The 288,358-nt window shown below is 40.9% G+C and overlaps 2 long non-coding RNA genes and 2 pseudogenes across 2 annotated transcripts; 2 read left to right on the top strand and 2 right to left on the bottom strand.

Moving 5' to 3' along the window:
• Positions 1-11,745: 11,745 nt before the first annotated feature.
• LOC128598290 (nibrin-like) lies at positions 11,746-176,477 on the bottom strand (annotated as a pseudogene).
• LOC128560456 (uncharacterized) lies at positions 101,295-101,404 on the bottom strand (annotated as a pseudogene).
• Positions 176,478-177,964: 1,487 nt separating the features above from the next.
• Positions 177,965-192,913, top strand: LOC128560357 (uncharacterized). The gene is made up of 3 exons (XR_008372939.1): positions 177,965-178,153; positions 187,649-187,848; positions 192,617-192,913. It is a non-coding gene; the product is annotated as an uncharacterized LOC128560357 (long non-coding RNA).
• A 65,582-nt stretch (positions 192,914-258,495) lies between these two features.
• LOC128560356 (uncharacterized) lies at positions 258,496-269,476 on the top strand. Its single transcript, XR_008372938.1, has 3 exons — positions 258,496-258,575; positions 264,988-265,128; positions 268,038-269,476. It is a non-coding gene; the product is annotated as an uncharacterized LOC128560356 (long non-coding RNA).
• The last annotated feature ends 18,882 nt before the right edge of the window (positions 269,477-288,358 follow it).

The following is a 288,358-nucleotide window of genomic DNA, read 5'->3' on the forward strand; positions in this document are numbered from 1 at the left end:
TGCTTACTTTTATCATAACTATTTATATATTTTCTGTGGATTTAACTTGTTACTATTTTCACAAGTTTCTTGAGTTGGAAACATATCATTAATCTTCAACCTTTAAAAATTTTTTAAATATGGCTTGGCTCCTGTAGCTCAGTGGCTAGGGCGCTGGCCACATATACTGGGGCTGGTGGGTTTCAACCTGGCCTAGGCCTGCAAATAATGATGACAACTACAATAGCAACTGCAACCAAAAAATAGCCGGGCCTTGTGGCAGGCACCTATAGTCCCAGCTACTTGGGATGCTGAGGCAAGAGAATCGCTTAAGCCTAAGAGTTTGAGGTTGCTGTAAGCTGTGGTGGCACAACACTCTACTGAGGGTGACATAGTGAGACTCTGTCTCAAAAAAAAAAAATTCAAATATATCCATTTGTTTAATATATTTATTAGTATTTTTAACACAATACATTTACTTCTATGAACATCCCTTTAAGCACTGCTTTAGCTGCAGTCCATAAGTTTTAATATGCTGTATTTTCACTTGGTTCAGAATATTTTCTCATTTCAATTTTGATTTCTTCAAGGACTCAGAAGTTATTAAAATGTGCGTTGCTTAATTTTCAAATGTTTGGTGACTTCCTGTTATCTTTCTTATATTGATTTCTCATGATGCTACTATGATCAAAGAAGATATTCTGATTTTAGTCTTTTGAAATTCATTGAGACTTACTTTATGGGCCATCTTATGGTTTATTTTGGTAACGTTTCATATGCACATGGAAGGAACAAGCATTCTCCAGATGCTGGGTGGAGTGCTCTAAATATGCCAATTAGGTCAAGTTGAGTAATCATGTTGTTCCGGTCATCTTTATTTTTTTACTAATCTTTCATCTGCACATTCTTTCAGTACTGAGAGAAGTCTCTCAAGGTTGGTGCTATCTTGTACAGCTGCAGGCCTGTCTGCCTGTCCAGTCAGAATATGTGAATGACATTTCCCAGAGTTGTAATCAGACTCATTCTGAGAATGAACTTCAACCCTAGGACTTGGGTCTCAGTGGACTGGGTAGTATAAGATGAGCCAGAGGCCTGTGTTGAAAATTGAGTGCCTCATATGGATGACAAATCCACTTCTATCAAGTACACAATTGACTTCTAGTTGGATATTTGATTTATTTGTCAGCTATTTCTCTTTAAGTCAGGCCACAAAAATGCTCACTTTTCCCAGGCCACAGAGCACACACTAAGGTCCTGGCCATGGTCTACGTAGACAGTGGGGTGTAGGAATGTGAATAGATACAACAGAGCTGCTGCACACAGAAGTACTTTCTACCTGTGGAGATTTGTTTCCTAAGCAAATTCTGATTTTGGAAGTGGGACTGACACTGCCTGCAGTACAGGTTCAGTCTCCCAAACCCCTTTCTCTGTGGGAAACACTTTCTATTTGATTGACTTCATGCTGTTGAGGGGCTCATGAGTGAGCACAGATTTCTTTGGATAATCAGGTTGGGGAAGAACAAAGGTTTTTGAATTCAGAAAGACCTAAAATGAAATCCTATTCTTGCACTTTCTAGGTATGTAACCATGGGCAAAGTTGCAACCTCTTTGAGTCTCAGGTTTTTATTTATAAAACCTGATTGATAGGATTTATGGGTGGGATATAAGAGGAAGATACTAGACCTGTGCCTGGCCACGGAGACAATCAGCACATGTTACTTCCTCCCCCTTGTCTTATGTGCCTAGCTCACGGCAACCTCGAACTCTTAGATTCAAGCAATCCTCCTGCATCAAATCGTCCAGTCTCTCAAGTGAAAGAATTGAAGAACACCCCTACCTTTAGTGTTAGAGTCTGACATGGGATTGGCTAAGGACGCTTGCATCAGGATAAGGTTGGGAATAGAAACAGTCTGGCTTTACGGGACCAAGGGCCACTGAACAACATTGAAGTCTTCTTATCAAAGAAATGGCCACCAGTGTCAGCTGTATCAAATCTTGCCCATTACCCCCAGTTTATGTGGAGGGAGTTAAGACTCCCGGAATTGTGATTCTGCCCATCAGGGAAAGACTTGATTGGCACCACACTTCCGTCCAAATATGGGAAAGCCCCTCACACATCACAAGTCAACCTGAATATAATTCTAATGCTTTCCTTTTGCACAAGACTGGAATCTGTTAGCACTCATCACTTTCTGCGGTCTGCAGCAAAGCACATTATAGGAAAATGTTATTGCAGCGCCTGAAGGAGGCCTGGTGGTTTTGGCTCAGCGGGAGCTGAGGCAGGAATGGAAGCAGCTCAGGAGGGTGGAAGGCAAGCTGGGGGCAACAATGGCCTACCAGGGCTTGTGGGGAGGCTCTGGGGGCCCAGGCATCTGGTAGAGCACCCAGCTTATCTTGGAGTATCAGAGGACAGGCATTCTGGGCAGATAGGATCCTGTTTAAACTGTGTGAACAAGTCAAGGCAGAGAGTGTGAGGTGGGCACACGCTCTGGTGGGCCTCATCCTCCTGAAGGGGCTGCTTGTCTCTGACCGGCTGCAGTGCCACGATTCCAGATGCTTTCCTGAGGCTGATGAGTGATGTCTGCCATAGGAGGCATGTCCAGGGAGGGCTGGGAGACCCGCACACCTTTTGTTTTCTCCTTTCCTTCAAAATTTAATTTTTTTTCACATGAATATGTTTACCTAATGGGAAAAGTCAATGGCACTGCAGGGCTTACAAGGAAAACGATGGCCCCCATCTACCTCTCCCTACACTCGAGTCCTCTTTCCCCCTCAATCCTTCCCCAAAGCCAAACTCTTTCCATTTTCTAAAAGCTATGATTCTTAAAGTCCATGTTTTTCTTTTATTAAGGAATGCACACGTTGAGAAGATAGTACGAGCAACCCCAGATCCCATTGCTCAGCTTCAGCCATTACAGCACACGTCCAGTCTTGTTTTATTTATCTCCCTCCACTCTCGGATAATCTCAAAGCAAATCCAGCTCACTGTGTCATTTCATCTGTAACTAATTTAATATGATGCTCTGAAAGATAAGCAGTCTTGTTTTAACATAAGCACATACCATTACCTCCATAGTATCATCAAATATTAGTATCTAGTGTTCTAGATGGTTTTAGAATTCCTTTTTATGTCTTATCTCAATATTTCCAAATAATACCCTTATATATGAGTCCTTATTTTTTTTTAGGCTAATAGCACAGTTGCCCTATTCCAGGGATCCTTGTCTATTTTACAAGTCTGCAAATCACTGAAAGGTGCCTGTGGGTGAGGTGTGATGCTCTCCCAGCTGGGATTGAGCAGGTGAGTCCTGGGATTAACAAACTCAGGGATTTGTATTCACTCTGTGAATTTGAATACAGTGTTGAAAATGCTTGGTCCTACAAGTATGAGGGGAGGAGTCATGTGCTACCACTCAGCTTCGTGTCTGACACTGGGACAGTGATAATGGCAATTGTTTCTGAAGTAGCCAGTGTGATGTAATGGGAAGAACTCACAGTTGTTGGAATTAGAAAGCTCGGGTTTAAATCCAGGCTCTGTCTCTGTTTTCACATATGTGATGCAGGGATAAGAATACTAAGTGTAGAGTATAAGGGTTTGAACACAATAATTAAGAAAATGCCACGAAGGCTATGTTAACCAGTTCAGTGAAAATATTTCAGACTGTATATGGAACCAGCACATTGTACCTCATGATTGCATTATTGTACATAGCTATGATTTAATAAAAAAAAAAAAAAAGAATCCAAGCAAACAAAAATCAGAAAAAAAAAAAAAAAAGAATGTTTACCCTGAAAGGAAGTTGTTGTAAGAACTAAATCAAGCTGGGAGCATTGGTTTATGCCTGTAATCCTAGCTCTCAGGGAGGCTGAGGAAGGAAGACACTCTTGAGTTCATGAGTTTGAGACCAGCCTGAGCAAGAGCAAGACCCCATCTCTGCTAAAAAAAAAAAAAAAAAAAAAATTAGCCAAGTGTCATGGTGGCACCTGTAGTCCCAGCTACTCAGGAATTTGATGCAGGAGGATTGCTTGAATCTGAGAGTTTGAGGTTGCTGTGAGCTAGGCTGACACCGTAGCACTCTAACCTGGCCAACAAAGTGAGATTCTGTCTTTAAAAAAAGGAAGAAGAAAGTAAATCAAATAACACACATAATTCACCGGAATAATCAGTATCTGGTATATGGTAGGGACTCAACAATTTCAAGTGAGTGTTCTCTCTCAGTTTATATACTATAATATATATAGCATTTACATAAGTATCATTACCAGATATAATATTTTAATTTTTTGTACATAGGTAGCAAATCTAATTAACTTTCATTATGTTTATTACTACATTTACTTAAAATTTTTAAATAAAAATGTGAAAATAAAATAAACATAATGAATCGATTCCTTTTGGTAAAATGTCCTTAATTAAAAATAAAAAGTGTAAAACATAAAGAATTAATTGCCTTCAGTAAAGTGTCCTTAATTCAAATTAAAAATTTTAATAGAGTAAAAGAAGTGACAGGTTTTATTAGTTTCATGTGATACTAACTAAATGAAATAAACTCTTCTCCCTTAATTGAACATACTTGAATGGGCATGTGACTCAGTTAAAAGTGTTTCACCGTAAAAAATGTAGAAGAAAATCTAGAAAAAACTTCTCTAAACACTAGTCTAGGCAAAGAATTCATAACTGAGACCTCAAAAGCAGAAGCAACAAAAGCAAAAATAAATAAATGGAACTTAATTCAGCTAAAAAGTTTCTGCACAGTAAAAGAAACAATCAACAGAGTAGATGGATAACCTACAGAATGAGAAAAATATTTGCAAACTACATACCTGAGAAAGGACTAATACCCAGACTCTATCAGGAACACAAATAAATCAGCAAGAAAAAAAATAATCTCCTTAAGAAGTGAGCAAAAGACATGAACAGACATTTTTTCAAAAGAAGATAGACAAATGGCGAACATACATATGGAAAATGCTCAACATTGCTGATCATCAGAGACATGCCAATTAAAACCACAATACGATATCATGCCAGCCTGGTCAGAATGGCCATTTTTAAAAAGTCAATAACAACAGACGTTGGCTTGGATGCAGTGAGAAGAGAACACTGCTATGGAAAACAGTATGAAGAGTCTTCAAAGAACCAAAAGTAGACCTAACATTCGATCCAGCAATCCCAATACTGGTATCCCGAAGTCATTTTACAAGAAAGAAACCTGCACCTGGATGTTTATCATAGCACAATTCACAATCACAAAGATAGGAAATCAGCCTAACTGCCCATCGCCTGACAAGTGGATAGAGAAAATGTGATATATAGAAACCATGGACTACAATTCAGCCAAAAAAAGGAATGAAATAATGTCTTTGGCAGCAATTTGGATGGAACTAAAGTCCATTATTTTAAGTGAAGAAATGCAGAAATGGAAAACCAAAGGCAGCACGTTCTCACAAGCTAAAGGTGAACAGGGGCAAGAGTAGTACAATGAACATTGGCGATGCAGAAGAAGGGAGGACAGGAAGGGGGTGAGGGAAGAAAAACTACCTACTGGGTGCAATGTGCACTATTCAGGTGATAGTTACACTAAAATCCCAGATATCACCTCTATGCAATGCATCTGTGTGACCCCAAACCACCTGTAACCTTAACTTTGGCAAAAAAATTTTTAAGTGCTTTAATCAAGATTTTTCAGGTTATAAGTGACAGGAAGATCATGCAAAGTAGTTTAGGCAAAGAGGAATTTTAGTGACTCACGGATGTGAGAAATCTAGAGGTTGAGTTGTCTGTAGTGATGTCATGATCCAGAGGCTCATAAAACATTACCAGATTTTTCTCTTTCTCTTGCCATTTCTCCATCTCTCAGCTCTGTGCATTGACATCAGTTTATAATTTTTCTCCGTTTTACAAAGGTATTTAAGGTATTCAATCTCAGGGGAAGAGGACCTTTCCATAAAGTCCCATCTCAGGAAAGACTCTGAGTGGCTCATTTTGGTAATGTGCTCACGCCTATGGTGAGTTGAGAGCATGGGGAAGGGGTGGTTGCTAAGATGGGCTGTCTCAACAGGACCATGCTGAGGTATAGGGGTGATTCTCTAAAGGAAAAGCAGAGAGTTGATATCATATGAAAGATGCTGTTCAGGGAAAAAACATCTGCATCATTTACATAACTTATTTGGCAAGTGATTATTGGTTATGCTAGAAAATTGATATAAATTTTTTCAAACATTTATTCCTCTAATTAAGGTAAAATTTTTTCTGTGCAAATATGTTCATACTGTTCATTCCATACCAAATAATTTGTTTATAGGCAATTATAAATGACAATGCTCTCGAGTACTGTTCTAAATACCTACCATGGTTTCACCCACTTAATCTTCACCAAAACTACATGAGATAGTCCTCTTGTTATTCCCTTTTTACAGATGAAGGTGGGAGAGGTAAGAAACTTTCCCCAATTACACAATCAGTAATTAGAAGAGCACCAATTTGAACCTGGGCAGTCTGGCTACAGAGCTGGCATTCTGAGTACCGTAATGATTAAAGAAAATTTCCACTCAGCCTGTGTCGCAGGACCACAGTGGCTAGCTGAACCAAGTCCATGTTACTTGTAATAAATATTAAGTGCTGTCTTCTGAAATAAAATCAATTCATCAAAGATTAAGATGTTACTCTGTGTATAGCATTATGGTTAAGTAGTTTAGGTGTTGGGAGGGTCATATGCAAACAAGGAGATCAGGTCTTATTCCTTAAGGAATTTATAGGAGATAAAATATGCAAATGGAAAACATTAAAAAATGATAAAGTTCAAACCATAGAGGAGTTCTATTCTTGGGTGCTGGGGAACATGCACCAAAGTCATGTGAAGGCTGGCTAGGCTCAGCTGGAGAAGGTTTTGTGAGTTTTAAGCTGGGCCGTAAGGAAAGGATACACGTAAGGTTAGTAAAAACTAAAGGAAAGGCTTTAATAATCATAAACACTTGAACCACAGCCAACATTCATTCATGTCCTCTTCCCTCTGCCAGCTTCCATGTGCACTTTCTGGGTGAATCTGCAGTGAGGCAGGTACTATCATTATTTTCATTTTAAAGTGTGAAGAAACTGAGTCCCATTTCCAGGTTCTACAGCTAGTAAATAGGTCTGGGATTCATTTTGAAGTTGGTGACTCTGGAACTCAAGTTCCTGACTGCTACCCCCTTGGGTTTATCCCATTTTAAAAAATATTAGGTTCACCATGTACCAAGTACACTGGCAGGATTGGTAATACATTCACTGAATTCTAGAGGTGGGAAGATACTGTAGGCTGCCGAGGTACATGAAAGCCCGTGTGTTGGGCTCCACCACCTTCACTCAGGAGGCAGAGAAGTTGGCCTGACAAGGGCATTACAGACATGACTAGCTCAGTGTAAATTACATCAGGCAATGCCCAGTCTTCGTTTTGTCCAAGCCACATTGTTGCAGTAACTACCACAGGGCCTCTTTCCTGGGGCGATACCTAATTAAGGTGCTGCTAGGAAAGTGAAGGTCGAGCTGTAAAGTAGGAGTCTAACCTTAAACCAGTGAAAGCAGCCTAGTGCCATTTTCTGTGCAACTTTCCATCATCTTTTTGGCTACGTGTCCACAGGCACACGCCTAAGTCCCTACGTCCTCAAAACTAACAAAGAAGCAGCAGGATGAGTGTGGGCTCATTTTTGTGTGCACACATGAATGTGTGTGCATATTTACATTCAAGGCCAGCAACTCTGCTGTACACGTTAACTGGCTGAAAAGTTAGGAGAGTGCCAGGCTCTGCTTTAATTGGATTTTTTTTAAGCATAAATAAAAGATAGGGAAGGGAGATGCATTCTTTGAGGGATGTCTTCCCCCAACTGTGCACAGCTGGCCCAGAGTCTCTCTCTTGCCTAGTTAAGGGCTTTTATTCTGCTCGCACTCAGAGCTGCTCCTGCATGCTTGTCTGGAAGCTGAATCAAAGCTACGTGGCCAGAAATGCCTCTAGAGGTGGAGCTGGCACAGAAGACTGGACACCCAAAGTGTTAAGGGAACAAATAAGAACCTAATGGACAGGAGGGAAAAGGGTGCCCAGCTCTGGTTTACATAGAAGATTCCTAGAAGAATGGCTCCCAGGGAGACTTAAAAACACAACAAATATAACCTTTAGGAGGCTTAATGAAGATAAACCTCCAATAGCTTTTGAAGGTCAGCTTTTTTAGTGGTGGGAAGAGGATAGCAATGGGCTTTTGCAGGGTGTGGGTTAAAGGGAGACCATCCTGTAGTCTTGCCCTCTCCTGAAATTTTCCTCACCAAGACCAGGACTAGGGGAGGCATGCTAGGCACCGAGGGTGAAAAATCTAAGGAGACGCTCACTGCTCACTGTTGTCCTAGGAGTTATTTTAAACATGCAAATACGAGCGTGCCAAAGATAGGAGTCCAAACACCTTAATGGGGCTCTGCCTGCCTGGGAATCTCTTGAAGATAAAATGAAGATTCTAGGTCAGTAGGTCCTGAGCTTCTGCATTTCTTTTTAAAAATTTTTTTAAAATTAATTAATTATTATTTTGAGATAGAGCCTCATTCTATTGCCCCAGACCAAAGTGTTGTGGTGTCACAGCGCACAGCAACATCTTGCCTCAGCCTCCTGAGTAGCTGGGACTACAGGTACAGCCACAATGCCCAGCTAAGCTTTCTATTTTTAGTAGAGATGGGGTCTCGCCTTTGCTCAAGCTGGTCTCAAACTCCTGAGCTCAAGCAGTCCACCCACCTCAGCCCCTCAGCCTCCCAGAGTGCTAGCATTACAGGCCTGAGCCACCCCCCTCTTCCCCCACCCCAATCCCTCACTCTGGCTGCATTTCTAACTAGTTTTCAAGGTGATGCTGATGCTTCTGGCCTGGAGGCCACACTTAGAACAGTGAAGGTTCAAGAGCTAGCAAAGTTAGGTTGTGAGCCATATCCAGGCTGCCACCTGCTTTTGCAAATAAAGTTTTATAGGAATACATTCATTTACAGAGTGATTGCTTCCTAGCTATAGCAGCATTGTAGAATAGTTGCGGCAGACTGTTTGACCCTTACATCCTAAATTATTTACTCTCTACCCTTCTCAGAAAAGTTTTTGATCCCTGCTTATGAATTTTCTTTTCTTTATTGCTAGTCATTCACATGTCAGCCAAATGCCGTGTACTTGCACGTGATCGCCTCTGCCTTGATGGTCTTCTGTCTCTTCTCTTTGTAAACTCTTTCCTTGTTGCTCTCACCTCAGCTTGGATGTCATTTCTTCCATGATGCGTTGCTTAGCCTTTGAAGACTGAGCTAGGTGACGCTCATATATACTTTTAGAACGCTGAATTTCCATCATGACACTGACTAATTGCCTTGAATGGTAATTGCCTATTTCATTATTTGACTCTCCAGTTGGACCATGTACTTCTTGAGGACAGGGACAATATTTTTTAACTGTTGAATCCTGAGCACCAGGCACATAGTATTTTAGACACCTTTCTCATTTTTAAGCACCTTGGATGAAGAGAGATCTTTGGATTATGGAGAAATTCAATCTAATCTGCTTCTCAGTACTGGTCTCCTTGAAGAGGATGAAATACTCAACAATGTCCCACATCCACTCAACACTACACACACACACATATACAGAGCTGTTCTCAGCAATCACTTCTGGGTTGGGCAGAGGACCTATATACTTTTTTCAAATTAAAATTCTTAAGTATTGAAAAATGAGCCTTTTTTCTTTCTTTCTGGAATCTTTAGCACTGGGATACTTAAGAGCCATGGTAAAAGTTTCAGAAGGGGAGAGAGAGAAACTCTTACTTTTACTGAGTCTTAGATTGTATTTATTCTGTTTTCCTTTAATAAGGAGAATGGAAACCAGTTCAACGGGCCATTTCAAGAGAGTAATCAGCCATTAGGTCAGGAAGCCAAGTAGTGGTTTACAAAGTTCATTTCCACTCACCATGGGCCAGTGGAATCTTGGGTGAAGAGCCAGAGCCTTTCCAGTGAGCCGCTGTGGGTTGGCCTGGGGTCTGGCTGCTATAGAGAGGCCCCCACGGTTGAATTCTTTCTTGAACAGCACAGCATGTGCTTCCAGGGTGGCCCCTCCGCTATGAAGGAGGCCTCCTGCAGCAAGGCTTAAAGACTTTAAGCCAACCATTGATTGAAGGTTGGTAAGATTATCTGGGTGAGATGATCTGAGCTAACCAGATGCGAATCAAACCACCAACTCTCTAATTCATTCCTGAGATGTTTAAATCACCGCCACAATATTTGCACATCATGAGGCATTTACCTCTTTTCTTCACACTCTTTTATTTCTGCTCATTTCTGGTCAGTTTCGCCAGGCCTGGTTCTCTAAAGTTCACAGTTAACGATCAGAACCTACATGTGTCCAGTGCCACTGCTTTTTCGTTATCACAGATGAGTGCTTATGACTTTTTAATATCATAGGCATTTCCTCTGTGATCTCTCTTACTCTCCTTTTGAAGCAAGAAAAAAGCTCCCGAGGAGAAATTGTGAACTTGAGAAACAACAACCAGCATTTGAGACATCCTGTGACAGTGAAAAGCCAAATTCCAGATGTTGGGTTTCGATTCTCCAAAGATATGTGTGCAAGAAAGGGAGGGATTGGTTGGATCAGGAACTCATTAGAGATCTGCTGACTTCCTTTTTGGCATGGTTAAGAGAGTGAGGCAGGCCGAGGTGGGCAGCACTTCTGGCCCCAACTGCCCTGCTGTGCTGCCCGCCTCCATCTTGCAAATGCCTGGTCCATCAGGAGTTTCCGTCCTGATGCTCTCAGTATGTATTTGCCACAGAACTTCTGAGGTAGGACAAACAGGACAAAAAGGTCCTTGGAGGAGATAGCATATACACTTATTTTCTTGTGTGCCAGTCTGAATGTGTCTGTTGGACAAGTATTTTCTGGATGTTTTGAAGTTTGACCTTTGCCCCCACCTTTTTAGGTGAAATAGCTGCTCATTTCACTGTTTTGGTTTTGTCATAGTTGAGATTTTTCAGGCCACACACAGACATACTTTTTTAGTTTTGGCAAGAAGTAAACAGCCAAAGCCCACAAATTACACTCCTAAATATTTAGTGTACTTCGATGTGTTGAGAGTTTTGAACGGAAAGGAAAGAAAATCAAGGATGGCTAAAAACAAGCGTTAGCCAGACAAAGATAAAATCTTTTATTTTATTGTTTGAAAAGCTGAAAGTAGTCACTGAGAAACAAAAGTGAACTTTTGAAGCATTCAAAGGAATCATATTCTCCTCCCAATGCAACTTCAAGGAAAACATCTCTTGATTTCAACACGAGTTTAGATTAAGTGTTCCACAATGATGGGGTGAAGAAATGCTTGCACTTAAGAGTCAGTGAATCACTGAAGGAAGGAAAAGGTGATCCTGGAACCAATGGATGATCTAATGGGGCTGCTCTGGGTTAGACGGTGGACAGGATCCAGTTAAGCTGGCTTCTCAGCTTCCATTCCTAGGGGGAAGCCCACACTGTCCTCTGTGCCTGGAAGAGAAAATTTGGTGTACTCACTTTAAGAGGTGCTAAAGCACAATTATTTGAATATATCAGAATGGATGCTGGAGTAGGAATGACACATTCTTTATGTTCTTCACTTTCTTTTTCTTTTAGAGTTTCGTGCATTTTTTTTTTTTTTTTTTTGTGGTTTTTGGCCGGGGCTGGGTTTGAACCCGCCACCTCCGGCATATGGGACCGGCACCCTACTCCTTGAGCCATAGGCGCTGCCCGAGTTTTGTGCATTTTATTTAACAAATTTAGGCAATAAAATATTTGTAACTCAAATCTCCTTTATCTGCTATATTCATATATCCCAGGAATCCTTGTTAGGAAAGGTTTTTCCATGGCTTCTTCCTAAAATCCTCAGTTATCTTTTCCTTCTTATATTAGGATTATATCTAAAAAGATCATCAGCAAGAGACTCTTCTTTTGCATGTTGATTTTGCACCTCCATTTCCTGCCTTAAGCACTCTTCTAATTCTGTATTATTTCAAGCATGATGAGCTATAAGATCTGATCCTCCAATGATGTGTGGAAGTCTGCCTGCCCCAGGAAAATTGACTTTCTTGAATTTCTTGAAATTCTTTAGTTGACTATAATCATTAATTATACCAGATAGAACGCTGCAAGGATAGTTTTTAACTACCAATGATCTAAATTCAGTTAATAACACGTTTCTTGGAAGCATCTCACTTCTGTCCTGCAGTACATCATTGTTAGATACTTCTTTTTTCATTGACCATGGTGATTCTTTCTTGAGCTCACATTTCTTCTCACATTTCTTCCTGACTTCATTTTCTTGGGATATTTTGTTATTTTCTGGTATTGCTTTCTCATTAAAAGTGTCATTTGTTTCTATATCATCTTTGGCCTTTTTCTAATACTGACATCTTCCTCTTGTTTTTGAACTTTCATTTCAATTTGTAACTCTGGTTTTGTGTTTTTGAATAACTCTTCCAATACTTCATCTTCTATAGACAAATCATCAATTTCTTTTATTTAATCTTAGCTTTTCTGTAGAACAGGATATATTGGCAGAATTTTTCACACTGAATTTTAAATCTGCTTCTGTAAATAAATTATCATATTTTTTTGTCCACAGATTCATTCTGAGATAAATGCTGCTCCTTATTTTTTCATATTAAGGGTATAGTAGTTGTGTTTGTTCTAAAAGAGAACAAGACATCTCTATTCTTGCTGATTTGCATGAAGATATTTCTTGATTTTCTTCTTTCCTTTCCCTTTTTTTTTGGTAAGTGGCCGAAAGTAGTTTATGATGGAGTTGTTCTGCTGCTGCAAAGTTTGATCTCTTCCATTTGTAGCTGGAAATTTAGTTGGTGAAAGCTAATAGTTCAGGATTTTCACCTTAGCTTGAGTATTTGAAACTACAGTATTATTATTATTATTAGTTGTTTTGGAAGGTTCCTTCATAGTGGGGCATTCTTGGGAAAGCATTCTGAGATACTGTTTCTTTCTGCTGATTTTGATTTCTTTCGACCTTTCGTTCCAATCCATACATGTATCTGCTTGCTCTGATTCTGTATCTCCTATGTATGTTATGGTATTCACCGGGACACTCAGCTGCAGCTGCCCTAGTACATTTAAAATGAAAAAGAATTTCTAAGACTTTGATTTTCTTTTAGAAAAACACCAAGAACAACACAGAGCTTTTTAGGAAATTCTACATTGCATCAAGTGAGATGTTCTTGTGCTAGGTAATTTCCTCACAGTTTTATAAAGCTATCAGTACCAACATTATTTTGTTATTTTCCTGCTTGAAACCCTCCAGATTTCCTAATCTTGGCACTATTGACATTGGGATCTTAGTCTGGATAGCTAATAAACATCAGAAGTCGATTTCTTATAGTTCAGGGGGTTGGGAAGTCCAAGATCAAGATGCCAGTAGATTTGGTGTCTGGGGAAGGCCCACTCCTCATAGATAGCGAACTTTTAACTCTTAACCTCAGAGAGTGAAAGAGGTCTTTCTCAGGCTTTTTTTTAAACAAGGGCACTAATCTCATTCATGAGGTTCCACTCCCATGTCTTCCCAGAGGCCTCACCTCCAAACATCCCCACCTTATATCTGCTTCTTAGGGGTGAAGATATCAACATATGAATTTTTTGGGGGGGAAGAAGCATTTAGACGATAGCACATCCTCACTTCCAATCATGACAATCAAAAATGTCTCCAGACATTGCCAAATGTTTCCTATGGAGCAAAACCCACAAACCACTTGAGGAACACTGGTTATTGAACAAAGAGTATAGGTCTTTCCTTCTCCATTGCCAAAAGTTTTGTCTCCACCTCCCTACTCTGTCCTTGAGGCACATCTGTCTCTCATTCCCCAAGCCACATACTTCATTAATGCCCTTTAGCCCTTTGTCCATGTAGTTTCCCCCACCCCCTGAAATGCTTTTCTTCTTGCTTGTTCCCAGCTAAATCCTATCACATCTTCAGGACACATTTCCAGTTCTATCTCTTTCAGAGTCCCCACCTTCTTTGCTTTTCTCTTCTTAATATAGGTAGTGTTCATTGTTCCCCTTGCTCTATGTGCAACAATAGAAACTCCAGAGGTGTTTTGGGGTATCTGAGAGCAGGGGGACCTCACATTCTGGAGAGAGCCTGGGGAAGAACTATTGCCCAGGACAGCCCCAGAGTTCCCAGTACTCAGAGGGGACCAGATGTTGCTGAGAGAGGAGCAGACCTTGCACTAGGTTAGGCAATGCCTGGTGGTCACTTGAAGGGATGGATGCCAGAAGCCCAGATGGCGACAAGGAGCAAAGCCACTGGGAAAAGATAACACCATTGTGGACCAGCTTCATTGTATGGTGGTCCCTTGCCACTGCATAACCCAAGCCAGGCAGTCAGTGGCAATACCAAGAGGCGTCTTTGAGGTTTAAGTGCTGTACAACTGCATCAGATTCCCCTCTATTTCTGACAATAATAATATTAGTTATTATTTTTCTATCACTGAAAGTGACCAACTGTCCCAATGTGTCTCGGATGTGTTGGGTGGAGACTCAGGGATATGTGACTTTCAGTTTTATAGCAGAGAGAGCCCCTGGCATAGTGGGAAAAGTTGGTCACACTGTAGCACTATTTCTGCTGCAACTGCCACCATCATAGAGCGCCACTACACTACAATACTGTAGTTTCTAGTGTTCTCTTTCAGGTGCAACTTAAGTTTCTCGATTTTATGCAAAGGTTGTTGAAAGCTACTTAAAAAAAAAATTTCTTTTTTTGATCTATAACATAATCCAGAAAAAAACTATTTACCACACATACACCTTCCAAGGGGACACCCATCTCTAATGTAACCCCTTCTATACAGAATTCTGGAGTTGCCACTGCCACGGAGGCCTCACTATAACACTGGGCTGGTAGACTTGCCTGGTACTGGGCCCATCTGATTTGGGTCAGAACACACATGGGTATGAGGTTCTACTGTCTTGATGGAATAGCCAAATATTCAAATGAGTATGTTTTCTTTTCCATTTATGCATCTCAGACCTCTTTGCTGGTTAAGTGAATTGAGTGATCCCACCTCCTAGTCCGGGATTGCTGTAGGCAACTGTTCCATTTAGGAAACACCTCGAGTTCCAGACAATCTAGTCAGCTAATCGGTCTTCCCCCCAAAAAACAAAACAGACCCTCAAAACAAGCCAACAAAACTAGTTTAATTGTGTGTTTATACAAATAGACTTGACAGACATACTTGCCTTGAATTCTAGACTGGTATCCATTACTGACAGGCCATATAACTTTGCATAGATGAGGTAACCCACTGGCTTTCTTGTCTGTAAAAATGGGATAATACTAATTATCCCATATTATACTAATTAGTGATTTTGTGATACTAATTAGTGATTGGTTTATGTCAAATGAGATGAGAGCATGATGAGAAGCATAAAGTGTTTTGGAAATTTATTTTATCCTTGCTTCCTTATAGTAGGACAAAATTCTGACTTGTGTCCGTATCTCTAGAGCTCTTAGCTGATCTTCATGAAGTTTCAAATAAATGGATGGAGGTGCTAGGCATGGACAAGGTTGACTTCTGGGAGAATTAGAACAAATGGCAGGACTTTTCTATGGGTCCTTTGCTGTCCCAGTTTTTTGAGATTTCCAAACTGGAGCCAGAGTTACAGTAGACTGATGACTGATTACTTTAATGACCCCTATTCTACACTCCTCCCTAACGCCTGGTCATATAACCCCATTGTGGGGGCCCAGCCATATGACTTATTTGAGATAATTGGATATTAGCAGGCAAGATGCAAACAGAAGCTTGAACAGGCACTTGGGTATTTCTGCATTTGCTCTTGCTTTCTGCTATTGCCTTGAGAAGAATGTGTTTTTACTAGCCTGCTGGTGAAGAATGTCAAGTCAGTCCAAACATCTCGGTCACGGCCAATCTAGATCAGCCACCAGCCAGCCAACACCCAAATATGTGAGCAAGCAGCCACTATTGCTGGCACGGGCAATTGAGACAACTAAGATCAGAAGAGCTCAGTCCAAATTAGCAGGAACCTAAGGACTTGATGAGTTCAAATAACTTTATTGTTGCATGCACCTGAAATTTTGTGGTTGTTTGTTATGCAGCTTCATTGGAGCAATAGATAATTGATACAAGAGCCTTTGGGTTAAAAGGTAAAAGGATGGTGTATTAGTTTCCTAGGGATGCGGTAACAAAGTACCACGAACTGGTGACTTAGAACAACAGAAATTTGCTGCCTTGCAGTTCTGGAGGCTGGAAGTCTCAAAGTGGCATTCTTTGGCTTTAGGCGCGTCACCCCACTCCTTCATGTGTGTTCTCCCTGTGTCTTCGCATCATCTTTCTTTGTGTGCTGTCCCTGTGTCTAAATTTGTTGTTTTTATAAAGACACCAGTTATATACGAACATGGCCAGTCTTAGTCTTCTTTGTGCTGCTATAACAGAATACATGAGACTGGGTGATTTGTAAAGAACAGAAATTTATTTTCTCACAGTTCTGGAGGCTGGGAGGTCCAAGATCAAGGCACTGGCAGGTTTGGTTGTCAGGTCAGGGCTGTTCTCTGCTTTCAAGATGGAGCCTTGTTACTATGTCCTCCTGTGGGAAGGAATGCCGTGGTCTCACAGGGTGAAAGCGGGGAAGATCAGGGAAGCTGATTTTGAGTGAAGCCTCTTTGAGTAGTGCCTTCATCCTATTCATGATGGAGGAGCCCACATAGCCTAATCACCTGTTAAAGGCCCCACCTCTTAATACCATCACATTGGCATTAAGTTTTAACACTTGAATTTTGGAGAAGACATATGGAAACCATAGCAGGGCCTAAAGCCTCATATCCTAATGACCTCATTTTAACTTTATTACATTTGGAAAGACTCTATTTCCAAATAAGGTTACATTCTGAGTTACTAGAGTTTAGAATTCAATGTATCCATGTATCTTTTGGGGATACAATTCATCTGTAACAAGTGGCCAGGTTACCCTGAGTTACCACTGAGGATGTGAAAGCCCTTCACATGGTCTAACGTAAGGGAGCCTCCTGACACCATCCTCCCCAGATCCCTTTATCCAACATGCTGGAATTATCTTGTGGTCTGTCCCTTCTAGAAATATTCCCTTGGATTGTTGGAGGATCAGGATAAAAATAATTAACACCTAATATCTTTGTTACAAGCTGAAATGAGCAAATAGAAAACTAGGCCAGAAGAAAGGATGGGAAGAGAAGAAAATCTGTATGGAGGGAGGGGTCAAAGGCCACCTTTGGCCACTCCTCAGTCATCCCTAAGCCTGAGCCAGTGGCAGTGCCTGCATCCTGGCAGGTGACTGGCAGGTGCGTGTCACCCAGGACTTAGGCTGAGATTCCCAGGAGATGCTCCTATGTTCCTGATCCTAAAGACCCATCCTCCAGCAAATGATTTTGCTGCTCTGAACTTCTTCACTAATTCTGAGTTAAGTAAACACAAGTAAAAAATGTTTTCAAAACAATACACTGCAAACATACCCAAGTTTTGATACTTTAACACGTGATCATTGCCTCTTGATGGTTCAGTGGCTTAATGCTTTGTATTTTCAGACTTTCTCAGCCAGCAGGTAGCAGGGGAGGCCTTCTTGGCTACAATACTTCTTGCCTCCTTGGCAAGATTTACTGGCCTTCAATATGAGCCTCCAGAATCTCTTATCCAACCATAGCCAGGTGCAAATACACCATTTTCATTCTGGGGTTTCCCAAGTTTGAAAAAGTTAAACTTTCCCTTTAAAGGTAGGGAATTCTGCTTTGAGAGAGCTGAGGGAAGAGAAAAAAGAGAATACACATTGGCTATTCACTGGAAACCATTTGGAACCTGCACAGTCTGTGCAAGGTGTGATTGCTCTATCTGCTTTCCAGCAAAATTACAATGCACCTGTAGTCTGTGCCTACTGTATACCCACAGGAACTGTTTGCTGCTTTTCGTAGAAGAAGCTGTACTGGTGTAAATGAGTACCTATCTATCGCTATCCTGCATAATTTGTTAATGGGTAGGCAGTTTTAGGTTTTGAAGAGGTTCTGGACAGTTGCAAGTAGGCACAATGACAGGCCAGTGGCTCTCCACACTGCTGTACAGTAGAAGCACCTGTGGAGCTTTAACAGTCCCTGTGATGGTTCATTGTGTGTGCCAACTGCACCATGGTACCCAGATATTTGGTTTCATACTGTTATGGATATTTCTGTGAGGGTTTTTTTTGGATGAGATTAACATTTAAATCAATGGACTCTGAGTAAAGCAGTTTGGAGCCCTAATGTGGGTGGGCCTTCTCTGGTCAGTTGAAGGCTTTTGCAGAACAAAAAATTGATCTGCAGATGGGAACTGCAACATTGGCCCTTCCCTGGGTCTCTAGCCTGCAGGCCCGCCCTGCAGACTTTGGACTTGGCAGCCTCCATCATGGCAGGGACCAAGTCCTTAACATAAATCTCTCTGTGTGTATACACATCCTATCAGTTCTGTTTCTCTGGAGATACCCACATCTGAACCCTTCCCCCAGTGATTTTGATGCTATTGGCCTAAGGTGGGCCAGAGTGTAAGTGCAAGGGGAGTGTTAAAACATCTCTTCCCTTCATGTATAAAAGAAGTCCTGGTTCAAATCACATCACTGTCGTGGGAGTCCTGACTTTGCCATTAACTGGCTGAATAACCTTAGGCACGTAACTCTTAACCTTAGTGAGCCCCAGCGTTTTCATCGGTAAAGTAGACATAATGACATCAGGGCCAAAAGATTGTAGTAACAGTGAAATAATGTGAAATAACATGAGGAATAGATAGGCACCACATCCTCATTTTTAGGTGGATGAACATGTATCTTATATGCTTGTTACTTTGTTATCACAAGTACAAAACATGGCTCTCTAAGTCAGATGGGCTTTTCTTTTTTCCATCTTTAGGTGCTAACCCTTGGCCTCTCCTCTTGGACAAGCAGCCCTGTCTCAGCAGTTTGCCAAGTGTGGCCGAGAGCCCTGGATCTGACCTGGTTTCAGCACAGCAGGGGCCAAGCCAGGATGGGTGGGACCCTGGATATTCAAGATTCAGTAATTACAATTGACTTTGGGTTCTTTGTGGGGGGGCTCTGCACAGGGGGACTATTTGGGACTATGATGAAGTCATAGGTCACTTAGAAAATGTTGATGAAACAAATTGAAATATTGTGGTCAAATCGCAGCTGTGTAAGAGACCAAGAGACATATGTAACCGATTTTCACGGTCAGCTGAGAGGCACACCGTCGCCTGGAGTGAGAGGCTTTAGCTCATGCGTGGTTGAAAATAATCTCCCTACATCTCCGGCCTGATGTGCAGCTTGCTGTTGAACATGTATTAATTTCAGGTGGTCATGCCCTGTTCAGGTATCAGAGACCCTGGCTGTGAAGCATACTCCTAGATGTGACATTTGAGAGGGACATTTGAGAGTGTTATGGGAAACCACTTTTCCCATACTTTGTCATCTTGAGTGAAATGTATTCAGGACATGTGAAAAGCATGCCCTTTAATTTATGGCAACGTAAACAAGACCTAAGCAGCCTGGACTGAAATTACAAAGATGAGGGAGAGAAGTGTGGGCGTGTATAATGCAGTTAACATCCGTCTACCCCGCGTGGCCTGAGCCTGGGCAGGATGGCTTCAGAGTTTGGACCATTGGCACATGCTCTGTTCACATCAAAATTGTGAAAATGATTGGATTTGTTTACATCCTGCATGGGAAGAGGGCATTTTCAATAGCTTGAGGAAAGTGCTTTCCTATTGGAGAATAGGAAATCTATTTTCAAACCTATATTCAGAAACTCTTCTATCAGGTGTGTAAAGTTTTACCTCATCCAGGAAAATAATTAGGTGGCAGTTGGTGGAAACTACTTAGCAAGACCTGTTGATTTCAGATGAAACTTATTTCCTCATATACTTTGAGGTCGCCTCTGGGTCAGGCGCTGTGTTAAACTCAGAGACATAAGGATATGTTTATCCAATGTCTCCCTGAAGGGGATTTGTATTAAAACACTGTATCGGGCAATGATTAACACAGTATGCAAGTTCCACTTTTTACTAGTGGTGTAACTATATGTAAATTTCTTTAAGAGTAAGTTTTTTATCTGTCAAATGGATTTAACAATGATGATGATGATGGTAATGATGATGGTGATAGAAACGTGTATTGAGTGCACACAAGTGGCTGGGCTTACGAGCTCAGAGGTGGGGAACTTCCATGGTTTCCTCATACGCTCTTTGCAACAACCCAGCAAGGTAGGTACTATTACCTCCATTTTTACTTCCTTTATAGAATGCAGTGAAGATTAAATGAGTTAAAGTATATGAAGCACTAAGGACAATGCCTGACATTAGGACATGTTAGTAAGTATTAGGAATAATAATAATGATAAATATTACGTTTTAATCAGTTGATAGAAGCCAGCCCCCACCTAATTGTGATACCGATTTTAGGAGAGGCACTTAGAGAGAAGCTTTAGTAGTAGCAAAGACCTCACAGGCAGGGAGAGAGGGGGGTTTTGGAGCTGGGCCTTGTAGGAAGGATTGATCACAACAGGCACTATGTCTGCAAAGGCACATTGGCAGAAGCACCAGGATGAACGTGGCCTGGAAAGGGGACTGAGGAGGGCGTGTCTGGGCAACAGTGAGAGGCCAGTTGGCTATGGGAGGAGGAAACCTGTGAGTTAAGACCAAAAAATGTAGGTCCTGTTGGGGAGCACCTGGAGTGCATCCTAAGAGCATACCCTGAATTTGGTAGGTGGGGAAGCCGCTGAAGGATGGATTACGAGTGGTGAACACCTCAGTCAGATCTGTTTGCTTCCCGAATGCAGCCCTCCAGGAGTTACCCAGGGAACACATAAAATATTGGCAAAGCCATTAGTCCTGGGATTTAAAATGAACTCAGAGCTAGGCCACAGTCCAAAGTGGATGAGAGTTTGGCTTTCAGAATGAGGATTAGATCAGATCTGAAAACTCGCAGGGGTCAGATTTAGCTGGTCTGGTCCCTGCGTCAGCTCATCTGTTTTTAAAGTGGTCCCACCTGTCTTGCTTTCACCTTCTCATCAGGGAGACACTTAAAAGGAATAGCAAGGAGCACCAGCACTTAGCACACACCTGGGACGGAGCATGCTGGGTGAGATTTGTATAAAACTTGCCACCAAATGTTGCGGCATTTTCCCCATCCCTCCCTACCTCCTCTGTTATTTCTAAATGGGACAAAGAGTGATCCAAGCACAATCAATTCATTGTGTATTTCTCATGTGCCTTCTACGTACAAGGCGCAGAGCTATAAAACTACAAGAATGTGGCTAGGAGCTTGGAATCCAGTGGAGAATCTAAGGCACACACAGAAATCACTACAAGATAAAGTGTCAGGGGTAAGAACATTTAGGGGTGAGCAGCCGAGTGCTTGGGTGGGGCAGGACGGCACAGGAGGTAATGGCGGGTCTTCTCTGGAGGACAGCACGCATCAGCCTCTTATTTTAGTCCTTTGTATTTTAGTACACAGCGCATTTGCCGTGCGCTGTGTGGGAGAGTGTCTTGATGCTGGACAGACTTTGGTTTGAATCTTAGATCCACTTTTACTAGCTACAAAATGGGGATGGTATTCTAGTCATGTACCACTTAATGATGGGGATACATTGTGAGAAATGTGTCCTAAGATGATTTCATTGTTGTGCGAACATGGCAAAGTACACTTACCACAACAAGCCTAGATGGCTTGACCTACGGCTTCTGGGCCAGAAGGTAGCTGTGACAGCATGGTAAGCATTTGTGTATCCCAGTGTTTTTCAGACTTTTGTTTTATCTCACAGCACACTTGAACCTATAGTGAAACTCTCATGGCACAAATTATGTTGATCAAAAAAAAAAAAAAAGAGTAAAAAAAAAGAATATACTTACTGTGCTTCAAACTTCTTTAAAAAATAATTAATTAATGATTTTTAAAAATTTTTGCAGCACACCTAAGATCCTCTCATAGCACATGAGCATGCCATGGCTCATCAGGTTAAAATCACTGGTGTATCCAAACATATGTAGACATAGGAAAGGTACAGTAAAAATATGGTACAAAAGACAAAAATTGGTACACCTCTATGGGACACAGCGAGCATGGAGCTTCCAGGACTGGAAGCTGCTCTGCTGGGTGAGTCAGTGAGCGAGTGGTGGTGAATGTGAGGGCCTAGGCCATTTCTGTATGCTGTGGTAGATGTTATAAACACTGTACACTGAGGTCACACTAAATTCATAAAAACAATTTCTTTCTTTAATGATAAATTAACTTCAGCTTACTGTAACATTTTTGCATTATAAACTTTTACATTGTTTTAAACTTTGTGACTCTTTTGTAATAACATTTAGCTTAAAACACAAACACATTGTAGAGCTGTACAAAAAATATTTTTTTATAGCCTTATTCTATAAGCTTTTTTCTATTTATTTATTTTTTTACTTTTTAAACTTTATATATATATTTTTTGTTCAAAACTAAGACACGGGCCCCCACCCTGGCCTAGGCTAAGCTTTCTGCTTTGCCATCCCAGGGGCAGCTCTTTCCAAACCTGCTCCTCTCAGGTTTATCGCATGGACGTTACTCGGGCTACACTCCCTCACCTATGCACACTCTGCTGGGCTGACTTAGGTCATGCGCCTACAATCTTCATATGTTCTTGCGCCAATTGCTGGCAAACTTTGTGACCTTGAGTAAGTTACTTGTCTGTACATAAGTCATTTTTGCACATCAAATTGACTTTGTGATAGCACTAGCCTCACCTTCACCTGCTGGAACCTAATAAGTGATAGTTAGCTTTGACCAGTGTTTTGTTCAGACCAGCTGCAGTAGTCTATCACTATGTCATGAAATAAATTTAGAGGATCATGACTAGCTTGAAAACCAAAAATTAAAGAAACAAGTTAGAAGAGCAGTGAATAGAGAATACCAGGGCACATGCATATGATAAAGGTAAATATTGTTTCATAAAACTCTTGCTTAAGTCTTGTAAGTGTTTGTGTACTTGTTGTGACATAAAAAATTCATATAATGGCTTATGAAAAAAGTTGATAAATATTAGCTTAAGCTAATCAGGGTGAGTGACCAAGGTTGGTGTCATTCCTTTAACCAGGGCATTGGGGGAAAGGAGGACTAAATATTGGGGGGAAACACAAATTGCAGAGCCTCCTATAGGACTTACCAAGTGCCAGCGTTGACTTCAGAGCTATAGATACGCTGAGACATGTAACTTTCACAGCATCATCTTGTCAACCACATTGTGCAGAAGAGAGAATTGTAGGAGAGAAGTCAAGTAATTTAGACAATATCACCTTGCTAGTGGTGGTGGAGCTAGGTGCAAACTCCATCCTGAGGTTGTGTAGACACTTCCGTGGGAGAGAGGGGGCTGGAGAGAACATCAAAGAAGGATATTTTATGATGCAAATTGATCTTTCTAGAATTGTATTCCTAATCATAGCTACTATTTGTTCTAGGTTGTATGTTAATAAAGGGGATATTACGTGCCAGAAGGCTGCTATAACAAAATAACATGGACTGTGTGGCTTATAAACAATAGAAATCTGTTTCTCAGGGTACTAGAGGCAGGAAGCCCAAGATCTGGGCGCCAGCGCCATCAGGTTCTGGTGAGGGCCTGCTTCCGGGTTGCAGACTGCTATCATTTCATTGAGTCCTCACATGGCAGAAAGAGGGTGACAGAGTTCTCTGGGAACTCTTTCCTAAAAGGCACCAATCCCTTTCCTGAGGGCTCCACCATCCTGGCCTAATTAGCTGTCAAAGGCCTACCACCGTAGAGGTTTGAACATCAGGATTTGGGGAGGACGCAGACCTTTAGTCCATTGTACCATGTTATCCTAAAAAGACCTTTCAGGACACAGCCAGGTTTTTAAAAGGCTCTGAGTATGCGTAGGGTGGCACTGAACAAACATGATTCCTCTAAAGCGCATCTCTGTTCCCCTGATGTGGGGGAGGTAGTGGTAAAGGCACACCGGAACACATAATACCAGCCACAGAGAGCATGTGGAACGTGGAGGGTCAGTCCAATTCTGATGTTTAGAAGACATCCTGATCTTCTCCTGGGATATTTGGAAAGGAAAATGGAAGACTAAACAAGAGACCTTCAGGTGTCCTGGTAGAAAATATCCTGAAAGAGCCTGACCTCATTTTATACAGGGTCAACTTAGTGGGACTAATCTAATACAGTAGGGGAAGAATGTTTAAAAGGAGTCCCAAGAGGACTAATAAAGTAGCTTTGAATTTCATTATGTTTGAGAGAGAGGCACTAATTCCATTAGCCACAAAATGAGCATTTTCCTACTCTTCTGTGTGAAGCAATTCTGAAGATAGACTGCACCCGAGGAAATGCCTGATCTGCCTTTTAATATAATCTCCCTTCTAAAGACAGATGATCTTTTAGTCCAGCTTCAGAACCATTACTATCTTCCACCGTGAAATGCAGATAATAGTGGTGCTACGTCAGCAGCTTGTGGGAGGATTGTGCATTGAGCTCAGCTCTGGTCACATAGTAGTCACTCAGCAAACAAGAATCATGGTTCTTATCAGTTCTTATGGTAAGTGATCAGGTAACTCCAGAACAACAAAGGCTTACTTTTCTTGGCTGGATCTTCTGTTTTTTCATGACGTTTTTACTTTTTCCAGGCTTGAGGGATCTTAGTGATTATAGGAAGGCAGATGGGAGGAAATAGAGAGTAAGGAAAAATGATTTTTCACCTGAAATGCATAGCAGATTTTAGAAGGAATGGAGTAGTTGAAAAAGGTAAACTTTGCTTTCCCTGACTTCTCAGAAAATTCTGTAGATGTCAGTAAAATAGATAACTAAGGCCATGACCATGCATTGTTCATTAGCTCCTATTACATTGTGATGTATTGGTTAGTGCAAGCTAAGACATTCTGCAGTAACAGATAATGCCCAAATCTTAGACCATACTTTGCTTGTATGCAATGACAACATCTAGAAACTATCAGTCTAAATTATTAAATATTTATTAAATTTCGATTTATCTTTTGGTGGATAGGGAATCATAGATTTAAAAAATATGGCTGTGGGCTTGGCACCTGTAGCATAGTGGTTACAGCGCCAGCCACATACACTGAGGCTGGCGGGTTTGAAACTGGCCAGGGCCTGCTAAACAACAATGACAACTGCAACAAAAAATAGCCATGCATTGTGGCGGGAGCCTATAGTCCCAGCTACTTGGGAGGCTGAGGCAAGAGAATCGCTTAAGCCCAAGAATTTGAGGTTGCTGTGAGCTGTGACACCACAGCACTCTACCGAGGGTGACATAGTGAAACTCTGTCTGAAAATAAATAAATAAATAAATAAATCATGGCTTGTGGTCTTTGTTAGCTTATGGCAATAGTACAAATTGTAGAGTAGAAGGTCTCCTATCTAATGCAAATGGGATTGGGAGTCTATAGGGTAAACCCAAATAATTGTTTAAGGTTATAACCAGAACAAAAATATATACATGTCTTACAAACCAAGGATCAACATGTCTTTTCATATTGAGCATCTTTCTCAGGCATCCACAGCAAAATTTTATAGAACTTATCATATAATGGTAAAAATTATTTATTCATTTTTTAAACTGGGACAAATAAAAATTGTATATGTTTATGACATACCACACAATGTTTTGAAATATGCATATTTTTAGTCATTATGGAGTGACTAAATCAAGCTAATTAACATATGTATTGCCTCACATACTTAACATTTAATTATGGTCAGAACACTTAAAAATCTACTGTTAGTAATTTTCAAGAGTACAATACATTGTTGTTATCTATATATAGTATGTGGTAGTCTTTAATTTGTGTAAGTTCTCCTTAAAAACCTCCTGGCTTATTTTTTGTGTTCCATGGTACCTAATTTATTCTTAGTACACAGTGTTCAGCAAACATTTGATAAATATATGGATGTATAATTTAATATAATATGAATTACGTTAGTAGAATAATATCCTAAATCTAAACCCAAGAGTCAAACCTCCTTTCTTCATGTTTAGCTGTCTGCCAGACTTAGGCTTTGGGAGACAGGAGAATCTTCCTCAGCTGAATTTCCAAATGATACGCCAGCTTTCTTAAAAATGCATTTCTATTCCATTCCATTACGCACTTTGTTGTGATCCTTGGCTATCTTCCTGCACCTTATGACAAATCCTCCTGGAACACATACCTTTGAAATAGGAACATGTGCCAAGAAAAGAATTTGTTTCCAATTCCAAAAAGCACTGCAGAACTCTTCAACCCCGTGTCTGGGTTTTTCCTAGAATTTTTTTCCTTCAGTGATACATTTAAACTCTTTTGTTTCCAGTGTATTTATTTGTAAAATGGATTTAATTCTGTTCTTGAAAAGCCTTCAGAAGGTCTGTCAGGGGCACACAATGCTTGAGAATAATGTTAAAGTTGAAAAGATGATTTATTTGACCCTGAGGCCACATGGTACGGGCTGCAAATGGGATAAATCTAGCAAATAAATAAACAAATAAATAAATAAACACAAATGCCTTTGAGGAGGCAACAGGCCACTAGGCAGCTCTGCAGCTGGCATTTAGTTTTACAAGAACACTTGTTAATCCCGCATGCTCAGGACTGTTATAAAGGTTTCATTTCCTTCCCAGACTTCGGTTCCTCCTGGGTGTGTGGAACGGAACGCTTTATTTGAGGCTGGACTCATGAACATACTCCCTATAAGGAGATGACTTCATGTACATTGATCTTGCCAGTAGGAGTTTATTTTCTTTCTTCCTAGGCTGTGATCCTTTGAAGTCGGGAGCCATGCCTTACACAGCTCTTTGGACAGAGCTTTATACACAGTACATGTTCTACAAACAGTTATTAAATGAATGAATGGAGAATGTTCCGTTCATCGCTGTATCTCCATCACTGAGCATGGAAGTATTAGCCCATGGAAGTATTCAGTAAATAATTGTCAAATGAATGAATAACAAATTGCACAAATCGGTTTCAGTAGGTATTTCTATCCTCAGAGGCAAGGCAATCTTGTAGAGTGTTTGGTTGTTATAATGGCATATTATCATTGAGAAAGTGCTAAACTGTGGGAGAGGGAGGAGGGATGAATGACTGGGCAAAGGTGAGAGAAAAAAAGGAGCACAGTTAAATCCCAAACGTCTGTCTGTCTCTGTCTATAGTTTATCTATCAAATATGTCTAAATTCTACATGCATATATGTAAAACTAGTTGTTGAAATGTAGGAATTAATGCGGAAAACTTTTAAATCTACATCTGCTTCTATCTACTTTTCTCTGTGTATAGTTTGGACCTTTCTCCTGAGCACAGACCCCAACGTTGAACCTTTGCTGGGCATTTCCATCTGCATGCCCACAGATGGTTGAAACTCTGCCATTTGTCCTTGAGGGCTGAGCAGTGGGTTCCTGATTAAAGTTTGCTGTTTGTTTCCATTTCAGGATCCACCTGAAACCAGGACCCTTTGATTCCAATGACCCTCCCACACCCCATTTTACAGAAAAGTTTTTATGGGGTTCTTCATAGGCATGCTGCAGATTATGCTCTGTCACCTCAGGCTGGATGCAGTGGCCTGATTATATAGCTCGCTATAATCTCAAACTCCTGGGTTCACGTAATCCTCCTACCTTAGCTTCTCAAGCATTTAGGACCATAGGCGTGCACCACTGCACCTGGCTAATTTTCAAAATTATTATTGTTTAAAATTCTTTTTGTAGAGACAGGATTTCACTATGTTGCCTGGGCTGGTCTCAAGTTCTTGGCCCAGGCCTCCCAAAGTGCTGGGATTACAGGTGTGAGCCACGGTGCCTGGTCTTCTCCTCATTATTATAGGTTGAAAGTCAAAATACCCTAAGTGTCTCAGTCTTGTTTTACCTCAGTCTAACCCACCTTTGGAACTGTCTTTCACTATTTTATGCTCATTCTTCCACAAGTGAGAAACTGCTGTTCTTTTCCATTTCCCCTGGCTGACGCTCACTGAGCATCCCGTCACAGGCCTGAGCTCTATATGAGATCTTGTTTGTTTTCTCTCCTGTTTACTGGGCCCAGGAATGCCGCCCACCTCTGACTTCCTTCTCTGAGAAACCTGCCAACGATTCCAGTCCAGAGTTCTTCCTTCCCTCCTTGAGCTAATTATTTGCAATCTTGCACTAACATCTATATTTTTTGTTTCTCTTTGTCTCCTAATTGTACTATCTGCTCCCATGAGGGGAGAATTCCCTCACAGCAAGTGCCAAGTTGAAGATGCTTGGTAACTGTGGGCTAATTGACAGTATAAATACTTTGAACCTGTTATTATTTTCTAAGTTTGTGGCACTTGGACAACCAGAAAAATGTGCCCCTGAGACACAAATTGTTTATCCTGTAAATAATTTACATATACATGTAAATATTATCATGTACATTATCTTCTGGCATTTTAATTATCAGTATTAATGCAGATACCATTTCACACATGGCCATTTAAAGCATGTGTTTGCCTTTTTGAGTTTCTTTACTAAATTTGTTTTTCCTGGAATGCTGATAAAAATTAGACATGTGAACATCATTCTAACTCTTGATTTGAAAAGATAGGAGGAAAGTCTACCTAGGACTCAATCCCTTGTCCCTTGTAGAAGAGTGGAAGGGCTGTAAGGAAGGATTATATTTCTCAGGTGTCTAGTCACTTCTGTACCAATGACTAACTGTGCAACGAGGATTAGTCTTTCCGCTGCTTGTGGTTCAATGTTTTTGTCTGTTAAAAAAGGGATAATGACTCTCGCTGGCCCTGAGATCATGTAATGCTCAGAAAAATGTTTGAAATTTTAAAGTCCTATTTAGATGGTAGGTCTTACTTCTGCCACGATCGAATTGCCCTCCCCATCACTTTACCTCCTTTGTCAACATCTGGCCTCAACTCAGGCATTAAGATGAAAAGTGTCCATGGGAGCTGATGACCTCTTTTATAGGAGCCAACAATATGGCATTTTCCAGGTGTGAGTGGTTCACGTGCCTTACCCCTTCATGAGAAACTGGGAGTGGGGCTGAGCGCATCTCTCTCTTGCTGCACTGTGATTGCTTCTGGTTTTGTGCCTTCTGCTCCCACAACCGCAGCAGGCCTTTTAGATTATAAAAATGCCTCTTTGGGATGGTCAGGGAGTTTTAGTTTAACATTGTGAGCAGGTGGTCCCAAAGTACCATACTTCGTTGAACCTAAAACACCATCAATTGTAAAACACACTATTATTTCATAAATCACCAAGAAAGGAAAAAGTGTTGCCAATTTTAAAGTACGACATATCATTTATTACAAGATCCATCACTATTTCAGAGCAATTAGAATGTAGAAAATGAGTGTCTGGGAATTGGTCAGAACAGCGGGATCCTGGCTGCAGCAGTCTGCTCTCATCCTCTGAGCCAGGCCATGGTGGGTCAGGGGCCTCCCTGCTCCCTGCCCTTGCCCCAGTCTCCGTTGCCATGCTGCATTGCAACTCCCTGGCTTCCTGCTTCTCCTAGGTCCTTCTTGTGAGGACAAGGTAGAGCTGCTGGCAGAGGGTAAGCAGAGGTGAGCACAGCAAAGCCCAGGAGCCTAGGAAGCTTTCTGGTTAGGCCTGGCAATGCCATCTGCATTCTGCTTGTTGCTATGGTAGATCAGCATGGTGAGAGCTTTCCCCCAAGGCAGACCCTTCCAGCTCCATGGAGACGTGTCGCCTGCTTTATATGTCTTTTTGTTTGTTTGTTTTTTTGAGACAAAGTCTCAGTTTGTCACCCTTGGTAGAGGGCCATGGCATCACAGCTCACAGCAACCTCAAACTCTTGGGTATAAGCGATTCTCTAGCCTCAGCCTCCTGAGTAGCTGGGACTACAGGCGCCCACCACAACACCCAGCTACTTTTAGAGGCGAGGTCTCACTCTGGCTCAGGCTGGTCTCAAACCTGTGAGCTCAGGCAATCCACCTTCCTCGGCCTCCCTGAGGGGCTTATATGTCCTCTTATCCAGAGGCTTTAGGAAGTCAGCTGTCCACTTGAAGTTTTTCCTAGCCCTGAGCAGCTCCCCTTTGGTAAGAGTTCATCTTGTAATTGAGGACAGGAGACTGGGCAATCTGTCTCCTTAGTATACCTAGGGGTCATGTTAACTTGGGATTTCCTATGAGCAAAATAAAGTTCATCTTATGTCATTTTCAAAGTGACAAGTAACCTGATGCACTGGCCTTGGGACTAAGAGCCAAGTGGTTTCCTTTTTTCCTCCAAGATAGAAGTCAGGGCTGGAGGCCCTGAACCCAGAAGATTCAAAGCTATTTGCAGCAAAAGCCATGATCCCTGCCCTTGCATGTAGGGAGGTGGGATCACCATGTTCTCAGGTGTCACCACCAACTGCAGATATTTCAGCACCTCTTCGTCTTCAAACATCTTGGGTTTCAGGCAGGGAGGTAACAAGACCCTTCACATTTGCCACAGTATTGCTGTTTCAGGCCCAGTTCTTTGACCTTACAAGTCACCTGTTCCTCTTGAGGTATTATCACCCTGTCAGATGAGATATCTACTATCCAAATTTTGCTAACAATATTGAGACTAATTTCTAGCTCAAACTCTGGTCATCACTGTGCGAGGCTCTTTCTTTGTGTAGCAGGGTGTGTGATTTTATCATGGTTGCTGTGTTGATTTAGCTTTTTGCATCGCAAGATGCATTAGAAGGTCCTGTCAGCATGGTAAGACGTTGCCCCAGAGGCAGACCCTTCCAGCTCAAGGAGGCATGTTGCTGGGCTTATATGTCCTCTTATCCAGAGGCACAAGAGGATCAGGTGCCCACTGGAAGTTGTTCTCAGCCCTGAGTAGCTCCTATTTGGTAAGGTTTCATTTGTGATATGGTAAGTGTTTATCCTGTGATGGAAGATGGGAGGCTAGGCAGCCCAGCTGACCCCTGAAAGGTTAGGTGCTCTCTCTGTAGTCTTTCTGTCTCTATTCTCTAATCACTTGTGAGCGGGGGAGTTTCTGTGGCTCCCTAGCCCTACACCTGTAACTCAAACTCCTTTGCATAACACTCATAGCTGGACTGGTCAGGACTCAATAGCTTGAATTAGTTCTAGCTAAAAGGGAATTTAATGACTCATGTCATTGAGAAGTCCCAGCATGTACCTAGAACTTCAGGCATAGGTGGATCCAGGGCCTCAACAGGGTCTTCAGTACCCTGTCTCTCCTACCATCTCCTGGCTCCTGGCTCTTCATTGTCATTTTACAGACAGCCTTGTTGTAGATAATGGAGAAGATGGCTGCCAACATCCCCAAATTTATATCCCTCCAACCTCAGAGGAAAGAGCCATTTTTTTCCTCCCTTTATCCTTGTGAAGATCCAGAAAGTCCTGATCGACCTTGCTTGGATCTTGTGTCCATCCCTAGACCAGTCATTAATGGCAGCTCTGATTATCTTTCCTGGGCCTCGTGCCACTTGCTTGGTGCCTGACACAGTGATGACAGCCCCACTGAGGCTGCTCCCAGTGGTGAAGGAACAGCTCTCTAAAGGCAGCATGGATGGTGGGCAGACAAAGCACCACATGCCCTCCACAAATGTCTTCAGCATTTTGGTTCCTTCTATTTGTCCAGCTACCAGGGCTTCCCTAGCTAGGGGCTCCTACCCAAAAACACATTGGACTATTTCCTTTGATGAAAACCTTCCTTTATCTTAACACCCTATTCGCTTACTGTCAGTGTTCTTGGAATTTTTCCTTCCTCCTCTACACTTGTCAAAATTCTTCTCCGTCTTGAAAGCTTAATTAAAATGCTGCTTATTTCAAAACTTTTTCTTATACTAAAGTTCTTCCACTTAGTGGTCTGTCAGGATTAGGCTGATAGGACTTTTATAGAATTTAAACAAACCATAAAAGAGTCTTCCTTCTATTTGCGGTTACTTGTTTTCATGTATACAAAGACGAAGGCTCCAGTATTCTGCCAGCGTCACCTAGGAGATATGCAATAAACATTTGTTGGCTGGATACATGTTCTCTCAAGGTTTCTTTTTTATAAGAGAATTCTACGTACTAAAGGCACCCAGTTACGCACACTACCTGTATGCACTCTCGGAGCCTGACTCCATGTGTGTAATACCTGCTTAACAACACACACATAGGACTTCTGCATATTCCTAGCAATACTCTGGCAGTAACTCCATTAGCTTAGTAACAAGCATTGTTTTATCTGATGACTATTTTATCACAAGGTTATGGGGGAATGAGTTAAGAATGGGATTATGGAAGAAAATCTGGCAAGTGAAAAATCTGGGTGAGCTGTAGGACTGAATGTAGGACTGAGATGCCTCCTCCCAGGTGAAAACCAAGAGCAAGGAGACAGCTGAGCACATGGGCAGGACAGCAGCCTCCAGGTTGGAAATTAGATTCTGCTATGTGTTAGCTATTTGGTCTGAGACAAGTTAATGAATGTCTCTGTGCCTCAGTTTCTTCTTTGTAAAATAGAATATTTATGTTATAGGACTGTTGTAAGAACAAACTAGTTAGTGTATGTAGAAGACCTACATGGTAGGATGGCTTCTATTAGGGCACCAGATAGGTGCTCCACTCCCCCCACACATCAAAGCCAGATATAAATAAGGTACCTGATTTCTTCATTCATTTCCACTGCATCTGAAATGTGTAATCAGCCTGAAGACCTTTGTCCATATGATGCCTAGTGTGTGGAGGCTCTCCCACCTCTGGTTAAAGGGTCTATGTGTTGATGGCAGGAAAACAAGACATTTTATGGGTTAACTCTGTGCCTATTCATGACCAAATTGTAGTCGGTACAGAAAAGGAACTGTGGAACATAGTCTACTGCTAGATGAGACAGCTCCAGGAACTTGGTTTTTATTACCCCTCCTATAGTACTCATCATCCCATGTGTTCAAATGCTTTTCATATTTGTATAGAACAATGCTTCGCCCAGACCAGTGCATGTCACATGGGTGAGGAAGACACATGTGCGATTCATTTTCTTCAGGATGAAGTGTAAGGATTTACTTGAGGACCCAGGAATGCTGTGAGGTAGTGTTTCAAAGTGCCCCAGGTGGTGTGGTGATTATTGATTGGCAGGTTCACCTCCTTTTTCGCCAATCGGCTACGGGTTTGCATCTCCAACTGGTGACCAACCGTAGTCATGTTAATAACCAGACTGAATCTTTAAGGAGACAGAGGAAGCTTCACTGCTTTGCTAATAAGCAGATGAACTTGCTTTTTTCCTCGTGTAGCAGTTCCGGATAGCAGGAGAGAGGCCCTAATAAGCTAACATAGGACATGGAAGTGGAGTCAGGCTGGGGACGCCATAAAGGTTATCCAGGCAGACTCTCTCATTATACCAGTACAGACCCAAAGAAGCAACACTGTCCAGAACTCTCAAAGCTTTTAGTTTTTCTCTTCACATTAATATTTATCACCTTGCCTTGTGCTTACTTGTATATCTATCTTTCAGCTACAAGTGACAGAAAAACTCAACTCAAATTACTTTAAGCACAGAAAGGACTTTATTGGCTCGGTAACCAAAATGTTTGGCCAGATCCAGAGGCTCTAATGGAGCTCTCAGGATCTAGTCTGTCTCCATTCCTCAGTCCTGCCTCCTCTGTGCTGGCTCCATTACGCAGGCAGGCTTCCCTGGTGAGGACAAAGAGTTGCCAGCAGCCATGTAGATTACCACTGCTCCAATTCAGAGGGGGGTAAAAAGGGCCTTCTCTCTGCCAGAATGGTTCAGATGGGCTCAGAACCACTCCTGAACCAGTGTGTGGTTCTGATTGGTCAGGCCTGTGGACCTGGGCATGGGGTCAATCCTTCCTAAATGCCAGGGACTGAGACTAGGAGGTAGGTAGATCCTCAAATGACATTTGGGGCACCATTATTAGAAGGCGGAAGAATGGATGTTGGGTATAACCCTCCCCCCCAAAAAAAGCCACTAAACTCCTTGACTGGAATTTCAGCTCTTTAACAGAAAAAACGATGCCCATAAATTTTGCATTTGCTACTTCCTAGTCTTATGAGTACAAGGCAAAGGCTGCTGCACACTTGAACTGGATGAATCTCCAGCTATCACAGGAGCTGAGCCTGATTCCTAGTGCGATGCTCTCTCCCCCATGCTGTGACATGTGACATGGTGGCTTCTAGAAAGGTTTAACATCATCCATGCTTTTAGCTTTTTGTCCCTTCCGTTTAAATCAGTGGTTCTCAACCTTCCTAATGCTGCAGCCCTTTAATATAGTTTCTGTGGGTAGCACCCCACAGGTTGAGAACTGCTGGTTTAAATCAATTCTTTAGAGCAAATATTGTAACTACTGTGTTCAAAGCCAGAAATTTCAATATTTTTTATTTGGGCCCATGTACTGTGGCAAATTGGTTGGTGTTTAGTAACTCTTGGTAACTCCTTGATATGCCAAATCTGTAGCTATGGTAGGGAGCAGAGTTGGCTGACTGCATTTGCATTGCACGCTCTGAGGATCAGGAGGCCCTCAGGTTCTCTCAGCTTTGTCTCTCTGGCTCACTCAACTCACATCCTGCTGTGCTTTTTTACCCTGTGAAGACTCACAGGATTCTGCAGCCTGATGCTATCTGGTCACTGCACCTGAGCTTCTGGATTCTTCCACCTCCTCCCAACTCAGATGAAATGACACTCCACAGGACATGATGGTGCAACATAGAAGCATGGGAACATTAACTCCCTGTAGTATATGCTTGGACCAATGGGAAACAGGAGATAAGAAAGAACTGGGTAAATTTCTTTCCCTTCCTCCCTCTGTGGTCACTTTGAGACCCATTTGAATCAACAGCCAACATACTAATACATCACTTTGCCCTGTAGCTGTCCTTCCCTGTCTTACTTCTCTTTCCTTCACTTTCACTGCCCTGGGATTATACCTCCCAGAGAAATCAGGGCTGAATTCCTGATCCAGCTCTCTTTTCTAGGACATCAGGACTAATATAACATTATTTTGTTTTATGAGACATTTTTTTCTAAAAGCTGCAGAAAGGGTTTTTAAGTTTAATCATCTTGATTTGCTCTGATAAAATGTAATTTCTATTTCTGTCTTTCTTTGTAAGATGGATACACTGACATACACAGGATGCAACTTGTTCAAAGTTACAGGCTTAATCATGGATCCATTTAAATCCAGGTTTTTTGTCTTCCCATTAAGTACTCTCTACCCTATCACATTGCTAAGTCTGGATCTGTACACAAGAAATGCAGAGAATAATTGAGACAATTATCCTAATCATTCTAACCAAGCAGCCAAACCTAAAATAGCTGCATAATTGAGATCACTTTCTCCACTTCACACTGGGCCTCTAAAAATAGTCAACGACAAGTTATCAAATCTCACCAATATGTTGTTACGAGCGCTACTGGTGATAGCAGGAATGTGTTTGTCAGCAGTTGGTTCCATTTCTTGAAATATTTTGCATTATGGGCCACATGCCTTTTCTTTTTAACTAATGGAGGTGAAAGTAAAGTTCTAGTAAAGATAAAAGACTTTTCACATAAATCCCATGATTATAAATAAAATAAACACAAAGGTAAGGTTAATTAGTAAGTTGACATTATTTGTGCTTTGGGGACATACTGATGTCAAAGGGACTCTTGGTCATTGTTTTGAATTGGAGTCAAATGAGTTTATTTTTTATTCTTTTTACTATTTGAAATTATACTCAATTGTTACAGAAAACCAGTAATAAAGAGGACTCTAATACAAAAAACAACTTTCTAGTGCTGGGATGAGCTCCAAACTAAATTTAAAGGAAAAGTTTTGTTGTTTCTGGCTCTTTCAGTCTGTAGTGGTTGATATTTGGGGTGAGACTTGGAGGGGTTACATTGTCCTGTTGTGTTGAGGATCCTGCTCTTGTTCAATTTTCATCAAGGAACTTCTGCCTAGGCTGCAGCTGGTTAATCATGTTACTGTTATCACATGTCACAAAGTACAAGGCAGCAAATCAACCTCATATGAAAGCCACTTCTGCCCATTAGCCACCCAAACTAGAAATGTCAAACCAATGTCAAGAGCACAGTGTATCTTTTGACACCTGTTTAAAAGGATATGGGTGGTGAACCATTCAAGAAAAATAGCCAATTAGATAATCATTTCAAGTACATGAAGTGGAAAAAGCTCAGTTTGATGAAATGCACGTCTAAAAGAACTGAAGAAAAATTTTAGTTTGTGAGGTGTTGGGAGCATGTCACATTGGAGGAACTGGTTTTAGGTCCCTGGTTGGATTTTGATTTTCCTTATGACCTGAATCATGGAAGAAACAGGAAGCAACGAAAACCTTAGTGGAAGATCTTTACCAGGAATCCAAAGAAAGGCCACAGATACATTTTATCATAGCAAGACTGGTGTGAAATGCTATTCACATTATACCTGTATAGGTGGGAACTGGAGCGGGACAGTGACTTGGCTGTGGCATTCCTGAGCAGTAGAAAGGAAGGAGTGGTACCTTTCCGTGTCATGAGTTTGTGCCTTACACCATTCTCACTGGTCAGCATTCTGCTTGAGTTCTGTTTTCACATATTTACCTATAAATGACTAGGAAATAGGTCGGGTGTTGATTCTTAAGCAAAATCGGGCATCTAAAATATTCTCAAGAATATGGAACAACTGCAAATCAGGATGGGCTTTTCCTCTTAATTCTTTGTCTCCAGAGTCTTCGAAGAAACTTGGGGATTTCAAAGGCACCTTTCCCGGGAAAAATGAGGAGTTTCCAAAGAGGATTGGCAGTTTAGCTTTGTGAAATAGAGGTACAAATGGTTGAAGGACAAGAAACCTGAGATTTGGACTTTGGAGCAACATTTTAAAACAAAGATTTGCCAAAGGCTCCTTAACATCTACTTTTTAAAAAATTGTAATTCGAAATACCAAGAAGTCTGGTGAAATACATTCCTTTACAACACAAATAGTGCTAGACTTTCAGTCTCATTAAAGGACTGCTTTCCCAGGGCAGCCAAAGTCATTGTTCCTTGTGAGAATTTGCTTTTTCAAAAAAGGCTAACCAGCATTTTAATATAAACTGCTTCCATTTCTAAAGGCATCAGAAGCAATAAAAGATAAAGTTAGGGGGAAAAAGCTTATGAAACAGACTCTGACAATTAATTCCTTTAGGCTATGGAGTCACCATGGTACCAATTTCATTTATGAAAAAGATAAAAACTTTTTCTCAATGCAATGCTTCGTTTGAGCATTCATCACATGTCAACATCTTGAGAAAAGAAATGCATGGTGCTTCGGAGCTGCTCTGACTTATCTTTTGGAGTCTGTGGCTCTCACAACCACGCTGATGAACAGCCGTGCCAGGGGTGATTGTTACTGACCTTAATGCCAAGCTTACCCACCTTTCTCTCTCACCTCTTTCTTTGTTCTCTCCACTTTTTCCTTCCATTCCTTTTCCTTCGATATTTAGGAACAAAACAAATGTTAAAGGGCACAGAACTTTAAAATCTGATCAGTCATATAGAAGGAACAAAATAAATCCTGAATGTTTGGATTAAATTCATAGTTTCCACTGCTATTAAGAGGGCACTGGGTACTCAATACTCCCAACTAGCCAACCTTTAGCTTGGCTTTTCTTAGCTAAGTTCCTTCTTAAAAAGCCAGTCTTACCCTTTATAGTAATTATTCTAGTAAAATCATACTATTATAATCCACGAGGTCCAGGAAAACAAAGCAAAGATTAATGTCCCTAAATGTCTTTAATCCCTAGTCTAAGATCATTGTTGTGGATCAAAGTCTTAACTTGGGAAAATTTAGCCTCATTACTATTGGGGGGGGGTCTGACAGCTGTCTCTACCCTTTTAATAGATCAATTCCATTCATCTTTCAAGTGAGCTCTTCCACAATTCTTCCTTGAAGTGCCAAGAATTTACTTCTCATATGTAGTTTTGTAATTTAAGAATGATATATTGGATTTTTTTTGGTCAATTATTTTTGGTTATTCTGACATTTCCTGTATACCATTTCCTTCAAAGTTATTTTTGTTTTGTCAGGAGATCTCTGTGTGTGGTTAGTAGAGAACGGTGGATAATTTTAACAATACGAAGTTTTATATAATTGTGGACATGGGCATGTGTGATATTTTAGAAATTCACAGCATTCCAAGGAACATGTTGGACCCATCTGCACAGGATTTGTGTCATGCAGGTGATCATTCAAATCTTTGCTTCCTGTCCCATTCTGGAGGCAGAATAAAAATTGTAACCTACCTGCACCAAGTGACTTGTTACACATTTTTATTTCTGGCTTAGAATTTTCCCGAGTTGGGGAGACAAGGGGAAGAATTTAGGTATTTTTACATTGAGTGTCTCTTGTTGAGTCTCACAGTTTATATGGGAATGAAAATGAAAGGCGGAATAGGGGTGTTGATGATGGATTTTACTGCTTGTTAATGTCGATTAGAACCTGAGAGGAGTAGGCTAATTCACAGTGGGGGAAGTCCACTTGCAGAGATAAGAGTGAATTGTCTGAACTTATGTATAAATACCAAAGCATAGGAACTATTTATTCAGTTAAAATTAAATTGTAACAGGCTTGGTTCCACAAGGTAACCAGTGGGGGAAATACTATAAGGAAAAAAATTCAACTAAGATAGTACACAATGAATATTATACACAAAGAATGAAGCATCCCTGTCTTGAGGGCTGAAAGGACCCTTTTTTTTTTTTTTTTGTAGAGACAGAGTCTCACATACCACCCTCAGGTAGAGTGCCGTGGCATCACACAGCTCACAGCAACCTCTAACTCTTGGGCTTATGCGATTCTCTTGCCTCAGCCTCCCGAGCAGCTGGGACTACAGGCGCCTGCCACAACGCCCGGCTATTTTTTTTTTTGTTGCAATTTGGCCAGGGCTGGGTTTGAACCCGCCACCCTCGGCATATGGGGCCGGCGCCCTACTCACTGAGCCACAGGCGCCGCCCAACACTTGATAGCATAGTGGAAAAACTCCCAGGAAAGCCATCATACTTAATATAATAGACATTGGAACACAAGACCAGAGAGAAATTGCAGAATCAAGGTTGGGCACAAACAGCCAGGAATTGCATGAGAAGGCAATAAACAAAGATGGTTATTTTTCCAGCACAGACAATTCAATATTCGGATCTTATACTTGGCCTTCAATTGAGAGGCTTTTGGAAATCATTGTCGATGGAAAGGCCAGACATGTGAGCTTCACATAACTGGATCTGAAGTCCTGGTGAAAAACACAGAGAGAAGGGATGAGGTTACAGGACACTGGATGCAAATGGAGCCCAAGGACAGAAACCCATGCTACCATTCAGCATCCAGGAGCTCCAAAGCATCTGCTCTATTTGGGCAACTCACAGCAGTGTTCTTGAGGTAATCTATCCTGAACAAAATGCTCCCAACATCCTCTGTTCCAGCAGCTTAAGTCTCTTTTGGGTGATGTCCCAAGAGGGGAGATCTCTTTGTCTGTGTCTTTGACACCTGCCAGTCTCTTAGGTTGGATTCCTCTGCTACAGCAATAACAACCAAAGACCTGCACAGCAATGTGGAAATGTTCACTCATTACTGAGTAATTAGTGGTGCCTGGGACTGCTTCAGTCTCTGTTGGTGCAGATTGCAAAGGTCTGGCTCCTGAGTATGTCCTCCTGAGGCTGTAGAGTAGGAAGACGACAATCAAGTTAGCCTTTCTCTCTCTGTCCATTTGTTCCTTTCTCCATATACTCCCAGTGCCAAAAATCTGGTTAATTCCTAATTTCACCAGGCATAGCCTTCATTGAGATGGTCCATATCCAAGGCCCAGCATCTGGATGCCTGAAACCAGCTTATTGATACGTAAACAGATTTCAACCACCCCAGATGGAGTTTATGTTCAGAGACTATAGGACCCTAGCAGAGATTTCAGAATTAAGGAAGAAAAGAGATAGACTTCACGACCCTGGCAGCATGGATACAGCTTTATGTACATGTTCTTACAGGGTTTGGCTTAACATTTTGTACAGTCCGGGCGGAACATGTGAAGAACTATAATAGAAGCAGAAACATTGCAACACAATGGCCCGGGCGTGGGGTTGGCAGCAGCGCTCTCCAGCTCTCAGTTTGGTACAAAGCGCTATCATTACCATTTGGAAACAGCTCCCTGCAAAGTGAATAGACTTCCAGGGAAACGCCAGGAATAGCAAACAGCTATCATGAAACACAGATAGACAGCCAGGTATCTTTTCAGGTGGCCATCAGTGGCTCTTATTTATGCCCCCCTAACCCCAGTCTCAGGCAGACTCTGGAGTGGGTAGAGGACGTAGAGGGTAGGGAAGGAGCAGGGGGATTTTTCCCAGGCACGACGGAAGGCTCAGGTGAATATCCTCCTCCCTTTGTAGTCTTAGATCTTCAGTGTGATCTGCTGAGGCCGAGGCATCTTTGGGGCAAACCCAAGTCAGCCTGTGTGAGTCTGGCGGTGGAGAAATCAGGACCAAGGCAGAAAAACAGAGGAGTGGGAAGTGGTTGCTTGGTGCTGAGTTTGGCTCAGAGTTTCAAGCTCCATTTGAGCTTTTAGGCTCCAAGCAAAACTCAGGGGGAATGAAACCCACAGCAACCCAAACAAGACTAAGGCTTGGCAGGAAGCCACGGCGAGGCCCACATTGCCCCTCAGCCCCCCAGCCCGTGTGGGCCTTTCAGCCCATAGACCCATCTCTCACTGTGAGTCCTGTTTCTCTGGATTTGTGTGAACCAGAGTCATTGAAAGTCTTCAGTCAGGACTTGATTTTTCCCAGAAGCTGAACACCCTTCTAACACCCAAGACCACGTACTTGACTGGTGAAGGTGTTATTTACCCCATAGCCCAGCCAGGCAAGGCAATCTGGGTTTGTTTTTATGAAGAAATTCACATTGGGATTGAGGAGATGCGGGAGGTTGTAAAAGGAAAATATGAACAGAGATTTGGAGCCAAGACTCTCAGACTGTATTGGGGTGAGCTCCCCCCCTGCCATAATAGTCCTTGAAAAACAGAGGCGATGTCGTCATAGCAGCTGCTGATGGCCTGACAGACAGTTTCCGCAGCGCTACATGAGGCCCTTTGGTGTCCCTGTCAGGAGATTGGCAGCTGAATGACACCAATGGGGCCAGTCCTGTATTCCCTCTGGGAATGCCGCCCTAATTGATAGACAGAAGGCAAAAAGGAGGATTGTTTTTGAACCTGAAAAGAATCCCCTTTTTTCTCCCGAAAGCTCATGCCCCCACTCTCCACAGCTCTATTTTTCCCTCCTCCCCCCACTTTTTTTGAAGGTGTTTTGTTCCAGAGCAGTTACAGAGCTTAATGGAACTGAATGACTTTTACCCCTCACAATCTGTCAGTCAAAGCCTGACTCTAGGACTGTTAAATAAAGTCCTTTCAGAGGCAGACAGGAGAGGAATGTGTCAGTCAGGCAACCGACCCTGTTGTGTTTTAATCTGTCAGAGGGCTGATGGGGAGAGCAGTGGGCCCCAGGCAGGGCACATTCCCAGCAGCCCAAAGAGGCTGACAAATCCAGGTGTGGAGCCAGAAGTCCCCCATTGCCAGCATTCTTGAGGTGTGGACTCAGAGCCCCCAGGCACTCGGGTTTGCAATCAACTATGAGATGTTTGGGCAAACTTTCAGCACAGGTTTCATACTAAGCATTTTTAACATAAAACCAACCACTAAGTGCAGGGTATCCGTACAAGGCATGGCTTTCAAATTAATACACCGCTTAGCTAAAAACACTGCAGACAGTAATGCTCTGGCTGAGGGGCCTTCAGGTAGACTCCAATTCCAAACCAATTTTGTAGAGCCACTTTCATTTTTTTCTAATACCTTCCCTTCACATTATATGACAATCCATTAATCTTGCCCATTAACTTGGAATTGCTGGGCAATTTTTTTTTCCCTGAGAGGTCTGAACAGTTGCTTTTGTTCGCTGTGGATTCAGAGGTTTACATAAAAAATGTCCACTGTTAGACATACTAATGACCAATTCCTTATGTTTCGGTGACATTTCCTTTAAGGCATTTAAAAAAAAAATTGGAGAAGGATGCGGATAGAGTGGAAATAAGGTGGAGAAGTAGATATTTCAACAAATAAGGCCTGTTCTTATCAGCTGCAGGAGAAAAAGCAACAACATTCCAACACCATTATTTTTTACCTGGGGCTATAACCCTGGATGTTCAGGCTGGAAAAGTGTCTGTTGGTAGTGGGTCTGGAAGTGAAGGAGAGTCTGCAGAGCCTCAGCCCTGAGGGTTGTTTGGGCTCTGGATAAACTTGGTTATGTTATTTATTACTTGCTTGTTTTCTTCCCTCTCCTTAGGAGATTTTGTATAAAATAGAGGAATGGGATTCCTCTTCTACAGCCCAGTTTTCTTTCCTTTGACACTTGCCTACCTTCACCTCTGGGAACACCATTCCCAAAGTAGACAGAGTTAGCAAGAATTTTTCTCCCTTGTTTTTCCCTTTTCAGGCCCAGGTATGGGGGAGTCCCTCTTTGGGCAGTCCCTGGGGCCGCTCGCATTACTTAGTCCTAGACCAATGCACATTACAGGCAATGAAAAATTTCCTCTTCTCTCTCCTTCCATCCTTCTCTAGTCAAATTTAGACTTTGTGGGTTTTTTTCCTATCCATGCGTCCAGGCCCTAGGGATAACCCTGTGCTAGACAGACTAAACTGAAATTCTAAAGGCCTCTGTCATAGGCTGATGGACTCTGTCCAGCTGAAGTAGGCCTACAAATTGTTCAAATAAATATGGCATGCTCTATGTTGCAAAAGCTAGACAATTTCCAAACAAATGTATTTCAGCATTTTGCCACATTCTATGAAATCAGAGCATTAATGTGGACTAAACCTGAACTAAACAGAAGGTACAATAACTTTTATTTCTATAGTGAGGTGGAGAAGGAAATATTCATTTCTTTAAATGATGATCGAAGTTCTATGAGCCGTCTCAGAGCCTCCAGCTCTGACTTGTTTAGAAAAGACTGTGGGTTAGATTTTAGGCCCACAGAAAACTTCATGAGAACAATATTCCTCTAGAATATTAATGAAGTCTTCAACTTCAGTCCCAGAAATATGTGCAGTGAGGCTTCCTGAACCATCCTTCACTGGTTATTAATGATCTGCCACACTTAGAAAAAAAAAGCCATTTCTCGGTTCGCTTTCTGCCTGCCTGCCGTTCCTTCTCTCATCCTAAAACAAACATCCTATTCGGGCACTGCTGGGAAACACAGGAGCCTTCTCAAGGAGGGAAACTTTTTTTTAAAAATGGATGCCCTGGCTTCTGTTTTTAACATTAATAGCTACACAAACACTTACAAGCTGGGGCTTACAGCTGGTAGAAATAATTCTTAAAATGGCAACATGCAGGGGAGGAAAAAAAAACCCCTTTAGATAAAGCTCTCACTCCCCCCAATTCTTCGTAGGTGGCACTCAGAAAATTGCTGTGGTCAGAAAGCAAATAAATATACACACAAACCAAAAAATTGAAATGAACCAAAATGCTACGGCTGCTCTGGCAGCACCCAAAATAAGTCAGTAAAAGCACAGTCAGGAGCAAACAGCTTTTCCTCCCCCCTGTGTCGTTTCCTATGGCTCTGGGTGGGAGAAGCAGGCAAAGGGCTGTTGGTGAGTCATGTCCCTGCCACACAGCACTGGTTTGGCTGTGCCCACACATGATCCAAACATCCTTCCTACTCAGTACCAGATACGTTCGGTCCTCTGGCTTGACGGTGGGCAGACATTGGCCTCCATCTGTTTCTCAGCCTTCATACTTAAACGATGCCTGCAAAACATCTGTCTAGCTAGGTTTTCATGGTCATAGCTACTAAATCTTTTGTCTTGGATGGATGCTATAACAAGTACAATTTCCTTTCTAAAATTGCTCATAGAATCACCTGAAAATTACGTTGAAAAGTCTCATTGATAAGGCTTAAATTCATGCTACTTCTAGGACTTATTGGAGTTAGAAATTCCTTTTAAAAAAGTCTCACTATTTCAATATTCAGAAACTTAAGTGTCAATTCTGCAATAACACCCTCCTAGAGTTTCCTCAGAAGAACTCAAAATCAGATTACAGTAAACATGTGAGGAATCATCTCTAGGAGAAGAGCCAGAGGAAAACCCACCCCAAGTTTGTTAGTGAGTCAATCAGGAAGGCAAGGCTGGAAACAGGGTCAGGGCCTTGGCCTGCCAGTCTCGTTCCTCCATCATTAGTTCTTACGTGATATCAGAACATCTGGGCCATTAATTATTTATAATAACAATCTTAGTAGGGATAATTATCAATCATACTATAATATGTTGCTCGCGTATTATATTATCGATATACTAATAATACGTGGTGAGGGCACTCCTCGTGTATGCTATATATGAACATAATAATATATTATCATATTTAAAATAAAAAAAACCTTTTGGGGGCAGTGGCAGTGTTTATGGTGGCTAGGAGTATGGCTTTGGATGACAAATGCTTACTGCTTGCGATGCTCAGCTGTAAGATGGGGATAATAATAGCATACCCTCCTCGAGGAGGTTGTGGATCTGAGGGAGCTAGTGTATGGAAGGCCTTAGAACTGTTCCAGGTGCATCATAAGTGCCTCGTGAGAGCTGTTACTATTGATATTGTTTGCTCCACTGGGTCTATCCTACTTCAGTAATGTGAGGGGTGGCTTCAAACAGGAACAGCATTCTTTATCAACCACAATAAGCTCCCCCTGACACTAACCCTCCTGTTAGTCCAAAGGTAAAAAGGGCCCAAGACTAGCAACAGTGAATTTCTGGTGAGTGGATTGTTTCTAAAAACTTTCCAGGATAAAATGAGTTTGTTTTTTTTTTCCTTCTGGGTAGTTACCTAGAAATGGGATTGTAGGGTCAGCTACAACTTGAACTTTATGTAACAAATGCAAACAATGTAACCTAATCATTTGTACCCTTACATTAATCTGAAATTAAAAAAATAAAAACAAATCCAAAAACCTTCCAGGGAAAGCTCCCTTGTGAGTAGTCAGCCCTGCAAGGAAGGCTTTTACCCCAGCATATCACTGAATTAAACCCAGTGCTATTCAGACTTCCACGGAGATGACCAAAGGCTTCTTAGGGGCCCCAGGGTGCCACCTTGTTCTCTGGACCCCTGTGTGTTCTTCTTGCTGGGCAGCCTCTGAAGGGCCATATTCTTTTAAGATGTTTGACCCTTGTCTTATTTTAAGTTCTTGCGGCTCTCCCTCAGGCTGCTCTTGGCAGGCACCATTAAGAGCTGTGGCAGGATATTAAAGTGGCACTTTCTGTTAAGAAAATAGTTTGGAAACTAGAGAAGACCCTGACAGGGTACACGAGCAGAGCACACTTGCTTAGTGAGGGTATTCTTAAAAGTCGGCCCACCTCTGTGAGTTCTCAGACCCTCCTGTATGGCAGAGGCTTACCCCAGGAGCATTAGCCATAGCCAAATTCTGCCAGAATATCATGCCCATTGCTTCCTAAATGCTACCAGATTTGTCATTTTCTCAGCAGGAGGTAGCTAAGTCTACAAATCATGACATGATTTCCTATCTAACTGAAAGTTCAGACAACTCTGAATTTAATACAGTTTAGTTTAATAAACAATGGGTTAACTATACATGCTTTTAATCATTATTTTATTTCCTATCAATAAATCCATGGGTAGGTATTATAACAATCTGTAGACTATCTTAACTTCATTTTCTGGTAACCTTTGTCCTCCCCAGATTAATTCTGAAATGTCAGTGATGTTGGTCTCACTTTAGAAATGCGCTGTGATAGGGTGGTGCCTGTGGCTCAAAGGAGTAGGGCACCGGCCCCATATACTGGAGGTGGTGGGTTCAAACCAGGCACCAGCCAAAAACTGCAAAAAAAGAAAGAAATAGAGAACCAAGAGATGAATCCAGCTACATACCGTTATCTGATCTTTGACAAGCCAATTAAAAAGGTTCAATGGGGAAAAGATTCCCTATTTAACAAATGGTGCTGGGTGAACTGGCTGGCAACCTGTAGAAGACTGAAACTGGACCCACACCTTTCACCATTAACTAAGATAGACTCTCACTGGATTAAAGATTTAAACTTAAGACATGAAACTATAAAAATACTAGAAGAGAGTGCAGGAAAAACCCTTGAAGAAATTGGTCTGGGCGAGTATTTTATGAGGAGGATCCCCCCGGGCAATTGAAGCAGCTTCAAAAATACATTACTGGGACCTGATCAAACTAAAAAGCTTCTGCTTTTAAACACAGTAAGTAAAACAAGCAGACAGCCCTCAGAATGGGAGACGATATTTGCAGGTTAAGTCTCTGACAAAGGTTTAATAACCAGAATCCACAGAGAACTCAAATGTATAAGCAAGAAAAGAACAAGTGATCCCATCGCAGGCTGGGCAAGGGACTTGAAGAGAGACTTCTCTGAAGAAGACAGGCTCATGGTCTACAGACATATGAAAAAATGCTCATCATCTTTAATCATCAGAGAAATGCAAATCAAAACTACCTTGAGAAACCATCTAACTTCAGTAAGATTAGTCCATATCACAAAATCCCAAGACCAGGGATGTTGGCGCGGATGTGGAGAAAAGGCAACACTTCTACACTGCTGGCGGGAATGTAAATTAATACATTCCTTTTGGAAAAAAGTTTGGAGAGATCTGCCATTCAATCCTATAATCCCTCTACTAGGTATATACCCAGAAGACCAAAAATCACATTATAACAAAGATATTTGTACCAGAATGTTTATTGCAGCCCAATTCATAATTGCTAAGTCATAAAAAGCCCTAGTGCCAATCGATCCACGAATGGATTAATAAATTGTGGTATATGTACAGCATGGAATATTATGCAGCCTTAAAGAAAAATGGAGACTTTACCTTTTTCATGTTTACATGGATGGAGCTGGAACATGTTCTTCTTAGTAATGTATCTCAAGAATGGAAGAAAAAGTATCCAATGTACTCAGCCCTACTATGAAACTAATTTATGGCTTTCACATGAAAGCTATAACCCAGTTATAACCTAAGAATAGGGGGAAGGGGGAGAGGGAGGAGAAGGAGCCGGGAGGATGGGAGGAGGGAGGCTGATTGGTGGGATTACACCTGCGGTGCATCTTACAAGGGTTCATGTGAAACTTAGTAAATGTAGAATGTAAATGTCTTAACACAATAACTAAGAAAATGCCAGGAAGGCTATGTTAACCAGTGTGATGAAAATGTGTCAGACTGTTTATAAAACCAGTGTATGGTGCCCCATGATTGCATTAATGTACACAGCTATGATTTAATATTAATAAAAAAAAGAAAAAAGAAAAAGAAAGAAAGAAATGTGCTGTGACTTGCCCTCTTGCAGGGGTTTGCTTTGGTGCGACGGGTTTGCACTGATGTCCACTGTACCTTTGTCTCGTTTATATGGGGAAACAAGGGTACCAAGTTTTGAAACCCTTGACCAGATCTGACCTGGCTATAGTATAGTTCAGAGACATGATAGAGCTTGGAACCACCTGGTTCACGTGGAGACCAAATAATCATTTGGGTCAGCAAAACTTTGTACCAGCTCCAGTGGTCTCGGGACTCTACCAGAAGCAAGTAACAGCCACGCCCTGTGGCTGGGGGTGGGGAAAGAGGAGTGAGCAGTGAGTTGTCTTTTGGTTTGTGAATAGCAACTTTGTAATGAAACTGTCCATGAGTCAGCAAATAAACTGTTTTAGAGCTCTCGGGATAGCAGCATTCCGGGCTGGGTTGACTGGCCAGGTAATACTGAGTATCTGTGGTTTTGTCAGCTTCTTCTCTCATTCCACCGGGAAGCTGCTCCTTTTCTATCCTAGATGGCTCTGCTGGATTGTCAGTCATAGAACCCGTCCCTGGCCCCACTGGGCACGCTCATGACCTAGGCCTGGCCCCCTCCGACCTTGTTCTCCATTGGGATTGGGCCAAGGCACATGATCCAAGTAGGGTCACTGGCGTCCTTCTGAGAGCTGTGGACACTGGGATGGATTTGAGATACTTTTGGATGGCAAAGCTGTATTACATAGAGAAAGCCTGTGGCAAGAGAGAATGAGCCACTGTACAAAAGAAGAGAGACAAGTAGAACAAGGAGTAGGTGGGCAGAGAGAAGGAGAGAGAGAATTTGTTATTCTCCCCACAGGGCCCCTGTGCCTGAAAAAATTCCACCCTTTAACTTTCAAGTTATGAGCCCCTAAATCTGATTTTCTGCTTATGATTATTTATGTTGGGTTTCTTTTACTTACAATGAAAACATTTGTCACATACAGGGTTGAGGGACTAAGACATAAGATTTTGCTGTTCTTTAGGTAACTGCTTGACTTTGGGAATCTCTTAACTAATCTACAGATCTCTTTCCTCCCTTGCAAAGTGGAGTTAAATCTGGCTGCAGTGGCTGGCATGCACGCCAGGAGGTGTGTGTGAAGTAGCTGAAAGTATGGGGGTGGTTAGTAAGCATGACATTGTCACCATTTGACCATTTTTGACCTTCAAAAGAAGCAGTTTCATATGGTTAAACTAATGTTCTTTTCAGCTACAGCAGAAGTAGAAGGGTACTGTCCGTTCACATTTACTGAGAATCTAATATGCGTGGGCATTGCGCCGGGCATTGTGAAGGACACTGTAGCCAAGGGAGGGGCTTGAAACTTAACTAAAAAAACCATTGATCTAGTGTTGGCCTTGTTCCATCAACTAATGAAAAGATTAGGTTTTCTTAAAGATTTCTTATATATCAATGAAATGTCACTTGCACATTCAGAGAAGGATCTTAATAGTGTCAAACTCAAAGGAAAGTTCTGTTACTACACTTCCTAGAACCCCTTTGTTTGCAACCTCTTTCTTCTTTGAACTCCTTTGGAACGGTGACATTTGCACTCTCAAAAGCCAAGAACCAAGGGAGTCAAGAAAAATGCTAAACTTATTACAGCTTTCCTTTGGTCTCTGTGCCGGTTCACCTGTCAGCATGATAATTTTCTTCTTTCACCTCTTCTGTCCAGCAAAGAACTAATTCAAAATCTTATCTGTGCAGCATCAAACCCTCAATTTACACCAAAAGAGGGTTAAAAAATGCTAATGGCACACAGCAGAAGAAAAATAGAAATTTCACTACGATTTCAGCTTCTGGGTAACTGGATGGTGTCTGAGATGTCCTTCAGTGCTGCTTCTGTCTGTATTTCTTGATTTAGATTCTAGGCACGGTGCAGCAGTCTGCTGTGATGATTTATTTGAGATATCAGATAAATAAATTTCCCACCAATTCTCATCCACATGTTGTGTACTAAAAAACAGAGCCAATTTGCCTACATCAGGCTGGTTCCTGATTTTATATAGAAAAAGCATTACCCATTGGGGGAATAATATAGTTATTAACCCCCCTTAAGTGGTCATTTGCCTGTCCTGTCAACAACTCAGTGGATCTTAGGGACTTCTCCCCAGAAAGGGACACTTCTTAGCTTTAGATGAACGGCATTTTCTTCCCTTCTTATTTATTTTAGGTGAGACCTCTTTTTGCCTTGCTCATTCCTTTCATTTAAAAAAAAAAAATCACTTTCATGTGGAATAACTTGCTACTTTGCCAAATCTGTCCATCAAAATGAGGAACCTTGGGAGTGCTTTAGTGGTCTTACGGAATAAGTGTTCTTATTAATGAATGATGGACTTGCGTAAAAACCCACATGGTAGAGGATATGGGCGCTAATGTGCAACCCTGATGTTTTAATTTGCCTTCTGCAAATAAGAGAGATGTTTGTCTTCTGGGTGAACATGAATACAGCAGTTCAGTGCAATCCCGGCTGTGGTGGATGGCTGCAGAGCTCCTCTGGCGTTGCCAAACCCTTATGCTTGTGCACACACGTTTTACAAGGGGCCACTCCCGTTGCTAAAGGAACTCAAGTCAGTTTTGCATGAATGGCCTGTGATTGGCAGGAATGCTGGCTGTTGTAACTATCATGTTGTTTGGTGGTGAAGAATATTTTTTATTGCTGGTTCAATAGCATTTCACAGTTATTAAACCACAGTTATTGTCCCCGGAGGCTCCAAAGGCTTAGAAACTTTGGGGCACAGGGGAAAAAAGCACACAGGCACAAAACCTGTCAATTCTCCTCGTTGTTCCAAAGTGGCTGTCATACTCTTGGCTTTGAAGGTATCTGGGGAGAAATGTTTGAGGAAGTAGCTTTTCAGACATATTTATGGGCAACTTGCTTTCATCAATATGAACTTAAGGAACAAAATTCAATCATAAAATTTATTTTGAAGTGAAAACATTACAGAATGATACACCTATATTATCACAACTATACATTAAAGCATGCAGATTAAAAAATGTTCATAGTATTGGCAGATATGGCCAAATATCCTATAAACTCCAAGATGAATGTCTGCCTGAAATCACTGCCAGGGCCCAAGTAAAATGCTCCAAGAAGGAGATGAATGGATGTGATTAGGGAGGGAACACATATATTTCTCTGGAAGTAAGAGCTCCCCCAGCTCATTTGGCAGATAATGAAAATATCCTGAAAGTGAGCTGGGTGGATGACCTTGTACAGCTGGCAGGTGTTAGTGACAACTAAGGACTTGCTAAGAGGAAAAGGCAGCCCAGTGGACATTTCCCCCCTTTTGATAAGCGGGGGAAATGTATGAGCGCAGAGCACAGGGTCTGAGGTTGCTCCTGTGGGATTAACAGGGGACCCCAATAGCAGCACAGTGTACTTACAATGGTTGCCCCGAGTAGGAAACATTTAGGGTCGTCTTTTGCAAACCGCACTTTCTCGGAATTTGACTAGTGTTTGGTTATTTCTCCTGACAGCCCCAAGCGAGGTCCTGAAGAGTTCCCTCTCCTCAGCTCTTTGCATTCATTCTGTATTGTTTCCTTTTGCTTCTTCCAGGCAGCATTTGTGAGGCCCCAAGGACACACCAACACTCAAGCCGGTAGATGCACAATTTCTGCTGAAAGAAAAATGCACTTGTATTTCTCTTCAAGTGTCTCTGGCAACAACTGGGTGTGGGCAGGAGCTAGTGTTTACCTAGACAAAGACAGAGGATGTCTGACCTCTCTAAGCACTTCTGGGGCTGGCTCTTCTCTAGTGATGTCACTTCATGCCTGGATTCTGAGATTTTTCTATTTATCTAGAAGTAATTGCAACTCGAGAGGAATCTACCCCACACGGATGTTATGTGCTCAATGAATTTATGGCGGTCATGTTAGTTCTGTTTGGTCTTGGTTCCCTATTTCTCTTTGTGAAAGGGGGAAATCTACCTTAAATTCCTGGAAAGCTCTGGTTATTCTCTCTTCTCTGTGCCTGTCTCCTCCACCCCAATTCTGGCCCTCTTCATTTCCCACCAAGGCAGTCAGGGTTCCTTGACTGGAGCTATGGAAGGCAGACTCCTCCCCGGGATAACCACGAGACGCCCTTCTCACTGACTGAATACTTCTCACGTCCATTACATGCATTTTCTATAATTAATCTATACTTCTCTAGTCTACATTTTACCTTTTGCCCCCAGACTTTCCCTGAATCACTCAAAAGGAGTTTTCCAGACTCTGTCTTCTATTTTAACATTTAAACCGGAGAATAGGAATCTTTAAGGTTAATTCTAGGCTATATCAATAAACTACATTTTTCAAAAAGAAACTTATTGGCTGAGTTGTTCTCATGAGCCGCACAGTCTCAATTTTGTCAGTATATAATTCCCCCCTTCCTGTTAGTCTAGGCTTCAGGGGTCTTTTGTGAATATTTTTGAATAAAAGGAGTTACTATCTTATCTGACCTTAAAACAATAATAACATCTTCTCATCGAAAAAGTCTGGGAAGATATACACTGGTAGCATGGTTGGTTATCTTTGGGGGATTTGGGTAATTTTCTCTCTTTCTGAGTAGTGTGAATTAGTACTTATACTCAGAAAAAAAGAAGAGGTATTTTACTAACATCCCTCTCCGCGAGCTATTCGGTAATGTGGTGATTTCACAAGGAGTTATTTGCAAGGAGACTATGCCTCCAAAGAGGAGCTGCAGGGTATCTGCTACCTGTATCAGTGTGTCACTTTGAGCAACTCACTAGGGTAAGGCCTCAGATTTTCTTGTGTGCAAAATGAGGACAATAACATCCACTTCTGGGAATTACGGGGAGCATTTAATGAAGTAAAGCATGTGAGACAACTTGGAAACGTGCTACATGCTGCCCACGGAGGGGGAATAACAATGGTGATCCTTTGTTGAGGGGGCTCAGGAATCTAAAAAAGGGAAAGCACCTGGTACACATGAGACAGGCATTTTAATGATCTAAACAGCAGCTTCCAGCACTGTGATGTGAAGGGAAAGTGTGTGTGTGTGTGTGTTTGGTGATAACCAACATGAACACCAAACTACAATAAAAGTAATTGTTTTGGCATCCACAGACTCACCACAGAACTGATTCAAGAATTTTTTAAAAACTGGTTTGTGTGGTGCCAGATGTTTGGAAAACTGTTACAGAAAGGTACAATTATTAAAAAGCCAAACAAAGCAACAATCTCTCACAGAGCCCCCAAGTAACTCCCTACACGAAAACAACAATCTCTCACAGAACCCCCCCACGTAACTCCCTACATAAAACACAAACTGCAGTGGAATTTCCCTAGGGAAATCTTTCCCACAGAATGAAGTGGCCTTCTAGAAGCAGGGGCAGGTAGGAAAGAATAGTGGGTGGGGAGGGGGAATTACGGTCACCAGCCACATAACGATGTTTTGGTCGCATGTGTGACAGTGGTCCAAAAAAATTATAATACAGCTGAAAAGTTCCTATTGTCAGTCATAGTTGTAGCTGTCATAAATTCCTAGTGCAACATGATACCTTTTCTGTGTTTAAGCAATTGTAATACTTACTGTGTTACAATTGCTGCAGGATTTAGTCCAGCGACATGCTGTATAGGTATGTAGCCAGGAGCAATAGACTGCCCCACACAGCTCAGGTGTGTAGCAGGCTGCACCATGTAGGTGTGTGTAAGTACGCTCTATGATGTTCACACAAGGATGACATCATCAAACAATGCATTTCTCAGAAGGTATCCCTGTCATTAAGCCACCCATGACTGTGCCTTGAATATCTCCCAATGCACTGGATGCCTCTGGGTTCTGGTGAAGATGCTCAGCCTGAATGAGCTTAGAACTGTTTCCAACTCATCCCAAGTGCCAGGAGGGGCTGCTCTTCTCGTGGGTCTGGATTGTTCAGTGGTGAAGGGGTTACGTGTAAGGGTGATCAAAGATTTAAACTGTCATGTCCAAGGCAAGCTAGGGAACAGGCTGTGCAGAGGCCTTAATAAATCTGCTCTTGACTTACAGCCGAACCTCATTCAGCAGAAAATTATTTCTGCAGCATAGTGAGTGCTCTGCTCTGATGGAGACAGAAATAAAAGAAAGGTGGAAATGGGGAGAAGAGAATGAAAATTCAATCCATATGTGGTGGGGAAGACTTTTTGGTAAATTCTTTCTCAGATGAAATAAGAAACAGAGTGTGTAGGACTCTCAGAACAGTGTGCAATTCTTTGATTTCTAAAATGTCTTAGGGGAGAGGCAAATGGACAAAGAGTGAGTCTCAGGAAAGATCGATAAGGCGGGCAGGGAAGGGGGAAGGAGGGGCCACCCTACCCCTTAGTGATTTAGACATCATTGTTCATTCATGTATTCATTTAGTCCCTCAGACTTTATTGGGTGTTTACCTACTCCAGGTATGGAGATGAGCAAGATGTCTTGAGGAGTTCAGTGCTAACTGGTCAGATCAGCACGTTCGTCACACACCTAACAGTTGTCAGGCACCAGCTCAGCGCAGTACAGCACAGGGGAGGTGAGCTCCTGGAATCTTCTCTGAATAAAATGTGAGAATATGTAGTAGGATTTCTGGTATCAGAGAAGGGTCACCTTTTTTGCAAGACATTTTCCCAATTCGGTGTAAGGAATAGAAATTTAATTAATTTGAAAGGCTGATTTGGAAGGGAAAAATACCCCATCTCTTTCTCAGATGATATGTGCTTTACATCTCTTTATTGCTTTTCCTATGACATTTTAGAAAGAGAAGAAGGGGTTAAGGTTGAAGGAGTCTTTATTTTTCAGTCTAGTTCATAAAAGCATGAAAAATCCTTTCAATCCCAGGCCAGAGATAATTTGAATTTGAGGGGTAATTTAGGAGACAAGTCTCCTTCTCTTTCCACTAGTTTTGAAACTACTGGGGAAAGCTCAAAAAAACAAAATACACAAGAAAATAATGAAAATGTTTCCTCTTCTAAATAGTTTATTTGCTTTTTTTTTTTTTTCTTCTTCTCATACTTTCATTCCCAGAGCTGTAATGAGTTTTAGGAACATAAGGTGTCAGATATTGGCTTTTTGTTGTTGTTGAGTTCTCTAAATTCATGACCCCTCTGGGCATTCTAGGCATAGATAATATATAATTTTCAAAGAGATCTGCAGTTTTCATCTTCTCTCTAGGTTTTGGAGCTTTTTGTTCAAAGGATGATTTGTTCTGCTGCAGTGGAACCAGTTTGGTTTCCAAAAGTTTCAGCAGAGGACATGGCAGCCTGTGGCCCCTCGGTGCTTTAGCAGACTCTTCCTGACTTGGCTATAGCTTCTGTGAGTTAAAAGTGATCTGTATGAGAAACCAGGGAAAGAGAGGGACCAAGACAGAACCAGCTGGTTGTTTTAAGGCAGTGGTTCTCAACCCGTGGGTCACAACCCCTTTGGAGGTTGAACGACCCTTTCACAGGGGTCGCCTAAATACATCCTACATTTTAGATATTTGATTCGTAACAGTAGCAAAATTATAGTTATAAAGTAGCACAGAAAATAATTTTATGGTTGGGGTCACCACAACATGAGGAACTGTATTAAAGGGTCGTGGCATTAGGAAGATTAAGAACCACTGTATTAAGTAAGGCAAAAGATTGACACAAAGTCACATACAAAAATGGAGATCCCATCTGCCAATGACAGTGCTGGCTGGATGAACTGGTGTAAGGAAGTGAGGGGTCAAATGGGAAGACTGTGCTCCTCATTATCTCTCAATACTTTGGGGGGACAAAGACACAATTAGTTTAGGAATTGTTCCATGAAGAAGAAGAAGTGCATTACCAGTTTCTAGAGCAGGGTGAACCATCCAACATGGAGTACCCCGCACATGGAGTACCTCTTTGAGTGTGTCTGAGTGGGAACAGGTTCTCTGAGGTGGACCAATTCAATGGATCTTCTGTTACCTCTCTCTCTCTTTATCTCTATCTCTGTCATTTCTATCTGTCTGTCTTTGTCTCTATCTGAGAAAGTTAAACTCAGTGGCTTGAAGAGGCCCTGAGCTGTGATTATCTCTCCAGGTGAACTTTAAAAGAGCCTTGGAGATTCAGAATTTGAGAGGCTGATGAAACCAGCTGCTGCCAAGAAGACTGGCTGCTATTGATCAGCATCTCTCTGGGTGTTAAATATTTAATGATGTATTATTTGAAAGATGTTATTCATAAGCTAAATTTAATATCCTTTTGCATAAATATATACATATAATTTTTAAATTGTTCACCTTATTACTTATTTAACTATATAAATAAGTTTCATCCTAACAGGGCATTTTGGAGAGGTACATGTTACACCTGGATTTAGAGGAACTTGTGATAACTTATGCCACTTTGGGTAAATTACATCATCACTCTGTTTCTGGCTTTTTCCATTTGTACACACTTCTTTTATGTTCCTCATATGCAGAAAAGCTAAGATGATCTCCCTCCTCCTCACATCTCCACTAAACTTGAAGTTCTTTAAGAAGTTTCTATAGAAGTAAAAATAATGATCATTTTCTTTTATTTTGATGATTATAATTTTGCCATCTTCATTTAGAATGGGAAACAAAGTTGGTTTCATAAACAGTTTAAGTATTATGATCCATTTGTCCATAATTGATAAATACATTCAACTCGCCTTTCTAGGAAGCCACATAGCTCTTGCCATGACGTGTGCCCAAGGACTTTTCTCACTGCTCAAAACAGACCTGTAAGGAAGTATCTTGCAGCATCTCACCAGCATTTGGCGTGGCTGAGCCCCCCTTCTTTTCTTTTTGCCCTTTGCAATCTTCCTATTTCTCACCTAAGCCAAATTCCTTTTCTTTATTCTTGAATTCAGGGAGTTCAGTGTGTTGAACAAAAGGGTTGGAGGACTCAGAGGGAAATTTTGACAAATGTCTTGTGGTGAGGGGGCGAGAAGGAGGAGGGAGAAGCTAAAGGAAAAAGCAAAACCTTAGGCTAAGAAAGAGGAGGAGGAGGTGCCAGTGACCATGGAGGAGGGTTTGCCTATTAATTCCTTTTCACTTTCCTGATTTGGCCTGAAACAAAGGGCACTCAAAGCTTTTCAAAGGCAGGAAAACCATGGAACTGGAACAAAGCAGACCAATTATAAGGGAGAGAGTATGTCAAGTGTCAAGTTAGTCCATCCTGAGAGGTGTAATGAAATCCACTGACAGGCTTGATCAAAACTCCAAAGAAAATCAAAAGAATGGAATGTGTCTGAGTACAATTTCTCAAAATGCAAACTTGTTTTTTAAATTTGTTTATCTAAGATCGAAACTTAGACAACTAATTACTGGGAAAGTATTTGGTTAGGTTTTGAAAGACTGTTTGGTAGAAACTGACTAGCTGTTAAAATGGAATATTTGGAATGATCATCTGGGGGAAAAAATGAAGAAGTGGAAAGGTGTGCTCAGTAGACATAAGGGAACAAAATACGCAAAACAGGAGATGGCATTTTGTATTTGTGAGGATGAGAGTAAAGGTGTCCCAGCAATAGTTAATTTGCCAAGTTTTGAGTTGTGAATTGTTTCCTTCATGTGGTTTTCAGGGTTACAACTTTAGTCTTTTATGCAAAGTAACATCTTATTATAGGACAAAAAGCATCAAGCTTCTAGTTACTGTATCTGAAATCCGGAATTCTGCTTCAGGCATTCATCTCAAGTCTAGTTAACTACAGAAATAAAACTGGAGGGAATTTGGCCTTCAGGTTATAGGGCTGGAAAATGCTTTGAGAAGCCTTCTGGTTGGATTATTTCTAAGCCCTCCCTGACAGATGAAAATTTATCTTATTTTTAAATGTTCCCCAGAGGAACAGTGTCCACAGACTCCCTTAGTAACTCATTCTAGTTTTTAACGACCTCCACATTCAGGAAATTCCTTCTTCTGTCTTTCCTAAACTCACTCTGCTACAGCTTAAGTCCATTTTCTTTGGACCTGCTCCAGTAGAGATGGAAAAAAGAGACTTACCCTCTTGAATAAAATCTTTTCACATCATTAAAGATTAATTTTTAAAATCCAAAAAGTTCTATCTCATCTTCCTAATCATGTTGAATCTCTCCATTTCTGTTAGCCTTCCTTCACAGGTTCCATCTTCCAACCTCTTACCGACCTTTGCTGTTGCTGTAGACACCTCTGTTGTCTGAAGTCTGTGCTATGTCGTGGGGGCAAGAAGAGAGACCTGGCAATGCCTGTTCTCCCTTATTTCCTTCGGCTGTCTGTGCTAAGCTTATGTAACAGGCTAAATAGTATGGATGTTTTATCATTTTAACCTTTTCTTGCCCACATTGTAACTGTTTTCAAAGCCAAATTTTGTTCATACAATATTTCTGTGGACATTTACAGGGGTATATACTGTATCTTTAGGTTTTGTAAGGGCAAAAAGAATTGTGACATTGATATAATATACTAAGAATTACTCAATATCATACAGGGTAAATTCAATGGTGGCTCCCAGATTAGAAAAAATTCTACTTTTGCTCATGAGATCTTTTCACCAGGTATGAGCATTTTAGGAAATCTCTAAGCTCTGACCAATTGTTATTTGATATAGTCTATGAACCAGTTTCTGGTCCCTGGGTTGAACTACTGACCCTGCCCTAGTTAGTTATTGGTGGTGAGACTCTAGAATCCATCTAGATGTTACATTTACCAGCACTTTACCCAAAAACTTTCAGGGCAGGGCACTGGAATCAAAGCTATTAGCTGAACAAAGTAGTAGATCTTTGATAATTTACTTTTCCATTAAATGAGACCCTTCCCTTACCCATTTGCACAGTTTCCAACTTAGTTGGATGTTTGGAGATCAGAGAATCACTGACTGGCTTTATAGTTTTCATTTGCAAAAATTTTTAAAGGATTTTAAAAACAATTTGAAGTACTTGTGGATTTCCCTGTAGTTTTCAAAACAAGCTTGTGAGAGTGTTAAATGGAGATAAGGTACTTCTAAAAAAAAAAAAAACTATTACTATTTTTATGAATCATGTATTTACTTACAGATGTGTCTTAGCATAAATCATAGAAGAAACAGAGGCAAGCAGACAGCAAGTTACTTGTCAATCATTCTCTATAATCAGTTTATCTGTGTTGTGTTAGGAGCGGGAATCGCAGAGGCCACTTGTTCATTCAGTCTTCTTCACTAAATGGCATCTATTATGGGCCAGGTACTAGTCTAAGCAGCAGGGTGACTGCAAAGAATCAAAAGAGACAAAAATCCCTGCCCTCAGAGAACCCAGTTTTTGCTTTTATCTTCTCCAGCATCTATTAGAGTTAAATTTTTTCCTTTAAAATAATAATCAGAAAAAGTTTACCTTTAAAAATGTATCTCTTACTTTGCAACCATGAAAACGATGATTTATGAGAAGTTGATGATGATGTAGAAAACACTTCCCGGGTTACAATTCTAAATGACAGGCAGGATATGAAGGTGCAGATGCATTCTGCCCTAAGTCAAAATTAAAAGCAACATCATCATCCCCTTTTAAATGCACATACAAAGTTTACAAAAACCAGACATCTGGCGGCTCCCGTAACTCCGTCGGCAGGGTGCTGGCCACATACACCTAGGGTGGGTGGGTTCGAACCCGGCCTGGGCCTGCTAAGCAACAATGACAACTGCAACCAAAAAATAGCCAGATGTTGTGGCAGGCACCTGTAGTCCCAGCTACTTGGGAGGCTGAGGCTAGAGAATCGCTTACACCCAAGAGTTTGAGGTTGCTGTGAACTGTGATGCCATAGCATTCTACCCAGGGCGACAGTTTGAGACACTGTCACAAAAAAACAAAAACAAAAAAACAACCAGACTTGTGGAAAAGACAGCAAAATGGTAATGACGCTTGTATTTGGGTGGCAGGATGATGAGCAATTTTTCTGCTTTTTACTTTTCTGCATTTTTTTCATTCTTTTATAATAATGATATATTACTTTTATAATAGAACAACACATGTTCATTAAAAGAAAAATATTTCTTTCCATCTTTAAAGGATTTAAAGTTTTACAGAGTCTCTCATTAAAGTTCTTTGCCTGGGATGGATCAATCCCTAAGCCATCATCGGTGGAGATTTGACACCTGGGGAAGGGAGACGCATCAGGAGGGCCCAGCCGGGAGGGAGGCAGAAGCAAATGCAGTCCCAACACACTTCTCTCTCTCCTGGGTGGCTACCCTTTGACAGTCTCATGTTGTTCTCTCAGTTAGAGGCAGAGTGAAGAAATGAACATTTAATAAATACATTAGGCATGGGCGGCACCTGTGGCTCAAGGAGTAGGGCGCTGGTCCCATATGCCGGAGGTGGCAGGTTCAAACCCAGCCTCGGCCAAAAACCACCAAAAAAAAAAATAAATAAATAAATAAATACATTAGGCATTGTACATCTCATCCCACTTTACAGGTGGGGAAACAGGCTGGTGGCATTATGAAGTTACTTGAGAAGGTAATAAGAGGTGTCGTCAGGGTGCAAATCCACGCTGCATAGATGGAGATGGCGGAGGACCTGCGTTCTTTGGGTGTTCAAAGAAGCCTCTTGAACCTTCCCGACAGAGCTTCCCAGGGATCTGGGTAGAGTTTAGGTTTGGCAACCATGTGTCTAGAGTGGTCAGGGCAATCCTGATTAAAATAAAATTAAAAGAAATAATCCCAAGAAGGGTCAATTGTCAGATATGTGACTAAATGTGACTATGATTTTGGTGGCTTTGTCAGAATATTTTGTATCCATTCATAAATCAGAAAAAATACCTTTTCCAGATCACATGTCTAGTTTTTTTTTTTTGCAGTTTTTGGACGGGGATGGGTTTGAACCCGCCACCTCTGGCATATGGGGCCGGTGCCCTACCCCTTTGAGCCACAGGCGCCACCCTACATGTCTAGTTTTGATTAAGGAAATAGCATTACTTTGGATAATAAAGTAATGAGAATATGAGACTTTTTTCAAGGCAGAAGGCGTTGCTTGTGTGTATAAAAGTTTTTTTTTCTTTTTTTAAATGTTTGAGTTCAAGATTTATGCTGAAATCTCTTAGTTCTTGCAACTTTACACACAAAGGCTCTAGGACTTGCTGGACTGTGGGTTAATCAGAATTCTAGGAAACTCGAGAAGTATTTTTCAAAGGTTGCTTTAAAGGACTACAGGCTGTAGTGCAGAATGACCCAGCTAGCATTTCGTTTACTATTTTTTTTTTCTTTTGACCTAGAGGCCTTGGAGGTTACCAGCCACTGTACTGGAGAGTCTCTGATTTACCACTTTTCAGGAGGTAAAGTCATGGTAGGTTGAATCAATTGGTTCAGTTTTCAAACATTCAGAGGTCAACACACAGCTTGCGGTGGTCAGTAAACTAATACACTTTTTATTTTGAGGACCCAAATAAAATAGCTGTTTAGCACACTCTATTCTGGCCAGTCTGGAAGCCAGGGTCCAGGAACTCCTTTCAAATTCCTGATGTTGGAACATCTGAAACAATGATAGCACCAAACACTTGGATAACAAGAATTAAGGAAGAAGCAAAAGCTGCCTGGGTGAATTTTTCTTTTTTAAATACGAAGGTCACTCAATGAAATTTTTGCATGAAAACAGGATAAAGTTCTGTTGTTCAGCTTTTAAGGATAGCATGGAATTCTAGGTAAACATAGATGAAATACAACTTGTCAGCACAAAAATACCGCCTGTCATACTCATTTGTGTATAAAATATGACCCGCAGGTTTGAACCATATGGTTACATGAGTTCTAATTTATGTGGCATCTTCTTAAGTCAGCAGAATGTGTCCTGGCCTGCCTGGGGGAGGTGGAGTCAGCACCTCACTCAGTGAAGTGTAAAGGGCTCCCCTGGGTGGAGGCGGGGTGGGGGGGTGGGGGGGTTGGTTAGGCCAGTTTGGGCTGCTAGGTGATGATTAGAGATTTGCAAAGCTAAATGGAACCCTTCCCAGGACAACGTGGGCCCTTCTAAGCAGTGGCATGGCTGAGCGAGCTGTCCTTACAATCAGCTTTAAAAGTTGGACGTGTGAAATTGAAAAATATTAAACATCACAGCTTGTGACTTAGCTGTTCCTTCTGTTCCCACTGAGGGGAAAAAGTAACCCAATCTTTTCTAGACGCGATGTTGAGAGCGGACATTTGGATGCCATTTTAAAGCAATGTTTAATGAAGTGAGAAAATACATTTGCAGTGCTGTGCTCTGTGGCACATGTACGCAAGCCCAGAAGTGCACAATGGACACATTTTGTGATTTAGACATGAATTGGAAAAGCCAAGGAAATGCCATAGAAATAAAAATCAGGCTTGAAAGTCTATGCTGAGCCAGAAACAGATGTACTTTTTGCTACTTAAAAAAGCAATTGTTCTGTTCCTTCCTCTCTTTTCCCCTCAAGCTGTGCCCCATGGCTATCTTAAGATGACCTTTCCATCAGGTCTCCCTGAGATGCTTTTAGTGAACTGGTTGGAGCACGTGACTCTTGACCTTTCTGCAAATTCTGCAGGGAGCCCCAGGGTTCTCCAGCTGTCCTCTGGGTGGTCCCCACAGACATGGCTGCAGATGTCTGCTCCTGATAAGTTCAGAGACCAGGGACCAAAGACCCATCAAGGGCTCCTCTAGAGGGTGAAGGATGCCACATTCTGACCCCAAGAGCTACGGGCTGGGCTCAGAGCAGTTGCTCACCCTGGGAGGCTGAGGGCTGCCCGCTTTGGTGCTTTTTTTTTAGGCAGGTGTGGGGGAAGATTACTCTGACTTTTTGAGGATTTCTTCTACTCACATCAGCAGACAATGAAATGTTCCTCAAATTGACCATGGAGTAATGGATACTAGAGGACTAAGACCAAAAATAAGTCTCAGATATTTGTTTCTAGTCTAAAAGTGGGGATTGTAATTTACATTGCTTCAGAAGAATCAACAGGGCAGCATTATTAGAAGGAATGATTATTCGTATAAAAGGGGAGTGGCTGATGAAGCACAAGTATAATAGAGAAAATAACTCTAGAAATCATTGTTTCTGTTACTAATAAATGAATCATCTTTACAGAGGAGGAAAGTGATCTAAAGCTTATTACATATGAACTAAGTACCAGATATAAAGTCTAGCACTTTCCACGTGTGAACTCATCCAATTTCACCACAGCACTGTGATGGTGCATTATTGCTCCTGTTTTAAAGATGAAGAAATTAAAGATCGCAGAGATCCAGACACATGCTCTTAGGCACAAAGATAATAAACGGGTGAGTCTAATGACTCAGGTGTGTTGTGCTCTTTCTCTAAAACTGTCCCATTAACAGCTGGTCTGAATGAACATTAGGGTATTTTTCAAATTAAGACTGTGTTGTCTTCATTTCTGGTAACAAGAATTAATTGTGATCTGAAATGGAGTATCCTACATGGGTAAGTTTTGGACACAAAGAAGTTTATCTGTTTCTGGTCCCTTTAAATGGATCTTGTTTGCATACATCCATGCTCAGATGGTGAAAATCTCCAAATGTTAGTAAATTTAGTTTTCAGAATTCCTCTGGCCTGCCTTTTGATCATCTGCTCCACTAACTTTTGCTTTCATATTTCTTGGTTCTTCATCTTCTCCCTATGATTCTGCATCTTGGCTATTGTTCTGTCTCAGTCCTGCTCCCAACAGTCTGCTTGGGCCCTAACCAGATGTCCTCGAGGACACAATCCCGGTGTGTCGTTTCCAGGTCTCACGCGTGGCTGTGATGTGCACACCATCTTTAAGTGGCCTCCTTATCCTGGCTCTCTTATTAGTGATGGGCATTGGGCTGCCATTTATCTGTTCATTAGCTTTAGTACAGGGATTTCTTTTAAAAATAGAAATAGCCTGCTGGTATAATACATGTTTCTGCTTTATTAAGTGATATTTAGCATTATTATAATATAGTGAAGCTGTCAGGCCATTGAGAAGATCAAGACCAAAAGTCTTTTGATAGTTTTGCAACTGGCCTTTACAGTTACTGTTGCTTCTTTCTGCCATCAGGGTAGATTTTTTACACACAATTGTCACAGCCAAACCTGAAGGTGCTTCTATCATGCTTAAGGTATAAAGGAAATGGGATTTTGGGTAAGTCTGTTGTTTTTTATTTTATTTTATTAAATCATAGCTGTGTACATTGATATGATCATGGGGCATCATTCACTAGCTTCGCAGACCGTTTACCAAGTTTCGCATATACCCTTGTAACATGCACTGCTGGTGTAATCCCACCAATCCCCTTCCCTTTACCCACCTCCCCCCTCCCGGTAAGTCTGTTTTTTGAGGTGCTCTCCTTTGCTCACTTCTGTTCTTCTCTAGATGATTAAAGTTGCCTAAAGGGATTGATGTGTTTCCAATTAAAATCCCTTGAGGAATACATTAGTGTTTCCCAATCTTTTTGCTACCTAAAACCATTTTCTTTTTAAATTTGGTTTGCAAATTGCATTTAGTTTTCTCACTATTCTGTTAATTTCCCAGAGACACATGGTTATTAAATGGCAGAGTGAGATTTGAACGATCTGTCTTGTCAACTAAAATCTGACAACTAAAACCTTGGCCCCCATGCTACAGGTCAAATTGAGGTAAGTATTAGGTTGAACTATATGAAATTGTCAGTGTTTTGCAGATCAAAAATGGAAATTGCTTATGGTTCTGCCAGTATTATTAGACTGAATGAATATAATTCAGATAGAACAATAGCTTTGCTACCCAGGCTGACAACTTGAGGCTCCGTCTCAAAAAAAAAAGAATCATAGCTTTGTATGTCAATTGTCCTAGGTTAGGAAAACAACAACTTCTAGGGAGACGTTTGTAATAGTAGCAACAACTGTAACACCACATTCCCTGCCATGCACTCCCTCCCCTCCACCTGCCCCACTCTGCCTGACCTTTATACTTCCCCACGTTCCTTGGAGTTGGGTACATTAGCTTGGGAAACACTAAATTAGGTGGATAACATGAACTCTGTCTTTTTTTTGAGGCAGAGTCTCAAGCTGTTGCCCTGGGTAGTGTGCTGTGGTGTCACAGCTCATAGCAACCTCAAACTCTCTGGCTTAAGTGATTCTCTTGCCTCAGCCCCCCAACTAGTTGGGACTATAGGCACCCATCACAACGCCGGGCTATTTTGTTGCTGTTGTAGTTGCAGTTGTCATTGTTGTTTAGCTGGCCTGGGCAGAGTTTGAACCTGCCATCCTCAGTGTATGTGGCTGGTGCCATAACCACTGTACCACAGGCACCGAGCCATGAACTCTGTCTTCTGTAATTTTTTTAAAAGCTTAATCATCACACATAATTAGTGTTCAGCTAGGATTCTGGAACCCTTTCCTTTTGTCTGGGTCTTTGTTCCTAGTCATGGAGTGAAGTAGAGACTGTCAAGATGAAAGAGCATTCAGTTGGAGGAAAAACTTCACAATTTGGAGATGTGCACTCTCAGTAAAGACAGATTGCTTATCACTTCTAACTACACGAAGGCCTCCTAGATGAAGGTCATTAACCATTATCATCACAATCATCACTACCATCACCATCCTCATCCAAATAGCTAACATTTACAGTAGAATTCCATAGTTGACCTCATTTTCATTGACCAGATGTGTATCACATGTATGTATCAGTACAGTAGGCCTGATGTTGATCACCTCTGTATGTTGACCAGTTTTTATAGACCCTTGGGTGGTCAACTTATAGAAGTTCAACTGTATTTGTTCTATGTCTTACAAAGAACTCTTGCATACATTGGATTCTCCTAACATTCCTGTGAGACAGATATTATTAACTGCCTAATTTTGCAGATGAAGAAATTGAGGAAGTCTCATGTTCATGTAGTGGGATCTTTGTCTCCAAAGCAGCTTTGTTCAATAGAACCGTCTGTAATGACAGAACTGCTCTCTTTCTGTGCTCTTTAAAATGGTAGCCACTAGCTACATGTGGCTGTTGAGCACTTGAAATGTGGTAATATAACTGTATTTTAAATTTTATTTAACTTTCATTTGTTTTTCCTTAAGTTAAAATAGCCATACATTAGGCAGTATGTCCCTCGGACCTGTACTCTTTCCTCCGCCACCTTTCCTCTCTTTAGTGCATGGATTCTAGAGATGAATGAAAGGAATGAACTCAAACTCCAGCAGGTGATTTTGATGGATACAAATTTCTTCCAACACTGAAAGGGATTGCAGAAAAGGGGTCACATGAGCCTTGCACAGTATCCTTGTGTGAACATGTTGGGCTATGTAATATACTCGGATTTGTATTGTTCCCCCAAATACCCCTCAACACAAGCTCACCCAGTCTCTCCCAGTTTCTTTCTAGCCATATGGTATTATGACAAACATGACTAATTCTGGCTCTGTTTGGTCTGCATCTCATTAATCTGCCAACTGGTTAGCGCCTATTATATGGCAGCTTTTATCTAGAGATTCTCATTAGCATGTGAAATTAGTCTAAGCCTCAACTTCATTTTACCAATCCTCTCTCAGTCTGCTCTTAAAATAGAGTCTGTTCACAATACAGCTTTTGTTCCTTGACTGTCAGGCTACTTTCATAAGGTCAGATAATTTGCTTTAAAAGTTTTTCATCAGATACTTAGTATTATTTGCTTCAGTCTAAACTTTGATAGTCACACACATATATGTTTTAAAGTTTCAGTTCTGCAACAGAAAAAAAAAAAAAAAAACTTGTCCAAAAACAACTTCTTATTACCTCAATTTGGCTTCATAAAAAATAATTTAAAAATTTCACTTCATAAAAAAATAATTTTAAAATTTCACTTGACCTACCCATGCATCTACTTCTTCCCTCATCACTAAAATCTCTCCACATTGCAAAAAAACCTTTATGACACGCTTTGTTACACTTTTCCACCAGTGATGGCGGGGAATACAAAGAACCAGAAACAGCCGGATTTAAAAAAAATTAAACAAAGTTACACTAAGAAGGTAAGATAGATCGTTATGTGGTTCCTAAAAGTGTTTGCTTTATTTCTTTCATAATAACTTTTTATTAGTTTTTCAATAACAATACATACTACACAGAAAAATTAGACAAATCAGAAACAGTTATCCCAAGACGTTCTTGAATGAGTAAAATTTAGGTAAGAGGTTTTTGAAAAACTGACATAAGAGTCTTTATTTGGTCAAGTGAGGACAGTTAAAAAAGAGAAAATGAACACTTTGTATCACCATCACTTCTAAGAAGAAAGGATATCATAATACTGAAAGAAAAGGAAACAATATCAGAATAAACAATGACCACTTAAAAAGTGTACACATTTAGTTTCATAAAAAGTGTAATTACTGCAATGTCCTTCTTTTTCTCATTTTTGTCTCAGACCTGGGAAAATGCCATGTTAGAAGGCATTTGTGGATAATGGGCAGAGAGCAGAAAATGAAAGTCTCCCTGAACCCCACTTTGCATGATTGTTCTATTGTCTCATTACACTTTATCGGAGTAATTACAACTGTGTCTGTAATTTGAGACCCGTAAAGAGATCTGCCTTCTCCTGGGTGTTTCCGGCCACTGCCTGCCTCATCTACCTCTGTTTGCAGAGTGTTTGCAAAAGCTGCCTGAAGGTGACATAATTGCAAGTGAAATGCAAAGGTTTTTTCCCCATCCTGTTGACTATCCTTTTAAAATATTTATTTATTAGTGCAACCTAAACGAGGTAGGAGACAACCTGAACAGGAAGCATGTCCCTCCATGCGTCTAATTTTCTCTGTCCTGGTCATGAATAATTACTCAGAAGTAAGAGATGTTATAGTATGTTAGTTAAAGGCTTAGGTTTTGGAACCTGCTGATCTTAGAACATGTATGTAACAAAAACAAAACAAAACAAACACACCTATGTAACTAGCCTGGAAAGATCCACCTATAAAATGTGGATACCTATGTCTTTCCACCTAGTAACATTCTTGTGGGAATTGAATGTCAGCTGCTTAGCAGACGATCTGGACTGAGGGAAGGGCACAGTGAATGGCAGCTATTGTGGGCATCGGGGAAGGTAAAGGAGCTTTTGTGTTTGCCATTGTGTGCAGTGCTTTGTCATTGCTCACCAAGTATCAATACTAATCATCACAGAAAGTGGGTGGAGGCTCCTGGAAAGGGCAAGAAGGGTCTGTGCAGGGCAAGTGTCAGGCGCTTTGATGTGCTGCTGGGTCATAGCTGGCTTCTTAGAATCGCCAAAGGACTGAAACTTGCCTCCTGCTGAATGCCAATGATCTCTGAGAAGCAGGATCCAGGAGGGAGAAGTTGAGAGAAAGCTCAAGTGTGGGTGGGACTCCCTGGGGAAAAGTCACCCACGGAATGCAGGGGGCTGAGTCTGGCATTATCCTTTGCCCATTGTGAGGGGCTCCAAGATCTCAGATGCTCTCTGGGAGGGCTGAGCTTTCAGAAAAGACAAGTTATAGAAAAAGATTTGTTTGTTGCCTGAGAGAAAGTAAAGATTTTTTAATTTCTTCATTTTTGTCCCAATTTTGGTTTTGTGGCGAGGCAGCGGTGAGGGGGGAAGATGGAGAGGATCACAGAAGGACTGCAAATCTTAAGCCTACAGATCTCCTGAGCTATAGTGGCTCTCAAGTCTCATGTTCTAAATGAATATGACTTTAATTTTTTGTCCATCAAAACTGGCTTGGTTTCTGTTGGAGAGTTTTTCGCTAATGGGAGAAGACTTTTTGCTGCGGGTAAAATGGTCTTTCTTGGCTATTTTCAGCACTAGGAAAGAATTCTAGGCAGCCTACAGTGCCTTGGATGGCATTGTTCAAACCTAAGAGCAAGGATTGATTAAAATAATTGGGCCATGGGCTTGGGAAATTATTAAACTCCTCCCAAGCTGCAGTATTCCATCTGTAAAATGGGGATGATAGCACCACCTAGCTCAGAAGCCTCCCGGGAGGAATAGAGGAGTCAGCTAGGTGTTCATTGAGAGTAAGTAGCACAGGATGGGTAGAACCAAGCCTGGTTTTTCACAGTTCTCGTTGCACATCTCCAAGTTCTGGACAGCACTGGTGTCTTTCCTTCAGTCACAGTTCTCTTCCCCTGGGAGCTTGTGGGGGCACATGGCCCTCCCCGGGCCCACCTCCCAATCGGAAACACAGCTGGGGAAGGGTGAAAGAAGCACTGGCTATTTCTAAGCCCAATCTTCAAAAAGTGGTGACTTCTCAGCAAATTTTAGGATAATAGTTGACTTGAGATTTTTTTATGTTTATGGGGAAAAGATATTTTAAAAAGCCATGAGAAATATGTCATTGGAACCCAGTCAAGTCAGTCAAAGGAGGAAGCTTTCCCTTGCCTGCTGCTTGGTGGGCCTCCCCTCTAGCCCATCTCTACTGTTTTCCAACCACCACACCCCTCTGTGTCCTGGGTTGGGGTCTCCTTCTCTCCCATGACTCTCCCTTGAGTCATGTATCCTTTGGAACCTGGGGACATGTAGCTTTCTCACCCATTGTTATAGGACTAAAAGTAAAATGAGGCAAAGATGCTCAATTGGTAATAAAATTTAGGAAAACTAAGCCTCTCCATAAGTGGTATTTTCTGGGTTTCCTAGGCACAGGATAGACTGTGTTGAGTCTTTCTCATCTTCACCCTGTGGTCACCACTCATGGATTAGGTAGCCAGTTCTGGGCACACTCTGTGGCTATACCCTAGAGTCTGTGTTTTGTTTTGGTTTTGTTCTTCTTGTTAAAAGCTATCTGTTCCATGATGGGGGCACAGTGTGTGCCTTTCAATCTGTTGGATATTCTGTTTTCCAGATGCCTACAAAATTCAGTTCCATATCAGAAAAAATATTAGGGGTAGTAGCTGTCAAACAATTCTGGGTCTTGTCCTTAAGGATAATTCTGTGGGTCTGGGCTGGGTATGAGTGATACTCATTTTTCTCATCCATCCCAGGAGATCATGACAGAGCCAGTTTATAGACCAGCATTTGGAGATAGTGCCCTCCCCCCCCGCCCCCGCCCTGCCTCAGTCCTCTATAGCAGATAATAAATCTCTCCATGGGATCAGAAGCTCAGGGCCTCACTTTTCCAAAGGAGGCAGCCCTCAAGAAGATTTTGAATGATAAGAAGCCAAGCCTGGTTCAATTCCCAGGGATGGAATTTAACAGTGACTGATTACTCATCATCTGTTATTTGAGTGTCATAATAAAGACAAATGGAAACTTGGGAAAAGATCTCTCTAGAACTCACCTATAGGAAGTAGCCAGTGCACTGTAGACCACAGAATAGGCTGCCGAGTCCCAAGAAAGGCAGTTATTAGTTACTAGGTATGCACTGAGCTTATAAAATGTTTTATTAAATGACAAAACTCTGAACATTATACAAGTCCCTCTTTTGTGGTCTGTATGCTGACTAAATTCCCAGATGACTTTAATGAGCAAATGGCAGCCCATTAAAATTACAGTAGTTTTGCAAAGAAAATTGCTTCCCAGGGGAGGACAAGAAAACGCAACAGCCTGCTACTGTGTTGATAGCTGTCCCAGGAGCTCCCTTCCCTTCCTCACAGACCGCGGGTGGAAGCAAATCTGCTGTTCTGAAAAATGTTTGCTCCCTCCTGGCCCGTCCTCTGTGTCTGAGACACACCGCTTGCTCTTGCTAATCAGTTTCTAGCCTTGCTGACCTTGGGACAATGAGGAAAACAATGCTTTTGTGAGTATTTTGCTTAATAAAGAAAACATTTATTGTTAACCATTGGGAAAGAAAGAAAGAGCTTCTTCTATTTTGGTATAGAAACCTCTGGAAGAGACAATATTGTGAAACAATCACCATTTACCTCTACTAACTTATCAAATTATAACTTGTTATTACATAAATGATAACCCTCTTGTTTATGTTAGAGGTCCCTGGGATTTTGCTTTGTTTTGGTCTCAGAAAAGGCACAGCTTCATGAAAACCACAGGGGCATTTTTTTGTGTTCTCTCCCTATATTTTTGTGAGTGCACACACAGCAAAATATTCTTATTTCATCTGTAACTTTTATACAACCCCCATCCGGTGGCTTCCTACTGTACTTAGAATAAGATTCAAAGTTCTTTCCATGTTTTGTCAGAGATCTTGGTTGCCAGAAAATCACAGGTGATTTAAGCTGCAAAGAAAGTCATTGAAAGGATATAAAGATGAGGGGATCAGAAACTCCAGGGAGGCTGTGGGAGCAGGTGCAGAGAGCAGTCAGGAGAAAGGAAGGACAGGCAGCAGCCAGGACCACTGCCATTTAGTGAGGACACTGCTGCTGCCCAAGGCAGGACACTGCCATTTCAGGTCACTGGGTGCACGACCACCCTCCCTCATCTGAGACTCTACACTGAAATTAGGGTCTTTTTTTGAGATAGAGTCTCACTATGTCACCCTTGGTAGAGTGCCATGGTGTCACAGCTCACAGCAACCTCTAACTCCTGGGCTTAGAGATTCTCTTGCCTCAGCCTTCCAAGTAGCTGGGACTACAGGCGCCTGCCACAATACCCGACTATGAAATTGTGGTCTTTATTGTCCTCTGGAAACCTGTTCTGATATGGTATGGGCATCACCGGAACTCTGGGTTGATGCCCCTGGATTCCTGCTCCTCTCCAGGGTAAAGACTGGAGGTCCTGCCTGGGATTGGCCCATGCATCTGCACCCTGGCTGCAAGGGAGGCTGGAGTAGCAAGTCTTTAGTGTTTTCAGTTTTATAATGAGATGTGACAGTGCCTCCTGTAAAGACTCAGAAGCTGAGAAGTTCCTCACTTATAAGAAAGACACTTGGCCACTGGGTAGACACCAAAGAAGGGAAGGAAAGGCGAAGGTGGGGAAGAAGAAAGGAGGAGAGGAAGTGGGAGGAGGGAGAAAGGGAAGAAGAAAGGACCCAGCAAGCGTGACACAAGGGCCTGTATGATCTGGCGTCACCTACGTTAATCCCTCTCCTCTTTGGTCACTACATTCCAGCCATGCTGGCCTTCCTTTTGTTTCTAGAACGTGCTCCTGCCTTTGCACTTGCCACTCTCTTCTGCTTGCAAAGCTCTGCCTTAAATCTTTCATCATTGAGGTCTTTAAAATTTCACCTCCTTCCAGAGACTTTTTCTGGCCTGCTGCTGTAATTCCCTGTCGCCCCTCCCAGTCGCTCTTTATTTAATCACCCTGTATTGTATGATGTTCTTTTACCTTCACCAAATGTCAGCTCCATAAGAGCTAGGGCCTCACATTTCTTCTTCTCCACTGCATCCCTAGAACCCTGAGCAGTGCTCACCACATGGTGAAAGGCAAGATTATTTGTTGAGCAAATTATCAAATAATCAATGGAAATTCTTTACACCACCACCATATTTGATATGACAACATTTTCTTTAAGTAGTTACAACTTGAGTACTCCTAACAATAGAGTCCCTTATGTTCGAAGAGTGCTTTAGAATTCTTCTCCATTATTTCACTTATTTCTAAAAAATAGTTTGTTATGTTTATTTTTTTTGTTGTCCAGAGCTCGGCAGCCATCACACCTGGTACCTTATTTGACCTCTGATGCCATAGACCTGAGGTTTCTTGTATAGTAAAATTACGGTGATTGCTATGTGTGATTGGCAAGGTGTTGATAATTTTTATATCAAGAATTTTCAAGAATCTGATTCAATAGACTCCATGTAGAAGAGCACTTATTAAACACTTGAAAGAAGAGATGGTTTCTTATTTCTCTGGCTTTATCTGAACTGCCCACTCCAAAGTGGAGTTAACTTTTAAGTCTTAAACTCTCTGATCTCCACACCAGTCTTCTAAGCAAAAGATCTACCACAAATTTTATTTTTGGCATTCTTCTTTCTTATATTCGACTTAGCGAGTTACAGAAATGGCCTCCTGCTAAACATCCTTCTTTGACCCTTGGTGGGATATTCTTTTCAGGTTGAGAAACCTCCCCTAATAGCTTGGGAACATTATTTGTATTTTGCATTTTGGGACTTGCTGCAGCCCAGTGGGAGGTCATTTCGCTGAAACTAGCTGTGATAAAATATAATGGCTAAGTTAAGTAACAAAAATATGAAGAAGGAGGAAGGTACCTTTTCTTTAATCACATATCACTGTTCCTTAGGAGATACCCAGGAAGGAAGGCTTGTAGTTTGAAGCATAGCTTGACATGGGGCAGGCCAATGTGGGTGTCCCCCTGACTGAGGCCTGTCGTAGGCTCTAGAGGCTGGGGGTAGAGTAGGGAAGACATTAGTGGGCTCTAGGTCTGACACTGCTTCTTAGCCTGTAACATATGTGTAGATGCTGACATGGAGAATGGGAGCCCCAGGATAGAAAGCCCATCTTGGGGATTCCTTGGAGGCTGTAGGAGATGATGGTCCTGTGGCCTAGAGAGTTTAGGAAGAGGTGGGGGTGTGCCAGGTGTGCAGAGCCTGGCTGTGGTCCCTGATGCTAACTCCAGTAAACTAACTTTATTGTGCAGTAAAGGGCCCAGAGATGGAAATGTTCTTGATCTATTTTCTGAAATTGCAGCAGCTAGGAGAAGGCACACAAATACACCTTGTAGCTGTGCTATCCATGTAATGGACTATGTTTAGCATGTGGCTATGTGAGCACTTCACCCCTCAAGTCACAAATGAAAACTGGTCTCATTATTATGTAGTCAAACCTCACAAGGAAATGATCATTATTTCCTTTATGTCTTGGAGATGGTTACAGTGATTTAAAGAGAAAATTTGTACATGGAGCTATGATTTTGGTCAGATAAAGGCTGGGAAAAAAACAAGGAAGCTAGGTCTTCCTTGATTCTAGCCCTCCTGGTCCTTTCTTGGTCCATGCCTAGTGCTATTTTTGTCCGAGGAATGCCATTATACCTTGGATGCCGCTGTGTTCTTTGGTCCTAAGGTTGCCACCTCCACCCACCATCATTTTGGGTGACTCTAGATCATGAGACAAATTTAGGAGGGTAACACCCAGAACTGAAAATCTGGTCTTATTTTATGAATGAAATCAACTTTCTAAAGGATGAGTAGAAGGGAATTTTTTTTTTCCTTTTAGATAACTTAATATAAAATGGAGGTGGGGAGGGAGAGTCAGTATAAATTCAGTCCCTGATCATTTATCAGGTGCTATCTATCTATCATGGGCAGGACACGGTAGACATGCAGGAGGTCATTGGTCAGCTGGGAAAACCAACACAAAATTATTATTAGTAGTAATTATTAAAAGTCCTAATAAAAGTTTGAGTTCTCTGTGGATTCTGGTTATTAGACCTTTGTCAGAAATATAACTTGCAAAAATCCTCTTCCATTCTGAGGGCTGTGTATTTGCTTTACTTAGTGTGTTCTTTGCAGTGCAGAAGCTTTTTAATTTGATCAGATCCCAGTAATGTATTTTTAATGTTGCTTCAATTGCCTGGGGTGTCCTCCTCATAAAGTATTCTCCCAGGCCCATTTTTTCAAGCGTTTCCCCTGCACCCTCTCTAAGAATTTTTGTAGTTTCATGTCTTAAGTTTAAGTCCTTTAACCAGTGAGAGTCAATTTTTGTTAGAGGAGAAAGGTGTGGGTCCAGTTTCAGTCTTTTACAGGTTGCCAGCCAATTCACCCAGCACCATTTATTGAATAAGGAATCTTTCCCCAAATTTATATTTTTAATAGGCTTATCAAAAATCAAATGACAATAAATGTCTGGGTTCACCTCTTGGTCTTCGATTCTGTTCCATACATCTACCTCTCTATTTTTGTGCCAGTATCATGCTGTTTTGATCACTATTGATTTATAGTATAGTCTGAAGTCTGGAAGCATGATTCCTCTCAATTTATTTTTATATCTGAGTAATGTCTTGGCTATTCGAGGTTTTTTTTTTTTGTTTGTTTCCATATAAAATGAAGTACTAATTTTTCCAGGTCTTTAAAGTATGACAGAGGTGCTTTAATAGGGATTGCATTAAATCTGCAGATTGCTTTAGGTAGTATAGACATTTTAACAATGTTGATTCTTCCCAGCCATGAGCATGCAATATTTTTCCATTTGTTAACATCTTCAGCTATTTCTTTTCTTAGAGTTTCATAGTTCTCTATTTCATTGTCGGCCAGAGACATGAACAGAAGCTTCTCTGAAGAAGACAGGCACATGGTCTACAGACACATAAAAAAATGCTCATCATCTTTAATCATCAGAGAAATGCAAACCAAAACCACTCTGAGATACCATCTAACTCCAGTAAGAGTAGCCCACATCACAAAATCCCAAAACTACAGATGTTGGTATGGATGTGGAGAAAAGGGAATACTTCTGCACTGCTGATGGGAATGCAAGCTAGTACGTTCCTTTTGGAAGGAAGTTTAGAGAACACTCAGGGATCTAAATGTAGACCTGCCGTTTGATCCTGCAATTCCTCTTCTAGGTGTATATGTAAAGGACCCCAAATCATTTGGCAATAAAGATATTTGCACCAGATTGTTCATTGCAGCTCAATTAATAATTGCCAAGTTATGGAAGAAGCCTAAGTGCCCATCAACCTATGAATGGATTAATAAATTGTGGTATATGTATACTATGCAGCATTAAAAAAATGGAGACTTTACCTCTTTTATGTTTACATGGATGGAGCTGGAAAATATTCTTCTTAGTAAAGCATCTCAGGAATGGAAAAAATAATCCAATGTACTCAGTACTACTGTGAAACCAATTTAGAATCACTCACACTTGCATATGAAGAATGAAACACAATTATAGCCTGATGAAGGAGGGAAGGGGAGGGAGGTGGGTTGATAGAGGGAGCTTAGTAGGGGGACCACACCTATGGAGCACAATGCAAGTACAAGTTGGATCTATCAGGTGTAGAACACAAATGTCTTTTTTTTTTTTGTGTGTGGAGACAGAGTCTCGCTTTATGGCCCTCGGTAGAGTGCTGTGGCCTCACACAGCTCACAGCAACCTCCAACTCCTGGGCTTAGGCGATTCTCTTGCCTCAGCCTCCCGAGTAGCTGGGACTATAGGTGCCTGCCACAACGCCTGGCTATTTTTTTGGTCGCAGTTTGGCCGGGGCCAGGTTTGAACCCACCACCCTCGGTATATGGGGTCTGCGCCTTACTGACTGAGCCACAGGCGCAGCCCGTAGAACACAAATGTCTTAATGCTGTAATTGGGTAAATGAGGCAAAAGCTGTGTTGATTAGTAGGATGTAAGCACTCCAATTTGTATAAATAATCAACACATCGAATCCCATAATGGCATAAATGTATTTATGATCTACGTACAAATGACTTAATAAAAAAATTTAAAAAAGAAAGAACTTAATTATAGAGATTTTATAATTATAATAATAAGTTTTAATAAAAATTATGTTTTAAATCATTAATAATCTAATTATCAATAATCTACATAAAGTTCCTGAGAGCTCAGTGGAAGGCATTTGACTTACTGAGAGAAGTATTTGTGAATGAACCTGCAGATGATGTTGGGCAAGAGAAGGTGGGAATGCAGATCTGAGTGTTACAGAGGTAAGAAGTATAGGGAGAGAAATTCTAAGCAAACAGACCAGCACCTCAGAGTAAGTGAGCTCAGAGCAGTTCCAGAGGACTGGCCCAGAAAGCACAGAGCTGGGGAGGAGGGTGACATCATCAGAACCTCCAACATCTCTGAAGAAACAAACATGGTAGCCAGGTAGGAGGTCTCTGTCTGGTTGGAGATCTGTAAACCAATTATGCTGGCAATGAGCTTACTTGTATGGGTTGAAAACAGGATGTGTGTCACATATATCAAGCTCTTTCAGACAAATGTTGGGGGAACTGAGAGACATAAGAGAGTCAAGTCTAAGCAATATTATTAATATCCTCCATCAAATGTTGGATGCAGGCCAGAGAGAGTTTTCTGTAATAAATTTTTTCCTTGGATTTTATCCTATGAGATACATAAAGTTTAGGGCTGTCAGTTCAGAAGCAGTCTATAAAACAGGAACAACTGACAGTTTGGTCTTTAGAAGCTAAGTAGGTATGGCTCTAATCTGAGAGGGTTGGAAATTATTTTTGTTAGGCAAATTATCTCTGCTGAATAGATTATAAAGCACACTACAATCATTTAGTCATTGAGCCTTCCTCTCTGCATAAAAAGTTGCTTTGTTGACCCATGAATTAATCAATTTTCTCACCTGAAATGGAAGAAAAGCACTAATGTGGGAATCAAGCTTAACAGTTTTGGAGATACACATCAGTCATACACCAGACACTCTTTTTTTTTTTTTATTGTTGGGGATTCATTGAGGGTACAATAAGCCAGGTTACACTGATTGCAATTGTTAGGTAAAGTCCCTCTTGCAATCATGTCTTGCCCCCATAAAGTGTGACACACACCAAGGCCCCACCCCCCTCCCTTCGTCCCTCTTTCTGTTTCCCCCCCATAACCTTAATTGTCATTAATTGTCCTCATATCAAAATTCAGTACATAGGATTCATGCTTCTCCATTCTTGTGATGCTTTACTAAGAATAATGTCTTCCACGTCCATCCAAGTTAATACGAAGGATGTAAAGTCTCCATTTTTTTTAATGGCTGAATAGTATTCCATGGTATACATATACCACAGCTTGTTAATCCATTCCTGGGTTGGTGGGCATTTAGGCTGTTTCCACATTTTGGCGATTGTAAATTGAGCTGCAATAAACAGTCTAGTACAAGAAGATTGGCCTTCAAAGTACCATCCTCTTTAGCACAACAGCGGCTATCTGGCTTGTAGTAGTCATTCTGTAATTCAGCAAGTATTTAGGAAGTGCCTTGGTGAGCTTAGCTCAGCACCAGACTATGGATCCCAGTGTCCATAAAAGCAGACAAAGTCCAGGCTTTCATGAAGGTCAAGTCCTGTTTGGGAATGTGACAATAATTAAATCCTAAGCAAAAGAATGTTAGATGGCAGCTCATGCTTTGAAGACACTTCAACAGGATCCCAGTATAGATGGGGAGCAGTCAGAGAAGGGCTCCGAGGAAGTGAACTTGGGCAGGGACTTGAATGGGAAGGAGCCAGCCATGTGACAATCCAGGGGAGGAGTGAGCCAAGGCCTTGAGGAGAATGAGACTGGCAAGTTCACCAAGCACTGTGGGGTGACTCAGGCAGGGAACTCTGAAGTCAGGCTGTCCTGGTTTGATCTTAGCCCCACCATATACTACCTGTATGAACAAATTTGGGTCCATACTTAACCTCTCTAAACCTGACTTTGCTTCTTAGAAAAATGGGAAGTATTACAGTATCTGTCACAGAATGCTTTTATGAGATAAAATGAGTAAAGTGATGGATAAAGACTAAGCATTAAATAAATGTAGCTCTTATTCCCCAACAATTAATTCAATAAATACTCATTGAGCATTTACTATGTTCCAGGCTTCATGCTGCAAACTTACTACTGGGGTATAATTTACTGCTGTTTTCTAGTTAAGGTTTGGAGAGAAACTTCCTTCTTTAGGCTATGACCTTAGGACAGACAGAAGGCACGCACACAGGGAGAAAGCTACTTATTGTATATCTCAGATGGCATTTGTGAACTAAATGCTGGGTTATTATGCCTGAAAACATTTATTTCCCTGTGAATACTATTGTGTGTCTGCCCTCTGTTAAGGAATACTTTAGACACTGGAGACAAATCATGGGTAAGATAAAATCTGAACTCATGGAGTCTACAGTTAAAAACTTTTGGCAAAGACTTACCAATGTTGATTAGAAATTTCAACAATTAACTCTGAAAAGGCATGAGATGTTTCTAGTGTAACCTTTCTCTGGGTGTAACTAAATCGAGCTTTTGGGAAAATGATTGTATTTGTCCATACTAGTTTTCATCATTCTAAATGTGAACCCAATTTCCCGCGCTCAGAAAGTAATAATACAGGAAATTGGAATGGCAAGCTAATCATTGGCTCCTTTTGTCAATCAGAAATTGAAAGAAGAAATCCAGAGAAAGCATTTTTCTTTTTTTGAGACAGAACGTTGTTTTGTTGCCCTGGCAGGGTACAGTGGTGTTGTCATACCTCACAGCAACCTCAAACTTCTGGACTCAAGTGATTCTCTTGCTTCAGCCTCTCAAGTAGCTGGGACTGCAGGTGTGTGCCATCAAGCCTGGCTACTTTTTCTATTTTGAGTAGAGACAGATTTTGCTCTTGCTCACGCTGGTCTAGAACTTCTGAGCTCAAGTAATTCACCTGCCTTGGCCTCCCACAGTGCTAGGATTATAGGCGTGAGCGACAGTAGCTGGACAGTGCATGTTGTTTATATTGGAAGAACATTTGATTTGGAGTCAGGCAAACCTGAGCTTGAAAGCTACCTTCACCTCTTAAGCCTTAAGCCTCAGCTTCCTCCTCTGTAAAATGGGGATATATCTACCTGGATTTTTGATAGTTGAGATAATATAATGTTTCCAGCCCAGTAATTGATGCTGGTGTGCAACAAACGTGGCTTTCTAGTCCTCTTTTTCCCTGAAACCTCTCCTTCCCCTACACACTCAAAAATTCACTTCCAGCAAAATTCTTCTTCTTCTTCACTACCAGCAAAATCTCATTTGTGAGTTGGGCTCATTTTTCTCGATGATAAAAATTTTGATGAGGATACAGATTTGAGGCATCATTTTGGGAATTGCTGTTGCTGATGTCCTTCACTTCCTGGCCTGAGATACTGTTTTTTCATAAAAAAAGAAAAAAGAAGAAAAAGAAGGAGGAGGAGAAGAAGAAGAAGGTGGAGGTGGCTACTGACAACAAGCACCTGGGCTGGTTGTCAGGATTAAGTGAGATAAAGTGTGCTTAGGGCTTAGCACAGGGCCTGGCATGAAGGGAACAAAAAGTCATATCTGTCATTTGCATGCAGATATTTTAGATTCATGACATTAGGTTCCAGACCAATGTTTCAAAGCCGAATGGTCTTGGGAAAGAGTCACACTCCACACTTACAGTTCTGAAGTTGAAACTGAGAGCAGGCAGTGTAGGCCAAGGCTCACTTGCTCTTGGCCAATGGCAGTATAATTTTACTTTGAGACAAATGTGAATAAAATATTACTTTGGACATTTGACAAACAATACTTTGGATAAGTAAGATTGGACGAGCAACTAACTCATAGGGTGCATTGGTTTTCAACCTTCCTAATGCCTCCTAATGCCGCGACCCTTTAATACAGTTCCTCATGTTGTGGTGAACCCCAACCATAAAATTATTTTCGTTGCTACTTCATAACTGTAATTTTGCTACTGTTATGAATCATAATGTAAATATCTGATATGCAGGATGTATTTTCGTTGTTACAAAGGGATCATGACCCACAGGTTGAGAACTGCTGCTCTAGGTCCACAAATGAGTAAAAAGTCAATTATCTTCCTGAATACCAGCAGCAAGCAATTGTAGCCATGGTAGCCAGGTTTCTCACTGTGGAAGAAATTACAGATAAGTCAGGGAGTAATGCTAGAATAAACTCTGTAGTGCAGGATTAGAATTAGTCATCCATCAAATTGATAGACTTTCTATAAAATCTTTACTCAGTACTTTTCAAATATGTCTAGTTCATGAAACACAAAGAAAGATGGGGCAGGGGAACTGTCATAGACCAAACAGATGAGTGTCCTGGATGAGATCCTGGAATGGAAAAGGGACAGAATTGGAAAGACCAGAGATATCCCAATAGAATCTGTGGTTTAGTCAACAGTATTACACCATGCTAATGTCTTAATGTGAGATATTAATATCGGGGGAAGGTGAGTGAAGGGAAATTGGGGAATTTATTTATGGTCTTTGCAACATTTTTCAAAGTCTAAAATCATGTAAAAATAATTTAACGGTTGGTGAAAAAGAGCTACATTCTCACCTTTCATCATGGGAAGTCAGTAGTTATTGCCTAAAATTAATAAATCATGCTGTTTATTTTAAACCAATTAGGTAACTAAAGAAATAGCTGAAAGGGTTAGAAATTGTTGCTTTTTGAGAACAGGACTGGGTGGGGGAACAGAGGATATTGGGAGATTGCTTTTCACTGTAGGCTTTTCTGTATCATCAGCCCTTAAAATTTTTTTTTCATTCTGAAATCATTTCAGAACTTGCAAAAAAAGTTGCAAAAATGGTAGCAGTTAACATCATACATACCCAGAGTATAATGATCTAAGACCAGAAAATTAATCCTGGTAGAACTTTACTAACCAATTTACAGATTAATGGTTAGCTACTATTAATAAATTAACCTACCAATTTCTTCATTGTTCCACAAGTATTCTTTTTGGGGTCCAGAAACCAATCTGTGATCTCACAGTGCTCATAGTTGTTACATTTTCTTCTCCAATTCTTGACCATTCCTCAGTCTGTCTTTGTCTTTCTGATGTGTTACACTTTTCTGATCATGTATACATTGTTCTTAATTTAAATAAACAAAATATTAATATACAATTTAATTACATCACTTTTTCTCAATGGACCCTACCTCGTTGACCTTTTCTGATGTTCGATTACTCTAGAAACTTATTTTTACTGTACATTTTAAGTCTTAATATGAGCTTTGTTTCTTTCTGGTTCCATCATCGGTAGAGATGAAGAACAATCTTAATTACTAGCCTGATTTTCAGGATTCAAGCTGACAGCAAGAGAACAGGTCTAATTCCCTCTGGTGTTGAGAGGAGACCAACCACAGAGGCTTTTGCCCATGCAGAGGTACCTGGGAATTGCTGAAACAAGAGCAAACCTTCTCAACGAAATTTTCTGAAAAGCCCCCTCTCTAAGGCACCCATTCCTCCCCCTCTGACTGGAGTCTGACCTGGGTGACAAACTCTGCAGGTCTCTGCCTGTCAAATCCTTCCCTGTGCCCCAGTCGTACCTTCTCACTCCTTTGAAACAAAGGGAGTGGAGACAACTGGCATCTCCAAATGTGCTCTGCCTTTTGAAGCTTTGACAGACTCTGTGCTGGCATAAATCAAAGGCGAGAGAGAGAGACTATTCATTTAGCTCATCAAAAAAAAAAAAAAAAATCCCGCTGTCATCATGTCACATACAAGGAGTTTATTCTTTTAATAGCTTTATTCTTTTCCTGTTGAGAAACGAATTGTTCCAGGATGCTCATTCCATACTGTATATTAGCCATTTCATTTTTCACAGACAGAAAAAAATACCTTTCCACACATGATTAATTCTGCAGTTGAATACCAGAAGAGCTGACCATGTGCTGGCTTTGGGCCATCCATCAGCGATTTAACATCTGCAATCTAGCCACAGTGAGTCACTGTTAACATCATGAACAAATCATGGCCGGTCTGTGGCTGGAGCAGTTTATGGACCTTGTGTGAGCAGAGCATGCATTCTCCCAAGGGATTTAAAAATGAGGATGATCTAAAGTAAGGTCAGCCACATACGAAAACAGGACACACAGACTTTTGTCTTTAAAACATTCCTATTAGATTCTTGCCAGTGAGACTATAAAGCCTTGCCCTCTTCCTCCTTAAAAGAGAAGATCAGGAAGAGAACAGTGGGGCTCACTGTTTAGAGAAGGAGGGACCAGCACAATTAGAACAGTGCAATTTGAGTCAAGCACAGTCGGATCAGCGGTGAAAATACCTTTTTACTTCTTTTCTTTTTTTTTTTAATTATTAAATCATAGCTGTGTACATTAATGCGATCATGGGGCACCATACACTGGTTTTATAGACCGTTTGACACATTTTCATCACACTGGTTAACATAGCCTTCCTGGCATTTTCTTAGTTATTGTGTTAAGACATTTACATTTTACATTTACTAAGTTTCACATGTACCCTTGTAAGATGCACTGCTGGTGTAATCCCACCAATCACCTTCCCTCCGCTCATCCTCCTCCCTCCCATCCCCTCCCTCTCCCCCTGCCCCATATTCTTAGGTTATAACTGGGTTATAGCTTTCATGTGAAAGCCATAAATTAATTTCATAGTAGGGCTGAGTACACTGGATACTTTTTCTTCCATTCTTGAGATACATTACTAAGAAGACTATGTTCCAGCTCCATCCATGTAAACATGAAAGAGGTAAAGTCTCCATCTTTCTTTAAGGCTGCATAATATTCTATGCTGTACATATACCACAATTTATTAATCCATTCGTGGATCGATGGGCACTTGGGCTTTTTCCATGACTTAGCAATTATGAATTGGGCTGCAATAAACATTCTGGTACAAATATCTTTGTTGTGACGTGATTTTTGGTCTTCTGGGTATATACCTAGTAGAGGAATTATAGGATTGAATGGCAGATCTATTTTTAGATACCTAAGTGTTCTCCAAATATCTTTCCAAAAGGAATGTATTAATTTGCATTCCCACCAGCAGTGTAGAAGTGTTGCCTTTTCTCCACATCCACGCCAACATCTCTGGTCTTGGGATTTTGTAATATAGGCTAGTCTCACTGGAGTTAGATGATATCTCAAAGTAGTTTTGATTTGCATTTCTCTGATGATTAAAGATGATGAGCATTTTTTCATATGTCTGTACGCCGTGTGCCTGTCTTCTTCAGAGAAGTTTCTCTTCAAGTCCCTTGCCCAGCCTGCGATGGGATCACTTGTTCTTTTCTTGCTTATACGTTTGAGTTCTCTGTAGATTCTGGTTATTAAACCTTTGTCAGAGACATAACCTTGCAAATATCGTCTCCCATTCTGAGGGCTGTCTGCTTGCTTTACTTACTGTGTTCTTGGCTGTGCAGAAGCTTTTTAGTTTGATCAGGTCCTAGTAGTGTATTTTTGAAGCTGCTTCAATTGCCCGGGGCGTCCTCCTCATAAAATACTCGCCCAGACCGATTTCTTCAAGGGTTCTCCCTGCACTCTCTTCTAGTATTTTTATAGTTTCATGTCTTAAGTTTAAATCTTTAATCCAGTGAGAGTCTATCTTAGTTAATGGTGAAAGTTGTGGGTCCAGTTTCAGTCTTCTATGGATTGCCAGCCAGTTCACAGAGCACCATTTGTTAAATAGGGAATCTTTTCCCCCACTGAATGTTTTTAATTGGCTTGTCAAAGATCAAGTAACGGTAAGTAGCTGGATTCATCTCTTGGTTCACTATTCCATTCCAGATATCTACTTCTCTGTTTTTGTGCCAGTACCATGCTGTTTTGATCACTATTGATTTATAGTGTAGTCTGAGGTCTGGTAGCGTGATCCCTCCTGTTTTGTTTTTATTTCTGAGTAATGTCTTGGCTATTCAAGGTTTTTTATGATTCCATATAAAACTAAGTATTATTTTTTCAAGATCTTTAAAGTATGACAGTGTAGCTTTAATAGGGATTGCATTAAAATTGTATATTGCTTTGGGTAGTATGGATATTTTAACAATGTTGATTCTTCCCAGCCATGAGCATGGTATGTTTTTCCATTTTTTAACATATTCAGCTATTTCTTTTCTTAAAGTTTCATAGTTCTCTTTATAGAGATCTTTCATGTCCTTTTTTAGATAAACTCCCAAACATTTCATCTTCTTTGGCACTACTATGAATGGAATAGAGTCCTTAACTGTTTTTTCAGCTTGACTATTGGTATATATAAAGGCTACTGATTTATGAATGTTGATTTTGTAACCTGAGACACTGCTGTATTCCTTGATCACATTTAAGAGTTTTGTAGTAGAATCCCTGGTGTTTTCCAGTTGTACAATCATATCATCTGCGAAGAGTGAAAGTTTGATCTCTTCTGACCCTATATGGATACCCTTGATCGCCTTTTCTTACCTAATTGCGATGGCTAAAACTTCCATTAAAATGTTAAAGAGCAGTGGAGACAATGGGTAGCCTTGTCTGATTCCTGATCTGAGTGGAAATGATTTCAATTTAACTTCATTCAATACGATATTGGCTGTGGGTTTGCTGTAGATGGCCTTTATTAGTTTAAGAAATGTCCCTTCTATACCAATTTTCTTAAGTGTTCTGATCATGAAGGGATGCTACACTGTTTCCCCAAAAATAAGACATCCTCCAAAAAATAAGACCTACTCACAGGAAAGATAAGATGTTCCCTGAAAATAAGACCTAGCGCATCTTTGGGGGCACACCTTAAAATAAGACACTGTCTTATTTTCGGGGAAACAGGGTAGATATTATGAAAAGCTTTTTCTGCATCAATTGAGAGAATCATATGATCTTTGTTTTTTAATTTGTTTATGTGCTGAATTATACTTAAAGATTTATATATATTGAACCAGCCTTGAGACCCTGGGATAAAACTGACTTGGTCATGATGTATAATTTGTTTGATGTGTTGCTAGATTCTGTTTGTTAGGATTTTGTTGAATATTTTTGCATCTATACTGACCTTCTCCGTTTCCGACCTGGGCCGGTTCACCCCTCCTTAGGCAACCTGGTGGCCCCCCGCTCCCGGGAGGTCACCATATTGATGCCGAACTTAGTACGGACACCTGATCGGCATAGCGCACTACAGCCCAGAACTTCTGGACTCAAGCAATCCTCCTGTCTCAGCCTCCCGAGTAGCTGGGACTACAGGCACGCGCCACCGCATCCGGCAAACACTGGTGGAGATGCAAGGGAGCGAATTGCATCTATATTTATTAGTGATATTGGTCTATAATTTTCTTTTCTTGTTGGGTCTTTTCCTGGTTTGGGGATCAGGGTGATGTTTGCTTCATAGAACGTGTTGGGTAGTCTTCCTTCTTTTTCTACATTTTGGAACAGGTTGAGTAATATAGGTACTAGTTTCTCTTTAAAGATTTGGTAGAATTCTGATGTGAAGCCCTCTGGTCCCGGGCTTTTCTTTTTAGGGAGATTTTGTATGGTTGATGCTATTTCAGAACTTGATATAGGCCTGTTCAACATTTCTACTTGATTCTGGCTAAGTCTTGGAAGGTGACGCGCTTCCAAGTATTGGTCAATTTCCTTTAGATTTTCATATTTCTGAGAATAAAGTTTCTTGTAATATTCGTTAAGGATTTAGAGAATTTCTGAGCAGTCTGTTGTTATTTTGTCTTTGTCTTTTTCTGATTGATGAGATTAGAGATTTTACTCTTTTTCTCCTGGTTACTAAGTTAGCCAAAGGTTTATCTATTTTATTGACCTTTTCAAAAAAACCAACTTTTTGATTTATTGATCTGTTGTATAATTCTTTTGTTTTCAATTTCATTTAATTTTGCTCTAATTTTGGTTATTTCTTTTCTTCTACTGGGTTTGGGGTTGGAATGTTCTTCCTTTTCCAGTTGCTTGAGATGTCCCATTAAGCTGTTAACTTCCTCTCTTTCCGTTGTCTTGAGGAAGACTTGCAGTGCTATAAATTTCCCTCTTAGGACTGCTTTTGCAGTATCCCAGAGGTTCTGATAATTCATGTCTTCATTGTCGTTTTGTTCCAAAAAATTGGCAATTTCCTTCTTAATCTCAGCTCTGACTGAGCTATCATTCAGCATAAGGTTGTTTAACTTCCATGTTTTTGTATGAGTATGCAGATTCCTGTTGTTACTGAGTTCAACTTTTATTCCATGGTGGTCCGAGAAGATACAAGGAATAATTTCTATTCCTTTAAATTTACTGAGTTTAGACTTGTGACCTAAGATGTGATCGATTCTGTAGTATGTTCCTTGGGCTGATGAGAAGTATGTGTATTCAGTTTTGTTGGATGAAATGTTCTGTAGATGTCTGCTAAATCCAAATGTTAAATGGTTAGGTTTAAATCTAAAATTTCTTTGCTCAGCTTCTTATTGGAGGATCTATCCAACACTGCCAAAGGAGTGTTGAAATCTCCGACTATTATGGAGTTGCTCATGTCTGTTAGAGGTTCTCTTATAAATTGAGGTGCATTCTGGTTGGGTGCATAAATATTAATAATTGAATTCTCATCATATTGAGTATTACCCTTAACAAATATGAAGTGACCATTCTTATCCTTCCTTACTTTTGTTGGTTTAAAGCCTATTGTGTCTGCAAATAGAATTGCAACACCTCCTTTTTTCTGATTACCATTTTCTTGAAATATGACGACCATCCTTTCACCCTGAGTCTATATTTATCTTTTAAGGTAAGATGTGACTTCTGTATGCAGCAAATGTCTGGCCTGAGTTTTGTATCCAGTCAGCTAACCTGTGCCTCTTTAAAGGACAGTTTAAGCTGTTCACATTAATGGAGAATATTGATGTCTTGTACAATTTGGGGTATCGAGTTTTTTGAAAGTTCAGTGGACATTTTTAATCCTTTCACCACTGTGGAAATTGGAGTTTGATCAAAAGTTTCTGAGTGAGTTTACTTTTGTGGTAGAGGATTGGGCTGGTTATTATGGAGGATAAATCTGAAAATATCCTGAAGAGCTGGTTTGGTTATTGCAAATTTCTTCAACATATGAATGTCATTAAAGTATTTAATTTCTCCATCATAAATGAAACTCAGTTTAGCTGGATATAGGATCCAGGGTTGAAAGTTTTTTTGCTTTAGGAGATTAAAAGTCGATGACCACCCTCTTCTGGCTTGAAAAGTTTCAGCAGAGAGATCTGCAGTCATTCTAATATTCTTCTCTTTGTAGTTAATGGCTTTCTTACATCTGGCTGCTTTGAGAATTTTCTCCCTCATATTAACTTTAGTGAAGTTAATTATAATATGCCTGGGGGATGTCTTATTCAGATTAAGTCATGCTGGGGTTCTGAAACTATCTGCCATCTGAATTTCAGAATCTCTTAGCATGTCTGGAAAATTCTCTTTTATAATTTCATGCAGAAGGTCCTCTGAGCCTTGCGAGGCCACTTCATTACTTTCAGGGATTCCAATGAGGTGGAAATTAGTCTTCTTCAAATTATCCCAGAGCTCTCTGAGAGAATGATCTGTTTTTGTTCTCCATTTCTTTTCCTCTTTGAGAGTTTTTGAGTGTGCAAAGGCTTTGTCTTCAATGTCAGAAATCGTTTCTTCTGCTTGCTCCACTCTATTACTGAGAGATTCTACTGTATTTTTCAGATCTTTGAGGGCTGCAAATTCTTGCTTCAGTGTGTCTAAATCTTTGGTGGTTTTGTCTTTAAATTCGTTAAATTCTTGAGACAATTTTGAATTTCTCCTCGAATTTCTAATTCTGACTTTTGAATTGCTCCTCGAATTTCTAATTCCAAATTTTCCTTCATTCTTTTAATCTTGTTTGCAATTCAAATTCTTGATTTGATTTCTGACATCTCGGCCAGCTGTTTATGAATAGGATTTTCAGTTACATCTGCCGTATCTTTCCTTGAGGGGGTTGATCTATTCTGGTTATTCATGTTACCAGAGTTTTTCTGCTGATTCTGCCCCATGATTATTTTACACCGTTTGATTTTTCCCATGGAGATTTGTCAAGAACCCATAGAGTGCTATGGCCTAAGAAACTGGGGACCTATTTGGAGTGGTGGGGCTAAGTGGTTCTGTTTTGTTTTCAGCTGGCCTTTGTTTGACCCTAGTGAAACAGTTACTCTGGGTTGAAATCTCAGCTGTGGAGAAATACCATTAAGTAACCCCACCCCCTACAGGCAACAATTGGAAAAGGAAAATCAAACCTTCCTACAACCACACACCCAGGGCACCATTTGAATAGTCCTCAGGTGATTGGCTCAGTTCAAAAGGTCTAAATCAATTGTCTCAGTCATCAACTATCTCAGGTGGGAGAGTTTAAAAGTTCTCTGGCAACTGGATCACAGGGGTCTGGTGACAACTCAGATATGATGTGCTCTGGTGCTCCGTGAAGTTAGGAGGACCCACCCAGCAAATAGATTAGTTTGGGAAGGTTGATGCCTTCTTCCCTTCCTTGCACCTCTGTCACACCCAGTCACTGATAGCCCTGCAGGGCTGTGACCCAGTTGCCTCTAGTGAACAGATACTCCAGGGGTTTGCACCTGCCTGAATCAGAAGGAAATCTGTATCTTCTCAGCCAGGATGCTGTGCTCTGCCGCTATCCAGCAAGGGGAGGTGAGGCCTGACAACCTCAGGCACTTGATGGAGGCTGGAGGATGTTCACTCAGTTCCAGCCCCGCCCTTATTGATGTTACTCACAGAACAGAACAACTTTGTGGGAATTTTTTTCTGTCCCTGCTAAATTCCCCTGCAGAACAGAAGCTGTTTTGAGTTACCAGAGCCTGCGCCCCAGGCCCTGTCTTTACTCCTGCAGGTTTGTATTCAGTTAGCTGTCAGTTCTAGCCTCTTGCCTTCCTTTGTCTATAGGCTAATGATCCCCTGAGGGCCGGGTGCATCTTAGGCTCAGTAATGCAGTCCTCGGGGTCAGCCCCACCCTGGGAATTTCCTGGCTATGCATGTGTGTTTTCTAATTCCCACGCTCCACCCAGGCCGGTACCACCTCAGGGAAACCCATGACTCACGGGGCCTGCATTTCTGTCCCAGATCTGTTCTGTGGTGGTTGCCACCTGAGAAGATGCCCGGCCTCCTCTGGTTGCCCAGGGAGACAGGGGGTGTGGCTTCTGAATATCTGGGAGTGAGACCTATTGTTGCCAAAAATGGCTGATGTTCTGCACCTCAGGGCACCACTGCTCTGGTGTGGTTCCCTCTCAGCCAACCGTCCTCTCCTCACTCCTGTGCCGCAGAATCAGCACTGACCAGCTGTAGTCTAGGCCCTGTCCATACCCCTTGAGAATCTGGACTCCTGGGAGACAGGCCTCCAGACCTCAGAGTGAGAGTGGAGTTGAGTGCTAGGAGCTCATAATTTCAGGTAGAGAATACATACAGTTTTATACAGTTTTATGCCTGGCAGGAGAATGCCGTTGCACCCTAGTAAGGGAGGTAGGTCCAGTTTTTAGAGGGTCTCTCCCATGGAGTGTAGTGGGAGGATCTTTGAACTCTGCTTGTTTGTTTGTGGGGCACTCCGAGCTGTTCTCATGGGGGAGGGGACTCCTGCCGGCTGGTGATGGATTTCGTACCTTTTGTTTGTATCCTTGGGGTTGCAGCTCACCTCAGTGGGGTTGATGTGCATTCTTCAACCTTCTCTCTCAGTGCAGCTCTAATCCACCAGGTTACCTGCTAAATTTCTGTCCTTTAACTCTCCTTCTGGACAGGAGCCTCTGTGGAAAGCTGTCTTCAGTCAGTCATCTTGTCCTTTTTACTTCTTTTCTCCCAGGAGTCTGAACTATGAGTGCACAGAATTCCAGTGTAAAATCTTCCCATCAGATGCTCTGATAGCATAGTGTGTCTTGGAGCTGATGGACTGGGTTCAAGTCCCAGTTATGCAACATAGCAGTTGTCTTTGGATAAGACTCCTCACCTCTCTGACCTCCTGTTTTTGCTGGGATAAGACTTTCCACATCACACAGCTCTTGTGAGATTTCGTGCAGCAATGCTATCATGTGTGCTGGCACCTGACACATAGTAGGTGCTCCTGGAACATATGTTTCTGTTCTTCCCTTGTTCTTTCCTCTCCAAAGAGAACAAGGTGTCTCAGCCAGGATTAACCGATCAAGACAACTTTTCTGGAAGTTTGGTTGAAGGGCAGATCCTTTAGGGGAACATGAATAGCTTTATAAATTGCCTTCAAAAGTAGCACCAAATCCTTCAGTCAGTTTTAAAGGAGCTGTTTACCACTGCATATGGCAGTCATTATTTGGAATAATAAACCCTCTGAGAATCTGAACATTCATGGGCCAACAGATGGGTCAACTTGCTTTGCAATTTAACAAAGTAATTTATTTCAATCATCGGGACAGGGCATGTGAAGATTACTAATTCAGTTCACAAGCAAAAGCAGCAAACACCTCTTCATTGCTGAATTGCACAGCCATTATGGAAATGCACACCTGTTCACTTGGTTTGGGGACAGTCTTCATTTTGATTAGCGTTTCCTATTCTTCAAAGGTATGTATTAAATTGCTATGGATTCTTCTGCTGAAATGCATGTGCTAATTGGTGTCAGAATGAGATAAAGATCTTGGTGAAAATTTATACTGCAATGTAGGTAAAATTAAGGTCATCAAAGTCGACTTTGAGAAGTAAAACAGGTGTATCAGAAGTATATTCTTATAATAATTTGGATATGTGTTGTTTTTCTTTCTGAAGCTGTCTTCCTGGGGTTTGTTGGGAAAGGAAAAAGCCAAGATTGTTTTTCTCTTGTCTTCAAATCTGCTTAAATCCCCCACATTGTGATTTCATCTCTCTCCATACATGCTCCAAGGTAGAGAGGAATAGGAAAGGTGATCAAGACAGTCTCTCTAGGTAAGTTCCTATGTGCTCAAAAGTGAAGCCCAGATGTTAAGGAGAACTGAGGCAGTTCGCCCCATCTCTCACCCCTACTCCAACCCCAAATTGGACAGAACTTTCCCTATAATGTCAGGAAGCGTCACATAAAATATGGCACCTGGTTTGCATTTGAGAACTGCCATATGTTAGGTACAGTTACTAATGCAACAAGATTGTTTTGTTGCCCTTTTTGGAAAGAAAATACTTTTCTTTCTTCTATAAAGTCGTCTTCTACTTTGATGTCTATAGTTATTTCACATCAATAGATGTGGGTTTCCTCTTGCTCACTATCCTCCCAAACTATTTATTTTTGAGTTGCCTTCTCTCTGCCAGTGGTTTGATTAGCTATTGGGGTTACACCCGAACAATACACCATTCTGTTCCTTGGGTAGGGAAGCAGCAATCATAATTCAGTGAAGTATTGCTACAATTGGAGATAGCAATGAGGGGTTCATAGCCAGAGCTCTTAGAAGACACTTCCTTTTTTAAAAAAATCTTATATATTAGAATAGTTAATAACTATCCCAAGCAGGTTGCAAGATTGTGATGTATTACCAAAGTTTATGTTTAGCAGATTTTCAGCACCCACATGAATTCAAGGACTATGTTCAAAGACTCACTGCCTTAGTCTGCGCTGCTGTAATAAAATATCAGACACTGGGTAATTTAAAAAGAGCAGAAATTTATTTGTCATCGTTTTGGAGGTTGGAAAGGCCAAGTGTGAAGCCCTAGCAGGTTGGGTGTCTAGTGAAGTCCTCGTCTCTGCTTCCAAGATGCTGCCTTGTTGCTGTGTCCTCTGGAAGGGATGGGTGCTGTGTCCTCACATGGAGGAAGGGCAGAAGAGCAAAAAGGGCCCACCTAGTTCTCACCTGCCCTTTTACAAGGCACTGATCTATTTATGAGGGTGGAGTCCTCATCACTTAGTCACTTTTCCAAAGCCACCACCTGTTAATACTACCACAATGGGGATTAAGTTTCAAACCATGAATTTTAGGAGATATTCAGATCGTAGCACTTAGACACAGTGACAAACAGTTTCAGTTTGAAACATTTCAGGAGTACAAAGCCTGGACCAAATAGCCCTCCTACCACCCATTGTCACTCCTACTTCAAAGCTCTGCATTGCAGCTCCCTCTTAGTTTCTTTTGGAGGTTCCATTAACTCAACTCCCTGCCCTGCCCCAAACTCAAAATGTCTGAAACCCCACTTTCACCTTGCCCTTAATCACCAAATCAGTCCTTCTCCCCAAGTTTCTTCTTTCCATGAATGTTGGGCACCATATTGTCATTCACCTTGCACTTTTTCCCGATATTATTAACATCTGACCAAATGTCAAGAGCTGTGGGTTTTTCCTCTGCCCTAAGCCCCTCCTGTCCTGTCCCTCCTCACTGTCAAATGACAGTGACACTTAGGGTCCTGCCATTCACCTGGATGGTTATCATCATGCCTTCCAAGAAGTCTCTCTTTCTCTGGTCAGTCACTCACACCATCCATCCTCTACTCACTTGGCAGATTGACATTCTGAATATTGAGACCTCTCCCAGCTTTCCACTGCCCACAAAATTAAATTGAAACCTGCCAGCCTAAGAGTCAAAACTGTTTCTGGAATAGCCACAACTGCCCTTTTCACTCCCATGTCTTATCCCTCTCTTCACACACTCTAGGTACAAGATGGGCACGAATACTAACGCTTCCACAAACATACCTTTACTTTTCCATCTCCAAGCATTTACATGTGCTGTTCCTCTACCTGCAAGGCTATTGCAAAGATTCTGCTTATTGAAACTCTATCTTCCTTTAAACTCCACTTAAATGCCTTCAGAATTTTTTTCTCTGCCCCAACCCCCTGTGCGGTTCTCCTCTTTGGACCACTACTAACTCTTAGATTCTTTTCATGTCTTATGGAACTTACCTTTTTCTAACTGGCATTCAAATTCACAACTATTTGGCAAGCACCTGTTAGGAGCTAGAGACTGTGGCATGTGTTGTGGATAAACAAGATATAGAGGATTCCTTTCCTCATGGAATCTGTAGTATAATGGAAGATGCTGGCAAGTGAATAGACACTTACCATACAGTGATAAAGTAGTAGGTTAGTATCTGTTGGTCACACAGAGAAGGGCCACTTAACTGGAAGAATTTGGAGCAGAAGAAGGTGCAGAGTGGGACAGAAGATCCCACAGACAACCCTCAGTTATTTAAATTTTCATTTATATTATACTTTCTAGCTGGACCTGTCCTTTAGGGAAAGTAGCCCACATCACTGTACCCCTTGAGGTCTAAATATCACGTCTGGACACTAGCACTTAAACTGCAGAAAGATGTTTCTACAAAGAACACCTGAATCTTAAATTCGCATGATGCTCCCCTGTGGAGAAATAAAATTGTTGGGAAAAAGTAAAATACATGAAATGCAGGAAGTATTTTTGACTCTAAAGCTTGCACTCTTTTCCAGAGCTGGAATTGGTTGATTTTCTGTCTCCATAATTAGGTCCATTTTACAACTTTCACAAATGAAAATACAGGCTTAGGAGCTGAGATCAGGAAAGAGTGTCTAGAGTCAATGGTTTCTTGCACCCATTACTCAGCTAAGAAATGTCCCAGTACCTTTAGTAGAGTAGAGCCCACAGTGGGGGCTGGATAAGCCAATCCTGAACACTGCACATGTTCAGATTTGGAGAAAAATTTTAATCTTGTGAAGCTCTGGTTGGAATCTAAAAACTGGCTAGCTGTTTGACAGATCCCTTTCCTTCCTGGCACAATTAATCTGCAGTTTCCGTCTCCTTTGTGGTTCATTTGGTCCCATGGTTGATTTCCAGCCTGCAGAATGGGAGTGTCCTAATGGGCATGCCTTCTCCTTGTTGCAAAGTTGAAGACAAGAGAGACAAAGATGGAGTCATCAGTGTCCCTGCACCTCTCCATGGAGGCTGCCTGCCGACCAGCGCACCCACATTGCACTGTTAGGTGAGCATGAAAAAAACTCCCACTATGTTAAGCCACTGTGGTTTGGAATTTATTATTTGTTAGAGCAACTGGTGTAACCCTAACTAATACAATCCACTTTACATTGTGTTCAGAAAAGTGGGGGCAAAGAAGCAAAACACCCCTAAGGGGCTTTCTGTGCAACCAGATCTGCCATGTGGTGGATTGGTTACTTGGTTCCCTGAGTGCCCTCAGTGGGCCCTTGGAAACTATTGCTTTTGGAGCAAATTTAAGTTGGTTCAATACTATGTTTGAAGTTGCTCTGTGTTAAATTAAAAAATCAGTAGTTTGTGGATGCAAATTCTTCATAGCTTTAGCAATTGAAGAAAAATTTCCAGATGTTTCACAAAGCACTAAAATACTGTACATTGTTTTCTTTTTCAATGGGAAATTATTCACAGGGCAATAAAAAGTTGTTTTTTCAGTAAACAGATTATGTTTCAGTCTGTGGTGTGAACACTTAAGTGGAACGATGCAATATGCCACTTTTTAAAAGAGGGTTTTAAACATGTCAGTACAAACTTTTCAATCCTCTGTCCCATAAATTCAGCTTTTTAAAATGAAATCAACCTGAGCCCTGTGAAAGCTCATACTACTATATCAAAACTAGCGAAATTTGCCTGTTTATTGCCACCTATGTAATGTGGGAAAGAAACATTCTTTTCACATGGGACAATTTCTTCAACTTTACACCAAGTGAAATTTAAATGCTTTTCACTTCCTGGAATCATTAGGCATTAGTTCTACTGAAGGTGGGGCCAAAGGAGAAACCCAAAAATAAGTCTGTGTTTAATACCTTTCACCTTGGAATTTTATCCTTTGTCCCTTTCCTACTACTGGTTTTGTGGCAAGTTTCAGCCTGGGAAGCCACCTCAGAAAAATTTAAGAGTTCACAGTAAGGCAGCTAAAGGGATGCTGAGAGTAACTCCTCATGCCTCAAACAATTCTGTCAATCAAATGATTGGCATGTCTGATTCTTCTAAGTTAGTTTATTGGCATGTTTTTGTTTTCACAAAGAATTTGGAAGGGCAGTAAGCAAACAGGAGCCTGGGCAATGCCTTCTTTGGGCAACAGTTGTATCACAACACAGAAATAACAGAGTTGTGCAAAACAAGTACAGTGCAATAATTTAATTTTATCCACATTATAACAGGTTGTTTTACTTTTCAGAGGGATTCATAAATTCTTCTATATTTAATTATAAATCATATGCAGTAGAACTTCCATAGTTGACCACTTCTTTACATTGACCACCTCCTTAAGTTGCCCTAATTTTTATAGATTGGACATGCACCACGTGTATGTATCAGCACAGTAGCCTTACTTCCTTACGTTAACCACCTTCTTATATTGGCCAGTTTCTTACAGTCCCTTGTGTGCTCAACCTACAGAAGTTCTATTGTATTAAATTCTTACAGAGTATTTGAATGACGATGATGATAATTACTTACCAGAGAGGTTGAGATAGAGTAAAATTAAAGACCCTTGTTAAAGTCATTGTCAGAAATGAAGACAAATAATCTCTGTACAAATCATGTGAAACAAAGGGAAGACAGGAGTGAGTAAGAATATAATGCTTTAGAATCGCATCCATTTTATAAAGAAAGATATACCAGTATTACACTGTAAGTGTCCTACTTTACTTTTGGCGATCATCAGCTCATGGTAATGTGCAAAATGTACATTTTAATCACAAGGCAGGACACCGTTAATAGTTGGCTGAGACCTGAAGACTCACATAATATCACTTATCATTCTCTGGGGGACACCATGATGAAAGGGTGAATATGGAGTTAGAGAATGCACAGAAGAAGATAACACGGCTTTTTCTAGGAAAAGATATGAAATTTGAAATACGACTGAGTGAGAATGGCAATTTCTCTCTAGGAAGGAACTTCTAATTGCAAACACTTCTGTTTTGCTCTTTGATAGCACTGGATTCTGAGCATTCTATAAATCTTAGTTTTGTGGCAACTATTCTTTCTTAATGGATAACTACATACTCTGTGTGTGTGCGCATAATAAAATGATTATCTCTTACACTAGAGTTTTAAAATCTATATAATTTGGGGGGATGAATACTCAACTTGATTAAAGTCTCTGTATTTTACTATGTTTGACCATCTAGACTTTCAGTTTACTTTGATGGCGTGTTTTTCAAGATAGGACTATAGGATATATTTTATTTAACTGTTCATCAACTCTTTCCATAGCTTATAAACCTTTAGACCAGTGTTGTTGGACCTTCTTCTTACTCTGGAACTAACTGTTGGAGAGGGCTGGCCATCCTGAATCTGTAACCAACCCAAACCCCTCAGCCTCTCCACTACTTCTACTTTACATCAGCGGACTGAAAAGATTTTTCCACTTGGAAACACAGCCTGATATTCACTTCACTGAATTATGTTGGACTGTAAAGTTTAGTTAAGAAAGGTTTCACTTTGTGGAGGAGGGTTGGGTTAAGTCATACCTAACTGGTAGAATGAGTACATTCTAGGTGAAGGGCATACTTACAACTTTGACTTAAAATGTTAAAAATTAAATTAAGTAACCCAAATGTGTGTACCCTGGTAACATTCTGAACTGTAAAAAAAGGTTTAATAAACGACATGTGTAAATATTTTTTAAAAATCCTCTCCTGCACAATGAAGGGATTTTTTTGGAGAGCCCCTATAGAGTTCTCTTCTAGGCTATGGGAGTTTATGCCAGGCAATCAGACCTAGTCCTTGCTCTTGTGAGGATATGCAGGGAGACAGACATTTAACAACAAACCACCTCTATGGCTTCTAAGTTATCTGTCATTGTGGTCAGTGTGACAGGGGTTGAGTGTGTGCAAGGTGGAGCTAGGCAAAGTGTCCTCCAGGAAGTGACTCTTAGGCCAAGACATGAAGGTGGAATGGGACATGAAAAACAGCTTGGGCACACTCTTGGTTTAGTTTGGCTGGAGATGTGAGGTGGGGGCAGAGAAGGTTGGAGTAGGGGATAAGGCAAGGTGTGGAGGAGATGGAGCAAGATTATGGGAAGTTGGTACCCATTACGAGGCCAGAAATTTGGAATGGGAATGGGCATTACCTAAACACATATTCTTTGCAAAGATTTTTTTAGCCTATCTATCCTTGCTGGGGTTAGAGGGGATGGTCCCCAAACAGATTTCCTTTTGGGCCTGATCTATTGATAAGATTGCAAACAGAGCCCTGTGGGTCATGGTGGTAATTTATACAATTTCCTGAGAGCAATGAGAAGCTACTAGAGGATTTTAGCTAGAGGAGTGACTCATATTTATCAAGTGCCACCAGCTCCTAATGTGGAGGACATGGATAAGGTTTGGCAGAAAGCGTTATAATGTCTGAGTGTACTTGTAACAAGTCATGACAATGAATTTTTAAAAACTGTTGAAGGAGAAAAGGGACTGGTTAAACACGAAGACATTTGATTTGCCTCATTCTTGTTCAACCTAACAGCATATTACAGTGTTAAAAGAGAGTCTGAGTTGTGCATGTTTTGAACTAATTAATTTTTGTCATAATCTCCTGAAAAAATTATGTTCTCAAAAGACAGTCATGGTGAGAAGAGCAGAAGCCAATACCAACATACCAGTCTTTGATATAGAGGTATGGTAGGCAGACATGAATTTTACCAGATTAAAAACAAATGTGTAGTGGAAGTTGCAATATGAAGAATTTCTCCATTTATCTTCTTGACTAAGAAGGCAAAAAAGCATCATGCACATTGTAGATCATTGGAGTTTTAGGCTGATGATTTGAAACATTGTTATAATAATTCAGTGGCGCTTTTTGAATATCCAGATGTTAATAATGGTTCCCTGCTATGTGATTGGGAATGAATCTGCCAAGGAAAAATGAAGCCTTTTCTCTTGAGGGAAGTTGAGTTACTTCTGTTATTTTCCCAGGCTTCCTGGGGAAGTCTATCAACATATGAATAAATGATGGGAATGGGAGTCTGGCTGGTCACCATGGAATTATCAGTCTTGTTTTCTGAGTAGACCTTTATTATTTACATACTCAGCTTGAAATACAACAAATGCAGTGGCTTTTCAACTGTTTTATTCCTTGAAATTCAACAGTCCTTAAAGTTTTTGAGATTGAAAGGCTGTGCTGTTTTTACAAAAGTTGCTGTTGTCATTGGTTGTGAAGGCCATGACTTTTTCCCACATTAAGAAGTAATATGAATAAAAACAACTGGGGATTCCCTCTTTTCTATTAAATTTTTCTTGAGAAAAAAAATCATTCTCTTAAAAAAAAAGACATTTAAAACCCACAAACCTCTCTTAGAGATGCCTACTAACAAACTTGGATTATTTTTGCTTTATTGTTTATGTCCGATATACCACCACCTGTTTTAATTTTTTTCTTTAGGACTGAAATCCCTTTCAGAAGATAGTAGAACCTCCATAGTTGACCACCTCCCTACCTTGATCCTTCCTTAAGTTTACCTAATTTTCATAGACCAAGCACATACTACATGTATATATTGGTACAGTAGGCCTAGTTCCTTATGTTGACCACCTCTGTATGTGACTCATTTGTTGTAGTCCATTGCTTGATCAATTTACAGAGGTTCTACTGTAAGTATATGAAACCAGCACATTGTACCCCTTGATTGCACTAATGTACACAGCTATGATTTAACAGTAAAAATAAATAAATTAATAAAATAAATAAATAAATAAAGGCCCCCCAAAAAGAAAAAAATCTTTATAGTATTCATTTACTCTAGGGAGAGGAGGCATTTTTGGTATAATATCTATGGATACATCTGCAATGACCTCTTTCTATAAGTGACTATTCAATCAATAAACATTTATTGACAGTGTGATTAGTAATTTGACATTAAATGAGATCATGTTTTGGCAAAATGAAGACATACCATTTGAGAAATGAGAAGATCATTACTCTTTTAGCAGCATTTATTGGGCACTTAATACGCGTAGCATTTGGCAGATGAGAAGACATTAATAACATAGGTAACAGTGATAGAGCTTTGTGAGCCGGTGTTGAGTTAAGCCCATTACATACTTCGGCTTATTTCTTCCTCAAGCACTCTTTTGAGTTAGGTACTATTATTATCCCCATTCAGAGATGAGACAGCTAAGGCTCATTGAAGTTTAGTAATTTGCATAACACCAAACAGCCAGAATGCAATCTCAGGAAATCTTTTTCCAGAGCCATTTTTTCAGCAGCAACTCTCTAGATCAGAGGCTCTCCAGGGGTGATTCATGGACCACTGTCTAGGGACCCATGAGACCAAAATATTTTCATATTAAAACTAACATGTTATTTGCCTTTCTCACTGCGCAGACATTTATACTAATGGTGCAGAAGCAAAGGCAGAGAAACTGCTGGCTCCTTAGCAATAATCAAGGCACTGGAAACAAATTGTACTAGTGGTCCTTGGATTCTTCACCACCCTATATTTATGGGGAGAAACAAAAAGCCAGATGCACTTAACAATTTCCATTGATCCTTTTAAGTATTTTAAAAATAGTCTGTGTGACAAAACAGAGCATGTGTACAAAGCCTTTCTGCACACTGAAGGATGACAGTTGACATGAGGAAAAGCGTATGTGTGATGGTTTGAGTTGTGAGCTGCCTAGTCATTTCTTTCAGAGGGCTCCATTTTTAGTTGATAGAATAACAGACTAATTGAATATTTAGACTGGAAAGATTTAGTCTATCTCTTTATAAAAATAAGCAAAGTGTGCTTATTGTGTCAAGGAAATCATTGGTAATATTTATGGCTAATAATAAAATTTTGAGTTTTCAAGAGAAAAAGAATTTTGGAAAACTTGTATTTGCCTCTGTGAACTTGATAGCTTCAGAATACTTGAAGTCTTTTCTTATCTATTTTTTTGGTATTTATTAATTATTTTTTGAGACAGAGTTTGACTCTGTCACCCTAGGGTAGAGTGCCATGGCATCACCATAGTTCACAGCAACCTCAAACTCTTGGGCTCAGGAGATTCTCTTGCCTCAGCCTCCCACGTAGCTGGGAATACAAATGCCCACCATAACACCTGGCTACTTTTTCTATTGTTGGTAGAAACAGGGTCCATTCTTATGCTGGTCTTGAACTCCTGAGCTCAAGCAATCCACCTTCCTTGGCCTCCTGAAGTGCTGGGATGACAGTAGTGAGCCACGGAGCCCAGGCTGGACATCTTTTCTGATGAAATCAGAGGTGATGTTAACACATGCAATTTTACGATATTATAAAATAAAATGGCCCAACATTTGGAATATTGTATAGCATAGTGAGCCAATATTTCCCAATGGCAAGTATTACAAAATCATGCATGGGTGAAATATTCATTCAGTGTAAGAGATAGACAATGGATTTTAATTTTACAGAGTATATTAATGGTTTAGTTTAATTTACACAGTTTCAGATCCCAAATTGTAATTAACCTTTAAGAAGCTACCACTTGTTGAGTTTCGGTGTAGTATCAAAGAATAGTATCTATAATTATCTGCACAGGCTATCATTCTCTCTTTTATAAGTACATAATCATGGTTAGAAAAAAATACCTGTGGTGTGGGATATTTTTCATATTTCTCAGTCAAAACAATATTTTGCAACAGATTGATATGAAATCCAGCTGTGTTCTATTAAACTGATCATTTGTGAGCTCTACGAGACTATAAACTATGCTGTTAGTTTTACTACACTTTTATAATTAGATACAATTTTAATTGTGGTAAAATTCATGTAACACAAAATTTACCCTCTTAATCACTGACCTTTCAAGGGAAAATTAGAATTTTAGAAGTGCACAGTTCAGTAGTGCTAAGTATACTAACGTTGTATTACAATTAAGGTCTAGAACACTTTTTACCTGGCAGAACTAAAACTCTATACCCACTATGTAATAATTCCCTATTACTCTTTCTCTGCCAGCCCCTGGCAACCATCATTCTCCTTTCTACCTCTATGAATTTGATTACTCTAGGTACCCAATTTAAATGGAGTACATAGCATTTGTCCTTTTGTGATTGTCTTATTTCATTTTGTAATTTTTTTGGGGGGGACATATAATCATTTTTATAAAAATGTCATTTATGTTAACATGCAATGTGTTTATTATCATTATTTTCATGAAAAATAAATACTTTAAAATTCTCAGTTTTAAATTCTAATACTATAAATGGCTGTGGATATAGTCCATTATGCATACGTAACATGCATCTCTATTGTGCCACTAGGTGCATTACTGTAATTATTAATTTTAAAGTTTGTCTTTCCATTATCATGAGAAGTACTGTGTTTGTATATCTATAGGGCAGATGTGAACTGAATATTTGATAAGTGGATGAATGCTAAAACCCAAATTGCAGCCAATAAGCCTTGAAAGTTAAATGCCAACTTATGTAAATGCATAATGCATAATTTTAAGGGGTTCTGGAATGAATATTTTAAATAGCTATTATATAGTTTAATGTGTATGGGGAGGACTGTGGCTTACATATTGAACTTTTCACATCAACAATTTCATTGTTTAGATGAACATAAAGTAAGAATATTAGGTAAGTAATGCTATAGTTAGTACACTGGAAAGGCATAAAATTGTGAAGGAGGGACTCTAGTGCTGAATTATGGAAAGCTGTATTTTGGTCTCAAACTACATTTCCTCTGATAAATGAGTTTTCTTATTATCTTCCTTTTGGACATCTGCCAAGAAGGACAAGCCCATTAGTTAAAATTCCTTGAAATTTCCACAATGTGCATAGACATGGATTAATATAGAATACAAAAATTATTCAATATGGGACTTGAAAGTCAGTGTTCATACACCCTAATTATAATTTTTTTGAGACAGGGTCTCACTGTGTTACCCAGGTTGGGGTACAGTGGCTCAATCATAGCTCATTGTATCCAGGAACTCCTGGGTTCAAGCCATCCTCTTGCCACAGCCACCCAAGTAGCTGGGACTACAAGTGCCCACCACTGTGCCCTGCCATAATTAATTTTTGAAACCTCATTTTTCCTAGACAATCACTTTATTTCTCACTTGTTAAACACTTGCTTTAAAGTCTTTCTTCAGATAAATGTTCTTAGTTGCTCTAAAAAGATGAAATTATTGAGAATTTTCTCTCCACGGAAATCTTTAGTAAAAGGCGAAAGATTTATACCATCTGAAGAGAAGCCAGAGTATGAAATTATTGAGAATTTTTAAAAATTTTATTAAAAATAGCCTGTGTTAAAAATAAAAACTCATGGAATTACATAATAACCTCTCGCTCTCTCTGTATTTTATTAGTAATAAACACAGTTAATAAATAGTGATGCTGCCATGTAAAGGAACCTTCAATTCTATAAACATTGTTTTCTGATTTACTATGATTTGGGTATTTATTGATCTGGGATTATTGCTGCCCTGAAATTCCTAGTTTTAGGGGTCTAAATTAGGTAGGATCTCGCAAGATCTTAAATTCCACAGAGAGAAATATCTTAGAAATGTTCCTTCTGTTGGTCTCTGCAGAGTAAAGCTTTTGATCTTTTGCGTACTTGGATTTGATTGACTCCAAAGCCATATTGACCATGTTGGTGCAAATGGCTAAAGCCAGGTCTCTTACTGACAGGGTGGGCTTAAATTCTTGTTGCATTCAAACCAGATGCACAGTCTTATCTCCCCCTCCCCATGTGAAGAGTTTGGGGAAGAATCATTATGGATAATGTATTCCTCCTGGGAACCTAATCCAGGGCTGGGAAACTTTTGGAAGCAACTTGCTTGGCCTGATCTTTTGTCTATCACTGTTTAATTTTTAAAGTCACCGGTTGTCTGAATTTAAAACTATCAACACACTTTTTTGACAGCTGAAGAAACAGAACTAGAGAGGTCAAGTCAATAGTGAATTGGTAGACAGAGCAGGGGCTAGACTCAGGTCTCTCCCGGGCAGTTTGGTTCTCGCACAGCTCTCACTGATGGAGAGCACCTACTGGACTTCTGTGAACACCATCTTGGAGAATGTTGTGAGGCGGCTCAACCCCAGCCCAAACAACTCTTTCTCTTGATGTCTCCCTCTGTTTCTCTCTCTCTCTCTCTCACACACACACACACACACACACACGCACACACTCATTTCATTGAGGTCTCAGCTCTGAAAGCTGGGTGACTTTGCTTGGGTCACTGGAGGAAGCTAAGGCTCAAGAGGGTACTTGGCTCCGTGGAGACAGTAATCCCCATGCTGGCTTTTGTGCGGATTCCATGAAATGACATACATGGAAGCTCTTTGTGAGATGTAAAACGCTATGCCAGCATAACGTAGTGGTAGAAACAGAAGGTGTGAAAGAAAAGCTCTGAAGTGCTTGTTCATGCAGTTTTGTGTACAGGTACAAGAAATCTCATGAGGTCATGAGTCCTGCTGTCTGTTTCCATTTGCATAATTCATAACACTGCAATCTGATATTATCATACCCAAAAGGCCTCTCCCTTTTTTTCCTCATCCCTCCCAATTTAAGCCAATTTCTCAATTTCAGATCTTGCTGGAAGTCCCCCTGGATTTTTGGTTTGTTATTTCAAAGCTAGGATAAAAAGAGTTTAAGGTATAGACATGTTTAAGAAAAATACACTCATTGCGTTGGGCCTTTTCTTTCATTCTGTGTTATTTGGCAAGCTTGTTATGCTTACTTGAGCTGTGGGCTGGGGTTAAGAGATTGACTGGGTTTTGATCCCTGCTCTGCTGTGTCGCTTTGGATCTGGTACTTAACCACTCTATAAAGTAAGAAGGCTGACTCAGAGGGCCACTAAAAGCTCTGTCTTAGGCAGTTTGGGCAGCCATACAAAATGCCATAGATACACCAGGTGGCTTAAACAGTAGAAATCTATTTTCTCCCAGTTCTGGAGGCTGCAGTGTCTGAGATGAGGTCACCAGCACGGCGGGGTTCTGGTGAGGGATCCCTTTCTGACTAGCATGTGGCCATCTTCTTACTGGGTACTCACAAGACAGAGAGAGAAAGAGAAAGACATCAAGCTATCTTGTGTCTGTCCTTAAAAGGAATGCTAATCTCCTGATGAGGGCCCAACCTCATGAATTCACCTAAACCTGTTATTGTCCCAATGTCTCATATCTGAACGCCACCACACTGGGGGTTAGGAGTTTAGCATGTGGACTTTGGGGGGGGACACAATTCAGTCCATTGCAGGCCTTTCCAGTCTAAGCACCAAGAGCTTGTGTTACATGTGCGGTGCGATGCTAAGTACTGCGAGATAAAAGAAATCTGTGATGTAGACAAATTCAAAGTACAGCTCAGTCCTCAGGAGCACAGCCTGGTGGGATAGCAGCTGCAATGCCAAGCAATGTGAAGGGAATCGTGTGAAGGAGCAGAAAGAACAGGGCCTGGGGGGGCGCCTGTGGCTCAAAGGGGTAGGGCACCAGCCCCATATGCCAGAGGTGGCGGGTTCAAACCCAGCCCCAGCCAAAAACTGCAAAAAAAAAAAAAAAAAAATAGCAGGGCCTGTTGAGTTCAGAAGGGAGAGCGACTCCAGCTTGGAGAGTCAGGAGGGTCTTCCTGGAAGAGGCAGGGCTGTGCTGCAGTTTGAAAGATGGCAAGATTGTCCATAAGTGATCATGGGGGGATGGCACCAGGCAATAAGACAAAGGTAGAAATGTGCATTTGTAGAGAACAGGTGAGTCATCAACTTGCTCATTTTCAGTTTAGCTAGGGATAGTCCTGGAAATACAGGTTCAGCCCACACAGCGGTAAAGCAAAGGAAAGAATATTGAGACATGTGATGACGCGAGAGCCTCTTTGGATAATTAATAAACAAACTGGGCTTTGGGGAAATTCACCCAACTACAGGAAGAATTGCCAGAGGAGATGAGCAGAGAGGCCAGTTTGGTAAAGCGGTCTTGGTAGTTTCTAGATTTTTCTTAAACATCTGGTATATATATATGTACAAGAGCACTGGATTTATTGACCACTGGAAACCCACTACCACCCTTCTGGTTTTGGCTTCTGCTTGGGTGATCAGATTTCTTTTCTCTTGTCAAAAGTTATATTTTCTTTGCACAGTAGACAAGGCTACAGATGCTTCTCAGGTGTACCCTGAGAAGGCAAGCTGTCATTCTGAGGAGCAGCTGACAGGAGGCAAGGGTGGCATTTTGCTGGCCCCTGCAAACCTCTCAGCAAGGACAAGTCTGAGCTGGGGGCAGCACAGCCTGAAGGAAGGTGTGCTTTACATTTTGGGAGCTGCAATTCTTAAGGGTAAAAGATGTTTGATCTAGTTTTAGTACCATTTATGCCTGCAAGTTCAAGCAGAAGTCTCTTTGGCTTTTATAGCCTGAAATCCCCCAGGCCTCTTCTGCCTGGCATATGAAAGCTGTCACCTTGACGTGCACTATGAAACTTGGTTGCACTCACTGGAGTGCCTCTGCTCTCCAGCTGAAGTCCCCTGATTTTATGAATGGCTTTGTGTCACATGGGCTCAGAAACAGTTCCGTAGGTTCTTTACTCAGGGTATTTTGTTGGTATCTGTAAAGCCACTTGAGAATGCTGACTCCTGAGACTTTCATGCCCTCTTCCCTCAGACCGCCCTGACCACTGATTATCAATCAGGGTATCCAGTGGTACCAGAAGGTTCCAGACCCCTTCCACTCACTGTGCTGAATTGAGGCATAGTGTCTCTCCTTGGGCCATTGGTGCATCTGCTCAGGGTCTTGAAGCACAGACTTTCCTCCTTTGGGGCTTCATTCCTCTGAGATGGTGGGTGAAAAAGTTGAGAAGCCAGTTACAAAGAGAAGAAACCTGACGCCGAAAGACCAACACAGACCCAAGTCCATTGGCTCAGAAGTTTTCCAGACATGGCCAAACTCTGTATTCCAGTGTAAGCTTAGCTTAAGGATGCTCACAACACACACCAGCCCTGACAAGTTTTTCCAAGTTACCAGACAGGGAAGGAGGTGCTAGAGGACCGGGCACACCACTGACATGGTATCAGGGGATCTTGGCTGGGGAGAAAGTGTGCCAGAAAGTTGTGGGTAGATCCAAAGTATCTCTAGGCTCTATGGAGACTTCATTTTCACAACCACCAGGACAGACTGTTTTTTTTTTCACGGAATCCAGACAGAGCTGCTGTGCAAATGAGGAGGGCTCTGTGAACAGGCTGCCCGCTGTTGAGTCCAGGAATTCTTTCCTTGGGGAGCTCAGGGGAGGGCAGGGGGACAGTATTGCTGGGTGGCTGCCCTGAATGGAAAGGATAAAGGGGCCAGGGAACCTGGGAAGGGAACTGGGCTAGGGAAAAGGCTGCTGGCCACAGGTCAACCTGTGTTTGGTGTTGGGTATAACATGGTATTGAAAAAGCATGAGCTCTTTCCCATCTTCCAAGATGGTGGGTGAAAAAGGTGAGAAGCTGGTTACTAAAGAGAAGAAACCTGAGGCCAAAAAGGCCAAGAAGGAGAAGTGCCACTGCAGCTGAAATCCTGTTCTTGTCAGAGAATAGGAAGACGTTCCTCATCTGCCAGGGGTTTCAGAAGGACGATGTATCAGAAGAAATGCACAGGTCCTAAATCCAAGACTGAAAAGAAAAAGAAGTTGAAGGTCTTTGCCACTGTTACAAAACCAGTTGTGGGGACAAGAATGATAGTACTTTGATGGTTAAACATTACAAAATGCCTAGATAGTATCCCACTGAAGATGCACCTTAAAAGCTGTTGAGCCACAGCAAAAACCCTTCAGTCAGCATGTAAAAAAACTGTGACCTAGCATCACATCTGGGACCATTCTAACATCCTCCCTGGACACCACAGAAGCAAGAGGGTGGCTTTCCTAAAGCAACTGGCCAGTGACTCTCTGCTTGTGACTTACTAGACCTCTGGTCCTCAATTGTGTTCCTCTATGAAGGACACACAAGAAATTTGTCATTGCCACCTCCAGAAATGTAATGTTAAAATCCTTGATGCTTATTTCAAGAAGCAGCAGCTGCGGAAGCGCAGACACCAGCAACATGAGAACTTCACTACAGAAAAAGAGAAATACAGGTGACAGAACAGCATGAGGTTGATCAAAAAGCTGTGAACTTGCAAATTTTACTGAAAATCGAGGCTATTCTCAGCTCCAGGGCTACCTGTGGTCTGTGTCTGCTCTAACAAATGGAGTTTACTCCCACAAATTGGTATTTAAATTTCTTTTAAAAGAACCTAATTAAATTGCTGATAGATTTTGAAAAATAAAATAAAGAGCACGGATCCATAGAATGGCTACCCTGCTTTTCCATCACGGGGTGGGGCTGCTTCTCAGTTCTGAGTGTGAGAGTGAATTCTGGAAGGGTGGAGCAGAAGGAACTTGTGGCAAGAAAGAAGGATCTCCTTTGCTATACAGCTGGTGCCATCCCCAAAGGACTTATCAGCAGGGCCAGCATCCCTGGCCCCTGCTGTGCAGCGAGGGCTGATGGCTTGGACCTCTGGGCATGGGGACACCACTCGCTTTGAAGAGGGTTTTTCCACCCCATGGGCAGTTATTAAACATCTCAGCTGAATAGCTGTTATGGGGAAACAAAGATGAACAGATCCCTTTCCCCAGAATTCTCATTCTAGTTGGGGAGACAAACAGGGGCAAAAGTTGTAATTAAAAAAAGAAGGCTTTGACTGAGGTGTCTTGTCACAGAGACGTGTCCCTCAGCAGGAGCAGGAGATGGGCAGTGGCAAACGTGCAGGGTGGCCAGGCACCTGGGACTGCCTGCATGTTCCCCAGGTGGGTGGGCGTGGAGCTCCCCAGGCTGAGTGCTGGGAGAGCATGGGTGAGGGGAAGCCTTGGGGAGCCCAGACCCCAGGTCTGCACAGGTGCAGCTGAAGGTGCTACCAGATGCAGAAATCAAGGAGTAGATCTTTCTCTCAAGGTAGCAACAGTGAAGGCAGAAAGAAGGCGCAGGCATTCCAAAACACTGACCTGGGAAGTGAGTCCTGAGGGTCTCTGGACAAAGCTATCCCGATTCTCTCTGTCAGGATCTAGTTTTAGGACATGTGTTCCAAAATGAGCTTTTTTCACCTGAACGGGCTTCAAAAGTGGGAGGGCCTTGTAGAAATGATGGATCCAAGAATGTGCTTGCTCCCTTAGATCTGTGCATTGGAAGTGTGTCTTACGCTTAATTATTTGAATAAGCAATGTGTCCACGTGGTATAAGAGATACCAGAGGGAGGCATGTGATAAATAGTAAGTGCCCCTCACACCCTAGGGATCCTGTTACCCTCCCCAAAGGCAGCCACTGCGTCCAGATTTTTGTGTCCTCTTCCAAGATATCTTGTGCACAATACATCTCTTTCTCTCTTCGTATGCACACCTCCTCTTTAAACAAGAGTGGGAACCCATGCCAGATAGCCTTTCTGTGCCTTGCTTGTTTCACCTAGAAACGTATCTGGCCCCGATTCCGTATGGGCTCATATAGTGTTTCCTCAGTCACGGTAGCTTCTTCTCAGTCATCTGTCTACTGCCAGATACCTCCTACTGATGGACAGTTAGGTGACTTGGAATCCCCTGCTACTACCACAGTGGTGCCATCAATATACATAACATGTTATTTCACATGAGTGAAATACTCATACAGGGAAGCAAGTTTCCAGAAGCAGAGCTGTTGGCCCGAGCTGTATGAGCATTTAAACTGTAGGTAAGTACTGCCAGGTCGCTTCTTGGAGTGGTCTTGTCTCTTTCCACTCCCACTGGGAATATCTGGGAATGTTTGCTACCCCACACTCTTCCCAGCAGATTCTGCTCTTAAACATATAGGTCATTGTCAAATTGGTGAAAAATGTTTCCTCATTGCAGTTACAATTTATGTTTCCTATTATTTTGAAAGACATTGAGCATCTTAAGAGAGTACTTTTAAAAATCCTGTACCGCCCCAGTCCTTTTTGAAGTAGACAGAGGACAGAAGGGAATAATAATTCAGAAAACAGAGGCCTCAATCAGCTGAAAGATAATTGTAATGTGTTCCTTGAAAACAAGCATGTGTCTTTTTCCTTTTTATCTTCATTGGCACACAAAACTCAATATAAATGTGTGTCAGATTGAATTTGTATCACTCTAGTATAAGAGAGGAAATTTTTTTCCTATCTCCCCTTTTTAACTTTGATGTTTTCTTTCAAAAATTTGAAAGGGCTTTTCTAGAAAAATTTAGTTCAAAGAGTTCAAGTTTCATTTCTTGTTATAATCATACTGCCTGAAGGTCCCATTAATCTGTGATTTCCATGATTTTCTTGTTGTCTTTCCTAAATCATTGTGTATCTGTGAGGAAGCTATCAGAAATGTATTGGTCTCAGAATATGGGGAGAAAACATTCTATGAATGGCCTGGACTCCAAATCTTGAAAGAGTTTCTCTAAAGTCTGCATTTGCAGACTACCTTTCATACCGCATCAGCTAGTATTAAAAGTAAAGCGAGTTATAGCCCTTTGGTGCATTAACCTTAACTCCAGGACATTTACTAAAGAAGTTCTGATCACTGGATCCCAATGGAAACATTAGTATTATAATCTACATTATAGGCGATATGGAAAATTTTATTAGAATGCAGCATTATGTATCAAGATCTCCAAAAAAAAAAGAATCATTTTTTTCAATTTGACCTTGCAACCATTAAAACTTTCCATAAACATAGATCTGTGCATCCAACAAAGAGCATACAGCATGAAGCTTTTTGTACACTCGAATATTTCAAATTTTAGGATAAAAGGGTTAGTGGCAATAAATTAGATATCTATGTTCCTTGCCCTGCCCCCTTAGGAATGAAAAGTATTTGTTTTTAGCCACCAAGTTCTGTGCTGGAAGCCAAGTAGAAAGAGATCATGGATTAGGTCTCATTGCCTCTCTTCCTCCCTCTCTTTCTCTTTCCTTATTTTATCACATAAAACACATGCCAGTTACTGGGTAGAGTCAAAGTGTATGTAATCATGCTTATAAATACTGACTGTTTTCTTAGCTTTTGCAAGGGCAAGTCACTTATATTTTCTGAAAACCTTTTTTGTTGGCAGCAAACACCAAGAAAAGAGCTGATTCTATAGCCTAAGACTAGCAGTAAAACCTCCTTATACAGAAACCTTCTATTCAAAGAGGTGCCCGAGTGCTTGAAATTCTACCACTAGAGTTTTTAATCTACTGATTTTAAAGCATTACCCAAGAAAGTCCCTGTTTAAATGCAAATATATAACTAGGAATAAATAACACAAACTGATGTGCACTGATATGATATTTGGGATTTTAATAATCAGACAATTAACCATCATCTAACAGAGAACCCACTCCCAACGGAGGAGAAATACCAGGTGGCTGATATTGGATGGGGAAGGGATGGACCAGCATGTGGGAGATAGCTGGGACCTGAGCGGGTGCTCAGGACAAGGGCCACATGACCTAGGTGGGTGAACTCGGTGCTCTACTGTCTCTGGGTGCTAGAAGACCTGGTCATTGTGCTGTTCCCCAGTTCCTGCTTCTCTGTGCATCTCTTGGGGGGTGACTGGGATTTGTGGAGTGAGCTCTGTGCTGTCTGTAGGATCAGGTCTGAGCTGGCCTATGTCCCATTTCCAATTCGAGCTCTCATCCAGGTCTTCTGTTCATCCTCAGCCAAGAAGAAATATTTGTCATTTCCCCCAAAGCCAGCCTGATGCACTTCTCTCTGCTGCTTGTGTTCACTGCCACTTACAGTTGTGCTGAGGGTGCTCTGCTGGACTAACACTGACCTATTTGTCATGTCTCCATTTGGGAATCACCACTTCCTTGAAGCCTTTCATGACTTTTCTATCTTTACACCCTGTTGCAAGCAGAGCTGAGCACTCCCTTCTTGGGGCACTCACCAAACTCTATAACACTTCTAGAACTTTTGACACTTTTTATAGTACCTACTGGACAACCGTCTATAGATTCTAAGCACCTTGAGGGTAAGGACCATGTCAGCTATATCTCAGTGTCTCTAGCTTCCCCCAGCACCTGGTGGGTAGTGTATGCGTAATGCTTTTTGGCTGAATGTCTTAGGGAGGGAAGCTGGTGGTGTATAGACTTGCTTCTTGAAAACTCTATTTGATTAGATATTTCTTGGGCACTTAATACCTGTGTCACTGTGATTTAATCATAGCTCTCATTGCTGACAGCTTTATATACTACCTAATTTAATCTTCAGCACAACATCTTTAATAAGAGATATGTGTTATTATCCCTATTTTTCTTATGAGGAAATTGAGACTTGGCAAGATTAAGTAATTTGCTCAGAATGACACAGCTGTTCAAGATTCGAGACCAAGTCCGTCTGAGTATGAAGCACTTACTCTTAACCACTGCACTCAGATTGGTCCTGTGCTGTCTTTGAAAGTGCTGCAAGTGTGTGACAGTCTAGAGGCAGAGAACAAGTCCCAGCCTCAAATTTTCTCTCTCATTTCAACATTGGAAAACTGCTACAATAAAAGTATAAACAAAAGGTTTATAACCAAATGCTTACATTTATACAGAGCTGCCTAGTTTTACCCCCACAATGTATAAATAATTAACCTCTATTGGTCATGTATTTCATAAATAGAGATGCAAAAATATTCATCACAACTTGAAGGACACACATTGGGTTGGTCCATTATCATGTTTCTTGCAATGAACCAAATTCTGGCCAATGCTCATTGGCCCAGGGTTTGCCCAGTTCAGGGAGTGTCTGTGGGTGACATAGTCTGGTTTGTGCTGTTTGAATAACTAGCCTTGACACATTTAAACATGGAGTAGACTGGCATGGTCCTGTAGTAGACTGGAGTATCTTTGTTAATGTAGAAGTGATGTGAGGTTGAATTGGAACCAAATCACACTAGAGCCCTTCAGAATAGATGGTGCATGTACACTAATGAACAAATTCGATGTTTCTTATGGGAAAGGCACTAATGGTGTATGAGAACACAGACAAGTGAACACATGAAGACCAAAAAGTTTGGCAAACTTGGAGAATGTGTATTTGGGACACTGAGTGGGAAAACATATGGCCACTCAGACTAGACCACCCAGTTGGACCTGCTGATGTGCTAATCACTGTGATGTGGAGGCTGCCCAGCTGTCCCCCAGCTCCTGATCTCCTACAGAAGGTCTTGCTGAGAAAGGGTCTGGACACAGGTGGTCAGGAGGCAACTCCAGTGAGGTCATCCTGATGCTGACTTCTTCCCCACTGACATGACTTTTTGAGAACTTGTTCTAGGAAATAGTCTGGGCTTTTGGTTCTTGAAAGAGCTGAGGGGTTGGCTGAAGAGAGAAGCTTGATGTAGTTAGGGTTCAACTTTGTGGAGGTATCAGAAATCCCAGTGTATTAGTGGCTAAATAACAACGAAGTCTATTTCTCTTTCCCTTGAAAGCAACCTGGATGTGTCACTCTAGAGCAGTGGTTCTCAATCTTCCTAATGCCATAGCCCTTTAATACAGTTCCTGTGGTCTCGACCCACAGTTAGAGAACTGCTGCTCTAGTGCATTATTTTACTCCATAATGTCAGGGATCCAGACCCTTCTACCCTGATCAGCATGTGGCTCTCACTTTATGACCCAAGATGGCTGCTGAAGCTAGATGTTGCACCTAGCATTTCAGGTAATTGTATACCTAGCTGCAAGGGAGGCTGAGAACTACACTTTTACTCAGAGCAACTACATGTCCAGCCAAAAATCAGAGGTACTTTTGTTAAAGAAGATGGAAAGAAAGGATTTTGCAGGACAGGCATTAGTCTCTGCCACATTAAAGCAGATAGGAGGAACCCCACAGAGTTCTTTGGGTAGCAGTAGTGGTCCGCTGATTTGCTGTGTACTTGTGGGCATAGGAGAAGGCAAGGAGGAAGGGAAAGGAATATGTTTTCTGAAGCATGGCACACAACAAACACTTGGCTCCTGGGTAGACCTACCATGTGGATCAACAACTTTTCCTGAAACATGCTTCTTAGGGCAGCAGTTTTGCCAAATGGTGAAGATGTGACTCAAAAGGCAAGTTTCCATGGTAGAGCAAGTCTGTGCAGCACCAGTTTATAGACAGGTGAGCAGGCCTCTGCACAGGAAGGAGTTTCAGGGCCTTCAGTGGGCGATAATGAGACTGTGGGCCCTCAGCCAAGAGTGGAGGACCTCCTGCCACATTTCCTCTCTCTGGGCACATCTCTGTGTCCTTAAAGCCCCACGGACTTCTCAGAGATAGGAAGAACAAGGAGCTCTGCAGCTGCAGCTCCTGACATCGGGTCTGACAATGTGCATGATAGCAGGTCGCTGCCACAGAGATTTGGTGGGGCCGCAAAGAGAACAGAAGGGATGCCAAGGCTTGAATTTATAAAGGAGGGAAAAACCAGGTCTTTGCAATCCAGATGAGAGGGCAAAGGCATACGGTTAAAGTGGACACTATCAGGGAGAATGAAATTTAGCCGATCCTTCCAGAATAGCACAAAGAGGAGACCCCATCATTCCCTGTGAGACAATGATCAGCTGTAGGTTCAGATGTGTAGGAGTGGGCTCCCTTCACCGACAGCTTTCGGGTCCCCTATAAGAGCTCAGCTAATAAAACCTGAGTGAACCTCCTTCCACAAGCTTTATCTACTCAGGGGAAACTGTTTGCAGGCTAAGATATTGAACAGTTTGCCAGCTAAGACATTTAGTTGTCCTAAATACATAAGATTGTTTTCCCCTCAGATTTAAAATCTTCTTTCAGATAAAACATTCCTGGACCCCTAAAAGGTGCAGGGAAAGAAATTTTCATTGTGGTGATTAATGGTGGTGGTGGCATTGCTGGAACATAGTGGCAAGGGGGTCCCCTTTCTCTCCAGGGGGTTCTCTACGTTACTACCATAATGGGAGCAAATCTATTTCTTTGCAAATTCCACCTTTGGTAGGAAGAGTGAAGGCAGGACAAAAGGAGTTCAAGAGAATGTCATTTGTCTCTTGCAATACACCCCTACCCCTTCTCTTTGACTCTATCTTTCCACCAGTACTGAAATCTTCTTATTTGGCACAATCTTCTGGATGCACCCTTGCCCTCCCCATTTTGGGGTTCCTATTGCATATTTTGTCCTTACCAGAGTGGTCAGAGCTTGGGCTGGCTCTGGCTCTGGGATGGGACTAAGGAGCAGGTGCTCAGAGGCCTGAAGTGCTATGCACACAGTGTCCCCAGTGTCTTATACCCTCTGAATGCTGCCCTTGGTGATTATTTTTAACCTGATTTTACAGGAATTGAAGTGCTCAAGGTGAGGCACACTGGCAGCGTGGGCTCTGCCAGCCACACTGACCAGGCCACTTTATGCAGTTCTGCAGAGTAGAACCGAAAATTCTTCAGCCTTGTCTCCATGCCCACTAGAATTTAAAATAGAGAGCTATTGTAAGTTCTGAGAGAGCCCCTCTTGTTTTTACACTGTGAGATTAGTACTGCTACTTGTATTTCTAGAACGACTTGATATGACCTAATAAATGTTACCAGCGCTTCCCTAGGGACACTATTGTATGCACAAGTTTGTCTCACTTGGTATGATAATTTGTCCCAAAGCTGTGGAAAGCTAGCAAAAGGAAAGACAGAGAATTTGCCACTGTATAATTCGAGTCCAGGCTGGTATTTATTGGATTCATAAGGCTAGCTTACTGATAAAAAGAGGGATAATGAACAGAATTGTCAGTGCTGTTAATACTGTGTGCCAAAGGGTAGCAGCACCCACCCAGCTGGGGAGAGCGGTAGGAAGCGATGCCCGGCAAGGGCATGGAGGTGCTCGGTGCCTCTGGCCAACACCACTCAAATAAGCGTCTGTCGGACTTCAAACCTGAGGATCTTGCATTGAGACCTGATACATGTGGCACTCCATTTCTATGAGCTGTGTGTTCCATATGTGGCCAAACGTGTCAACACTTCAGACTACATCCTTTCTGATTTTAGAACTTTTCCAAGCACAGTTAGTATTAAAACCCCAAATCCTGGGCGGCACCTGTGGCTCAGTGAGTAGGGCGCCGGCCCCATATGCCGAGGGTGGTGGGTTCAAACCCAGCCCCGGCCAAACTGCAACAAAAAAAAAAATAGCTGGGCGTTGTGGCGGGCGCCTGTAGTCCCAGCTGCTCGGGAGGCTGAGGCAAGAGAATCGCGTAAGCCCAAGAGTTAGAGGTTGCTGTGAGCCGTGTGACGCCACGGCACTCTACCGGAGGGCAGTACAGTGAGACTCTGTCTCTACAAAAAAAAAAAAAAAAACCCAAATCCTATTGCGAGAAGAAAACTTGTGGAAGCACCAAGCAAAGTGTTCAGCTGCCCGCTGCTGGCTGCTGCAGAGAGGGAAGACAATATGGACATTTACTGGCTGGGCCTTCTGGAATCCTCATTGAGAAGCTTTGAATGGAGGCTCCACAGAGGGCAGCCTACCTCCCCATCTCCTATTCCGGACCCTGCACCTCTCCGTCTTTCAAATACCACATGCCCACAGAAGCAGAAAGCTGCTTTCTTTCCTTGAATGAGAAAAATGGCCTCAGATTTTGTGATTTGTGTGGAGCCAGGGAATTTTCATTTTTATTATTTACCCTCATTAAATATTTTGGAGTCAATTGACATTCCACTTCCCTCCTCTTCCTTACCCCTTCCTGAGTGGCACTTAAGTTTTAGGTCTGGAATTATTTCAAACCCTTGAAGAATGAACTTCTACTGAGTCACTTGGTTTTCAATCATAAATGCCAGAATACATAAACAACGTATTTAGGTGGGACAGAGCTATATGAAAAGATGTAAATACAAGGCTTTTCAGCTAAATCAACTGCATGGATAAATATACTATTGAATGTTTTACACGTGTGCATCTTCAAAATCATAAACACGCACATCTGTTTAAGTTTTGCAAATACAAAGTTCACACACAAGCAAAAGTTGGTATTATTATTTTCTCTACCCAAACTGTTTAAAAATACATGTTTGTATGTATGGAAAACTTAGGCAAGAGCTAAAAGTAATGTAAATTTCCACACATATGTTTTCATGTAAAATTAAATTATCCACCTTACTTGGCATTTATATTTGCCTTCTTCATGAGTAATATTTTCAAAGGATGGTTTTATTATTTATACTTTGCCTGCTGAGATTTGCTAAATATAATTGTGATTTTTTTTTTTAAGGCAGAAACCAGAGTTCTGAGGCAAGCTCAGACCTCATGTTCTTCTGGGCCAGCTCTGTGGACAGGGAAGCCATGGTGGCGGAAGGTGAGTGGGGAGTCAGATCACCAGAGGCCACCTCTGCCGGCCAATATTAGTACATCCTAGATGCACCGCTGGGAGCTGCCTGTCATGCTGTCGTTTCCGTGGCAGCTACAGGACCTGCAGAGGCCAACTTTCTGTCAGGCAGCTCAGCACATGAGTTCAGAAGTTGGGTGTAAAAGGTAAGACATCTCGCATCCACTCCCTTAAAGTCAACACATTGTGTGGGTGCCTGTTTCTATCATGTCGCAAAATAATCAGCACAAACACACTTTTTAAAATGCTTGAAGAAGTTGGAAGTTGGAACAACTGCTCTACACAAACAACTACCACAACCACAACAACATTGGTAGCGGGGGCCCCTGAATGCAAAACGGACTCACAAGTAAGAGGGAAATGATAGCATGGATCCTGGTCCCTTGCTGCAAACACCCAAATGCTGTCTGAGCTGACACTCATGGTCCCCAGGCCTGAGCACCCTGGTTCTCTTTCATCTTCCATGAAAGGAGAAAAGTGGGCACAGGTCCATGGTCTCAGAACACAGGATGTCCAATGGTCATTGGCCAGACAATGAATGCTTGGTCTTTAAGACCCAGAGAGGCCATGATATACTCAAAGTTACAGAGTTGTTAGAGACAGAGCCAGCTCTATAATCAGAGCCAGCTCTATAATCTGGGTCTAGTTCAATAATCCTTTTTAGGTTTTGTTTGTTTGTTTTTAGAGACAGGGTCTCACTCTGTTGCATTGGGTGTACCAGTGCAATCATAGCTTACCACTGCAGCCTGGTACTCCTCCATTCTAGCGATCCTCCTGCCTCAGCCCTCGAAGTAACTGGGACAACAGAAGTGCACCACTCTGCTTAGCTAGTTTCAATTTTTTGTAGAGATGGGGTCTCACTCTTGCTCAGACTGGTCTTGAACTCCTGTCCTCAAGTGATTCTCCCACCTTGGTCTCCTGAAGTGCTGAGATTACAGGTATGAGCCACCAAGCCTGGCCTGTTTTACACTTGATCTTAGCCAAAAGGCCGAGAAGTGATGGAAGCCTGGCCTGTTTTATTTTAATTAATACTTTTTTGGGGAATAAGTTTAGGTTAATAGAAAAAATTAAATAGAAAGTACATAGAGTTCCAATATACCTCGTCTTCCACCTGTACCCAACTTCTCCTATTTTTACCATCTTGCATTAGTGAAGTATATTTATTATAATTGATAAGCCAAAATGGATATATTATTATTTTTTGGATATGTTATTATGAACTCAAGTCCATAGGTTATATTAGGGTTCCCTCTTTGTGTTGTAGATCTGTGGATTTGGACAAATGAATGTATAATGACATGTATCCATCATTATATGAATAGTATTGTACAGAATAATTTCACTGCCTTATACATCCTCTGCCTAGTTTTCCTTCCATTCCTCCAATAAGCATTTTTATTAGCTCCATAGTTTTGTCTTTTCCAGAATGTCATATAGTTAGAATCAAACAGCATGTAGCTTTTTAAAATTGGCTTCTTTCACTTAGCAATATGCATTTAAGTTTCCTCCACATCTTTTGGTGGCTTAATAGCTCACTGGGTCACTGAATAATATTCCATCCCAAATGGGTGTACCTGTGTGATCTATTTACATGTTCAGATAAATCTTGGTTGCTTGCAAGTGTTAGCAGTTATGAATAAAGCTGCTATTACAGTCATCTTCTTTACAACAGCACGTTCCTTCCACGCGGACTCAACATCAAATACCAAGACTTTGCAACATCTATTCCTAAATGTGGTTGCATTGGGCAGTGTTTGGGTCTCCTCAGATCTTCTAAGTGGTATATGATTCTGTGCTTCCAAGTGGCACCTCTATCCCATCTCTGAACCATTCCTACTATAACACATCCATTCCAGAGTCTGTTGTTCTATTCCTATCACAATATTTCAGGTTGTTGTGAGGATCCATGTGAAGTTCTCAGAATATTTTCTGACAACTCAATAAATGACGCCCTCCTCTTCTTTCTTCTCCCCCCCTTCTTTGTATAATTCTCTCCAAATCCAGAAATGCAGTCTCCTCTTCTGCACTCTCGTAGAATGCTGTGTGCATCCTCGTCATACCTCCAAACTAAAATGTGTGCGTGGGGGAGCTGCTTAGCCTTTTTGGCATGCGCAGTGCCAGGGGAAGGCTCTTTGAGTTGTATTCCTTTTTATTTTTAATTGGTGGAGTTACACAGTAATGTCCCCCTTGTGTGGAATCCCATCCCAGGTAACCTCTTCGTGTCTGTGTGGGTATGTGCAAACATTCCTAGACACCCATTTTTACTGGGGCTGCGGAAAGATGCTCTTTTTGGGTGCTCAAACTATTTCTGAGATAGTAAGAGGATGTCAGTGTCATGGGAGACGGCTGAGAATTTGCGCCTCGTGCATGCCTGTGTTTTCCTTTCAGTTATTCATGAGTAAGGGTCCAGCTGGAGGTTAATTGACCCTCCTGCTTCTCTCATTAGTTTTCTATTCCTGATTCAGGCTAACTTGGGGAAGGAGACTGAGAAGAAAGCCCAGCTTTGAACCCACAATGAGGAAATTTTTATTGAGGGTAAGAAAGTTATAATGAGTTGTAATATTAGGAAAACAAATAACTTCTGTATGTGTGGCCCCCTACCAACCTGGTGATATCTGAGAGTATTACTTGGAGCATCAACACAGCTCTATTCACCCACCTTCCCCAGTTACCATGGAACCTCCAGGAATCATTGAATCCGTCTGCTGTGTGGACCACATAATTGGTCTTGGGTTTTATGGCACAGACGAACAAACCTTTTTGGCCACAGGCCAGACAGTAACTATTTTCAGCCAGCTAGTCTCTTTCAAAATTACTCTTCTGCTGTATGGCAAAAGCAATCATGGCCAATAGGTAAACAAATGGCTGGGCTCCAATAAAAATTTACTTGTGGACATTAAAATCTAAATTTCAAATGATTTTTATGGGTCACAAAACAATACCATTGTTTTTGTTTTTTTCCCTACCATTTAAAGATAGAACAGCCAGTCATAGCTTGTTGGATGTACAGAAAAAAAAAAAAAACCCAAGTCCAGTGGCAACTGCATTTGTCTTTGGGTTGCTGATTCCTACTTTATAATATCACAGAGAAAACTGGCTTAAGCAGAATTGGGGTGAGTCAGGTACAGGGGTTAAGAGAAGAGCATGAAAGAGGAACTTGGAACCCCTTTGTCTCACTGCTTTCATTCTGAACCCAAATCCCCAGATTATTAGTGTGGTATTTCTCGGCCTTGGCACTGTTGATATTTTGAGCCAGATAATTCTTCAGTGGTGGCTGTGGAAGAAATTGTAAGAAATTTAGCAGCATTCCTGACCTCCGCTCACTGGATGTCAGTACCCGCCTCCTCTCCCCTAGCTCTGACAAGCACACCCAACTCTAGACGGTGCTGTGCACCTAGCAGCAAACTAGAGTTAGTCATTCCTCAGAATGACAGGAAATTCAGGGAACACTCAGCAGCCAGCTCATAGGGTAACAGAAGAGCAGGTGCTGTGCATGTATTCCTGAAGGTCAGTTTTCCCTGGATTCCCACAATTTTAAGATAAATCTAGGGGAAAACATGGTAGGAAGGAGGACTGATTTAAATAATTTACTTTCTCAATGACTAAAGTGTAATTACATAGAATACTCCCTCTGAAGGGGGCGCTCTCTCAGGGAAGGCGCCAGTGCGATCATTAGCAGGTGCAGTCATTGTTTCTAATCTCCAAGCAAACAAGCCAGGCTCCCCATCAGGTAAACAAGACTCCAGGCTTTTAATAAGACCTTCATCCCGTGATTACCCTTTGAATGGCGCTTTTAATAAGACCTTCATCCTGTGATTACCCTTTGAATGGCAATGAAAAGTTCTTCTGTTTTTTGAGGGTGGGGGGGAATACTTCCTCCTTTCTAAGGAAGAGGAGCCTGGGGGGAACTGCAGTAGTATTGACTGAACTCTAGTCAGGAGCTGGCCCTTGGGTATTGTTAAGAAATAGCTAAGACAGGGCGGTGCCTGTAGCTCAAGGAGTAGGGCGCCGGTCCCATATGCCAGAGGTGGCGGGTTCAAACCCAGCCCCGGCCAAAAACAACCACAAAAAAAAGAGAGATAGCTAAGATACATATTCTATTTGGAACTTGTCATTTAAGCACACAAAAAAGCATGGACTGGCAATTGGCATGGCTTTTTACCACTCTGCATCCATTCTTTGTATTTGCAAATGAAACTGACATAGAGATGTATTAGTTTTGTGATCTAAATAAGTAAATCAGTGGTTCTCAACCTTCCTAGTGCCACTATGTATTTTCATTGTTAAAAAGGGTTCGCGACCCACAGGTTGAGAACCACTGAAGTAAATGCTTTGTTGGCCTTACCATTGATTTCCATACTGGAGCAGATTATCTAGAATCAAAAATCAAGGTTCAGCTGTTTGCCAAGAATCTCTCCACTCATCCCCACCCCCAGAGAAAAAAACCCAAATTCCGAACTGAACTGAAGGAATCAAAACATCCTGAGATTCTGGATAAGAAATTAATTGGAATCACCCAAGTGGGTTACTGTTCCTCCTTCACTCATTTGCCACAAACCAGCTTGTTTTTATTTGTCTCAAAACTCCCATTAAATAAAATTTGTCTTGTAGCCCACAGATCATTTCCCATGACCAAAACGCAGATTGGTCTCCTTTTCCTACTAAAGAATCTGAGCTATGTTTCTTTTCAACAAATCCCTATTCCCTGACCCACATTATACATTTCCCCATGTTTTGTCTACTTGTCCTCTGATTCCAGCTGTCCCATTTTAGTTATCACGCCTTTGTGTCTCAGGACAAACATGGTGGGGTAGGAGCCAGCCATTGATGCCAGCCATAGGGTATTACCCGGAACCTGGTTGTTCCCGGTCAGCCTCCAAACAATGACCTACAAACACTCACTGTTGACAGGGGCATTTTTTCCCTCCTAATGCATATTTTAGTCTTGATTGACCATCAACCATATGGCAGGATTGTCCTGTGGGCAAGTTTATTTTTAACAGCTCACAGCTGGAGTTATAATAACTACACAGGGCTGTGACATTGCACTAATTGACCAAGACACGTCTGAGAACAAGACAGAGAAAGTGGCCATGGCAAATTGCTTCAAGCACAAACAGAAGGTTTGGAAAACACCAGTTTCAGATTAGAGGTTTCTATATCCTAAGACCCAATTGCTGTGGGAGAGGGGCTGGCTTGAGGAGTAGGGGACATCCAGGAGGTAGGTGAGTTCTACAAAAACATTCTTTTGGATCTCTGTTAAACCCCTATTTAAATAAATTATTACTATTATTATTATTATTATTTCTTGAGATAGAGCCTCAAGCTGTTGCCCTGGGTAGAGTGCTGTGGCATCAAAGCTCACAGCAACCTCCAACTCCTGCCTCTTCAAGTGATTCTGTTGCCTCCGCCTCCCAAGTAGCTGGGACTACAGGCACCTGCGACAATGGCTGGCTATTTTTTGGTTGCAGCCATCATTGTTGTTTGGCGGGCCTGGGCTGGATTCAAACCTACCAGCTCAGGTGTATGTGGCCACAGCCTTAGCTGCTTGAGGCACAGGCGCTGAGCCTAAATAAATTATTTTAAACAAATTCCTGATAATAAGAAAGAAGCAACTGCCCTTACAGTGAAATCAAACCTGAATTTTTAAGTGCTCAGACAATTCACTAAATCCACTGGGTGCCTTCCGTTCCCAATTCCCTGTCTAATCCTGCTGTCACAGGCAAGCCTGGGCGAGGTTTGAGAACAGAGTGTGCTGTGTTGGCTCCATCATTTAGCATTAGAGTCAGAGGATATGAGTCTGGAGAGGACCCAGATTTGTCTGTACTGTGAATGGGGTGATAGGGGCAGGACACCAGCTTGGATGGTGCATGAGCTAACTGGCTACTGCTGTGTCCTCTGGGGGAGGCCCTGAAAAGTCATGGAATGTGAATAGGCTGTCTGTGCATCTCTCAGTCAATTTCTTTCTCAGATGTTTCCAGCCAGTGTGACTTGATTGAGAAACGACTAGGGGGGAACAGAGGATAAAGCTATTAAGTTCAGCGTCTTATATATCAACAGCACCAGGCTGAACTGGAACTGTCAAACTGTAGGAAAACCTGCTGCTGTGCAGGCTTGTGAGGCTTTTCAAAAACAAGACCTAACCCTTGCCTCACTCTCCTGGCGGGGAGAGGCTTAATTAAAGTTCACAGAGGAGTGAGGAGTGGAAAAAGAAATATGGTTTGCTAAGAAAATAAAAAAGAACAAACTCAACATAGTATGTGTGTAACATGTCCCAATTCTGATCTTAGTTCAGGCACAGAATGACAAGTGGGACCGTGCAAAATAGCTAAGGGTTGTCATTAGTAAACCCTGCCTAGAGGTCCAATGACACTATATGTTCCAAAGAAAAACTAGCAAAATAACCCTGTATTCTGCCAGTATCGTTGTCCTTATTTTATGGATGAGGAAACCAAGACACAGAGAAAGTTAAGTACCTTCCCTGAGGTCTTCTCACTACACAGATGGGAGAGCTAGGTAGGATTTGAACCCTAGAAGTCTGGCACCAGAATCCATGCTCCCAACCTCTATGCCATCCATCTTTCTTGAGGGACATCCCAAACCCCAAGTTCATAACTCCTGCTGTGGTCAGTAGAGTACGAAGCAGCTCTCATCCTGACACTTCACATTCTAAGAGTCCCACTTAGCCATTGTGGGACTATATTGTGTCTCAAATATATCCAGCTCTGAAGTCGAGACTATGATGCTTAGTCATCCCTTACTAATGTATTATGTTAGTTATGTTAGTGATCCCCCCACACCCAGAGAGTTTGTACCAAATGGTCAAAACTGGCTTTAAATTTGGAAGCAAGGGTTCAGAAGGAGGACCTAGTTGTTTGGAAGCAAGTATTCAGGAGGAGGACTCAGTTGGGTTTCCATTGGCAATTGTAAGTCTGCCAGATTGCATTGTCTCCCACTAGGTGAGGGTGTGAGGCCCAACTCCCTGTGCACCAGAAAATAAGGCCTGTGGACCAGGCCCAAGGTTGCATTGCTGTTGCTGGGGAAACCATAATTGAACTTCCTGAATTATGCACAGTGCGATATACCATTGAATAACCGTATTTGTTTGCTTCCTAGGTCCTGTGGCATCTGTTATTTAGTTTGCAAAGCTGCTATTGACTGAAGGAGGGGTTTGTTGATTCAGAAAGCCATGATGGATACACAGAGCAGTGGAAGCAGGAGGAATCCTGGGTAGGACCAAGATTTCTCATCAAGTTCAGCCAATGCCTGCCAAATGGCCTGGCACAGAGCAACCTGTGGAGATACCCTGAGAACTGGGTGTGAAAATTGATCCCTCTCTGCCCTCATGCTCTCACTTCTCCACATGGGGGAAAGAAAGAGGCACTGTGGGAAAGCAGCAGTATGGGAGGGAGGCCGGGGGCCAGGGGCTGGTGTTAGAGGCCAGTGATGGAAGAGCCTCAAGGCTGGGCCGAGCTCATCTGTGCTTTCCACATGAGAGGGGCCATGGGTGGGTGTTAAAGGCCAGTGGTAGAAGAGGGTCAGAAGGGTCATCTGTGCTTTCCTCATGCACAGAGCTGAGGCCCTGTGGCTGCTCTGCACATGAGATGACACCTTGGGACAGGTATGGCTGGGAGTGTGTGTGCATACACAGGTGAGTGAGTCCAGCTCCTGAAGAGCCAACCAACTCATTGAGGCTCTGGGTATTTGAACATAATAAAAGTTTCACAAGCCATGAACTGTGGGAGTCAGAGGAAGGGTCCCTTAGCTCTGAGGAGCAGGCTGGGAAAAGCTCTGTGGATTTGGTAACATTGAAGATGAGCTCTTCTTAAAAGATGAGCAGGATTTTAGTAGGTGATCAGCTTCTTGAACTCAGGGAATGCTATAAGAAAAACACAGGTAGGGAGGGTGCAAAATCCTCAAACAGATGCTGGGCATTCCCTGAACTTGCCGCCTCAGCCAACCTCATGTAGCCAGATACTACAGAAGTTTTTAGGCTTGTGCAGCACAGATGTCTGTGGACCAAACTCTGCCACAGCCTCTCACCATCTGTTGCCTGCCTGGGCACCGTGTTCTCCTTCACCCAGGGAGCTGCACAGGGCAGTGTGTGGCCTTCTCACTGTCCACAGCAGACAGGCCAACGAGCCCAGGGGGTGACAGCAGACCTGGATAGGAGCCCCGTGCCCAGGTACAAAGGAAGGATTGTTGACGGCTTGGAAATGAGTCCATTCCATGAATTTCATTAGGATTTTTGTTCCCTAAAACTTTCCAATTATTTACTGACATCACACTACCAACTTAGCAAACAAGTGGGTAGTTTCTCTGGAGCAGAGGAACATGGAGCAAAGGAGGGAAAAGGGTAAGTGAACTGGGCTTCAACAGGAGGACCCTGAGGCACAGAGTTCTCTACCCCCAAGCAGAGTCACAGCGCCATCTCTGGCAGAAGCCAGAATCTGGAGTCAGACACCTGAGGGTCACAGGGTTTGGCTGCCAAACTGAAGTCAATTAGAAATCAGTTCTGAGGCATTGAGGCTCTGTAATCAACCATGGTGCAGAGTGATTTCTCCCTTGATGTTTGATTTCATTTGGTTGTTTCAATAACTGAGAACAATATAGTCACATCTCCATTACTCTGAGGTGTGCTTCTTCTTCATTTATCTTTATATTCACCATAGGACTTTCCAAATAATTTGTTTTTAATGTTGTTTAGTCTACTGTACTAAAGATATTTTAGAAATATTTTCTTCCAAAATAACAAGATGAAAAAGAAATGACCTTTTCTTCCCTATTTTTTAAGCTTTCTGTTAGGAACATTTCAAGCATTCATCACCATGCAGGGAGCAACAACACCCCTCCCTTCCCCCCACCCTCCACGACACTGAGGTTCTCATTATCTGGCTGTCTGGCTGTGTGTAATAGCAGCTCAGGACTGATTTTGCTTCCTCTCTTCCCAAGCCCAGTCCCCTGTACCTCTGTGGCCCACCACCCCATCCACCTGAGGATTCTGAAGCAACATGAGGCATCATGTCATTTCACTCACAAATCTTTCAGCACTTAACTTGATAAGTTAAGGACTTTTTACACATGCGCAATTACAATGCCATCATTGCACCTAAAAAATAACATCCCTTAATAGGGTTATTTTTTAGTCAGTTTCAAAAAAAAAAAAAATCTTTCCAGTTCACACATAATTGTTTATTTACTAATAAACAGGACAAACCTATACACTGGATTTGGGTGCTGGGTCTCTTAAATTTCTCCAAATCTGTAGATTTTGAACCCTGCACCACCACTACCACCCTGCATATTTTTCTTCTGATTTATTTATTGGAAGGACTAGGTTATTTGTGCTGTAGAGTTTACCATAGTCTGGATTTTTCAACTTCTAATATAATATCTAGGCCAGGCATGGTGGCTCATGCTTGTATTCTAAGTACTTTGAGGCTGAGGAGAGAGTATTGCTGGAAGCTGAGACTTTGAATGCAGCCTACACAAGAGTGAGCCTCCCATCTCTAAAAAATATAAAAATTAACTCAGTGTGGTGGTGAGTACCTGTAGTCCCAGCTACTTGGAAGGCTGAGGCAGGAGGATCTCTTCAGCCCAGGAGTTTGAGGTTGCTGTGAGCTATGATGATGCCTCTGTACTCTAGCTGGGCGACAGAGGGAGACTCTGCCTCAAAAAATAAAATAAAATAAAATAAACTAGTTGACTCTAATCAATGGCTGTGAAACCATTAAGTGAAAGGCCAACTGGAAACTTCAGAATGGACAATGTTGATGATACCTGAGCCCACTGACCAATCCTAACATCCCAGAACAGCTTGATGTTTACATCACCTCTGATGATGAATTCTTACCAAAAAATTTAACTTGAATTTAATTGAGGTCTCTCTACCAGTTTATAGGAAATATAAGGGACAGAAGGAATGAAAAAACACATGATAAGCTTCCCCCTGTCTCCCCCTTTTTTAATGCAGCAAACATTAATTTAAAATTTATTTGATTGCTCTGTTATTAACAGGCATTATACTGTGATGGTTTACCCCAAATTACTGAGCACTAAGGTATAATTATACCTCATTAAATGGACTTAAATTGTTATAAAGTTTTTGTTCCTTTGTCTGCTTTTTGTAGATTTTAATCTACTTCCTAATTATCCCTGACTGGACAATTTTTGCAGCTTCTGTGATCTTCCTCCTCCACCTTACCCTCACCCACAAGCCTCTTTCCATTTTAGTTTGGATTGAGAAACCAAATATCAACTTTTTCAGAACTTACAAAATAAATCCTAAAATGGCTCTAAATGAAAGCTAAATAAGGGCTCCTATTAGCAATAATCATTGACTCTTTCTTTCTTTTTTTTTTTACTTTTCTCTAATTCCTGGTTGCACTGTGGATAGCAAAATCTTTTGGATAAATGAGATATAACCCATTACTATACTGATCACATCAGATGGAAAGTTTGGTCATAATTTGCAAAAAGCCATAATTGTGCATAGGAAAGATGGAAAAATTCCAAAATTTCAAGTTGGAAAAACCCAGAACTGCATGTGAATCTGAAAGTCCTCTAGGAAGATAACCTAGATTAGGTCATAAAGGATCTGTGTCTTGACACTTCGCCTTGTAAGAGGCCTATGTAGCCATTCTGTGCCTTGAACTTGGCATTCTCTTCTTCTTAAAACACCCTCTGCCTTTGGATTCCATGGCCGGCCCCTCTCCTAATTGTCTTCCTCCTCTGGGGACTCTCTTTAGTCTCTTTCTTAGCTACTTCTCCTCCTACTGACTGTTAAATACTAGAGAATTTCAAGGCTTAATCCACTGACCTCTTCTTCACATTCTACACCCTCCCTCTGTGATCTCGTCCCTACTTATGGTTTTAATTATTATCTATATACTGAAGACTCTTAAATTTATATCTCCAGCCTAGACTGTCCTCTGAGCTCCTGATCATAAATCCCACTGTCTAGTCAACATCTCGACTTGGCCATCTCACAGCACCTCAAGCTCTGACTGTCTACAAACTGAACTCATACCTTCTCCCTCAAACTCGTTCCTCCCCCGGCATTCTCTCTCTCAGCAAATAGCACCACCATCCAAGGCAAGCAAGTCAGACACTTGGCAGCCTCCTGACCTCTCTCTCACTCCCTGCCGTGTCTGTGGAAACAGAAAGAGCTGTTGATTCTCATTTCCAAATCTGTCCACGTCTCTTCACCTTCACAAACGCCACTGTAGTCTATGCTCTCATAATCCTGGATTAACTCCAGGGCCTCCTCTTCTTCCCACATCCACTCTGTGTCCAACCCATTCTGCAGCCAATTTTCTTTTAAAAAATTAAAAATCTGTCCATAACTCTGTCCTCTTCACAGTGCCTTTAGGGTAAATGTCAACATTATTACCGTGACTTACATGGCCCTGTGTTATTTGGCCCCAACATCCTTCACCATCCTCTTCTCTTTGGTTTTCTGGTATCTAGTCATGCTGGTTTTCATGAGTTTAGACTTCAGGACCTTTGCACATGCAATTGCCTCTGATAGGCTGGCTCTGCTCTTATCTCCTTTACATAGTTAATTCCTGTGTGTCTCTCTGAATTCATTTCTTTTAGAAAGTTTCCCTTGTTCATTGCCATCTCTACTGTAACAACTTCAAACATAAAAACTTTAAATCTCTTTTTACTTCCCATGTCCCTGTATTATATTAAACAATCCCATATCCTTTAACCTTTCTTCAAAGGTCCTAATTGCCTACCTTTAATTAGCTTGTTATTTTTCTTTCAATTCATTACAGCTTCTACTCATCATTTAGAGTCCAAACCTTCCTTGACACAGAACTCTAATACTTGAGGAGTGATCTAGATGTTATTAAAATGAAAATAGTCCAGTGTGTGTTTTCACAGAACCACTAGTTGGATGGCAATGAACAATTTTTTAAAAAAGGCCCCAGGATATAAAAGATTATGTTTGGTATTGTATCTCTACAGAGATGAGAAATTGTAGCTGGAAGGAGTTTGGCTTGACAAAAGGAAGGTTGATTAAAGGAACACAGTGTCTTTTCACTGAAATGGTTAAAAGCAGGATCATAACCGTGACACTTACCTGGTGGTTCAACTGTTGACCTATCTCAGGCAGAGAGTTGGGCCAGCCACCCTCCTGAGCTTGTTATGAGTGAAGGAATGAATGACAAAGTGAATTTGCCATCTGTCACAGGCTAGCTTGTGCTCCTGCCCTGTCGTGTGGGGAAAAAGAAATACTGAGTGGCATGTGTCCCCAGGACTCCTCAGCTGATCATGCTCAGTTGGCCTTATCTGGTTCCCAGGTGTTTCCATTTATCCCTGATAAACTGTCAGCCAAGAGTCAGGTCTGGGGTGAGAGGTGGGGAATGAGTGGAGGGGAGGGTAATACCCCAGATGTTTTCCAAGAAGAAGGGCGAAAGTTATTCCTCAGTCTAATACATTTCGTCATCCTATCTGCCTGCAGATGTTAAATGTGGGAACATTTCCAGTTTCCTTTTTGCTCATAAAATAAGTTGTGTATTTAAAACACCCAGGACACAATCATTCCTAGGGATGTATCTCTTTTGCATATGGATGAGGCTTTGGGGCCTTCAGAGAATCCTAAATTTTACTGACCCCGTGTTTCTTTCAGTCTAACCAGTCCTTCGGCTTTCTCTGTTGGAAACCAGGAAAAATGCAAATAACCAAAAGTGCCATTTACTGAATACCTACTGTGTGGCATACAAAACAAAATCACCATGGCAATGCTGCAAGGGCCATAAATCCATTATAAAGTTGGGGAATTCACTGAATGTTGTTATTTCTCCAAGTTCACAAAAATACCACATAGAAGAACCTGGTTCAAAGCCAGAACTGTGCAACTTCAAACTACAACTGCAACACATTGAGAGCTTTCTGTTGTGCCAGCCAGACCTTAAATCCTACGGAGCAGGCACCACTATGAGGTCCATTTTGCAGATGAGGAAGCTAAGGCATAAGTCACACAGCTAGTAAGCCACAGAGCAGGGCCTCAAAGCCCAGCGACCTGATTTGAGGACGTGGGTTCTAACCCTGTGCTGATTTCCATCCCCTTTCCACACTGCATAGAGAGCTAGGGTTGGCGAGATGCAAGTTTACTTAAACTAGTGGAGCTCAGCTTTTGCTATCTCAGGAAAAAAGCTCTCTTCCCTGTGTTGTCTTATCTTTTCCTTGATCTTCTGTGGTCTGCACAGCTGCAGGCCCCCTATCCTGAAAGAGCCTTTGTGTGCCAAGTCATTGGCTACAGGTGGCAAGGTTGTGGCTTTCATTCAAGCTCTCCCCCAGAGTTGTGTTTCAGAAAGAACACTCTGTTCTGCAAGGCTGTCTCTCTGGCGGAGGCTTTGATCTGGGAAAGGATGAGCCTCATTGCAAAGCCGAAGCTGTCTCCCTGCTTGGTTTATGTGAGTGTCCTTCCAGGACTCTGTCTGCTTTTGGGGTGAATGTGCCCTGCCAAAAACTCCAGCCCTCCATGCTGGCTGTGTAGCCGGAGTACCTCTCGCCTTTTAAACGATTCCTCTGCCCTGGATAGAGAGTGTGTCTCATAACAGTTTGGAAACTACAAAAGTTTTTCTGACGGGATGAATGATTGACTCGGCAACATGTTCTTGCCTTTTGGAGTTGTCCTCCAATTTTTCCAGACTTGATTCTGTAAATCATTTCATCTTGTACAAATACTGGGCTGTGAGCACAGATGATCTCAAAGGCGAGGATTATTTGAAACCCCATTTGAAAATCTATCCTCCTTTCAACAGATTAATGATATATCTTGAATTTGTGAATAACATTTTTCGTCTGAGCATGCCAACACACAGGTAGTTCTCAGGCCTTTATGGGACGTAGAATACGCGCCTAGTCTGAGAGGCTTGGGAAAAAATAATTGTTCTGTGTATTGACAATTTATCATAGAAAACATTAAGGCTGTCCTCTATGCAAGTACTCGTGGGATGGCCTTGGGGAGATGACGAGGGGAAAACTCTGAAATGTTTTGAAAGAGATGTATAAGCCCCCAAATGTCCTTTAGAATATCCTCCTGTTTTCTGCTATCCCGATGAGATGAATCTATTGTGGTTTTCAAGCTAGCTTAAAGTTATATAACTCATAGAGCTGGAAGAGCATTGTGGGCAACTATCTGAAGTAATTCAGTTGTAGTTTGTGCTCACTTTCCCTTATTTCAACACGTAGAAAGAATTGGCTAGAGGCAGGCTGTGACAGGAAAGGCCCAAGTTGGTAAATGTTCCATCAGGGAGGAAGCTTCCTTAACATCTCTGTTCTTTAACAAAAAGTTGCCCATATGCAGTGAACATAAGTATGAAATGCTTTTGAAATAAGTATTCTTAAATGTTGAAAGTTAGAAATGATCTTGCTTGGTTTTGGAGTGAAGGCAGAGGTGCCTACTTGTAGCCACGCTCAGAAGACCTAACCCGTTTCTTCTAGTACACGCAGTTTTGTGTGATCCAGTGAGTTTAACAAAAGCATACCAAAATCTTCTGCTTAATCTTTTTTCTCTTACCTTTTTAAAGATCTAAAACTACATCATCAAACTATACCCTGAACATAGAATTTTAAAATTACATTAGCAAAAATTATAATGACGAAAGCTTATCACAAAGTGATGTGAACTGATTAGCTTGGGAGAAAGAAAAGACCTGAAAAATTTCTATATGGTAAACACTTAAAAAATGATATTTAACTCTGCAAAATTTTCTCCTTTTTTACAGATGAGGAATCAGAAGTTTAGAGATGTTAGTAAACATTTCCCAAGGTCCTGCAGTGGCTGGGCTTAGAAAGGAACCCTCAGCTTTCCAGCACTGATACTAATACTCTTTCAGTCCCCCAGGTGACCTCACTTACTACCTAAGTGAAATCATCATGGAGGACTTTGCAACTTCCCCTGGGGGTCTGAGATGTCTCTGCCTCCTGACAAAGGTAATAATGTATCTAGGAAGGGAAGTAGATTGATTCTTAAATTAGGCTGCTTAGGCTAGTATTCCAGCTCTGCTGTTCATTCGGTGTAGCTTGGGGGCAAATTACTAAAAATCTTTGTACTTCAGTTTCCTAATATGTTAAAAAGAAAAAAGTGCATAATACTTATCCAACTCAGAGTTTTGTGAGTATTAAATGAAATGGAAATTTTTTTGCCTAGTGCCTGGAAAAAATGAAACATTCAACATGTCTGTATGTTTCCCGTTCCATTTGGAGCTTGCTTTATGTTCAGTTATTAATTTCTTTAGCATAAAACTACCCAGAATGAGGCACAGAAGTTTCTTATCAGAGGCAAAATAAACACTTGTGAGCACACTTGGATAAAACAAAGAAGACATAGGTAATCCTGGAGAGTGTGGTAAGATGGCTGACCATTTTCTTTTTTTTCTGAAGCAAAACGGAGATTTAAAATTAAGGAAAAAGGTTAGAACAGAGGTGAAAATTAAGAGAAATTGCTGTGAAGCCTAGTTCTTTTTAATGATAAGTTAGCAAAAAGCTATTGAGGAGAAGGAACCAGACTAAGGCGATGTCTTTTTGATATAGTTAATTACATCACTGTCATTACTATTGGCATATTTTTTAAAGGAGGGATCAAAAAACCCCTCAATTCTGTTAAAAGTTGGGTGTCGTACAGTCTCAAAAGTGAGCTATGAAATCCTGTCCTAAGCCCGAAAAACCAAGTTAGCCATCTTGCAAAAGTATCCTTAAGAAAAAATATTTAAAAACAACTGTTTCTGAGTAATCATTTGACTTACACCAAACATTTGAATTTTCCATTATGTGAAAGGTCTAAAGTCTTTTGCCAAGAGCAGTGAAAATGGTAGGGAAAAAAAGCCAACAAAACACCTCTTTGTATAAATTCCACTAATTTTTGCACCATTGGAGCATAGGTTTGTTTTCCTTGCACTAGTAGAAAACATGCTGATGGAAAGACACCATCCTGGGTATGACATGATAGGACATACAACTTCCCAACAACTCAGACCACTTACAATTTCTCTTTAAAATAGAAGCTTATTTTTTTTCTTGTTAGATTTTGCTCTTCCGAGGTTGAGCTTCTGACCATGCTCTCTCCGCAGCTCTGCATTTCAGGGGCATTTTATTAAGCCTTTCACCTTCAGTGGTGATATCATCCCTCCCTATTTGGGAGGCAGGTTGGGATTAACAAAAATAAAGGCTAGCCCTTCCTGATCTCCATAGGGGCCATGTTGTCTTAGATTTGATCATTTCCCCCAAATTAAGATTTCTGCATAAACCCCCTGTGTCTATGTTTGGCTGGCAGTTTTATGGCTGACCAAATTGTGCACTGGCCGGTGTTCTGGTTGGCTGAATGTTTATACAGGCTGTTAATCAGATCAGGGAGGGGGCTGTGGATATGGGGACTGTCTGTGAGCTGGAGTGGTCCTGTTCGCTGTCGTGTGCAAGGGCCTGCACTTTGTTACTACAAATTACATAATGACATGTTACATTTCAAAGTGTATTTTTACTTCAGGGAAAATTAAACCAATAAACAAACAACCCTGGTTAAAAAAAAAAAAATAAATAAGTTCCCTGGTTTCCAGATCTTCCTCTTCTAAAAGGTCCTTAATTAAATTGTAGCTATAAACAAATCTTTGTTTTATTGCAAAGAGAGCAAGCGTGTATAAAAGCTATTTTTAAAAATTAGGATGTGAACATTTGCTGGACAAGGGTCTGGTCCGTGTTATGTGTTTTATGATCTGTGCAAAATGAAAAGGCAAGCTTGTGTGGTGATGGTAGATTTTCAATTTTTGATTGCTAATCCCTCTCGAATGTTGCTCTTGCCTTGCTTGAATGAAGACTGTAAACACAGGAATTACCTTAGTTTTTCCAGGTTCTGATTCAAGGAAAACTGCTTAGTGTAAGCATGAAGTTGCCAGCTCTGAATTTTTGGTCATGTAGAATATCGGTTCGCTGCTGCATACTGTCTATATTTTAGCAACTCTTTGAAATTTTTTTTTTTTTTTTAAAAACCCTCTAAATCAACTTTCAAACTTTTCACTGCACACCTATGAATTCAACATTAATTCTTTTCTATAGGCTGTTGAAATTAAGTATATGTTCAAGATCCAAGGTTATAGTGATACTCCTTTGGGTAATAATATGCTCGTATATTATTCAATTATGCACATATGTACTTGTCCAAACTTTTTTCAGCATAAACTGTGTTATCAAAAGAGAATGTATCTTTACTTTCTTTTCCCCAGTTAGGTGGAAGACTGAGCATAGTCTATTAAACTGCATTTTGAATGAGTGATTTGGTCCAATCAATTCTGCCCATGACCTGTACTTATCAGAAAAATTTGGTCTGGAATTCACTGGGTCTGTTCAGGTGTTTGGCTGTTCCTAGAAATAGCAGTAGCCCAGGAAAAGGCTGGGTGAAAGATTGCCCCTATTATATTTTAAATATATCATATTATATATCATATATATCATATATCATATCCCATGATACTTACATTTCTTAGGCAAAATTACGATGTGACTTAAGTTAATTTATCGGCATAATCCACAAAATTGGGAAATCACAAAATCAATTGAGATAGATGACCTAAGTCTTCCTGTTCAGTTTATTTATTTTTAAATTCAGGACGTTTAAAAGAAACCTTTTCCTCTCAAATCCTGGAAATAAATAATGGGGTTTTGAAACTATAGTTAAAATGTCAGATTTTGGCAATGGCTAGAAAAAAGAAAAAAGGATATAAAAATAAAAGACGGAAATATAACGTAGATTTTTGTGAATAAAAAGGGACTATTTGAGACCATGCTATTTGCTGGCATTAGCTATGCAAATGTATAACACACCTCTGTTTTATTTTTCTGCCTTCATCTTGGATTCTTGACAGTTCTGTTTGAATAATTAATGTAGATTGCTTTATTACTTATGAAGGTACTCAACCGTGACCTAAATTGACCATCCACTTTTCAAGTGGTTTTGTTTTTGACTCCAGGCATCTGAGTTTAAGAGCTGCTGTCTAGGACATTCTGATGGGGCTTGACCTTGAGGGAGCAGAAAAGACCACCAGATTTTTTTTTGTTGTTGCTGATTGAACTTGCTTTCACTGTTTTCAAATGAAGAACAGTCCCAAATGAAGAGTCAGATGTATACAGGGATTTTGTTCCATGAATAAGATTTTGTTCCATAAGAAGATTTTGATCCAAGAATTAGTCCTGGAGTTGCCTAATGAATGTAGATATGCCCATGAATAGGTAAGATGTCTTCAGGCTCATTTTGTGCTTAGCCAGCACAGGAAATGGTAGAGGGAGAAAAGGCACCCTGTAGCTTGTTGAATGAATGAGTGGAAATGGGCAAGAGACAACAATAGCATGAGGCCTCTCCCCCTCACTTTTGTTAATTGAATGCTCTCAATTTACCCAGGTTGATGACTTCACTCTCCTGCCTATTTTGCCCTTGACCACGTTTGCATCAAATCTCTAGGAGAGGTCCACCATCAGCACTGTAGTTCCTCTGCACAAATCCAGATGAGAGAGAGAAGCTTAAGGCAGAAGGGAGGGTAAAAGTTTCATTCTCTAATGGCAATTCTGGTTTAGCAAACAGAAGGAGAAAGAGTGGTGGTGACTATATGTCCTTCAACTTTGAATTTAATTCTTATAATTAGATATAATTCTTAAATCTGCATCAATTCAAACATCTTTCTCTTTCTTCCCCTCCCTCCTCCTTCCCTTCTGTCTTTTTCTTTTCAGAAATAAAACTAGCCCTAATGCAGAAATCTGAAATTTGACCTTAAAAACTAGCACTTCTCCTTTCTAAAAATTATTTTTAAGAAGGGTAGAGATTTTCTTCCTTGCTTGGCTTTAACTCTCAGGATCAAACGTCTCTTAGGATGCTTGTCCTTAATGTGACGTGTCAGAGACCCTTTTTGAAAATGTTGCTGTGTAATGGGGTTCGGGGAAATAAAAGACCATTTTTTAAAAGACAAAATAAAGCTTTCTGATATGGACTTACTAGATAATTTCTATGGAGGTCCATTTTCATATACATCTAAATCTATTTAAAATGCTGTTTTAAAATTTAAATCATGGACAAATATATAAAACTCATTTATGTGTTTTTAAATGCTATTTAAAATTTTAAAACATTTATGTATAGGGAGTGAGAGAGCAGGAGAGAGCACTTAATATGCACTATAATAGCATACAACCCGAAAAATAAAAGTTCACTTGAAAGCTTAACTGGCCTTGCAATGCAACAGACTAATTGAGTCACATTTTACATAATGTATATGTTATAAGTGCAGCATGCAAACGTGCAATTTGGACATTTTCCTGATTGAATGAACAAGCCCACAGGTTTATCATTTTGTATTTGTTCTTTTAAACTCATTTTTGAAAATGCTGGTTTAAATAGGCATTATTAAGTCTTTATCAGTTCTGAGCATTTCAGCCTTTTGCATCCAGAAATTTCTCAATCTGACAGAATAAGAAATGCATTTACATGGCCTAAGCTCTTAAATTGTCCCTTTCAATTAATGCCCCATCATGGAGCAATCTGGAAACCATTACTCAGTAACTCTTCATTATAATTGCTTGCAGCTGAGTATCCAGCCCTTGGTAATATAAGAATAAAAGAAAACTCAGTTAGTAACAAGTGCAATTGATTCCATTCAGAATTCCCTTGGTGCTTTGCCATGTTTGGCCTGCATAAGAGGAAACACGAGGGTTTTTTTTTTTTTTTTTTCTTTTGGGGCCAGGAAATGAATTGGCAGACATAAGATGGTTTGTGTGGTGTGTGCCTTCATTTTTCAGCTGGTCCTTGTTAAAAATGAGACGGTGGGGCTCCTGCTTTTCTCCCCCACTGGCTGCATTTCTTTTTTTTTTTGAGGGGGGGGCGCTTTTCTGGTAATAGATAAAACTACAAAACTTCAATTTGCTGCAAACTAACAGCATCCAGAAACTGTCACCTTCTGTGGCCATGGCTGATCCTGGGACTTAACTCCTGCTAAGGAGTGGGTTTTAGAATTTTATTCACTTTTACCTTGATCCTGCCTTTATGAGAGCGAGGTCCCTGGTGCATTCCGTGCAGGTGGAGAGTGTTTATGTGTTTGGAGGCTATCAATCACCAACTCCAGAAATGCGAAGATCTAAATTATGATAGATGAAAATGCGAAAATGTGAGGTGGTAAACTACCCCCTCACCCCCAACCACCCCTCTGCTGGCATGAAAGTCAAGGACTTGGCTTTTTAAAATGGTGGAGGGAAATGCTCTTGTCACCCATTCCCTTCAGATGATGCCACTCAGCGCTGACCCTGAGACCTAATGTCCAGTTCTGAGTCCCCAAGATTCTGAGCAACAGGGACTAGACTGTGGAGATGGCCAGTTCATAAAATCCTGTCCCTATCTCCTCTTCACCTATAGACGACTGACTCAGAGCAGGTGACAAGGACGCTCAGCTTCACCAACTAAGCATGTGTAAACCACAAAATGCATTTTAATTATACAAAGAATTAATGCTCAGCACAGAAATGTTGAATCCAATAAAACTTGACTTTCAATTAATTTCTATTATTTGCCTCCATTATAATGGTGGGGGAACCTCTAAATTAAATGGCATTTCATTTGATTTGTTGCAGAAAGAAGTTTGTAAAATCTCCTGTGAACAGTCAAAATTGTGATAAATATTTTAGTGTTTCTTGTATTTTTCTATGCACTTTATTTTGGAAGGGGGGCAGTTTTTTTTTTATAATAGTATAACAATTCTGTTTTCCCCACTTTTTTGTAAACTTTTAAAAAATTGCTATTACAGTGATTACTAATTACATAACTAAAGACCCTTCATTGGGATTTTTAAATGAAAGGGGAACATTCTCATTCCCACCCTCCCCAACCAAGAATAATAGAAGGGGTAAAAGGCTTGACCTTGGGAAGCTCTGGGATCTCATGTGAACAGGAGCTTATATAGTGTCAGCTGCTGGAGCCCAGAACCCCACATTCCCAAACTCTAACTTTACAGCAATTGAAGGGAATCACAAACAAGCCTTAAAGGAGAAAATTTTCTATTAATAAATTACAATGAATACTTAGAGGCAGGTTCCATGAAGGCCGAGAGAATTAGAGGGATTTTTGATGTTCTTGATTTCACATTTTCCTGTCAAAGTGATACAAAACTATCAACTGAATGTTCTTAAATTTTTGATGATTAAAAGTCATCAATTTCTCTTTACTATTTCCAATTTCCCCCCAGTTTCATCTCTTTAGATATGAAGAAATGTAGCCTATTAAAATCTGGATTAATAAAAATCCTTAATCAACCAATTAAGAAAAGATACATGATAATGAAATCTGCTGAAGTCTAATAACCTTGACTGGTGACTATAAATTCAGGCCAATTAATTGTATTAGTGATTACAAACTTAGGTATGAATTTGGGGGGTGGAAGGGGGATAGAGGTGAAGTTCATTTCCAGTAAAGATGTATCTGGCAGTTTACACATCTATGTTTGAAATAATCCCCCAATTCTGGGGGACTCTGGCCCAAGGGGCATGCAATTACTAGTATGTCCACCAATTTTCCCTGGGAAGGTTCCCTCAATAGTTAAGGTAACCTGTCATGGATGAGTAAGATTGCTTTAGAAGCCAGTGGGGCATGTCTGCCTGATTCTCTGGGGCTTTGTTTCAGGTTTTCAGCACCTTTATTCAAATCCTCTCTTTCTTCCTCCCTTCTACCCCAACCCTCCCAGGCTGTACTTAAGCAATCTCCCTTTCCAATCAATCAACAGATTTTTCTTAAAGTCTACTTGAGAGGAATTTTCCACCCCTGCCTGAAATTTAGTAATGTCTGTGGCCAGCTTCCTAAGACCAAATTCCTTTTTTTTTTTTTTTGAGACAGAGTCTTACCATGTTGTCCTTGGTAGAGTGCCATAGTGTCACAGCTTACAGCAACCTCAAACTTTTCAGCATAAGCAATTCCCTTGCCTCAGCCTCCCAAGTAGCTGGAACTACAGGCACCCACCACAATGTCCAGCTATTTTTTGTTGCAGTTGTCATTGTTGTTTAGCTGGCTCAGGCCAGGTTTGAACCCACCACCCTCAGTGTATGTGGCTGGTGCTGTAACCACTGTGCTATGGGCACCAAGCCTAAGACTAAATTCTTGATTTATTTTCTTTTAAATTTATTTTGATTTCTTTATTTTTTATGGAGATGGGGTCTTGCTATCTTGCCCAGCCTGGTTTTGAGCTCCTAGGCTCAAGTGATCCTCTTACCTTGGCCTCCCAAAGTGTTGTGATTACAGGCGTGAGCCACTGAGCCTAACCAAAAAGATTTTGAGAAATCATTAAAAATTTAAGAATTTATGGCTGGGCTCAGTGGCTTATGCCTGTAATCCCAGCATTTTGGGACACCAAGACAAGAGGATCACTTGAGCCCAGGAGTTTGAGCTATGATGACACTACTGGACTCTACCCTGGGTGACAGAATGAGCGCCTACAAACAAACAACAATAACAACAAAGAACTTTTCAAAGAAAATTATATCTAGTAATGTTGAGTAATTTAAAATGTTGAGAAGAAACTCATACTTTTATAAGGAGGTGAGGTAAACTCTCACTTTTCACTGTAGATTGAGTTTATTTTATCTATCTGTATTCCTAGTGATATGTTCTTAACATGGATTGTTTTCCTTTACTACAGCACTTGGAAGTCCTGTGACTAGGAAATGTGCACATGGGCAAGGGGGGTGCATCTCAAGAATAGATGGTTTTCAGTTATTTGCAGAAAGGTAGACTTTGCAGAGGTGGCAAACTAGAGGTCCCATGGGCAGCCACCATCAGATGTGTTTGGTTAGGCCACCAAAGTAGTTTTAAAGGCATGAATTGGTTTTTGTCATCTCAGAACTTGGATAATTCATAGAGAAATACTGTTTCCTGCTTCTTTTGAAAATCTGTAGATCTGGCAACAGCGGGCCCCCATTTGGCCTGGCGGCCATGATCAGGCATGGGAGCAGTAGCCAATTTGGATGGGGCAGGTCCTCCTCAGTTTGCCCCCAGCCTCCACCCATCTGGCTTCACTCTTCATTACTTTGTTGACCCCCCTGTCTGCCTTTGAGATCTCAACTATGTTTCAGAGCTATTTGAATCCTTTGATTGGTCTCCTATTCATCATCGATGACAAACTCTCCTTTTTAATGCTGCTTTATAGACACTTGGGTGTTGACTATGAACTAAGACCTTTGAGATCAACTTGGGATCAAGTGTCTCTCAGGAGGGAATATCAAGAAGATCTGGAGGAGGCCCCTCTTCATTCTCTGGAAGAAGGAGACAGCTTCTTTTATTTCCTTTTCCTGCCCACTGGCTGTGAAGGTAATAAATGGTTAAAGAAACATGAGATGGGGGCCAGGGAGAAAAATGAAAAGCAAGGCAAGAAATGTGACAAATCCTCAAATGAATTTTGAGCTGCTGAATTGCGTGGAGCACTGTAATAATGTCACAGAAATTTTATCCACAGATTTTAGCACTAGGCCTTCTAATCCTAAGCACTCATTTCAGTAAATGGTCTAGATGATTTGCTCCCATAGGAGTTCTAGGCCTCTAGTAAAGTCTGTCACCTAAGCAAGGGGACATTTCTGTGGTAGGCTAGACTGTGTGCCACTGGCTCCATGAGAAAGGCCCTCAGTCTCTTCTGGGATCCAGTTTACTCTACTCGTATGTTAGGGACTCAGGTGTGAACCCACTTACAGTGATTCATCTCAAGAAAGCAGAATCTACAGAAAAACACTCAGCCCTTTCCTTGACTTGTCTCTATTTCTTGGCCTTTTCCAAGTGGTCTGGGTAGAAGAGGTGACTGCATTTGTGCATTTTCCCAATTTCCAGATCCTTTCTCTCTACAGAGTCCCCCAAACAAGTTTGGATTGGCAGATTGGGCTGAATAATGACCAGATCAAATCTGAGAACTCTTTCTCAGTGTTAAAAGTTTCCACCCTTTAGCATTCATAAAAGCAAACAAGAGAAAGTTACATTCAAAATAGGAGCAGTAGGGAAAAAGTTCTCCCAGAGTTTACCATAAAAATCAAATAACTCCCAGGACCTTACTGACTGTTAATCTTCAGATTTCTTGTATCACACAGAGTCATTACTCTGAAAGAGTCTTTCTCATAGTTCTCCAGACGTGTTATTTTTTGCAGTCTCTGTGCATCTGGGCATGCATGTACCGCCTGGGTACTCACCATGCATGGTACTGACCTCTCACAATTGCTAACAAATGAGATGACACCCAGAAAATTGCTTTGCCCAGATAAGCAAAATCAAACTTCTTAGATGAACCTCCTTTTGCTGCTGGGGACCAGAGAAAGAAAGAATAAAGAGTTAGTCACTTGGCAGGTCCATAGTAAAACACTAGCTCCAGCTTTGGACTAAGGAGATGCTAACATTTTGTGGGCTACCTACTGGTTACTTCTCTGAGCTTCTCACTGTGCTTACCTAACTCCCCACCTTGTCTGATTGTTTTTAATATATACACACATGTCAATGGTCATCAAGGATCTATTATTTCTTGGTAATACATTTCATTGTATATTTTTCTTTCCTCTTTTTTTATTAGAAGATGTTCCTATGGGGCACACCTAGGATTTCCCTAAACAAGAAGTCTGAAACCAGGTATGAGAAAGCTGGTGTTTAGCAAGTCAGTTGTATTTCAGTCTTCTCTTCATCTTTCATTAGTGACAATGTCCAAAAGGACTGAAAAGCCACCATGGCAGAAACTGCCAGAGAATTACCAAAACCTGCTTACCAAAACCAGGCTTATACTGCCAACTGCATTATCCAGACTCCATTGCAATTAAGTGGCTGTGCGACTAGGCTCAAGTCTGGGAGAAAGCTGTGGTGGTGATGGCACAACTCCTAGACCTGGCTGATTCTGCCTGTCAAGTGAGGTTCTCCATACTCATGGCCTCTTAGACTAGGATGGAAATGACTTCTAGGAAGTTGCCTGATAGAGATGCTGAGCCACAAGATGGAAAGGATCTGGGTCCCCAGATTATCATATGGAGGGGAATACCCAACCAGGAATAATCTCTCTGGGCTATGACCGAGGAGTTTATGAATAAGAAATAAACTTCTGTTTTGTTAAACTTTTGACATTTCTGGACTCTTCTGATGGAGCAGGTAGCATTACTTTGGAAACTACAGACATTAATCTGTGACTTTCTAGAAAAAGGACATTAAAATAAAAATAAGGTCAAAGAACAACCAGTAGAAGCTGAAGAATAGTTCTTGTTATGGATGGAAAAGGAAAAAAGAACCACAGGTCCTCTATATTCTTCCATCTAGATTATCATCTAGAGCAGAAGAATAGTATACAGAGTGTATCAGTCGTGCATACAATATATCTTTCAAATATCAAATGTTTGTAGCCTAGAGAGATTGATCTCTCTCCAGGTAATCAGGCACTAACAATACTTGTGGACATTAACTTGGGAAATGTCAGAGTTCCAGAATGTAAAATTCTTGGAAAAGCTTGAAATAGGCATAGAATGGAACATGGAATTAGGTCTATCCTCCTGGAATTACAAGTTATTCTTAGAACACAAGAAAGTAAGTTATGCTTTCAAAAAACCTCTACACAGTTTTCTCACTTTGAAGGGAGGAGACTACAGGTAGGGAACAAGTAGAGACTCGAGTTAATTTGACATTATTATTGTGGAACATTCCTCATGTCTTTCTTTAGGAATTGGACTTTCTTATAGGTGTATCAATTTGCAACTCTGAGATAATATTGAATTTGTAAAAAAGGTTTTCCAGAGGCCACTGTACTTCTGGGAGACAATATTTGTGAAAATACTGAAGATGCCAAAAATAAATAAATAAAACCCCCCAAACCAAATGTATACACATTTTAAGAAAGGAAAAAACTGTATTAAAATTGTAATACTCGGAGGAGGTGGAGCAAGATGGCAGCCGAGTAACAGCTTCCTTGCATCTGGGCACCGTGAGTCTGGGGATATAGGACTCCAGGCATCTCTGGCTGGTGGGATCTGCCTATCATCACCCGTGAGAGGATACAGGGAGTCAGCGAGAGACTTCTGGACCCCAAGAGGAGGACTAAAACAGTGGAAAACCAGCAAGTGGTCGCGTGTGTTCAATCTGTCTAAACCCGCCCACAACTGTAAGTTCAGTAGCAGCAAGACTGCAAACCAGAAAGGCCTTACCTGTGAACTGTTTCGGTGTCTTTGGACTTGGCACTCAGCTGAACTGCCTTGGGGAGAGCCTGAGCGGGAGTGCGGAGAACTTTGGCCTTTGTCTAGGGCCCCAGTCTGAGCCGCTGAGCCAGACGGAGCTAATAGTGTTTGGCTCTGGGTCACAGGCAGACATTGTGAGCGATCTGCTCCAGCAAGCTCCGCTCTCAGGGTCGCAGAGCTGGAATTGGGTGGGAGCTGGTACCCCAGCAACCAAGTAGCCTAAGGGCGGGGTCTGAGCCGCCTTGCAGCCCTAACCCTCGGGGGCAGAGGGAGACCAGTTTTGGCAAACAGGGTAAGTGGATAGCCACTTCCGCAGTGATTCCAGCAACAAGCACTTCCCTGAGAAAGCTTCTGCTCAGTAAGTGAACAAGTTCAAAGTGCCTTTTAAGTGGGCTGAAGAGAGATTTAGGGTGTCTGCCTGCTGGGGTTTGAGAAACTAGCAGCCTCCAGTCGCATCAGAACTGTGATTAACATCTCATACCCCAGAAGACCACGTGTTGCCCAGACAATATTCAATAACATATACATACTGCTTTGTTTTTGGTTGTGTTTTTTTTTTTTTTTGTTTGGTTGTTTTTTTTGTTTATTTTGATGTTGTGGATTGTTGTTTTGTTTTTTAAGTTCAACCTTTTCCATACAAATCCTTTTTCTTTCTCAATTTTTCTAGTTTAATTATAATTTCCCATTGCTGCCTATTTCAATAATTAGAACTTCATTTTTGTTAGTGTTTCTACCGCTATTATTTGTTTTTTCCAGCCAATTTTATCCCGTAAAGTTTTCTGTTTGCTTGTTTTGGTTTGATTTATAGCATTTTTGTCTTTCCTCTCTACTTGGTGGAGGTGGGGTACTGTGTCTGATCAGGTTAGCAAAGAGCTGCTAACCTCAAGGGAACCACCCAACTGGGCAACCCCAGAAGGTGGTTTTTTTTTTAAGGTTGTATCAAAGTACCCTACTGTACACCTATATTGCTCTGTCTCCCTCTTTCTGTGCCTCTCTTCTTTTTGTCAATATTCCTTTTACCCACCCACTCGCCTTTCTCTATTTTTCTTTTTTTTTCCTTATCACTCGGTCCTTCTTTCTTTCATCCCTTTTTTGCTCTTAAACCTTCTCACCCTTCTGGTCCTGTAACCCTTAGTCCACAGGCACGAGAACTTAAAGAGCAAGAGGAAGTGAAAGGAAAATGAGGGCAAGGAAACAGATAAAAGAAATCACCCATGAGGAAGAATCAGCAGAAAACTCCAGGCAACATGAAGAACCAGTCCAGAACAACCCCGCCAAGGGACCATGAGGTAGCTACTGCAGAGGATTCCACCTATACAGAAATGTTAAGAATGACAGAAAGGGAATTTAAAATACACATGTTGAAAACAATGAAAGAAATCATGGAAACAATGAAGGAAACTGCTAATAAAGTGGAAAATAACCAAAAGGAAATCCAAAAACAGAATCAAATCAGAGATGAACGATATGAAGAATATAAAAAGGATATAGCAGAGCTGAAGGAAATGAAACAGTCAATCAGGGAACTTAAAGATGCAATGGAAAGTATCAGCAACAGGTTAGACCATGCAGAAGAAAGAATTTCAGAGGTAGAAGACAAAGTTCTTGAGATCACTCAGATAGTAAAAGAGGCAGAAAAGAAGAGAGAGAAAGCAGAACGTTCACTGTCAGAATTATGGGACTTTATGAAGCGTTCCAACATACGAGTTATAGGAATTCCAGAAGGGGAAGAAGAATGCCCCAGAGGAATGGAAGCCATACTAGAGAATATTATAAAAGAAAATTTCCCAAACATCACCAAAGATTCTGACACACTGCTTTCAGAGGGCTATCGGACCCCAGGTTGCCTCAACTCTAACCGAGCTTCTCCAAGACACATTGTGATGAACCTGTCCAAAGTCAAGACAAAAGAAAAGATTCTGCAAGCTGCCAGGAGTAAGCGCCAGTTGACCTACAGGGGCAAATCCATCAGAGTGACCGCAGACTTCTCTAATGAAACTTTCCAAGCAAGAAGACAATGGTCATCTACCTTTAACCTACTTAAACAGAACAATTTCCAGCCCAGAATTCTGTACCCTGCTAAGCTAAGCTTCAAAACTGATGGAGAAATCAAATCATTTACGGATATACAAACATTGAGGAAATTCGCCACAACAAGACCAGCTCTACAGGAAATACTTCAACCTGTTCTACACACTGACCACCACAATGGATCAGCAGCAAAGTAAGAACTCAGAAATTAAAGGACAGAACCTAACCTCCACACTGATGCAAAAGGTAAAACTAAGCAATGGACTCTCACCAAATAAGACGCATAGAATACTACCACACTTATCAATTATCTCAATAAATGTTAATGGCTGAATTCCCCACTGAAGAGACATAGATGGGTTGACTGGATTAAAAAACACAAGCCATCCATTTGCTATCTGCAAGAAACACACCTGGCTTCAAAAGACAAATTAAAGCTCCGAGTCAAGGGTTGGAAGACAATTTTTCAGGCAAATGGAATTCAGAAGAAAAGAGGAGTTTCAATCTTATTTTCAGATACATGTGGATTTAAAGCAACTAAAGTCAAAAAAGACAAAGATGGTCACTTTATATTGGTCAAGGGAAAAATACAACAAGAAGACATTTCAATTCTAAATATCTATGCACCCAATTTAAATGCTCCCAGATTCTTGAAACAGACCTTACTCAGTCTGAGCAATATGATATCTGATAATACCATAATAACAGGGGACCTTAACACTCCTCTTACAGAGCTGGACAGATCCTCTAAACAGAAATTAAACAAGGATATAAGAGACTTAAATGAGACCCTAGAACAACCGTGCTTGATAGATGCATATAGAACACTCCATCCCAAAGATAAAGAATATATGTTCTTCTCATCACCCCATGGAACATTCTCCAAAATTGATCATATCCTGGGACACAAAACAAATATCAATAGAATCAAAAGAATTGAAATTTTACCTTGTATCTTCTCAGACCATAAGGCACTAAAGGTGGAACTCAACTCTAACAAAAATGCTCGGCCCCACCCAAAGGCATGGAAACTAAACAATCTTCTGTTGAATAACAGATGGGTGAAGGAAGAAATAAAACAGGAAATCATTAACTTCCTTGAGCATAACAACAATGAAGACACAAGCTACCAAAACCTGTGGGATACTGCAAAAGCAGTTTTGAGAGGAAAATTCATCGCTTTAGATGCCTACATTCGAAAAACGAAAGAGAGCACATCAACAATCTCACAAGAGATCTTACGGAATTGGAAAAAGAAGAACAATCTAAGCCTAAACTCAGTAGAAGAAAAGAAATACCCAAAATCAAATCAGAGATCAATGAAATTGAAAACAAAAGAATCATTCAGAAAATTAATGAAAGAAGGAGTTGGTTTTTTGAAAAAATAAATAAAATAGATAAACCATTGGCCAGACTAACGAGGAATAGTAAAGTAAAATCTCTAGTAACCTCAATCAGAAATGATAAAGGGGAAATAACAACTGATCCCACAGAGATACAAGAGATCATCTATGAATACTACCAGAAACTCTATGCCCAGGAATTTGACAATGTGAAAGAAATGATCAATATTTGGAATCACACCCTCTCCCTAGACTCAGCCAGGAAGAAATAGAGCTCCTGAACAGACCAATTTCAAGCACTGAGATCAAAGAAACAATAAAAAATCTTCCAACTAAAAAATGCCCTGGTCCAGATGGCTTCACTCCAGAATTCTATCAAACCTTCAAGGAAGAGCTTTTTCCTGTACTGCAGAAATTATTCCAAAAAATTGAGGAAGAAGGAATCTTCCCCAACACATTCTATGAAGCAAACATCACCCTGATACCAAAACCAGGAAAAGACCCAAACAAAAAGGAGAATTTAAGACCAATCTCACTCATGAACATAGACGCAAAAATTCTCAACAAAATCCTAGCCAATAGATTACAGCTTATCATCAAAAAAGTCATTCATCATGATCAAGTAGGCTTCATCCCAGGGATGCAAGGCTGGTTTAACATACGCAAGTCTATAAACGTTATGCACCATATTAACAGAGGCAAAAATAAAGATCACATGATCCTCTCAATAGATGCAGAAAAAGCATTTGATAAAATCCAGCATCCTTTTCTAATTAGAACACTGAAGAGTATAGGCATAGGTGGCACATTTCTAAAACGGATTGAAGCTATCTATGACAAACCCACAGCCAATATTTTACTGAATGGAGTAAAACTCAAAGCTTTTCCTCTTAGAACTGGAACCAGACAAGGTTGTCCTCTGTCACCTTTACTATTCAACGTAGTGCTGGAAGTTCTAGCCAATACAATTAGGCAAGACAAGGAAATCAAGGGAATCCAAATGGGAGCAGAGGAGGTCAAACTCTCCCTCTTTGCTGACAACATGATCTTATACTTAGAGAACCCCAAAGACTCAACCACAAGACTCCTAGAAGTCATCAAAAAATACAGTAATGTTTCAGGATATAAAATCAATGTCCACAAGTCAGTAGCCTTTGTGTACACCAATAACAGTCAAGATGAGAAGCTAATTAAGGACACAACTCCCTTCACCATAGTCTCAAAGAAAATTAAATACCTAGGAATATACCTAACGAAGGAGGTGAAGGACCTCTATAAAGAAAACTATGAAATCCTCAGAAAGGAAATAGCAGAGGATATTAACAAATGGAAGAACATACCATGCTCATGGATGGGAAGAATCAACATTGTTAAAATGTCTATACTTCCCAAAGCAATCTACCTATTCAATGCCATTCCTATCAAAATACCAACATCGTACTTTCAAGATTTCGAAAAAATGATTCTGCGTTTTGTATGGAACCGGAAAAAACCCCGTATAGCTAAGGCAGTTCTTAGTAACAAAAATAAAGCTGGGGGCATCAGCATACCAGATTTTAGTCTGTACTACAAAGCCATAGTGGTCAAGACAGCATGGTACTGGCACAAAAACAGAGACATAGACACTTGGAATCGAATTGAACACCAAGAAATGAAACTAACATCTTACAACCACCTAATCTTTGATAAACCAAACAAGAACTTACCTTGGGGGAAAGACTCCCTATTCAATAAATGGTGTTGGGAGAACTGGATGTCTACATGTAAAAGACTGAAACTGGACCCACACCTTTCCCCACTCACAAAAATTGATTCAAGATGGATAAAGGACTTAAACTTAAGGCATGAAACAATAAAAATCCTCCAAGAAAGCATAGGAAAAACACTGGAAGATATTGGCCTGGGGAAAGACTTCATGAAGAAGACTGCCATGGCAATTGCAACAACAACAAAAATAAACAAATGGGACTTCATTAAACTGAAAAGCTTCTGTACAGCTAAGGAGACAATAACCAAAGCAAAGAGACAACCTACACAATGGGAAAGGATATTTGCATATTTTCAATCAGACAAAAGCTTGATAACTGGGATCTATAGAGAACTCAAATTAATCCACATGAAAAAAGCCAACAATCCCTTATATCAATGGGCAAGAGACATGAATAGAACTTTCTCTAAAGATGACAGACGAATGGCTAACAAACACATGAAAAAATGTTCATCATCTCTGTATATTAGAGAAATGCAAATCAAAACAACCCTGAGATACCATCTAACCCCAGTGAGAATGGCCCACATCACAAAATCTCAAAACTGCAGATGCTGGTGTGGATGTGGAGAGAAGGGAACCCTTTTACACTGCTGCTGGGACTGCAAACTAGTACAACCTTTCTGGAAGGAAGTATGGAGAAACCTCAAAGCACTCAAGCTAGACCTCCCATTTGATCCTGCAATCCCATTACTGGGCATCTACCCAGAAGGAAAGAAATCCTTTTATCCTAAGGACACTTGTACTAGACTGTTTATTGCAGCTCAATTTACAATCGCCAAAATGTGGAAACAGCCTAAATGCCCACCAACCCAGGAATAGATTAACAAGCTGTGGTATATGTATACCATGGAATACTATTCAGCCATTAAAAAAAATGGAGACTTTACATCCTTCGTATTAACCTGGATGGACGTGGAAGACATTATTCTTAGTAAAGCATCACAAGAATGGAGAAACATGAATCCTATGTACTCAATTTTGATATGAGGACAATTAATGACAATTATGGTTATGGGGGGGGGAACAAAGAGGGAAGGAGGGAGGTGGGCGGGGCCTTGGTGTGTGTCACACTTTATGGGGGCAAGACATGATCGCAAGAGGGACTTTACCTAACAATTGCAATCAGTGTAACCTGGCTTATTGTACCCTCAATGAATCCCCAACAATAAAAAAAAAAAAAAATTGTAATACTCAATATATACCAATAAAAAAAGGTGAATACAAGTCATGTTTGAATTCTTCAATTGCAAGAGATATTCATAGTGGTTACCATCAGCATCCAGACCCTTTGGATTATTAAGTATACTGGAGATTCTATTGCATACTCACACCTCCATTGTCATTATACTTCCACAATGTTCTCAAATTTCAAATACCACTTCAGAATGGTCTTGCACTCCTTGGAGGACAATTGTGCTTCCACCATTTTTCTTTGACTGTCCTGCCTGTTGCATGGTGACACAGGCATTCATTTAATAGCTCCATCTTTTGAGCAAATGTCATACCACACATTGCTACCACAATCCAATTCAACTTCAAAAAATGATACATAGATAACATCTCTTAAAATGTGTATACATCTTTTTGATACCCCTGGGTAGTTACCGTGTATGGTGGTATTTGTTTGGGATAGCTACTCACTACTCTAGGATACATACTCACTACTTTGAGCTTTGGAGAACTAAATGACAGACACTAAGGAAAATACTTTAATTTTCAAGCATTGGGAAAATTATCCTTTATTTTAAAAACACTATCTGTTGGTTAAGTAGAATAATGATAGTGATGCATAAGGTATGAATATATCTATATTTTCAAACAGCTAAGTGCAAAACTCTATCCTCAGCCAAAATTTCTTAGATATTTCCAGACAAAAGATGAAAATTAAGTTTGAATTTTTTCTTAAGGTTAGGAGTTCTGGACTCCAAGAAAGAGGGTTTTCTTGTTCTGGTGAGATGATTGGTTAAATAAGTTTGCGCATTCACATTCTTTTTGTGCTGTGTAAAGCACAAACTTAATTTATATGATTTCAACTACATATTCTTAGCATGCATCTAATACTGAAGTTCTAGCTGCAAAGGACTAAAGTGTTTTTGGCACTGTCTCTGAAATGTTTTTTTTTTTTTTATACACGTATGCATACACACACATACACACAAACACATAGCAACGTATCTCCTACGTGCTCCAAATCCTGTCATAATACAGTGATTGGTTACTGTGTTGTACTGAAAGCACTCTATCTTAAGTGCACAGTGCCACGTGTCTTATTTTTTCTTTTTTTTTTTTTCTGAGACAGAGTCTCATTCTGTCACCCTTGATAGAATGCCATGGTGTCACAGCTCACAGCAACCTCCAACTCTTGGGCTTAAGCGATTCTCTTGCCGCAACCTCCTGAGTAACTGGGACTACAGGCACTCACCACAATGCCCAGCTGTTTTTTGATTGCAGTTGTTATTGTTTAGCTGGCCTGGGCTGGACTCGAACCCTCCAGCTTTGGTGTATGTGACTGGTCCTAGTCACTGAGCTATAGGCTGACTGGTCCTAGTCACTGAGCTATAGGCGCCGAGACTGTCTTATTTATTCTGCTATGGTTTCTTTTTCTAGATTTTGATCCCTAATGGCCAAGGAAATGTGTGCACATAAGAATGCCTGACTTAACGCAATTAAACAAAAGAAGAGTATTACTCTAGAATGTGTTGAATGTTCTGGTAAATCGAGGTAGTATTGGTTGAATGGTAGAGAAACCTGAAGGCCAGTATCAGCTAGGACTGGAAGATGAGCGTGATTCTTTTGACATCATGAAGGGCATCAGACATTCCTCTGCGATCCGGGAAAATAAACCCATAATAGAATGAAGAGAGCTGTGGAAACTATGGCTAGAGACAGATGATCACTTCGAGACTAGAGAAAATGGCTGTGTGCTAACACATGTTCTGGTAACGTAGCATGTCTCCACAGGACAGTGGTACACAAGGTTCCTCCCATTGGTCCACAGAAACTCCTAAAGCAGTGGCTCCCAAAGTCGTTCACCAGACCAGCAGCAGCAGCAGTGTCACTCAGAATGTAAATTCTCAGACCCACCCCACATGCACTGAATCGAAAACTCTGGGGGTGGGTTCCTGGATCTGCCCTTTAACGAGCCTCCAGTGGTTTGGGAACTGTGCTGAGGTGTATAGGAAGGGGGAAGCCAAACTTTACTGTTCTTGCACATGACTTCAGTCTGCCTGTTCCCTAGAAGCATCAGCCTCTTTTCACGCTGAGCACCATTCTAATGTTTATGGATGCACAGTTTTCATGCTAACTGGTCCTGAAATAAAAACTCAAGTGCAGACATATTCATCTTTCTCAATGCTAGAGAAAAATCCAGCAGGGCTCATTTTACTGAGGGACGGCATATCCTTCCTCAACAGGCATCATCCTAAGTATTTTTAAGAATAATTTTGACCATAGTCAATTTTCACCTTATTGTGATCCCTTTGAGCCCCAGGCAGATCCTATTCCATTAGTTCCACTTCACCCCCACCCGCAGCCCCTAATCTCACATTCTGGCTGGCTTCCTAGTGCCCAGGTAGCCCACTACACATTCTCATTTTCCTTGGTAGAGGCTTTGTGATACAATGAGGATTTACTACTATATTCAGTTAAAACTCCAACGAGATAATCTGTAACACAGAAGATTTTTGAAGGGTTCATGTCTTCTTTTTCTATTTTTCAGAGTGTTTTAAAACACAATGGAGTTTGTCTCCATAGTTGCTCTAACTTGGGATGATCGTCCTGCATCATCGTTTTTCTGTCTGATTATGAGCCTAGAGTTCCCAGAATCCCATTCAAGTCCAAAGGTAACATGGAGAAACCATTTTTCTGTGCTCAGTAGAAATCAATGCTCAAGGTGTTGCTCAGGGAAAATGCAAAAGAACTCTATTTGTTTTGCTGGTGTGGAAGACAAAAAGGATTTGCACCAGACATTCCTTTTTTTTTTTTTTTTTTTAATTATGGGGGCCGATCTGCCCTATGTGATCCCCCAACATGCAGTAGTACAGGCTGATTTGCTGCTTTTAACCATATCCCACTGATGGAAATGGAGGATTAAAAACTGATGAAGAGTGGAGCGAGAGAGCTCTAGCTAATAAGAGTGTTGAGTGCTATAGCCTGTCTGGCCCCTGTTGTCACACACAGACATTACACTTTGTAACCGCCATTGAAGGTCAGAAGTTGCATTGATGATAGCTCTGTAGGGATCTATGGAAGGCCACCTACACAAAGGTCTCTGGCTGGATCCTTCTTTATGCCCACTGCCCAATAAGAAACCAATAGTGGGAAAGATTTACGAGTTGGTGGGCAAAAGATAAATGATTTCAGTCTCTGGATGCTTTAAGAGCAAATTTTTGTACATCATGTGGGTAAAATTGATCTCGACATTGACTTTTGTGGGGGATGGACTCAAACTAATGATGTTAGGCAATCAATGAAAAAAGGCCATACATGAAGAATTAAAAACCACAATAATGGATTGCTGTGGTCAAAGTCTCCTTATACCAAGAAATAAGTGAGGGCAAGGAAGGCAGCCCCACAGCCTCCCCTGGCTTGGACACTCCTGCAGATAGCTGCATAGTCTCCCAGAAGCACATCTCATGAAGTGAGCGCTCTCACAGATCTATTACTTTTCATGGAGATTCTGATTTCTCTGTCTGTGCTGGCATTTCCTGCCTTTCTAAATTGCCTTTTGCTTCTGAGAAATAGCTCCCAGGGTGCTGCTGTTTGTTATAATTAACTCTGACTACACAGTCTTCCTGTTTAAGCCAGTGTGAGAGGACTGGGCCTTGTTGGCACCAAGTGAGATGAACTAAGCATTGCTGACCACACTGTTTCTAGACTCCTATCGTATGCCAGGCCACTGCCTGTCTATGTAACTGCTGAACATCCAAGGGCATCTGGATCCATAAGGCCAACAGTGCTACCCCACCCCTGACTTCCCAGCAAATGTGGAACAGAATATCAGGGCATTAAATTAGACCTCATTACCTAGCCACTTGGGCTGTCCAGCTTTCCTGCACATAATAATGAGGTCTGATTTATTGTAATCATTATTCAGGCATTGCAGGTCACTAAATAACATGCTCTGCCCACACATGTCTTCTGAGCTAATAAATATCCTGAGAGAAAACATTCTTGAGGGCATGAATCTCAGGTTTGGATTGGTAACCCTGGGCTCATTAATTGTGTGAAGGCATCTTGTCTATTGCTTGCAAAATCTTTGAATGGGAAAAGTTTAATTAACAACCTTGTGAGGTTGTTGAATCTTCCACTCTCTCAGACAGAGACTGCTGGATTGTTTGACCCAGGGACACATGCCAAAGTGGGCCACTGGTGGAGAGGGCAGAGCTGAGGTTGACTCTAGGAGTGTCAACTGTAGAACCAACTCCACCACAACTCTTGAAAGGCCTTTCAGGGGCTGGTCTGGAGGCTCCTCCCTTGTCTCCTTGCTCTGTGTACCCCCGACATATCACCTAGGAGTGTCCAGTCATGTCACTCTATCTCATCTCTGGGCCTTTGCATGTGCTGCCTAGAAGCTGTACTCCATTCCCACTTCCTCTCATATGTGATATTATCGTGTTTAGAGACTTGGGTTAGACGTTCCCTCCCCTAGAAAGAGTTCCAACATGGTAGAGTACCAAGTAATGATGCTGTTACAGAGTATTACATAGTATGCTTTTCATTGACTCATCTGTATTCTCTAGTAGAGTGTCAGCCCCACAGGGGCCCATCTGGATCTCACTGATTGCTAGATTCCTAATGCCTGGAGCAGTACCTGAGACATGGCAGGTATTGTTATTTGCTTGGTGAATTAAAAAATAAATGCCTGTGTGAAAGGAAATAAGGATATTGAAAGTAATGCCATAAATGTGGTGGTGGGTAGAAGAGGGTGGTGACTTCCCTAGAAATCTCTAATCAGGGAGAAACCGGATCCCTAGCAACCCTGGATATCACCTTCTTGAACCTCTCATTATTCAGCCATACACCAAATTGGATATTTCTTAAAGGAAGAAAATCTTATATCCCTCAGAGCCTAGCCTGGGTCTGGATATACAACAGGTGTTCACTAAATGTTGGATTAAGGTACTGGTGCTAGTAGGCAGCCTTGCCTACCCACTAGACCTGGAGCTGCTTTCCACAAAAGTCAAAGAATGTGGCTTGAGGAGACTGTGACTTCTTTTGGGTCCTACCCACCAAGCAGAGCTTTGATGGTAGGCAGGGGAGAAGGGAGCTCTGGCAGGATCTCTCTAAGTTTAGCTGCAATAGGTTGACATTGGAACACCTGCTTATAGGCTTTTCCTTGCATGGTCTCAAATCATAGAATATTAAGTTTCAGCTTTGGACATAATACAATTATAAGAAAATGACAGTGTCAATGGATTGTCACAAGTCCTACTTTGCTAACATCCCTATTTATTTTTTTTTTTTTAAATGGCAATATTTTTTAAAGACCTATTTGCCCCAGGGAAGACACTGGGATTGGGAAAACAGGATTAAAAATAATTCTTTTTTTTCTAACTCATAATGCAAACTGTGTAAGTGGTAAATAGTAAGTAAACCTGACCATATATCTACATTATTTATGGGAATAATTTAGGATTATTGGCTTTATAGAAAATTTATTGGAATGCTTTAAAAATTACTGAAATTAAATGAAATAAAGCTCCTTGAATTATCCATGAGAGCAGCCTCATATAATCAATACTTTAGCCATTCTGGGATGACATTACATCTCAAGACTATTTTCTAACTTAATAAGATTAGAAATAATAAACTGATATTATTTCTTTGTGAATTGGGGCCTCTGACCTGGTAATTTAATGCCTTCATTATTGCACTAGGAGAATGCTGAAAGATCCACTGAGACCCATGTACTCACAACTGTATTCTGTCCAAGTGATAGCCTGATTCCTCTTGCTTTGTTTGGATGGCGAGTTACACACGATTGAGAAATACTCTTAACTTATTTTTAAAACACTCTGAACATTATTTTCAGGAGAGTAGTGTATATATTTAAAATGAAAATCTTTTATTGATTCAATACCAGAGACCAGTAGAAAATAAGACGACTTATTCCTGAATTGGATTGTTCAGATATTTTCATGCTGGCCAAAAAGTAAGCGAGCTCTGTGACATGGCCATGAGAGAGTTTGTTTCTGTTCAGCCTGGGCTTGATTCAACCATTGTGGTTCATGGTGGTTTTTACTGCTATCTGGGAGAAAATGAAGGAAAGGGTGTTAACATCTGAAAATGCTGTGGGGCCTGGGGGCTGAATTCTTATCCCATTTTCTCATGAGTTCTGCTCTTGCCCTTTCTGAGTTGAGTCTGCCCGTGTTAAAGAACTTTCTCATGAACCTTTGCCATTGCCTGTGCAGCTCGAAGGGAATTTCCTCCCCTGCTTAAAATATGTCAGGCTCACATCTCTGCCCAGGAGATTTGTCAGAGCCTTTTCTATGAGGCCTGTTCCCAGAGTCACCTGTGGTGAGAAACTACTGGAGGACTTGATTCCCAAGGCTGTGAAGCAGACTTTAAATTGGAAAATGCAATGAAGTGGATGGGAACATCCCACATGAGGACCACCCTGGCCCAGGAAGGCTGGTGACTGAAATGTTCTATTTAGGGAGTGCTGTTTGAAATGCTGATTCTAAGAGCAGGAGGCAGTTGTGAATTCTTTAACTGGCCACGATAATAGGAAATTGAAGTCTCTCAGGGAGAATGAGAATTATTTGCTCCCTGGGTCTCTTGCCTGTGGGTGACTTGCAGAAACAGCTCTATCATGGGGAAGCTCTGTTGGAAGTCATATGACAGAATTGACTTGGGCCCAGTCAATGCTGGGCAATGCTATGGTAATAGTCCTGTGCTCCAGATGCTGTTGTGAGTATTTTGCATTCATCATCTCACTTACTCCCCAAAGAAACCACATCTGCATGAAGTGGGCCACATTTAAATACATGATGAGATTGTGGCTTGCCCACAGTCACCCAGTTGGAATGGGTAGAGTGGGCCTCAAATCCAGATTACCTATCTTGAAAGACATGTGCTCACAATTACTAATTCTATCATTTGGCTATACCAGAAAGATGCAAGAAAGGATCATGAATGAATCTTACAACTCTACCTTAGAATCAGTTGCTTTCTCAGGGAAATAATTCATTTTGTTCTCTCTCTTTCTCTCTCTCTCTCACACACACACCTACGCACACACACACACACACACACACAACTGGCCCCAGTTTTACAGACTGTGTCTCAGTGTTTTCGAAATATTAAGCTAGGAAGCTGAAATATTAAGGTAGGAAGCTTGACTCAAAAGCTGTGCCTGCTTCTGAACTGAGCCCACACATGTCCTTGGAAATGGCTGTCCTGGGTAAAACCTCACAGTGAGCATAAAGCATTAGCATAAGGTCTGGACCTGGGTGCATTTCTTTTTCTTTTTCTTTTTTTGGCCAGGGCTGCGTTTGAACCTGCCACCTCCACCATATGGGGCCAGCACCCTACTCTATTGAGCCACAGGTGCTGCCCAACCTGGGTGCATTTTCCTGAGGCCCACAGGGATGCCTTTCCCCATGGAGATTGGAATATAGGAGGGAAGACACTCGATTAGTTGCTTGTTCCATTGCAATATCTTTGCAAAGATAATAAATACATTGCACTAAAGAACAATGAACAAATGGCCTCTAAATCAATAATAAGAGACCTGGAATACCACATGACTATGAGAACAGTGGAAGATTCATGATTAATCCTTGTGCAATGAGTACAAATATCGGAGATTCAAATAGTAATGAATAGTAGGTCCTGGGTCTACTCCCTGGACCTACTACTCCCTGGACCTCCTTCCTGTTAAGAAATTTTGTTCTGGGCGGCGCCTGTGGCTCAGTCAGTAAGGCGCCGGCCCCATATACCGAGGGTGGCAGGTTCAAACCCAGCCCCGGCCAAACTGCAACCAAAAAATAGCCGGGCGTTGTGGCGGGCGCCTGTAGTCCCAGCTGCTCGGGAGGCTGAGGCAGGGGAATCGCTTAAGCCCAGGAGTTGGAGGTTGCTGTGAGCTGTATGAGGCCACGACACTCTACAGAGGGCCATAAAGTGAGACTCTGTCTCTACAAAAAAAAAAAAAAAAGAAATTTTGTTCTGTTTGGAGGAGATAGTGCTCAACAAGTAACTAAGTGGACAGGTAACTTCAGAAGATGATAGATACTACAGAAAGAATATAAATGTGACTGACATTTATTGAGTGAGTCAGACACTATTTGAAATTCTTTATGTGCCACATTAGTTCATTGCATTCTTATAGCAACTTTTTGAAGAAAATGTTATTGTGCAATTTATTTCTGTTCATATCCTATTGGTTGGAATGAGTCACATGGCACAACTAGCTGCAAGGGAGGCTCAAGCTCAGTGATCAGAGCTCAGATAAAATTCTGAACATTGTGTTATTAAAATAAATATGGAGAATGGATCCAGAGAACAGTGAATATTTCGGTCCACCTCCATTCCATTGAGCAATGAAGTTATTCTTAGAATGGGCCAAGAAAAGAGGCCTTTCTTGTCCTCTCCACCTAGATTTGAAGAAAATGAGTGTGTAGAAACGATTTTACAGAGGTTACTAATTTCACTCAGGTTCTGGGTGCTCTGAATAGATAAAAGATGGGGAAAAATGAGTAAAGGAGATAAACAAATGTGAGCATTGGCTCATCTATAAACTTTTCTTTGGGAAAAACCAATATTTTTGTCCATGAAGCTCTCACAGCTTTTTGCCTGATTTTATAAGTTATAGAATTTATTCATTTGTTTATTTGACAAGTTTTTATTGAAAGTCCATGAGACATACTTCAGACCCTGGTTCTACAAAAACAAGACAAGGTCCTTGCTGTTAAGAAATTTTGCTCTGTTTGGAGGAGATAGTGCTCAACGAGTAACTAAGTGCACAGGTAACTTCAGAAGATGATAGATACTACAAAGAAAGAATATAAATAAAACCACCCAAAACTCAGCAACTTGTTACGATAGCATTCATTTTTCTTCCATAAATAATTTGGGAGCCTAGCACAAAACACAAATGTAGGGCCCCTTGTTAAAAATACTTAAAAGTTTCAAAACAGTGATAGGAAGCATTCAACCAAGTGTGGGGACCTCCTAAGTGAGGAGCTCTGTACAACTGACAGATTAAGCACCCATGAAGCCGGCTCTGTTTGCACGTTATGTTAGTTGGTAGGGGCTTTGCTCTAGGCTTAGGATTGGGCTCAAATCTGCTCCACATATCTCTAAATTTTCTTGAGACCAGAGCTACCGGATCATGGCATCTCACAGCAGGTCAGAGGAGCATAAGAAGCATGGCAATCTGCCTCTGCCGTTGATGATGTCTGTTAACATCCTATTGGCTAAAGGAATCATGTGGCCAATTTCAAGGTCAAGAGGTGGAAAAGTACACACTTCCCATCAAGAAGCCATGGCAAGGGTGTGGATGTAAAATTCTATTAAAGATGGAGTGAAGAATTGACAGCAGTGATAGTAGGCCTGCTAAGAGTGTGATGGGAAGCAACTGATTTTAAGAAAGGAAATGACATGTTCTGTTTACATTGACAAAAGATCATTTGGTCTATTATAGGGAAAATGAATTGTACAGGGGAAGAGCAGAGAAGGGAGACCAATGAGACAAACAGAAAGATGCCGGCTTAGATTATGGTGGCAGAAATGGAGATGAAGGATTAGAAATGAAGGACAGCATGATTAGGGGTACACTGAATGGGACCTGCTGCTGAGTTGGATGGGGAGTGAGCAAAAGAGATGAATGAAGAAAAACTCTTATTTTTTTATTTGAGCAACAGAGTGAAATGTGGTGCCATTTATGGATGGGGAGGAGGCAGGGTGCGCTATTAATTATTGAGTCTATGTCCTCAACCAGACTGTAAGCTTCCCAAAGCAGAGACGACATTTTATTCACCTCTCAATTCCTAGAGACCTGTATAATGTTTTAGATAAAGCAAGTACCTAATAAATCAACTAAGGAAGGAAGGAAAAAAATGCTTAGTATAGTGTGAGACATCTACATTGATTCATTTAATTAATTCAATAGCTATGCATTGATCATACCTCCAATAGTGGTCCATTCTATTACCATCTATTGATCATCTACCATGTACAAGGCCATGCAGTAGATGGCAGTGAATGGAAATGGTTACAGTGCCTGACCTCAAGGAGGTGAAGGGCTAGTGGAAGAATCAGATAGGAAAACCCAGTGTTATAATACAGGATGAGAAGAGTGTGCACAAGGACCTATGGAGGCAGAAAGGAAAGTCCCAGATGCAGTCTCCTTGTGAGTTCCAGGAAATCTCTCCTGAGGAAGATATGTTTGAGCCAAATTTTTAAGGGAATTAGGAGTCCATAAAAAGGATAGGAATAGTGTTGTAGGCACAGGAACAGCATGTATGATGGCTCAGAGGCTTAACTGGGTGTGATATATCTGGGGACATGCAAGCAGCTGAAATGTGGGGCTGAAAGGTGAGTTTGGAGAAGGAAGCCAAGGCTAATCACAAAGCGCTTTGCATTTCATGCCCTGCACGTGGGGCAACAGTTTGCCGATAAGAGTAAGTAGGTGTGTGACATGGTTTCTGTTCGGGGAAGATGCTTCTTGGAGCATGGTAGTGGAAAGATCTGGGTTGGAAGGGACTGGCAGCAGAAAGATAGGATCTCTTGGAGTAACTCATGTGAAAGATCATGGAATCCCAGCCCAAAGCCATGACCGGGGGAATGTGGTATGAATGACATCAAGAGCAGTGAGTCTATAGCATAACTGGCTGTTGGACAAGGGACAGAGAGACACTGAGGATGGTTTTCCCATTTCTGGTTTGGATGACCATATGGAGAGGAATATAGCCATTCATAGCAGTAGAGACCATATTGGGGAGAGGGCTTGGCCTTCAGAAGTTCATTGATTCAGAACCCCATTCAATAGACCTACAAACATCATCCGAGAGGGTTCAGCAAGGCAGCTGTTCAGGTGCCCAGTGTGGGGTGGATTCTGCTCTCATGGGTTCCCTTGATTCTGGTGCTTGTAAAGCCTGAAGTTAATCAAAGAGAGACATCTCCCTTTAAATCCAGAGAACATGGAGTTATTATCTCCTTTTGTCTGTGCAACGAGTGGAAAGCCCAATCAAGGGCATTTCTGCTCTAAGGAAGATAACATAGCATTCTGGGATGTGATGCACTGTGGCAATAGCTGGACTCACAGGGAACAACTTCAGACACTGTGAGCTGTACACTCTTTGTTGTGAGGTCTGTCCTGTGCATGGAAGGGTGTGAGCAGCATTCCTGGCCTAGGGAAGTCTCCTTTGGTGACAATCAAAAGTTATTCTAGACATTGCTGATGGACCAGGGGCAGGTGTCAGAGAACAACTCTTATTCTCCTGTGGCCTGTCTTAGCTACAATAATGATAATACTAACAAACACAGCTAAACACATATTGAGTATTTTTCCAGGTACCCCGATAAGAGCATTATTTGAATTGTTTAATTACAAAATAAAATTCAGTGTGGAAGGTTCTATTCGTTTCCTATTGTACAGTAGAGGAAACTAAAGCACAGTTGTTCCACTCTAGTGTTGAGGATATCAAGTGGTTTTCTTGCCACTGTATTCTAGGTTCTTCAACTCCACCATCTAGAGAGCTCAAGAAGCTGCCCAGTAATGACATCCCATGGAAAAATTGACAGTGGACCCCTGAATATTTATTATATTTTACAAACACTCACCGTTTTCCAGGTGCTGATTGATATAAGCACTTTCCTGATGTTAACTCATTTAATTCTTATAACAACCCCATGAAGAAGGTCCTATTATAAATTTTACCTCCATTCTATGGATAAGAAAAGTTGAGTGACTTGCCTGAGGTTACATGACCAATGAGTAGCAGAGCCAGGGTTCAAAGGCACCCAGTCTGGCTCCAGGGTCCAGATGTCACCTAGTACACTATCCCTGGTGCTTGGTAGCAGCTGGGGCCCATTATCCCTTTGGGTTTGGGAGAATGTCCAGCAGCCACAAGTAAGCCAGGAATGAAGGTAGTAGATGGGTCTTCAGAACACAGTCAGGATGCAGAAGGCATGCAGATTCATTAAAGTTCATTGCGAAGGCATTGGGATCCCTTCCCAGCTGTGATTCTCTGTTCTCTAGGTCCCTGTGGCTCCTGAAGACCCCAGAGAGATGAATCACATATGTGGGAGCTCCCACACATGGAGCTCTAGTTCTATACCTCTGTTATTTAGCCCCGGTGAAGGCAAGGATTCCCCTCATTCCAGCTTCATCAGCTATCTTTTTGTGACTAGAGAGGCCATACTTTTTCCATTGCCACCTCTTCCAGGGGAACAGTTAAATTTGCCATGAATACAGAGCCAAGCCAGGAAATTGAAAGGTGGCCACACAGGCACTGGATGGGCAGATGTGATGGGCAGCAGGCCTTGATGCGCCAGTGACCACAGGACTTAACTAACATCAGGAGAAGCAAAACATTCATAGCACAGCCTCCAAAGGGGCAGGACAGGGTGATGACAAGGAGGCTGGCAGTGGCTATAACAAAGCAGCCCCAGAGGATCCCTGCCCAGCTTGAGATGACCTCAGAGGGGGCACTTCAACATTAACCTGATCTGTGACCCAAACCTAAGCCAAACTTTCAGCAGGCTAAAAAGAAGACCTTTTTTCAGAGCATCACGGCAGTTTCCTTCCAGATTTCTGAACCCTGCCCAGTCCTGTGAGAGTTCAAGTCAGAGGCAGCATCTGCAATCCTGTTGGATCTGACCCCACAGAAAGCAGGAGAGTCAACACTCCCTGAAGCTTCTTCTATCTGCAGGGGTTCACTGTAGTTTCAAGACTAGAAAGGTCCGCCAAGGTCTGAGTAAATAGCTGGGTGTCATGTGCCCCCTCAACTCAGCCAGGGAGGCTCTTGCGTAGCCCTGAGCCTGGCTGTCTCTGGTGCCTCCCAAGCAATTCATTAAGAAGTTTTTAAAAATCACTTCTCCAATAAATATATATCAAGAGAGACTGTTTAAGACAGTAAGCAGAGGGGTGGAGGGGATGCTACTAGATAGGGAACATGAGAGTGAGAAAGCTGTGGCCCTCCCGAAGGGATCTAATGGTCCAAACACCAACCCCTATGTGAGTAGAAGGTTATTCTTTGCCATTAGTTATGCACAGAAAGCTAACTGTCAATGACATGTAACTTCTCTGGAAATAGAATTATTCCCTCTGATAATTACCCCCATGAGACAATTGATTACCCTCAACAGGTGGATGCCCCAGTGGACATCTACTGGTGTCATGTCCCTCCTTAGAAGGTTGGCCACTGTCCATAGAGTGCTTTGCTGCTGAAGTCACACTTTCACCTGTATATACGATTGCATTCAGATCATTATAGCAGCCTTATGGTTGAGACAAAGCAGAGCCTGTGGCATTATACACACAAAGATGGTGGCAATGATAGTCAGTCGGACAGTCTATTGAATGCTTATACGGTGCAGGCCACTGGGCCCATCATTCTATGAATAGTTGTTTGTTTAATCCTCACAACAACCCTATTAGGAAGGAACCTCTTTCACTATTTTGCTAATAAGGAAAATGAGGCTCACAGAGTGATTTTACTTATGGTCACATAGCCAGGAATGTTAGAGCTAGGATTTGAACTCAGGCCCACTTGGCCCAGCTGAGTCCCTCGGAGTGGGTGGTTTTCAACTGTTCTTGTCCTACCCGCTGCTCTCCTACCCCCTTTGACCAGATGTGGATAGCTTCCTTTCTTTGTGCACTAATGAGCTTGCTAAGCCCAGGCAGTGGCCTGGGGTGCCAGACATTAGGGTCATAGTGGGAGTTAGCCGGGAACATAGTCATTTACTGTTTATTTTGGGAAGGCACCAATTCTGGACCACCCAAAATGCTCTTTAGCCAGAGCTCACTTGGGAACCCTGACATGCAGTTGGCAGCTTTCCTGGTCCTCCTGGTAACTCCCCTGGGCCACATGCTCAAGTACTATAAGCCTCTCCAAGTACCAAGACCAGCACACTGCTAGGGCTCACGGCATAGCCCTCATTGGGGGATGGCCAGCTTCCCCCATTCAGACAGGAGGCAGCTGCCCACCAGAAACATCTCCACTCATTGTCACTGCTGGTGACAATGATGTGCACCAACTGGGTGGAGAATGGGAGGCCCACTGTGGCTTTAGAATCAGAGCGTTCTGGCCCTGAATCCTGTCCATGCTGCTCAGGAGCTGCAGGACATGGAAAAGACCATTTTTTTCTTGACAGGTTGGAGTGTCCTTATCTGTAATGCCACTTACCTCCTAAGGTAGTTGTTGAATGGACTAAAGGTGAAAGGTGCCTAGAACGGGGCCTAGCAAATCACAGGCCCTCCATGGAGGTGAACTCTTTTCCTCTGCACATCCACACTGATGCACCTCTTCTGGTAGCCACTCACCCTAGAGCTGGATGGTTTCTAAAAATAAGTGGGCAGTTTTGGGTTCTTTCCCAGGAGAAGGTAGGGGGAGTGCAGGCAGCTTGGTTCCAACTGTTTGTTATGGGTCCTGGTGGGGCTGATCTAGCTACATCTGGTCTGTCCCTTATGGAGCGGGAGGGGGGAGGGTCTCAGGGATGTATGCAGGCCTATCCCCCAGTCCTGATCATGCAGTGTTCACATTCAGAGACATGAAAGGCAACAGTTCTAACTGTGGTTTCTGGTAGCTTGGGAGATTGGAGACCACAGGACAACTTCTCTACACAGAAAGCATTTAGCCTTGGAGCTTCTGTTGGAGACCTCGAGTGACCTTCTCAGGCTCATTGTGGATTTCTCCCAATTGTGGTTCGCACTAAGTGCTTGACCTCCACACTTTTGCATTCTGTCCTCTCTAAATCTTTTTGGAGGTTAGTGTCATATGATAAATAATATAAGTAAAAATACAAAGCACCTCCTTTAACACCTCCCCCCAACTAGAAGGGGTTTATTTTCTTCCACCCCTCCTGGAGATCACCAATGAAGAGATGTGGCAGAATAGGTGCAGGGCGACTTGTCCTCTTCTCTTTAGGGAGACTCTAAACTCCATGAAGGCAGCGACTATAATTTATCTATTTATCAACTTTATCCTAACAGGAAAATGTCTAGGCCAGAGTTTCTCAATCTCCACACTCTTGGCATTTGGGGCTGGGTAATTCCTTGCTGTGGGGGCTGTCTGTCCATTGCAGGAGGTTCACAGTATCCCTGTCCTTTACCCCCAGTTGCCAGCACCATCCTACACTCCTCTGCAGTTGTAACAACTAAAAATGTGTCTAGACTTTATCAAAAGAAACAGGGGAAGCGAGGGAACAAAATACTCCCTGGTTGAGAACCACTTTTCTAGGCTCTTTATTACTATATTAAAAAATCTTTTTAATAGAAAATCTCAAGCATAGATTAAAAACAAGAAAAAAGGGGGTGAGGAAGCATATGTATTTGCCATCCCTCTTCAATAATTATTAATACTTTGCCCATCTTCTTCTGCCTACCTACTATTACTTATTTCATTTACTGTTTTCATCTATTTATATCCGCCACTTGCTATTTTAAAGCAAGTCTCAGGCACCATATAATTTTAATCATAAATATCCAAGTATGTAGTTCTAAAAAGAAGGACTTAAAAATTATTATGGTACCATGAATTAATAACAATTCCTTAATATTTTCTAATGCTCAACCCATGCTCAGATTGCCATGATTGTCTCTTATCATGGACTTTTTTTTTTTTACAATTGATTTGTCCAAATCAGGATAAAATAAGGCCATGAAAAGCATTTAAATTTGCTTTAATCTATTTTTTCCATGACATTCATTTTAATGAATAATTAGTAGGTATTTTTAGTTACTATAAGTGAGAGTTGCTGAACCAAATTTTAAGGCAAAGGAAGAGGGTTTTTGAAAGTTGGTATGAAATTTCCTTCCTTAGAGTTAAAAAGAAACTCTCTTGTATCTGTCAGAATTGGTTGAGTTTTGTTCAGTCACCATTGACATACTTGCTGCACAAAATATCATTTATTTATAAGTAAATACTTGCATTTTATTTTTAAGCATATTTGCACTGCTCCAAAATTAAATTCAATGTACTTCCTTAGAGAAAATAGTGCTATGTATAATTCGGAGAAGAAATATAATTTTTTTCACTCTTGTTTTACTTGTTTTTTCCATCCAAAATCAAGTAGAAATGGAAACATATTTCCTTTTGGTGTTGTTTACTTTTCTAAAGATTGGGAAGTTTAGATATTTAAAGCAACCGCTTGACCAATAGTCCTTGTAATCAGTAATGTACTCACACGAATTTAAGCATGTGTTTTCAGACTTAGATAATGACTTGCCTTTTGTGTTTACAAAATTATTTCTATAGCAAAATAAGAGTATGATTTATTTTCTCTGCCTAAGTACCTCAGAGTGATAGGAAAGGATATATATGTATATCATGTTACATTGATGTTTGCTTGTAGAAGCTGCCATTTGTTTTCTTCTCTTGAAATGTTTGCTTTCCTTATGACATAGGGAATATTTAAAGATATATTATGTATGCATTTCCTCGATGCATACATTCTTGGCCTTGGGTAGAAATCTAGTGTCCATGGATGAATGTGGTATTTGGTTGCAAGCCAGTGAGCTTGGTCGTTTTTCCAACAGTTACAGTTCACAGTTCTGCTTAAAGCAAATGCCTCCAACTGTGGACAATGTGCCTTCCTTGAGAACCTGAGACAAGTTGCTGGTTAATGTCTCTGAAACAGCCTGTTAAGACTGTTACTACAAATTAGACTCTGGATCATTCTGAAACCCAAATAGACTTCTTTCATCTTCCAGATGGCCGTCTGATTGGGAGCTGGGCAGGATCACGTTTCAGGTTGTGACTTAATGATTCAGGACAATATTTATGGTTATTACTTGACAGAGGGCAGTGAGGAAAATTAAAGCACAGCCCCATGCTTCATTTATGACAAAAAACAAATTCATGGCAGGGTTGTAGATTAGAGATGGCATCTCTGAGCTCCAGGCAAAGTCCAGGCACAGTTCTGTGATGACCCACCTGACCAGGTACAGCTAGGTTGGCAAGTCTGGACTTCAAAACTTCAGTCCATGTATTATGTTCAGAAACAACCAAATAATTCTCTAGTAGGAAATCTTGGGGAAGGTATAGCTATGAGTGAGAGATTTCAGAGGAGACAATGCAATTATGTTCTTTGCTGGTATAATGACTACAGGCAGCTGAAATATTATGTTTTGGGGCACACTTTTGACTTTATTATTATAGTTGGTAATATCATCAGAAGAAAAAATAATTATGCCTGCCAGTTGTGGGCATTTTGTTTATGTAGTGTGTAATTTCTGCATTAACTTTTCCTTCTAAAACATGCTTTATCTGATATAATATTTATCTTTTACATTACCCAGAATTTTAGGAATTCTGTAATTGGGTGCTTTGGGGAAGAGAAAGGCAAGATGGGGAAGATGAGCCATAGAAAGGGATAAATAAAGCTTGAGTCAGTTAATGAAAGTGTAGATTGTCTAGCAGAAAAGCAGCAGAAAGTTTATCTTGCTCCATTAATCCTCTACTCACTCTGTGAAATGAGAATGCACATATTGTTCTGGGGGAAAAAAATGAGAGAGAGAAAACTAAACCATAAGCCATTAATACATTTGACCAACTGTGACATTTTTTAAATAAAGTTTTAACTGGTTTTATTACACCAACTGTGTAATTTCAAAATGACTTCATCATCTATTATATCTATTATAAACAAGTACTTTGTTTAACCAAGCCAATAATAACCTTCACAGAGAAGGTTGAGATTTGAGAGAACCAAATCCTCTGATTGTTTAGATAAGAGGAAAGAGATTCTTTGACTAAAAATAGAAAAAAGAATAGTATCTTGAAAAAATGTTTTAATTTATTATTCTATTTCTAATAATTTAATGTTCTCTTCTGTCGTGTATAGGAGTGGCTTTCAGTGCCTGAAGCCCACCCCAAATCTGCCATCTTGGTTCTGGACTCAATTCTGCTCCTGGTTCTCAGCTTCCAAAGGGACAGCAAAGCAGGGCGTTGTGAATGCCAATTGGAATGTCCTGTCCCGAGGGAAGAGTTTCCCGGGAAGGTATGGTCAGATTGACTTATAAAGGGGTCACTACCTCTTCTTCTTTAAATTTTATTTTATTTTCAATTGACACATAATAATGGTACATATTTGTGGCTTGCAATGTGATGTTTTGATATGGCATATGGTTTAGTGCACCCAACACCCTCATGGGTTCAAAAACAAGATGTCAGTGCCCTGAAGAGTTTTCAGTTGGTGGTGGCCTTTCTTCCTCTTGACACAGTCTTTTAACTCATTGCTATGCACATCCCTTTATTTCTTTTTAGGTGTTTGGTTTGTTCCTGACTTTTGGAGAGGCTTGGGCCCTTCATTTTGCAGGAGGATAGATCGGATGCCCAGGCACCTTACGTTTTTCCAGTGCGTGGTGCTCAGACGAAGTGAGATGATGGCTCTCATCCTCTTCTGCCTCCCTGAATGTGGTTGCCTTGTGTGACTCCAGGCTGACTCGCTTGGGGAATTCTCGAGGCTATGTCTGCACCCAGCTCAGACAGAAGAGCACAGGCTTCAGAATGGACAAAACTAGGTTCAAAACCTGGTTCTATCCTCAGTGTGAACAAAGGAGGTTAACTCTCTCAGCCTCCAACTTCATCTGGAAAAGAGAAAGAATAATGCCAGTTTCACAAGTTTGGGGTGAGGATGTCATGAAATTGCATGATTAAGACATAGGAAAAAAACTCTAATTGAAAGGTTTACCTCTGCTCTCTGCAAAAGGGAAGCCAACTCACAGGGAAGGGTGCACCTTAAGTACCTCAGACTTCCTACAGCTACAGCAGGAACCATAAGGCCAAGGCAGCAGCACCAGGGTCCCCAGATTGCCCTTGCTCTGTGCTGTCTCTCTCTTCCTGGTGCTTCCATCTACCAGTGTCCCTCTTCTGCATTTGCAACTCTTTACACTCAGGCTTGTGACTTTCCTTGTGTTGTTGTTCTATATTGCTGGAGTCACAGCACATTGTCAAGCTGAGATTTACCTAATTTACCAACTGGGCCAAGGCTTCCTCTTCAATGGGGAAGTCCTTGGAAGCCCAGGAGGTTGTGTGACTTACTAAGGACTCTAAAGCTAGCTCATGGCAGAGCCAGGTCTCTGGATACACAGGCCAATAGAGTTTTCATCACCTGGGTCTTACATTGTTATTGACCTTCTGTGTGTTCACATGTGATTCCTACCCATGTTTCTACCCCAACACACACACACACCCTCCTCCTCAGATTTAAAACTCCTGACAGGTATATTCACTCCCAGGCCATTCAGCATTTTAAGGAGGTAATTGATAAATACTTGCTGACCTGAGTCAGTGGAGAGAAAGAGCCATTATTTCTGGACATGTCAATAAACAAACATTTTGTCAAGTAGCCTCCCCTTCAATTTTATGGATACATTGATCTGAAAAGCAATACAAATAAAATTTTCATGTAGTAAGAGAAGGTTAATCTTGAACCAATGGCCACTGCCTTCCTTCCCCAGGACTCAGTTGTCCTTGTGAAAGTGGGATCTGGAACATCTGAATCACACAAACTCTGTCATCAACCTCAATCGAGCAGCAGCTCTTAGCCTAGTTAACTTTCAGATATGCTAGTAGGGGACAAAGGCACAAAAAAAAAAAAAAAAGGAAAGCATTGCAAAAATCCAGCGAGAGAGATGGATGTGGGCGGAATGGAGGCCAGTTGGCCAATTAGGGGAGACGTGAAACAGATGACTCCTGACACTGCCTGGAGAAGCTGGAGGGTTTTCTAATACATAGTAGATTCTATTTTCACCAAAGGTCAGCTTTAATCAAGTTCCCAATGTAAATATTACCAATATAAACCAAGTAATGGAGGTTAAACAGTCTGTCTCTCTGGAGGTCAGTGACTCATGGTCAAGCTGGAAGATTTCACATGAAATGGACCAGTTGGAATTTACCTGGAGGGCCCCAGTTGCCAGCCATGAAACTTGAGCCTGCCTTGATCCTCCTGGCTGCTGGATGGCAGCCCCATGTGTAGCATGGCATGGTGGCTCTGCTTTCTAGCTCTGATTGCAAACTAGACGCATGAGGGTCCTGGGGTCTTCATAAACACACAGGCGGTAGTTTTTCTGTGGATGAGAGTGTAGAGGACCATGTGAATGTCTAATGTACAGGCAGACATTTTGCTTGCTGACATCACTATGGAGGGATGCCTAGTGGTCTGGGGAGGAACCCTGAGAATCCCTTAGGCAACTCTTCACAAGATGTGCTGCAAGATCTTGCTACAGAGAGAGGGCCATCTTATCAGACTAGAGGCCAGCCTCTCCTGTCAGTTGAGTCCACATGATGCAGATTGTCTTGGCATTTTTGAGTATGTCCTTCTTTTACTGTCCTTTCTGTTCTTTTTTTACTGTCCTTATGTTTTTCAGCCATGTGCAGTCATGTGTCTAAAGCAGCATTTTCTCTGTCTCCTAATGTGCATGCTACTCAGTTCCCCAAATCATTGTCCTCACCGCCCACTATCACTGAATTTAACCACAGCCTGAACTTCTCTGCTGCTTGATCCTTATATTGTATTAAAACATTTCTTTATACATAAAAGATATGTTATATATTATATGCAGTATAATATATACAATATAATATACAGTAAGTAATATACATATCAGATATCTTTCATTACTATATAAAAAATAAAATCACTGTTAAAATTTCTATTGTTCTTGGGCAGCACCTGTGGCTCAGTCGGTAAGGCGCTGGCCCCATATACCGAGGGTGGCAGGTTCAAACCCGGCCCCGGCCAAACTGCAACAAAAAAATAGCCGGGCGTTGTGGTGGGCGCCTATAGTGCCAGCTACTCAGGAGGCTGAGGCAAGAGAATCGCTTAAGCCCAGGAGTTGGAGGTTGCTGTGAGCTGTGTGATGCCATGGCACTCTACCAAGGGCCATAAAGTGAAACTCTGTCTCTACAAAAAAAAAAAAATTAAAATTTTTATTGTTCTTCCAGTGCACCAGTCACTATGCTGAGTGAATTACATGCCTTATTGCATTGGTTCTACATAGCAATCCTATGAGACAGACACTGTTTTTTTTTGCAGTTTTTGTCCAGGGCTGGCTTTGAACCCACCACCTCTGGTATATGGGGCTGGCATACTCCTCTGAGCCACAGGCGCTGCCCTCATTTCTTTCTTTCTTTCTTTTTTTTGAGACAGTGTCTCACTTTATGACCTTGGTAGCATGCACCTCAAACTCTTGGGCTCAAGCGATTCTCTTGAGTAGCTAGGACTACAGGTGTCTACCACAACACCCGGCCATTGTTAGAGATGGGGTCTTGTTCTTGCTCAGGCTGGTCTCGAACTCCTGAGCTCAAGTGATCTTCCTGCCTCAGCCTCCAGAGTACTAGGATTACAGGTGTGAGCCACCACACCCAGCCAAGATGGATACTCTTATCATTCCTAATTTACAGATGGAGAAAATGAGGCAGAAAGCAGGTAAGTAACTTGCCCGAGGTCACACAGTGGTAGAGGTGGGGCTTCAACTCAAACCTATCTGACATTAGCCTTTTCTCTTAACCATAACTCACATTACCTCTTTAATTGATATCATTAAACTGGTATCTTCTCTGCATGCATGGTTTTGAATTTTAATCATTTCTAACCAAGTAAATACACAGTTTGTCATCTGCATATTTTAGCCCCTTCTTCCAAAAACTGAGTTTTCAATCAGAGATGTAGAAACATCCCCACATATTTTAGCCCTCAGAGATAAATCTATGCGTGTAACTAACACACTGCAGAGAAGCCATGTGCAGTGTGTTAGGTTGACTTTTAAGTAGCTGTTCCACCCAGAGGATGGACAGTTAGGCTCTGGAAGTTTCATGGCTGTCTGGTACACCCCAGAAGACAGCCTGGGCCCATCCCTTAGCATTGGTTTTGGTGTCTCATCTCCTTCAACACAAACAAGCTGGGAAGTAGAAGGCTGCTGCCTGGGAAATGCACCTCTGTCATCTTTATGGGCATGGCAAACCATAAAACCAGAAAGATATGACTGAATAACCATGTTATCTCTTTCAAAGCAAAATGGAGAGGACAGAACAGCAAGATTAATGGACAAAAGCAAGAGTTTAAAAAACAATCTACATAAATTTGCATTTGCATGAAAGCATTTTTATAAAATGTGGTCTTCATTAAAGAGAGAGGCTGGTGATATACCTTAGGAAGGCCTGACACCTGTGATTTCTGATCATCTGGTTCCCTCCTCTCTTTAAAGTCAAATCCTGTCTATAGAATATTTGCCTTGTCTAAACATGGCAACAAGTCACCTGAAATAAGAGCTTCTGAGATCTAGTCATGACAATATTACATGTGCTATTTAATTAACAGGAATTAAAGACATATATTCACATGTGCAATTTCCAGGGGTCTTAGATACAAAAGTGTGATGACAGTATGTTTTGGAAAAATCATTTGATAAGGTAGTGTCCTGGTTAAGAATGAAACGTAACTCTTTGATCCCAAGAAAAATGGAACAAAGAATGATCAAGAGTGACCTAAAAGAACTTCCTTTATAGAAGGGAGGGAACAGTTGTTCTTTTTCTCTCTCAACCCATGACTGAATGAATAAAAAGAGAAAAATAGCTTTTAAGAAGTGTCTTGGTTTGGACCACAAATTATATGGTCCTCCTACTTAGAGCATTTAATACTATGCATAATAATTTTCACTTGAGACCAGCTTGCATTTTTTCCCACAATACTGTTATTATCCAAAAAGGAAACAGAAATATTCAACTAAACAGCTAGCCCTTCTTCTCCCAAGAAACAAATAAATAGCTCCTATTTATTCAGTTGATTGCATGCTTGTTTTTCTTGACTAGATATTTCCAAGTGTTAGCGAATACAATTTTCATCACAGCTCTAGAAGTCAGATGCTACTCATTTCTTTTTCCTATTTAGGAACTGGATTTGAACCTAGGTCTCTCTGACTCCCGAGAATGAGTGTTTAACCTTTCTGTCACATTGCTTGCAGTATAATGCATTTTACTAATACCCACAACAGCCCTCCTCACCAAGTTTTAGCGGCTGATCCTCCTGACTGAGAAAGCAAAGTTCTTACAAGTTCCAAACCATTCTATATGACATTGAAACTTACAGATGAAAAATCTTCTAAAATTGCTATGATTTTATACGAACAACATTTTTTACTTTCCAACAAAGATACTCAACCCCCTGGGTCATTTTGAAAGTCTTTGGAGCTCTAAACTTTTTCATATTTACTAAACAAGACCTGCCCAAAGAGTATTTGCAAATTGTGATGTTGATTAAATCACGATGTTTCTATTACCCAGAAAGGCCAATGGTTGAGTGATAAAAGCATTTCAGTGTCCTAAAATCATTTCCAAAACAAAAGAAGATTTGAACAAAATAAGTGATTTGAATGCAAGACATAAACAACCAAACAGGCCTGCAAATGAGACCAGTAATGAGGCATCTGGGACCTCACTTCAGCTTCTGATGACTTTCAGGGCGAACCTTGATGCCTTTCAGATTTTCAAAGAAAAATAAACCGGTGACAAAAGAATAGCAGCTGTGGGCACAATAAGGAAATTAGTTGGAGCAGATTTGTAATTAAGCATTGTAAATGGATCAGTATGATCCCTCCTTGCATACAAGTACCTTTTACTTTTTGCTTCTTTGCAAAATCTCATTTTTTTTTTTTTTTCTGAAATAAACATACACTTCATCTTCAGTCATGCATGTCCTGTTCTGGGATATTAGCTAAAGACATTATTTTTTTTTCTGAGAAAAACAAGACATTAGCTCACAAGAAGCACAGAACCCCATGAAATAAAATAACATTAACTTTGGGTTCCTGTTTGCTTTTATTTTTATCATTTTATAACTTTGGAAAAACAAAAAAGCTTTCTCGGTTCAAAAGATTGTATGTTTATATATAATGGAGGAAAGGGGAAGGATCTTGGAGTATTGTGAGGACAATTAATTTTTATTTTCTAATACAAGATGTAGATTAACATTTTATGACCTTTGTAATTGTCCTGATGTTATTTAACGATGGCATCACAGCCACATAGAACTTAAACTAAAGATATTAAGCTAAAGATATTATACATTGAAGGTGTTTTAAAAAAATAGCAGTATTTTTTGCATGGAATGAACTTTAGTATTAAATATATGGACCATGCCTTCTAGGCTAAAGATGCCCCTTCACTCCCCCACACCCATCTGTAAGCAGCCTCACCCCCAGCCAGATTAGCCCTTGTGGGCTTCATGGCTGAGTTTTCCAGCAGCAATTACAGGGAAACAGACCTAGCCCCTTTTTGAACTGGAAATTAGTGTGTCTCTCAGAAACACCGATTCCTACTTCCTGGTCCACCCTGGAGAATGGGCCCTTCTTCCTGCTTCCTGGACCCTGTCTCCTCTTCCTGTTCTTTCTGTAAATCACTTTGAGCCTAGAGAAATGGAGGAGGAGTGGGTCAGACCCAGGTGTCCTGAATCATTAAGCACACTGGCTTCTCTGGGGGCCCACCAGACTCTCAGAGCTTTGACAGAAGTGAAATGTGACAAGAAAGTAAATATCCTAGTGCCCCACTTAACCATAGGTCAGACGTCCCTCAACCTCAGCCTTCTGGAATTCAGCTTGAGAAGGAGGAAGGAAGCAAAACAGGCTCCAAGCAGCGGAAACACCAGTCACAAATCAGTGCCCTTTAACTATGTCTGATTGACTCTTAATTAACACGCACTCCTAACAAGCCCATTTATTCAGTTTCTCAACCCACAATGAATTAAAAGCAGAATGAATATCGGAGGGGGGCGAGGAAGGAGGTCAGAGAGATTAGTTGCAATCACACTGAAGGCAAACAGCCCTACATCAAAGGAAGAGTCAAAAACAAGTCCCAAGAAAGCAGCCCCAGAATTTTCAAAATTCACAATCCACAGCTATTTATATCAGGTCAAAGAGCTCTGCACATCTGGAAAGCCCCGAGGGCATCATTGTGGTACCCAACACCATAGTTCTTGCTCCTAAAAGCTGAGACAATGTGTAGGAAGGAGAGAGCTCTCAGGGAGACCTTGGCCAGGTCTCCAGCTTCCAACTCCCTGGTTCTCCAATCATAGGATGTTTGCGAATCACCCAGTGATCCAGCTCTCGTGGCTCTCCAATCATAGGATTGTTTGCAAGAAATAATAAGCCAGAAGATTCTGACCAAAAACATCTGTATCCTTAGCCCAAGATCCTGCATTTTCACAAGGTTTTACCTAGTGTGATGCTGACTCACAATCACACTTTGAAAAACACTACTGATACCTTCCCAAACTGGGAAATTGCTTAGACAACCCATTTAGTGCTCTGGGTCTTCATTCTTTTGTACAATAAAAGGTTCCAGTTGATCATCTCTAAATTCTCTGACAGCTGTCCCTGATAAAAACATAGATCATTTTTTGATGAACTTCTAGGCAGCTGCTGAGCAACCAAGGAAGTGTTCATGAGGATGACTCACTCTTTTTTTAAAAAAGAAGGCCTAGCAGCATGTGTTCGATCAATGTCTGTAAGCTTTTAAGTTGCAAATCTTGTCAGCAAAAATTTGGGGGTACTGGCAGGTTGCAGTGGCTCATGCCTATAATTCTAGCACTTTGGGAGTTCGAGGCAAGTGGATTGTTTGAGTTCAAGAGTTTGAGATCAGCCTAAGCAAGAGCGAGACCCCATCTCTAAAAAAAAAAAAAAATAACTGGCCGGGTGCTGGGTAGATGCCTGTATTTCCACTATTTGGGAGGCTGAGGCAGGAGAATCGCTTGAGCCCAAAGACTTTGAGGTTCTGTGAGCAATGGTACCATGGCATTCAACCCCAGGGTAAGTGAGTGAGACTCTGTCTCCAAAAAAAACCCTCCAAAACCAAAAAAACAATGGGCATTCACTCTCATAGATGTGTATTCTTATATATTTATAATTTACACATGCGCTACTAAATGAATGCATTGTTTACATCATAAAACATACACAAAAATAAAGTAAAAATAAAATTATAAGTTCTAATACTTTCTTCACATACACCATTTCTGATATGACTTAAGTAAATTTTTAGGACAAATTCTATTGAAGATCTATTAGATTTGAGAAATTTTAAGGGCAAATTTGACTTAATTTGTCACTATAGTCTCAAGGCCCAGCACAATCCCGGCTCATGGTCCAGGAATGTTTTTGAATGAATAAATGTCTTGGGATTTGAGGTGGCGAAGCTTTATTGGGAGTGTTCATCTACAAGGAATATCTCTTTTTCCATGGTAGTCAACAAATACATTGACTAAATATAGAAAATAAAGGGTGAGGTTAAGAAGTATTATTCATATTTGAGGAAACCACCTGTTAGAATTTAGGGAGTAAAATCAATATTTATGAAGCTCAGAAAACCCTCTCCAGGGCAGGGGAATGACTCATAGTTCATAAAAAGGTAAAAGCATCGGTTATTCTATAACAGGTACATATTAAATACCAGATGTGCTCATGAAGAGTTTCTTGTGTGTGTCGATGACATTCTTTGGGAGGTAGTAGAGATTTCCTTTTCCAAGGATATTCTCTGTCATATGCAAGTTATTTGACCGATTTCTTTTATATATTAAAAAAAAAATTTAAAATTTAAATATATACTGGATCCTTCTTTGTGCAAAGATGTTCAAAAATCTGTTAATTATACTCAAGGTAGTTTGTGGCTTGTGTCACATAAAGGATCACTCTACAAAGCCCTGTAGGTATATACCTTTCATTTTCTGTGTGTCAAAGTGACCAAGGCCAAATTAGTAGTTATCTGCCCATTGGTCATTGACACAGAAGCCTCCTTAGTGAGTTATAAGGAACAGACTGATAATTGCTGGGACTGTGGGAACCAATTATCTGGAAAAGGGAGGGTAGTCCTATCTTTGAAGACATAAAAAAGGTAATGGATACCTGCTTCACCTAGTCCAGCACTTTTCAAACTTTCTAGTCTTAGGACCCCTTTATATTCCTAAAATTCCTAAAATTATTGATGACTCCAGCCAGATACACCTGGTTTATCCAAGATATACCTAAAATGTTAACCATATTTGGACATTAAAATTGAGAAATTTTCAAAAAACAAGGACACCCATTCCATTAGTCATCAGATTGAATCTCTATGTCAAGTAATTTCTAGAAAACCACACTATATTCGTGAGAGGAGAGTGAAAAGGGAAAATAATATTTCAGTATTATTACAAAAATAATTTTAATTGCATGAACCCACAAGGAGAATCTCAGGACTATACTTTGTGAACCATTGACTTAGTCCATTCCAGAGGCAATAACCTGACCCGTGTCTACTCCCAGAAAAAAGTATCAACCAATTTATAACACCTGGCTGGGGCTGAAGAATTTCACCTGAATGAAGTCTTCCTGGGTGACAGCTGGTGGCCCACCAAATTATGACAAAGCACATACCATGGTGTTCTGAATGTGAAGGACATAGTATCTATAAGAATGACCTTTTCACCTCTGAAATATTTGGAACTGGTGACCTTCTCGTCTTGATGTGCACCTTGACCCAGTGACCGATGTTACTATGAATTCTTTGCTGTGGCCACCTCTGGAAATCATTAGCTTCCGGGCGTGGATGAAGAATTCTGAAGGGTAGTTCCTTCAGAGCTCAGGCCTCGAATTTCAATAGTAGTATTTTTTTGAACTGAGATGCTGACAGCAAGACTTTTCTGCTGTGTCAGAAACAGGGTAAAACAAGTACCAGTTCCCTTGAGCAAATGTTTAACGTTGTATTATTTACATTTAAGTTGATAAAATACACAAATACTTGTTGAATGAATGAATAAAATACAAAGCATGCATCAACTGAGTGTGATTAACCATAGTCTTGGAGGGATAGATCATTTCTTAGGGCAGATTGAAGTCTTCTCTCCTTCTTCCAGTGAGAGAACGGTGTGGGGTGAACTCACTCCTGATACAGATACATCGGTCATGTCGGAGACAGATGAGAGGACTGGGGGCAGAGCTGGTTATGGAGAAAAAGAAAAACATGGGCACTTTGTTCAAAAAGCTTGGGAGAAAAAGTGCATTAAAGGTGCCAACATAGACCGTGTTTTTCTTTCTTTCATACCTGCTCTCTCTCAGCTTGTCATGGTGTGTATAATGTGCTATACTTTGTGCCTTAATGCCATTTTAAGGAAAGAAAAGTTAAGGTTTTACATTATCAGTACACATTTTCCCATTCATCTTCATATTGAGTAATGCCAGTTTTAAATATAAATATAAGAGCCTGTGTGCGGAATCACGGGAATGATACAATTTGGTTCTCCTAGCTCGTGCACACATGGGTAGTTCATTCTTACCAGAATGGTGAAAACACTGCACAGAACGGAATAGTGTACCTGACTTCTTGAAACGTGTGCGTTCCATCACTCTCTGGAAGCAGGTGGCTTCGGAACACACTCTCCTTTGTGCTCACTTTGAGTCTTGCTGCACTCCCACATGTGGTGCTTCCACTGGAAGTCCTGTGCTCAGGAAGCATCATGGATGGACACCCACATTGTGCGCATTTCCTGTGCTCACACACACGCTCCATGGTCCCGATAGACTTTGTTTATGAAGCCCAAGTTCAGAGACGAAATTAAGACTTTCAAGATGTCAACATCTGAGAATTGACCAAGCATGAGACCCTTCTGAGCCTGGAGCCCTCATGCACAAGTGGTATATTCTTTCAGCTGACTCTGACCTGGGGTGACGCTACTCTGTCCATCGGCAAGCATCCCACTCTTGCTGATGGAACCACTCTGGGGTTATGCTGTGTGCAAATCTCACACAAAGGTGGGATGTCCAGGATTCCACAGAATACTCTTCCTACAGATGGGTAGTTGGTGGGGTGGCAGGGAGGCCAGGATGATCTGTTGGGACACATGAACAAAAGATGATTGAATTCCTTTTTCTATTGACATTTTTACCTCATACTTCTGAAATGTCAGTGTAGCATGCATGTGTCTTCAGGATGCACAAAACATATTAGCAGAGCACTGTACATGTATCATTTATGAATATATAAGCACATACATCTGTCTGGGCCCAAACGCATTTTACTGAAAGAAAAACCTGAAAAACTAATCAGAGGGTGCCACGCTAGAGGACAGCATACGGCCTGAGTCGAGGAGGAGAGGAGGGTCCCATTCTGTCTTATCTAGCAGTAGCTTCCTGAGAGCAGGGACAGAGCATTAGTGGGGGCAGAGGACACTACCCTGTCCAGGGTTAGTTCCTGTTCCACCCACCACACCTTCGCCTGGGGGTGGACAGTAAGGCCTGGGTGAGCTCCAGCCTGACACCTGGGACCAGACTGGGTGGGAGTCCCTCAACCTACAGAGGGAGAATTTAAATGATGTCCATGAGGAGAGCCAAGAATATAGCCAATGACATCATTAGATGCAGGTCTTTTTCTTCCCATTTTACAGACAAGGAAATGGAGACCCAGAGAGTTAAGGAACTGACTGAGGGCCAGAGATCCAATTATGACCAGGCATGTCTGTCACCCTGCTGACCTAGAGGTTGAGGCAGGCTGGTCACATAAGGACATATACTGAGCAGAAATGTCCCTATGAGGCAGAAACTGATATGCTGTGGGGGCCAGAGCCTGTCTGGGGTAGAAGCTGGGAGAGTGGAGTGTCACAGTCAGGAGGCCAGCTGCTGTGGCTGAAACAGTCATCAGTGTCCTGTGCAGGGGCAAGGGGTCCAATTGTCTAAAGGGTTGGAGGGACGTAAGGGATCAAATGGGGATCACTGGCTTTAGAAATGGGCAGACAGAACCTTCCAGTGGATAGGAAATTGTAAGTTCAATTTACTTTATCTTTCACAGCAATCTCAAGGGCATTAAAAGTCACTTTATAACGATCTCTTCGGTATTTACGATATCCCCAAAAGGTAACAAAGCAGCTTTTCTCATATTTATGTCTACATGGAGCTAAGGAGTGAGGACAAGACCTTCCCACTTACGACTGAGGGCAATGCTGTCCAACTCCAAATCCCTGCACCGGCTCCGATGCACGCTGCAAATAAGGCAGCTTCTTGCTGTCTTTGAATTTCTTATTTTACCTCATTTGGTTAAACCACACAAGTCCAGTGCTTGGAACTTCCGTTTTCTTATCTCGAACATCATGTACTGTTCCAGCCCACAGCCAGCCACCCAGGAAGGAAGCATTTTGTTCCTTTTAGACAGAGGGTCTGGCGGGCCATGTGGCCACGCTGTGGAAAAGCTCTGTAAGTAACTCATCTCTATCAGATTACAAAGGTCTGTTAGGACTTGAGAGTGTACAGCATGTTAGAGTTTAATGGTCATTTCAGTCTGTTTACCTCACACCAAATATGAAAAGAAAAACTGCGGAGGCATGAAGGAGGGAGGGTAGGACGAGAGAGAGAGAAAAGAGAGGACGGAAGAAGGGAAGGAACCAAGCATGACCTCTTTTGCTATCCATTTTGAGTTTTCCTAAATCCAATTATAACTTAACAAGTCAGCATGTCAGACCACAATCTATTTCGTACCTGTTGGGAACCTAAACTATGTTAATCCTTGTTGGAGTCAATTTGTTATTATATGCTTGTCATTTGTAATATTACTTGAACTGTTTTTATTCTTTCTCTCTTTTTTTTTAACATTGATAACTTGGTAAATATTTTGATGTCTGCATAACACATGTAGACACAAAAAAGATGTAGTAAATGCATCCTTTCAGGTGGAAAAAAACTCTACTATTTGTAATATTACTCAAACTGTTTTTATTCTTTCTCTCTCTCTTTTTTTTAACTTTGATAACTTGGTAAATATTTTGATGTCTTGATTTTTATTTTCCTGGGGCTTCTGTTCTTGGAATCTGTGCTTTAAACTGCTTAATTACTTTTAATTTACACTGCAGAGAATTTTGAAAAGTTCTAAATGAAATGGGTAAAAAATGTTTTCAATGATGCATAAATGTAAAGAAATGTGACATGAAGAAGATACTTAAATTGATTTAAAAATCTGTGCTGAGTAAGGATCTTTGTATTTGTGGTTAAAATGATTTGGTTAACGAAGTGTAATAGGCAGGAGGAATTAATTTGCAAATTGGATGGAAAAAACCCACAGCTCTTTCTACTATAGGAAGTTAAAAAATATGCATCTAACCGTAAGCTATTAGGGTCATGGTGGGAGTGGAAAGCTCATGGATCCTCTGAAAGAGCATTCTTTGACATGTGTATTTGCACATTATGGAGCGATAGGACTGATGAGAAAATGCATTGCTTCGAATAATAGTTTTACTCTGGAAAGTTGATTCTGTGTGACTTGATAACTGTCCTCTTAGTTCTTCCTCAACCTGTTCAGCTCTGACCCTCTCCCCAGCCTAGAGAAGGGTTCATTTCTTATTTTGGCATCCGGCACATGGTTGATTGGAATTCCTCATCCCCCTCTGTCTTGCTGTTTTACCTTGTTCTGTTATCTTTGCATCCTCTGATCTTCCCTGGACAGTCTCTGAGAGAAGGGAGGAATGTTTCAGTAACAACAATAATTGGTACTTTCTGAGAGTTTATCTGAACTTTTTTATTTACCCTAATCCAAGTCTTTAGATGTATTATAGCCCCATGATCTCACGAGGTTCAGTTAATGTCCCTATTTGTTAGTTGAGAAAACTGAGGCACAGAGAAGTTAAGCAACTTGCCCAAGGATGCACCGTTTATGAAAGGAGAAGTGGTATTTCAACCCAGGATGAGAGTCTAATGTCTTGAAGGAGGCAAAGAGGGGGCTTCTGGGTCAGAAATGATCTGTTTCTTTACCTGGGTGCTTGTTTCCACCTTGTGGAAAATTTATAGGACTGAATACGTATGCACTTTTATATATGTGTATTACATTTCAATTATATTAAAATAGAATGAAGTAAATGAACAAAAGTAAAGAATGAAGGTCTATCCATGTTACCAACCATCAATTGAATACCTATTGTAGAAAGCCTCTCTAACTGATGAAACGTGGCTCACACATAGATGGCCTGGCAAGGTAGTTGAAAATGTGCCCTCTAGAGCCGGAATGGGTTTGAGTTTAGCCCTTGCCCCTAGATAATTTGGGAAAAATAAGTTAATCTCTGTCCATGTCTCAGTTTATTCATCTGTAAAACTAGGGATGTGTTATTCCTGAGAAAATAGGATTCACTGAGTTAATTCACATAAAGATTTAATGGTGAGAAAAATATCCTCTTCTTCAATGCCATAGAAGCCTTGGATTAGAATATATCAGAAAAAGGAGCACCAGGATTCACAGGTGGTAACCATAATCCTTTTTCCTAAATAAATAAAATGTAGATATTTAAAAGCCATTTTGTTGGCAGGATCAAGGGTGTGTTCCTTCTCCTGGTAAAAAGCTCTTTCTTTTTAAAACAAATTGTATGAGCAGATGCAAGTTTAGCCAACTGGCACTCATACATCCTACTGGCTTTTGCTAGTTCAGAAGGTGCAGACATTAGAAAGAGTATATTTCCTTATCTATGGTATACATCTTGTGTTCCATAAGTAAAATACTGAAGCAAAAAACAAATAGGTCTATGCTGTTCTCTAGAGTTTATGAGAAAAGCACAATTTCAGGAAGAAACAAACTAGGAAAGGAAGAAGTTAACTGTCTTGGATGATTTGACCGGTTCCAGGGTGTTGTCAACTTGCAAAGGCTGCCATCTTTGTTCCCTTCTTCTCCATGCTGCATCACACCAAGCTGGCCCACAGCATTTCCAGGATGCCCACTGTGTGTGCCCCCTGTCTGCACCCTTCATGCCTGATAACCTGCCTTGGTCACAAAGGCCCGTTCTCATGGTGCCAGTGTGATGTCAGTTCTGCTTGCTGCAATTCTGTCAAAGCAGACGAATTAATCATGTCAAGTGACGTGGATGAAAAGGCTTTCTGATTTATTATGGAACTTTTTACGGATAAGAGTTATTTCTCTTGGCCTGATAGCTGCTCTTAGAGGCTTGATCACATTTCAAGGCACTGCGGTCCATTTACTCAAACCTTCTGGGCTCCCCGATGTTTGTGTGTACGCATCTGTCTGTATGTGTACCTATCTGAACACGGCTGGAAAACTGGAGCAAGCCTCTTGACTGCAAAGTGAGAAAAAAGGGAAAAAGTTAAGCTTTCCTTCTACTCTCACTTGCTATGCTTGTAAAGCTTCACTATGATTATCTCAGTTGGGGAAAGGATGTAGGGTCACACGGCAATTAAAAATGAATCTTTAGCGAAGACAAGTTTGAAAACACTGTACTATTAATTTGTGTTCTTTGGAAAAGCACATAGAGAGCTCTAGTTTTTTACCCATTTTTTCCCTGGTGTATTTATTTATTTAGGAAAAAAAGACCTGGTAGTATAGAAAGGTCAAATTTGGGATGATCGTTCTCCCTCTAGCTTTTCAGGTGTCATAGCCAGGTGAAGTATAATTTAAGAAGCACAGAGCTGCCTGTCTGTTGGACCTGGAGGAAAGCTTATCCCCAGCAAGGTAATTTACGACACAAGAGGAGCTCAGCTCCCTGCAGGCAGCACAGCCTAAGTTCTCCAAAGAACTGGTTTATTGGAGAGAACTGTAAGGCTGGAGACAGGATAAGTTATGGCTTCCCAGTGGCTTTCTCCTTCTTCTTATTGTGATATTTATTATTTGTCGGTAGGGAAGAGAAGGTTCACTATGCCAACTTTTGAACCCTCTCTAAAATCATGGCTCTGAGTTTTGAACTGTCCCTGAACCTTCCTATATTTGAGTTCCTATTCTCTTAGCATTCTGCAGCTTCCTATTTTGAACCAAAAAGGCTCTGAATGGTTTATTTTAAAAGGTGGAAACAATTCCTTAAACATCAAAAGATTTTTTTTTTTTTTTTTTAGAAAAGAAACATTTTGATGAGCCATGTTTAAATGAATTGAAAACATATGCTCCAAATTTCCCCAGTTTATGCAGCAAGTTCATGGGCTGAATTATTATTAGATTTTATTGGATTCAAAGTTGATAAGAAATAATGGGATAAAGGATGGTCCCAGACACATGCTCTTTTTGTTTCTATTGCTTCAGTCCTGCTTTAATAGAAAATGGGCTTTGGATGAGTTGTAAAAGCTGGAAAGAGGAGGAAAGAGCAGGAGACATTTAGAAGTGCTTTTTTGCCAAGTAAGAACTCTGCGTTAGGAAATAGGGCATTTTTGGCTAAAGATTTAAATTCTTGATTTCATGGCTGTAACCTTAGGAGGTAGAAATAACTTTGAAATCTGGGCTGCCTGACCTCCGCTGCATTGGAGTCTGTCTCATCACCTTCACACCTGCAGCTCGTTTGGCTCTGCCTTCCCAGGCTTCAAGTCCTGTCCTTAAGAACTCTGAGAAGTCATTTGGACTGAGCGCTTTCTACGGCCAATTGCCCTAAAAATGCTGTTCTAAAAGTGAGCCCTGCGGGTATATGGACAGCTCTGCAAAGCCAGCTCTGCAAAGGAGGCCTAGGTTGGGGCAGAGGAAATCTTCAGCAATTCTGCCCTGCTATGCTTTGTGTGTGAAGGTTGTCCAAGCTGAGTCAACCTCAGGAGACCTACCCAGGAGCATGGGAGGCTTCAGGGGTCAGGGGGCATGGTATGTTGCAGAAGTCCAAGAGATGCCGCCAAATGAACGTCTCAGAGGCTGGTCAATAAACGTATGTCTTGTGCCCACTGGGAGGACATCTGCATTGTGTGGTCAGGAGAAAGTAGTGATGAGGCCACAGACCAGGCAGAGTCACAGAAGAAATGTTTGCTCTTCCTGCTAACGTTCCCCAAACCACATGGGAAAATGATTTGCCGTTTCTATGGGTCTGCTCTTTCTCCTCACCTGAAAGAGATGGGCTCACGGTTGCCACCCACCTTGTGAGGTGAATGTGGGGTGAATGTGAGAAATCCTACTAAGAGCTTAGGGATCCCTGGGTTCAAGTTAAGTCTCTATCTAAAGCGCTAAATGCCAGTAAAACGTGTGTGTAGCGTGGGAGCCAGACGCCGTGGGAAGCAGGTACATTTGCATCAGTTAGCAACCAGCTCCAAACCTGCTTTCTGCTCATTTGTGGAGAGGAAAACACAGTTGTTCAAAGTTACTTTGTGGTGACAGAATGTGCTGAAAAGTAACTGCCAAGAAAACCCTTTTGCCCGGCCCTGGCCCTGGTGTCCCGTTGCCAGCTGGGATTATCTGAAGTGGGTGTCCTTAGAGAGAACAGGCGTTCTCTTCCACCACAGACTGTTGAAACCTCCCCACTTGACTGTTTTAAAAGCTGCAGAGAATTAAAAATAGGAGCTTTTCAGAGGGAGGAGAGGGTCCTTTGGGGGCACTTTATTTGCTTTGGTTTCTATCTCCCTTCCTGGAATGTAGTAAAAACCTGGAGAAGTCAGCATGCAAAGAGTAGGCCTTGCAGAGAAATGAAACCCCCTTGTGCCAAAGTGAAGGGTGAGGAACTCTTTCTGCGTTCTGGTTTTATAATCATTTCTGTTTATAGTAGAAAAGAAATATCCCCCTTCTTGAATTCAGCACATGGAGTCTTTTCTTCATTGCCTGCCTCCTTACACAAACATTACAGGGCCTGCTCCTTCAATGGGTTATTATTGAGCAGCTAATGTTAAACACAGACGACCCTGCCAGTTGAATGGGATGCCTGTGTCTCTTGGGTGGTGAAAGTACCATTATTCACATGGCGGAGGTGGCGAAGGCGAGTGTTGGCGACCAGAGTGAAAATAGGTGGTTGGCTCAGTGGGGAACAGGATGACTTCCGTGCTCTTCTGAAAGTTCAAGAGAAAGTGTGACTGTGGGAAGGAGGGCACCAAAGGCCATCTGCTAGTGTCCTGAGGACATGAGAAGGGCGGGGGGTGAGGATATGTTGATGTGTCTTGGGTCTAAGAGCCAGCCTTTCGCTGTTTCTCTCTCTCTGTCTCTGTCACACACACACATACACACACACACACACACACGGCCCTGTGTTCTCCTAGCTCAGATTATATAAAACTCCAGAACTATGACAAGAAAGGAGGAATTCCAAATGTTAGCCTAGAATTCCATGAAATAATTTTATTAGGGATCACAGTGGGCTGTGACCCTGGAACTTGAATTTGTTTCTCAGTGATCCCTGTGGATAGAAGGCCCAGTGAGGAGGAATAAATTCATGTTGTGATTGTGACCACGCTGATCTGAAGAGAGAGGGTTCCCAGAGCAGTCCCGCCCTGGCTCCGGCTGATAAGACAGTGTGCACTTCTATTTACCATCCAAGACCCCATCCTCCTCGCATCCTCCTGGCTCTGGTGATGGGGTCTTCCACATGGCAGGGCTCCTGGGGCCATGCTGAGGGGGAAGGGACCTTTTCTCCTTCCCAGACAGAGCTTTGAGTTGAATTTGCTGGTGCCCAGTGGACAACTTTGCATATCTGAAACACTGAATGGCATATACCTTAGTTATACCCTTGTAAAGAAGCAAAATGTCTCCTCTAATTGTGCAGCAAAGGAGGGCTTATGAAAAATATCCCTCCTCTCTTTGCCCCACAGGAGTGATAACATGAATGAAGTGAATGTTTTTGATGGATGTTGTCACGCTCAGGTGATGGGCACAGCAGTTTTGTGTTTACTATAGTTGTAGCCGTGCCCCGGTATGTTAATCCTTCCTTCCCACATCCCAGGGGTAACTAAAGTAAAAGCCCCTGAGAACATTCGTGGGCCACACCGGTGACCACTTCCTCTTCCAGGCACCCTTGTTTTATTGCACTCTATTGCACTTTGCAGATACTGCATTTTTCACAAATTGCAGGTTTGTGGCAACCCTGCCGTGAGCAAGTCGATCAGTGTCATTTGTCCAACAGCCTGTGCTCACTCGTGTCTCCATGTCACATTTTGGCAATTCTACCAATATTGATGATCTGTGATCAGTGATCTTTGATGTTACTATTACAATTATTTTGGGCACCACAAATCAAACCTATATAAGACAACGAGCTTAACTGATAAACATTAGGCGTGTCCTGCCTTTTCCACTGACCAGCAGTTCCCCAGTCTCTCTCCTTGTCCTTGTGTCTCCCTGGTCCCAGTGTATGCGAGACACGACATAATAACCCTGTGATGGCCTCAAAGTGTTAAGTAAAAGAAATAGTTTCATATCTCTCTCTTTAAATCAAAAGTTAGAAATGATTAAGCTTAGTAAGGAAGACATGTCCAAAAGCTGAGATGGGCTTATGCCAGTTAGCTAAGTTGTAAATGCAAAGGAAAAATTCTTAAAAGTTGAAGTGTTACTCCAGTGAACACATAAATGATAGGAAAGTAAAACAACCTTATTGCTAATGTGGAGAATGTTTTAGTGGTCTGGATAGAAGCGTAAGCCTGGAAGCTAAAGCTTAATCCAGAGCAAGACCCTAGCTCTCTTCAATTCTGTGCAGGCTGAGAGAGATGAGGAAGCTGCAGAAGAAAAGTTGAAAGCTGGCAGCGGTTGGCTCATGAGGTTCACGGAAGGGTAAAGCACAAGTGCTGATGCAGAAGCTACTGCAAGTTGTCTGAAAGATCTAGGTAAGCTCGTTGATGAAGGTGACTATACTGAAGACCTGAATTTCCACGAATACGGAACACTCTTCTATTGGAAGAAGATGCTAATCTATTTAAGAAATACATTTTATAAGGCTATAGCTGCCACAGATAGTGATTCCTTTGATGGATCTGGCAAAGTCAACTGAAAACTTTCTGGAAAGAATTCACTATTTAAATGCCATTAAGAACATTCATGATTCATGAGAAGAGGTCAAAGTATTAACATTAAAAGAAGTTTAGGAGAAGTGGATTCCAGCCCTCTTGGATGGCTTTGAGGGGTCCAAGACTTCAGCGGAGGAAGTCACTAGATGTGGAGGAAACAGCAAGAGAACTGGAATTAGAAGGGGAGCCTGAAGATGGGCCTGGCTTTCTGCAATCTCATAATAAAACTTGTAGAAATGAGGAGTTGCTTCTTATGGATGAACAAATAAAGCATTTTTGAGATGGAATCTACCTGGTAAAGATGCTATGAACATTGTTGAAGTGATAACAAAGGGTTTACTGTGTTACATTAATTTAGTTGATAAAGCAGTGGCAAGGTTTGAGAGGACTGGCTCAAATTCTGAAAGGTCTACAGAGGGTAAGATGTTACTAAGCAATATCACATGATCTACAGAGAAATCTTTTAGGAAAATAAAAGTCCATTGATGTGGCAATCTTCATTGTTGTCTTATTTTAAGAAATTGCCAGAGCCACCCCAGCCTTTAGCAATCACCACTCTGATCAGTCAGCAGTTACCACCATTAGGACAAGATTTACTAGCAAAAATGTCACAAATTAATGAAGGATCGGATGTTCGTTGGTATTTTTTTAAGCAATAAACTATTTTTAAATTAGGCATGTACTTTTTTAGACATAATGTTATGCACACTTAATAGACTAGAGTAGATTGTAAACATAATTTTTTCATTTTTTTCCAAAAAGCAGGGTCTCTCTTTTGTCATCTAAGTTAAAGTGCAGTGGTATGATCATAGCTCACTGCAGCTTTGAACTCCAGGGCCCAAGCAATCCCCCTGCCTCAGCCCCTCAAGTAACTGGGATCACAGGCTAAACATAAGTTCTATATGCACTGGGAAACCAAAAATTTCATGTGACTCACCTTACTCTGATATTTGCTTTATTGAGGTATCTGGAACTGAACCCACAATATCTCCAAAGTCTGCCTGTATTGTTTCCTTGGGTATCCATACTTCTTTCCAAGATGAGATATCTGAAAGCCTGGCTACTTTGAAAATAATATGAGTTTGGAAAGGTTAGGACAAACCTAAAATGTTTTAATTAATTAATTATTCCAAGCAATGCAAAAGTTAGTTATCTCACCACTGTTTGATTTATGTAGACCCGGGCTCCAGTAGCCACTGGCCACAAGTAACTAGCAAAGCATTTGATATGTGGCTAGTCAGAATTAAGATGAGCTGTAAGTGTAAAACTTAACACTGAGTTTGAAGAGTAAGAATGAAAAAAGAATATAAAATATCACATTGATAGTTCTTTCATATCAAATACATATTTATTTAAATATTTTACTAGGCTTAATTATAGCTGTTTCTTTTTCCTTTTTAAAATATGACTACTAGAAAATTTAAAGTTATGTATGTGGCTGCATTAGTAGCTTGCATATTTTTTCTGGACAGGGCTGGTAAAGCCTTTATTGATGGAGAGTGGAGGTATTGCTCTCTGGAATTCAGTATTTCCTCTTCATTTCACAACGTCAGGGATGTGATTGACCTGAATGAATTCTATTGTTGGATATATTGCCAGGGAAAATTATAAAGCAATTTAAGATAGATAAAAGTTACTGAGTGTTTGGTCTAATGTTTCCTTAAGCTATTTTATAGTTCTGTGAGTTATAGAAAATGGATAATGAAGAAAATAATTTTTATCCATAGAACATAAATGTATTATGTCTGGTGGAATATAATTGATCATTGCCTTGTGAATAGACTCTTTTGCATTTCATTGTAAATTCTTTCCAGCATTCATTATTGTTAATATTTATGTGGTTTGTTGAGTTCTTTGATTTAATCATAACATTTTACTTTCCCCTCTGACATAAGTTAATTTAATGTTAAATCTCTGACATGAGTTCATTTTATCGTTGTATGAGAGTCACGATTTTATCTTTTAGAAATAATTTTCTGAAATGTAGGAGTTCATGTGGTCAAGAGTAACTCCTCCCTGTCCTTCCCCCCTCAGGCTCCAGTGATTGAGCTCCTCTGGCACCCTGAGATATAATATTGAGTGCACTTTTCTACCCTGTTTCCCCGAAAATAAGACATCCTTCGAAAATAAGACCTACTTACAGGAAAGATTAGACGTGCCCTGAAAATAAGACCTAGCGCATCTTTGGGAGCACACCTTAAAATAAGACACTGTCTTATTTTTGGGGAAACAGGGTATGTATAGAATGCATTTTAACAGATGACTGATTGCCCTTAAATACTATTCATACACAAAGCAAGCTAAATTGTGGGTTATTTGAATTTTGTGAGCCAGCCAGAGAATCCTCCTACCCAGAAGAACATTTGTTCCTAAAAAAAACTGTTCTGAGTTCCAAATAGTGAAAGAGATACTTAGCATATAATTAATTTGTAAGATGTGCACCATGGATATTGATCAAGCACTCGGATGCATGAATTCCCCACGTTTTAATGGTAACACATACATAAAAGAAAAAGGGCTGTAAACAATTGGGGGGTTGCTTTTTGTTTGTTAGGATTTTTTTTTTTGCTTTATAATCTTAAAAAGCAGCCCCATCCTTATTTTATTATGTTGTATAAATTACATTTTAATTTATTTCTGTGATTAGAATTGATTTCAACAAAACAGTATAGAGTTGGTAATTTCACTTACTCTACTTTTTTGAAGTTTGGAAATATCACACTTAGATTTTAAGTGAGGTTTTTTTCTTTTCCTTTTTTTTTTTAATAAGTTGGCTTTTGTCTTTTTTTTTTTTAAGCAGACAGATCATTGCATTTTGTGAGTGCTGGCCTTTAGCATTTAAGTTTTTACAGAACATGAGGAAGGGTACTGGTCTTTTACAAGCAGGGACGTATGATTTTTCTGTAATTCTGAAAATGAAATAGTCACTCTACAAATGCAGAAGAGTCCACTTATAAATTATACATTTTATAGACATTTTCTTATAAAGCAGCTTCCTTGTACTCCATTTAAAGTACACTTATACAACATTCTCACCTATATATTCTGCTCATAAATAATTATTTTCTTTCTTGCTTCTTTGGGAAGTAATATGATGAGACTTCACGGTATGAGTAAACCCCATGACTCGAGCACTTTTAATGCTATAAATTACTTGGTGATGCAATCAAGAAAACCAAAATATGTACCTTTTAAGATTTTCAGTCATTTGAAATTGATTTTTGAATTTAACTTGGCTATAAATGGTTTTGATATTTTACATTAAGAAATGTTTTTAAAAATTAACCAACAGTATAATATACATAACTATTTATTGCAGAATAAGATGACATTATCTTTTAAAAAGCTGATGTAACTAAATGACAACTCTAGTGGAATTTAAAATATCTTTAGGTGCTTTTAATGTATCTTATAAAACAGCTTTGGCCTATCTTAATTCTGAATAAAATGGGGAAGAAACATTGGCATATTGAGTACTCCATAATTATTCAAAATTAATAGAATACTATATTTTAAAATAAAACAAAAGTTTCATTTGCATGGAAAATTTACTCCTTAGAGAAGAGCTTTAAATTTAACTCATTTGCCACAAAAAGGAATTACTATATTTTTTAGCTCTTTCTTTATCTATTAAATAGGATTTCTTTAACTGGGATTTTTCTCCCAAACCGATATTACTTGCTTATTCTATCAGAAAGTATTTGTTGTAGTAAAGACTGATAGTTAAATAAATAGATAGATGAAAAGATATAGATTCTTTCTGGAAAACAAAGGATTGGGGAATCTTTTCCAGAAAATATTTTTACCATTATTAACCAGATATATCTTTGTCATCTGCTGTCCATTAAGGGTTAAAAAGGTTTGGGGGAAAAAAGTTACTATTTATTGCATATGACTATACTATATATAAGTACTACTGACCACATAAATAATCTCATGTTCTATTTATGACATATAGCTTCATATATCAGAAGAGTCTCCATTGTTATATGAATAATAAGTAAGAAAAGGTTAAATTTAGGAGGTACAGAGTACTTTGGGTGTTTGTAATGTGAGATGCAGGCAGTTCGTGAGATGCTTGGTATTGGTAGACAATATTTTATATTTGCTTTTTTTCTTGGAAGCAGCATTTCAAAAGTATCTTTGGCCACCTGCCTGAGAAAAAGTTCCCAATTGCTTAGCTAGCAAAATCGCTAAAGCCTGCTATAACATGTGAAAATGAAGTTTTTTAAGAACAATCTTACTGTTTTGACCATATAATGGCCAAATGCAATTCAAAGATGAAAAGTTTTATACAGATTTTTGGCAGTGTAGACAGACTTTGAAAGGCACAGCCCTTTGACGTGCCTTCTCAGGCCTCTTAAATCTCAGGCCCTTTTTCTTTTAAACATTATACTATCTTGTTTTGGCCTCCTGTCTTTTTTCCTTCCTCCCTTTGAATTAGTTAAAGAAAACCACATGGTACTTGTGGCTTCTAGAGGGATAGGTAATTCTCTTTCCACGGATAGAAATGCAGTACTGTGATCCATTTAAGAATGTGATCAACATAGATGCATACAGTTAGTAATGTTAGGAATAAATTATTAAAGAAATATTATGCTATTGATAGAGGTTTTATTGATTTACACACTCAGAATTCCAGTATTTCTAACAGAAGTATGAGTAGGAAGAAATGAGTTGCTTCCACTCAACCACGATGGTGACAACATTGTCCATTTGTATATTTGCCAGTACCCTGCTAAAAGTTTATCTACACTTGACTCCAGCTTCTATTCTTCAAAGCTTTCCCTGATCCGAAAATAAGGCATAGTTAAAAAAATAAAGATATAGTTTAACTTGCAGGCAAGCAAAAGTTGAAAGAAATTGCAAAGCAATTTCTGAATAACGAACATCTTGCCAGAAAAAAATCTATCTGATCTCTAAGGAAAAGGCGTCGGAGAAGATAGGAGACGACGAGATTTTCTCAGGCACAAATTTGAGTTCTTTTGACAGCAATGTCTCCCTGCTTATCTGTTTGCGAAGCATAGAGAAGTCTGCTCAAGAACTGAGGAAGTTTTAGAGACGTAATTGGAAAGAGACAATTGCACACAGGAATTTGTTTAGCTCACTTCTCATCTTGCTATTTTTGGAATTTTTCTCTACATCCTACACAAATGACCACTTCATATAAAAGATAAACATTTTCCAGATGTTTTCCTGAATTTACTCTCCCCCATAGATAATAACAACTAGCTTTTGATTAGGGCTTTATAATTTAAGAAGTGTATGACTCATTTAATTTTCACTATAATTCTTCAAAGTTGCTATTATTATTATTACAATTATCATGCTGATTTTTTTCAAATAAGAAAACTAAAACTCAGGCACTTTTTAATTATCCAAGTAATAAACAGTGGGGCAGGAATTTTTAAATACAAACCATTATACTCCAAATTCTCTGCCCTCTGGCTCCTTTTGGATGACAATGGGATAGAATGAGACAAACATCTTTCAATAAATGACTTCTAAGTTTGCCCTTTTGAACAAGAGCTTGGAGAAATGTAATATGCCATTCTGGGTATTCTTAAAAATCTTTTGCTTGTAGAATCTGAAGTAATTTATGTTTATGGACTTATACATTATTCCCACCATTTTGAAATATTTAGGAAAGGAGGTAATATAGTTCTTTGCCATGAAAATAAAATAATACCATCAGATTAGGAGTCAATGCCAATGAAAGCATCTCAATTCCTCCATCCGCTGTTGCTGGCATTTCTGAAAGCTGGGATGTTAGCTGCAGTCCTTGCCATCCCTCCGGGGTACACCAGGGGGTGCCCTTCCCTCTCCTCTGCTTCCATTCCCCAATCGGCAGCTTCAGAGGCTCATAAGTCATAAGAATTCAGCCTGGAAAGTCAAATTTTGGTTTATAACACAAACACTGACCATTTCTGTTTCATGAATGAGAGGGGTTAAGCACAGAGAGGTTGCCAGACTGCAACGGTAAGTCAGTTGACAAGGCCAGGATCTTCCCATGATGCTCACTTCAGGTGTTTTTTCTTCTGAACTCTGTTTTGGTTAAATTCAAAGATAAAAAAATCAGAAGAAAGAAACTTTACAGCAGTTTTCTTTTTCTTCAAGGCCCAGGCTCCCTTTCTAGCCCAGAATTGTTTCGCAGTGATGCAAAGTCATCTCTCAATAATAGATGGTCTGTCAGTAGAAAGAGACCTTGTCATTCATCCAGTGGCATGTGTGGTTCTGAATGTCATGGAGGAACCACAGGCCATCGGTGCAAATTCCTCTTTAATGTGCCACTCCTCATCAGCACCCACGTGTAAGACCAAGGCCTCCAGCAAGATCAGCAGGAGTGTTGTGGAGCTTTGTGGAGATTTGCCAAGGAAACAGGCCAGCATTTGGGACAGGGTTGTGATTAGGCGATTTCAGTCTCATACCATCTGTCCCTAGATTTTTTTCATGACCTGGCTGGCCACTGGCTTTGAAGGACAGTCAAATTGCCAGGGCTCTGGAATGTTCTGCATGATGTATGAAGGATCAGATAACCTTGCCAACTCCATAGCTGGTTCTCTCCATGGAGAAGTGGCCTAAGACTGCTGACTTCCAGTTAGATGTGTACTTGAAAGTCCTAATGAAAGTGTGGTAAGCCTTCAGAAGCTGGCCCCATGTCTGTGAGCCTAGCCAAGAGATGTCAGATTGCTTCACAAATGAGAGAGGACATAGACAAGCAAGGGGAAGGGAGGAGAAGACACGCTGACATTCTTCTCGACAGGAACATGCTTTCCTCTTGGGAGACCAGCAGCTTCACCATTTACTATCAGACTCTAGCCACTCTTCCTCCTGTTTCTGCAGCAGAATCTCACCATTCCAACAAGAATATACCCATAAAGCAAAAACAGGGGGAAAATGACTTGGGGGGAGGCAGTGAGTCAGAAGGTGTTTTTGTTTTTTTTTTTTTTTATGGTGGCTTATTTTACACAGGCTCTCAGATGATTACTTTCTTTCTTCCAGGCAATTTGGATTCATTGAGACCATAAAGGTCTGGAAGCTCTAAAATGTTGGTTCAATTCCCAGCTCTGACACAAAGAAGCTAAACAAACTACAAGAGAATATGTAGAAAAATCAACCACAACTTTCCTCTGTGAACACAGGGCTGGGGTGCCACTGGGACACTGTGTGGCATTTTTAAAACTTGTTCTCCAAATGCTGATTATTCACCACTTGGCATTCCAGATTTTGTCTCTGGTCATCAGTAAATTGATTGCTAACAGAACGATGATACCATTTTAACTTTTAAATATGGGTTTCCAAAGTCATCAGAGAGACAGAAAATTGGATATAAGGGGATAAAAAAACCTCAGGCAGAAATCAAGATGTCAACTCCCCTCATTTTACAATGAGGAAATCAAGGCCAAGAGAGGTTAGTGACCTGCCCAAGGCTATAGTCATAGTTAGAGGAAAGTCTGGACGAGAATGCTGAGCTTTACTCTTGATAAACATCAATTTTTGTAAACCAGGTTGCCTTTTATATCCCTGCCCACCATTATGATTCCCAGGGAAAAGATTCTTCATGACATAGACATTTCGTGGCTCCAGCTGGGTGATTTGGGGCAATGTGTTAGGGTATTTTTTGATATAGCTGCTTCCCCATCAAGTCCATACACTCATTCCTCAATGACAGAATTGCCACCGTCTCCTATCAGTTGCTGAAGTCTTAGAAGGCATGAAAATAAACACAGCCTGACAACTCTGTTCCCCGTGTTATGACCTGTTCACCCCCCCTGCCACTTTCAACTTTACTTCTCCCTGAGTAGCCTCCATGTTATTTAAGTCAGCAGGACATGCAGAAATCAGGCAGCGTGTGCGGAGGCTGCCAGAAGAACACTTGCACAGCGGGTGCAAGGGGGTCATGACTGGCACTGAAGGGGCTTCGGCTGCTCTTGAGATCGCTTAGTCTTGAAACTTCCTTCTAACTGTTCCCTTCCTGATTCTTAACTATTTCATGTCCTGGAATCACTGAGGTTCTCATTTTGATAAATATTATTTCCTGAAGCACTCAGGAGCCATATTCTTAACAAAAATATGGGTAAATTCTTTAAAAAAAAATAATTTAAAGATTACTGCAAGTGGCAATAGAAATCCTACCTCAAATTCATTTAAAAATACCCAAATGTCAGCTGGGCAGGATGGCTCATAACTGTAAACCTAGCACTGTGAGAGGCTGAGGCTGGTGGATTGCATGAGGTCACACGTTTGAGACCAGCCTGAGCAAGAGCGAAATCCTATCCGTGTCCCAGATGCTTGGGAGGCTGAGGCAAGAGGATCTTAAGCCCAAGAGTTTGAGGTTGCTGTGAGCTGTGAAATCATAGCACTCAACCCAGGGTGACAAAGTGAGACTCTGTCTAAAAAATAAGGAAACATTAAGAAATTAAAAAATAATGAAAATACCAAAATGTTCACAGCAGGCTTTTCTGTAATAGCTGCAAAGTGAAAGCAACCCAGATAAATACCTGATGCCTGGGCAAACCAAACTATGGTATATCTACACGATGGGATACTACTCAGCAATGAAAACAAAATATTGCTACGTGCTGAAACATGGACAAATCTCAAAACATTGTGCTAAGTGAAAAAAGTCAGAGATAGAAAGCAGTGATTGAGTTCTACTTTCTGTAGAGATAGAAAGTGTTGTAGCTCAGTGACCGCCATGGGCTGGAAGTGGGAATGAGAGGGTGACTGCAAATAGGCATATGGTTTCTTTTTTAGGGCAATAGAATTGTTCTATGGTTAAATTGCAGTGAGGATTGCACAACTCTGAAAATTCACTAAAAAAAAAATCATTGTATTGTATTCTTCAAAAGAGTGACTGTGATATATACCTCTGGTTCAGCACCTGTAGCTCAGCGGTTATGGCGGCCAGCCACGTACACTGGGGCTGGCAGGTTCCAACTCGACCTGCTAAACAATAATGATAACTACAAAAACAACAACAAAATAGCTGGGCATTGTGGCAGGCACCTGTATTTCCAGCTACTTGGGAGGCTGAGGCTAGAGAATTGCTTAAGCTGTCAGCTGTGACGGCACAGCACTCTACCAAGGGTGACATAGTGAGACTCTGTCTCAAAAAAAACAAAACAACAACAACAAAAAAACCCCAGAAATCATACCTCCATAAAGCTGTACAAATGAACATCCACACAACAGATGCCCCAGCTTCTTGTGTGGAAGGACATCGTTAGGGTGTAGCAATGTCTACTGGGATGGGGCCACGGGACTGAGTCAGCCTCGCAAGTTTTCCTCACCCTGATTGCTCCTCATGGAGCGCAAGTGACCTTCAGGTCAGAGCAGAAGCCCTTGACATGATGCAACAATTTGTGAAATAGACTGGCTGCCCTTACAAGGCGAAGTCTGACAAAGCCCTGGTTCAGGGACAAACGCACTCAAACTAAAAAGCTCATGGCAGCGGCACCAATTTAGATTTGCAATTAGGACACTTAATGTGTTTAGGGCTGACAAGGAGTTAACATAAATGTTGATTCAGTTGTAAAGTCTTCAAAGATGTAGCTTTGCAGAAAGAGCCTTGCACAACTGCAGGGTTTCATTTATCTGCGCGTTGTTATTGAGTTCAAAATACTCAGGGTTTTCTTCCCCCAGAACTTTTCCAACCAGCACTGGGACACTTAGTGGGGTATACATAGCAGGGAAACAGGTCTGAATAATGCATTCAAGATAATTTCAAAAAAATCACCCTTTAACAAGTACCATATTCCCTCCAATTTTCCCTTATATGTGATTCACTGTTTTGCACATACTGATATATAAAGAATGCATTGAATGTGGCAAAAGTTGAAGATAGCCCCTGTGGATAAGACCTAATGGACACCATCCTGAAATAATACGTATAGTTCAGCCCCCAGACATGTGTCTTCAATTTAAAATAATTCAGCAATCATGTTCAACCAGAACCTGATTACACAAAATGGGACTTTTTAACTCCCAGACTTGGATCAAATTTTGAGGTCACCAAAAAAAAAAAAAAAAAATTGGGTGGGAGGGTGGATAATATGTGCCATGTTTATATATTCCAGATACTGTGATTAAATGATCCTCACGTCAAGGTACCTAGTGCCATTTTTCACTGATAAATATTTATTGTGCTGGGCGGCACATGTGGCTCAAGGAGTAGAGCGCCGACCCCATATAACAGGGGTGGCAGGTTCGAGCCCGGCCCTAGCCAAAACTGCAAAAAATAAAAAATAAAAATTTATTGTGCCTTTATGAGAACTTTCATGAAAATCCTAGCAAGAGTGCAAAGGGAAGAAAGCTGAAAATACAGTGGGATCCTGTCGGGATATTATGGTTTCCAAAGCACTGAACTGTGGTCTTGTTCTCCACTTTCTTGTAGGCTCAGTAGGGAAGAAAGGTGAATAGAGGCAGCTCTGTCGGGTGGCATAGGGGGACCCAGGGCAGAGTCCAGCACGTCCTGTCCCCCGTGGTTCTCAGAAGTACTTTACCCCCCTTTAATCTCTCTTTTCTTGCTGTTGCTGGCCGCTCCCCTTTCTTTCTCATGACTATGCAGGTCTATATTGTGACTTCTCAGATGCTAAGAGGTTCCCCACATCCTTTTCTACAACAGGCTGCCCAATTCTTGAACTGCTACCTTTAGTAGGAACTTATTTCTTCAAATCCCTGGGATCAGAAGAAATAGTGATATAACGTTTGGTGAATTCAAAGTATTGGTCCCTAGAGATGAGATTGCCAGATAAGATCCATGAAGGCTTAGCTCAATTTGACTTTCAGATCAACTACAAATATGTCTGCATCACTAGGAGAATGTTCATTTCACCCAATAAATGTGTTTAAAGCTTGATTCTCCAGGTATAAGGTTCTAAAAATTAGCAAGCATGAACTGGGACATACAAATAAAACACATAAAAATAAAACACTTTTGGTCTTCTGGGTATATACCTAGTAGAGGAATTATAGGATTGAATGGTAGATCTATTTTTATATCTCTAAGTGTTCTCCAAACATCTTTCCAAAAGGAATGTATTAATTTGCATTCCCACCAGCAGTGTAGAAGTGTTCCCTTTTCTCCACATCCACGCCAACATCTCTGGTCTTGGGATTTTGTGATATGAGCTAATCTTACTGGAGTTAGATGATATCTCAAAGTAGTTTTGATTTGCATTTCTCTGATGATTAAGGATGATGAGCATTTTTTCATATGTCTGAAGGCCGTGCACCTGTCTTCTTCAGAGAAGTTTCTCTTCAAGTCCCTTGCTCAGTCTGCGATGGGATCACTTGTTCTTTTCTTGCTTATACGTTTGAGTTCTCTGTGGATTCTGGTTATTAAACCTTTGTCAGAGACATAACCTGTAAATATCTTCTCCCATTCTGAGGACTGTCTGCTTGCTTTACTTACTGTGTTCTTGGCTGTGCAGAAGCTTTTTCGTTTGATCAGGTCCCAGTAGTGTTTTTTGAAGCTGCTTCAATTGCCCAGGGGTCCTCCTCAGCCCATGATCACATTAATGTACACAGCTATGATTTAATAATTAAAAAAAATTAAAAAAAGAAATAAAACATTTTGCGTGTATGCTTTCTTTTTAAATAAATGGACATTTAGAATGGATGGTTTTGTTTTATGTTGATACTATTTTTACTTTTCCTTTTGTTTTCAGGTCTTATGGGTATTTTATGAATTAACAGAAGAAAGCAGGCCCATTTTGGGGCATAGCTGAAGGAAGAATTCCTGTTGCTCTGGATTCTGACTTCTGGGTCTAGGTGGGGGGAACAGCAAGCTATCCTGGGGGGAATGCGGGGCTAGAGGGCTACTGTGGAGTTAGAGCACCTACAAACTGATTTGTTTCAAGAAATATGTTACAAGACTTAAAATAGTAAAGTTTGCAAGTGACTTACTTTTTTCCTCTGTAGGTTTAAGTAGATTCAATATTCTCTTTTTAATAGCTTTACTTTTACACACTTGCATAAGAAGTGGGAGAAGAAGGTGGTTTGAGGACTTCAAAGTAAATTGATTATATATCCACAACAATCTATCATTTATATGACTATCAACTGTCTTATGTGCTGGGGCAAAAAAAATTAGATTAAGATTCACTGTTCTCAGTTTCTGCCAGGTGGGGAAACCATAGGTTGAACTTTCTTAGCTTTCCGTGGTCTAATTTCCTATTCTTTGGATGGGCCCAAAGTTTCTTTCATTTCCTAAACTCCCCTATCCAAGAAGAGAAGACATTCTCTTTTCCTTCTCTTCCTTTCTTGATATAAGCAAATCTATTTTTCGGTGTTTTGCATTTTTTCTCAAGCAAATGGAAGGGAGCATTATTTTAGGGAATTAAAGGTGAAAGACTCAGAAGGCCAACTGAAAGAGTTGAGGGGAACAGTCTGGGAATAGTTGAGCAGGCAAGAAAAAAGTACAAAGTATTATGTAAGGAGGAGAAGAGGGGAGCAAACGGATTACTGGTGACACCTGTCAGTGAGGGGAAACCAATGACAGCAGTTACAGGAGGCATGGAAAATTCAGCTCACCATGAGGTTTTCAAAATGTGTAGTCCTTGCAGTCCCTGAGGGGTGGGGAGTTGCCTCTACATCAACCATGGAAGCACTGTTTGGGGAAATGATGTCTTTTTCTCCAATGCAGTCATGTTTCAGATGAAAGGGAAGAAGCTTTGTCTTGTTCTATTTAATGTTAAATAAAATGCTGCAGAATGATATGGATCTCCTGCAGACATCCTTGGATCTTAGTTCTGAGACTCATTTATTCTTCCTTATTCTACAGATAAGCATTTGTGGTGCACAGATTTCCCTCTTCCTTAATTGGAACTCTCTTGAAGGCAATAATAATAATAATAATAATAATAATCATGATAAAATCTCATTTGTTTCTCTCCTAAAAGCACTTATCGGTTTGGTCCATCATATCACAGGGATTCAGTAAGTATTTAGATGAATAAATATTTAGATGAAACAGCCCCTCCTTTTTTGAATAAAAATACTTTTAACTAGCTTCTAATGATATGTTATAGATATAGCCTAAGAAATTAGTCTCCTCAAATTATGGTTTCCATAACAAATGAAAAATCAATTTTCTTATGAGTTATATTGTAGAAAGCACCACACACACACACACACACACTCTCTCTACAAATACAGAAGTCATTTGTGAATTTAAGAAACATAGGATAACAATAGGTAATCCATGCGAAGTTACGATGGGCTTCTAAGGCGAGGGAGAGCATGAGGAAATGAAACACAGATCATCTGCAAACCACAGAGGCTCAAAGCCTCCTCTTGTTCCAAAGATCGATGATAAGTGAAAAGGCTGCTGATTTTTAAGTATATCCTCTTATTTTGTATAGTTCCTTTTTTGGTGAAAACAGAGATATGGTGGGCAATGTAGTATGTGTATTTCATCAAATCTGAGAGGCCACTGGTCAAAAGACACAGCGTTGTTTTAGGTACCACTAAGAAAAAAAAAAAAAAAGCATTGCCAAGAAACATTCCAAATTCCAACATATTGGAATGTTGAAAAATGAGCATGTTAGGCTATGTTAGGCTATGAAATATACATAAGCCTCTCTAATGCTTGGTCCAGGTTTATTGACCATAGGTGGTCAATGAACATTTGTTGAATGAATGAACAAATAATGACACACAGAATTCTCTGGTTTTATGATGCCCGGTATCGGTCTCTAGAGCAGTGGCCCACACTGTCTCATTGATATTTTAAGTAGTTGCTGAGAGAAAGGGCAGGAGACTGCTTCTCTGATTGTCAAGAACAAAACACAACACAACCCAAAACTAACAAAGAAACTGGGCTCCAGAATTGCATTCTGTCAACAAATGCCAAGAGTAGTGACGCCTAGCACATGGTTCAGGAAGGAATAGTGAGTTTCTCATCTCCACTGTCCCTGCCCAACAGGGTATTTTCTCTGAACAATTGAAGAAGAGATCATTTTGTGAAAGAATCACAGTGAAGTATAAAAATATGCCAATAGTGTGTGAGTGAGTGTAAGTTAAGGAAGGCGGGTAGATAGAAATATATAACAGTGTAAAAAAATTCCTTAAAAAAAAACTTGCTGGGTGTAACACATGCATCATTCACACATCAAAAAATAGTACACACTGGTGACTCTGTACCCACAGATCTCAGAACTGCAGCTTCCAACTCTGTGTCTCCTCTCAGTGATAAATATGGGCAATATTAATGTCATCTTCTAAGCCCCCAGAAATATAGCTGACTCTGTTCAGCAGAGCCAGTCAGAGGGCTGCAGGTAAATCATCTTCAGATCAGAATTTCATGTACATGTAATCTTTAGAGCATTTTCAAAGTCTAGGGGCACAGAGTGACAGATCTGGAATACTGATATCCCTTCATAGCCTGTCCTACTGGAGGATTTGTTTCCCACCCGTAACAAGGACAGATTCTCTGACACTGACATCCTTATAAACTGGCTCCTAGTTCATCTTTCTACAGGTGTTACAAGAGAATCAAGAGGCCATTTCAATTAAGAGTAAAATTATAGTCTAGGAACCGTGGCATGTCCTTTGAAATATTCTTTTTTATTCTTTTTTTTTTTTTTGTAGAGGCAGAGTCTCACTTTATGGCCCTCGGTAGAGTGCCATGGCCTCACACAGCTCACAGCAACCTCCAATTCCTGGGCTTAAGCGATTCTCTTGCCCCAGCCTCCCGAGTAGCTGGGACTATTCTTTTTTATTCTTTATTCATAGTTAACAATGCTTATTGTAGACCTTGTTAAGACCATTTCCATTTTCTGGAAAATACTAAAAGAGTCTTACTATTTTCATATAGCTATGTCAACGAAGGGACAAGCTTAAGAATTTGGTCACTGTTAGGTTCTGTACTGGGAGAATCTGAATCTGATTCCAGTGGGTATTCCCCAAAACCAGGCACAGGTATTTGACTAACATTTATTAAGTAAATGAGTGAAGAATGAGTGATGCTGAGATGCACAAGGCTCTGGGTTTCACTAGGTAGCAATTACAGGCTTGGGAGTATATAAAGTATTGTTTCCTAGGATGCATTCTAAGGAGTGCAGGTAAGCATAAATGCAAGAAAAGGTATTTGTGTTCAAAAAGCCTCGAACAGCAGTGGATTTAGCTTATGTTTCTTCTGAAAGAATTTTCAAACTATGGACTCTGTCACAATTTTAGGTCAACATCTTATCTTTTCCATCACAAGTTGTAACATTTACTAAAGGACATACTTTCTGGTATGTAGCAACTAATGGCATTAAAAAAATAAAACTTACATTACTCTTTTAAATGTATCCATTGAATCTACGTATCAGAACAATTTGATATCCACCTCACTATTTAAAAAAATACCGAAACAAGCTCATAACATTTACATCATTTTCTTATTTCCATAAATGCATTATTTATATTCCCCCATATAGTCTCATTGGAATGGAATATATTGTTATGCTTGAAAGATTTTTCTTGAATACTTTGTTGTACAAAAGTATGTATATAATTTGAATTATTTTTATTCATTGTGCCCATACTGCTCTTATTTTAAAAAGTTCTATACCTGATTATCTAATAAGTAACAATCTATTATAAACTCTAATAAAATTATTAAAGGTGGAAAAAGAGAAAGTACTGAATGTTAACCTCTTAAAGAAGATGAGAGAGGGTTTTTTTGTTGTTGTTCAAATAAGAATTCAAACAAGGTCCACACTTGACAAGTGGTTGATAGATGTTTTTTTGTTTGTTTGCTTGCTTAGACAGAATTTTACTCTGTCACCCTGGGTAGAGTGCTATGGCCATCATAGCTCACAGCACCCTCCAACTCCTGGGCTCAAGTGATCCTCTTACTTCTGCCTCTCAAGTAGCTGGGACTACAGATGCCCACCACAATGCCTGTCTAGTTTTTCTATTTTTACTAGAGACAGGGTCTCACTCTTGTCAGGCTGGTCTTTAAATCTCTCGCTTTCTCTCTCTATAGTTTTAAAAAGATATTCCCTTTCCCCAACTTCTTAGAGGGACAAATGGCGTTCAGCCACCCGAGATTGAACAATAACAGGTCTGTGATATTCCCTTTCCCTGTGTTTTCTGTAAATTCTTATTGAAATCTAGAAACATGATTAGATTCAGGTTCAACTTTCTGGTAATAATACATTATTTTAGGCAGTAATACTTCATTTGTGTATCTTTGTTAACCTTTTAAATTTAAGTCTGTATCTGTGTTTCAATCCAAGCTAAATATTTGGGTAAACAAACATCCTCATGCCAAAAGAATGTTGCTTAGAACACGGGGACTCACTGTGGCATGTGCTAATATTCCTTTGCCCAATAACCTCTGGCAATGGGAAGCTGAGGCAGTCCAATAAAGGCAAGGCCACTGAACCTTCAGATCATTCCAGATTGAAGGTTTGGTCATCTCCTCCAGTAAGAACCTGTCTGAGTTTCTGGCAGAGGTAGGGGAAGATAGACAGGAGGTGGAGAAGTCAGTGTGATTACCAGGCTGGGCTTTCTGATCAACTACAGTGTGGGAACTAAGGTAAGATTCTCTACTCCACTTCCCTCTGTGTTTTTTTCCCAAGTCTGAGAAGCACAGGAGCAATGTGGCCACTGCCATCCAGAGGACACAGGGCAGCACTGTAGGGTGGAGTGGGCCATGGGGTGGGCATGGGATTGTCCACTTGAGTCCCCTCTACAGCTGGAGCTACAGGCATGTCTGTTGTCCCTAATGTACACATCTCTCAAGATGAGCATTAAATCTCTCACACCATATAACCCAAACCCTTTAGGAAGAATAAAAACATTTCTTGGGCCACAGCTGGATAGACTTGCCTATTTCCATGGATTCTGTAAATCACCAGTGCTCGGTTCTTTCCTACACATCCCTCTCTCTATGGGACTTTGGTGGACATTCCCTTAGTTTCCAAGAGTAAAAGTTCAATTTGAATAAGGCTTGGTTATGATTTTAGTTAGAAAAGGGGCTAGTTCTTCCTCATAAAAGTTTAAACTTTCATTCTCCAAATTGCACAAGAGATCATATCCATGGATGTGTGGGTGTACCAACTAAATACATGTTTCAAATATTTGGAGAAAATGCTTTGCAGCAAGAGGAAGATAAAGGCTAAAGTGAGAAGGGAGACAAGGCTATAAAAGGAGTGAGGAAAAAAGGGAGACACTCTGTGGCTAAAACAGTGGATGGTTGTGATTCCTTAGATACATTTGCCCCGCAGATATTTAAATGCTTTCTTATCTTTGACCTCCAAGGAAGGACTGATTTCCTGGGGCATTGCTAGACCACTGCTCTGGCATTCCCAGCAGCCTGGTTAGGTCAAGGACAGACATTCAGGAGGGCCAGCTGGGGGCTCTAACTTAAAGTGCTCCTGACTAGCTCTCCAATGCAATCTGCGGTTTTTCACCATATTTGGCTTCACTGCCTAAAATTTCATGATAGGAAATTACCCTTTGTAGTAAGCATCTACTTACCTGATGTAGTAAGCATCCTGTTTCATAATGCACACACCCTGAGAAAAGTGTGTTGCACTAAATCCCACAGATGCCCAGCCTTTCTTCTTAGGAGGTGAGAACAGGTACCAGAGGTGCAGAGAAGTGGAGAGAGCAGACAGGGACAATTTGGGCACTTCCCGAGAGGCTATGTCAGGACTGGGTCCATCATGGGTTGTTTCAGAGCACCAAAGCTCTGGGTGGAAGTCTTTTATGAACTAATAAAATAAAATCAATAAACCAAGATTCTGGTAAAACATGAAAAAAAAATGAGGAGATTGAAATAAAGTACCTCAATATAACAAACATTGTTATATCAGAAAAGAAGGGACATTTTTACCCTTTTCTCTTGTCATTGGTATTATTAAAAAGTAAAACCCAAGTCTATAATCTTTGAATACATGGCATCTGTTTCCAAGCAAGGACTTTAGTAAACTTATAATCATACTATAGATATGTTAAAAATACATGGGTGCGGCGCTTGTGGCTCAGTGGGTAGGGCGCTGGCCCCATATGCCAAGGGTGGTAGGTTTGAACCCGCCCCAGCCAAACTGCAATAAAAAATAGCCAGGCATTGTGGCAGGTGCCTGTAGTCCCAGCTACTCAGGAGGCTGAGGCGAGAGAATCGCCTAAGCCCAGGAGTTGAAGGTTGCTGTGAGCTGTGATGTAACAGCACTCTACTGAGGGTGATAAAGTCTTTTAAAAAATAATAAATAAATAAAATAAAAATATATGATATATCATTGTGCTTATTTTTCTGGGCTCATAGAAGCTTTGTTATGAGCCTGAATTTGGAAAAAAGTGGCTTAGAAACTACAGCTATCACTTATAAAGAGTTTTTGGATATACCTTGTAATTTATAATTATGTCTAAATTATGCATATGAAATATATGAAAAGTGCCAGAAAATGTATATACATTTTTAAAAAGGAAAAAGCTATGAAAATTGTAATACTCAAGTCACATTTGACCTCTACAATTACAAGAGATAAAAGAAACAATATACAAGATAGCAAATGTCACCAACATATATTTTACATTATAATTTTCATACATATTTTTCCTTTCTTAAAATGTGTATAGATTTTTTGGTATCTTCTGTGTATTGTATATAATGTTTAAGTACTATCTACCAAGGGCTTTCCTTAGTAAAATCACTATAGTCTCTTAATATGAAACTACCATAAAATGTGTTATTATAAAGTATAAAAGGAAAACATGGTTCATTATTCAACGAGTGCTTGTAGTATAATAGCAGTTATATTATCTCCTACTGTTGGGTGGAATGCATAGACGACACGGCAGTCCTATGAAGCTACACTCGATTGACTTGGCAGTCAGGCGAAGGCAAAGCTAAGGGGAAAAAAGTAGCTGCAAACTATATTGCACTTGAACTAACTACAAAACCAAGAGTAGTTCCTGGGTAAGGCAAGTGTTGTATGCATTTCACCTCCTCCTGCTGATTTTCCGGGGTTCCTGACATGATTCAGCACCCTTTGCTGGAGCCCCACCTAACCCAGGGAGTGGTAACTGGCCCTTTCTTTGTGTCATTTCCTGTTGCCTTGATCCATGAAGGAGGTAAGTTAAAATTGTGGCCACAACAAAGTCAGTTTCTGCTGTTGTTCATCAGCTGAGCCCTATGTGGTGATTATGAATGACATCAGGCAACCGGAAAGGAAAGACGGCAACCTTCAACCAGGGAGGTTAGCAAAGCTTAAGCAGGTGTAATGAAAAGAGTATTCTGTGGACCTAAGCAATTTATTCCTTATATCAACCATTATTTAGAGCCCTTACTTTATGCCAGGAGCTCTGCTAGGCACACAAATACAAAGAAGAATAAATATCAGCCTCCATATGGAATTCATTATTTGAAAAGAGGAGAGACTATGTAAACAAGTAATTGTGATGCTGCCTCATGAGGAATGAACAACTTAGCAGGAAGGCAGGAGGGGGGAAGTGATCCATGCTGCTTGGGGGAACCAGAGAAAGCTTTGTTTATTTATTCAACAATATTTGTTGAGTGCCCATGATGTCCCAGGACCTATTCAAGGCATTGGAGGACAGCACTGAGAATAAGACAGGTTAAGGGTTTTTTTTTTTTTTTTTATTTGTTTGTTCCTTGCATGGAGCTTACATTCTAGAGGAGGAAGACAGACAAAATCAAGTAAGATGCTTGACTCATATTCTCTTCTTGACTCTTCAGCTTGAGAAAAGAGAAGTTCCAAAATGAGAAAGCTTGAGACAGCAGGGCAGGGTTGGGAGACCGTAAGTACTTGGGTCTGGTAAAGCCCAGTAACTATTCTAGAATTTTCACTGCAAGATACAGAACCCAAATCAAACAAGTTCAAGCAAAAGGGAAAGTCTGGCTCATGGAACTTAGCAATCAAGAGAGTACCTGGCTTTAGGCTGAGGTGAGCTAAGAGCTAGGGTATCAACAAGACCCTCTGTCTCTCTTGTCTCTGATCTTGAACATGGTGTCCTCATGCTCAGGTTCCATGGTGTCAGGAGGGCTACTGATCATTCCTGCATCCTGTCCTTACCTCTGGGAGCCCTGGTAGAAGAGAGAATTTTGCTTCTCTCTTGAGCGTATAAGCAAAAGTCTTTTTCCAGCTTGTGGCTCTGGGGGGAATTACATGCCTAGTTCTTAACTAGGATCGGATGCTCTAACTGGCCAATCCTGAGTTACATGCCTTCTGGAGCCAAGAATATCTCTACAGAAGAATATCAGAGTTTTACCCAAAGAAGAATGAATGAGTATGAGTAGCTAAAAGACAGTCCCAAGAACACCAGGTGCCATACACAATTTACTGGGTGGTCAGGCTTTGTTACAGAATAGAACATGACATGAGTGCAGCCAAGGCAGGTAAGTGTCACTCAGAGAATAGACCAGCGCATGAACTGAGGCTTCTGAGAACAGAACACACATGCTCCAGGCTCAGATGGCACAGGACTTTCATACTGCACAATGGGGTAGGGCTGGGGGGTAGAACATGTAGGAGATCTGGCCTCTGGCCATGTGTCTGTCCCCCATGGCTGCCAGATCCATGCTGCAGCAGACATGGGCAATGTGGCTGCTTACACCCCACTTCATGGGACAGAGAGGACCCCTCCCCTTTTCCCTGAGGGATCTGAAATGCAGAAGGCTGGGGGCATGCCTAAGGCCCTTGACTCATGCAACCGGGCAGAATGAAGGCAAACTCATGGATCTAAAAAAGGAAAAGATACTTGTGGGCAAGGCCATAAGCCCAGCTTAGGCCATGTAGGCACCCTACTTCTTGGAAAGGAAGGGCTTCAGACTCAGGGCCCATTCTTACGTGGCTGAGCAGGGATCACAAGACTGCCCAAGCTAGACTGGCTTTCTCAGCACTAGGCTACATTTGGGGGGAGTAGCAGAAATGAATAAGAAAAAGTCAAGAGGATTACAGTGTGCAGGCTGCACACTGCAAAATAAGGAATTTGAACATTACTCTGTGGGCACCGGGACAGCTCTCAGAGGCTATAGAACAGAGGAGTACTTAGATCGGTGTCTCTTAAGCCAGGCTACTTGGGATTGAATCCTAACTCTACTACTTACTGCTGTGCGACTCTTGGCAAGTGTTTTAACCTCTCTATTCCTCAGTTTTCCCATACATGAAATAAAGTTGCTAGCAACAAGTTCTAGAGAATGAGTATTTGATGAGGATTAAATGAGACAGTATGTGTAAAGTGCTTAGAATAGTGCCTAGTACCTTGTAACAATGCTGCTGTTTTATTAGAGGGACTATAAGAACCTAATAAAAAGATGTACTATATACAACTGGCTGCTGGCAGTTTTGGCCAGCCATTCCATATTTCTGAGGCTCAGTTTCCTCCTCTACAGCTGTGGTCCCCAACCTCCAGACTATGGACTGGTACCTGTCAGGGACCTTTATGAACTGGGCCACACTGCAGGAGGTGAGCAGCGGGCAAGTGAGTGAAGCTTCATCTGTATTTACAGCTGCTCCCCACCATTCCCATCACCGTCTGAGTTCTGCGTCCTGTCACCTCAGCAGGAACATTAGATTCTCATAGGAGCGTGAACCCTATGGTAAACTGCACATGCAAAGGATCTAGGTTGCGCTCCTTATGAGAATCTTATCTTCTCCCCTTACCCCCCACACCACCCCACCCCTACTGGGCAAAAATTGTCTTCCATGAAACTGACCCCTGGTGTGAAAAAGTTTGGAGACCACTGCTCTACAAAACAAGAATATTAAGTTAGATGCTCTCTGAGATTGTCTTGCTCTGATGTTCTTCAGCTGTAGTTGAAATGTGGTAATAGGCCTGAATTTGAACTTTAAAATGGGCTTTGGTCCCTGCCGAGGATTGACAGCAAAAATGGAACCAAAGCTCTTTAAGCAAAAAAGCTTACCTGACTGTCCAGTGCAATCCAAAGAACTCTCCTGAAAAGCCCTCCTCCACTGCTAGGAGCAAATGCCCACTTTTTTTCTAAGAAACAGATGAAAGCAAAGCTGTCTCATGGTTTTTGAATTTACACAGAACAGGTCCCCTTCCCCCCACCCCTCTTTTGAACATCTCGAGCCAAATGAATTCTCAATGTCAGCAGAATTTTACATATGTTATGCAAAAGCCATCACCAAAATACAGAGAAAAAGACATAAATAATGCAAATTGAGCATCCATCTTCTCCCTGCCTGGATGTAGAGGGGGCGGGAACCACAATTAGTTGAGGTCCAAGCATGGTCATTGTTGCTAAATAATCTATGGGATAATAATCTAGTTAGTTCCAAGGCAGAAATGCAATGCTTGAAAAAAGGGAAGGACAAAGAAAAATTGTGAAGGACTGTGAAAAAAGGGAGGAAGAGAGATGAACAGAGACCCAGAGAGTGGGATAGAGACAGGCACTCAGAGGAGAGAATGGAAGTGCTACCCTTGGTATCCTCGCCGTGGCATCCTGATTACACTGTTGGTTCTATGCGAGCCTAGATTACTAAGGACTGTGAATTATACACAGAAAATGGTCCAGGCACATCCCTTAGCAGATGGAAAAACCATGGTGGCGAATGAAATTAGCAGACTGCCTTGTGGGAAGAGTTCCTGCAGCACACAGAGTCTGCAGGGGTACAAATTCCGGGATCATCATGAACAAAACAGCCATTAACCAAACCACCCCGTTTTTCTTCTGAAGATTTAAGAGACTAATTTCCCTTTCCAAGAAATTACCAGCTGATTTTAATTCTCAGAGATGTGGCTTGGAGTAGGTGTGAAAGGAGGCTGGGAGGTTTCTCCTTCCTTTCCTTGCTGCCCACACTGGCCACCCTGACCTCCCTCACTGCTGTGAGAGAGCCCTGCATGGGGCACAGATGTGACAGCAGAAAGGACCAGAAATTCAGCTGTCCTGGGAGGGAAGACTGCTGGCCAAAGGCAGGTGCTGGCCAAAACTTGGGGTTTCTGCTGAAATCACCATGTGAAACACAGTTCCTTAGATGGTTCCAACTGAAGGACAGACGATGAGCTCAGGGAGCACCCAGTAGCCAGCACATGGCTGCACAAGGCCAGAGAGAATGACCTTCGCCTAAAGGTGTGGCAAGGCAGATGGAAACCTTCGAAAATTAACCTTTTTACTCAGATGCCTTCTGGTGAGAGCCAATAGGATTTCCAGAATCTCCACTGTTTTTGAACCTTTTTTTTTTTTAATCTATAGTTGAACCTATAGTTAAACCGAAAATAATCGAAAGAAGAATCTCCTTACTGTGCTTTGAACTTCCTTCAAAAATAATGTAATTAATGTTCTTTAAATATTTTTACATCACAACTCAGATTCTGTCATGGCACACCAGTTGAAAATCACTGGTCTGGATGTTTTGGAAACTGTTTCACTCGACATTGTCATTCTCATTACAATAAACATGATGATGATAATACTCACAGTTGTCATAATCGTAATGGAAACATAATGAAAACTAATACTTTTTAAATACTTAGTATGTACCAGACTGTGTTAAGTCTGTTACATGCATTTTCTCATTTAACTCTTGACCAATGCTAGTATTAGCTTCATATAAAAAGGGATGAAACCGTAGTGCAAAGGTCATCACGGAAGATTATTTACCTAAGTGTCCACAGTTCTTCACTCCTCTTGGTTAAACACTGTCTGCACTGTGACTTGGCAGCTTTTGGCTGGTCTTATGGCTTGCTTTTGGCCAATACAATGAGGCTTTGCTGATAGCTTCCAAGTTCCAAGCATAGGTCTCAAAAGACCTCCTACAATTTCTGCTGGAACCCTGCAGGACTAGCTCGTTGGAAGATGAGAGACCACATGGAGTAGATTTGTCGTCTCAGCAGAGACCACCTGGGCCGGCCTTCTGCAGACGAATGGGGGAGTCCAGATGAGCTCAGAGGAGTCTGGCCCAGACGGGCAGAACCACCAAGCTGATTTGCTGACAAGTGAGCAACAATGGGTGGTTGTGTTTTAAGCAACTCAGTTTAGAGTACTTGTTCCTTAGCAATAAATAACTGAAACAATGACTCAGGTAATATTAGTATTTTAGAATGCCGGTTTAGCTAAGTTTCCCTACTCCAAAGCCTTTAACCTCTATTTGCTAGTGACAAGATCTTGTGCACCCCATTTTATTTACCAACACCATTTGCTTTAATTCTACCTTTCTCCCTCTAGGAGGTTCCAGCAGTAGACATCACTGGCTGCCCATGACTTTCATTTGTTAGCAGATCTCCATGAGACTTGGAGAGAGATCCTTATCCCGACTCTATAGGCAAATCTTCTTTGAAATAGCCAGCAATGGCAGCTGTAGTCCCTTCTTTGGGTGTTAATCAAGGGTAATCTTGGCACCTATTTCTGAGTATGAGGTAGACAGGTGGGCCAACTGAGGGCATTGAGAAAGATTTCTTATTTATAAGGACTGAAACACCAGAAAATACAATTTCTCCCCTGATTTTTTATGTCATCCATTATCAAACAACAGTAAAGGGGCACAACTGAGGATGAAGCTAATGCGGAGGGTGGCACGGAAAGATGTGAAAGAAATGTGGGACCTTGATGAGATCACTGGGACACAGATGGAGCTACACCTGGCATCCAGACTATTCTTTTGAATTCTCATTTTTGTTAAGTTACTTGAATATTTTTCCCTCTTCACTTGCAGTCATCAGTTAAAAGCACCCCAGCCACCTGCCTGTCCTTTATTTCTGTAAAAACCTAAACAAAGTATACACCAAAACTGATTCCCAGGAGGGAGTCCCAACTCCTCAGAGTTGAGTATTTATGACCCATCTTGGTCCCTTTGGGTTGACCTGGGGACTTGGAGCAGGATGATCGCAGAATGGGGGTAAAGGGAGAAGAGTTTGGGGAGTGCTAGGGACTGTGCTCGAAGGGTGGCAAGATCCCAGGAAGCAGCACATGCTCCCCAGTGTGTGTTCTCAGGGAATTCTCCCTTCAGCTGGGCCAAGCTTTTCTTCCCCATTCCTCAGCTCCCAGAAATACATGTCTCTTTCTTCGGAGATGACCCTCAAATTTAACATCGTGTCTGGTTTAACTGGGTGTAGACCAATCAAAACAGATGGTACCTGGGGCAGGGCCCAATTTTTGGATCATGGGGCAGTTGGGGCACAGTTGGAAAGAAAGAGCCTTTGAGGAAGGGTCAGGGCAGAAAGGGTAGAAGATGGGCTCTGCGGGAGGGCCTGGGCACTCAGGACAGGGCATTTTTACCAAACAGTTTGGATTTACTCTCCAAAACTTAACAAGTTTTTGCAACTTGCTCAGCCACATTGAGCTACCAGACAGGATTCTGTTATAATATACATAGATTATGATATACCATATTCCCTGAGTGTCTCTCTGCTCTGCCAGCCTGTGAATCCTGGGGCTGGGACACGGTGACCTGAGTCATTAGCATGTGACTCAGCACTCCCTGTAGCACACGGATCATGACAGCACAGTTGGATGAATTGAACAGAATCAGCAATACAAATGTTGAGACCCATTCTTCTCAACTGGTACTGATCCTGAATAAAAAGGAATCTGATTGGATATAGCCATTTTCCTTTGAGACAATTGTTTCCTTGAAGCAGAGTTACAGAGAGTTAAGATAACCTCCGATGTGCCAATATCATTCATCCTAAGATATCTCAAGATTAAACTGTCTCCTTGAGGACAGCAGATGGTTCAGGGAGTGTGGGAGAGACCAACCCCCTGCCAGTCTCCATCTTCCCTAGTGATGCCGCAGCCCTCACTGGCCAGAGGAAAGAGCACAAAACTCTGCTCCACCCAAATCTTGCCTTGGGAGAACTCCTGAATAAAGCCTCTTGTCCCAGGATGTGGATACTGTGGAGATTCTGAAGGCACCACTGTACCCTAGTCATCTTTCTTTTTCCAAGAACCAAGTGTGTCAGACCCATGGCAGGGGTCTTGGGACCATCTACTGAGAACTCATGAATGAATGAATGAGTGAGTGAGCCCTCCTCTTTGGACTGTTATTTTGGAATAGGAAACATAAAATAAACCTTGGAGTCATTAATTTGGGTTCAAATCCAGGTTTTGTCACTTAATGTTTATTGACTTTGGTCAAACTTTTTAACTTCTGTAAGTTTCATCTTCTCACATATAAATAGATATAATAAAACCAACATCAAGGGCTCTCAGCTCATGTAAAGTGCTCAGGATAACACCTCTGTTTACTCAATTAATTTTAACTATTCCTCTCTTCTATCTTTATTTTCTCCTTTTTCTTGATTTCATCTTTTTGGTTTTAATGTTGTTATTATTAAGCTCACTGCTCAGAGATACTCTGCATGTGGTAGAACAGCCTACCTGAGTTTCTTTACCTAAATAATATCCTGTTAAGTCATCATGTAAAAGATCTCTCTGAACAAAGTCTGTGTTGTCTATTTATAGCCATTTAACTTGCCCACACTAAGAAGAGAGACTCATTTGAAACAAGCCTGTGAAAGAACATAAGGCCTAAATATAGTGTGTTTTTCCTTAACTTAGCTTCTCCCTCATAACATTTATTGAGCCCTGAGTGTGTGCCAGGCCTGGTGTGTATTTCCTTATTATCCTAATCTTATTCCTAATTGCTACAATTAGGAATAAGATTCCTAATTGCTACAATTAGGAATAAGATTGCTACAATTGCTACAATATCCAGAGAAGTTAATTTCAAAGTAATCTTTTATAAATAAGAAAACTGAGGCCTCAGGATGCTACATGATTAGGTGGAGAGAATATAAGCAGCAGAGCCAGAATTGTGAATATCATGGCTGTCACCAGCATCCATTCCTTCCTCCTCTCTGGTGTAGCATGATGTAGGTTTTGGTGAGATTGGCTCTATCCCCAGCTTGGGTGAGTGACTCTAATTATTTTAAAGCAACCATGGTAATCCTTTTGATTTTGCAAAGTGAGTCCATTGGACAGTTCAGATAAACCAGACCACAGCCAATCAGGGTAGGACATTTCCCCAGCCACTGACTCTCCCTCACTGATAGGGGGAGAGTAGTTGTCACTTTCTCTCCCCTGCTGGTCCCTAAATTTTGCTCTTAAACAGTTTTTCTGTTACTTGCAGTCAAAAGCATTCTAAATAATAAGTGAGATCCAAAAGCAGATCTGTCTCATCACAGGGCAATACCTCATGACACACTGCTTTTCCTTCCTCAGCTGATGGTCTGAAACTCACACCTCTATCACCAGCTGGGGGCCCCTCTGTATCTCAGCCAGTTTGTGGCATTTCTGGAGCAATGTATTCCCTGGTTGGAAGGTCGAGGTTCCAGGAGGTAACTCTTTCAAATTAGTGACTGGAGACCATTAGAACAAGCTGATGGCTATTTCTAGATATAAAGTGATGAAAACCTCTTCTTGGAATGACTCCAGCCAAGGAAGGCTTTACAACAGGGCAGATTTAAGTGGGGGCCAGAGAAGCAAGCAGTCAGCTGTGACAGCTGTTCATCAGGTACCTACTGAACATGTAAAAATGCTAAATTCCTCTGACTACAGTCTAATTTGTACAAATGCTTAGAAATAACACTGAATTTATCAGAAGTTGAAGTGCAAAATATTAAAAAATAAATCACTGCTAGTAAAATTGTGGAACTCACAGGATGTCACATTTGAAAAGATAGCAAAGTCAATTTGGAGCACATCCATCAAGCTTCGAAATCATGGAGAAGGCCCCATTCACATGGGTATCCTTCTAGTTGGCCCAAGAGGATCCGAATAGTGAAAGGCAGGGAACAACTGAATCCTGATAATCAGATCATTGGGAATTTTAATAAAAATACTGAAAGAGATAAAAGAAAATGGCAGCCCAAGTAGCTGAGGATCACTTCTAACCTTTCTTTTCCCAGGCCCTGCCCTTTGGGTGCATGTGGCTGCTCTGCGTCCCCACCTGCAGACTCAGTCATGCTCATGCTTCCAAGCCTAAGCTTTAAGTCAGCTTCCTGAACCTGGGGTTAAGGCGACTCTATGACACTAAGAACCTTCCTTTTTATTAAATCATAGCTGTGTACATTAATGCGATCATGGGGCACCATATACTGGTTTTATAGACCATTTGACACATTTTCATCACACTCATTAACATAGCCTTCCTGGCATTTTCTTAGTTGTTGTGTTAAGACATTTACATTCTACATTTACTAAGTTTCACATGTACCCTTGTAAGATGCACCGCAGGTGTAATCCCATCAATCACCCTCCCTCTGCCTCCCTCCCCCCTCCATCCCCCCTTCCCTCTCTCACCCCCTTCCCCATAGGCTTAGGTTATAACTGGGTTATAGCTTTCATGTGAAAGCCATAAATTAGTTTCATAGTAGGGCTGAGTACATTGGATACTTTTTCTTCCATTCTTGAGATACTTTACTAAGAAGAATATGTTCCAGCTCCATCCATGTAAACATGAAAGAGGTAAAGTCTCCATCTTTCTTTAAGGCTGCATAATATTCCATGGTGTACATATACCACAATTAATTAATCCATTCGTGGATCTATGGGCACTTGGGCTATTTCCATGAATTAGCAATTATGAATTGGGCTGCAATAAACATTTTGGTACAAATATCTTTGTTATAATGTGATTTTTGGTCTTCTGGGTATATACCTAGTAGAGGAATTATAGGATTGAATGGCAGATCTATTTTTATATCTCTAAGTGTTCTCCAAACATCTTTCCAAAAGGAATGTATTAATTTGCATTCCCACCAGCAGTGTAGAAGTGTTCCCTTTTCTCCACATCCATGCCAACATCTCTGGTCTTGGGATTTTGTGATATGGGCCAATCTTACTGGAGTTAGATGATATCTCAAAGTAGTTTTGATTTGCATTTCTCTGATGATTAAGGATGATGAGCATTTTTTCATAAGTCTGTAGGCCGTGTGCCTGTCTTCTTCAGAGAAGTTTCTCTTCAAGTCCCTTGCCCAGCCTGTGATGGGATCACTTGTTCTTTTCTTGCTTATACGTTTGAGTTCTCTGTGGATCCTGGTTATTAAACCTTTGTCAGAGACATAATCTGCAAATATCTTCTCCCAATCTGAGGGCCGTATGCTTGCTTTACTTACTGTGTTCTTGGCTGTGCAGAAGCTTTTTAGTTTGATCAGGTCCCAGTAGTGTATTTTTGAAGCAGCTTCAATTGCCTGGGGGATCCACCCATAAAATACTCACCCAGACCTTCTTCAAGGGTTTTCCCTACACTCTCTTCTAGTATTTTTGTAGTTTCATGTCTTAAGTTTAAATCTTTAATCCAGTGAGAGTCTATCTTAGTTAATGGTGGAAGGTGTGGGTCCAGTTTCAGTCTTCTACAGGTTGCCAGCCAGTTCACCCAGCACCATTTGTTAAGTAGGGAATCTTTTCCCCACTGAATGTTTTTAATTGGTTTGTCAAAGATCAAATAACAGTCAGTAGCTGGATTCATCTCTTGGTTATCTATTCTGTTCCAGACATCTACTTCTCTGTTTTTGTGCCAGTACCATGCTGTTTTGATCACTATCGATTTATAGTATAGTCTGAGGTCTGGTAGTGTGATTCCTCCAGCTTTGTTTTTATTTCTGAGTAATGTCTTGGCTATTTGAGGTTTTTTCTGATTCCATATAAAATGAAGTATTATTTTTTCAAGATCTTTAAAGTATGACCGTAGAGCTTTAATAGGGATTGCATTAAAATTGTATATTGCTTTGGGTAGTATGGACATTTTAACAATGTTGATTCTTCCCAGCCATGAGCATGGTATGTTTTTGCATTTGTTAACATTTTCAGCTATTTCTTTACTTAGAGTTTCATAGTTCTGTTTATAGAGATCTTTCATGTCCTTGGTTAGATAAACTCCCATATATTTCATCTTCTTTGGCACTACTGTGAATGAAATAGAGTCCTTAACTCTTTTTTCAGCTTGACTATTGTTGGTATATAAAAAGGCTACCGATTTACGAATGTTGATTTTGTAACCTGAGACACGGCTGTATTCCTTGATCACTTCTAAGAGTTTTGTAGTAGAATCCCTGGTGTTTTCCAGATATACAATCATATCATCTGTGAAGAGCGAAACTTTGATCTCTTCTGACCCTACATGGATACCCTTGATCGCCTTTTCTTCCCTAATTGCAGTGGCTAAAACTTCCATTACAATGTTAAAGAACAGTGGAGACAATGGGCAGCCTTGTCTGGTTCCTGATCTGAGTGGAAATTATTTCAATTTAACTCCATTCAATATGATATTGGCTGTGGATTTGCTGTAGATGGCCTCTATCGGTTTAAGAAATGTCCCTTCTATACCAATTTTCTTAAGTGTTCTGATCATGAAGGGATGCTGGATATTATCAAAAGCTTTTTGTGCATCAATTGAGAGAATCATATGGTCTTTGGTTTTTAATTTGTTTATGTGCTGAATTGTACTTATAGATTTACCTATATTGAACCAGCCTTGAGACCCTGGGATAAAACCGACTTGGTCATGATGTGTAATTTGTTTGATGTGTTGCTGGATTCTGTCTGTTCGGATCTTGTTGAATACCTTTGCGTCTATATTCATTAGTGATATTGGTCTATAATTTTCTTTTCTTGTTGGGTCTTTTCCTGGTTTGGAGATAAGGGTGATGTTTGCTTTATAGAACGTGTTGGGTAGTCTTTCTTCTTTTTCTATATTTTGGAAGAGGTTGAGTAATATAGGTACTAGTTCTTCTATAAAGGTTTGGTAGAATTCTGAGGTAAAGCTATCTGGTCCCAAGCTTTTCTTTTTAGGGAGATTTTGTATGGTTGATGCTACTTCAGAACTTAATATTGGCCTGTTCAACATTTCCATTTGATTCTGGCTAAGTCTTGGAAGGTGACATGCTTCCAAGTATTGGTCAATTTCCTTCAGATTTTCATATTTCTGAGAATAAAGTTTCTTGTAATATTCATTGAGGATTTTTTGAATTTCTGAGGAGTCTATTCTTATTTTGTCTTTGTCTTTTTCTGATTGATGAGATGAGAGATTTTACTCTTTTTTCCCTGGTTATGTTAGCCAAAGATTTATCTATTATCTATTGTATTGACCTTTTCAAAAAACCAACTTTTTGATTTATTGATCTGTTGTATAATTCTTTTGTTTTCAATTTCATTCAATTCTGCTTTAATTTTGGTTATTTCTTTTCTTCTACTGGGTTTAGGGTTGGAATGTTCTTCCTTTTCCAGTTGCTTGAGATGTCCCATTAAGTTATTAACTTCCTCTCTTTCTAGTCTCTTGAGGAAGGTTGCAGTGCTATAAATTTCCCTCTTAGGACTGCCTTTGCAGTATCCCAGAGGTTCTGATAATTCATGTCTTCATTGTCATTTTGTTCAAAAATTTTAGCAATTTCCTTCTTAATCACATCTTTGACCCAGCTATCATTCAGCGTAAGGTTATTTAACTTCCATGTTTTTGTATGAGTGTGCAGATTCCTGTTGTTACTGAGTTCAACTTTTATTCCATGGTGGTCTGAGAAGATGCAAGGAATAATTTCTTTTCCTTTAAATTTACTGAGGTTAGACTTGTGACCTAAGATGTGATTGATTTTGGAGTATGTTCCCATGGGCTGATGAGAAGTATGTGTACTTAGTTTTGTTGGGATGAACTGTTCTGTAGATGTCTGCTAAATCCAAATGTTGGATGGTTTGTTTTAAATCTAAAATTTCTTCGCTCAGCTTCTTATTGGAGGATGGATCCAACACTGCCAAAGGAGTGTTAAAATCTCCTACTATTATGGAGCTGGAGGAAATGAAGTTGCTCATGTCTGTTAGAGTTTCTCTTATAAATTGAGGTGCATTTTGGTTGGGTGCATAGATATTAATAATTGAAATCTCATCATATTGAGTATTACCCTTAACAAATATGAAGTGACCATTCTTATCCTTCCTTACTTCTGTTGGTTTAAAGCCTATTATATCTGCAAATAGAATTGCAACACCTGCTTTTTTCTGGTTATCATTTGTCTGAAATATGGATGACCATCCTTTCACCCTGACCTATATTTATCTTTTAAGATAAGATGTGACTCTTGTATGCAGCAAATATCTGGCCTGAGTTTTTGTATCCAGTCAGCCAATCTGTGCCTCTTTAGGGAACAGTTTAAGCCATTCACATTAATGGAGAATATTGATAAGTCTGGTAAAATTTTGGGTATTGAGTGTTTTGAAAGTCCAGTGGACATTTTTAATCCTTTTGCTTCTGTGGAAGTTGGAGTTTGATCAAAAGTTTCTGAGTGAGTTTACTTTTGTGGTAGAGGATTGGGCTGGTCATTATGGACAATAAGTCTGAGAATATCCTGAAGATCTGGTTTGGTTATGGCAAATTTCTTCAACATATGAATGTCATTAAAGTATTTAATTTCTCCATCATAAATGAAACTCAGTTTAACTGGATACAGGATCTGGGGTTGAAAGTTTTTTTGCTTTAGGAGATTAAAAGTCAATGACCACCCTCTTCTGGCTTGAAGTTTCAGCAGAGAGATCTGCAGTCATTCTAATATTCTTCCCTTTGTAGGTAATCGATTTCTTACATATGGCTGCTTTGAGAATTTTCTCCTTCATATTAACTTTAGTGAAGTTAATTATGATATGCCTGGGGGATGTCTTATTTGGATTGAGTCATGCTGAGGTTCTGAAACTATCTGCTATCTGAATTTCAGAATCTCTCATCATGTCTGGAAAATTCTCTTTTATAATTTCATGAAAAATGGCCTCTGTGTCTTGTGAGGCCACTTCATCACTGTCAGGGATTTCAATGAGGCAAATATTAGCCTTCTTCGATTTATTCCAGAGCTCTCTGAGAGAATGATCCATTTTTGCTCTCCATTTCTCTTCCTCTTTGAGAGTTTGGGAGCATTCAAAGGCTTTGTCTTCAATGTCAGAAATTTTTTCTTCTGCTTGATCCACTCTGTTACTGAGGGATTCTACTGTATTTTTCAGATCTTTGAGGGCTGCAAATTCTTGCTTCAGCGCATCATAATCTCTGTTGGTTTTCTCTTTAAATTTGTTAAATTCTTGGGACAACTTTTGAATTTCTCCTCGAATTTCTAATTCTGACTTTTGAATTGCTCCTCCAATTTCTAATTCCAAATTTTCCTCCATTCTATTAATCTTGTTTGCAATCCAAATTCTGAATTCGATTTCTGACATTTCGGCCAGCTGTTTATGAATGGGATCTTCAGTTACATCTGCCATATCTTTCCTTGGAGGGGTGGTTGATCTATTCTGGTTGTTCATGTTACCAGAGTTTTTCCACTGATTCTGCCCCATGATTGTTTTACACCATTTGATTTTTCCCCGGGAGCTTTGTCGAGGACCCTTACAGTGCTACGGCCTGAGAAACTGGGGACCTGTTTGGTGTGATGGGGCTGAGTGGTTCTGTCTTGTTTTCAGCTGGTCTCTGTTCGACCCTAGTGAAACAGTTACTCTGGATTAAAGTCTCAGCTGTGGAGAAATACCAGCAATTAAGTCACCCCACCCACCACAGGCAACAATTGGAAAAGGAAAATCAAATCTTCCTACAACCACACACCCAAGGCACCACCTGAATCGTCTTCAGGTGATTGGCTCAGTTCAAAAGGTCCAAATCAATTGTCTCAGTCAGCACCTGTCTCAGGTGGGAGAGTTTAAAAGGTCTCTGGCAACTGGATCACAGGGGTCTGGTGACTACTCAGATATGGGTTGTTCTGGTGCTCCGTGGAGTCAGGAGGACCCACCCAGCAAATAGATCAGTCTGGGAAGGTTGATGCCTCCTTTCCCATCTTGCATCTCTGTCATACCTAGTCACTGATAGCCCAGGAGGGCTGTGACTTAGTTGCCTGTAGTGAACAGATACTCCAGGTGTTTGCACCTGCCTAAATCACAAGGAAATCTATTTCTGCTCAGCCAGGCTGCTGTGCTCTGCCTCTGTCTAGCAGGGGGAGGTGAGGCCTGACAACCTCGGGCGCTTGCTGGATGCTGGGGGAGTGTTCACTCAGTTCCAGCCCTGTCCCTGATTGATGTTACTGACAGAACAGAACAGAACAACTGTGCAGGAGTTTGTTTCTGTCCCTGCTAAATTCCCCTGCAGAAGAGAAGCTATTTTGAGTTCCCAGAGCCTGCACCTCAGGCCCTATCTTTGCTCCTGCAGGTTTGTATTCAGTTACCTGTCAGTTCTAGCCTCCTGTCTTCCTTTGTCTATAGGGTGATGATCCCCTGAGGGTCGGGTGCACCTTAGGCTCAGTAAAGTGGTCCTCTGCGTCAGCCCTGCCCTGGGAAGTTCTTGGCTCTGTGCATGTGTTTCTAGTCCCTGTGCTCCACCCAGGCCAGTATTGCCTCAGGCAAACCCTTTACTCAGGGGGCCTGTGTTTCCATCCCAGATCTGTTCCCTGGTGGTTGCCACCTGTGTAGATGCCTGGACTCCTCTGGTTGCCCAGGGAGGTGGGGGTGTAGCTTTGGAATACCTGAGAGTGAGTGCTATTGTTGCCAAAAGTGCTATTGCTGCTCTGTGCCTCAGGGCACCGCCACTCCCGTGTGGTTCCCTCTCAGCCCACCATCCTCTACTCACTCCAATGCCCCAGAGTCAGCACTGACCAGCTGAAGTTTAGGCCCTGTCCACACCCCTTGAGAAATCACCCAAGAATCTGGACTCCTGAGGGAAAGGCCTCCAGACCTCAGAGTGAGAGTGGAGGGGAGTGCTAGAAGCTCAGAGTTGCAAGTAGAGAATATATACAGTTTTATGCAGGAGAACACCGTGGCACCCTAGTAGAACAGGTAGGTCCAGTTTTTAGAGGGTCTGTCCCGTGGAATGTAGTGGGAGGACCTTTGAACTCTGCTCGTTTGTTTGTGGGGCACTCCGAGCCATTCTCATGGGGGAGAGGACTACCCTGTGCTTGGTGATGGATTTTGTATCTTTTGTTTGTATCCTTGGGGTCGCAGCTCGCCTCAGCGGGGTTGATGTGCGTTCTTCAAACTTCTCTCTCGGTGCAGCTCTAATCTACCAGGTTACTTGCTAAATTTCTGTCCTTTAACTCTCCTTCTGGATGGGAGCCTCTGTGGAAAGCCGGCTTCAGTCAGCCATCTTGTCTCCACCCCCACACTAAGAACCTTTTGACTGGGTTTCAAGTTTTTTTGAAGTGAGTCAGCCCACACTCAGAGAAGTGAGTCAGCCCACAGTTCAGGGAGCTCAGGCTTCTTTGAGGTTGAGAGTCTTGTCAGAGAAACTGACCAGATAGAATTCTGTATGAATCAAACTGGGTAACTAGGAAGGTTAAATGCTTTCCAGCAAGGTCAACATGGGTCCCTGAAATTCACTTCATGTTGTTTTTTTATCTAGTTTGAGTGAATTTCTATTAATTGCAACTCCTGGTCCCCTGATTAAAAGACAGCTCTCGTTTAAGTTTGAGGCATCCAAACCATGTCTGTACTCAAGAAGACACTGTCCAAATTTACCAGGCCACATAAAAAGGTAAAACCGTGAATTTCATTTTTCAGAATTTTATTATTAAAAATGATTTCAATTGAAAAGCACATGCAAATAGAGGGATGATAGCTCATGAAGCATGGCAAGTATATGGTGTTATTTGGGGGCAAATGTAATTATTTTTATTGTTAATACTAAAATGAAATGCACTTGCACTTGACATTACCATTAGCATAAATAGTAAAAGAGTTCTATAGAAAGCTCAGAGTTATTCAGGCAGGGTTTGTCAAAGATAAATAGGAGAAGTAAGCAAGGAAAATCGTTATTTTTTTTTTTTTAATGAAAGAAAAGTAAAAAGAAAAAATCTACCGAATAGTTTATAAATGTAGGTCCAGGTACCTGGAATAATGGAGTCACAGAAATTGGCTGAATCTTTGTCTAAAACTTTCTTGGCACAGTGCCAAGGTAACTCAGCTTTGAATTGTTCAATCCTAAACTAACTGAATTGATTAGCCAGTTGGGGTACCTTGAGAATCTGCCTGTAATATGTTTAGAATATGATGTCTCAGATTTTTTGATAATATTTTCAGGTACACATCACCCCTACTTAACAGGGAACGAAAGGGCTATGGCGACATAAATGCTAGGAGATCTAAGGGGACCACGATCTGGCTCAGAATCCCCATTATGAACTAGGCCAGCTCATGCTAAGTGAGAGAGAAAAAGAGAAGAAACTGATGCTCTTATTAAAACCTGAGGTCATCCTGAGTTCAAATCCTGCTTCTCCCTCTTCCACTTCAGGATCACTCTCTACAAAATGGGAATAATAATACAATCTACCTCCCAGGCATGTTTTTGGGATTCATTAAAATAGTGCATACAAAGCATTTCCTGTCAGGCCTGATGTTTAATCAACATTAGTTTTTATTATTGGTTACTCTTCATCAAGCATAGAGCTTTCCTTGGTGTGGACAACATCTCCCTGATCTGAGTTCACAGCTGAAGTTGTTGAGTGTTGATGCCTAAAGGCAAACTCTTCCCTCCAGCGCTGATTTTACATCACACTTTATGAACTGGTTGTGAAGGCAGTGGTGACTTTCCCACCCAAAATATATCATCCCTGGGAATATTCCAACTGATGGCCAGGAAGCAAAAAAAAAAAAAAACAAGCTCTGCAAAGACAGACAAACTAAAGATTCCAAACCCATGCCTGCCAAATGTTTTCTTTTTTGGAAGTCATCCACATAAAATTCTAGAACTCTGCATGGGTTATTCACAGTCTGTCCATTAGCTTTCCCATTTTCTGTCTTCTTGTCTACCCACATCAACTCTTCTTAATATTTAAGAACTTTTCAGGAAATTCAGTTTTTAAAAGACAGCAATACAGCTTTGACTTGGCAAAAGCTTCACATTTTAGAGGTGATACTAATCTAAAGAAACACACTATTATCTTGGTAATTTCCAATCCTTCCTGGAAGCATTTTGCTGCCGAGACCATTGCCAGCTATTAAGTAGAGGAGACTTGTTTTGGTTGCCAGAATTAGCTGAAATTAAGATCCTTTGACATCTTCTTACAGAAAAAAAGTCAATTTCAGTACAAACAATTCAGAACTTAATAGAATGTGACAGGTTATAAAATTCTATGCATTTGAAAGAAAAGCTTTCCTGGTAGAATAATGTGTTTCTAATTTACACATAATAGGCCCGTGAAGCTATGACTAGAAGGACATTAATGTAATGAGGAAATGCCAGTTATAGACACCTTCGGTAAAGATCTTAAAGATTATGATCAGGGCAGTCATTTTCCCAAGTACCTTATACAGCTAATGCCAAAGTGAAGGTGTCTAGGACAAAAATAGGAGGCTGAAGAGCAATAGGCTTCAGTTTAGAGGCCAAGGAAAGCATTTAACATAGTTGCTCATCGCAGAGGAAGAGTATTTTATTAAATTTAATAAATGTGTGTTTATTGAATACTTATCAAGGGCCAAAACTGAGTGTTTTTCCATGAGTGAGAATTATCAATGATGTCAGCAGTAAGAAGGGCAATATCATTTTGGGGGCTGAAACCCTTTTCTAATAAAACAAGAGAAGGGATATTCTTCTTGTCTTGATTTTTTATCTCACAATTATCTAAAGGAGTCATCTTATCCAGCCTGCCTATGTTTAGCACAATGCAAAATTTCTCCACTGAATGCTTGTAGTATTTAAACAAGTCTCAATGCTACTATGTTATTTAAAATGTACACAAAACATAAAGAAAATTTGGAGTGAGTCTTTTAGTATGACTGTGGATAGTTCTCACAGCACAAATTTATATAGAAATAGGGAAGGTGAGGCCCAGCAGAACAGCAGAGAACGAGCTTGCAATGAAAGGCATATTATTCGCCTTATTTGTTGGTGAGTGTTTCTCTGTCCTTTTAAAGAACAATTTTCAAGTGTAAGTTTATATAAAGTAGAAACCTGCTTTCTGACTTAAAAATGATTGGAATCTTGTTCTGTTAGCATTTCTGTCATTGTTAATATTTTGGGTGCTGCATTTAATATAGTATCAGTAATCAATAAGTATTGGGCCAACAAAGTATTAGAAAACCTGGAAACTTGGTTCTTTTTCAAAATAAGTTTCTCCAGTAAGAGTTTCATGACTCTACCAGGCATTTTCTAGGCACTGGAGGGTGAGAGACTTGGGTTCACATGTGCCATGTTTAAGCTCTGATGCTCTTTGGCCTATTAGGTCTTTCCTACAAAGAGGTTTCTTTGGCTTTGATCTTACCCAAGTGTGTGTGTGTATTTATAAATATACATAGGTATGTGCATCTGTGTATATGCTATGTGTATGTGTAATCTACCAGATGTGTGTGTGTGTGTGTGTGTGTGTGTGTGTATGATAGATTACAAAGGAAGCTGATAGAAATCACCCCTCACCTGCCACTAGGTCAATTTGAGAAAATGAAGGGTTTACTGTTCAAAGATCACCATATATCCATATAGTATAACTACAGAAGAGTAGTAAGGGTCCATATAAAACAAAGAAATGCTTATGCCAGCAACATTTCTCCCCCAAAGCCTATCTCTTTCTGACTTGTTCAAGAGGTGCAAGATTTAGTTAATTAATCCACACCATCTCCTTCTTCACCTTCCCTAATGAAATGTATCTTGGTGACACGGAACAGCTTATAATCAGGTCAACTCAGTCACAGAAAACACCCCCAGCTAACAAGTTGTTTTGTATCCAATAGAAAGATAATCTTTTTAAAAAAAATTTAAACATTCAGCTGGTTTGTTACCTTGGCATGTTCTGGAATCTACTTATCTACAACTCAAATTTCCTTCAAGACTGAATACGATAGGGCTCTTTTTTCATCCCTCTGTGGTCATTGTACCACAACTTTTAATAAACTTTTCAGGAATAGCATCAAGGGCCATGGTAGCCTCATTCATTTGGAATGCATACCTTCTTTCTCTTTCTCAGCAGAGGTTCTTACCACAATAGCATGAGAAAACCCTTGTGGGGGGTTTGTGCTCTTCTCAGCACACTGAGAACTAGAAACCTCCAGCTCTACTCAAAAGTAAAATCATATTCTTCCGAAAGAATTTTGGGCATAAACTAGGATACACTTGGATAATAAGGGTTTGAAATTCTTTAATGATCCTTAACATAAAGAATCAGATCTAGTTTGGGGTTATGATGGAGTTATGCTGTTGTCACTGCTTGGGCTTCTAGACAACTGAATGCCAATAGACTGAAATTTGGCCCCTCACCTGCTCTGTGATTTCTTTCAGAGAAGGGTCATGCCCCAGACAATCATATTTATTTTTTTGCAGAAACTCTCATACGGAATGTCAGAGCTGGAAAGGATCTTAAAGGTCATTTCATCTTATTTTCTTCTCTCCCAAATCTAACATTTGTGCCTCTTAAAGGACCAAAGGCAGTTACAAATAAGTCACTGGTGGATGGTGCCTGTGGCTCAAAGGGGTAGGGTGCCGACCCCATATGTTGGAAGTGGCGGGTTCTAACCCAGCCCTGGCCAAAAACTACAAAAAAACAAAAAAGCAAAAATAACAAATAAGTCACTGATTTGTGATACAGGAAAAATGCCTATCACAGATGAACCACAAATCTAAGATTCATACCAAGACTTGACAGAGGAGCAAAAAGACACACCCCTCTAGTGAGTGCAATCTGCCAACCAAGGGTGTGGGTATCTGGCTGACTGTATCTATGGCTTCACTGTGACAATTAGAATAACGAAAGCATCTTCTTTTTAGCTGAAGTTCATGCCAAGCACATAGATGTTACTTACTGCCATTTTCTATAACCTTTATTTCTTGAAAGCACCCATATAATTCATATACTTCAAAGTCGTTATCTAGAAAGTAACAGTATTTCTTCTTACCTAGTCACTGTAAGCTGAATAATTAATCTTCTCATTATCTGACATACACCTATTACCTGCAACATAGAAGCAATTGAAGCAAAATGCCTCAAGTGGCTTTCCACCTCCTAAGGAGCACAGAAGAAAGATGCTACATCAAACTTTCTGAAGGGAATTTTGCCAATTATTTCCAAAAGTTATGAATTTACCCCCCAAATATGAATAAGAACAAAAACTGGAGATAATCCAAATGCCTGATATTAGCTGTTCAGATAATTAACACTAGCTTGCTCTAACAAATAATATCAAATATCAGTGGTTAAACACAATAATGTTTTATTTTTTGCTCATGATACAGTTTGAGTGAATTGTTTTGTGGCCTTCCCTGAAGAGGTTTAAGGATCTGGCTTATTCTGTTTTGCAGTTCTCCTAATATTCAGAACTTCAGCTTCTTCCCCTGGATCGCATGCGTTCATCAACTGACAAATGAAGAGACACAGCAAACCAAAATGCCTAGATTTGTGATGGACCAGATACAGCTTACATCATCCTGACCACATTCTGTTGACTGGACACTGGTTATATGACTACAACTAACTGCAAAGGATGCTGGGAAGTAAAATTGTCCACTATTCCAAAAAGAGGAAACAGGTTCGGTTGAGAGGCTGGTTTTTGGCTGATCCGCAGATTAGCTAAACATTAAGGATATGATCCTGACTGTTGAAAAAAATACTTATTTCCAAATCAAAGTCCTAGAAAATATACATCATTGTTTCTTTTATTTTCCTTTTCTAACTTGTGCATTTTTCTATTTCCCAAGTTTTGCACAATTAAATTTAATAATCAAAACAGTTGTTAAAAATAACTCTACCTTGGAGGGGGTGATTGGGAGATGTTGGCCAAAGGGTACAAAGCTTCACTTAGTCATGCCTGTTATCCCAGCATTCTGGGAAGCAAAGTGGGTGGATTGTTTGCGCTCAGGAGTTCCAGACCAGCCTGAGCAAGAGGGAGGCACCATTTCTAAAAATAGCTGGTCACTGTGGCCAGTGCCTATAGTCCCAGTTATTTGGGAGGCTGAGGCAAGAGGATTGCTTAAGCCCAAGAGTTTGAGGTTGCTATGAGCTGTGATGCCACCACACTCTACCAAGGGCGACAAACTGAGACACTATCTCCATAAAAAAAAAAAGTTTCAATGAGGCAGGAGAATTGCCTAAGCCCAGGAGTTGGAGGTTGCTGTGAGCTGTGTGATGCCATGGCACTCTACCGAGGGCAGTACTGTCTCTTAGGATAAGTTTCACTTAGGATAAGTTCCAAATATCTATTGTACAACGTGATGCTTATAGATAATAACACATTGCATAGTTGAAAATTGCTAAGAAATCTTGAACAATCTCATCACGAAAAAATTAAGAACAAAAGATAGGAATCTGTTAATTAGCTTGATTTAATCATTTCACACTTTTTCAAAGCATCTTTTTTTTTACTATAAAAACATGTAATTTGAATTTTTCAATTATACCTTAATAAAGCTGGGGGGGGATAACATTACCTTTGAATAGCCCTCTCTAATAGATATAATGCAAATCACATATACAATTTTCAGCAAGTTTTTTTTTGAGAAAAACTGTCACTCTGTTTTCTTATGCTGTGTCATCATAGGCCACACACACAATTTTCAATAAAAAATTTAAAAACCGTATGATATGAATTTTAATAAGATATTTTATTTAACTTAGTACATTACAAATATTATCATTCAACATGTAATCAATAAAAGTAAAAATAAGAAAAATTAAAATGATAAATAAAATATTTTATGCCTTTTCTTTATACAAGACCTTCAGGAACCCCATACTTGTCACACCTAAAGCAGATCTCAATTGGGATCAGCCACATTTCAAGTGCGGAACAGGCACAAGTGGCCAGTGGCTGCTGCATTAGACACAATCACCCCATGGGCAGCTGTTCAGGTAGATTAGGTAACAATTAGAGGTGGCTCAGAGGAGGAGGCTGCCTCAGATATGTAGGGTTGGGAGAAACTTCATGAAGGCAGTGACTCAGGATTGGACCATGAAAAATATTATTAATCCAGCAGTCTTCCCTGCATTTCTGAGGATTTGTTCTCTGCAGTTTCAGTTACCCATGGAAGAGCAAAATCCGAAATATTAAATGGAAAATTCCAGAAAGAAACAATTCATATGTTTTTAATTGTTTTTGCCATTCCGATACATCCTTTCTTCATCACAAGAAGAAAAAAGATGCTTAGGGAACAAAATAGTATTTTGAGAGAGAGAAGGAAACCACACTCACATAACTTTTATTACAGTATATTACTAGAAATTTTCTATTTTAGTATCAGTTATTGTTAATTTCTTACTATGCCTGGTTTGTAAATTAAACGTTATTGTAGGTGTGTGTGTATAGGAATCACAGCAGATAGAGGGTTTGGTACTGTCGGTGGTTTCAGGCAGCCATGGAGGGACTCGGAAGGTAGCCCCTGCGGATAAGCGAGGGGGCTCCTGTAATACTATTGATAACCATTAATAACACCTAGTATTTATCGCAAGCTTGCCACATGTCCATCGCTGTGTTAACCACTGGGGGGCGGTAGTGAGGAGGAGATGGCCTTTTCGCAATGGGGGAACCTCAGTAAAAGCCGAGACCAAGCAAAGGACAATACACCTGCAAGTACTCTGGGTTGGGGTGGGGATGTTTGAACAATTCGATGTTGCACTTATAAGAAAGTACAAGAAGAAAACGCAGGATGGCAAGTTGTAGTCAAATTTAGAAGCCCTTCAAATGTGAAAGGAATAACTTTCTACCTCGTTCAGGGAGCAAATGTAATATCAAAACACGCTGAAAGTACTTTGGGACAAGTGCTGTCCCGTGTTTCACACGCATGAACTCACTACGAGAGATGCCGTCCCAGTCACGCACTCTGAACGACAGGGAGGCACTGGGAGAAACCACATTAGGTGGTTTCACTGGGACATCACAGAGTGTATTCCACACCTCTGACGGCACAGCCTGCTGCATAGCTCGGGAAAGTGGGACCGCCGATCGCTCCTAGGCTGCGGGCCGTACAGAGTGTCCCTGGACGGATCACCGTATGCAGGGCAGCACGACATCGAGTATGTGAGTATCTACGTAAAGAGTACAAAAAAAAAAAAGGCACAGTAAAAATACAGCACAAGATAAAAAACGCCACACCTGTGTAAGGCACTTACGGGGTGGAGCTTGCAGGGCTGGAAGTTGCCCTGGGAGGGTGAGTCAGAGAGCGGTGTGTGTGTGTGTGTGAACGTGAAGGCCCAGGACCCTGCCGCACTACCACAGACTTTACAAACACTGCCCTTAGCCTACTCTGGACTTACAGAAAACGTTTTACTTTCTTCAATAACTTTTTTTACTTTATAAACTTTTATTTTAATTCTTTGACTTTTACAATAACACCTTAAAACACAAACACATTGCACAGCTGTACAAAATATTCTCTTACTTTATAGTCTTAGTCTATTAAGATATTTTTCTATTTCTAATTTTTTAGTTTTTACTCTTTAAACTTTTTTTAAAGAGTAAGACACAAACACACACCTTAGCTTAGGCATACCTTGGCTTAGGATGCAGTGTCACTTCCATCCTGACTTCTTGTCCCTCTGGAAGGTCTTCAAGGGCCATAACAGTCATGGAGATGTCATCTGCTATGATAACATGACTTTTTCTGGAATATCTCCTGGAGGACCTGCCTGAGATTGTTTTACAGTTCACTCTTTTTAAAACAAGTAAAAGGAGTATATTCTAAAATAACAATTGTTATTATAAGAGTATAGCATAGAAAATGCATAAACCTGTAACATAGTCATTGATTATCACTATCAAGAGTCCCATATTGTACAGAACTGGATATGCCATAGGTTTGTTTTCAGCAGTATCATGACAAACATAGCATCATGCAATGACTGTGGTGGGAATCTCTCAGCTCCATTACCATCCTACGGTACCGCTGTTTGTTTTGTTTTGTTTTAAATTTTTGAGAGAGAGTCTCACTTTGTCACCCTGGGTAGAGTGCTGTGGCATCATCTTAGCTCACAGCAACCGCAAACTCTTGGGCTCCAATGATCCTCTTGCCTCAGCTTCCTGAGTAGCTGGGACTATAGGCACTTACTGTACTTGGCTAATTTTTCTATTTTTAGTAGAGATTGGGATTTCACTCTTGCTCAGGCTGGTCTCAAACTCCTGAGCTCCAGCAATCCACCTGCCTCAGCCTCCCAGAGTGCTGGGATTACAGGCGTGACCCACTGGCCTGAGCACTGTACTAGCCTCACTTTGCAGATAAGGAAACTGAAGCATAGAGGGGTTAAGAAATTTTCCAAGGTTACAATCTGTGGCATTTCACTCAGGTATTTCTGGCTTCAAAATCTACCTCTTAACCATTCACAAAGTCTACAAATTTTAGAACCAGAGACTTAGATTCACGTTCCAGATTCCACATTTACTTATTAGGTACTTGAAGGAGCTGATTCCCTAGGCCCCTCAGCTTCCTCCCCAGGAAAATGGGGCACATCCTGCCTATCTTAAGGTGTCATTGTGTAGATAGAATGACATTGAGCACAGAAAGCATGGATTATACTGCCTGGCAGAGAGCAGATGGCTGTGGGAGTCATTTTGGGCCTTTAAGTGGGGGATTGGGGTGATTGGACTTCCACTTCAGAAGATGTATGTTGGAAATACTCATCTTCCCTGCTTCATCTGGCAGGATGGATTAGAGCTGGGAGAGATGTGTTTGAAAGATGTTGCAATAGTGCAGAAAAGAGGCAATGTGGGCCTGTGCAGGGACAGCTGCAGTGAGAATGAAATTGTATTACTGTATCCATGGATTTTTAGAGCTGAACAGCTACTATGGACCATATTGTCCAAATTATCCTCATTTTATAGGACAAAGGAGCCAACACCCAGGCGTAAATGACTTTTTCAAGGATAAGCTGTAGGACTTACAATTTCCTCATTCACTGAGTTATTCCTTGACTCAGCCAGTGCTGATGTTAGACATCAACACTAGAATATTCAACTCTTAATAAATACAACGAACTGTCTCTGTTCTGTGTAAATCATGTACTTTCTAATCTTCGGTGGCTTCTAGGAATAATAATCTCAGTTGGCCTGCCCCAGGGCAACTCTCTTCCACCGCCAAAGGAAGGTAGGTACACTGGGGTTAGAATAATCCTCACACTAAAATGGGTAAACTGAGGCATGTGGAAAGACGACTCTTATTTCTCTCACATTTAGTTGTCTACTCTTTTTAAATTTAAAAATTGTTTTCATTGTTAAATGTTACTTTCATCTTGAATAAAATTTCATAGGGACAGAGAAGTTTAGAAACATACCTTTATTTAGATCTTAAAGTTTGATGATTGGAGTTTATTTGAAATTATGATCAAAGAAAGACTGTTCTGTGATCAACAGGAAATTACATATTTGTAGTTGTTATGTTTTAAATACGGAAAATGAAAGTACTTGTGTTTAGAAAATATGCCGAGATGCTCTCTCTTTCTGTTTTCCATCCAGAGTAGAAGAAATAATTCCAACAATATGTTCATAGAACTTGTTTTCCTGTTTATGATGGAAGGCTAAATTCTGCCACAGGAGGGCGCAGGAAATGTCAGCTGCTTTTTCAGAAAATAGACACGAGGTGGCGCCACTCTGCTAGTTTTCTTCACGTCTGTGTTTAATTTCTTTCTTTTTTTCCCCCTTTGTTTAGTAGCAACGTTAATGGAGTCGCTTTAGCTATGAAAAACACGTTCCTATTTTCCAGTGCTTCTTTCCTAATATATCTGAGTCTGTCATTTTGCCTTCATAAAAATACACTAAGAGAATTAGAGCTAGTTATTCATCTTAATACATCATCTTTACATGGTACAGATTAGTTTTTATTTTGCTTTTGCAGTATTTTTCACTACATTCAAATATGAATCCAGATTGAGTTTTCCCTTTTTTGTCTGTCGTTGTCCCATATTCTTTAGATTTTTTTTTAATTTCATTTTAGTTTGATTTTAAAAGAGGAGACCTCATTCTGAATTATATCAGAGCAAAAATGTAACATAACTTGAAAACTGAAAAGAAAAATAGATATCAATAAAAGATCTGAGGTGGATGTCCTTTTTGGATTTTGGTGAAGACAAATTCCTCCCAGCATTATTAATTATTTAGTTAATTAGTTGTGTGTCTATGAGTTATACCTCTTTCAGGAGTTTGAATTCCTAATTATAAAAATGAGGCAGTTCCCTTGAATGTCCTCAGAGATCTCTTCCCAATCTGAAAAATCTATGAGATTATGAGTATAGGCACATAGTTATGCCTCCTGCCTATCCCAAACACAATTCTTGAACAGAATACATTTATAGAAGCTATGACTCTTTAAAAAATGTAGATAATTCTCAGTAGCACAACATAGGTGATTTTGAGCCCCAGCTAGTTGTTCAATTCACAGTACTCTTATTTGAATGAAGTCTGAACATAGAGTAATAAGTTAACTGCTCCGGTGCAGTCACACCCCTGGAGCAGAACTGAGAGATTTTCAGTCAGCTTCTGGCTCCATCCCTTACCAGCTGGGAGATTCTAATCCACTAATTAGCAGTAGGCATGAGCTCTGTGCGAGAGCCTATGATGTGTGGGGAGAAGTAATAGCCCAGGTCCTGTGTACCTCACAATCTACAGGGGACACAGGTTGCCTGCAATTGGGGAATTAAAAAATAGAGAACAAGTGCCAAGTGAGGTCAAGTCTGTGACCTTGCCCTGTTCTCCATCCAAACCCTTGGCCACAGCTGTCATCCTGAGAGGTGATAATAAGTGAACATTGGGAACTAGCTGAGTTTGTGTGGAAATCATTGAAGTTGGGACAGAGAAGAGCAGATAAGGGATAGGGAGAGAAAGTAACAAAATTGCTTAACATTCTTTATCAACTAGTAGCAAATGTTAAATGTCATGATCAAAAGTATTCTATTTTCTATGAAAGGAAAGAAAGTGGCATAGCTATAAATAGATGTTCACTAGCCTGGACACTAACAATATGGAGAGGTCTGCAAAGCAGTGGACAGAAAGGGGAGTAAAAGTCCTTAAAACACGGCATCCTGGATGATGTCCCCTGGAGCTGGTAAAATGTCCCATGTGAGCTCATGAAACCAAATGGTGCACATGGAGCCTTTCACACACCAGGTTTGGTGACACAGGGCTCTTGTCTAGCCTCTTAGAAATATAGACAGAAACAATTGCAAATTTTAAATCACCAATGCCAACTGGCCACCAGGAAAGGGTAATTCAATAATTCCCTAAAAACCACAAAGCATATTAATGTTACAAAAAGGGTGCAGACATGGAATAATTTTGGCTCTAACGTCATATAAGCCAAACCTGGTAAAAACACAGGCCTCTCTTAGCCGCACTGCACTTCCTGTCAGTGTGGCCCCAGCTCTTCAGTTTTCCCAGGGCCAACTGTGCACTTCCCTGATGGGGAAGCAGGAGATGGGACGTAGGCGAATAAAATCCGAGTTTGGATGCTGAGACAGTGAGATAAGGGAAAGGGTGGGGTACAGCAGCCATTCAGGGTTCCTGACCAAATCTTTGTATTAATAACATCAAGAACAGTTTTTGTACTTCAAGATGGAAGCAACGATGGCAGTTGACATAGGTGTGGAACTCCCCAGCAAAGGGTAGGCTTTCTTCTTCCAGGTCTATCATAAATCCATGATGCTCAAAGGGTCTTCCTTGGCACACTATGTTCAGAGATAAGGAGAATAAATGTTTTTGCATCAAATTCATTTGGAAAATACTGGATTAAACAAAGTCTGCCAAATTTCCTTGCTACCTGGAGCCTTTAATATGCTACTACATAACATGACTTGTTAAAAGTAGGGCTTTATTATGTAGGGCTTCCCAGGCTTTTATTATGTAGGGTTTTCCAAACATTTTTGAGTCTGGAAACTTTGGAAACTTTTATTTATTTATTTATTTTTGGTAAATCATGGGATATCTCAAGAGAAGTGTTTTGAGAAATGCCTCTTGGAAAACAATATCCCAATGCATCCTAATGTATTTTGGATTTAATTCTATTTTAGCAAATTTTTGGAGTGAAATTTTCAGGATAAAAGAATTGACAAAAAAAGAAACTGATTCATTAAATCAGTTTATTTGGTGCCATATAAGCAAAATGAGGATTCTTTTTATTTGAATCATTTTGAGCATAGACACAACGTTAAAAGAGGCACTGGCCTCATTTTTATATTATTTCTCTCTCACTCAGTTACACTGAATCACCTCTGCACTCTGCACAATTGGGCCTTGCCTAAATGGTGCCACTGTCTTGCAAACTGGTGTCAGTTTGGCTGTCAGTCTAAGCATCTCTTCTGCTATGAGAATAAGAAGAATAAATACAGTTCCCGATTTCCAAGTCAAAGACAGTGTGAATTGATATTACACAGTAAAATGATACGAGATTAAATCAATAACATCTGCAATAAGGCATAATGAAGGTAAAATTATATCTCTGGCTTCCTGAACAGCTGTGAATCTATTTTTAATGATCCTCATTTTTGGCAGTCAGCTAACAACTTCTAGAACGTCCTAGAAATTGGATTGTTAAGCAGATGAGCACTGCAGTGGCTCAGAATGCCATTAATTTCAGCTGCCTTATCCATCTGCATGGGCAAGAGGCAGGCATGGAGAACAGAGCCCCCCAGTCCATTCCACTGAGCACCCCACTCACGGCCTTGGGCACCTCCTTCACGTGCTGGAGACAGCAAGGCAGGAGAGCGGGAGGCAGAGGTGCTCTCTCAGGAGAAATAAGGCCTGTGAATTTAAGGGAAAAAAAGGAAAAGTTCTTGCTTTTGTAAGGCCAGTTACAGTATGCAATTGGCTTTTGTGTCTCCATTGAGCTATGGAATCTCATAACCAAGGCAGGAGACCAAACATTCTAGTGATCCCCCTGGTTTGCCAGTGGGGCACTGAGGTTCCCCAAGATTGCTCTGCCCAGGAATTGATCAAGTTCACACCACCAGCAGCTGTAGGAGTCAGGACTCAACCCAAGTCCTATTATTGCAAAGCCAGGACCATTTTCAGAGCCCTGAAGCCAGTGGCTGCCTGTGGTAGCCATGGGAAAGGCACTGTGAGAAAGTTGATATTGAGGAAATGGAACACTCAGGATTGGCCAGGTTCTGCTAGCTGCCTGCACCCGTGCATCTGGCTGCAGCTTTTACTATGAGCAGTGCTTGGGAAACAGGCACTGATCCCTTTGGTTAATGGTTTTGAACTTGCTTTACTTCTCTGGGCTGGCAGGGACAGGGCGCCCCAGACTCTGCAAGATGTGGTATTTGCTGTCCCCCATAGACAGATTCTCAGATTCTGAAGTCAGCTGCCTGGAGGCCCCAGTCTAAATGGTGTTCCAAAAGATTTTAGCCGGGGGAAGAAATTCACCTTTCAGATTCTCTCATCACTTGAGTGACAGCAGAGAGAGGAAATGACTGCCTTTTGTTCTCTCCTATGTCTGGAAGCCCACAGTGTCCAGAGAGTTTCTTTGTGCAAAGGATGCAGCTATGGCTGAGATGCCCAGCATTAGTTTATGGGCTGTCTCCGGTGCCTGCCTTGCTTTTGGGAGTGGCGCTGATATTTTGCTGCCTGAAATATCCAACAATCAAGAATTTTGTGGTGCATGGAGCGGGCTGTGGACTATGTCTGGATTGAAGAGAAGACTTCAAGACCCTTCAAGGCTTCCAGAAGGGTCGTCCTGTGACAGAGCAGACCTGAGATGTTGAGTGAAACAATATAAATGGATACCTCTTGTAAGGAAGAGGTGCCTTCCTGTGGCCAGTGTGAAGGGCAGAAATGCTGTGAAGAGAGGTACAAACAGCAGAGGGAAGTAGGAGGCTTGTTAGAACAGAACAGGAGACACGCTAATGGTTACAATGATGTCCGATGGGCCCAAATGCAAGGGCCATCAGAGAGAGGAAGATCCCTGTGAAGGTGGGCAAAGGAAGCTCAGAAAGGGAAAGCAGGGAGGGCGGGGAGAAACAAGGTGCTGACTCCGCCGGGCACCGGGGACAGTGCAGTGGTGAGAGCCCAGTGCTCCACTGTGCTGGGAGCTGTTTGAGACAGCAGAGGAGCCGCGTTACAGATCTTCCCAAGCAAAGGGGACTGACACGTTTCTCTGGTTCTTCTTCCCCAGCAGTTTCCTACCACCGGCCACTCCCACGGGCACTGGTAGACACGTGAATGCTTTGTTGTGGCTTCAGAGATGCTGATCCACAGCCGCATGTAACTGGCTCACATAAGAAAACATACTGGCCGTAAAGCTTTCGCTGGGGTTGAGGGCACACCTTTCATCGTACCATGAGCTAGTTGTCCATGAGTGATGTAGAACCTCATTCCTTTACCATCCACTGACAGGGGTTTTAATTCAGGGTTGGCAAATAGGGTTTACCTCCTGTCACTTTAACCTATTGTCTCACTGTGTTCAGAAGGATTCTGAAGCGAGATCCAGGTTCATGGGAGAGAGTGCTGCATCCAGTGCCCTGGAAGGGACAGAAGACAGGAAGTCACAGTGCCCCGTGACTCCCCCTCCGCTGCACCAGGGGAGAGCTGCCACTGCTTCAAAAACCAAGAGAACTTCAGACTCACGAGCAATGGAGACGAAAGGGATGAAGGAGACCTTCCTGCCAAAGATCAAACCATACAATCGCTTCAGGTTTTGGAAGCTTCAGGAATCAAATTCACTGCTAATGAGGCAGAGTATAGGGGCTTTGAAGGATGGTACAAGCCAGAGGGCCAAGCTAAGTTGTCCAGTAAACTGAGTTAGAGTCAAGGGTTGGGGAATTGGAGCTACTGCCCACCAGATGTGAGCAAGCTGGCTGTTTTTCCTCCTCATTTTGAACCGTGAAGGGAAAGCAAGTCCAAAGAGACGAGGAGAGAGGCAGAGAATGTGTCCCACATATGTGTATATGTGACCCATCCATTATATGTGTGTCCAGGTGTACACATATGCCCGTCATAGACATCCCTCTTGAGTATATGCACGCTTGTACACATACATTCAGCACCTGCACTCACGTTCACATTATCCATGTCACTTATAGAGAACAACTTAGCCAGGAGTCCTATTCCCTTGCTGGTCTAGGGCAGGTGAGTATAGTCTCTGCTCATTAATTAATTAAAAGCAAATGACCAAAGGCAACAGACTGAAACCCCAAATCAGAAGGCTGTTGGTTAAACCCCTGAAAACTGACTTCAAGATAAGCTGTGACTCTCTGCTACTACAGAGCCTGAGCCACTGATTTGGGGGAGCAGTTTGCCTTGTGGCTCTGAGCAGATCAAAACTGAGGTATCTGAAAACCTTCACCGTGAGTTTTGATTAGTTCTGGAAGGAACTGCAGGGCTTGAGAAAATTCGAAAACAGAGTTTAACAATATTTTAAACAAGACAGTATCTGTACTCAGAGGCGATTCTATGTGTTATTATCTTTCTCTAAGTACTAGTTTCCTAATAAACTGCATTTCACTGGTAACATATAGTGGTGCTAGCAAACACCGGGATTTTGTTTTTGAAAGAAGGCACATCAAATGTCTGCGTTGGCTCATTTACTTTATATGTTGGTGTAGAATTTACTCCCCTATTATTGAGGTGCAATGATAACATCACAAATTCGATGTTTTAGAAACATTTTGATAACTATATTTTATTGTAATTGGTTTTCTTTGTAATCCTATATATGTTATTTTAGACACTAAAAACATGATTCTAAGGAAGAAGTTCTCTGAATAGAAAGACAACCCCTCTCAAAGGAGAAGGCATGGGGTACGGTGCTGGACAATTCTGGTCCTTTCCTTTTTATGATTTTTTTTTGTTTTTGCAATTTAAAAAAAATAGATAAAATTTATATAACATACAATTTGCAGTTTCGTAGTTTATGATTCACTGCATTCTAGCATAATTACAAGGTTTTGTAATCATTGCACCTATCTATAATAATTTCTGAACACTCCATTACCCCACAGAGAAACCCCTTTAGCGGTCCCTCCATTCTTGCTGCCCTAGCCCCCAGCAACCACTAGTTGTCTGTCTCTGGGGATTTGCCTACTCTAGATACTTCTTACTAATATGTGGCCCTTTTGTCTGGTTTCTTTCGCCCAGCACGATGCCTTCAAGCCCCACCAGGTTGTAGCGCCAGGTCCTGCTTCGTTCCTTTTTATGATGGAATAATATTTCATGGTATGCATGTGACCCGGTGGTTTATTGTTGACCTGTTCTAGCCAAGTCCATTTTCAGCCTTTGTTTCCACACTTTCTAAATGAAGAGGTTAGAGTAGGTTATGCTGAGTATTTGCTGAGCTTTCAAGCCTATTTTTGCCACCTCCTTTTAGCTGCTGCTCTGTTGTTCTGCATAAATCTCTGCTTTGATGCAATTCCAAGCGACCTGTCCTCAAAGACAGGCCTATCAAATTCCCGAGAATGTGTCTTCCAATTCTGTCTATATCTATCCCCCAAATTTAAAAACCAGTTCAGAGATCTTACTTTGTTTAAACCTGTGGGTAGGTAGTCTAATATGGTATATTCTTCTTTCTCCAATTACTTTTCAACATGATAGCAACTCACCAGACCAGCAGGGGTTGGGCTCATGTACGTGAGACAGAATTTTTTGAAGTACAATCAATAGAAAACTTTTCTTTAAATATCCATGACATTTGGGATGCCCTCGGGAACCTTCTAAGGTTCTAACCTTGGGTCTATTCTGAGGCTCTCACTCTGCCATTCTCAGTGCTTAATTCCAAAAAAAATTTATCTGTCACTTTAAAATTTCAGCAGATCTTAATAGTTTATTTGCACAAGCCTGTGAAGGATTGGAAAGATAAAGGAGGAAAGGACTCAGGGAGATAAGAAGCTGCAATAAATCCTCACATGGTCCAAGTACAAAGCATTGTGAACAGAGTTCATGTGAGGACCTGAGCCCACTTCTGAACTAGGTGCCTTCACTGTTGTCTTTATTAGATTATAGAATAGCGCATGCAAACTGCAGTCAGAAATAACACCAGGGTTTCTTAGGCTGCACAACCAATACTATGCACATGTAATGTGAGAAAACTGTAAATCACATGTGATGTTACTCAATTTTATGCTCTCTCCCATCCCACACATACAGACATTAAAAAGGGAATCACCCCTTGTTCATCCTTCGCCTTCCTCTGACATGGGCTGAGCCCCTTTTGGCTCTCAGTGTGTTTGCTCCTTTGTTACATAACCACACTCAGTCCACTCTTTGATTTCCTCGAAGTGCTTTCCATCACGATGTGGCCTCTGAACCTCACGTTTGAGACACCTCATTACACCTACAGGCACGCGGTGCTTCAGCATTTACTACGCTCAGCCGGCACATTCTTTGCTTGCAAATGCTTTGGGTTCTTTTCCCTGGGAGATAAACCAAGAGACCTGCAAATTCATACCTAATCTGTCATAGCCCTGTCACACAGTTCAGTCCTCTCTAAACAAAATCCTTCCGGTGAAAGGAAGACAATACCCCCGATTCATAAATAATTTTTCCACCAACCTTAATCTGCTGTCTATGAATATTAATGAGTCCCATTGATTTATGTCTCCATTTTATGTTCTATATTAGACAACTTCCCAGAAAGCTGCTTCCTTTGGCTAGTCCTGCCTTTAAAAGTGTTTCCTGGGAGACAACAGATTAAGTAGGATTGGTTCCAGGACTGCCACTGGCCTATACGGAATCTTTGTGAAAATTAGAACATGCTCTTCTGACAAATTAATTAGAAAATGACATTTCCTCTAGAGGTCCATATTAGAAAAAAGAGTCCCACTCTGTGTGGACATAGCTATGTGCCAGGACCCAGGGTCTGCTGGGGTGTACGGGCTACATTTTAATTCCGGCTTCCTCTTCCTGTGGCCGTCAACTCTCTCACATCTCCATTAGCTTGTTTCTTGGATCCATGCTGTTTCTGGGGTGCCAGAAGCCTGCCCTGTACGCTTAGGTCTCTCTCAATTACAATTCACTTCTTCCTTCTTTCTTCTCGTTCATAGCATTAATGTTAAACTTCTTGTTTATCTGCTGGCTTTTACTGAAGCAGCTTTAATTCATTTTTATGGCTTTGAGTAATATGACATTCTTGGAATTTCAATAATTTGGTTGGTTGATTTTTTTAATACATGCTTTCACATATTCAAAAACTTGTTTGCCCATAGCATTATTTGTTGCTTAAATGACATACAGATGGGCTGCTGCCTTAGGAGGCTGTTTTATTTAAAGGGGCCCAGAAAGCCTGCTCTAGTTCTAAATATACCCCTTCTTGCTTGCCACCCATGCCCAAAAATCCACCTTAAAGTCATATTCATTTGGATTAAGTAAATGCTGCCCTGTTGCAACATAACACGTGTCAGTCATTGACACGTTAGTGAGAATTGGTTTCTAAAAATTATATTTTAGGGACAGCTATGTTGAAGAAGGAAGAACATTTTGGACATATAAGGTACTAACCAGCTGGAGGGAAAACCTGATTAGGTGGGCAGTATATAGGTTGAGCACAATAGCTATTTCTGAGGGAGCCTCTCAGAGAACAAGGAATATGGGAGGAAAACTTTCTTTTGTCATGTATTTCTCTAGTGCAATCCCAGGGTAGAGCTTAGTATATGGACTGTTCGTTCAACAGTATTGGTGTCTCTCAAAGTGACTAAGGATGGAACTGTTTTGTTAAGTTGTGGAGGTATCTGAGAACTTGAACTTCTGCCTTGGAACTAGGCTAGTAATTCCCTACTTGACCTGTCTGATGAAGATTGAACTTCTTCACAGGCCCAGGGTTAGTGATATTAGCAATATAAGACACACACATCCAAGGAATTAATTTGTCATGTGAACATGATTAACTGTGAAAAGATCTTTGGGAGACAGATGACAGAAGCAAAGAACATTGAATAAATGAGCATCCTCAAAGATCTCCATCAGTGTAGCTCTGAGCTTTTTCAAATGGGCTGCACACACATCTGAGAGCACAAAGCCATGAGTTATGTACAAATTAAGCATGCCTCATCTTTCTAGAGTGTCAATTTTACTAGCCAATAACAAATTAAATTAAAACAGCAGGACTATGTTATGGAATGGAATATGGCAGTCGCATGAACTTTTAACAAGTACCAAGGGAAACAAATAACATGATTGCAGAAAACAGGGCGTGCAGGATCTTAGAAATCAGCTAGGCTTGTCTTTCCAGGCCTGATTGGGCACCAGAATCACCGGCAGAACTTTTAAACAAACTTCAAAACGGTACTGAGGCTGAGCCCCTTTCCTAATGGGCTTGAGAACACTGATGTTTCTCCAAAGCTCTGCAGGCTTTGAAGGTACGCCCAAAGCTGAGAACCACCAGAGAGGTAAAGTAACCCCAAATCGTATAGCCAATTTGTATTTGTGTTTATAGCCATTGTTCTAGCTATGACATACTCTTCCATAAGATTGTCTATGTAATTTGTGGGGTCTAAGTGCAAATTGAAAATGCAAGCCTCTGTACTATGTATTTATATGATGTAAAATTATATATGTATATATATATAAAGTTAAGAATTTTAAGACAGTAACAGCAGAACATTCACAGAGCCCTTCTATGTGTAGGGCCCAGTGTGAAGTCAGCCCTGCCCTTCAAAAAGCCTGAATATCATATTCAGAGATGCAGCTACCTTGAGAGCAGCAGCTGGACCAGGGCCCCAGGAAGAGGAGGAGCCATGTCTTCTTCTATTTTTCTTAGTTTATGGCATGTGCACGTGCACACACACACACACACACACACACACCTGGATGGGTAGTTCAGAGACACCAGCTGACAGAAGTGTTAAGCAGAAAGTAAATGATTTTTTTCCTAATGTGAGAGCATATTTCCTTCTTTATCTAAGCTGAGAATAAAACTGTCACCTTTTGACCAAAACCTCTGTTGGATGGATTCAAAATTCTGGTATATACTTTCTTCCCGAACACAACCTCACTCCCCATCCCAGAACAATTTCTTGTACTTTTCTTTACCTGAAAGTGTAGATCCAGATAACTAAAAAGCACTTGGTTATATATTGACCACAAAAGAGTTACGTCCCTCTCTGGAATAAATGAGTCTATCTTTTGTGTTGGGGGTGGTGAGAACTCTCGGTGAGCACAGGCACACTTGCGTGTGTGTACATCCAACACACACACACTCCACAGAAGGGAAACCTTCCAGGGCCTACATGGACTCCAGACTGGAGCCTCACACTAAGGAGGCCATCTCTTTAGAGAAGGAGGATGTGCACTTTGGGGCCTGGATGAAGACCTCTGTGAGGGGCAGGAGAGAGCACACAGTGGACCCGGGAGGGATGCAGGAGGCAAGGACCACAGCCAAGGTGTTGGAGGAACGTGGAGTGCATCCACTGCCCTGTCTTGAGATTCAGAGGCAAGGCAAGTACAGAGAGCTAGTAAGTCAAGGAGAGAATGGAGGACACAGGGGAATTCAGAGTAAGTGAATGAAATTCTCATTACATCGCCAATGGAATTAACATACGAGCTTTCCTCTCTTCCAGGGTTCCTTTTAGGCACTGGCTACTATGAAATATTTGGAGCCAAAGATGGAACAAAGCCCCAGAGGAAAGAAAGTGATGCAATTCATCTTCTTGGGAATTTTCATCTAACCTGCTAGACACAGCAGCCTGTGGCCAGCATTCATAGGACTGCAGAAGCTTTCTCAAAAACCTGGAAGTCATTAGCCAGCCAGGCCTGATGGTAGGACAAGGACAGTCTGCTCAAATGGAGAAAGATCCCTTGTGACCTGTCCTTTGAGGTCCACCATTTACCCGATCTGCCTTCTGGGTGCCAGATGCTTGTCTGTACCAGTTTTTCTTGGGTTTGGCCTTTAACAATATCTGAAGACAACCTTCCAACCCAGAACTTTATAAAATGTCAATGGATTCATTGACATTTAGAAAAGCCACATGATGAAGTTTACTATGAATAGTTTGTTAAATGTAGAACTGTACATCATGCACATGGATAAGTCTGTGATCATGCAAAATAACCATGGGTTCTGTAGGGAGGTTTTTGGTACAATGGTCAAGATGGTCATCCAGACAAGATAGGCATGAATGCTATTTCCACCTCTGTGTGATCCTTGGCAAAGAACTTAACCTCTCTTGGATGTGTTTTTTCTAACTACAAAGAAGTTGTTTTGAATACCTACTTCATAAACTTGTCTTGAGGATTAAATGAAATGGTATGATTAAAGATCTGGCATCTGGTAAGTACTCAGGAATACTTATTATTAGCCATGAATCCTTTCCTTCCCTCTGCTCCCACTCTGGGGATTAATGAAAAACTTAGCCAAGTGGATATTTATGGCCATGTCCTGTTCCAAACTAATACTTTTCCCCCTAATTCTTCGTAGTTGGCTGGCCTTCTATGCCACACAGGGGCTTTTCCACAAGAAGCCCGACAGGCTGCGCATCTCTCATAACTGGTCCAATATAACAATTGAAAATACAGCTTTCTCAGCCCTTGTCTCTTGCTATTTTGAAATGTCTCACTTTGAATATGAGTCTAAACTGTAGTCCCAATTTGCTTCTTGAACAATTTGGGTAATTCTAGAAGATGAGACAGTTCTTTCCATTCCTTCCAATGTGTGTTCAGAGAAGTGCCCTCAGGATTGTGTCTCTCTGGGTGATCTAGCTTCTGGAGAGAGGCTTCACACAGATCAGAACTTCTCAGTGGACTCACATCCTTCAAGAACTTGTTTTTGAGCATTCTGTTGCAAACTAAGAAAAGTGAGAACAACGCAGTAAGATTTTTTTCTATATAGCTTTTAATTGAAATATTCTTGTTTATGTTGAGATTATGGCTTGCTTATGGTTTTGGTATCAGTATATGCTTTTTTCTGTGAAACAATGGAGAGAGTAAATGGGAGAGGTTATTCTTAATGCTCTGAGTTGGCAAAGTAAAAGGTGGACAAACCTCTGTTATTCTCCCCCAAACAATTAAGGCAATGCCATTTATTCTGCATTTGCCAGTCTTATTCAAACCACCACCCAATTCCAAAATTTCTTTGTTTTACTGTCTCATGACATTAAAAAACAAAAGCAGTGTTCTCCATATCTCTTTCCAAAAGGAATGTATTAATTTGCATTCCCACCAGCAGTGCAGAAGTGTTCCCTTTTCTCCACATCCGCGCCAACATCTCTGGTCTTGGGATTTTGTGATATGGGCTAAACTTAGTGAAGTTAGATAGTATCTCAAGGTAGTTTTGATTTGCATTTCTCTGATGATTAAAATGATGAGCATTTTTTCATATGTCTGAAGGCCACGCGCCTGTCTTCTTCAGAGAAGTTTCTCTTCAAATCCCTTGCCCAGCCTGCGATGGGATCCCTTGTTCTATTCTTGCTAATGCGTTTGAGTTCTCTGTGGATTCTGGTTATTAAACCTTTGTCAGAGACATCACCTGCAAATATCTTCTCCCATTCTGAGGGCTGTCTGCTTGCTTTACTTACTGTGTTCTTGGCTGTGCAGAAGCTTTTTAGTTTGATCAAGTCCCAGTAGTGTATTTTTGAAGCTGCTTCAATTGCCCGGGGGGTCCTCCTCATAAAATACTGGCCCAGCCCGATTTCTTCAAGGGTTTTCCCTGCACTCTCCTCTAGTATTTTTATAGTTTCATGTCTTAAGTTTAAATCTTTTATCCAGTGAGAGTCTATCTTAATTAATGGTGAAAGGTGTGGGTTCACTTTCAGTCTTCTACAGGTTGCCAGCCAGTTCACCCAGCACCATTTGTTAAATAGGGAATCTTTTCCCCACTGAATGTTTTTAATTGGCTTATCAAAGATTAAATAACGGTAAGTAGCTGGTCTAAAAATAGATCTGCCATTCAATCCTGTAATCCCTCTACTGGGCATATACCCAGAAGACCAAAAAGCACATCATAACAAAGATATTTGTACCAGAATGTTTATTGCAGCTCAATTCATAATTGCTAAGTCATGGAAATAGCCCAAGTGCCCATCGATCCACGAATGGATTAATAAATTGTGGTACATGTACACCATGGAATATTATGCAGCCTTAAAGAAATATGGAGACTTTACCTCTTTCATGTTTACATGGATGGAGCTGGAACATATTCTTCTTAGTAAAGTATCTCAAGAATGGAAGAAAAAGTACCCAATGTACTCAGCCCTACTATGAAACTAATTTAGGGTTTTCACATGAAAGCTATAACCCAGTTATAACCTAAGAATAGGGGGAAGAGGGAAAGGGAGGGGAGGGAGGGGAGAGGTGGGTAGAGGGAAGGGGATTGGTGGGATTACACCAGGGGTGCATCTTACAAGGGTATATGTGAAACTTGGCAAATGGTCTGTAAAGCTAGTGAATGATGCCCCATGATCGTATCAATGTACACAGCTATGATTTAATAAAAAATAAAAAATAAAAAATAAATAAATAAAAAACAAAAGCAGCTAGATACCACTGATAGAGACCACCCTGGCTGTCTGAGAAAGAAAAGAACTTCCAGATTAGCAGCTACCTGGACCATGTCCTCCTACACTGTGGACTCCTGGGGTTTTGTTACATGAATTACTTCAGGTCTCATATGTAGCTATCATGGCAAATAAAGATGTAAGAAGCTTTATGAGAGTTTATAGCTTCCCTAAGAAACCAGCCAAGTACTAGTATGGATGAATGCAAAGTTGAATGACCCACCTCCATTCCTACCGTGGATACAAACCCTACCTTTGTGTAAATAGATCTAAGAATATTTGCTGTTGATGCTGAGCATTTCTAAAGTACTATACTCTTTTTAAGACAAATTCTTATGCTAGAGTATCAACTTTAACTTGGTTTTGTTTGGGTTTGAAAAGGCCACATTTTAGGGGTGGAGGAGTGGGGAGTCCAATACTATAAAATTACATCTTTTCATCATTCTAGTACCTAGTAGGTCCCCAAATTCACTAGCCATGAGATGACATTTCTAATAATATATCCTGAATTATTATACAGGGTGTTTTGTCCTAGCTTCTTGTGTTTGCCAAGGTTGCCTCACCAAGTATTTCTAGAACTCTCTGGGAAGGATATGTGTGGTTCTCTGGAACTTTCCTGGGGGATGCTGCAGCCAACCATGAGGGTTAGACTGTTGGCCCTTAAGCCATCCCATGGCTCTGAGTCATTCCATCATTCTAGGCACTTCCTGCTGGCCTTGGTCTCCCTTGTCTTTTCTTTCCCAGCTAGGCTGTGATTAATTTCCTCCTAAAATGACTACTTACCATGTCCTTCCCCTGCTCTAAGGTTCAGTTCTGATCACATTTCCTCTAGGAATTCTAAGGTTTCCTAGGATGTAAATAGCCTCTCCTTCTTATTCTCCTACTGCATGTTATAGTTCATAATCCATGGTATATGTGATGAATGCTGAAATGTTAGTTATGTATTCACCTTCCTACCACCTCCAGCCACCATGTGAACACCAGGATGAAAAGACTGGATTGTGTTCTTTCTTTTTTTTTTTTTTGGTTAGCCAAAACATTGGCACTGTATATGGTACTCAATAAGTCTGCCAAAGGTAGAATAAAATTGTATTGCCTTAAATTCTCACTAAGGTGTAAATGACTGATTTCTATATCTCTGCAGAATGTACAAGAAAAACTTTGATTTCACAGTAGGAATTTTTGTTCTAATCAGTCTATGGAGACAAAAAAAAAACAAAAACAAAAACCCTTTTTTGGACCTTCTGGGAAATCACACAGGATAAGTAGCTTATACAATATTCAGGTAGGTAAAGCTCTAAAGAAATTTATCAATTCATGACAAGAGTCCTCATTGTGTCCCCCACTAATATGTTCAAACCACATCACTGGCAGTTCATATAGCATTAGCTTCACTTAACCAGCCATCACTTCTTCTTAAAAAAATATGAAGGGAAGAATAAGGGCAAGTAGGAAAAAATTCCCTAGAATTAAAATCTTAGCTTCTCTTTGAACATCCAGATGATTGAGAGCCAGACAAAAGCAGGCAATTTCCAAAAAATAAAGCCCAGCTGGGGGGATCGGCATTCCTTCATGTTTCTACTGGTAACCCCATGGTAAAGTAAGGTAATGATTGATTTGGAGAGAATTATGGCTATTATAAACTGTAATCAGCAGTGGATGAGAATAATTACACAGAGAAAGGGGAAAAAGCTGAAACATGGCTGAGCAGTGTTCTGATGGATGGGGAAGTCATTTCCTGGCTGTTAAGGACTGATTTTTCAACAGTCAGCACACAAGCTTTAATCCCAGAGGGGAGAAGGAGAAAGGAATGGCCACATTATGAAGGATGCTACTGACTTAACCTTACCAATTTTCATCTGGATATGTCTGGTGCCCTCCCTATCTGTTCACACTTTTGTTGCTGCTATAGCAGACATACTCTCCAGGGATGAGGTCAGCACCCTGCCTTTATCTAGGAGATACCAGAAAGAGTTGCAGTTGTAGGAAACTTCTCCATAACATGGTGGTGGGATATAGCATCAGGGTGTCATCACGTCATAGGCTGTTAGAACTGGAACAGCCACAGGAATCACCTGATCCAATCTGCTCATTTTAGAGATGAGCCCAGAGAGGTGGTGTAATTTGTCCAAGCCACATATCTGATGGGCTTTAGACACAGGGGAAATTGCTCCCACAGGACCGGAGGGAGACTGGCCTTGTAAAAAAGGCATGATCAGATCTCTGAGGGAGACTGCTTTGCCGAGTCCAATTTGAAATTGTCACCATCTTAGTCTCTCGACCTCAGAAACAGGCTCTGGAGTTCAATATTCTTCCCACATAAATTGCTACTGGATGAGTTTACACAAAGTCAGAAAGGGCATGAGTTTCTGGAATAATCATTTTGGTTTACAGAGCAGTCATGAGTCCTCTAAGCTGTGACACTCACATACTCACAGACACACAGAAGAGAGAGGGAAAGAACGAGAGAATTCAATTTATCTTATCGTTTGCAGCCATAAAACAGGATAACTGATGGAAGTAGATTAAAAGTCATAAAACTGTATAAAACAGGACTGCCAACACTCGGTTGGTGACAGCCCCCTTCAGGACCCTGATGACTTTGAAGAGCCTTTTGGATGCTCATGTGGGGTGCTGGGTTTCCCTCTTGCTGTAGTGCACAGGTCTTAGAGAAAAGATGTGCAGTGATTTTGGGCATAGGACAAGTTCCAGCCACAACTCCCCCTCCCCCACTGAAGGACAAAGCCTGTCAGAAAGAAAGGAAGGATCCTCTTCTAAGAAAATCTCACTGCCGTAGAGGCTAAATCATGTCAAGACATAAGATGGGGAATGTCCAGATGCTGTTTATCCAATCTTAATTAAATTTGGATTTCTTTGGAGAGGGGAACACGCCTCAGTTCCAGGAAAAGTTGTTTTGATTCCCAAGGCTGTTTGGACTCAGCTTTATGAAAACAAACATTTTAATCAAGATTATAACAACATCCCTGGGTTTTTACTGTATTTTCTGGAGCAAAATCTCTTGGGCACTTTATCTTCTTGGTAGTACTCTATTTAACACTGATAAATATCTCCACTTTTTGTCCTTTTGTGTTTTTGATTTTCTGAAATATCTCCAATAGGATCAATTCCTTTTCAGGTACATTTTACAATTCTGCTTTGAGAATAACGTTATTTTTCTGTCTGGTATTCCTTCACCTCCTTCAGGTAAGCACACCTTACTTTTCCTTCAGGGAACTGTGCTTTATCCATGACATGGATCCTGATGTAGCTATAAATTCCAGAGCAACTTTCCACCCCAAGCATCCTACCTGGTCCAAGATACAGAAGGGGTATGCAGTTTTAGCCAGCCAGTCCAGGTCCTCTATCCCCAACTCAAAGTGATTGGCTTTGAAATGACCATGGCTTATGTGAAGCCAACCACTGTCTTTCTTGAGACTTGTAGTAGAGCCTCTGCTTGCTACTTTCTTGAGACCTGTTGAAAGAGCCTCTGCTTGCTACTTCAATTTGGAACAATATCAATAAGGATGTGGATTTTGAGCTGCCTACACTGTCTTTTCACTGTGAGTGGGGGGAGAGAAGAGCAACAGAAAGAGATGTCATCTAAACTCCTGGATGCAGAAAAATGCGACTCTCTTATCCCCTGACGCTGGACTTCCCAGTTATGAGAGCCAATGGATTCCCTTCTTTGCTATAAGTTAGATAGAATTAGGATACTGTCACTTAACAACCCCAGAAGTCCTGACTAAAACAAAGACTTTTCTGATTTCTTTTAAATGTTGGCCAAAGAGCACAGTTCTTTTTGTGAAATTGAAACAGTTACAATGTTACAATGGATCATAACAAAAGTCTACAGTACTTTACAGAGCAGAAAGTAAACATGCCTTTTGACAATCACTTGGATGTTCAGGCCTATAGGGCATCTCATTGTAACTGGACTTAGGATCCTGTGTTTTGAAATAATGAATGAACGATTGAACAGACAGATGGGCTAAAAGTCTTCCAGATTTTGCCAAGCACCAACTGTTAGTCTTATCCTCTCAATGGGTTCTCTGAATGAACAATTTGTTTCTTAACCACACAGGCATACACACTGGCCCACATCATCCTATGAGGATTAACCAGAGAGAAAACAAAAGCTATCTAAAGAAAATATTTGGAGTGATTTTTCAGTGTGCAATTTAAGGAAGCAAACCATTCCCTCACAGGTAACATCGACAGTGAGATCCAATTGTAAGAACTCCAAAGGGATACAGAAATTCCAGAGCATCTGACCCAGCCATTGCTTCCCACCTAACCTTTCCCCATCTGGGACTCAAGCTTCTATATCCTTGAGGATTAGGTATGTCTGACAAAGTTCTCCATTCCTTATAGGCTTTGCCCTGTTCTGCACAAAGCCAGAAGAATACAGGAAGGGCTGTGAGGTGCCAGTCACGACAACTCAGATATAGCGAGTGCCTGGGATCTTGGAGGCAGTCCCAACACCTTTCCCTTTAGGAAGACCAATGGGGACACAGAACACCCATAGCACCTGTCAAGAGGGGCACCGCTGGTGACTGCAGAATAGGCTAGTGGGGTAGTCACATAAGCAGAGCACACAGGACATGATGTGGTTTCAGGATTCAGTGCCCACACTGGGCTTGCCCTGCTCTGTTCAATCCCTGTAAAGTGTGGTTTCTTAACTGGGAGGAGGAAGGGGAGAGAGAAGCAACCCCTAGGCACGAATATCAATTAAGATCACTATCACCATGGTGGCACGCAGCTTCTGCTCCAGGCAGGACCTCTCCCATTTTATTCTGCCTAGATGGCCATCTTCCCAAAGAGTAAATAGATTATTTTGCAGCAGTCACTTAACCCCAGAGAATGAAGACAAAGCATATCACAGCTAGTGGGTCTCTTTGCCTTACTTGCTGTTGACTTGCCAGGTTTGATCTATTTCTGTGGGTTTATTAGTAAGTCAATTCTCTGTTTTGGTTTTTGAAGTTAATCATGGTACAATACATGTATACAGAGACAGTTATAGACATGCATGAGCTTAAACATTTATTTGCATTTATTCACATCCGTGTGTGGTATATATATGTTTATACCCACACACCCCTGTCTTGCCCCAAATTGTGACTTTGTAAAAAAGTGTTTAGCAGATTTTTAAACAAAAGCTTTAGTGACTTTTCCTATTGATAAAAATGAGAATACTTATTATAGGAAAATTAGCAGGTGCAGACCTTTGTGAAGAGAAAAATAAATACCACTGACAATTTCATGAAGCAGAGACAACTGTTCTGTTTTATTTGCTCCCGTCCTTTCCGTGTGCACTTTGTGGACACACTTCCTACCTAGTCCACAGCACGTGCGATTTGGCACAGTGCCACCTTCCACTTAAGCCTATAGGACTCGTTTCCCCTGTGTTTGTCAAAACAAATTTTAAACCTACTTTATGCATTTCCTTACACGGGTCTCCGGTAAATATGAGGATGTGATGTCTGTGCAGCCCTGACTCTAGCACTAAGGAGTCAGCTGCACCCCATGCCTTCTCTCTTTTAGAGTGTTGACAGGTCCACCCTAAGAAGCAGGTTATACAAGGCCTTGCCCACTGGGATGCACCCTCAAGCCCCCAAAACCTTCCCCTCTCCCCAGCACAGTGATGGATCTACCACTGGCTGTGTGACTTAGAGAAGGCCTCTTGGTTCCCATTGGCAAAGTGCAGAAGCCCTTCCCTGGGAGGAACAGCCTGAGCTCTGGATTGTGACCAGCCACTGCCCTGCAGAGAAAGCACCTGTGAAGAGGCTGGTTTAAGAGTAGTGTCTGGAGACTTAGAATCAGGTCTTGAGTACTGCACTTCCCTCCAGCCTCTGGAAGGCATAAGCATTCTTGGCACCAGAGGGGTGCTTAGGGCTATTTGTGTAAATGCTGGCTCTGTGTGTGGTGTGTATTATTCAGAGACAGGCAGCAGGAGCAGCTCCTGGGAGAAGAGTCTGGGCCAAGGCTGAGCGAGTAATCCCTCTTAGTGAGGGCAGCAGCTCTGGGCTGAGCCCCCCCACCCCCAGGGTTTGGCTGTCCCGACCCATCCCACTCAAGCCTTTGCCAAATCTACTTCCCTTTAGTTGGGTCCAGAAGCACAAAATGCAGAAAAGAAAAGAAATAACATAGGATAGAAGAACAAACATAGCAGAGAAGGCTGTTATGGAAAGATTTAGGCACAAAGACGTTTTTACTTTTTCTTTTTTAAGTGCCAATAAATTTCTTCTCATAAAAATGACAGGAAACCAATTTGGAATAAAGAAGAGAAACGTACAGACAGAATCACCAAAGACACTTGAAGCCAAATGAATACAAGAGAAAAGAACTTGGAACTGGAGGCAGTGATGGAAGTGAGAGGCTGGTTGGATCTTTGCTGGCTTAGCCAGAGCACAGGGTCTTGTGGGGACACATAGGAGCAGTGGGCTCCAGATGCCCGCCCCCACCGGCTGTGCAGGAGCAAAGGAAGAAAAGTTCAAGGTGCGCTGGTTCTCAAGCACCAACAGAGCTCTGGAAATCTGTCTGGAAGGGCATCAATTGCAATGTGGGGCCCCGGGTCCCAATACCAGCAAGTGCTCACAGCCATTAGGAAGGGTTTCCAAGAGTGGTGCTCCCCACTGGGAGCATGTGCCTCAACCCTTGGGGATTGTCCAGAACTAAGCACTAATTAACTAAGTACATCTGCCCACCAGTTAGTTCACAATGAACAGGGTATTCCCCTTCCTAAAACTGTGAAACATCAATGTTTTTGAAAAATATATACGTTCATGTCCTACTCTCAAATCTTAGCTAAATCTTAAGTTCAACAAAATTGTTTTAAGATAGACGTTATCCGTTTTTTTGGTTTTATTTATATAAGCAATAAATTAACATTTCATACACTTAAGAAAATTGAAAATAGTACAAACATTCATCCATAGCATATATTTAGAGATTGCATTTCTAACTTTTTAAATTCTTTTTTATTGTTTGAGATTTATAGAGGGTACAAAGAATTAGGTCACACTGATTGCATTTGTTAGATACAGTCCCTCTTATAATTGTGTCCTGACCCCAAAACGTGTGCCATACACCATGACCTCCCATCTGCCTCCCTCTTCCCCTCTCCCCACTTGCTCATTCCCCTACCCTGCCCTTGTATTAGCTCATCTACTACCTTCCTATTAGAACTGAGTACTTTGAATTCTTGCTTCTCCATTCTTGTGATGCTTTACAAAGGAGAATATGTTCTACCTCCATCCAGGTTGATACAAAAGATGTAAAGTCTCCATCTTTTTTAGTGGCTGAATAGTATTCCATGATATCATATACCACAGCTTGTTAATCCATTCCTGGGTTAGTGGGCATTTAGACTGTTTCCACATTTTGGCAATTGTAGATTTAGCTGTGATAAACAGTCTAGTGCAAATGTCCTTATGATAAAAGGATTTTTTTTCTTCTGGGTGGATGTCTAGTAATAGGATTGCAGGATCAGATGGGAGGTCTAATTTGAGTTCTTTGAAAATTCTCTATACTTCCTTCCAAAAAGGTTGCATTAGTTTGCAGTCCCACCAGCAGAGTAAAAGTGTTCCCATCTGTCCACAATCATGCCAGCATCTGCTGCTTTGAGACATTGTGATGTGGGCAATTCTCACTGGTATTAGGTAATATCTCAGGGTAGTTTTGATTTGCATTTCTCTGATTATTAGGGACGATGAGCATTTTTTCATATGTTTTTTAGCCATTCATCTGTCTTCTTTAGAGAAAGTTCTATTCCTCTCTCTTGCCCAGTGATATATGGGATGGTTAGGTATTTTTTTTGTTGATTAATTTGAGTTCTCTATTGATCCTAGTTATCAAGCTTTTATCTGATTCATAATATGCAAATATCTTTTCCCATTCTGAAGTTTGTCTGTTTGCTTTGGTTGTTGTTTCCTTAGCATTTTAGTTTAATTACGTCCCATTGTTTATTTTTGTTGGTATAGCAATTGCCACAGAAGTCTTCTTCATAAAATATTTTCCCAGGCTGATATCTTCAAGTGTTTTCCCCACACTTTCTTCAAGGATTTTTATTGTTTCATCCCTTAGATTTAAATCTTTTATACATCTTGTGTCAATTTTTGTAAGTGGTAAGAGGTATGGGTCCAGTTTCAGTCTTTTACATGTGGATATCCAGTTCTCCCAGCACCATTTATTGAATAAGGGACTCTTTTACCCAGTGTATGTTCTTGTTTGGTTTATCAAAGATAATGTGGCTGTAAGAGGTTAGTTTCATCTCATGGTTTTCTATTTGGTTCCAAATGTCTATGTCTCTATTTTTGTGCCAATATAATGCTGTTTTGGTTACTATGGCCTTATAGTATAGCTGAAAATCTGGTAGGATAATACCTCAGGCTTTGTTTTTATTACTAAGAACTGCCTTAGCTATAAAGAGTTTCTTCTGGTTCCATACAAAATTAAGAATTATTTTTTTCCAAATCTTGAAAGTACGATGATGGTATTTTAATGGGGATTGCACTGAATCTGTAGATTGCTTTGGATAGTATAGACATTTTCACAATGTTGATTCTTCCCAGCTATGAGCATGGTAGTTCTTTGATTTGTTAATATCTTTTGCTATTTCCTTTCTTAGCTTTTTCGTAATTTTCTTTGTAGAGGTCCTTTACCTCTTTTGTTAGGTATATTCCTAGATTCTTTCTTTCTTTCTTTCTTTCTTTCTTTCTTTCTTTCTTTCTTTCTTTCTTTCTTTCTTTCTTTCTTTCTTTCTTTCTTTCTTTCTTTCTTTCTTTCTTTCTTTCTTTCTTCTGTTATTTTTTTTTTGAAGCTACTAAGAAAGGAATTATATCCTTTATTAGCTTCTCATCTTGGCTGTTATTGGCATATACAAAGGCTACTGATTTTGTGGACATTGATTTTATATCCTGAGACATTGCTGTATTTTTTGATCACTTCCAGGAATCTTGTGGTTGAGTCTTTGGTGTTCTGTAAGTAATTGATCAAATTGTTGGCAAAGAGCAGAAGTTTGACCTCCTCTGCACTTATTTGGATGCCCTTTATTTCCTTCTCTTACCTGATTGTATTAGCTAGAACTTCCAGAACTATGTTGAATAGCAGTGGAGATAGAGGATAACCTTGTCTGCTTCCAGTTCTAAGTGGAAAAGCTTTCAGTTTTACTCCATTCAGTATATTATTAGCTGTGGGTTTGTTGTAGATGGCTTTGATTGGATTAAGAAATATGCCACCTATGCCTATATTCTTAAGTGTTCTAATTAGAAAAGGGTGCTGAATTTTATAGAATGCTTTTTCTGCATCTATTGAAAGGATCATATAGTCTTTGTTTTTGCTTCTGTTGATATGGTGAATTACATTTATAAACTTGCATATGTTAAACCAGCCTTGCACCCCTGAGATGAAACCTACTTGATTGTGATGAATGATTTTGTTAATGTGTAGCTATAATCTATTGGCTAGGATTTTATTGAGAACTTTTGCATCTATATTCATTAGTGAAATTTGTCTGAAATTCTCCTTTTTAAATTGGGTCTTTTCCTGGTTTTGGTATCAGGGTGATGTTTGCTTCATAGAATGTGTTGGGGAAGATTGCTTCCTTCTCAATTTTTTGGAATAATTTCTGCAATATGGGTATAAGCTTTTTGAAGCTTTGATAGAATTCTGGTGTGATGTCATCTGGACCTTGTTGGGTGATTTTTTATTCTTTCTTCCATTTCAGTTCTTGAAATCAGTCTGTTCAAGAGATCTATTTCCTCTTGATTAAGTCTAGGGAGAGGGTATGATTACAGGTATTGATCCATTTCTTCCACATTGTCAAACTTCTGGGCATAGAGCTTCTTATAGTACTCAGTAATGATCTCTTCCATCTATGTGGAATCTGTTATTATTTCTCCTTTATCGTTTCTGATTGAGGTCATTAGAGATTTTACTTTTCTGTTTCCAGTTAATCTAGCCAAAGTTTATCAATTTTATTTATTTATTCAAAAAACATTTTTCATTAATTTTCTTTCTTTCTTTCTTTTCTTTTTTTTTTTTGTGTGTGTCTTCATTGTTGTTATGTTTGAGGAATTTAACAATTTCCTCTTTCATCTTTTCTTGAACCCAACTATCATTCAGCATAAGGTTAATTTCTAAGTCTTTGTGTGGGCATGAACATTTTTGTTGGAGTTGAGTTCTGCCTTTATTGCCTTGTGGTCTGAGAATATACAAGATATAATTTCTATTCTTCTAATTTTGCTGTTTTGTATCCTAGGATGTGATTGATTTTGGAGTACATACCATGGGCTGATGAGAAAAAAGTATATTCCTTAGCTTTGGGATGGTGTGTTCTGTATATGTCTATTGATCTCATTTGTTCTGGGGCTCCATTTAAGTGTTTTGTATCTTTGTTTAGTTTCTGTTTAGAGGATCTGTCCAGTTCTGTCAAAGGGGAAGTCCCCAACTATTATGGTGTTATGGGATATCATATTGCTCAGACCCATCAAGGTCTGTTTCATAAATCTGGGAACATTTAAGTTGGTTGCATAAACATTTAAAATTGAAATGTCTTCTTGTTGTATTGTTCCTTTGACCAGTATAAAATATTCATTTTTGTCTTTTTTAACTTTAGTTGTTTTAAATCTGCTTTTATCTGAAAATAAGATTGCAACTCCTCCTTCTTCTGATTTCCATTTTCTTAAAATATGGTTTTCCATCCCTCAATCCCGAGTCTTGATTTGTCCTTCAAGGCTATGTGTGTCTCCTGTAGACAGCATATGGATGACTTCTGCTTTTTTATCCAGTCAGCCAGCCTGTACCTCTTCAGCAGTGAATTCAGATCATTGACATTTATTGATAGAATTGATAAGTGTGGTGGAGTTTTATTCATTTTATTTTGTAAAAGTCTGTTGTATAGTTTTATCCTTTGCACCATTCTGAAAGCTAAGTTTTGACCTTTAGCTTCTGGGTGTTTATTTTGCTTGTGGTCCATTGTGATGGTCAATGTTGAGAATAGGTCTAATTATTTCCTGTAGAGCTGGTCTTGTTGTGGTGAATTTCCTCAGTGCTTATATATCTGCAAAAGATTTTATTTCTCCATCAATTTTGAAGCTTAGCTTAGCAAGATACAGAATTCTGGGCTGAAAATTGTTTTGTTTAAGAAGGCTGAAGGTGGATGACCATGCTTTTCTGAGTTGCAAGGTTTCACTTGAAAAGTCTGCTGTCATCTTAATGGCTCTGCTTCTATAGGTCAGTTGGTGCTTACTCCTAGCTGCTTGCAGAATTTTTTCTTTCATCGTGACTTTGGAAAGGTTCATTACAATGAGTCTTGGGGAGGCTCTGTTTGAATTGAAATGACCTGGGGTTTGATATCCATATGAAAGGAGTATGTTGGGGTCTATAGTAAAACTTGGGAAGTTTTCATTTATGATAGTCTCCAATAGGGCTTCCATTCCTTTGGGATAATCTTCTTCCCCTTCAGAAATCTCTATTATTTGTATGTTTGAAGGCTTCACGGAGTCTCATAGTTCTCTAAGCACCTGCTCTGATTTCTCTCTCTTCTTTTCTGCCTCTTTAACTACCTGGGTTAACTCAAAAACTTTATCTTAGCTCTGAGGTTCTTTCTTCTCCATAGTCTAACCTATTTTTGGTATTTCTACTGCATCTTTACATTCTTTGATTGTCTTGTTCATTTTCTTAAGCTCCACCATATCCCTTCTATATTCTACATATTTCTTGTCTAACTTTTGATTCTGTCTTTCCATTTTCACATCCATTTTTTTTATTGTACTATCCATATTTTAAATTCCCTTTCTGTCAAATTCATTATTTCTTTAGGAGTCTTCTGCAGTAGATGCCTCATAGGCCCTTGGGAGAGTTCCCCAGTTTTGGTTTTTCATGTTGCCTAGATTTTTCTGTTGGTTCCTCCTCATGTGTTCTTTTTTTCTTGTTCATCTCCTTGTCCTCCTTTTATTTATTTATTTTTTTATTAAATCATAACTGTGTACATTAATGTGATCATGGGGTGTCCTCCTTTTTCTTTCTCATTGCCTCCTTTGCTTCAAATTACCTTGTCTCAGAACTTAGGTCTTGAAGTAGCCTCAACCTGAACAAAGCCAAAGTTTTCCTGGTGGCCAAATAAACAGAAGTTCTTGCTCTTAATGGCAATATTTTACAATATATTGCCAGAATGCTAGGTTGTACTGTGGTTTTTTTTTAGGAGACAGAGAGCACAGCCAGAAACCTCTATGGTCCTTATTCCAACCTTAGTTGCTTTCGGTGATCACATAATTGTTTCTTCAGCATTCAGACACTGCAGGGTTGGCATCTTAAAGTTCACACAAATCCTTGAGGGGCAGGTTTTGCAGTGTCCGCTGACTCTAGTTCCCATGTGGTGCAGGAGTCCCTCAGCCTGTCCTAAGAGTGAAGTTCTGATCCCAGCATGCAGAATTAAGATAACATGCTTTAGGCCCCTGCCAATACCTTCTCATAGCCTTCCCACAATGGCAGCCCCCTGACTGCCAAGACTTTCTCAGAATGGCTGCCTTGCCAGCCACTAAACTCATGGCAAATCCACTCCAACCAGCATTCAAATCTGATTTTCTGAATACTATTTGAGTCTGCCCACTCTTCCAAGTTTTCTATTAAATGTGCAGCATCTCCCAACAACTGAAAACTCTGAAAAGGCTTCTTCCCACCTCAGACCTCTGTGGGGGGCCAGCCGATCCCAGCCAGTCACAATCACTTGCCTAATTCATCAAAGTTCCACTGCTCTGGTTCATATACTGTATCCAGCTCAGCACCTCCTCCCTGTGCTCCCTGAGCTATGACTCTGGTTAAAGTCCCAGTGCCAGGTATGGCTGGGTTCTTTCTTTTTCAACAGTTATTCTAGGAGAGCTCAGCTGAATGATCCTTCTAGTCTGCTATCTTGCTCCACCCTCCGATTGCATGGTTTTTTTGTTTTTCCTCTTCCTTCCTTCCCTCACTTCCTTCCCAGTTAACCTGGGATTATAGATGCTATACCCTTGAGCTTTCCTTGAAGTGAAGCATTTTGAAGAGTCCCAAGAAACAATCTAAACAAACAAACAAACAAAAACCTACAGGACATTAATCTTAAAAATACTGGGTGAATCCTACCATCCCCTTCTTAGCCTACCCCAGAGAAGTCTTGCAGTGAACATCACTGTTGACCTTGGTTTATGATATCTTGTGATTCTACTCAATCACTTGATCAGGGAACACTTTATTTCCCGTATCACGTACATTGCCATCCTGGGGCAGAATTTTGAATACACAGTTTGAAACTGCTGTTAAATTGTGTTAAATCGTGAGAAATTTGAGCATCCCCTGCCTTGCCCTGTGACACTGGCTTATGTGCTGTCAACAGCAGCTGGTCTGTCTCCCCAAGTCTTTAAACATTAATGCTAAATTAGGGGCTGGCCTTTGAAATACCCTTGATTGCCATTCTTGTTTGATATATTGGGAACTTTTATTATAATATTATAATAATTATAATATTATTATTGGACCTCCTCTTACTATTCTGTTCAAAATACTTTGGTGATTATCATAATCATCATCATTCATGACATTTATGGGCCATTTACTGCTTTCAGGCACGTTGCTGACCCCTTGAAATGAATTCTCCTATTTAACCTCACACCAGCTCAGTGGGGAGACAAGGTCATTCTCTCCTAATAGATGAGGAAACTGAGGCTCATATCAGGTAAGTAACATGCTGGGGGTCAGGTAGCTTCTAAGTGGCTCATGCAGGAATGGAGTCTCCAAGGATTGTCTGCTATGACCACCACATGCTGTTCATTTCAGCTATCTCGGCTGCAAGGTTTTCAAACATCCACAGAAATTTAGTGGACACATCCAAAGACCTTATGTACTTCCCTTCAACATATTTATAGCACTAATCTATCTAATTACATAACTGGGTTCCCTCTCTCCTCTGTCCCTTTCTCCTTACAAGGATTTATTAAATTTCTACTAGATGTTAAATGCTGAGTGAAGTGCTACAATGAAAATTCAGTGTTAAGACATGGGCCCTTTCCTTAGGAGCTAACAGTCCACTATTGAGTTTCCAACGACTAAACCTCAGTCCATGTTCTTCTAAGAACCCAGGAGGAAGCATTTAAATCAATTGGTGCCAAGGGGAACCTTCCAGAGGAAGTGGCAAGAGAGCTGGCTTTTAAAGAGTAGGTGCCCAATCCCCAGCCAAGAATGGAAAGGACTGACATTTCAAGCAGACAAGAAGGTATGGATGGCTGAGGGGCTTGAAGTTGGGGTGGGCTGGAATGATCCTCGATGGAGAAAGAGGAAGATGGAGGGATAGGAAGATTTGGGCATGAAAGGTGCCAAATGCTAACCTGGGAAATGTTGAATGTGTAGAAAAATGAGATAATTATATGTGCTTATTAAAAAACCACTCTATGACCAGGTGCAATGGCTCATGCTTGTAGCCCCAGCACTTTGGGATGCTGAGAGGATTCCTTCAAAGCAGTTCTAGATGATTTTGAGCAACAAAATGAGACCCTATCTCTACCAAAAAAATTAGCCAGAAATGGTGGAGTTTTTATAGATTGCTTGGGTCCAGGAGGTTGAGGGTATAATGAGCTATGTTGACTCCACTGCTCTCCAGCCTGAGCAACAGAATGAGACCCTGTTGAAAGAAAAGAGAGAGAGAGAGAAAAGAGAAAGGAAAAAAGACAGAGAGAGTAAGGCAGGAAAAGAGGGAAGGAAGGAAGAAAAAAGGGAAAAGACCACTCCAGCAGTGGTGGAGAGGCTGCCTGAGAAGGAGGGATTAGGTACAGAGAATGGAATTAGGAAGTGGAAATCTAGAGGAAAAATGATTTCTGAGGCAATGACTATGAGTGGGCCAGAAAAGACAGATTAGAAAGAAATGTAGGAAGAAAATTTGAGAGTATCTGATTGACTTTAGATGTGAAAGTGAGCAAGGGGTAAAAATGACCACTAGGTATCTGATTGTGGACATCAGAAGAAGGATGGCAGGAGAGCTTTACAGAAGAGACAATGCTGATGATGAGGGGATGGTACGAGGTGCAGAGGAGCCTATGTGTGTCTAATAGTGCCAGTGAGACAATTCATCCCAAGGACCTTCCCTACTATTTGATTTGTCCTCCTAAAACTGTGAGGCACTGATTTCATTTTATTTTATTGATTAATTAATTAATTTATTTATGAGACAGAGTCTCACTATGTCACCCTTGGTAGAGGGCCGTGGCATCACAGCTCACAGCAACCTCAAACTCTTGGGCTTAAGTGATTCTCTTATCTCAGCCTCCCAAGTAGCTGGGACTACAGATGCCCACCACAACGCCTGGCTATTTTTCCATTATAGTTGTCATTGTTTAGCAGGCCCAGACCAGGTATGAACCTGCCAGCCCCAGTGTATGTAGCCGGCCCCCAGCTTGCCACAGGTGTCAAGCCAAGACAATGATTTAAAAAAATAAAAATGTACACTTTCATTTTCTGTTCTCAAATCTTAGCTCAACCTTAAATTTGCCAAAAGTCATTTTAAGATAAATTTCATCCATTTTTAATTAGAAGAGTAACACATCTGTATTTTATATAATGAGGAAAATTGAGAAAAGTGCAAAATATTCATCTGTACTATGATCTTAGAGAGATGTTCCTTCTTTGTCTCTTCCTGACTTTATTTTTCCCTCCTTTCTTTCCCTTTCTTTCATATGTATTAATTTTGTTTATTCATTTATTCATTAATTCATCTATTTATTCAACTGATGTTTACTGAGCATTAACTACACATATCAGGCACCATGAAGCATAGGGAATAGAGCAATGAGCAAAATAGTACTTTAAAGAGCATATTAAATTATGATGGGAGAAATTTTGACAATGAGTGATAAAAATTTCATTGGGAGGATACCAACTATAAGTAAGCAAATAAATGTATAGAGGGTAATGGTATTTGCTAGGGAGAAAAATAAATAAAAATGGGTCAGGGAGCCATAAAATACTAGACAGAGGTTTGCCATTTTATGTAGAGTGATCTGGAAGGACATCTGGTAAATTTAGGTATTCAGTAGAGACATGAAAGGATAATGGAAGGGTGAGTCATGAAGTATATCCAGGGAAACAGTGTCCTGGGCAGACAGAACATCAAATGCTAGGACCCTGAAGTGAGAGAAGGTCTAGCATGTTTAAGGAACAGCTCCACTCACAGCTGGAACAGAATGAGCAAGGGAGAACTGTGGGAGATGAACTCATATGGGTGTCAAGGAGCCCAGTTTGGGAGGCTATTTAAATATTCCTCACAAGAGATGATAGTGGTTTGTACTGGGAAGATAGTGGTGGAGGACTTGAGAAGTAGTTGGGTCAAGGTCCATTTCAAGAGCCGACTAGGGGGATGAAAGATGGGAGGCAGGAGTAAAAGGTAATGTCAAGGATTTTGACCTGGAAGAATGGCGCTTTTGTTCACTGAAATTGATATTTTTTATTAATAATACCTGCACATATTTTTAGATAATTGAAACACTCTTATATCCTTCTTCTTCTCTGCCCGCTTTTCCCTAAAGCATAAAATTAAAGGAATCCAAACAGAAGACATATTTCTTATTCACCCTTTTACTTTTTCTAACCTTATCCTCCCTTTTTTCCTTTCTCATGTCAGAAAAATAACATAGACATGAATTAAGCCATGCAGTCTGTATTTTGCTTGTGAGGGGAGTAGGCTAAAGGCTGCACTTTATTTGAACTTCGTGGCCAGTGGCCAAGGGAAATAAACTTTAATTAATGCTAATTTTTCTAACCCCTTTCTTTGCCTTTTCAGCAAAATAAAACTACCTTTGGGAGAACCAGTAAAAAAAGTTAAAACAGACACCACGGTACTAAATCTGGCCACTGAGATAGCAAAAATATTTTCCTACATGGTTGTGTTTGGTTATAAAATGAAATATTTTGTTTGCTCCTTCTTCTCCCTACCTCTACCTTTTTTTTAGTTTGAACACGTCATATGATTTTTATTAGTCTTTATTTCCTTAGAAAATTCAGACAGCCTTTGATCTTGTTTGCACTCAGCTGTGATATGAGCGCTTGAGTAGCCATTGATACAGCTGCTAAATTTCATGGTGCAGAAAGAGCTGGCAGGTGAGGAACCTGCTAGGTTAGATTGTTAGACCAGCTACTTGGAGACTAGACATTAGAAAGTAATCTTCACCCATTTCTATTGGTAATGGTTTTTGTTAATTAAGCTTAGAACAAAAGTGTTCCCTCATTGACCCCCTTGTGAAGGACACTAGCCACTGTGGTTTTGGGGGGGTGCTTTCTTGCCTTTGGTCTATATACGGAACACTTTTCAGGTTATGTTTATAAAATGGTTGAGGTGTAGATTCGAAGCAAAGAATTCTCTAGGAGCTACAGCATGTCCATGAGAAAACGCTGTAACATAAAGAATGTTATGACTCCATAATCATTTGTGAGACTCTAATCTTGTTTCATCGCCTCCCCATCTCCCCATTCCTAGATCAAAAACACAACAAACAAAACAAGCAAATAAAAAGGAACAAAATCCTTCACTCACTCCCACCCCTCTCACCTCCATCCTCATAAAAATGAAGAACCAGAGGCTGAGTGTGTGGAGGGGCTCACCCAGGGCTGCCCAGCAAATGAACAGCAGGGATTAGGGCTTGGCTTCTGAGGTTGCTGCACAGACCCTGATAGCTATTGTGAAGACTCGGTCACATTTGTTATTTAGTTGCTCTTTGGCCATTTCCTTGGATGAGGTCATGAATTTGAGTGATGTATCTCAACTAGACCTTTGCAGTAGCCTCCAAAGTATGATCTCTTTACAACGCCATTTTCCTCCTCCAGTTTCCACTGGGAAGATTTGGGGTGGGGGTGAGAGCTATGGGAGGTTGCAGAAAAGGAGTAGAAGCTCAGACCATCTCAGAGGTGGGAGTTGGGGCAGTGACCAAGGATGTCATGTAGGGGTGCCTTCTATCAAAAGGCTTACTTACTTATGAAGGCCTCAGTCCTGCAATGGTGGAAAATACTCAGGTCATCTCAGTTCAAGTTACATCAGTCTCTTTTGTGTAAAATAGCCTCCTTGAGAGGAGGTAATTATTTCCTCCTCTCAAGAGATTTATCCACCTCCCTGTTCACACAGAGGCATCTTGGTCAGTTATAAGGGAAGCTGTGTGTTAATCTGCATCGTATGTTCTCCTGGTCTGTTTGCTGCATCTGTCACTGAACGGCTGAGGCTGGTGTATCAACCTGTGATCAGATGCTCATGGCATGAGGGTTCCTCTCCACCCTACCCATCCCAAGGGCTGCTAGTTGTTGCCACAGAGAAGCTAGCTGGTGGAGTCTGCTGTGGAGCCTGTTCTACACACCTCCTATCTGTGGGTGACCCTCTTCCCAAGAGAGCTTGACAGCCAGCATCATCAGCCAGCATTGATGTTCCCACTGGGGAACATCCCATAAATACCATGCCAGTGATGTAGTAAACATTGGCCCAATCTTAGGCGCCTCCTTCAGAAATGTCTGTTTCCATTTAAGTGAGGGAGTAGAGAAAACACTAATCTGATTTTCTACCCTTCTTTTCTCAGTGGCTTCCCCTCCCCAAACCCTACAGCACAATGAGCTCTCCCATTGTCCTTACCTGACAGGAACTGTCCTTGCATCATCAAACTAACCTGATCAGATCCCACCAGCTTGGCTTTTGATATGTAAAAGTCCAGCTTTGGGAGTTAGGGAAAAATTCTTTTTTTTTTTTAATTAAATCATAACTGTATACATTACTGCATTTATGAGGTACAATGTGCTGATTTTATATACAATTTGGAATGCTTACATCAAACTGGTTAATGTAGCCTTCACCTCACTTACTTAATTGTTGTGTTAAGACATTTATATTCTACTCATAATAGACTTGACATGTACCCTTGCAATATGTGCCACAGGTGAGGTCCCATGGATTACCTTCCCTCCACCCAGCCTCCCCCCTCCCCTCCCCTCCTTTTTCCTCCTTCATTCTGGGCTATAGTTTTGTTTTATCACTCGTATGAAAGTGTGGGTGGTTATATATTGGTTTCATAATAGTACTGAGTACATTGGATACTTTTTATTCCATTCTTGAGATACTTACTAAGAAGAATATGTTCCAGCTCCATCCATGCAAACATAAAAACGTAAAGTCTCCATCTTTTTATGGCTGCATAATATTCCATGGTATACATATACCAGTTTGTTAATCCATTCATGAAAAAATTCTTTACTCTTTCTAAGACAAAGTCTGGGTCCTATGAAAACAAAACATGAATCTAGTAACTTTTATTTATTTTTTTGCCTATGCTCAGCATCAGAGTCTCCTTCCCCCTTCTTGAAGTTTCCACCATTGAGTTGGTGAGAGGTGAGAGATCAGATGTTCCATTTTCTCTTGTAGAACCCTGGCCAGCAGGATGTGGACAGAGGCAAAGCTCCTATCTAACTCAGGTGCTTAGCTGTCTTCTGGATCCTGGTTCGTTGGTCTGCCTCTGGGTATTATTAGCTCTCTGATATCCTCCCTATAAATTGATTTTCCTCTTAGAAAATCAGGTTCTGCTGTCTGCAACCAAGAACCATGCCATTTAAACACACACCAAGCAATTATCATGTAAACTGAAACAGATTGTCATGTAAGTCAAAAATGCTTTTTAAAATTCCAAGTTGAACAATAACTTGCCAGTTCTTTAATGCTTCTATGTTTTCCACGAGGTAATTGATTCTTTTGTTTTAATTAGGGCAGAACGTGGTTGTGAGGCAACTAGAAATTAGGAATTCTCAAAAGCTATAAACATTGGCTTGGTATCTCAGAAATATTATTTTCACTACACATTATGGGAAGTTTTGAGGATGGCCTAGATTAGCATTGTTTATTCATGAACATAAGACCACACACTACTATAGCTTGAGCTAGAATAAAAATTGTCACTCAGAAATACCAACAAGTTTCTCTACTAAAAACTGTTGTGTTTCAATTTCTTTGTTCATCACAAATGTCATGTGTTGTAGAATCTAAGAAAAGCAAAGTGACTGTTTTACTTATCTATTACTGTATAACAAATTACCCTTAAATTTAGTGGTTTTAACATGCAATGTATATTTTTTAGACACATAGTTTCTATTGGCCAGGATTTGGTAGCAGATAAGCCTTTGGCTTGGAGTCTCTCATGACTGCTGTCAGTTGAGAGGTCAGCTGGGACTACAGTCATCTGAGGATCTGCTTCCACTGTGGCTTATTAACATCATGGGTAAGTTGGTGCTGGGTGTTGGAAGGAGATCTTAGTTCCTACACAGGCATGCATATCCTTACAAGATGGCAAGTGGCTTCCTTCAGTGTCAGCGACCCAACAGATCAAACAGAAAATTGAAATACCTTTTATTAACTAGACAAGAAGACATATCTTCTGCTATATTTTCTCAGTCACACAAAACCTGATTCATTGTGGGAGGAGCCTATACCAGAATGAATACAAGAAGGCAAGGATCATTGAGGGCTATTGGAGGATGGTTTTCATAGCAAATGAGGTATGAGCACTGTAAGATGATAGGAACAGATAAATCAGCAGAAAATTTATAGCAATTCCCCACCATCATCACAGTCAATGATCTGTCATGGAAGTTGCTATAATATACATTATTGTGGAAAAGCCTTAAGATCAGGAGAAACTCAAATGTTTCTCACATGGAGATACTCTTAGTCATAGTCACTTCACCTTAGTCTTGAGATTATGTAACTCTTCTCCCATTTTGCCATGTGAGATGGTTTGAATGTTTGCCTCCTCTGAAATTCATTTTGAAACTTAATCCCCAACGTAACAGTCTTAGGATGTGGAGCCTTTAAGAGGTAATTGCATCACGAGGGTTCTTCTCTCATATATAGGCAAATTCAGTCATTGATTGACAGGTTAATGGGTTATCACAGAAGCTGGTTAGTTACCACAAGAGTGGGTCTGTCATAAAAGCCAGTTTTGCTGTGTCTTGTGTGCCCCTCTCACTATATAAAGCCTTCTACTATGTTATGATACAGCATAAGGCCCTACCAGGAGCTAACCAGGTGTGGATGCCTGATTTTGAACTTCCCAGCCTCCAGAACTATAAGGAATAGTAAATTTCCCAGTCTCAGGTATTCTTATATATAGCAACAGAAAATGGGATAAGACACCATGTCAGACATAAATATTTAGAAATCCATTCTTGGCAAGCACCTGAAGGATAATGTGTCTTCCTTGTTACTTAGTATTACTAACCAAGTCAAAGCATCATCTAAATAACAACTTGTAATTTCTCTTTATTTAATACATTTTTTGATTGTGAATACATGGAAGAAGGAAAAGAGTATCCAGGAAGAGCCACATGGCCCTTCCAAAGCTTTATTTTAGATAAAGTTTTTGGCCGGGGCTGGGTTCGAACCTGCCAGTTCGAACCAGTAGGCCAGTGCCCTACTGCATTGAGCCACAGGTGCCCAGTCCCTCTCATTCTTATGAGCAAAAATTATTCAGTGTGGTACATGTTCAGAAAATCTTACCAAAGAATCTTAGCAAACACATGTGCCAACACCATTCTCTCATGGAGGCAGAATCTAATGCTCTGAGAAATGAGGATATTTTTCCTTATTAAACATCTTATGTTTAATCTAATAAGTCAAGTGGAATACAAATTCTTGCTTCCTGGTCCATTGTGTCTTCTATTATTCCAAGACATTTCTAAATTTTTGTTTCAGAAGTTTACTAAAATATTCTTCCTGCATCACAACTTTTCTGATATAGGTCATTTTCTTTTTTGTAGAAAATAACACTTAAGGCTTTTGGAATCGTAGTCTATTTTTAGAATTCAATACAAGTTAATCTGTTTGTTTTTAGAAATAGGCACATGCTATTTGGTGTACAAATTCAGAAAGTTGTGGACATCTCCTAGGGGAATGTGGCAGTCAGGTCAAAAAACTCTGTTCAAAATTTATTTATAAATGGCTCTTTAAATATTAATGTCTTCCGCACTTCCCCAATTATACTGTAAAAATATTCTTTATGGGTTTTGTTCCCCAGCATTTAAAAATATTCTGATTGAGATTATGTCTCTGACTCTGGAATCTGCATAATCTCTTAGCTTCTCAACTTGCAATAGTTTTTCCTTAAGCCTTGAAAAGTTTTTTTAATGCATCTTTGAACAGTTCTAATTTCAAGTCTATCCTTATCTAGGGAGACTGCCTATACTTTATTTAAATAAGAATATTTTTGTTTTATAGACTGTTGAATATTTGAAAGACCATAAGATTAGATCCATCACCTCTAGACTTTGCCCCACTGTGCATTATTTCATCACCATGTGACAATTCCAATCAGAATTCAAAGCCTACACTGACAGGCAGAGTCTGTGGGGCCAAGTTTAAGTTTATCACTTTGCCATTCAGATAAAATCTTCTTTGGGTTGTTTTTCTAGGTCATTCTGCCATTCAACCTAGATAACTATGTTATCTTTTCCTCCCTCCTTAAATTCCAATACCTCTTCTCTCATCTTCATTTCATCCACAAATAAAATCAAAGAAAATGAAGAGAACATTCATAGGCCTTTCCATCATATCTTTCCCTACCTATGTGGGAACCACACGCCCTCTGGTCAGGGTAAGTGAACTTCATGGTAGATCCCTTCACTTGTGCAGTAGATATTACCTATTCTCTTCTATTCAAAGGTAATGTTTAGCAATTGTCTCCTCTTTCTACTCAAGCACCAGCACTTCTCTCTGTCCTGGATTATTGCCCATTACCACACAACCTACTGTAATCTCTCCAATTGTAAAACAAAACAGATCCCCTTCTTGATCTCACATCACTCTATGAGATGGCCAGACTTATCTACTCCAATTATAGCAGAACATCTTGAAAGAGTAGTCCATTCTCTTCTGAATTCACTTCAATCAGGGTTTCACTCTGCCACTCAGTGGAAATTGCTTTGGTCAAGGTCACTGATGAATACATGTTGGTTACAATGACTACTTGCCTGGCTGATTTCAAGTGTCCCACTGATACCTACTCCTGAATTGCACATTTGAAAACCTAATCACAAATGGAAGGAAAGGAATTCTACCCAATAACTTCTTAACCTAGCATATCTGGTCCAATTTTGTTATTTTTAACATTTGGAATTTAATTTTCTTTTAAAGTTCAGGTTAAGGAGGAAGAAGAGGCAAGAGCAACCCCTGGACCAACTAAAGCCTGAGTTTTGCTGCATCCCCACGATCAGCGCCTACATCCCACCACCACTGCCACCATGCCCAAGAGAAAGGCTGAGGGGGATGCTAAGGGAGATAAAGTGAAGGCAAAGGATGAACCCCAGAGAAAGATCTGCAAGGTTATCTGCTAAACCTGCTCGTCCAAAGCCAGAGCCCAAGACTAAAAAGGCCCCTGCAAGGAAGGGAGAGAAGGTCCCCAAAGGGAAAAAGGGAAAAGCTGACACTGGCAAGGAGGGAATAACCCTGCATAAAATGGAGATGCCAACACAGACCGGGCACAGAAAGCTGCAGGTGCTGGAGACGCCAAGTGAAGTGTGTGCATTTTTGTGATAACTGCGGACTTCTGGTGACTGTACAGTTTGAAATACTATTTTTTTTTATCAAGTTTTATAAAAATGCAGAATTTTGTTTTACTTTTTTTTTTGAAACAGAGCCTCAAGCTGTCACCCTGGGGATAGTGCTGTGGCAACACAGCTCACAGCAACCTCTAACTCCTGGGCTCAAGCAATTCTCTTGCCTCAGCCTCCCAAGTAGCTGGGACTGCAGGCACCCGCCACAATGCCTGGCTATTTTTTTTTTTTTTTTTGGTTGTAGTTATCATTGTTGTTTGGCAGGCCTGGGCTGGATTTGAACCCACCGTCTCTGGTATTTGTGGCTGGCACCTTAGCCACTTGAGCTATAGGCGCTGAACCTTTACTTTTTTTTTTTTTTTTTTAAGCTATGTTGTTAGCATACAGAACACTTCATTGTTTGGGGGGGAAGGGGCATATGTCACAAACAGAATGTCTCCAAAGCTAGATTGATATGAAGGAAAATGTCTTTTTCCTCTAGTTTTGAGCGACTTCCTCTTGGCTGCCAAGAGGAGGGATTCCCTGATGTTGACACACAGCCACCTTGGCACAAATGCTTTGTGGTATGAAAAAACTAATTTGTTTTTATGTCCTATTCGCTCTCTGCCTTCTGCCTAATCTTAACTCCCTTAAATCCAGTCACCTCTTGGGATCTGACCTCCAATAATTGTATGTCAAGAAATCTGGACTTTTCCAATAACACCACTGAGATGGCAGCCCTCAAAAGAGCAGTGGTTCCATTTACAGATTGCTGGATCTTCAGATAAATTCTGCCATTTTCATTTCATTTCCTGAAAGTCAGGGTTGGCTTGTGAAAAGTTGTTAAACAACATGCTAAATGTGAAATATCAACCCTTCTCTGAACTTCTCTGTTCAAAGCATCAAATGAAGATTTCACTGGGTTTTATAGTGGCTTTCTGATTTTTAGTAGACCATTGAAGAAGGGAGTTTGAATGTTGTTGTGTACTGTTAATGATTATCTTTCTGTGTCCTGCCTGAAATATAATGATTATTTATGAAAAGTATCTTTAATAAAGCTGGATACACTTTGGCTTGGAAAAAAAATAAAGTTCAGATTAATATAAGGGTAAATATGACTAGGTACATAACATAGCAAGGGTACATTGTTTGTGTTTGTTAGGTAAAGTCCAAGTTGTAGTTGAGCCTTTCTCCTGTTTTATACCATATAATTTTATGAGACAATTGAGCCAATATAATTAAAAATAGAAACTTGTCTAGGTCTATACACACAATAGGGGGCATTGGCAGTTATCCAGTAAATTTGGACTGTTCAGGCAAGGAAGTGTAATAATTGAGACATCTTGCTCCTTCCTCACTCCATCATTGGGGAGATGATGATTCTCATTGTGAGATCAATCTTCCCCGTCTTTTTTTGCCTCAGTTGGTGCTCTTCAATCATGAAGGATGTGGGCGCCTATGGCTCAGTAGGGCACCGGCCCCATATACTGAGGGTGACGGGTTAGAACCCAGCCACAGCCAAACAGCAACAAAAAAATAGCCAGGTGTTGTGGCGGGTGTCTGTAGTCCCAGCTACTCAGGAGGCTGAGGCAAGAGAATTGCCTAAGCCCAGGTTGCTGTGAGCTGTGATGCCACAGCACTCTACTGAGGGTGACAAAGTGAGACTCTTTCTCTAAAAAAAAAAAAAACAAAATCATGAAGGATGTGAGTGATTGTCTTAGTATTTGCTTTCCCTTTTCCTGGGGAGAAGGATCCATGCTATCACTGCTGAAGGTCTAGAATGTCACATTTTTTACTTTAAAGGAAACATGTAGCATGAGAGTGGGGTTGTAGGAACTAGGCAAGCAGCACCCTGGCTTAACAGATTGCAATAGAAATAGTCTGTCTCCACAGGCTGGAAGGAAAAGATTGTGCTCCAGACTCTGAAAGGAGGCTCTGGATGGGCAAGATAGTGATCTTGTGGCTCTGAGTAGTGGGGGAAGCCATTCCTAATATATCTATATTAGAAGGAACTGCTTTAAAAGTGACTCACGATTTATTGCACTGGGATATGTACATCTTCCTTGCAAACTATGAGGAAGAGTAAGGGATCTCCATCTATCTTTCAGAAACAAACTATTTCTTCTTTGTCTCCTCATAGGCCTTTCTCCATTCTTTTTCCAGAATGAAAGGTTCATTTATTTCCCTAGAGAAGGTCTGAATAAGGACAAGATATAATTTAAATGCAGTCAGGCTTAAGATAAATCAGTCATAAGGAAGCAATTATTTTATATTAAATCTGTGTCCTTTCTAAAAAGGAATTTGTATTTATCAATTAACTCATTTCCACCATTTAATTTTTCTAAATGAGATCAGGAACTTAAAAAATATTCATTGTGGCTTTTTTTATTTGTAGAAAGATTTAGATAGCTTGGAGGCTCCTATTATATCATAGTAATTGTATTCATCAATATTTACAAATAATATTGAGAAATACTGTAGATCTTATTATTTTGCTTTAAGTATTCAAAAGTGCATGCAACATTTTCGTCATGCATTCCAGATTATTAGATTATTAACAGGAATGTCTAGCTGGCAACTGATCACAGTAAATATCAAATGTCTTTTATAATCAGAATTGTGTTTGAATTTAGGGCCTACTATTGTATGATCTGGGGCTTACTATTTAATCTTGTTAAGTTTCAACTTCCTCCACCAGAAAATGGGGATACAAATGGCATCCGACTATGGTAAGTGTCTACCATTTTAGCCTGTCTGCCATGCATATCCATTTCATATGAGCAGGACCTTTCCCTTTCTCTCAGGAACAACTCCCTACCTTATTCTCAGCTCATAATGTCCTAGTGTGACTCACCTGCCTGCACTGAATCCGCTGATCTTGGACTTCCCAGCCTTCAGAACTATGAGCAATAAATTTATGTTGCTTATAAATTACCCAGTCTAACATATTTTGTTGTAGCAGACTGGGCAGACTAAGACACTTGGCCACAATGATAGTTGGTGTGTATGTGTTCTACGTGAAACCAATGACTTCTGCTAATGCTACCAGAAATACTAATGCTGTCCTGGAGGATGACTGAACTAAACTGATACAATGTAAGACTGGCCCTGCTGGTGGCTATTTTTGCCATCCCATTAATGATCCTTCTTGAGAATGAAACCAACATAGAGAAAGGCAAAGTCAAAACATGGAGAAAGACAGTGTCCTAGAAATATCACTTGAGCTGCTATCTCCAGATATACTCAAAGCACAGAGCAGCCTTGAATTCTTAATAGCATAAACAAACAGCAAAACATTTTGGCTGTTTTCAAAAGCCAAAAAAATCCTGAATTCTATAGACATTGATATACCTAGAGGTGGGGACTTGCAGGGGAAAAAGTCTAAAAAGTGGAATTGGTTAAGTCAGGGCAAGGGATGGAGATTCTTCTGGCTAAAAAGTTGGTGGCCCCTGTAATGTGGTTACCCTACAAAGTTTACTATTATTAGCATTGGTAGCTGACCCAATACTCGCCAGTCTCTGTCTCATTGCCTACTTAGTTTCACCCTTGAGAACTGTTGTATGATTTAGTGCCTCCACCCTGATGACCTTTTTAATAATCAAGAGACCACCCATGTGTTTGAGTCATGTGACTAATACTTCTTCAATCTGTAAACCCACGCCCTAAAAATCTTAATAAAAACCTCCTGAGATTTCAAATCGGTGGGGCATTGTCCTCCCTCTACAGACTGATACAGTGTCAGTCTCTCAGGGTCTCAGCAGAGTTTTTCACAGAAGCTGTGTGTGTGAATTTCTAGGCTCGGTTTCTCCTTCCATTTCCGACCCTGCTTGGTGAAGGAAGTGCCCTCTTGGGGAATTCTTAGTCCTTGGTGTTGGGCTGCCTCTCATGCCAACAAGCTCCATCAGTGACCTCATTCCCTAAAGGCTGGCCTCATGTCTGGTTTGGGTGTGCAGTGCTGGCCCGGAATCATCTTTTCTCCTTTCTAATATTTCCATTTGAATTCAGGTTTCATCTTAGCTCTCAGAGGAGTCTTTCATGCTTTCCTATAAAAACAGTCAAATAATCATTTCCACAGCCTTGATGAGTTTAAAGGCGAAGAGTCTGCAAGTTGCCCTGGCCTGAGTGGACAGTTCTCTCAGCACGGGGGCATAGCCGTCTGTGTCCTCCTGACTGAACCACTCTGTGCAAACTGTGGCAGCAAATCAAAAGCTAACCGTCCAGCAGTCCTAGTGCTCCCAACCGCAGTGTCCCCACCGGCTGCTGAAGAACACACCACTTCTGTTTGGGTTGGCTTTCTCCAGCCTTGTGGGGGTGGAAATCCATCTCATACCTAGTTATTTGAGGCCACCAGGGGACCTGCCATGGAGGTTAGGAACCATCACCAGGGAGGCTTACTCAATCAGAAACCCAAGCCTGCCTCATCCCTCACATCTGCAAAGCTCTTAATATTTTTACATGATGTTTGCATATATGCTAGAAACTTTCTTACCCTGCCTCCATTAAATCAGCTTGCAAGTCAGCTGACCCTCCCCAACCCCTCTGTAAAACGTGGTAGCTGAGAACTATACCTCAAATTGAACACTTCATAAAAAGTTACTTTCTAGTAATGTCTTCCAAAGCGCGTGATGAGAACTATGAATGGGTCATGAAAATTTAGAAGATATGTATCCTAGGTTGGGAGCACTAGGACTGCTGGAGGGTTAGCTTTTGATTTGCCGCCACAGTTTGCACAGAATAAAAAAAGAAAAAAACATCAAAGGCCAGGCACAGTGGCTCAGGCCTGTAATCCCAGCACTTTGGGAGGCCTAGGTACGAGAATAATCCCTCGAGACCAGGAGTTTGAGACCAGCCTGTGCAACGTAGCAAGACCCTATCTCTATAAAAAATGTAAAACATTAAAGAAGAAAGTGAAATAAAAGGAAAAATATCAACATGCATCACATATCATAAGGGTGAACTATGTTTTCTAGAACTTTGGTTTAAGGGGAATGTGTGTGTTTGTGTGTATGAGTGTTTGCACGCATATATTGGGCTGCAGTAAGAAATGCCTTCCTATGGATCTGTAGTGACATCGTTTAAAAGATACTGCTCTAATATGCCCAGGTGCCTCTGTTCCTACCAGTCACGCAGCGTACTTGCCAAGAGTCAGTTGTAGTTATTCCTAGGCTTGTTTTTTAGCAGTTGTACTGGTTTAATTTATATTAAATTATAACAATTGAATTTAATGAATTTAAGACTGATGAGCTACACTTAGTAAATTTCACATGTCTGGGAAGTTCTTAAGAAAATGCCACAAAAGCTATGTTTGTCAATTTGATTAAAATATTTAAAATTGTACATAAAACCAGTACATTGTACCCCATGATTGCATTAATGTACACAGCTATGATTTGGAAAAAAAAGACTGATGAGCTACGGATGTATGGATGTGAAGAGGCAGTGAATCATTTCTATAAAAATAAAGTGGAATAATTTGGAAATATTTGATAAAATGAGTTACTTTAAAAAAAACTGCTGCCAAATTAAGTTTGGGTGAGATCACTATGACATAGTGAGGGGAAATGCGAAAAATTCAAGATCTTAATTCATACAGCTTTAAGTTGTAATTTCTTAGGAAAAAAATAGCTTTGTGCAAGGAACTCCCATCAGCACGTCTAGCACCTGTCCATCATGTGTCTCAACAGTGAGGACTCAGGGGTAAAAGGGACCCCCTTGGAGATGACTGGAGGGAATAAACTCCAGTCTGCCCTCTTGGAGGGATAGTTGGACACTAAAGACAGACTTGAAGTAAATAATTATGACTATGACAGAGCTATGAAGAGGAAGGGGCGGGTAGGGAGCACTCAAATTTCTGGGCATAGGAAGTCACTTTCCTGAGGCTGTCTTTAGTTTGTTTCCTCATTCGTAAAATGATGAACATAACTAACTGACCTTCCTATCCTCCCTTAAAGGTTTTAATGAGGATCAAATGAGAAATGAATTTAAAAGAATGTACCCTATGAATGTAGGAATATTATTAGAAATAGTCTCTGGCACAGGTCGTGGTCCGATAACACTTAATAAATATGGGAGCATGGAAAGAAGTGATTGAGTGAGAAATAACATTTTTATGGGTGATTAAATCTATTATTTGGTAGAAAATGTATTATGTACTTGAATAGCTAGAAGGTTTAGAAACTTGCTCTTCTTGTATTTTCTTTTTTTTTTTTCCCCTAGGAAATTTTTATTAATTTGAATATCTAAAAAGAAATTGTTTTTTTTAATTCAAAGGGAGAAACTTCTAGGGTTTTCTAATTCTCTCACATAATATGCCATTTTCCTTTATGGATCCAGAACTAATAAAATATTTCAAGTGTAATGGATGCAGGTTTAAAATGCCTTTTTTGGTGTCCAGGGATGGTGGGTCACAGCTGTAATCAATCCTAGCACCCTGGAAGGCTGAGGCGGGAGGACTGTCTGAGTTCAGGAGTTGGAGACCAGCACGAGGAAAAAAACAAGAGGCTCTTCTTGTATTTTCTTTTGACTGGCGCTAACATTTGTTGAGGTCTTTCCCAAATCTGTTGGGAACCTGAGAACTTGTCTTTCCTCTCCTCTTTGCACCTGAGCCCTGAGCAGAGAAAGCCTGTTTCCACCCCCAGTCAGGGTTCAATTTTATTTTTATTTATTTTATTTCTTTTTTTGAAGATAGAGTCTCCCTCTGTCACCCCAGGTGGAATATAGTGGTGCAATCATAGCTCACTGCAACCTCAAAGTCCTGGGCTCAAGTGATCCTCCTACCATAGCCTCCCAAATAGTTAGGGCTACAGATGCCTGCCACACCTGGTTAGTTTAGTAGAGATGTTGTCTCACTCTCACTCAGGCTGGTCTTGAACTCCTGAGCTCAAGCAATCCACCCACCTCAGCCTCTCAGAGTGCTAGGATTACAGGTCTGAGTCACTGCACTAGGCCAGAGTTTTATTCTTAATTTCTCAACAGCACCCAGAATGGCTCCAGATATTCTTGGCAGAGAATGGTTCTGTGCCTCACTGTGTCATCAAACTACTGTGCCATTTCTCTCCTGCCTGTCTTTTGCCACTTTCTTGGTGAGTTCCCCATAATTCCCACTTCCTCACCAATTGCTCATTCTTAGTCTGGTTCTTGCCTCTCTTGCTCCTGCCATTGCCCTTCAGAAAGACACCTTGACATTCTAACCACAAGCCCAAGGGAGTTCTCTCAGTCCCCCTCCTGTAGGACAAGAGCAAAGTTGCAAAGGGGGAACTAAAGCTTCAGGCAATGCAAAGGAACTGAAGAGGCTGAAGTATGAGCTCATTGTGGCTCTGCGTTCTTTTCTTTTTCTTTCTTCCTTAGAACATTTGTCAAGGGTTACTTCTGTGCATAATCCCAGATTCTCCATCCTGGGCCCTGGCCATATTTTAATCCCTAGGGACCATTCAAGCTCTGGAGTTACAATTTATAACGCAGTGTCCAAATATCCTGGACAACTTGCATGGCTTCCAAATGTTCTATTACATCATCAAATCTTTGGAACTTGATTAAAGCATACCACCCAAGGTTGGGAGGCTCCTGTTCCCCTCCCTCTTGCCACTGAGTATAGCAAATGCTGCCTGCAGAAGATAAAGTGCTTTACTTAGGCCCTGTGAGGAAAGGAGTGAACCTGTCTGTGTGGAGCGAGTGCTCAATATATAGGAGAGCTGACATTAGTACTTACAAGAGCACAGGCTAGTGACAAAAGTTTTCTCCTCATGCTTCCTTAACCAATCTGCTTGTTCCCTTCATTTTCTAGTAAGCAGAGAAAAAAATAGTTTATAGTAACTATTGTCAAGAGAATACAATGAAAGAGCCATATGAACTCATCTCACATGCCAATAGTAAGATACCCACTGCCCTACCTGGCCTGTAAGTGGGCACTGTGCAATCAATTTTCTTTTTCTTGATCATCGTAAAGGCAGCATGAGAAGACTCCATCCTTGGATCAACCTAACCATCAAATCAACTGTTTCTTGGATCAACCATTTTATCACTGTGGACATGATCTGAGCCTCAGAATGTATTCTTTATAAATTGTATCTACTGACCCTTCTGTATATAAAGAAGATTAATATACATGAAGGCTTTAATATTCAGTTTCGATGTTTGCACCATGCCCAAACTATTCAAACTTTGTACATCTCTGTGTATTTACAGAATACCTGTGTCTAATTATAAAATGTCTTAATTTCCCTTTTGATCCATTTCAGATTCGGACTCACTTTTTAGTTAGCTAGAAAATTTCCTAAGTTCTCAGTGCTAAGAATAGATGTCCTTCTAAAAAAATAATCTTTCTTATCTTTTGATACTATAAATTATGGAGCTATCCATATTTCCCTCTTTGTGGTGGCCAAGAAGAAGCTCATGATCAAATTTGCAACCTGAAGCTAGAAGCAAAAGGTGAGGGGGAGTATAAGGCCTGAATTTTATATATAACTTTGATTTTAGTGTGGCTTTTTTTCTACCCTGATCCCAATCTCTTGTGCCTGCTCTTTTCCTTACTTTTTTGTGGCTATGTTTGTTTGTTTTGGGGCGGCCATATTTGACAAGGGATTTTACTCTGCCACCCAGGGTAGAGTGCAATGTTGTCATCATAGCTTACAGCAACTTTAAGTTCCTGTTCTGCAGATATACTCCTGAGTCAGCCTCCCAAGTAGCTTGGACTACAGATGTGGGCTACAACACCCAGCTATTATTATTTTGTTTTTTTTTACTCTTTGAATTATTTGTATGAAGATCATATAGGTTGAGAACCCAGTCCTACAAGTTTGCACCTCACTTCCAATGCCCCTGATTGTTTTACCTGTGCTTCTGACCAACTTTCTATAAGTAAGGAATCCCATGACCTCCCCCTTGAATTCAATTGATTTGATAGAGAAGCTCACAAAACTTAAGAAAACACTTATGCTTGCTGGTTTATTATAAAGAACATCACAGAAAATGGAGAGACACATAGGGCAAGTGATGGGAAGGGGTTCAGGGCTTCTAGGCCCTCCCCATGTACACAATCCTCCTGGACCCTCCACATGTTCAGCTATCCAGAAGCTCTCTGTATCCTGTTCTTTTGGGTTATTATGGATGCCTCTTTACATGGGCATGATAATCAAACCATTGGCCATTGGTGATTAACTTAACCTTTAGCCCCTTTCTTCTCCTGGAGTTTAGGGAATGGGGCTGAAAGTCTTGGACTTTCTGGTGACCAGCCCTACCCTGAAGCTACCTTGCACTTCTAACCACCAGGCATCTCACTACACAAAAAAACCACCCACCCCTTTGAAGATTCCAAGGATTGCAGGAGTTGTTCAAAGACCAAATATGTATTTCACCATGTCACACCTAACATTTGAAAACATGTTATACCAGGCAGCCTGGAGGAGTAGGTGTGAGCAAAGACTGAGAAATCACACTGGGTTCTTATTCCTGCTTTACCACTTACCAGTTTTGTGACCCTATGCAAATTATTTTACATCTCTGTATTTAAGTTTCTTCATCTATAAACGAAAAATTTAGGAAAACAGTTCCTGGCACATGTGAATGCCCCCTATTTCATTTGCAATAAATGAATTACATAATTGCTGTTTATCATTTGAGTCTTGACTTGTCTTATGTATCACTATATTCTTAGCTTTAAGAACTGTGCCTGACATATTAGGTAGGCATATAAGCATCTTTTGTATAAACTCTATTTAGGAATAAATAAAGGCATGAAAGGATAAATAAATACTTTTTAAACTTAAAATTAGAGAGAAAAGACACACTGGGCTGAGACTTGGAAGACTGAGACGGTTTTAGTTCTTGCTTTGCTCCTAAGGAACCAGTTGGTGTTCCTTAGTTTCAATTAGTTAAAGTCTGCCCAAGTCATCTACAAAACTGGAGTGGGACAAGTCTGCTTTGCCCCCAAAATGTAGAAAAAGTAAAGTAAGGATTTTGTGAACCTGTACTTAACTCCATAAATAGGAGTTATATTGTTCCTGCAGGAAATAATAAAGCCGTGTTGATTGAGAACTTCTGTGTGCTAGGCTCTGAATTCAGTGCTGGGAATAGGGAGACTAAAGATTTGGTTCTTGCCCTAAAGTAGTGGTTCTCAACCTGTGTGTCATGACCCCTTTTTAACAATTAAAATACATTGTGGCATTGGGAAGGTTGAGAACCACTGCCCTAAAGGTACTAAGAGTAGGTAAACTATTGCAGTGGAGTGATGTGCACTCAGGTAAAGATAAGGCTTAGAAACACACGGTAAGAGAAACCTATAGGTGTAACCCTTGCGCTGAACTTGGAGGATGAAGGGGAGTTGTCTGAATAGGGTGAGCTGTTCTCAATGGAAGTAGGATGTGTTTAAAGATGTGGAGCTGCGTTCTCATGGCACATTTTAGGAGGTAGCTCGGTATGCCTCATGTCGGTGTGGAGGAGAGGAAATGGCAAGTGACGCACAGGACAGGTACCCAGGGGCTGGGTCTTGTAGGAGGATGCTGAGATTCTCTTCCTCACGCTCTCGCTCCTTGGCAAAACCACTGCCTGGAGCCTGGGAGATCCCTCCTTGCCTTAGGAGCCCCCCGACTTGGTCTCAAAGCTGATGGCTGAGATGCATGCCCCGTGCCTTGGGGAAGCCAACAGTACTCAACTAAGAGAAGCTGCTGGTCACCTGGTGAGACCTGGCCCAGTTTTTCCTAGACACACATGGATTAGCACTTTTCAGTGCTTGAGGAGAGGGCTGAAGAGAGGGCACAGGCAGAAGAGGAAGATAGGCAGCCGGGATGAGGCGCACTCCCATTCTTTCAGACAACTGACCTGTTCTTCCTTCTCCCACTATGGCTGAGGTGGATGGCTCCAATACACCATCCATCTCTGTATCCGTGCCCCTTGCCATGGGACTTTGTGGCATCAGGAGAGTGAGTCTTTCCTCTTTCCTTTCCACTCTGGAATCTGACTTGGCCAGAACGTGGGAAGGTGCTGACTGGTAGCTTCAGCCTAACTCTTGGCCCCACTCCCACACCCTTCCCAAACCCTGCAGCTGATAGGAGGATGAGCCTGGGCTAGCCTGCTGGGAGAGGAGAGGGAGGCCGAGGGGGAGACTGCAGAGCCATTCCAGGTGAGACCATTGTAGTCCAGAGAGCCCCAGCCAGTCCAGTAGGTGACTACACAGCATCATTAGCCAGCACAGCTAAGATCAGCCCAGGACCACCTGCAGACCCACTTGCCCAGCCCTTAGGCTCTGGAGGGATAACACACGCTGTTAATTAAAGCAATAGTATTTTAGAAGGTTTGTTATATAAAACAGCTACCTAATATATAATACATGATCCTGGTGAATAAATTAGGGAGAGGGCTCGAGTCACCATTTTGGGGCCTCTGTGCTCTATTCTTTCCTCCGAGGATGAAAGTTCTTTGTTTATGTGAGTACTAACTGCCCCAAAGAGACACCATTTGTGCTGCGAGATGCATTTTCCATTCTGATAAGCCATTTCCCCCTTGCCCACAGCATGGCTCCTCCGCATCCAGGGCTGAAGGTCACCGCTAATTGGCACTGCTGCTCCAATCTTCCCTGAGCATTGCCTCACAGAAATCCTGGCAAAGTGGAAGATGGGGGAATGGCAGAATTCTGATTAGGCGCTAAAGATAATTCACTGTCTTGCCATAGGCTTTGTTTGCTGGTGATAAAATAAAGGACGGAAGCTTGGAAACCAAATTGGCTCCAGAGCCCATGTGTGGCCAAATCATCCGGATGAGGAGGTGGGGAGCTGTAAAATGGCCACGCTCTTTAACAGCGGCTTTGTGCCTGTCTGGCTTCTTGTCCAGAGATTGGGTAAAATCTATTAGCAATTCCCTCACTGCTGGCTCCTCAGACCACAGCCATCAGGGAGAAGACTTACCCATTTCTTTTCTGATCCCCTAATTGGAACTGCTGACTGACTCTTACGTACCTGAGTGGCTTAAAATGGGGATGCTGAGAGGCCTGGCACAAAGGCATTTTAAAGGGCAACAGGAGATGTTGTTTGCATTGTCTGCAGATCTGTCTGGATGGATTGGACACCTGCCAGGAGCAGCCCGCCAGGAGGTGTCTGTGCTCAGACAGCTGATTCGCAGTGACCTCTGATTGCACTGAAGTGGCTGAATTCTGCCAATGCCAGTGAGCCAATATTGAGTGTTTGAAGTCAGTTAGTAAAGAGTTGGGGCCTATGTTCCAAGGCTTCCTTGGTCATTCTGAGGCAACACAGACAGGAAGTCTTCTGAAAGGGGTCTTCTGGGCCATAGTGTTCAATGGCAGGAGGAGGGGACACTATCTCTGAATTTGATGAGAAAACCAGTTCTGACATGGTAGGTTGCTTCCAGTTAACCATCCTCATGGGTCTATGGGTAACTGAGGGGGTTTTGGACCATCCTTTTGGTTAGTGCCTTGGGAAGTGAAGTCTGCACTCTCAAAACTTGCTCTTTTATTTAGTCGGTTCCTGGAAGGCCAAGTTGGCAGCTGTTTTCAAGTTCCTAGGCTGCTCAGTCTCCATGGGGGGACTGGATTAGCATGACTGGAGTTGGGGAGTAGCCAGGCTTCCTCCCACACTGCACTGCCTTTGCATTTCACCGGCAGGTCCCTTCTAAAAAGGGTATTCAATTCAATCATCAAACTTTTATTGCGTACCCACTGTATGCTATGTGCAGGGGCTGTGAGGCATAGGAGTGCAAGAGCGAATACAGCATAGCTCTTGCTCTCACATCACTCAAGAGGCACCAGGCTCTTCTCTGCCATGTCCTGCTCTCCCTTTTCTCCCTGCGCCAAGCTCAGCACTCTCCCTGTACCCACGGGGCCTTGATGCTGCTGGCCGTGCATAGAAGCTCTGGTAGGGGCTTTTCCTCTGCCCTATAAATGTGCTGGGAGACTCTTCTATCTATCTATGAAAGGGAAACTTTCATATTCTGTTAATTTTTATCCCTTTACATTCCAAAAATGGGTATAAAAATTGTAAGTTCTAAGACAAAAATGGGAAGGATATAAAGGAAAATTCAGGCAGAAAGGAATATACCAAATATGTGTCATAAAATCCTATGCGTTTTCTTGGGGGAGGTGTGGGAATCACACATTTGGCTTTGAGCATCTTTTATCCCTAACATACAGAAGAAAACCTGGACAGGTGCTGGGTTCATATTGTGCTTAGGATAAAAACAATAGGTTACTAGTCTCAGACCAGCCTTAGCAAGAGCCAGACCTTGTCTCTACTAAAAAAAAAAAAAAAAAAAATCTAGCCGAGCATTGTGGTGGATACCTATAGTCCCAGCTACTCAGGAGGCTGAGGCAAAGGATTGCTGTGAGCTATGACACCACAACACTCTACTCCCAGTGATAGAGTAAAACTCTGTCTCAAAAAAAACCCCAACTAAGTTACTTTGAAGAAATAGCTATTTTTTGAATAGGGAGAAATTTTTTCATCAGTCCTTAGAAAAACAGTGGGGTATAGTAGTATTACTTATGGGATTTTTGTTTTTTGAGTTTCAAGGGTAGCTAACAGTTTTTAGGCCTATTGCTTAATTCATTTAATTCATTAAAAATGGTTTTTCAAAAGAGAATGCTAATCATGGCTTACAATTCTTCCAACATTCTATATTTCAAATTGTAATAAATACCAAACTAAGGTATGACATTCAAATCCACATCAGGAAGGAGACACATGTTTATCTTGTCCTCCAGGAGCTAGGTTTAAGTGGACACCTTGGGAACACTCTAAAATGATGCCCTCGTCACTAATGTTATTTAAAGCACTGAGTTCTCCGTATTTCAAGCATGGAGTGCAGGTTTTCTGGTCCTGTGGCAACATGGCCCCTGCTTTTCCCCTGAATACAATTAAATATGCTGGAGAGAATTCACCATTTATAAGAGGACTGTGAAATATGAGAGAAAGAAATGTGGATCTCAGGACTTTAAGAACAAATTCAAGATGGAGGCCCCTAGCTTTTCTTTTTGACTCCCATATATCCCAGACTGGATGTCAGAGAGGGCTGCAAGCTGGAATCACTAACAGGCAGAAAAAGAAATAAAGAAATAAAAGAAGAGAGAAGGAAGAAAGGAAGGAAGGAAGGAAAAAGTTGTTCACTCTAGCCAAAGCACTGGAGAAAGAGACTTTCTTAGTCTTCTCTCAAGGCCCAGCAGGGACTATGTGAGCACCCAGTGGCAATAGTGAACCCCATGTGCCTGTAGCAGAAAAACGAGAACCCAGGTGTGTCAACCAGACCCTGCCCCATGTCCCATAGAAGCAGCAGGCCAATCTGCCTATAACAGAGGCAACATCAGAATCTGAAAGGCCAACCCTTTCCCTCCCTGGGCCCTGGGCCTGAACTGGCAGCTCCAGAGAGCCAGTGTCTCCAAGGCCCTTACCCAGCAGCAGAAGACAACCCAGGCAAGGGGTCTCCAGGCCCTTCACTCAAAAGGCAGAAAGTAAATTAGCCCTGGAATCTCCCAGCCCTCCTCTCCACCTAGTGGCAGAAGGTGAAGAGGGTCCAAGATCTTGTCACCCTCCAGCAGTGACAAAGAGCTAACTAGACTCATGGTTTCTGGCTCTCCACCCAGCAGGAAAGGATGGCCCAGGCAAGAATTTCCTTGCTTCTGCAGAACTGACAGAAATCAAGTAGAAAGCTCTCTAGTGTCAGGTGGCTAAAGAACAAGCCGGGGGACGTGATCTCCACACTGTGGGTCTAATAACCCCCCACTCTTAACCTGACGATAACAGACCCATGTATGTCCCTTCCATCTCCAAGCAGCACTAGCAGGGACCCAGCAGGACCTCAAGTGGAACCAGCCAGATTTCATAACAGACCTAAATGAAATGTCATTGGAATGACAGCCCACAAAACTGGACCAGAACCTACAGGCCAAACCTAAACAGGGTGTCTGCCTGTTATAAAATTTAAATAGGATCTATAATCCCCTAACACAATATTTGAAACATTATAAGTGAAATTGACTTATACCAAGAACCAGGAAAATCACAACTTGAATTAGAAAAGGCAATAAGTTTACACTAACAGCAAGATGAATGGAACTATCTGAAAGAGACTTTAAAGCAGCCACCATAAAATTGCTTCAACAGTAATTATGAATTCCCTCAGCACAAATTAAAAATAGAAAACCTCAGCAAAGAGTTGTCAATAAGAACCAAATGGAAATGATAGAATTAGAAATAAAATAAACAAACTCTACTTTGAAGAGTAAGAACAGAATCCAAGGGAGCATATTTGATTTGCACAAAAAATGCAGTAGCCGTGAGAGTCACTCCCAAATTACAATTCATTCAGTTATTCATTTATCACCTAAGTCTTGGGCAGTGTTCTAAATGCTGAGAGTATAACAGTGCATAAAATAAGGACCCTGTCTTATATTAATAATTCCACCTGCTGTAGAAAGCACAAAATACTTAACAACGTCAGGTCTTCTCCCTTGGAGCCTACAATCTAAAGGGAGAAATGACTGTATCCAAGGAAATGGGCAATTCAAAATCAATGTTAAACATCAATTGGGCACCACAGGAGAGCTTAAGAGGCTGAAATTGGGTGAGAAGATAGATGGATTATAATGGTGGAGAGAAGGGTTGATATTAGGAGCATAGGAGCAGGACATTGGAACCTGCCAAGCAGGGGACTAATGCAAACACAGACACCGGGGAAGTAAGAACTGAGAAGTTACAATTACACATGCTTACTCTGTGCTAGGGGCTTTAGTCATCACAACACTGAAAGAAGTAAGTGGGTATTTCCATTCATAAGAAGAAGCTTTAGTCCTAAGGAGTTAAGCAACTTGTCCAAGTTTACACAGCAGTAAGCAGTAAAACTGAGTTTGAACCTGTTTTGTACAGCTGCTCTTTGCCAAGACCATTTTTGTATCCAGTCACATTATCCCCCCCACCCCACCTTTTCTGCTACATTTTCGTCTTACCTCACTCTCTAGTCTTGCTATCCACACGCAGGTCATCACTCAGATTCCAGTTTACCAGGTGTTCCCGAGCATGGAATCTTCTTCTTCCCTGACTTTGGCTTAGTAGCATATGCATATTGACGTGACCACAGAAGCACCTTTTACATGTACCTGGACATTAGAGTCCAGCATACCAGGCATTTAGCCAAAGCTCTTGCTTTCCCCTCTACATCCAAAAGTACCAACTGAAGTACAGGAAGGGGGTGGGTAAAGAGAGAATGAGGAATCAAAGGTGGCTCTAAGATTTTTGAAGTTAATTGTCTTGGAGAACAGGGGTGGAGGGACCATTAACAGATTCTAAGAAAAAATGAAGGAGTGATGTTTGGGATCAAGGAGAAAGAGCTTTGTTTATATTAGTTGGGTATAAGAGTTCCAAGAGAAATGTCCTAGTGAAGATTTTGTATCACTAAAGTAATGACCACTTAAGAAGATAGATAGGCACCATGGCTGGTTTCTGCCAGACAAATTGGGTGGTGGTGTTGTTACTGAAATTTCTTTCTTCAGTAGGTCTGTGGTCTCACGGATTCGAAGAATGAACCCACAGACCACAGATCAGTGGTAAGATAGGATTTATTAGACAGAAAGGAATACAGAAGGAGTAAAAAGCACCAGAGATTCTGGCAGAGGGAAAGACCCAAGTCTGAAGTCTCAGCGTGGGTCCATTGTCTAGTGGTATATATAGTCTTGACAATGACTTTTGGCTAGGACTTGGCAGGTGGAAAAACACTTTTTTAAAATTCATGAGCGTGTTAACAAATGAATGGATGCAGTCCCTTCTGAGGTAAAATGTCAGGGCATTTTGTTCATGAAATTGCCTAGGCTTATGAAAACCGGGGTCCTCTGTCCAGCCTTGAATGGGGAAACCCTGTATCAGTGTGAGTGGATTTCAGAGAATGGAGAAAGATAGAACAAGGAGATGTACCACAAAAAAATGGAGGTTAAGCTGTTACATAACTAAATTAATAAGTGGTTTTGGTTTTTAGTTTCTATAAGTTTTGGGTATGTACTTTTGTGTTTGTTTTGTTGTTGTTTTTAATTGATACATACTAATTGCATATATTTATGGCATACAATGTGGTGTTTTGATACATATTGTGTGATGATCAAATCAGGATATTTAGCATATCCATCACCTCAAACACTTATTATTTATTGGTGATGAGAAATTATTGTGTTGAAAAATACACCATATAAAGTTTACCATTTTAACTTTTTTTTTTTGAGACAGAATCTTACTATGTCACCTTTGGTAGAATGCCATGCCATCACAGCTCACAGCAACCTCAAACTCTTGGGCTTAAGTAATTCTCTTGCCTCAGCTTCCCACATAACTGGGACTACAGGTGCCTGCCACAAGCCTGGCTATGTTTTTATTATAGTTGTCATTGTTTAGCAGGCCCAGGCCAGGTTTGAACCTGCCATCCCCAGTGTATGTGGCCAGAGCCCTAACCACTGAACAATGTGCACTGAGCCCATTTGAACCATTTTTAAATGTGCAATCCAGTGGCATTGAATACTTTGACAATGTTGTGCAACCATCACCACCACCCATCTGTAAAACTTTTTATCATTCCAAACAGAAACTCTGTACCCATTAAATAATAAATCTTCATTATTCCCTCCTACAAACCCCTGGTCATCACTACTCTACATTGTGTCTTTATGAATTTGAGTACTTCAGGTAACCTTTTATAAATGGAATCATATGATATTTTTCCTTTTGTGTCTGGCTTCTTTCTCTAAGCAGAATGTCTGAAAAATTCATTTATGTTTTAGTATTTGTCATGTTCTTTCCTTTTTAAGGCTGAATAATATTCCATTGTTGTCTATAGAATTCTGCTTACCCATTCATTCACTGATAGACATTTAAGTTGTTTCAACTTTTTGGGTATAGGGAATAATGTTGCTGTGAACATGAATGTGCAAAGATCTGTTGGAATCTCTGCCTTCCATTCTTTTAAGTATATTCCTAGAAGAGGAATTGTACATAATTCCATAGTGTAATTCTATGCTCATCTTATGAAAAGCATAGAAGCCCTGGATTGTAGCCCTGTTTCTACCTTTAGCAGGCTGGGTGATCTTAAATTTGTTACTACCACCCTCTTTGGCTTGCTCTGTGGTTCCTTAAGCTTTAATATTCATACAGTATTGTGCAAAGAGCTCAGGCAAACACCACTAATGTCACCTGATATTGGCTGGAATTTGTGGACAGAAGAGTCAGCAAATGCATAGGTCCCTTGTTCTTTCAACATCCTACAGAGAGGTGGGCTGGATGCACAATGGAGCTCTGCTGTAGATGGGGCCTACCCCCTGTTGTTTTTCATTTTCACAGGCTGAATGTGAGAGTGCCTTTGCACAGGGAATTTTTTCTTTTTTTATTGTTGGGGATTCATTGAGGGTACAATAAGCCAGGTTACACTGATTGCAAATTTTAGGCTCAGCTGCTAGTCTATGCATAGGGCCCAGCTGTTCAGAGAATTGCTGGGCAGTACTTGAGGTCCTGGTTCCTCTTGTTCCTTGGAGATTAGATTGACTGTCAAGCCTCTCCAGCTGGAGAGAAAGGGACTCACAATTAGCTTATTGCTATGAAATCCAGAGAAATGCTTGGGGTCATTCTTTGGTCAATCCTTTTGTTTCTGTATTTGTACTCTAGAGCTTCCTGAAACCAAAGCCTCATTCCTGAGCAAACCCAAAATAACGGAACCATCAAGTAGCAGGGTGTGTCCTAGTGAGAAGCCTGGGACCAAAGGACCATGTGGTGACCCTCCTATCACAGTGTAGAAATGTCTATCACAATATACCAAGTTGGGGGCTGCCTGTGGGCACCCCAGGAAGGAAGCATTCCCATAACATCTACTGGCCTGGAAGAATCCCAGGAACTTGTTCCTGTAGGGTTCCCATCACTGTGACCTGAGGACTTTGATTATCTTTAATCCCTCTCCCTGCCTATATATAATTTCTATTTCTTCTTATCTTCCCCAGATAAAGGAATAATATAACCAAACATATTCCCACTGCATTTGTCACATAGCCAGCTAATGTGTTGGGTCAGACACACATTCTTCCAGTTGAACATACTATCGGGTGCTGAGAAAATCAATGTCTTAGGTAATAAAATTAATTTCTTAACAACTAGATGAGCCTGCATTATCTGTAACACTATGGTGCCAAGGTATTTCAAAAAATCTACAAAGTGATGATAAGTATCTACTCATTACAGGTTAATAAACTGATAGTATAGAACATTTACTCATTTTCATATAAATATAGTGGCTGCTGTTATCATGATTTATTCCCCAAATTTAGTCTCGTGTGCTTAAATTGAGAAGTTACAACATAAGAGGTTTATCTTTATAGCTGTCACTGGTGTCATATTTATACACATGCTACTTCACCAAGACTTTAAAAACTGAGTAGCAATATAAATTGAATAACCTTAAAGAGTATATGTTTCCCTCTAGAATAAGTGTGCATTCATTTATATTTTAACCTCTTTTCTGCAAAGGATTAGCTGCAGTAGAATGAAATGCAAATGGATTCAACCATTGCCCCCTCTTTTTCACTTGGAGAATACAAAATATTTCTTTATTTCTTATTATTATAAAAATAACTGTAATATTTAATGGTAAGGAATGACTGATGGAAATATGTGCATAATGAATTATTAGTTTGAAAATTAACTTTTTCCTTAGAATACTGTTTACATTTTAATCTATCTCTACACTTTCTGAAGCCCTACAATATCCTATGATATAATCATTGCTAGTGAATGCTTTAAAGAGAAATGCACTTGGATTTGAAAGCACTGTAGAGTGCTAAAAGCCTATTTAATCTTCTAAGCCTCAGCTTTTTCATCTAATAAGGGAGATAAAATTATCTCCCACATGCATATATTATAAGGATAATAAAATAATGCAAAGCCTTAGCATTTAGAGTACTTG

The sequence above is a fragment of the Nycticebus coucang genome, chromosome 11 (genome assembly GCF_027406575.1).
Source record: "Nycticebus coucang isolate mNycCou1 chromosome 11, mNycCou1.pri, whole genome shotgun sequence".
Classification (NCBI taxonomy): domain Eukaryota; kingdom Metazoa; phylum Chordata; class Mammalia; order Primates; family Lorisidae; genus Nycticebus; species Nycticebus coucang.